At 41.9% G+C, this 274,122-nt stretch overlaps 3 protein-coding genes across 3 annotated transcripts; 1 reads left to right on the top strand and 2 right to left on the bottom strand.

The window, feature by feature from the left end:
- Positions 1 to 13,629: 13,629 nt before the first annotated feature.
- On the bottom strand, positions 13,630 to 75,943 carry LOC308306629 (uncharacterized protein). Its single transcript, XM_080751670.1, has 34 exons — positions 75,846 to 75,943; positions 69,418 to 69,584; positions 68,457 to 68,636; positions 65,106 to 65,180; positions 63,399 to 63,470; positions 62,650 to 62,727; positions 59,115 to 59,204; positions 55,420 to 55,518; positions 55,150 to 55,236; positions 52,632 to 52,691; positions 50,280 to 50,413; positions 50,044 to 50,098; positions 49,687 to 49,738; positions 48,726 to 48,859; positions 47,480 to 47,734; positions 46,101 to 46,163; positions 45,695 to 45,813; positions 44,977 to 45,047; positions 38,951 to 38,964; positions 38,725 to 38,901; positions 36,659 to 36,838; positions 33,928 to 34,002; positions 32,954 to 33,025; positions 32,686 to 32,766; positions 31,669 to 31,758; positions 27,052 to 27,156; positions 26,373 to 26,459; positions 25,225 to 25,284; positions 21,078 to 21,211; positions 20,211 to 20,265; positions 19,684 to 19,735; positions 19,362 to 19,495; positions 18,417 to 18,653; positions 13,630 to 16,406 (listed from the first exon to the last, which is right to left on the bottom strand). Exons 2-34 carry the CDS (start codon positions 69,580 to 69,582, stop codon positions 16,275 to 16,277), a joined length of 3,474 nt encoding a protein of 1,157 aa, XP_080607796.1. The 5' UTR covers positions 69,583 to 69,584; positions 75,846 to 75,943; the 3' UTR covers positions 13,630 to 16,274.
- Positions 75,944 to 77,629: 1,686 nt separating this feature from the next.
- rmdn1 (regulator of microtubule dynamics 1) lies at positions 77,630 to 90,560 on the top strand. The gene is made up of 10 exons (XM_080751481.1): positions 77,630 to 77,790; positions 79,548 to 79,659; positions 80,147 to 80,231; positions 82,260 to 82,419; positions 83,125 to 83,214; positions 84,580 to 84,635; positions 87,978 to 88,065; positions 88,682 to 88,712; positions 89,243 to 89,376; positions 90,123 to 90,560. Exons 1-10 carry the CDS (start codon positions 77,656 to 77,658, stop codon positions 90,162 to 90,164), a joined length of 933 nt encoding a protein of 310 aa, XP_080607607.1. The 5' UTR covers positions 77,630 to 77,655; the 3' UTR covers positions 90,165 to 90,560.
- Positions 90,561 to 95,356: 4,796 nt separating this feature from the next.
- wwp1 (WW domain containing E3 ubiquitin protein ligase 1) lies at positions 95,357 to 211,907 on the bottom strand. The gene is given in 27 exon segments (XM_080752146.1): positions 95,357 to 96,361; positions 98,832 to 98,904; positions 99,728 to 99,824; positions 103,085 to 103,189; positions 104,783 to 104,903; positions 105,323 to 105,463; positions 107,029 to 107,162; positions 109,084 to 109,243; positions 110,101 to 110,189; positions 112,310 to 112,381; positions 112,578 to 112,650; positions 113,205 to 113,333; positions 113,882 to 113,966; positions 115,630 to 115,684; positions 125,325 to 125,499; positions 136,579 to 136,657; positions 136,660 to 136,673; positions 140,117 to 140,573; positions 147,916 to 148,048; positions 148,051 to 148,108; positions 166,207 to 166,282; positions 172,078 to 172,233; positions 174,900 to 175,024; positions 182,442 to 182,580; positions 183,449 to 183,539; positions 184,586 to 184,642; positions 211,757 to 211,907. Coding segments are annotated over 25 exon segments (2,916 nt in total). The 5' UTR covers positions 183,519 to 183,539; positions 184,586 to 184,642; positions 211,757 to 211,907; the 3' UTR covers positions 95,357 to 96,261.
- Between the last annotated feature and the right edge of the window lie 62,215 nt (positions 211,908 to 274,122).

Below are 274,122 nucleotides of genomic sequence, written 5' to 3' on the forward strand. Positions count from 1 at the left end.
ACTTTACTGTACTCTACTGTACCTTACTGTACTGTACTGTACCTTACTGTACTATACTATGCTGTACTCTACTGTACCGTAATGTACCTTACTGTACTGTACTCTACTGTACCTTACTATACTGTACTTTACTGTACTCTACTGTACTTTACTGTACTCTACTGTACTTTACTGTACTCTACTGTACTGTACCTTACTGTACTTTACTGTACTCTACTGTACCTTACTGTACTGTACCTTACTGTACTTTACTTTACTGTACTCTACTGTACCTTACTGTACTGTACTGTACCTTACTGTACGATACTATACTGTACTCTACTGTACCGTACTGTACTGTACTCTACTGTACCTTACTATACTGTACTCTACTGTACTTTACTGTACTCTACTGTACTTTACTGTACTCTACTGTACCTTACTGTACTTTACTGTACTCTACTGTACCTTACTCTATTGTTTTGTACTTTACTGTACTCTACTATACCTTACTATACTGTACCTTTCTGTACCTTACTGTACTTTACTGTACTCTACTGAACCTTACTGTACTTTTACTGTACGCTACTGAACCTTACTGTACTGTACATATTCTATGTGTTCTAGAGGTGTATATTGAGTGCATATACTGTAGGTTAACAATCCCAGATCACATCTGTCCTCCACTATGTCTATAACCAAGGCGTTCTTCTATGTGGCCACTCCAGACTGAGGAGTGGAGCATGACTTTTATTGTGTTTGTGGATCTGATTTGAAAATGCATTGGTTGTGATATCTCCCTGACAACCAACAACAACCACTAATACGGCTGAGTGTCCCTGCGGGTTCTAGGATATATACTGTAAATCCCATTGCCCAGGATCCTAAAACCTTATTCTTTTTAACTAAAATTTCTAAAAACATGTCTCAAAGACAAATACAAGCAAACGTCTCCACAGTAACACAGTAACTGAAGCTGTCAAATGCTGTATTTAGTATATGTAACAAAAATGGAAAGTAGAGTAAAAGTACCTCAAAATTGTACTGTAGGTACAAGTACTTGTATATACTTGAGTAAATGTACTTGGTTACTTTGCAGCACCACAGAACAGCCAATGACAGACAGGCCTTTAATCACAGCTGTTTCAATCAGTAGAGTGGAGAGGGACATTTAGAGATATTTGTAGTTTTAACTCAGAATATATACATCACACAGCTTAGATATTTGGATCAAATCAGAGAGCAGACCTGTGTGAACGCAATGATATAAATAGCATATCTGAAGTGTGAATATTGCAGCCACAGCGCCTTAATATAAACATGGGTCCCTTTCCTCTGTCTCACTCTGTCCCCACTCACTAAACCCATTGGAAATGCATTGGGTGCTTAAAGTTAAACATTTTTATTTTTTTATAATTATTCTACAAAACATTTCAAAACAAGAAATACAAGCACACGTGTCCTCAGTAAGCTGAACACATAAAATTTTGAATGGTGTTGAAAGGTGTAAGCGTGTAGGAGATGAATCGCGCCAAAGTTTTGAGGAGATACTGACTGATAGATAAATAAACTAGAAATACTGTTCCTTCGAAACAGTGTGGGCTCGGTTCCAACCCAACAAATAGGATACTTTAAGGTACTGTAAGGTACAGTACCTTACAGTATTGTACTGTACCTTACTATACTGTACTGCACCTTACTGTACTGTACTGTACTGTACTGTACTGTAACTTACTGTACTTTACTGTACTCTACTGTACTGTACTTTACTGTATTCTACTGTAACTTACTGTACTTTACTGTACTCTACTGTACCTTACTGTACTGTACTCTACTGTACCTTACTGTACTGTACTGTACCTTACTGTACTATACTATACTGTACTCTACTGTACCGTACTGTACCTTACTGTACTGTACTCTACTGTACCTTACTATACTGTACTTTACTGTACTCTACTGTACTTTACTGTACTCCACTGTACCTTACTGTACTTTATTCTACTTTACTGTACTTTATTGTACTTTACTGTACTCTACTGTACCTTACTGTACTGTATTGTACTTTACTGTACCTTACTGTACTGTACTCTACTGTACCTTTCTGTACTGTACCTTTCTGTACCTTACTGTACTTTACTGTACTCTACTGAACCTTACTGTACTTTTACTGTACTCTACTGAACCTTACTGTACTGTACATATTATATGTGTTCTAGATCTACATTTTTGATTCTGTGTTTGGGAACCAGCAACTGTCAAATGGACTCCAACTGTAGTGGAGTATATTGAGTGCATATACTGTAGGCTAACAATCCCAGATCACATATGTCCTCCACTATGTCTATAACCAAGGCGTTCTTCTATGTGGCCACTCCAGACTGAGGAGTGGAGCATGGCTTTTATTGTGTTTGTGGATCTGACTTGGAAATGCATTGGTTTTGATATCTCCCTGACAACCAACAACAACCACTAATATGGCTGACTGTCCCTGCGGGCTCTAGGATATATGGCTATGGGATTTACATCCCATCGCCCGGACTTGATTCTTGATCACAGCTGTGTAATCAGTAGAGTGGAGAGGGACATTTATTTATAGTTTTAACTATAACTATAGTTTTATACATCACACAGCTTAGACATTTGGATCAAATCAGAGAGCAGACCTGTGTGAACGCAATGATATAGATAGCATATCTGAAGTGTGAACACTGCAGCCACAGCGCCTTAACATAAACATGGGTCTATTATCCTTCTCTCCACTCTGGGGACCCATTGGAAATGCATTGGGTGCTTAAAGTTAAACATTTTTATTTTTTTATATTTATACTACAAAACATTTCAAAACCAAAAATACAAGCACACTTGTCCTCAGTAAGCTGAACACATAAAAATTTGAATGGTGTTGAAAGGTGTAAGCGTTTAAGAGATGAAGCGCGCCAAAGTTTTGAGGAGATACACATATAGCTATAAATAAATAATGAAGATAACATACGTGTGCTCGCCTTCCAGGCGAGCCCACAATTAGGGATGCCCAGATCGGGATCGGGAGATCGGGATCGGGGGAGTTCGGGGCCGATTTCAAAAGATCGGAATCGGAAGAAAAAGATCGGGAAACACCTTGTCTTTATATATTTAAAAAATATATAAGCTGATGAGCTTTATTTTTTAATTTGTTTTGATACAATGCTGCACTGAGTGAAAAAAGAAGCTTGGATAGAATGGATACTGTTATTTAAATAAAAATAAAAAAACCTTAAGGGACAACATAAAAGCATTTTTCTTTTCTTTTTCCTTAATGCATTGCCGAAAGATCGGATCGGGAAGGAACGGGATCGAATCAGGAGCAACAATATTTGATCGGGATCGGTTCGGGAGCAAAAAAAAAATGTGATCGGGGCATCCCTACCCAGTAAACACTACCCGTCATTTAGCCCAATGGTTATGCTTAGCCCTCATTTGAACCGTCTATCGTCAGTCTGTCTATAGACCGATTGTAGCTGATTACATTTAATCCATTATTCCACACTTGTTGATTTAAAAAACAGCTTTAATATCCACACCTGGTTTTCAAATATTGGACTAAAGTAATTTTAAGAGCCAATTTCACTATATAGTCTAGTTGAGTTGTAGCCGTCATCTGAACGCTTCCATGTAACGATAGATCACCGGTTTAGGACAAACGTGTGTTAGACCATCTTTTTTTTAAATACATTTTTATCAAGTTGTTCATTATCAGATGCTAACAGTATCTCATCCCGGTTCTACCTTAATAGTTGTAGTTTAATTGCATCCACTGAGCATTGCGCATCTTTTAGGCGTCTAAAAGACGTGCTGGCAATACCTTTGAAAAATTCTAAAAGTGTAATAAATAATGGCATAATGCCGTGGTACTGCTCATGACAGCATACTAGCCTATTACTTCTCTGAGTTACATAATTAATTCTGACACCAACAGACAAACACACAAGACTGCAGCCACATCCCCACCCCCAGCATACGATAATGATTAAATAAAATCGTTTTATAGCTATCCATCAATATAAAGTTAGTTTGTGTTGTCAAACAAAATGCACCGATGTAAAACGAACAGCGGGAGGCGATCAACTACTAATAGCTGCTGGACACATGTAAATTACAACGTGTTGCCGTGGTCCAGCGGTAGCGCGCAGGTCTCATTGTCAGAAGGTCCAGAGTTCGAATCCCGTCGACTCCCTGTGTCAAATAATAACAGTGCAAGAATCCATTACAAATACGATCAGCTGCGGTGGTTCAGGTAGCATACGGCTCTCAGAACCAAGGAATAGTGATTTTAAAGCCTGCTGGCTGCCATCATTTTCACTACATTTTCACTACTTTCGGCGGCCGCTAGGGGCCGCTAAAGGCGTTTAAATGACGGTGATGTATAGCCGGTGAAAAAACTTTAAAATTTAAACTCGTCACAGACCGGATCTAGCTATACGTCCGGTTAGGGCGAAGACGTCATTTGAACGTGTTATAACCCCCAAATTGCTTAGTGGGTAATTTTGGTTCCATTTGTTCACTCCAGATTTACGCTGCCAGCCAAATCCAGCCTGAATCAGATCTGTGCCACATCAAGAGTGGAATCCGATTTGTTTAAAATAGTCTAAATGCAGACAGGTCAGATGGAATCAGATCAGAGGTGGTTTCAGATCTGAATAAGATCTGAGTTCTAAAGATGTGTCTCAGTCTGAACGCAGTAACCTGATCTAACGAGCCAAGTCAGTCTATCTATCTAGGTCGTCCTCAGACGAGCCGAGCCCTCCATCGTTGTTTCCAGTCATCTCGGTTCTCCATACATCTGTTCTCATGGGTCAGACAGGAAACATGGGACACACAGCTGGTGGAAATCAACACAGAGCAACTCAGGTGAGAACTTTGACATTTAGAACTTGTATTGAATTATAGAATTGTATTGAATTAGAACTAGGTTTCTGAGCTAGGTTTCTGTGGGGGGTTTCAGCTGAAACTCCTTTGTTTCACATCTGCCTCTGTGAGTGGCTGGCTCTTCTCACATCTTCCAACTAATTTGCATGTCAAACTGCATATAAGTGGGGCAGGTGAAAAGACAAGCTCACTCATGGGTCAGACAGGAAACATGGGACACACAGCTGGTGGAAATCAACACAGAGCAACTCAGGTGAGAACTTCGACACTTTAGAACTTGTATTGAATTAGAACCACTTGTATTGAATTAGAACCATTCAGTGAGTTAAAACATCAGCATGTGGACCATTCAGATCCGGCAATCTGAGCTATCAGTCAGGGCGGGTGGGGCTCTTAGCCATGGTAGGCAACCCACCTAGGAGAAGGTCACTCTGAGGTAAAAACCAGGACTGTGAGAATTTGCGACCCCACAGTCCTTAAACTAGCATTGAAAAGCCAACCAAGTCAGTCAAACTGTCCAAAACATCACTTGCAGCTTGACCTGAGCGCCACTGATGTCCGAGAATTGCATTTTGAGGGTGTAATGAAAATAAAACAATAGTTCAGCCTATAGTTTACTTTACACTACAGAAGAAATAGCGAGCAGCTTTCAGTGGACAGAGGGATACATTCAACGTCTCCTGGCACTTTGTGGGGGAGAAATGTACAGGAACAATTAAGGCAATATATGAAGACATATCTCACGGCATGAAGAACATGGGTTCACAAATATATGCAATGTCAGAGGACATTTAAAAAATGTAAAAACACAGAGAGAAAAGTCATGACGCCTACGTCGTTACCACGGTAACCAAAGCAGATATGTCGACGCAGGGCGGCTTTGAGTTGATGTTGTTAAAATCAGTCTGAACACACAGATCCAATCTGGTCACTTGCAAATGCTGTGCGAAGTTCTGTGAACAGTCAGGCCAAAAGATTGGATTTGAGAAATAAATCAGATTTAGGCTAGACTGCAGTCTAAATCCAGCCTCAGAGTTATATGGAGGGTCCACATGGCCTAATCATGCCTGACAAACTGGGGGTCCTTGAAAGAACCTCTGAGTTGAGGATGTTTTATATGACCTTATACTGTATCTGTAGTTGACCTCTGATCTTTGTGCTGGAACATAGTGTAGAAATAATACTGCGCGCGCGCACGCACGCACACACGCACACGCACGCACACGCACACGCACACGCACACACACACACACACACACACACACACACACACACATTTAGATCAGGGGTCCTTGAGGGGGTTCCAAGTGGTCCCCAGCTAAATTAGTGAACTTAGCGATTTTTTTTTACTTTTAACGTGGGCGCGTTTATGTCCATCGTATGATGGTGCACTGATCATGCACGATCCGCGTGCGCGCCGTTGTCCAGTTAATTCATCAGGCGCCCCAGCTGCCCATGGGGGTATGCAGTAGAGACCAGGCTACTGCATGTTTTTTGTGAGGGTATATCTACCCTAGGGGTCTGAGGCACAGCGCTTGTCACATTTCAAGACTGCAGAAAGGGGTTTTTAAAAAAAAGGATGACATTCTCAAGGTCGACAGAAGATAATATGACTCAAGTTTAGAGATGTTAGTCTTATACAGTAGCTCACACATCCTGATTGCACACTGTCTACTGTTATTTCAGCATGAGAAAAAGATAAGAGCACTTTATCGTCAATAACATTTTGAAAATGTATCTTTGGCACACAGGCAGTTAGTCAGTATACAACAAATGCATTAAAAACTATATAAAATGCATCCCATAACAGCAGTGATCAAGGGCTGTAGGGGTTGGAACTATTTAAACATTTTCTTGTCTTGTTGTAACCCCTCTTTTTTGCTAGAGGTAGCCTACTTTAAGCCTCCTGCCTGCTGGTATAACAGCTCGAAAACTTTGGTTAAGTACATGCACCTTTGCAAGAGGAAATGGAAACAGTAAGTGTTTTGATCCACAAAATGAGGTTACTACTGACGTTCAGGTCACACAGGTGTCTTAGGAGAAGATGGGGTTGGACAGTGTTAAAAGCAGAGGAGAAGTCCATAAAGAGTACACTGACATACTGTATGTTTTAGGCTTGTTTAGGTGGCTTTGTATTTTATCCAACAGAGTAAGAGTGGTATCCTCTACACCTCTAGGTCTATAAGCAAACTGCATGGGGTCCATGGACGTGAGAGTTCCTTACTCACTACACACTCCATGCATTTGCTTAATAGAGGAGTGAGGGCAATTGGTCTAAAATCATTTGGCAATTTGACCTGAGCAGTTTTGGGCACTGGGACAATAGTTGCCGTTTTCCAAGCCTGGGGGACAAAGCTGATATTGAGGAACATCTGAAATAGCTGTTTATCGAGATACTGTGTACCAATTTGCGTGATATGTGGACACAATCAGCCTCCTGGTGGTGCTATAACAGGCCCATCTGAATAATTCGGGATAAAGGTTCAAGGAGTATGTGTGTACAGTTTTGTTGACGGACACACGGACAGACAGGGTGCAAAACATAGTCGATCTACGCGTTTCAGCCTGGCGGAGACAATCTGTCTATTTTCACTATTTTAAAATGTTTATTTCAAAATAGTACGAAAAACCCAAAAAAGTTTAGGCATAAGGGGTAAGATAGGGCCAATAGACGTATGGGCCCTGCACAATTTACATTTTTAGTAGGGCATTATATTTATATTAGTTTTACTCGGTTCCACAGATAAACATTGTATATCCAATCTACAAGCTCACAACGCCTCGCAGCGTGAGGTGTTGTAGTTTCTCCTTCTTATATATTATTTGACAATGTGGCCAATGACCTGTTTTTATATTAGGCCTATAGTTTGTTTGACTTCAGAGAAATGAAAGTAAAGAAATTGAACTTCAGAGAAATGAAAGTGAAGAAATAGCAAGAAATAGAGTTATAAGAGATATATAAAGTACATTTCGTTGAAGTTGACTTTTTAACTGAAAAAAAGGGTATATCAATATTTTGGTTGATAAACTATCATTCTCCTCACCATGTGTGCTGCAGAGCTAGTGTGTCGATTCTTGCATAATGATAAGCAGGCAGACAGACTGTGATTGATTGATTGATTGATTGATTGATTGATTGATTAAATGTCGATTCTGTGCTCCACAACAAGCAGTGACCCTTTAAAAGTCTGTATCTAAATCAGCGTATCAAATGTGTCTCCAGAATGTGAACACTCCACAACAAGCAGTGACCCTTTAAAAGTCTGTATCTAAATCAACGTATCAAATGTGTCTCCAGAATGTGAACAAAGAACTGACACTTTATTCATGAGGACAGATTTACATATGTGAGGATCTGCACAGAAAAGGCAATACAGATAGATCCAAACACTGATCAGAAGAAGATTACATTATACCTGATACAACTGCTGCACATGCTTATTAACACACAGAGGAAAGATAACACAATGATGACAAACAATACAGAAATTTGACAGATGATTATTTTTCCTTTAGATACTCAAGGATAAATGAAACATCGTCTTCTCCAGATAGACAGATAGCTGAGACAGAACCAGACAACTTGTTTTGCATTTGTCTTTTGCAATCCTCTTGTGCAGGCCACAGAGCACAAGTTTGTATATAGTTGACAGTTATATTTATATCCCAAGGCCATACTACTATATGTTCCATCAAAGGATGATATATCATAAGCTTGGATGTAAAACAAATGTCCATAAACAAATCAAATGGGCAGACTATTTCAAAGATAGTAACAGTTTTCATTTTCATGAATGAAATCTGCAGGGGATTAACCCCTAAACCTAACCCTTAAACAGAATAGCTGGGAAGGAATTCATAAATATTGGCACCTGCATGGTGACTTGTTTTTTATAGTAATATTTTGGCACAATCTTAGTTATATTAATTATATGTATAGAGATGTATACAAAGTAATGAAAACAGTTCTTTATTACACATAACATATTTACAATATATGAATAAATCATCAAGGGAGGAGAAAAGAATGTTCAACAGTTGGTTGCCGTGTACGCATTCGAAAACAGCCGATCTACAAGTAGATCGGCTGTTTTCACTAGTTTAGTTAATTTTTTAAATGATAAATACAAAACGAAGTTTTGGACATGCAAGGTTTCCACCCGACAACGACGATATATAAGGCTTTTATAATTTTTTGCGGCTCCAGACAAATTTTTTTTTTTTTTTTTTGGTCCAATATGGCTCTTTTAACATTTTGGGTTGCTGACCCCTGGCTTAGTCTCTTCTAAGTAAACGGAGGTGTTAAAACCACAGCTTTTCTAAGTGATGCAAGCAGCTTCCAGAAACTAAGCCGACCACAATGTCATGGTACATGGGGAAACTTTGGTCCCATCGCTTAGCTCTTCTACGGAGGTGTTAAAACCACAGCGCACCACGCCTTTCACACATCCAAGGCGTGTCAACAAACTCAACATGTTTAGAGAACAAACTTTCTACCAGTAAATGCAAGGGTGTTGACCTTATTCTGGCATGTATTTAGAGACCTGAGTGAGAATTGTATGATTAAGGTGTTTAATTAATGTGAGAAAATTAATAATAATAATGTTAATGTTAATAATGTTGTTAATCATTAGAAAAGTTGAATTGGTTACATCATTTATTTTTTACTTTTCACTTATTTGTAAAGATTTCTTTATCGCATTGTCAAAAGGGTTTTGTCTTTCATGTCAATAACAGAGACCCAATAGTTCTACTGATAAGCCGAAGGAAGTGCCTAAACCAGTACTAAACCAGTTATACTCACACTCAGGCCTGCAGGCCACTTCCGGCCCATGGCACTTTTTTTTTTTCTTTATAATTTTTATCCCACAATTTTGTAACCTATTTTTTCACCCTAATTGCCTAGGTAAACCTGGGCTCTGCTCTCCCTCTGCCGCGCCTGGGGAGACAACCTCATGCTTCCTTCTATGCATGAGGAGTCCAAGTTGCTTCTTTTCACCTGACAGTGGAGATTTCCCTGGTTTGGACGTAGCGCGTGGAAGGAACACGTTATTCCAACCAGTTCCTTTCCCCTCCATCAGGCGCCCCGGCTGGCCAGGGGGAGGCATTATTGCCATGGCACAATTTTGACTGGCCCACCAATCAATCAATCGATCGAAAAGAAAAAAAGAAGAAGAAGAAGCGAAGTGAGCAGTGCTTTTTATGAGTTCATATCATCATGCAAATTCAATACCATTATGTTTAATTTGCCAGAAAACAGTGTCAGTTGTTACAGTAAGATCGACAATATAAGGCACCAATGAAAGACAGAAGTTATCAAGTATCATTAATGTTGTCATTTCATCAACTGGCCCCTTGCCATTTTGGTAATGTGGACCACTGGTTCAGCTATTTAAGTATCCCTGGCCTAAACTATGGCTGGGCAATATATCAATATTATATGGATATTGTGATATGTGATAATCAATTTTGGATATTGTATTATTATGATATGGCTTAAGTGTCGTCTTTTCCGCCAGTTGACCCTCTAGGCAACTGTAACATACTAGATGTGACGAGGGCCACTACACCATGTTATGAGTCAGAATCCACGATTGTATCACAATTGTTTTTTCATGTTCGTTTTTAGAATTTGTATTATTATGATTATTAATGTAAAAGAAGAAGGCTGCACACTCGTAGCCACAGTGCAGGATTTATTTATATAGAAACCAACGTTCAGACCTGGAAAGGTCTTCTTGACTTCAGGGAATAACAACAGCATAAAGAAAAAACACACCATATCCACCTGTCTCTGCGGGAATTTACTGTAGAATTATGTTTGGGAAGCATCTGGTAAGATTGTAGAGAACAGCTGAGAACAGCCGTCATACAAGCGCATGTCTCGTCGTGTCTCGTCGACTGTTGTGAGCTTATATGGTAGATCACACTTGGCTTGGCACACTCTGCTCGGCACACTCAGCTCGGCTATATATATATATATATATATATATATATATATATATATATATATATTAGGGTGCAACAATACTTGTACCGGTATTGAACCGTTCAATACGAGGGTGTACCGAACCGAATTACCCTGTACCGAACAATACAATACAACTCCACATCCACATTCCCCTGGAACCCCCTCAAGGACCCCTAGGGGTCTGCAGAGCCCACTTAGTTATAAACATATATTTATAAATCAAGGACATTTCTGTTCATTTTTTGTATCAAAAATTATCGAACCGTGACACCAAAATATTGAACCGAACTGTGAATTTTGTGAACCGTTGCACCCCTAATATTAGTGATGCCCGATCACGTGATCGGATCGGCCGCCGATATGGTCATTTTTTTAAGATCGGAGATCGGGAAAAAAATATAGATTTTTTTTTTTTTTTTTTTCAAAAAAATATTTTCTGGGAGTACTGAAAGTTACAGGTAAGGTGAATGCGATATGAAATGTAAGCTTACCATAATCACAGTAATCCTTAATCATTTTCAATCGAGAAATGAGACAGACACAGCCCTGCAGAGGGGAGGTGATTGTGTCAGACTCTGTGTCCAGCTGGCAGCTGATGCCAATAAGTAATAATTGGCCCCTTGTCAATGGATCAAAGGAAGGCAATTATGTCTCTCTGCAGTGTCAACTAGCTGCTACAGATGCATACTTTTCAAGCAGACTGGTTAATTGGTTCTTAACTTATTTTGTTTCAACTTTAAAACTGGCCAGTGTTTTACCAGTTTTTATATAGTTGGTTGATTATTTTTGATGCTGTAATGGTCTATTTTATTTAATTTTTTGAGGTATTAAACAGGTTTTAAAAGTCCTTAAATCGTGACTTCACTGCCAAATTTCAAAGGCCACACCAAAGGTCCGCTGCACAATGCTTGAGAAACACTGCACTAGTAGGCCTATATCACTATACACTACTCATAAGCTTTGTTTTTAATTTGTTGATTCAGTGCTGCACTAAGTGATAGAATGAATAGAATTTTTTTTCTTAATGCCTTGCCAAAAGATCGGATAGGGAAAGATCGGGATCGAATCGGAAGCAATGATATTTGATCGGTATCGGATCGGGAGCAAAAAAAACCTGATCGGGGCATCCCTAATTATAATATGATAAAACATACACAAATCACTTGTAGCCATATTTTATATCGTGACGTTTTGTACCTTTACTTTTGGTACTTTAAGTATATTTTAATTTGATGCCAATACTTTGGTACTTTTACTCAAGCCAATTTTGAATTATGGACTTTTACTTGTAATAGAGTATTTCTGTATCGAGTACTTTTTCCACCACTGATTTTCTTGAATGACAGTCATTAGCCTAGCTACAGCAAGTTGGTTGCCAGTGACAACCAGTCATGTAATCACAGCGTCCCTCTGGGCTATGGGACCTACTAGACTCCAACAGTAACACTGTGGGTGTGGTCTGTGAACCGCGAACCGTTGATAAGATAACTGTATAATTTATACTACTAACTACTACTAGTTACTACTACTACTACTACTTTACAAATAACGTTTAAATGACGCTCAAACTCACCAGTCGGAGAAGTCTTCGTTCAATTCAATCGTTACATAGGTATATAAATAAACGGACTAAGTAGCGGAGTTAGTTCAGAATCTTCCAGGCAGATGGTTTAGATGTGTGGGGCGGAGCTACTGACATGACTTGTGTGCGTTCGTTTATTATCACGGATCTCCCCGTTTCCCCTACACCTACCAACTACAGCACTACAGATAACCTGGGCTTTGCCCATACCAGTGGTTCACTGGTTCTTAAACTTTTTCATGTCAAGGACCCTCAAATTTACACTTGTCATGTCATCAACCCACTGACCCCCCCATGTGAAAAGATAGGCCAGGGAACCCTATAATATGAGAAGATTTTTTACAGCTCTATCAGTGATTTTCAAGTTGATTTCAACCATTTGATTTTCGGGACCCCCAGGTTGACATGTATTAGGCTACAGACCCCCCATGTACAGTAATGGCATTTCTATATCTGGGACCCCCTGGTGTAAACCCTAACCCCATATCCTTACACAGTAATAATATGCTTTATATACCTCAGCTTTCATTCTTTTTTTTTTTTTGTTATCAACTTTTTTATTTTATTCAAAGCATGAATGTTACATGATGTAGAAGATACACAAATGTATTATGAATACAATCACAAGATAAATGTACAAACACCATACAGCAACTCAAACAACAATGACAAGACAAGAAAAGAAGAAAAACAAACCCACCCACCCCCTTTCCCTGGACCAACATGGAATTTAAAATAGTACATGCCTGTGCCAGGCTGTTACCCCTATGTAGACTTCTTGGAACATATCCTCGAGCTTATCTGCAATGCCCGACCATATAATAATGTTGTCCTCATTTGCTCTGTGTAAACTTGCCATTGACTGCTCTAAATATACTATATCTAAAAAGGTTAGAGCCACACCACCTCAGCTTTCATTCTTAGTTATAGGCCTACTTGTATTCCGGTATTTGTATTATATTAAAAATCTGCCTACATATTCTTCTTGTATTTTGGTGTTCTGCAAACCTCAACCTACATATATTTATATTATGCTCATTGCTTTATACCTCAGCTTAAATTCTTATATTATACATTTACAGTATATGATACAACACTCACTGTAAATCTCTGCTTACATGTGATTCTTCTCCTCACATAAGAGAATAGTATGCAGCAGCAAGGAAGACACCTCTTTTCAAATCCAGGATGAGATAAACAAACAATTTTATTGATTAGATAGTGCAGTAGACTTTAGTTTGAAGGTTTTTTGTTCCTTTAATTAAAGAACAGGCAGAATGTACAGTGAATAGGAGGGGATCACAAAGAAGCAGCAACAATGATTAGCAAACAATAAGAGTTACTGTGAGAGATGGCATCATTTTTGCAAGAATACTGAATAAAATAAATACCCAAGATATTATATCCAGTTTATCTTCCCAAACTGGAAGGGTTAGACACTTAGTTACTGTGCATAAAATAAAGCAATTAACAATGTAGATGTAAATGGCACAGTGGTAATATTAGTACAAATAACAGCATCATTGCACAAAGATACTAAGGTGTTACACCATACGGTTAACAGTCATTTATTTGCAAAAAACTTTTCGCATAAAAAACTAATAATAATAATAATATTCTTTTGTCTCTGTTAAAAGGTTTTAGAACTAATATGTAGAGTCTGTCTAATTTGAAATTTCACAAGAGGATAAGCCCCGTGAGATGCCGCATCTCGCATTCGAGGGGGGGTCCTCATATTGTGTTTATGCCACAATATGGAAATATAAACGTAATCATTGCGTTTGAATTTACAAAAAGTAAAAAAAAGTATACTTCCACAAATGAAACCATACCTGTCGATACACTGAAACAACACAGTATTCAACAATGCTGTATAAACTACCATCATCACAAAGGGGTACCGTCCGCTATTTCTAAAGTTTAGAATCTCAAACAAATTGGCACCAGCTATCATTCAGATATGCCAGTAACACCCAGGATTAAATGTCACAAATAACCAAGTTAAGAGTAAGTTTGTTCAGCAGCCGAGGTACAAAATAGCATTCTTTATACTAACAAAAATGGCACCGTTGTGTGTAAAATAAATGTTTTTAAAAAGAAAGCGCATTAGTATATCAAAGTCCTGTTAATTGTAAACATTTTTAAGGCTAGTTAGTGTATTTGGTCCAGCCTTACTGGATCAACATGTGTGGTAATTACACATCATCTTCATGCTGTGAAATGGACAAAAACTAAACATTGCTGGCACTTAAGTCACATATATGAAAGTGGCTTTATATTATGATTCGTTATAACTATACTACCATGCTTAGCTGAGTTAAAGACAAAAAGTGAACTGAAATGTGATGTGAATTTTAAATGTAAAGGCTGATCCAGGAATGTTACCATCCTGACAGATTCTCTGTGACTTCTAGATATTATGAAAAACGAAAGATTGTCAGACCGAAGGAGAGCGAGACGGAAAACATGCTTTTTCTCTGAGGATGGAGGTCCTTTGTCTTTAGCCTGGCATCAGCCAGACTGATAACGTGGATTCACTCAAACATTCCTCCACAGTATCAGTCTGGACCAATCAGTGTATTTCACTGTTCAGTGGAAATGCCATCACTGATTGGCCCGGTCATTTTCAGATTTCTCATACTCTCTCCCTATGGGCTGAAGTCCAGACTGATACTGTGGAGGAACGTGTGAGTGAATCCAGGTCAGTCTGGCTGCCAGGCTACCTTTGTCTGGGGATGACATGCTTGGTTGCTGACGTGGAGTTGCTTGAAGCCAAGATGGGGCGCCTGAGCTAAAAGTACCAGGCAGACAGATGTGGATTTAAAAAACTGAACTGATTTGCAGACAGGATGAAAAGTGCAGTCCGTTGTCTGGGTATGCGATGCTTGGATGGATACGTGCAAAATGAAGAAGAAAGAATAATATACAAACAATGGAGACAATATGCTTTCAGAGCCCAAAACATATCCACGATATATATCCGGAAATTGATTTCCTGATTCCAAAAAATATATTTAGGAATCAGCCAATTCTTTTGTATATTTACAAAAATGCAGATTTGAAATATGCAGTGAAAGAGGAAGCCTCGTAAACCACCCCCCAAAATGCGATTGGTGGGGATTTACAAGGCTATGAGAGAGGAGATCCTGAGATACATGCATTAAAGTTTCACGGATACTGACATGGATATGTTTGACTAATGATGTGTGGGTCAACTTGTGACCCACAGAGGTCTCTTGGGTAAACCCAGAATTAGTCCACAATTTGGCCAGATTAGGATCAGACCTTTTCTCTCTGTGTTGAAATGTTGGGGTAGGTGAAATAGCTGGGTGAGCACCGGTCACCCATGTCGGCTGGGTAAATAGGCGGGCACCCTGTTGGGCCCACCCTGTTGGGCGGGTAACCCCGGTGACCCGCAAATCAGTCACTAGTGTTGAGTGTGGACTGGTGTTTGATGAAAGGTTAGGTTCCTTGGCTTCATTCAGGGACATAATAGGGTATATGCACATACGCCATTTTGTGCCACTTCCGGGTGTCTTTCGACTTCCTTCACAGGTGTTACTGATGACACTAATTAAGGCTCATGTTGGCTATGGAGTGTTTCCAATGAGCCAACATGCACAATGTCAACACCCTGACTCTGTTTGACCAGAATGGAACAGAGCCTTCATTAGTATCATCGGTAACACCTGTGAAGGAAGTCGAAAGACACCCGGAAGTAGAACAAAATGGCGTATGTGCATATACCCTATTCTTTGAAATTCCAGAAACGATGTGCTCCTTCATACTGGTACAGTGAATGAATGGACCTACAGTAGGTCGTTGGGAGTGTTTTCAGGACACCACAGGAGGGGCTGTTGCGAAGGGGCCGTCGCGCGGTGGCTTCAGATTCATGGTGTTGAAGAAACCCATTACCTGACCCGGAACCTCAGCCAAGACATTCTGAGCCAGCGCTTCTTGAGGAGCCTTTAGAGAAAGAGAGAGAGACAGAGATAGAGTATGTGTTTGAGTAAGGAGGAGGGTTGCATGTGGTAATATTTAACGTTTTTTCAGACACCGGTAGCTTGGGAAACTGTAAAACCACAGAAACAGGCCAACTGTTTCCTAGAAAGCAGAGAAAAGCAGCCATCTACAAGCAACACTTTAGTTAAGAGTTCTTTCCAAACATACAGTAGTAGGCTAAATAGATCACAGTGATCACACAAACTCCAAAACTGCGTATACTAATGAAAGTGCACATATAAAATGAGATACAGACAACATATAAATATACATTCATATAAATGAGTTAACAAGTGATTAAACATTGAAGAGGTGGTGCCATAGTTTTGTACCTTTTTCTGTTTTGTATGTGTCTATGGAGTTAACATTATTCTAATAGACCACCGGGTGGGCTTATAATGTGCAGATTTGTCTTCCCCGTGTATTTGTGTTTACTTCCTGAAAGCTGAAAGCCTCTGAGTCAAAAGGCCCAGTCGAAAAACACAGATTTAATTACATCATAAATGTATCCCCTCCCATTTTACCATTCACCCAACACTGTGGGTGTGGCTAACTTCAGCTGGTTCAACACCCACCATGACTATTAGGCATTCTTAATGAACTGGTGGGTGTGGCCACATAAAAAAACAAATTTTAACTCTTTCTGTATACTTTTTTGGAAAAAAAAGCTTCCTCCTAGTATAATCATAATACCTGATTATCATGTTTTAGCAGAGAAAAGAATCATGGCACTGCATCTTTAAACATTAAGAAGAAAACTAAGTGGCTGCTGCATTCTACCAATAATGTTCGTCCAAAAGGTTTGTTGATTATGACGTGCCCAGAATGTGGATGCTAGGGTTAATGGGGTTAAAGCCATGCAGCCTTGCACACAGGCAGAGCAGGGAGGGTCGGGCACTGTAAGCTGACTCATGGTGGGATAATCCTACTGTACATTTCTAAGATGGCCTGGAGTCGTTGGGGGGCTTCAGCTGAAATAAATTGAAGAAGGAAGCCACTTGGTCAGGCAGCTCTGCCAGTACGCTCTGGGCAAGAGCCGCAGTGCCTGCCTGCAATGAGATATACAGTAGATTAGAGCTTAAAGATTTAGCCCGAGCCCGACCTGACCAGCGACGGGTTCGGGCCGAGTTTTTCACGTATCTGTCGGGCTTTGGGTCGGGCTGGACCTTGAAGCTGTGCTCGTAACTTCTGTAATAACATGAAGCCTCTCACAAACTCTTGGTGAGGGTGCGGCCGTCCAGACAGTACGAGACAGATGCATTAACCCCCATCCACTCCCAAAAGGGGAAATAATAACACCAAAAACTAAATAATCAAATATCGGTATCAGTATCGGCTATCGGCTAAATCAATGGTCTTCAAAAGGGGGTCCGGGACCCCTAGGGGTCCTCATAGTTACTAAAGGGGGTCCTCCAAAAATCTTTGTGTGATAGAAAAATATTTATCCTTTTTTATATTAACCACTTGAATCCTAGTGTCCATATTCTGAGAACTTTAGACAAAAATAGCAGATATACAAGCTCACAACGCCTCACGCTGAGCTTGTAGATCGGCAATTTTCGGCAACGACGTTTGGTGTAGACTAAGTACAGAGTGAAATGTCAAGTTATGTATTGACGATTCAAGTGGTTAAATACGTATCCGAAAACACAAATTGACCTGAATCCAAAATACACTGATGATTGTGCTGTCAAACAATGAATGGAATCTATGAACAGGTTGTGGGGGTCCCTGCTACATCTCTCTCTCAACTAAGGGGTCCTTGGCCTGAATAGTTATTTTTAACATCGGTATCGGTATCGGCCAAGAATTTCCATATCATGCATCCCTATAAAATAGGCATCGAGGAGGGATACAAGGAAAGAGTTGCCAGTGAGGTTAGCCTTAGACACAAGTCACATCAAGAAGCCACAGCACTCGTGCAAGTACAGTATGTGTGAATAGAAGCCTGTGATGTCTACTGCTGTCGCTTACGTTCTGGAACTGTCTGAAGGGAACAAACTGGACGATGTCTCGCATGGCGGACTCTCCCGTCGCCGAGCGCAGGATACCGTCGTCGCCGTCCAAAAACTCCATGGCCTCAAAGTCGGCCCCGCCCACCCCGACGATGATGACGGACATGGGCAGGCGCGAGGCGTTGACGATGGCGCTGCGCGTTTGGTCCATGTCTGTGATCACTCCATCGGTTATGATGAGCAGGACAAAGTATTGCTGCAAACCCAGGAGAAGAGAAGAGTTAGGTGAACACATTATTATTTTATTTTTTATAAATCTAGAGTAGACAATTATCTGTACCCTTTTTGCCCCAATTTAGTCCTTTTATGCCAATTAATTCCTCTGTGTCACTGCTGTTGTAACAAACTTGCTCACTTGCCAGTGAGGACTGCTTGCCACTCTTCCCTACACCAGTTTGCGTAGATTCCATATAGGCCTAGTTTCATTGTTTTCAGATATTTAAACACTTGAACCGTCAATACTTGATAAACTTGACCTTTCACTCTGTACTTAGTCTGCTCTTTTCCCCCTCTACACCAAACCTTGCCGAAAATAGCCGATCTACAAGCTCACAACGCCTCGCAGCGCGAGGCGTTGTGAGCTTGTAGATCTGCTATTTTTGGTCAAAAGTTCGCAGAATATGGACACTAGGGTTCAAGTGGTTAATATAAAAAAGGAGAAAGAAGTTTCTATCACACAAAGATTTGGAGGACCCACTGTAGTAACTCTGAGGACCCGGCCCCCCTGTTGAAGACCCTTGATCTATCCATCTATCCGTCTATCCGTCAATCCATATCATATATCATCACACATTTGACATTCATTCACATTATATCCCAGTATGAACTCATACTGTAGTTATTGTTTAGATGTGTCAAATGAGTTAAGGCACAAACAGACAAAGGACTGTTTCCCTCTACTCACAGAGGCGGTCTCCTGCTGGATAGCCTGTCTGCCAAAGTGGGCCACGTGGTTGATAATTGGAGCAAAGTTTGTTGGACCGTACAGCTTGATCTGGGGCAGACATTGCTGGTAGGCAGCCACTACCCCTTCGATACCTAAAACACAACACAAAATACACCACATCTACCCATTTACCTAGGCTATGTATGATAGCTAAATGCTAAATGCCAAAATTGTAAATTGTATGACACTTCAAAAATAATGTATTATTACATTTGCACACACACATATGTAAACCAGAAAACCAGAATTAGTCTTGGCAGTTGGCTTTGACTTGGCCTACCTGCACAGAATGGATTTGACGGATTGAAGTTGACGGGGAACTCGTGAGAAACCTGTAAAGTCACAAATCAGCCTTAGGCATCAATAGAACAGACCAAAGCATTCTAAATGAACAGAGTCAGCAGTATTGTGGAAGAAAGCACAAATTAAAAGTTCAAAAAGTAAATTGTGAAATTGGAGTAAATAGCACATAAATATCTTAATCTTAAACATTATTTTTTATACTTTGGCTATTCAAAAATAACATGAAAAATTGTGCAAATCTTTAAATATATATTTTTTAAAAGTGAACATTTTTAACTCAAATCTTTGCTTCCCTGGAACAAAATATTTTGAGATGGGGGTCTGCGAGTCAAATACATATACTTCTATAGGACTTCCTGACATTAAAAAGTCTGAGCACCACAGAAAAAGAAACGTTTTTCATAAAACCATTAGGATTGAGAAGACATTTTTAGGTATTTTTCAGGTCTTAACAGTCTATGGGAAACTTGTGTTTTTTTGCACACAGATTTAGCATTTCAGTACCTGTCCTGTGGGAGGGACCTGGGCTCCAAAGCCGAAGACGGGAAACATCTTGTCGCTACAGAGGCAAGACAGAGCATGACGTTACAGCAGGTACAAGCCAACAACCTACTGCTTGTATATCTAAAATGAATCAGCTACTACAAAACCGATATCATGACAACATTCCGTTTTACCACAATGCTTTATCACTTGACAGGTGCATTTGATCACTGAGCTAATAAACTATGCTACGGTAGCTATTATACACTCTGTCTGCATCTGTTTGTTCACTGTGTGCCAAGCCAATATCATTCACACAATACACAATAGTCAAACTCTGTTCAATCCTGTATGGGGAAACAAACAGGAAACTGTGGTACAGTGAGTAAGATCAACGTTTCAAAAAGGAAGTAGCACAAAATATCTATAGATTTCAGTGGGTGGGGGCTAAATATGTCTTTTTAGACACAATAAGCTGGCAATTTCTTTGTTACTATTTACACCAGCCCCCATAAGTCACATCTGTCCATGAATGATTGCGGTGCATCTTGGGCTTGGGCTTATTGTGTCTAAAAATACATATTTAGCCAATTGTACGCATGCCCCCAACCTGGGGGCATGCATGCAAATCAAAATAGTTAAAATCACTAAAACGATAGAAAGAAAACATTTTAACACTCATCTTTTCTTTTCTCTAATGACTAACTAAAATATGAACTCTTGTTGTAAAAAAGAAAAACAAAGTTGTCCTTTAACGTGTGTTCTGGACATTATCATATGAAGCAGGGACATATAAGATATTGTATGTTGTTGCTTCGTCAGTTATAGTTTTGCTACCAGTGTGCACAACGCCAGCTGTATACTTCTTGGACCACACCGGTCAGTTACCTGTCATAGTCCTGGATGACGCTGCCCACGGCCCAGATAGCTGACAGGTACTCATTGTAGCCCTGAGGGTTGATGTAGTGGAGAGACCTGGGGGTTCTGGGGTCGCCGTTGGAGCCGGTGAAGTCTATGGCAATCTGCATGGTGAGGGGTTGATTTGAAATGGTTTAGAATGATATACTGTAAGTTTTAATTTTGAATAAATAACAGGTATGCCACTCTATGGGGTGATCACACCGAGACGTTGCAACAGGTGCTTAAACCCATTATGGACGGGAACACATTTTTGTGCTTTTACCCCTCAGGCCAGGAACATTTTTTGTTGCTTTTACCCCTCAGGCCGGGAACACATAGCAACCCTTTTTTCTGAACATTTTCTATGAAAGCCAAAGGTTTAAGCTATATAATAGTTTTGGAATGTTGTTTCTAACTGCTACAGAGGCTGAGTAATACGTTTTCCAGAAAAACAGGGTAATTTCCAAATCGGCCATAGGTTTTTAAGGCTTTTCTCAGGGCCTAAATGGGTTAAAAACGCCCTGGCAAAACAGCACATGTGACAATATATCAAAGTTGATATTAAGATCTTAATATCAAGTTTGATATATAATATCTATAAAAAAAAAATCTAATTATCAAACTTAAGCATTTTCCACTGTTCCTACCACACCAACATGCATCACAACAGGAAGCAGTGCTCTTCCGAGCACAGGTCTCCACCAGGCCAGGCGTCCTGGTGGTGCTACTGTATAATAGGCCAGTGTAAAAAGGGTGGCATATGTTCTTCACCTTAGACCTTTCATGGCAATCGGACGCTGCATGCATGATTTGAAGCATTGTGTTCCAAAAATGTGTTTTGCTAAAAGTCTACCTGCTGGTGGCGCTATAACAGGCCAATGTGAAAAGGGTAGCATTTGTTCCTTGACATAGTGGGAATATGTGTGGCAAATGTCACGGTAATTGCAAGCTGCGTTGATGATTTCAGGCATTTTGTTCAAAAACGGAGCAATCCTGCAAACTTTGGAAGCTAATATTAGCCAATCAGGATGGAATATGAAATATCAGATGGATCAGACTTGATCACATGACTATAGAGATACTGTGTACTGATTTGTGTTATTTTTGGGAACGTGTGTGTGCGCGCGATTTCATGATAATTGCACTTTGCGTTTGCATTTGAGGCATTTTGTTCAAAATGGCTCAATCCTACAAACTTTGGAAGCCAATCTTAGCCAATCAGAATGGAATATGCAAAATCGGACAGATCCGTGTCGATCACATGACTGTCGAGATACTGCCTACCGATTTGTAGGATTTTTGGACACAATCTGTAAGAGTAGTGTACAGAAATGTGTTTTGCAAACATCGGCCACTAGGTGGCGCTAGAACAGGCCCATTTGAAAAATGTAGGGCAGAGGTTCTGAATTGGCATCCAGGGAATGTGTGTGCTCACTCTGGCAGCGACCGGGCCAACGGCAACTGAGATTAGGTGGTCACAAACTGCGAGGATGCACGGACACACGCACGCACGGACGGACACACGGACGGACGAAGAGGAAAACATACTCTCCCCCATGCCTTCGGCTGGTGGAGACAACAATGGTTTTCTTGGTGTGATCGTCCCCAAGGAATCATGAGATTCAGAGCAGATGGAGCAGTATTCATGTGGGTGGGTAATAAGCCCCATTTCAAAAACAGCAGCTCCCAGCTGTGTCAGGAGTGTTAAACAGGGAGTTTCTGTATACAAGCACCAATTTAAAACTGCATTGTGCAATTATCTTTGACGGTCAACCGGCTTGAAAGTAATATACTGTATACTGTATGAAGGTTTCAATGAGACATAATATTAATGACAAACATGTTCAAGCAGCCATATTGTTTTGTTCACGTCCTTTCTAAAGCATGTAGCCAAAATAAAAGCCAGCCAACTCTAAGCTCCTCAGGGCTCCCATCCCACACTGCTCATGGATTCGCACACCCCGTCTCGCTTCTTTTTCACGGAAGCACAGAAACCATGTGCGTGTCCGAAAAATCAAAACATATTCTGTGTGTGCTAATGTAGCTTCAGGGTTAGTTCATGCAAGACCCAAGAGTCTTGCCGCGCCTAGCTGTAGTCAACTGTCAGTCTGCTCTTTTCCCATTCCATATTCTCATATCAGCTGATCCTTACGTCACATTGTCATACTCCAATCAAAGCTCGCATTCAGCAGGAAAGGCCCCTTTAATTACAGCTTGCTTTCTCTACCTATGCTTGGTTTCCGAAACTTCTGAACATTCGCTGCTAGCTGCCTCCTCCACCCCAGGCTCCACCTTGCACGATCAGTCTGGCTAAGCTCTTGTGATTGTCTGACTAAGTTACATGTCAATGTATTGCTAAGCTCAAATACCTGTGATTTTGACTGACTAAGTTACATAATGTACTGCTATTCTGCTATTGTATCCCTATGGGGCATCAGCGTTCCCTGATTTTGCTTAGCATGCTTAAAGGAGTAGTTCACCACTTTTCAACCTGTCTTCATATAATAGGTCCTCACTAATGTTCATGATAAAATATCAAAAAAAAAATTCTACTCAGTCCAAGTCTCCTAGGAGAGTGGTGGGAAGTTCAGAATCCATCGTCTTGTGACATCATCATTTTCCCAAAAAAAAAAATGTAATCAATATTTTTGAAAAAGATATTTCGATTTTTATTATCGCGAGAACAATGGCTTCCACTTTAAAATTGCAACTTTTCAGGAATAGAAAGCCTGCAGTTTCTATAAACTGGATTGGCAATCGATGATGTCACAAGACGATAGGTTTCTGACCTGCCCACAGCCCTCCTCTGAGAAAAAAAAAAGGAAAAAAAAAAAAAAGAAAAGCTATTTTTGAGTGAGGACCAATTATATGAACATAGGTTGAAAAGTGGTGGAGTGCCCCTTTAAGCATACACAAAATTCTCTATAATCAGTTGTAATCAGGACCATAGATTGGAGTCAGTAGGGACCTACTCCACCTACTCAATGGCTCCGCAGATAGTTATCCATTCATTCATTTGATCATGGCTAATCTCTCACAGTCTGCTGTCCATACTACCATTTTAAATCATTCAGTCAGCAGTTATGATCTCATTGATGTGTACACAGTCATCCTTTACATTTCCCCCATGAAGTACACACCAACCAGAAAACAGAAATAAAATACACATATCTCGCTAGAAATGTTATCATAACACATTGTAGTGATCAATATTGTACGGGCGACAGAATGATTTAAAACAGTAGTACTGCAGGTAGGGGCAGACGGTGGGAAAACAAGCCATGATCAAATGAATGATAACTACCAACTGTGCCATTGAATAGATAGAGTATGTCAATACTGACTTCAATCTATGGTCCTGATTACAGCTGATAATGGCAATTTAATGTGCTGATAACATTCAAAGTGGGTAGAGTATCCACATTTATCTTGCTTTGGCTGCAATAATAGTGTGTGAGTAGGAGGTGAATGGCTTGTTTGGACACACAATGCCATAATAGAGGCTGTATGCTAATGTGAATGTCTCCGGTTGACATCTCAGCCCGCCCAGTAAGACATGACAAAGTGTCCCTGAGCAGGACACTAATCCCTTACAGCTCTTCCCCAAGCACTCATCATCTCCATCTTCTGGGTGAAGCTGAAACTGAATTTCCCCTGTGGGATTAATAAAAAGTCTACTATCTCCTTCTTTATGGGTCAGTAGTGGCTATCTCACAATGGAGCATTAAAATCAAGGAAGAATAAAAGAAAGAATCAAATTAGCCTCAATAATCACATATTATTCAAAAATATCTGTTTTCAGATGCACACACAAATATTTCACCAAAAGAACATTGCATATTTACAAGCTCATGCTGTGAGCTTTACCAGTAGGACTCCCTAATCGGGAGATAAGCGACCGTCAGTTCACATGTATACACAAATAGGCCTGTAAGTGCCATTGGTTCCTGTTCCTGGGTGTAGGGGTTTGAAAAAAATCGGCCTGATGTTGGCGCTAAATGGGACAGATCCATGTTGATGACATGACTCTACTGACATACTGTGTACCGCTTTGCGTGATTTTAAGGCAAAATCTGTAGGAGCAGTGTCCAAAAATGTGTTTGAAACACCTGATGGTGTTGAACGCAGCACTCACTGTGAAGTTGATCTGACAGCCTCCCATGATGTAATCCAGAAAAGAATACTCCTTCACCACCTGAATTAAAGTAAAGGACACATAAGAAACAAGCTTACATTCAAACCATACTTCATAATGCAAGACTCAGTCTCATAGAACTACAGTAGATTCCATGGATCAACTGAACCATGGCATTTTATATCCAAACCAGTTGTCTTCCTTAACTCTTTTACCGCTTTGGACGTTCCCGTTCGCCCCATTTTTCACGGCGGCGCGATGCCAATAGTACGTTCTTTGGCTCGTTCTTTTGTACCTTGTTTTGATGTCTGTAAACTGGGGTCGCGCGGGTGTAACGTTAACACATCTCCCGTAAAAGTGCTCTCAAAAACCCACTGGACGTTAGCATCAATGGAGTAACAAAACACTTCCTTGTTATTTTCTCTGGGTCTATTGCTTTGTAGCGATTTAGTGGTCTTGACGGACGGCAGCCGGTCGCGGCCATTTCACATTAATTCTTGCATGAGGCTGCCCTCTACTGCTAGTATGACCAAAGTGCACTATGTAATGAGGAAAAAAAATAAAAAAAAAAACTCGCAAAGGTAAGCTGCTTTTGCTGGCACAAGACCCAATAAATAAATAATAACATCTGGCAGTAAAACTGTTAACTGGTACACTGGTAATAAAAGCTGCAATCCATAACTTTTGAATGTATAAAATGTTATTTTAAACCAATCTACAGTAGAAGATGTTAGTGGTCTCCCAACACTATAGACAAATGTAGATCCTGTGGTTGGATAGGACACCTACAATATAGTTTTGAACACATTTGATCATCCTCTGCAGTTTCAGTGGTAGTTATGTCACTATTATTAACAGAGATGAGGAGACGATTATGAATATGATGGCTTGTAGGGTATCTGGCATGATCTAAGGGAGCCTCCTTATAATTCATAATCAGAGTCAGTTTATCCTTAATAGCTTATTGCCTGTGTCTTTCAGCGCCACAGAGGATATCACTCTCTGTCTCTCTTACACAGCTGGACTGTTAGACAAACTTTGACAGACTGTTTGGTGCCACTGTTCACAGAACGTTATCGTTCATCAGCGTGGAAGTTATAGTGCTCGGTGCGAGCGGATCTTTCAAGGCGAGTGACACTGAAACTTACCTGACACCGTTTTATAATTATAACACCAGAGTTTTTATACGACTTCTTCTTCTGCTTCTTTTTACTGTTGACGCACTCAAACTCTGCCTGAAAGTTAAGAGAGGATTGTTATGATACAGGTGGCACAAGAATCGTTGATTGACATACAGTACCTTTACTAAGACAGGAACCCTTTTTGTCGTTCTTGTTGCCATGTACAGTATAGTATATCGCAACATTATGTTTTGTAATTTTTTAATAAATATTTAGTCGTCGGGTGGAAACCTTGTATGTCCAAAAAAAGAAAAGAAAAACAATTTAAAATAGTGAAAATAACCAATCTACAAGCACACAACGCCTCGCACCGCGAGGCGTTGTGTGCTTGTAGATCTGCTATTTTCACTGCTTTTGTGCGACACTTTTGTATGATGAAGTAGGAAGTAGAAGTTTAATTTACAAAAAAAAACAAAAAACATACAGATTTGAAACTTGGAGATATGAGTTTCCAAACACTTAAGGTAAGGATTTAGAAGGCGTTTTTAGAATTGGCCTTAGTCCGAAAAGTCATAAAAAATACATACAGTACACATTTACAGTATTACATGCACACACAACTCCCCACCCACTCCTTGGGGTGTTTTTTCGTCACTGTATATTTGCACAATGCACATAGTAGGTGAAATGTGTCCTCTGCATTTACCATTCCTCCAACAGCTTGTGTTGCCCCCTCTATTTCGGCAAACGTGGTATTAAAAGCTCCTATGTAGTCGTGAGACCCGCTGCTGTTGTAGTCGTAACACTCCACCTGAGTACAGAAAACAGAACATTTTCATCCTTTCAACCCATTTAGACCGGGTACACATTATTACGCATTATATTATGCTTTAGCTATTGAAAAATAGCAGATATACAAGCTCACAGCGAGCTTGTAGATCTGCTAATTTTGAAAAATCTTGAAAATCTGTGCAAGTCTTTGAATATTTTGACCTCTGTCTTCTAAATCCTACTAAGGTTTTTTGAAAAACCTATGTTTCTATGACAGTGGTTCACAAACCTTTTCATGTCAAGGACCCCCAAAATTACATGTATTTGGCCGCAGACCCCCATCACAAAATATTTAGTTCCAGGGACCCCCCCCAGAAGCAAAATTTGAGTTACAAACATTCACTCTAAAATATATATATATTCAAAGATTTGCACACAATTGTCACGACGTTTCAAAAATAGCAGGTCTTACAAGCTTGCAGCGGCCTAAATGGCTTGGATCTCCAAGAGGCTTGAAATATGAAATTCACTGCAGTCTCACTTTTAATTGAGTTACTATCAAAAAAAAGGAAAAGAAAAAGAAAAAAGAAACCATGCTAATAGGACAGCAGCTTAAAATCGAATGTAATCCTACTAAAATGCATTGCCGGTGGACTATGAGAGAGACAAAACCAAATCTAGATCTGGAAACACACACGCCAGCTAAACAGAAAATGGGCATAGGCAAGAGGAACCCATTATCTAGAATACACAGACCCCCATTCAGATTATGTGAAACAACCATTAGTTAGATTGAATTTGAACATTAATTTATCACTAGTCTGGTACAGAATCCGTGTGATGGAGTACACACACATGTGCTTATACAGCAACGTTGTACAGTGTATCCCAAAAGGAGGCTGGATTTCCAATTTGAATGGGTTTTGTGCGTATTGTACATTTTAGGACACTTTTTTCACTGCTTGGTACCGTCTCAACTCCACTCAACTCTACTGGTCATATTGGTTTTCCGTTGGGTAAAAGTACCTGACGCTTTTCTGGTATCACCTAGATACAGTACACTGATGTTTCAAGCGAGCTGAAGTGAAACCAAAGGTGACAGACATGTAAACACGGCAGACTACTGATTGGTCAGATAGAATCGCCACTAGCGTGATTGCGTCATGCTGGACTCAACTATATTGCATGGGAGCACACAAATGCATCTACAATGCGAGCCGTTTTAAATGTGACATGAATCCATATTCAGCAACTGACTGGGCTATGTATCGGCAGGTTAAAATGTTCTCAGAAAGAATACATATATATCATGGACTGTGCAGATGAAGACAGCATTAGCTTTCATTTTAATTTTAGCATTGTTTAGCACTCTCTTATGCGGGGGGTTGGTTGGACGACCAGCTACATTGAGGTACCGTATTTTTTCCAAATAGCAACCCAGGCATTTAATTAGCAAAATCAATTCGAACCCCCAGTGTTTAAAACTCACTGAATGCCATCCTTGATTAAAAATCTACAAAACTGGTGCCAGCCATTTTGTTTAATTTTGCCTTTTTATGGGGGCCAAAATCATATTTTGTACTTAAATTACATATATAAATCTATGCTTCTATCGAAAGCCACACTACCCCTCTTACAAAGGAAAACATGTATATTTATATATATATATCCTATCATTAGATTTGGGCTTCAATAGAACATGTGTAAGATGTCTTGATCATCATCATATGTGAATGCTGTCTCTGGGCCTGTGTGTAATCTGGAGTGCAATGGCCTGTGAAAACCACCAGGTGGTGGTCTTCTACTATCTGATCAACTAACAGAAGAAGGAAGAAGACGTCCATCTTTTTTTTGGTTTGGGCCTTGTTGTTTACATTTTGGCCAGGCCTTTTAGCTAGCATGCTACACACTTCAGAGCCCTGGCGATCGCGATCAAGGATAGCAATCGCCAAATGGATGGCACCGCTGGTTTCGTGTGATTTTTCTGAGTTTTTGGAGTACTTATAGTTCGTCAGGGAAGCACGGGAAGTGTATAAACGAACGTTTTAAGATAACATTTAAACGGCCGGAACCAATGTTCGGTTATACCGATTTCCCGTCGGACTGTGTTACACTGGTGCTACAGTCAAATCGGCCGTATCGCTCCGGTCACGGAGGCTCATGGCTAACTTCTAGAGCGATTTTTTTGAAATTACAATTATGAAAAAATGATAAAACTTTTGATTAATTAAAAAGACGTAAAAGACGTTTGTGGCACTAAGGATCAAAGACGTAATAGACGTTTATGGCGTTCAGTGAGTTAAAAGAACCGGGCGGCTATTATGTATTTGTGTCCATTTGAATGGCGGTTGATGTGCAAAACGGTGTCAGACCCCCGGCGGGTATTTGGCCATTTGCCCCTGGGCGATTATTTTTTAAATATACAGTACTATCTGCACAGTCTGCAGGGGAACATCAAGTAATGTGAGTAAAGTTGAGTTGAGCGGTTGCCATGCAGTGGAAAAGCAACATTACGAGTAATGTCTAACTAACTAGCCCAGCCTGGGACTGAGTTGTATTGGAGACCATATGGTGCCAACAACAAACAACAAGGATAAAAGACAAAAATAGGTCAGCAGCAGCACACATCTGGAGGCAAACTGCATTAGGAACAGAGAAGACTTAATTCTCTGGTGACAAAAGCAGTCATTTTGAGTGGAGTCGCTGCTGTCTGCAGACTCAAACAAAACACGCTCATGGGGGATGGCTGAGGCGGACACAGTGACCCATCTACAGTTAAACATGGGTGCGGTTGCTGGATACGAGGCTTATAAACTCAGTCGTTGATTCTATATCACAGACACAGCATCCTTCATGTGAACGACAGACACAGACCGAGGATGGGTTGACTCACTTGTGCGGTCGCTTGGGAAGCATCTCTTCCTCACAAGCATGCTTTAAGGAGGTGTTAAAAAGGGTGAAAACACATCAACTAATAATTACGCCTGCTTGGCTTAATTGTCCTAACAGAACACTTAATTCACAAAAGCCAATGCACCAGTGGCACTAGACACCTGCTGTATATAAGACTAGGCAAGAGATACAAAGGACCAACTTTATAGAATGTTACAAATCACACAAAAATAATAAACTTTATTTATAAAGCACTTTTCAAAACAACATTACAAAGTGCTTTACAGTGGCAAATAAACTACAGTGCATAGAAATAGACAACAATAAAATCATTACAGCAATGGATAAAAAAGAATAATATAAAAACAATAGACTAAATGATCTAACGGAAGGCCTTGGTGTAGAGGTAGGTTTTCAGAAGCGTTTTAAAAAAATCGAACCTCTGTTCGAAGTGGAGCTGTGTGTGTGTGTGTGTATTGCAGTTGATGCTCAGGGCAGGCTAGATCATGTGTACCGATTTTTGTGACATTTGAAGAAAATATGTAGGAAAAGGAGCAAAAAGTGTGTTTTGGAGAAAATTCAAGATGGCGGAAAATCTATCCTGGCGCAAATGGGCGTGGCCTATATGGGGAGATGCGTCTTGACCCAAGGAATCCAGGGAAAAAAGAATTTTAATTTTCCGATCTACGGTTCAAGAGTTACGGGGCAAAACGTAAAGTGGGCCGTTATAGCGCCACCATGAGGCCGAGTGATGTAATTATTTTTCGATTCATTCTTAAAATCATTATGAATCTCCTCTCCGAGGTTTGAAACTGTAGCTCCTATGGTTTACGAGAGAAAAATACTTGAAAGTGATTTCTTGCATTGTCCCATTATAAGTCAATGGGGACAATTAAGCGTTGTTTTTTGCCGATTACGTCGGCATGGTAAGGCGGATCGGAACGAAAGGTAATAGAACAACATTCCCGGCCGAGCCGCACATTTTGATGTATATATTGCGCGAGTGGCGTAAATGGTGCGGCACTAGTTACGCGCCGAAGTTTAGGCTACACGGACGGACGGACGGAGACAGACAGACAGACAGACCCACACACACGGCCACGTATAGGGAGCTTGTGTTCCACACAGCTCCAAAAATGCTACTGAGTGTGCGTCCCTCAGTTCCTGGGGTAGGGCGTTCCAGAGGCCCGATCACCCCTGGTGACGAGGTTGGCTGTAAATGGAGTCAGGAGACCCCTATTTACAGGCCTGAGAGGGTGCACAGGCTTGTATGGTTCCAGCGTGTCTAACATGTTAACTGGGGGCCAGACCTTGCAGGGCTTTAAAAGTTGTAAAGTAAAATCTTAAAATCAATTCTAAAACTCACTGGCAGCCAGCCAGCTGCTGAGCTTTGGACAAGTTGGAGGCGAGAGATAGCCTTTTTGCTGAGTCCAGACTAGAGTATAGTCCAGGGAGTTAAAGTAATCTAGTCGTGAAGTGATAAATGCATTGATTACTTTTTCGAGGGAATGAGGGAAGCTTTTTTAATTTTTATGAATATAACTCCCATTTCCGTTTGCAATAGATTACATTTAGATCCACTTAATAGTAAACCAAGTTTGTGAGTGTAAGTGTGTGTGTGTGTGTGTGTGTGTGTGTGTGTGTGTGTGTGTGTGTGTACCTTTATTGGACTCTCGGGGTCTCCTCCGCAGAGAGATTGCAGGCGGACAGTGAAGGGTCTCCACGTTGGATTCAAGTTGTACATCACCACCTATACAACACAGGACAGTGATTAATGCACACTACACCATGGTTAATGTAACGTTTCTTTATGAAGGACCCAAATGTCACTTCAATAGAAGCAAAGTGTCCATGTGGGATGTCTTTTAGGATAGAACGAATGCGAGCACCATTCATTCACAAGCAATCAACTATATGAGGCTAAGAGGAGTTGAATGTCAGCAAAAGAAGTGTCAGTCAGGCACTTTATATTAGATAAGGCATGGGCAAACCACATGCCTGTGTCTTATCAGCTATAGATTTAGTCTACTGTCTGCAGCAGCAACAGCAGTCAGTCAGTCAAGCCAGATTCATAATAGAACGCACGCACATTAAACAGTACTTTTGGCCCTAAATCCCCCTAAATTAGATTATTGTGATTAGTTTAGCTTGCAAGGTCCTATAAATTATATATCTTATAATATCTTAAATTTAGTTTTGTGCGACAGTCTTGGTATGATGAAGCAGGGCTTTACTTTACGAAAAAAATGTAGACAATTGAAACTTGGAGATACAAGGTTTCTGCCCGACAGTAGTCAAAAGACACTATTCCACAATCTCCGAATGCTATATAGAGTCTGGAACTACAGCTTCTGAACGGCGAGTAATGGAAGCTGGCATTTCCGTTCATGAAAATATATTATAAATTGTCATTTCTGCAAAGCAGCAAGCTAAATATGCTTAGATGATTTGTATTATATTAGAATAATTGAGCGCGATGTTAAAAACGAAATGGAAGTGGGGAGGAGACTTCACTTCCGCTTTAGCCGGATACTCATCCCCCGGTCACCCAGACTGTATGACGGCCACGGGAGCATTTTCAAATCACAGGAGTCAACAGTCTGGCCTCGCAAGAATAGCCCGACAGTGACGATAGGCTCTGTGACATAATATACTAGTCTATGATGCATTAGTCCACCTCTGTCCTGTGTGCCAGCTGCCATGTCGTTCCTGTCTGCCGGTAGATCTCCAGAAAAGGGTCAGACTTCCCAAAGAAATCCTACAAATGAGAACGATAAAAACAAGAAGTTGATATCATATATTTGATTATTCACTAAAGTGACTTTCAAGATCAGATACAAGTTCAATAGTTCCTTCATAAAAATAAAAATAAACAAGACACTGCAATAACAGAGAACTCCAACATAACACTTAAACAAAATCCTCAAAGGTACCAAAAAGTGTACCTTTTTATCCAGTTTCCTTGCTGCCATTTCAAAATGCACCACTCTGTTGTCTGTTCTCTCTTCAGCACTGATCTACAACACAAACAATTCCATTAGATATGTAATCAACATGCACAACACTACAGATGCAGCTAAGTTGCAAACTCAAATCGCTTTACAACGGTCCACTCATTCACGCATTGGGAGGTGAGGCGGCAAACAGTTGACGCCAGCGTCCTCACTTCCCACATTCACACACCAATGGTGGCAAGCTGACACCGACCGACCCATTGGAGGCAATGTGGGGTTCAGTGTCTTGCCCAAGGACACTTCCACATGTGGACAAGAAGAGCCGGGATTTGATCCGCCGACCCACAGATAAATGCCTTGGTACATGCAAATGATTTGACAGTGGATTGGATCACAACATATCACAGCATGCTGCTGTGCTTGACCGCTTGACACACATTCTAAAACGGCTAGTTCCATTCCTTGATTCTGATTGGCTGGTTTCCCTTTAATTGCTGTGGTATATGAGACTACAATCCACACCTTGAATCAGTTTATATCAAACCCAGGTATGTTATTTCTTTCCACAGTGCACCAATTATCTGCACCTGTGTTGTTGGCAAAAAATCTGGGAACTACTTTCTTGCAGACCTTGTAGTGAATTATTAGTGAAATAGAACAGTTTTAATTGGTACATGTCTATGATTTTTCATGTTGCCATATTGTAACCGTTTTAGAAAAGCAATAAGCCACGCGAGGCATGTGGTTACCTGTATTTTATAACGGCTGAGAGGGTTGGAGACACATGGCCTCGTCTCGTGTCACACCACGCCTCTCAGCCGTTATAAAATACCAGGTAACCACATGCCTCTTGTGGCTTATTGCTTTAATTTTACTTAGTTTGTAGCATCTGTAAGTATTATCAGATCCATTCATTCGACAAGCACCAACCTTGCACACAATGAATATGAACGAAAGCTACTTACAGTTATGGTGCCTTTGCCTGCAGGCGACTTGTTCTTCAGGAGCAGAGGCCTCGTCAGTTTACAACTGGACACAATCTGAACAAACACATGAATACACATAAACACCAGGAACTGCTATCAATGCTACTAATACTGGATCTGCCAGCTTTTGATTTGATGCTTTTCCCAATTTCCCTGATATCACTCATAGTTGAGTAAAAGCATGTTTCTGTATGCGATAGAGCAGAGGTTCTCAAAGATAGTAGGCAGCAGTACCCTCTTTTCATAATTGCTGAACCCAAGTACTCCCTTTAATCGACAACATCATTTTGATTAGAGAATACGGACATCAAAAGTCCTGTTTTTATGTCGGTATGTTGAAAATAAAAGTGAGTAGCTACTAGCTACAGCACTATTGTTTTCTATTCAGTAAGAGTTGTGTTAGTCAAAATTGTTACTTAATTTGGTTTAGGCTTTACAGAGCAGCACATTCATATGCAGGTCTCAATTTTCCATGTTCTCTTAAGTACCCCCTGTAGTACGTCTGCGTACCCCTAGGGGTACATGTACAGTACCCCCATTTGAGAAACACTGCGATAGAGCAACACATTTATAGGGAGCATTCATGCGTTGTCTTGACATGTTTTGCAGAATAACACGATTATAAGCTCTATTAGAAACCCCTAGATGCCAGGCTGCAGGTAGTAGTTTTTACAGACAGGTTTCATGGCAATCGGCCCATTACATTTTGAGATATTGTGACATTTGTGACCTGTGTGTGTCCCTAGAGCAGGGGTCTTCAATGTTTTCAGGCCAAGGACCCCTTAGCTGAGCGAGACATGAAGCAGGGACCCCCTCTACATATATTGTGTAAATGTGTGATACAGATTTTCATTGATTTCATAGATAGATTCATAAACTTGTTTGACAGAACTGTCAACAGTCTGTTTTTTTTCTTTTCAGACTTTTAACCACTTAATCATCGTTACTTACTAAACTTCGCCTTTCACTATGTACTTGGTCTGCTCTTTTTTTTTTACCACTACACCAAACCTATTTGCCAAAAATAGCCGATCTACAAGTGCTCAGTCTCAACGCCTTGCAATGCGAGGCGTTGTGAGCTTGTAACCGGTCCATTCTCAGAATTGGGATGCGCCGGTTCAAGTCGTTCATTTTAAAATAATGATCCTATCACTCAAAGATTTGCCGTCCCCCCTGTAGTAACTCTGAGGACCCCCTAGGGGTCCCGGACCCCCTGTTGAAGACCCCTGCCCTAGAGGAAAGGCCAGGGGTCATGGGGTCTCCTCCAGGGAGCATGAATCCTATGGCAAAGATATGTTTTTTTTTTAAAGATTTGTTTTTGGGCTTTTTATTTGATAGGACAGTTACTGACAGGAAATGGGGAGAGAGACGGGGAATGACATGCGGCAAAGGTCGTCCGGATTGGGAACCGAACCGGCGACGCCAGCAGGCATCATAGCCTAGTATGTGGTATGCGCTTTGACCACCAGGCCAACGGGCGCCCCATGGCAAAGATATGTTGTCGGGGACCAACATGATGGATAGTGATGAAGCGAAATTACATTATTATGTAGCAGCTATAGTGAATACTTTTGTTGCTAGATTGAGTTTGAAAGCTGAGAACAAGTCGTACCTGTAGATAAGGTTAGAATGTAGGGAGTCGCTACAGGTTGAAGGTCCCACCAGCAGAAGAGTGGGCCTTTGTTTTACGATTCACACACAGCTACGTAGAGGATATCAAATGTTTTATTGTTTTTCTTTAGCCAATTATAAGCTGACAGTCAGGGAGAGCTCTGTCTTTTGTGTGTGTCTTTGGTGTAGGATGTATGATTGGATGTACATGTGTGTGACTGTTACAGCGCTGTAAATACACGGTTTCTATTATCTTTTAACATCGTATCTGAGTCAAGGTTTGCTGTTCATTGAGTTTCACCCTAACCCTAACCCAGTGCCATTCTTAAGGCAACATGCAACTACTTGCAACAATTATATCCAATGGTAGTTGCAAGGAGTTCAAACTATTTTGTTGCTAGGAGTGTAGTAGAAATTTATATGACTGTCAATATGTGCTGTGTATTTCTCACGCTTCACTAATGTTTAAGTTAAAGTTACTTTCCCTACAAAAAGACTGACTCGACAGCAGTTGTCCATCCGGACAGCTGCCCCATGCTTACTCCTAGTCACCAGTCCATATATGGAAGACTTCTGTAAGAATAGACCTGTATCTATAGACACTGTCTAGTAGACACACCTTCAGCTATTCTTGTGACACTATAAGAAGGGACTGCCCTGACAGTACAGGAGGGACACTATGCATGCGTGTCGCTCGAGAACTCTCATTCTGTTGTTAAATAAATATATTGTATTCATATTCACTCTACCTTGTGGAAATTCTATTCTATACTATAGTGAGGTTTAAATTAATCTATTACAGGAGTTGTGAATAGTTGCATTGGTGCGGTCTGGACTTTAGATTTCTGCTACTAATGGAGCTAAAAATATCCAAGAACTGGTGAAGAACAAATGCAAACTGATGTTATGTATACCAGTGGTTCTCAAAGTGGATTCCAGGGACTCTGTGGGTTCCTTTATGAGGGTCTAAATTGACCCATACAAGTCTGTAACTCTGACTAACGGGTCTATTTGGTTCCATTTGTACACTGACAGAGTTAAGGGGAGACCTTGAAATGTGAAAGTTTGAGAAACACTGATGTATACAATAGATGCTCACCTGGCCCAAAGTACACTCCAGCTCCCCCAGGAAGTCATCATCACCGAGGTCGTAGGTGGCGTTGTCGATGTCATAGATGCAGAACTTCAGCTTCTGCACCATCTCAAAGTAGTAGTCGATGACAAACGTCTTTGTGAACTTTGGGTTGAGGCAGTTGTCGATCCTCTCTGTGCGGCCCAACTGATGCAAGCAGAAGTATCAGAGAGTCAGTGCTTTGTTTTTCTTTCAAACATCTTTTCTCACTTTGGATCCTTTTTGACTTCGTGGCGTTTATGATATGACACTTTAGATCACACATGGGCAACATACGGTCCGGGGGCCGGACCCGGCCCTTTGGCCATCTCAATTTGACCCCGCCAAGTCCTCAAAGAACAACAAAATAACCCCAAAATGGTTTTGAGAAGATTTTTATGATATCAACTCCAATTAATAGTACCATAATTATTTAACATTTGAGTACTATACCTGCATTTCTCCACCCGTACAGTATGTACTCAAAGTGTTATGTTTATATCATAATGAAAGTGAAACAGTCCATGTTTATAACATAATGCAATGTGTTTTATCAGGGACATATAGGGAGTGGTGCATATCAGATAAGATACAGTGTAAATGTATAGGCTCATTTAGTTGATACAGCATTGAAGTGGATGGTTTTATGCAAGCCATCCTTTTATTGTATAAGACCAGAGTACACCAGACCAGAGTGATACAGTAGTGCCTACAGTACAGCTGAAAACATTTCAGTTTCAATTTAAAGTTGTGAAAGCCTAACTTATTGTAAAGTACTCTGGCATGTCTACCAAATACATGCAGTTTTAACATAATTCAGGACTATGTGTTTCAAGTTTCAAATTCAATTGTACAATGAATGAATGAATTATTTTATTTGAGTGTCATGCCACCTCGTGGCCCATCCCTCATGGGATTATATGACACCTTTTCAAACAAGGTTACAATATTCTTAAGTACATTCCTTTTTTCTTTTTCTATACATCCGTTTCCAGTATAGGCTACAACATAGATACCAGCGGGGGGAAAAAATAAAATGAAAAATAAAGCAAATGTGTGGCCCTTCACTCACTCTATCGAAGTCAGCATGGCCCTCTGGAAATAAACGCTGGCCACCCCTGCTTTAGATACATGTTTAAGCCAGGCGAATCGTTACCATATTAAAGTTTAACCACTTTGAACCCGGCGTAGATTCTTCCAAAAATGTAAATTCAGTGACCCATTTGAACTGACCCATTTGAGTGGGGAAATATTGGCAGTGTGCTTGTGAAATATGACGCTCATTGGCCTTCCCTAGTAGTAGTATGCAAGACTAGGTGCAGACAGACGCACAGGGCCAAATGCATGAATCTCCTGGCGGAGATTTTATCATGTGATACCGCTGTTCAGTATCGTGATACTCTACAGCAGTAGACACAGTATAATTAGTCATGCAACAAAAACATAAACCAGGTTTAAGTGGTTGAAGCATTTGGCTTAAAAAGGGCTTTCCAATAAACACAGAATAATCAAATTGAGTAGCCTTCTCAAGCTAAGCAAGGCCACACCCTGGCCACAATATCCACTGTGGCCTGCATAACTGAAGTGGCGGAAGTGCTGCGGTTAAGGGAAGTTACGTCACGCAGTGCAGGTCAGTTTACATCCACCAGCGAAACAAACCTAAATAGATTGGAGCTCTTAACTCACTCTTAATAGGTGTAACTTTGTCAAAAATCCATGTTTTTGTTTGGATATTGTTTATTACGAGCGCAACCAAACGGTCGGGAGAAGTAGAACAGTTTTTTTTGGCCAGCGAGGTATACACCACACTGTGAAAAAAAAAAAAACAATAACATCCGGTGAAATTCTCACAACGGAAGTAGCACCGTTCTATGTCGTGTAAGCCTCGCGTCGTAAGCAGGCTTTTCTCTTTGCAGATGAGTAAGCCTGGCTACGCGAGGCTAGCAAGGCCAAAGGTTTTGTATTTGCTTGTGTTTGGTGCGTGTTGTCAGAACGGCGGAATGCGTTTTTTTGCAGGGCTATCTCTGCCAGCGTATATATTCTGACCTACTGACCTCATACCACTGGGACCCCGAGGTGTTCATCAGGAGGACGCACAGAGGGTCCGACTTGGAGAACACGTCCATGTCCAGGAGGTTCTCGCAGGACACCGTCAGCTCCACCTTGGTCATGCACTGTGCGGCGCTCTGTTGGCCCGCAAACTGAGGCCCCGCAGCTGCCATGGTGACCGCCTGTAGGTAGGACACACAGTCACAGAGACACTAACAGCCCACGACGTACACCAGCGGTTACACCTGCAACAAGGGCAGACAAAACACCCACGAGTCAGACAACAAGGTATGTACACTGAAACAGGTTTTTGGTTTGTTTTACAAGCAGAGATAAACACAGCTGCATCTTTTGGCCCTGGTTAAGGCCGGGGCGCCCGTCCGTAACTACGACTAGTATTATTCACCACTGCACTGCCGTCTTCATATATTTCAGGTGTGGATGCTGCTGTTCACATTTTAAAACTATAGATTTAGAGTAGAGCAGTGGTCTTCAACATTTTCAGGCCAGGGACCCCTTAGTTGAGAGAGAGATGAAGCAGGGACCCCCACAACTTTTTCATAGATTCCATAAAGGCCTAGTTTAGCACAATCATCAGTGTACTTTGGATTCATGTCAATTTGTGTTTTCAGATATTTAACCACTTGAACCGTCAATACTTAATAAACGTGATCTTTCAATCTGTACTTAGTCTGCTCTTTTTCCCCTCTACACCAAGCCTCTTTGCCGAAAATAGCCGATCTACAAGCTCACAAGAGCTTGTAGATCTGCTATTTTTGGCTACAGTTCTAAGAATATGGATAGGGTAGGGTTCAAGTTGTTAATATAAAAAGGATTGGAAGATTTGGAGGACCCCATGTTGAAGGCCCCTGATTTAGAGTTATAGATAGTAATAGTGTGTGTTGTGGATATCATTCTCTCTCTTTATTTATATAGAAACAGAAGGATATTTTGAGAACAATGGAAGGAAAAACATCGCTCACTTTATGCTAAAACACTTGCTGAATCCGGAAGGACAAGCACATCACAAAAAAAGTCACAGGTGAAGCTGAACTAATAAATACGTACATTGAGGAAGTAAGGAGAGTTCACACACTGTATATGAGCTCCCACGAATTTCTAACTAAGTTGGTACTACGTTTCGTCGTTTTCAACGGGTCTTCATCAGGTCAACCTGATGAAGACTGAAGACAGGGTTGTAATAAATTCCTGGTTGCTGATACTGTACAGTGTGCGAACTCTCCTTTCCTTCCTCAAAACACTTGTGCTGCCTGCTTGACAGAAAACAAAGGCCAGCGAAAAGATATTAAAGAAAAACAGTAGTGCAGTTGTCTTCAACGTTTTCAGGCCAAGGACCCCTTAGCTGAGAGAGAGCGATGAAGCAGGGACCCCCCCACCACTACATATTGTATAACATTGTGTTGTAGATTAGAAATGTTCATAGATTTCTTAGACAGCGCTGACTTGTTTGACAGCACTGTCATCGTGTTGGAGTAATGTGTATTTTCAGACATTTAACCACTTGAACCGTCAAACACTAGTCTGCTCTAGTTTCCCTCTACAAACCTCTTTGCCAAAAATAGCCAATCTACAAGCTTACAACGCTTGTAGTAAGCTTGTACTGTAGATCTGCTATTTTTGGCTACTGTTCCACTCGGAATAGGGATGCTAGGGTTCAAATGGTTAATGTAAAAAACATGGTTCTATCACACAAAGATTTGGTGGCCCCCCTGTAGTAACTCTGAGGACCCCCTAGGGGTCCCGGACCCCCTGCTGAAGACCCCTGGTCTAGTGCCTCTGATACACAAAATAATCTAGTTGGATTTAATTTTTGGTGAGTTACTAGTAAATGCGACATGGTGTATAATCTGCAGTGTAGCACTTTACAAGATGGCATTACACCATGCATGGAAACTATGACGCAAGTGTGGAAACTACAATGCAAACTATGATGCATGCTCTTCAGGAGCATGTAGGTTTAAGTCTCTTTCTTGCTCAAGGACACTTTGTTTAAAAAACCAGGAGGAGTCAGGGATCAAACCTAGAACCTTTCAATTGCAAGAGGGTCGATCTATCTACCTCCTTAACCTACCTGAGTGCCGCGCTGCGAGCTTGTAGATCTGCTATATATTTTTTTTAAATCGTGAAAATGTGTCTGTCTTTGAATATTTCAAATCCTTCTAAGGTTTTTTGAAAAACCTATGTTTCTATTTCAGTGGTGCTAAATGATATGTATTTGGCTAAGGACCCCCATCTCAAAATATTTAGTTCCAGGGACCCCCCAGAAGCAAAATTTGAGTTACAATTGTTTCGCTTAAAAATACATATATTCATTTGCACACATTTCCTTAGCCAGTGGTTATCATAACCACTAGGTGGTAACAGTATAGCTAACTTGAAGTGACATTGCACCACATTATTGTAATATCTCCTGGATCCCATTTAGACACACCACTCTTCATTCATCTAGGTTCAGGTGATGATCGCCCTTCTTTCAGTGTAAGCTGTGCATCATCATGTTGTTCTTGTTCATGGACTATAGCCTGCATTCAATACAGTGGTGTCATGATGTTGAGTCAACCACCAAATCCAAATCAACTGACAAAATACTTTTAAAACATTCAAGGATGTCCACAATTACAACACCAGAGGCAGCGCCACAGCTCATGTTCAACCCAGAGTCAAACAAAGGGTCAACTCGTTCTCCTGATATACCAGCAAAATGTGGAACGCGTTACAGAAGGCCTTAAAGGAGTGCCAATCCCAAACATCCATTAAAACCGCCCTGAAAAACCACTTACAGGCGGAAGCCGCTCAAAACTGGTAATAATAAACGTAACCTAACCTCACCCTCCCCTTTCTATTTGTAAATCCTTTTTTTGTTCTTTTGTTTACAAGTGTTTCTTTTTTGCTAAAGCTATCTACTGCATAGTACTGTGTTCTAACCATCTGTCATTGAAAGTTATATGAGTTAATGAGAAGGATCTCAACGGAAATAAGCTTTGCCTTACCTGAGTTTCCTTTAAGTTGACCTTGTATCAGTGAACTGTACTGTCATGAAACTGTAGCTATGCAAAACGTCTAATAACTAACCTCAATCAAACCAAGTAATGAATGAGTTGAGTTTTCCCTTCTATAGATGACCTAATCATTGATAAGCGTGATTGACCTTTTTTGTCATTTGGTAGCAGTGTTAACAGCAAAGTGTTTGACAGCAAATATGATTTAGTCTTAATATTCTTTTGAATAACAAACACATCATTTGCTTTTAGTCCTATTAAGTAAAAAATTAACACTGTTTGGTTGGCCTATCACAATCATACTGTATGCAAGCTGTGGCAGATAACATGTAAAAACACACACACACACACACACACACACTCTGAATTGAGTAAAAATGACCCCAATGTAATGTAAACAAACATAGTGCTTTCTTAGGTTTTACATCCTATTAGACCTTGTATCTGAACTGTACTGTCATGTGCTTTTCCTATGCGAACTGCTAACAAAGTAATGAATGAATCTCTCTCTCTCTCTCTCTCTCACACACACACACACACACACAAATGTAACGGCCTACTATTGGTTGGAATCACTTTTACTCTTCTTTTTCATCCAGAACAACATGCGAGTGTCACCACTTTCTGTTAAACTAGTAACAAAATACATACAAACCAGTAAGGCTTAGTGTACTGTATGTGGTCAATCAAGTGATTTCACAACGATGATGGAAAATATGTCGTCATTTAGAACAACGTTAACATCGTTAGGACTCAGATCTGCATGGCCTTGGCAATTAGACAAGTTAAACAAAAATAAAGAAACTACAATAATAACGTTAGGTCATCCAAAAACACTGTTTACGGTAACGTTACACAATGACACACAAAACACATATTATCTGAATGAGTCATAGGCTATTATTATTACAATATCAAAGATTTGTTTATATTTGGAGGTCTGCCCACAACACACACAAAAATGCATTCAGCCACTTTAGCGTTGCGTTAGTCTGGTTAGAAGAATAACGGCCACAAAAACAATATACATTCACAATGTATGTCACTCCAGACACAATAAAATAACCACATTAAACGTACACGTAGTGAAAAACGTGCTAAAATGTCACCAAAAAGTATACAAATAGTAAGAAAACCAAATCTCACCCTCTTCAGTTCAGTCCAACAGTGAGTTGTTAGCTACACCCATGACAGGAAGACTGCTGTGGTGGGCGGGGTCACAACTGCTCTGAGGGTGCGTTTGTTTGGCAGTTACAGGGGCACCCGAACAGCATAGCAGTGGGCATGGTTTACTGGTGCCAACAAAAAAAATCTCCCATTCATTTTCCCCATAGATTTTTACAAAAATGTTTAGCCTATAACCAAGCCATCAAGGATGTCAGTGAATCATGGCCATAAAAGCTTTGATCCCGTGAAGAAAAGAAAATAATATTCAATTATTTGATATACTACATGTAATAAGAAATACCCTTTGTTTAGCGATTTTCAAAATGTTCTTTTTACAGAATCAAAGGTGTTATGGTCATGATTCACTGACATCCTGGATGGCTTGGTTCTAGGCTTAAAATGATTGTTATAAATATTTTTGTAAGAGTCTATGGGGAAAATGAACGGGAGATTTTTGGTTGGCACCAGTAAACCATGCCCACTGCTATGCTCTTGGTTCTCAAAGTGGGGTCTGGGGACCCCCAGGGGTCCTTGAGGGAGTCCCAGGGGGTCCCCAGCTAAATGATAGTATAGGAACCGAATTTGTTTGTATGTTACAGAGGCACCCGAACCCAACCAATGGTGTACTGCAGGGGTTCTCAAACTTTTTTTAGGCCGTGACCCCCAAAATAAACATATTTGAGCTGCGGACCCCCACCCTGACAATTAAATAAGCACTTGGAATTGTAGGGATTACATTTAATGTGACTCGGTTCCACAATTAAATATTGTGAAAATAGCAGATCTACATGCTCACAACGCCCTTACTTCATATTTGAGTTTGGCCAGTTTGGTATTAAAACGGTTTTGAAAATCCTTAAATTGTCACTTTATAAATGTGCAGATACGCTGTATGTTTGCACTTATGTTGGTTTGTTTACCGTTGAGTGAGACATTTTTTTTTACATGACCCCAGGTTTGAGAACCACTGTCTTACAACATTGGTTCTGAAAGTGGGATCCGGGGATCCCCAGGCCAGGGGTCCTTAAGGGAGTTCCAGGGGGACCACAGCTAAATTATAAGTTAGGAACCAAATGGATCCTTATATGGGTATGTAACTAACTCGGAGGGTATAAATGGACCCTATCGGGTCCATTTGCTTCGATTTGTACACTCTCCGAGTTAATATTGATTTTACATTAACAATTGGGATCTCAGAGATATAAATACCATTAAATGGGGGTCCGTAGCCTAATGCATGTCAAACTGGGAATCACAATCATAATAAAATGGTTGGGAATCACTACTAGAGGGGGGGGGGGGGGGGTTTCCCTGGCAAATCTTTTCAAAGTCTCAATTTGGGGGTCGTTGACATGAAAAAGTTTGAGAACAACAGTCTTACACAATACAATACAGTCAGTCTACTGAATAATACAAATTACATGGCATATTTTTGTAATTACTAAAGCAATCCCATGCATTATATATTATATAAAATAATACTCTTGCATTCAAACATTGGAAATATTGCACCTTGCATGAGAAAAGAAATTGCCATATTTTAAAAACAATAAAAAAAAAATGAAATCAAGCTTCCTTGACAATATAAAATTAGTAATTGAACATTTGTCTGTATGAAATATGGCCTCGTTATAGTTACTCCCCCCTCCCCCTTTACATACAGTAGTTACAACCCAACCCTGAGAACATGCACAGTATAATTAAACAATTACAAAGCAACAAAGCAAGCAAAACAATCAAATCATTGTCTTGTCATAAAAGATTGTTTGTGTGTGTACATACTGTACACAAAAAGGATAATATTTTGCATTGCAAAAAAAGCTGACGTTTGTTTCAATCCAGTCTACCCCATGACTTGTCTGCATACATTTGTATACATGTAAATTCTTATTTTCCATCTTAAAGACATTCGGTGTGTACTGTACATAAAAGGCAATGCGATGATGTTTTGAGGTTAGAGTGGTCATGCAGCGACCCTAAAGGTAAAACTTCTGAAGACACAGTGAGATATCTGCCATGCTAAGTGAGGTCGACGCCTTGAAGATCCAGGTCCTGTCTTCATTTCCAGACTTCTCCCGTTGGAGTTCTTGTATATCAGAGACAACTTGTCGAACAGCTGAACAACGATGTTCACCGACACACTGTAGAAAGAGAAGAGAAATATTAAGAAAATGCCTGGTACACCATCACATCATGTCCTAGTTGTTATTTTTTTAATTAACAATTATCTGTACAAACTGTAGTTTCCACTGAATTGATTCATTCGTATTAGAAGGGCTGCCAGGTAGACTCTGTCTATCAGAGAAATATTATTCCTCCTTTTTTGTATTAGTGATTTCTTCCTCATCCGAGTTTAACCACTCGTGAAAACCGCACAAAGGATTTGCATATCAAATATAAGCCCTTGCCATTGAGAAGAAAACAAAAATACTTTGTCAGTTCAGTTATTTTAGTAAATGAAACTTACCTGTATATTCACCCAGCTGAAATAACTAGATTAATCAAATGCAAAAATAAACCACCAGCAGTTGATCGCGTTCAGGTTTTCAAACCAAAACAATAATTTCATTTCAACCCAAACGCAGCTCAATTCATAACAGTACCCTTTTGAAATTTGCAAAGGCAAGTAAACAATATTGCAGATTCTTTAATTCAGCACATAATGAGACTCAGTCGAATAAAAGAATGACTTGGCCATGGTCCCATTAGAAACTCTGCTAAACAGCACATACAAAACATAAATAAAAAATAAACCTGACATTTTGGGTTATGTATCGATCCTTACCCTTAGGAGGGAGTGGAGAAAACCGATTCATTGGGAGGTTTCAGTTTGTACAAGTTGAAAAAGGAGGAAACTTGGTCTGGCAACTCTGCAAGGACGCTCTGCGCAAGAGCCTGCCTGTTCGCCTGCAATGACAAGATAAGACATCGGAAAGATCAGATGGGCCCTCTGGGATGACGTGAAGTGTTTGGTGTGTCTTTAACCTTAGAGGTAAAATGTAACTTAACAATGTATACAGTCTCTAATCATAACAACACATTCATTTTAAAAGCTGTTGCAAAAGAACATCTACCCAAGTTTAAAAATGATTTTTTTATTCTATTGATTACTACTGGTAGAGACTTGAGTTCAATAATATTTCTTTTGTATTTGTCGCATTCCTAAGACAAAAATGTGATTATAGTACATTTACCCCCATTGATTCCGGATGGGGACCCAAATGCATGGCCCTGGATGGGGACCCGAATGCATGTCCCTGGATGTGGAAACCATCAGGGTACTTTGATTATAGGGTTAGTATAATCAAACAACAATTTAAACTGTGTATATATACTGTATATATATATTTAGCTGACCAGGGTCCCACAGGGTCTATACTAGGTCCTTTTCTCCTTCTACCAAATTCCAGTGGTGGAATTCCACCATGCTGGTTAAATTCAAACCAAAGCTTTGAACACTAATGTTAGGTATGTTTCAGAATGTTAATGTCACTGCTTTCATGATTGGAATTTGGAAATATTATTGCTTTTGAACTTGTTTAGATTAGAGCTTCATGCATGTCCATTTTGTAATAGATGTTTTACTAGGTAGATATTTGTATAGAAAGGCCTAACCAGGGACTGGGGTTGCAAATTAGCCTCGGCTATAAACCCCAAATACAATGCTTTAATGTTTTTATAACTTGATATATTGTTTTTTGTATTGTCCGTCAAATAAACATAAAAAAAAATAAAAAAATATCTTTATCAAAAATATTTTCGCCGAATGTTGGCCTCAAAATAGAGACGCTAGGGTAGGAGTAAAGTGTGATATTGCCAGTGAGCAGGCTTTACACCAAGAATGTACCCCAAGCTAGGAGACATTTTCATTGGTTACGTTTTGTTTTCAAAATGTTTTTACTTTAATTATTTACATATCGGTACTTAAAACAGTTTTTAAGAGCCATTAACTAATTCTTTATGACATACTCAACATCTTTTTTTTCTTTCATTGTGCCCATGCAGCATTTCTAGAGAAATTAGTAGACGTGTTTTTAAGTAAAAAACAAAACAAAACCAAAAAACACCCTGCCCTTGTCACTTAGATCAATTTCTTCTTTTAATGCTTTCAAGACTTCTATGGTGGTCCACCTTACATCTAATGTAGCTGGGCTAGAAGGGCTAGTGAAATTCCTCTAGGGCAGGGGGTGGGCAACTTTGATGATGGTGAGCGCCACTATATTTCCACCTTCACTCCAGAGGGCCACATTGCATATTGCTACGTCCTACTTTTGTCATAACTCATACAAAAGAAGCCTCTTTTGAATTGGAATCCTGAATTATGTTTTGTTCTTTTTTAAATTGGAATCCTGAAATGTAACATTTTGATTCAATTTCAAACGCATTTAGTTAGCCTATATACTCATGTTAACTTCATGAACCTAAATACAAATACATTGGACTTAAAATATCAGCATTCCGGTATTAACCTGAGGGCCGCATTAAGTGAAGGTCAGGGCCGTATGTGGCCCCCGGGCCGCCAGTTGTCCATGTATGCTCTAGTGAAATTTCAAAATAAAAATGTTCTACCAACCATCATGTCGCGCTTATTTACTTGGAACTGTCTGAAGGGCACGAACTGGACGATGTCCCGAAGGGCGGGGTGGCCCCTCGGCGAGTACAGGATTTTGTCGTCGCTGTCCAGGAACTCCATGGCCTCGAAGTCGGCGTCGCCCACCCCGATGATGATGATGGACATGGGCAGCCGCGAGGCCTCCACCACGGCAGTGCGCGTCTGATCCATGTCTGTGATCACGCCATCAGTGAGGATGAGCAGGACGTAGTATTGCTGCGGTGGAGAAGAATTAGAGTGGAAGCAGAAATAAGACAACTAAATACTGTGGAATAAACTCCCTGTCGCACTTAGAACGACAGACTCACTCCCTAGCTTCCACTGTGGCCTGAAGACTCACTCCACCTAAGCCCATAGCACTTGCCTACCCTCAATGACCATACATGAAAGCTAGATGGATAGCATTCTTAGGTTTTATATACAGTTTTCTACTGATTAGGTGCTTTGTCTACCTGCGTTATTTTCTCTAGATTGACATTTCTCTGCAATTGATGTATTGATGTTGATGTATTACCTTGCTTATTGTATTGATGTATTTATTACCCTGCTCATTGTAAGTCGCTCTGGATTAAGAGCTTCTGCTAAATGCCTAAACTGTAAACAGTAAATAAGCAATAGATTCAATACCTCACATAGTAATTTTGTATGCACCATACTATGGATATGCATTCATACCTGCGTATCATAATACTGCTGTGGATATACAGATTCATCTAAAGAATATATAATATTGTGTAGTAAAGTTTAATTTCTTCTGTAATATAATGAAACATTTGAAACTTTCATATATTGTAGATACATTGCGCATGCAGTGAAATATTCAAATCCTTTTTTGTTTACATTTTTATGGCATACAGCTCATGAATGTCAAAAGTCCATATGTTAAAACTCAAAATATTACACGAGACCGATCAAAACAAGGATTTATAATACAGAAATGTCAACCCTCTTAAGTCAAGTGTTTCTTGAAGTCCAGTGGGAAATTTCCACCGTGTGATGATTATGGGTGCTATATGTCTATATCTATCTCAATATATATATATATATTTTTTTATGAATCTCTAATCTATATACTGATGAGTTATGCATCTTTCAGCACCATACATTTTATACCATCACAAACGCTTTTATCCAAGCTGCAATCCCTAAATCCACTACATTTAAATTCATCCCACCTACTGTATCATGGAAAAGATGGGCTACTCACGGAGGCAGAGTTCTGCTGTAATGCCTGCCTGGCGAAGCAGGCGGCATGGTTGATGACCGGGGCAAAGTTGGTGGGACCAAAGAGCTTCACCTGGGGGAGACACTGCTGGTAGGCTGCCACCACTCCCTCTATACCTAAAAGAACACACACGTGTGAACTTCATGCCAAACAATATACACCAGGGGTCTTCAACGTTTTCAGGCCAAGGACCCCTTAGTTGAGAGAGAGATGAAGCAGGGACCTCCGCAACCTGTTCATAGATTCCATGTAGTTTAATTGTTTGACCGCACGATCATCAGTGTATTTTGGATTCATGTCAATTCGTGTTTTCAGATATTTAACCACTTGAACCGTCAATACTTAATAAACTTTCACTCTGTAGACTACTAATTGTGCTCTTTTTTCCACTACACCAAACCTCTTTGCCGAAAATAGCCCGATCTACAAGCTTGTAGATCTGCTATTAGATCTGGGCTAAAGTTCTCCGAATATGGACACTAGGGTTCAAGCAATCTGAGTTCCCAGAGGTTCTTTTTCTCGCCACTAGGGGGGCGAGAAGAACCTCTGGGCTAAAACTATGACATTCCTGGGCAGGAAGTTGTCCCAGGCTCAGAATCTGAGCTGGGTCAATACTGGAAGTAGAGCCCTGTGCAAACCTTCAAAACATCCAGAACAGAAACCAACCAAAAACACTACACAATATGCAGCCCATGTTTCAAGGTGAATCCTACCAGACTAGGGTTCAAGTGGTTAATATAAAAAAGGAGAAAAAAAGTTTCTATCACAGTAGAAGTAACTCTGAGACCGGACCCCCTGTTGAAGACCCTTGCTATACACCAACATGGGACAAGCGAAAATGGCCTATCTCCGAGCTATCTAGGAGCTCAGTATATTTTTGTTATTTTTGATCATTGTCAAAAACTAACATTTTACAGATGAAAGCAGTGTGGGTTAAACTTACCAGCACAAAATGGGTTGGAAGAGTCAAAATTTATAGGAAATTCATGGGACACCTGTAAACATAAAAAAAGAAAAAAGGAAAAGGATAAAAGAAAAAAGGATGGAATACCATCTGGTAGGTTCTGAGCTGAAATACATGTCTTAACTTCAATGGTTCAGGTATCAACTTTTTGATATGACATTCCTATGTCCTTGGATATTAGTGTAAAATCAGTCAAATATATAAAAAGTGAGAAAAAACATCCAGATTTTTCCCTCCACAAGTATATTAGTGTTCTACTTGAATAATAAGAATGAAACTATTCTATCATGGTTTTCATTCATTTAACAAATCATACAATTCTGTAACATCTCATACATGCCAGGTAGGTGGGATCTGGGCTCCGAAGCCAAAGACAGGAAACATCTTGTTACTGCACATTAGAAACAGTAAGAACAGTGAGTGGAAAAAATATATTCATGATAAACAACAACAGTTATTTATTTTCCACCTTTTGGCTACATGGTAGAATACATTTTTCGAGTGGCCATAAACAGAAAATAGTGACATTTCACATTTGTAATCGCATTAAAAAGTTAAAGATCTGGTGCCACCTGTCATAGTCCTGGATGACGCTGCCCACGGCCCAGATTGCCGTCAGGTACTCATTGTAGCCCTCTGGGTTGATGTAGTGGAGAGACTGAGGGGTCCTGGGATCCCCGTTGGAGCCGGTGAAGTCTATGGCAATCTGTCATAAGGACCAAATACAAGTAAAGCCCTTTGCACACAGGCGCGTTTAACCGCACGGATAAAACGGACAATATCATTTTTTGAAAAGAAAACAATGATTCTCTATGACCTCATGCACACCGGCTCCGAATTAGCCGTGCGACGAGTGGCTGCCGCCGTGCGTTTTTGTCTCGATCGAACTCAGTTCGATTCGTGCGTCTTGTCGCATGCGGTAAAAAACTCATCACTCCTTTTATGACTCCTTTTTGGATCCGCAGCGCCGATTCCGCACAGCCTTGCACACCAAATCCAATGCGTTTTATTCATGCCGCAAACGAAAAAAACGCAACTGTCCTGTGTGCAAAGGGCTTAACAGTCATGGATCTGGATTGTGATGGCAGTCTGACCACAAAGCTCCAACACATGCACCAAACTCCCTCGACCAGGGCTCTTCAACAGGGGGTTCGGGACCCCTAGGGGGTCCTCCAAATCTTTGTGTGATAGAAACCTTTCTTCAATTTTTTTATATTAACCACTTGAACCCTAGTGTCCATATTCTGAGAACTTAAGCCAAAAATAGCAGATCTACAAGCTCACAACGCCTCACGCTGCGAGGCGTTGTGAGCTTGTAGATCGTCTATTTTCGGGAAAGAGGTTTGGTTTAGAGGGGAAAAAGAGCAGACTAGTAGAGTGAAAAGTCAACTTTATTAAGTATTGACAGTTCAAGTGGTTAAATATCTGAAGACACAAATTGACATGAATCCAAAATACACTGATGATTGTGCTGTCAATCAATGAAACTGTATGGAATCTATTAACAGGTTGTGGGGGTCCTTGCTTCATCTCTCTCTCAACTAAGGGGTCCTTGGCCTGAAAACGTTGAAGACCCCTGCCCTAGACTATTTTACTACGTTAACAATTGTGCCGAAACTTGCTTTGTGTGAAAATTAATCAAGCAAATTACATTCAGTCGGCTAATGTAGGCTGACTATAGGCTGGTAGGGCATTGATCATATTGCCTGGTGGGATTTAGTATTTAAAGGAAGACCACCCATTTTCAATATTGAACTATGTCATTAATATACCTTAGAGGAGTTGTGTGGAAATAAAAAAAGGTTCCCCTTCTTCTGTGTTGCCTAGACTCCTCTAAGGTATATTAATGACATAGTTCAATATTGAAAATGGGTGGTCTTCCCCTTTAAAGACTGAAGTCATTGAGCATAACCGTGGGTTGTTGTGGATTGTTAGCATTGTGGAATGGATGAATTTGTGTTTTTAGTGAAGGAAGGCTTCCTTTGAGGAAACCATTCTGAACTTGTCAACAAGAGGAGAAAGAGACACTGCCTGATTCACACTGGTGAACACGTTTTGTAAAACAGCAATCTTTGAGCATCTCATTCCCATGCCATCAGACATGCTTTCTACCGTCACCTTTACACGACCCCAAGCACACCCACTGCTCTGGATATAAATACATTACCGTGTCAAAAATAATTAAATCAGTACACGTCTTTGGAAAATAAAGTTCAGTCAAACAAACGTTCAAACTCATACATAATGTAACATGTGCAAGTGTAGTTTTGTCCATCTGGATATACAGTATGAAGCAAACACACAATTAGTCAGAGGATATTAATACAATCTGGGAATACATTCCTAACCAAGAAATGTCTTCACCAATGTGTCTGTAAAAGGTGTCTAGTCTAACCATTCTCTCGAGACAGTCATGATAGCTTACGCTTCAAAGGAAGAGGGACAGACCGAGTGGGTATCCCCCTTTCTTTGACGATGGCTTGCCAGATTGAGTCTAACAAATACATCTAACAAAGTTTGAAATTCAAAATCCCTAGGTAGGAGAATCTTCGACAGCTGGGGTAACTTTGCGTCTCATTCACTTAATATAAAGGGGAAAAAAAGACTCCCAAAGATCTGCTTTAAGTAGGATGTGAGGGGTCTAACTAGGTGTTTTTAATTATTCTGAATCCATTGCAAGCATTTGTTTTGCCACGAAAAACATTCCTTGGGCGAAAAACGGCCCCACAAAACGATGGTTTAGTGATGATGAGTCATCACTTTTCAGTTTTGCGGGGGCCGTTTGTAGCCAAAGGAATGTTTTTCTTGGTAAGGAATTTATTCCCAGATTTGCCATTATTCTGATAATATTCCCTTCCTACATGGACACCAAGGTGTTGTTGCATGGCTACATAGGGGAGGTTTTGTGATATTTATAAACTCACAGTGAAGTTGAGCTGAGTGCCTCCCATGATGTAATCCAGGAAGGTGTACTCCTTCACCACCTGAAAGGTTAAATATCAGATTAATTCATCATGAAGTGATATACGCTGTAGGATTATAAACCCATCTCACCATTAACTCTTTCTCAGCCACGTGGAGCCACACTTAATATTAAAACCGGATTAAACCGTACTTCATCTGTACTCGAATTAGCCGACCGGAATTTTCCGTACTAGGTCATTAACTCACTTAGCGCCGAGCGAGCCAGATTTCAATATGAATCTGCGCTTATAACGCCAGGAAATAGCTATATTGAATCCCCAAAATCACATTACATAACCAGGTACACGTGCCTGCGAATGCCACAAGATGACCACTAGAGTGAGCCATAGCCCATAGACCTTCCATGGTCCCATGTTAAGTCAGAATAAAAAACGAGGTTCAGGACATAACAGGATGGTACAATGACATGCTCTCCATTGACATTCAATGGACAGGCCGCGGGCCGCCATTTGAGCTCAATACTGCTCAATTCGTGCTTGATCGTCTCAAACCACCATTGGTATGGGCATCGGAACGTATATAGATGCCACACAGAAAGTTTCCGAATCAAAATCCGACCTAGTGAAGCTACGTGAGGGTCGGATGGTTTGCATTGAGCCTAGCGGCTAACAGAGGCCTACGTAAACAGGAAGCTATGGCTTAAAGGTGACGTCATAATCGTATCCTTTTTTTTCACGGTTTTCATCTGTATGCTAGTCGAAGGTAAGCTAACCGTTCCGGTCTATCAACCCAAATTAAAAGCTTAAACAATGCTTTTATATAAAAGTCGCTCCGAGTCGCTCGGCACTAAACGCCATCATTAGTTAGTCGCCCCGAAAGTCGCTCGGCGCTAAGTGAGTTAACTCTTATACTGCTTTGGACGTTCCCGTTCGCCCCAATTCTCGAGGTCGCGCCGCGCCAATACGGCCGTTCGTTCGTTTACCTTGTTGATGTCCTTAAGCTGATGAGGGGTCGCGCCGCCGTGTACTGTAATCACATCGTCCGCAGTGATGGTCTTAAAAATCCATTATGCGTTAACATCAACGGAGACCAATTCTCTTCCGTGTTGATTTTCTCTGGCCCTGAGGCTCTGTGGCCAGTGAGTGCTCTCAATGTATGGCAAGCGAGACCGGACAAATTCACATTAATGGCATGACGCCGCCCTCTGCTGCCTGGTCTGCGAAAGTGCAGACCAGGCACTTAAAAAAAAAAAAAAAAGAATGTCTATCTATCTACTATAACGTCGCAAAGGTAAGCTGCTTTTTGATGGCACCAGACCCAATAAATAAATAAATAATCTGGCAGGGAAAAAGTTAAAACCGAAATAAATGATAATTATCAACAACAAAAAAACGATCGGCAGCTGTCCTCCGTCTCTTCTTCGGCTGGTCTAAAAGGATCATTCTCTCAACCCTTGCACCGGAAGAGCTTCTGGTCACTATCCCTTCTCTATACCCAATTTCCCGTTCACTTTCATTGTAGGAGAAGGCGTTAGCATAGCATCTCTCGGTTATGGTTTCGACCAGATAGAAGTTGAGATCGGGGCTTCATACGGACTGGATTACATTCGTTTATCTCGATTTGCACGGATCGTGCACGCGAAACGCATGGGGGGGGAAGACGACTCGGCCAAAATCCCCACTATATGCCAATGGAGATGAGACACTTCGTGGTGAGTTTTAACCGGGGGATTGACGGAAGAGAAAAAAAAAAAGAACGTTGCCATCCTAGAAGGCACGCGTTGATGTTGATGTTTATAATCATAATATTATGTCTCAGATCATAATACAATGATAGAAATGTCCGGCTAGTCCACAACAAGCCATTCTGGCCAGGCTGGGAAAGTGTTAAAGGACAACTCCGCCCCCCAAATAACATCTAGGCTAATTTTCGTACTTTTGATCCAAAAAACTGTCCATGGGGTGTATTAGGCAAAAATGGCCCTGTTGTCCAGTTTCCCCAGCAGAACCCACCCAGCTATGTGTTGCGGTCAAAAGTGTTTTTCTTTTTCATGAATGGGTTACTAGTTGTCATTACAAGCACTTCCATGCCTTGGTTATCCCACACAAGCCGCCACAGTCTCATAAATCATGTTTTGGGGTGAGCATTCTGTAAAACTGCCAATCAAAGTGACTGTACTGGCCAATCACAGCGTGTATTTTCCGGGACTTGGCAAAACACATAAAAGCCTAACATCTGTTTAGCAGTGTGTGGCAGCTTGTATGGGGACAACCAAGGCATGGATGTGTTTGTAATGACAACTAATAGTAAGAAAATCACTTTTGACCGCAACAAATGGTGTAAAAGCAATAGGCTTATGCCTAATAGACCCCATGGACAGTAGTTTTGGATCAATATAAGTACAATGAGCCTAGATGTTATTTAGGGAGGAGTTGTCCTTTAACTGAAGCAACTACAAGGGCTGACCACTCTCCTTTCAGAAGCAAAGCTGCATGGCAGATGGAATAACTGCATTACCTGACACTGCTTGATGCCTATGACCCCCGAGTTTGTATAGCCTCTCTTCTTGTGCAACTTCTTTCTGTTGATACATGGAAATTCAGCCTAGGGAAGAAAAAGAACAGACCCATGTTTGTGTCAATTAGTAGTTATTATTATGTATAAATAAAATATGAATAATATAGTAATACATAATCATTAATAAATGTAATTACAATTGAAATTATGTTGGAAGAGGACGAGGTTCATGAAACTGTACATGCTATCATACAGTACATACACACTCACCGGGGAGAGGTGAGTTCCCTGTTGCATTTGTGGGAGTGTAGCCTCAAACTCTCCAATCAGTGAATGGGAGCCATTCTCGTGATGGTCGTAACATAACACCTGGTGGCAAACAGAAAACCTTAGCAGATGACAAGATAAAAGATCCAGTAATGGATGGTTGACTTTTGCTATGATTTAACTCATGCAGACAGCACACTACTATTAATCTGATCATTTGGGGTACGAGGGGATGGCAACTGCCACCACCTAAGACAGGGGTCTTCAACGTTTTCAGGCCAGGAGCCCCCAATCTGATGGGGAGATGGAGCAGGGACCCCCTACCTTGTAGGGTGGGGGTGGGGCTACAACATATATTTTATATTCATGTATACAATTGTGTTTCATGTGTATAAACATAGCATGCTATTGTGCATTCAATGCTAAACTATTAAAATAATAGATTCATGCTTTTATTTTAAACATGCATGTACAAGCCGTACCACTGCCATTTATAAACATACCTTATTAACTGAGAACCAATGTCAATACAATCAATATATCACTAACAATCTGTCAATTAAACAAGACTTAAAAAAAAAAAAAAAAAATTAAAGCTACAATCTGTGGGGTTTTTTTTCAGTCGTCTCCCTCCCCCGACAAAGAGATGTAATTGCAATTTTCCGAACTACAATAAAAATAATATCATGTTTGTTGAGAACTGTAAGATCAAATCAAAACAATGTTGGCCAGTGAGTAGAGAGACCATAAAGGTGGGAGAGAGAGAGGTGATGACATGATGCAGAAAAGGGCCTGGGGTCGATTTGGAACCCCTGCCGGCTGCAGGAAGGACCAGGTTACCTACTGGAGTGGCCTTGCTCCAAATAACTTTGATGACACTGTCAACCAGTATGTGTCCTACCCAACACAGAGTCCACATTTCTCAAAAGAAGAGGAACACTCCAACCACTGAAGTTATATTAATTTATATTACAGGGTCACATGGGAAGCCACCTGGGAAACATACGGTACCCGGTGTCCCCAGTGTTGAATTATCTTTTCTGAGCAGGGGTCACGCCTCTCACGCAAACGGACATGCATTGATGCCAAAAATCCCCAAGTTCACACCTCGACAACGCTTTAGTGTCACAACAGGGTGTTTTAACAAAGAAACAAGCCTGTATGCATATCAATAGACCTGTATAGTAGGAGTTGAGCGATGTTCGTGTGACGTCATGAAGATTGCGTACCCCCAAACATTGAATCAGCAATGCAACACTGGGTGTCCCTGAGCAAAACCCCTAACTGCACACATAGCGCTCACTCCTCTCTATGTGTTAAATACAGAGGACAAATTCCATGCATTTGCAAACAGTGAAAATTATAATTATTGTTAAACAGTGTTTGTTCTGTAAAAGGTAGCTCTCCGCCGCACCGATGTTAAGTGTTAGAAAGCGTCTGATGCTGAAAATCTTGGGTTTGGGTACACTGTCACGTCGGGTTGCAAGTAGTAGGGAAGCATTGTTAGGCTTTAGACACTTCCCTACGACCGTAGACGCTCCCCTTTCGACCGTCAGAAAGCAGCGGGCTTGTTGTTGAAAAAGACATTAAGCCATAAATCATGTTTAGCACCATAGTAGCCTGTCTGTCGGTGTCGGCTCTCAGGTGCATTCAGCATTTCACACCTTCTAACCTGATATCTTAACTTATTTAATTCGACTGCCAGTCTGTAGCAATCTGTACTCTTGTAGCAGCGGAGAGCTATCTTAACAAGGGTCTTCCTGTCTCTCCAGCTCTTTAGAAGATCTAATTTCAGGGAAATGTGTTTACTTAAGAGCTGGAAAGATGGGAAGACGTCCCTGGTATTGAACAAACACTCTAGCAATCATTAATATTGATCACTTATTTAAACTAAAAAGTATCACCTACAGCAGATTTAACATTCTATCTCAGTTGTTCTCAACCTGTGGTACATGTACCAGTAAGACTCCCTAATCGGGAGATAAGCATCAGGTTGCATTATGCAAACTTTAGAAGGTAATCGTAGCCAATCAGGAGGGAATATGGGAAATATGGGACAGATCCATGACTTTAGAGATACTTTGTGTACCGCTTTGCGTGATTTTAGACCAAAATCTGTATGAGCAGTGTCCAAATATTTTGCAAAAATCTGCCTGATGGTGGCGCTATAAGAGGGGCATACGAGAAATGAGTGGTGGAGGCTGTGATTTGCCATCCAAGGAGTGTGTGTGCAAAGTTTGGCATTGATAGGGCCAACGGTGGCGGAGACATGAGTACTAGTAGGGCAAAAGTGTGACGTGACAGACTGACCGACTGCCGGTGGAGCTTTTCATAGTAACTGCGACCTAACCACTGGCAGGGGCGTCACACCAAATTCTGGGCCCTGGGTACAAGGATTCACTGCGGGCCACCATGAATGTTAACTATTGAAAAATAGCAGATATACAAGCTTGTAGATCTGCTATTTTTGAAAAATCTTGAAAATGTGTGCAAGAAACCTATGTCAAGGACCCCCAAGATGATATGTATTTGGCCACGGACCCCGATCTCAAAATATTTAGTTCCAGGGACCCCCAGAAGAAAAATTTGAGTTAGAAATGTTCGCTTAAAAAATACATAGGCTATATTCAAAGATTTTCACACATTTTCACAACTTTTCAAAAATAGCAGATCTACAAGCTCGCAGCGCGGCACTCGGTGCCGCGCTGTGAGCTTGTATATCTGCTATTTTTCAATAGCTAAAGTTACTAGGGCCCCTCCACCTTGGGCCCTGGTAACTCAGTCCCACTTTCCTACCCCTTGTGACGCCCCTGACCACTGGTGGTACTTGAGACGCCCTCTGGAGGTACACAGAGGGGGTCTCCCAAAAAAGAAGGAACAATATAAAAGTGGAGTGAAATATTTATATTGGTAGTTCTGACCAAGCTCTTCAGTTGAAAAAGGCTCTCAATGTCTGTCTCAGTGTCTGTGGTATTTTGGGTGACAACTGCAGGAGTTGAAGGAGTAGTTCACAACATTGGTTTAACGGCCCATGGAGCTTTGAAATCATGCTGAAGTTTTTGTTTTTGTGGCATTCCTAACTAAATCGGTCCTATTGACCCGATCGTCAAATTATTGGCTTGTGTATAGCGGAATAGGATGGGATAGGCCTACACACCTATATTTTAATGTATCAGTTATTATGGAGGTACTTGGAGAGACCGATAATTTCTGATGTAAAAAGGTTGAGAACCACTGTTCTAAATCATACAGATTGTTTAAAATAACACTTTATTCATTATAATAAGTTATAATGATAATAATCTTATTATAATAATAAGATTGTAGCTTTAAAGTTTACATAATTGGGGTGGAAATAAATAGGACAAAGAAAAATGCGCACCTTCTGGGAATAAGGCATACACACACACATCCAGCCTGGCAGGCAAATGGCCCTTCGTGAAAAGCTTGCTTCAAAAAGGTGGGAATAGTGTCAAAAAATTGAATGAAAATCACGTGAATTCAGTTCATTAGTATGTTAGAGTACAATGTTAACCTAAGCCATTACAAACTCTACTAAAAACACCAGAGGTAGTAGACATTGTGGTTGTAGGGAAATGCATTGTTATTATGTTAAGATGCATTTTACATGGTTTGTTATTTAAAATAAATATGTAAATCGTAATGACAGATTATTGCTAGACATGCGTGTGCTGTACCTTGATTGGCCTCTCCATGTCCCCATCGCAGAGAGAATGTAGGGGGATCTTGAAGGGTCTCCACATTGGGTTCAGGTTGTTTCTAACCACCTGCAGTAAGAAAGGAACAGTGAAGGTCTTTGCAAACAGAATGATGCATTTTTCTATTACGTTTTTTTTTAAATGGCCAATACATTTTTTATGCATCCAAAAAACGCAGGAATGGAACTGGGTTTAATTGAAAGAGATGACACATGAGACAGCTATTTTGGAGAAGGTTTGCAAGAGGCCATGTCCCAATGTCCCAATAAGTGATTTTTGAAATATGAAGCATGGCACACACCCAGTGGTGCTTTGGGATTTTTTTTCCCAGGCGGACGGTCATTTATTGACGTCACGTGCACGCGCGTGCACGCGCCACTAGAGGCTATTTAGATAGAAAGGATGTCAGCAGATCTAATGGTGGGAAAACAATAGTTTTCTAGTCTTAATTACATTTGCATTGTTACTTAAGATTTTATGTTCTACTTTCTTTTAATTCATTTAGAAAATACAGCGCTACAGTAGGATAGAGAAACAAAGTTTGCCTTGAACGAATCTCAAACACTAATTACCACAGTAATATGGAGCCATGTATGAGGACACACACACATCGACACATGCACATGCAGTCACAGCTGGAAACCTAGGTGTTAAAGTAGGCTATATATCCATATGAATAGAGGCTTGAGGACGCTCACACATTCACCACTAGAAACCTGTTATGCAAAGTAGTAGCCACTGATTAAAGTATTGCTTGTAGTTATCGCGGATTCGCGGGGTGGTCGCGGCTCTCGCGTTCGTGCACCGTTCGGTGCCGTCCGTGCGCGTGCATGTGGGGAAATATTTTCGGCCACACGGCGTCCGGTCGCGTCCGGCCCCCAAAGCGCTACTGCACACACCAATATTTGGGGTGTTTCCCTGAAGTTCCGAACTGCCTTCACTGAATGTGTGCGCCAATCCATGCATAAGTATCTTCTGAAGTTCTGTTGTAGTTTATGCTAGTCTGGCCAACTCAGATACTCAAATCTTGAAAAAAATGCTTTTTAGTTTGGAGATCACTGATCTAGCATTTTGACGACTGTCATTCACACTGCGGCCATCGCTACACCTCCCCCTTATTTAATGTATTTTTTGCGGATCTGCACTGATGTCAGAAATAACCCCTATGGAATCCTCAATACTGAAATCACTCCCCAGGACTAGGAACTTTAACTTTCTTTCTTCCACTTTTCTTTAAAGATGCAGTGCCATCATTCTTTTACCTACTAAAACATGATGATCAGGCATTATGATTATACTATGAGGAAGACATTTTCAAAAAAAGTGTAAAGAAAGTGTTAAAAATCTTTTTGTGTGTGGACCCACCAGTTCATTAAGTATGCCTGGTTGTCTGGTGGCTGGTGCCCAGCTGAGGTTAGCCACACCCACAATGTTGGGTGTATAGTAAAAGGGGAGGGGATGATTCTATGATGTCATTTAATCTGTGTTTTTCGACTGGGCCTTTTGAGGCCCAGGGCCCTATTAAGAAAACGGTAATCAAGGGCCGTGCTAAGGAGTTGCCGACTGCCGACGATCGCATTTGACGCATGAATAACGATCAGCAGCTGATTATGTGATTTGCGATGATCGTAATTGTGCGCTCACCACGTGAAAAAAAATTCATGGGCGTGCTTTCCTGAGGAAACCGATGGCATGACCGTGGTAGGTACATTCACCAATCAGAAGCTCGTCCGTCATTCCATTTAACTGGCATAAAACCAGAGGATGGGGGGGCTAATGCTTATTCACATATCACAGTGATATCATGCTTATAAATATCTCACACTCAATAAGGTCTGTTTTATTAGAACCAACATTGTTTGCATATAGAGAAAAAAAGGCGAGAGAGAGAGAGAGAGAGAGAGAGAGAGAGAGAGAGAGAGCGAGAGAGAGAAGGCTATATTAATATAATACTTTTTTTGTCACGTCCACACATCTATTTGTCTCTCTCATCTCATGCCAGCGTGTCAGTGTGACATAGGCTGGCCTTGTTGAGTGAACAATGGACGTATAGTGGCCTATTAATTAATAGGCTACGGAAAGGCACTGCGGCCTCCTGCCAAAAAAAAAAAAAAAAAAGAATCTGATGGAACCAGTACGCCTAATTAAACGAAATAAAACATATCCCACCTGATTTAGTTTGATATTGAGTACAGTAATAATAAATACATTTCATTTATTATTTAGAAATTTACATTTGTAAAATTTGACCAAAAATGACAGAGATGTAAAAGAATTGGACTATAGCCGTTTAATTCATTCATTCATTCATTCATTCATCAGCCTACAGCAAGGTGATGGCAGCCCCCGTATTATGCCCCCGGCTGCTGCATGTCCTCGCACTGTAGCACATATACTGTACATGTGTGTCCGAAAAAAAAACATATTTAGACCTAAAAGCTGTCAACATGCCATGTATAGCCTATAGTGCTTCGAGAGCTTTTTTTTTCTTCTTTGGCTAAATTGGCATGACGCATCGCGAACAGCGATCACGCATCTATATGAAGCAAAGCAAAACTGCAGATTGATTCCTCATAGATCGGGCAATTATGAAGCGATTTTAAAAATTGAAAGAGATCCATCCATGGTCCTGTGAATGTGCTTTCCATGCCGACACCAGCCATCTACAGTATTCATGCACAAATTACAGCAATCCGCTCTTGCCAACCTATAATAATTAAATAAAAGAAATCGCCGAAGTCCCATATTAGCGTGATATCTTTCATGGGGGAGCCATATGACTGGTACAGAAGAAGGAATGGATTTTTTGTTTTGTTTTAATCAGACCAGAATGAAGAAATGTGGCTGAATTATAGGGTAAATAGGCCTATATCTGCTGTTTCTTGTGAAGCAAGGCTGCCGCCCAGTCTCATGTGGGCATAAACATGTCATTTAGCGCATAAAAGGTGAAGAAAGCACGTCTAAGGATATGCGCTATTTGTTTCAGTTAGAGACCTTCATAATTGCACTGGCCGCACAACGCAGGTTGATTTACATAGGTTACCTCCCCATGCCTTAAATATGCGTGCGGTAATGTCAACTCCATAGACACATACAAAACAGAAAAAGTATAAAACTATGGCACCACCTCTTTAACTTTTTGTTATATTGTTTACATGTGTCCCTGTGATGAGCTCTCTTATTAGGCGTTCCACACACAGCTGCGTGAAACACCTTCTCCGTATCGTCTGAGAATGGCCACTGGGAGCGCCGTACTAATGCATTGTCAATGGAAGGTTGTTTGGTGTTTTGTCGTTGCCGTGTCTCTTGGCCAAAAGACATGCTGTGGTTGAGCTAGAGACACGGCAACGACAAAAAACCAAACAACCTTCCATTGACAATGCATTAGTACGGCGCCCCCAGTGGCCATTCTCAGACGATACGGAGAAGATGTTTCACGCAAATATGTGAGTCCAGCCTTAGAGTCCTTCAGACTTGGCCAGAGTGTGCATGTCTGTACTTATAGTTTGTTTACCTCTGTTCTGTAGGCCAGCTGCCATTTGTTTTCTGTCTTCTTGTAGATTTCCAGGAAAGGGTCTGACCACCACAAATACTGAAAAGATATGAGCTCAAGTTAATAATGACAGGAAGTTGTTGTGTAGAGATGGGACGTTCGTGAACGAATCGAGTCTTTTGAGCGGCTCTTTTAAATGAACGATGGGATCGGGTTTGCAGTATAGGGAGCTGTTCCTTTCTAAATGAACAGTTGTGGAAAAAGTAGAAACATTCTTTACTTGTGTAAAAGTATCAATACTGCAATGCAGAAATACTCTGCCACAAGTAGAAGTTTGGAATCAAAATGTACTTGAGTAAAAGTACAAAAGTATTGGTATCAAAATGCACTTAAAGTACCAATAGTATAAAGTACTCCTTATGCAAAATGTCCCATTTCACAAGACTTCCGAAGAATAAAATGTAGGAAAAAAAAGAAAACATTTGAAAATAGCAGATCTACAAGCTCACAATGTGTCGCAACGCATTGTGAGCTTGTAGATTGGCTATTTTCAAATGGCCAAAATGTATATATGGCCGAAATGTATGTAGGGTTGAAGTGATTTGTAATTATAATCAAAATCTACAAAGTGGCAAGTAACTAATATGAGTCTTTTGAACGGCTCTTTGAAAGGAACGGATCCCAGAGATCCGGCTCACTTCAAAGAACCATAAATCCCATCTTTATTGTCGTGAGCCTTAGCTGTCACTGTCACAAATAAACTTCAGTACCTTTTTGTCCAGTTTCCGGCCAAATACTTCAAAATTCGCCACTCTGTTGTCGGTGATCTCATCGGCACAGATCTATAAAAGAAAATATTCTTCATTTAAAATCAGTTATTTGAGAATGGCTTGGCTGCCTTTAAAACTAGTTAGCTAGTTTCCCCCATGCAAAATGGCTTTGACAACACGTCAGGTTGTGAGCTTGTAGATCAGCTATTATCGCTATTTGAAAAAGAATCACACACGTGTGAAGTGAGTAGGGATGGGACGATAAGCGATATTATCGTTTATCGTGTTAAAAAAACACTCACGATAATCGTATAGTGGAGATTTAATTTATCGTGATATCGTCCTCCGTCATGCACTGGGATCAATTCACCTTTTATTTGCCGAGCTGCATATACCTCTTAAACCCTCTATAATTGCTAAAAAGGTACTTATAATATACGTACTTGATACAGTCTTTTTTTCACTCTCTATCAAATGTCTTTGCCAAAAGGTAGCCGATCTACAAGCTCACTTGTAGATCGGCTACTTTTTGGCAAACGTTCTGCCCCAAGGATAATGGATTTTGATTATCGCGATAATATCGTAAATGGTGATTTTTTTTTGTCACAATAATCAGGATATGAAATGTTCATATCGTATCGTCCCATCCCAAGAAGTGAGCTGTGCTCATGGTATCAAATACTGATATGCTGTGAAGTCATGTCATGTCATGTGTAGTTATTACAGTATAACCCCATGGGAAAACCCTTGGTAAGCTTACGTCAAACTTACGTCATCCAATGGGAAAACCCTTAGGAAAAAAAACACATGTATGGGCATAACATACGTATTGGAGCGGTTAGCAACTCTCAAAAAAGTACTTTTCTTTAGGATTTGAAGAACAAGAGCTCACACCTACGTCGCACCGCCGATCCGACCAATATGTCTGAGTCATACTGTATAGTGTCAGAGTACCCACTGACACGCCGGACTGTGTCCCTTTTATGCCCCTGATGTCATTAGTATATGCACTTACACTGTATATTGGCATATCGGTTGGATTGGTGGATGGACCATAATCCATATCCTAGACCAGGGGTTTTCAAAGTGGGTGACGGGGCACCCTGGGGTACCGTGACAGTAGTCCAGGGGTGCCGTGAGATAATTTATTTGGACACTTCAAATAATATTTAGTATCATTTTAAACTTGAAGTACAAAGTTATTTTCTGTCAGTTCTAACCAAAATAGCTATGATCTCAACGTTTTCCTCGCAACATAATCACTAAAATATCGTCTCTGTTGGGCAGAAACCTCGTATCTCCAAGTTTCAAATGTGTACGTCTTTTGGTAAAGCAAAGCCCTGCTTCATCATACAAGACTGTCGCACAAAACTAGTGAAAACAGCCGATCTACAAGCACACAACGCCTCGCGATGCGAGGTGTTGCCGCGAGGCGTTGTGTGTGTGTGCTTGAGACAAAGAAGTTTGGGAACCCCTGTCCTAGACAACCAGATAGTGACATGCCTATATATGAGCGTATCAGGTTTGTTTATGGTTATGTCTGAGTCATAGTGACATGCCTATTATACTGTATGGGCACATTTGTTTATGATTAAGATTATAATATGTCCGCTGGCCAGCCTGAGACACAAAGTGAAATGATACATACAGTATATTATAATGATATAGTCATCAGAGTGAAGATGTACCAGAGAGGATTCTACTCACTGTGATGGTTCCACGACCCGCACGCCTGTTGTCCTTCAGCTGCAGTGGTCGAGTCAGCCTCTTACAGGACACAATCTGGGAACAAAAAGCAGATAGAAAAATCGCTGGAGTACCATCAAAGGAACAGCGACATACATAGGCTCACTTGAATCAACGCACCTATGCTAAAAGAGAAAACACCTCCGAAAAGATATACAACTAGGCCTATATTGTACTATCTTGTATTTCTTAAAGGACAACTTTGTTTTTTTACAACAAGGGTTCATATTAGATTGTAATTAGAGAAAATATGAGTGTTAAAATGTTTTAATTTACTGCTTCCTATTGTTTTAGCGATTTTAGTATTTTGATTTCAGTGGGTGGGGGGCTGGGGGCATGCATACAAGTGGCTAAATATGTATTTTTAGACACAATAAGGCGGCAATTTCTTTGTTACTATTTACACCAGCCCCCATAAGTCACATCTGCCCATGAAATATTGCAGTGCATCTTGGGAATCGGCTTATTGTGTCTAAAAATACATATTTAGCCACTTGCATGCAAATCTAAAATAAACCAAAGTTGTCCTTTAAATATAAGTAAGTCAGAGTGCTCTGTACCTGGACACAAAATAATGTACTTTCTGTTCTAAGAATCTAAGTGATTTGGGAATTTAGAAACATAAAATTAGTGCAGTAAAGAGGATAGTATACCCTGGGGGTGCAGCAGTTTATCAAACTAATCGGTTAGGTATTGGTTTATTTATTTATTTATTTTTTAATAGCGAAAATAGCAGATCCACAAACTCATAATATTAGTGGCATGTTGTGAGCTAGCTTGTAGATCAGATATTTGGGATTGTATTGTAGACCCGGACATTTTGAGTACCCTAAAGTTTTATGTTAGAAATGTTCAGTATGGGTCCCCAGCATATAAAAACCACCGGATGCTAACTTGTATATGTTGAGCAATTTTCATAATCAGCCACTAAAGTTGGTGTCCCATTAACTTTACATTACAGGAAAAATAAGCAAAAAATTAATCTGCTTTAAGTAGCATATGAGGGGTCTAACTAGGGGTATTTCATGATTCTGAATCCATTGCAAGCATCCGTTTTGCACGAAAATCATTCCTTGGCGAAAAATCGGCCTTGGTTTAGTGATGAAAAGTGCCGAATCATCACTTTTCACATGTTTCTGGGGTCCGTTTTAGCCCAAGGAATGTTTTTCATGCAAAACGGATGCTTGCAATGGATTCAGAATCATGAAATACCCCTAGTTAGACCCCTCATATGCTACTTAAAGCAGATTAATTTTTTGCTTATTTTTCCTGTAATGTAAAGTTAATGGGACACCAACTTTAGCGGCTGATTATGAAAATTGCTCAACATATACAAGTTAGCATCCGGTGGTTTTTACATGCTGGGGACCCATACTGAACATTTCTAACATAAAACTTTAGGGTACTCAAAATGTCTTGGTTCACATTCTGGCTACTAGACTATCTCAGGGGGTCCTCAGAGAAAGTCATATTTTTGAAAGGGTTGCACTGATTCTTATTTTTAATGAGCCGGTTTAGTACAGTATATAGTGCAGATTTTCATAATCTTAATTTAGGCTTCCTGTCATAATCCATGTTGTATGGTGAAGGCATTGGATGTATGGTTGAATGGGCTTTTGTAGAGGTGGAATGATGTCTGGGACAGCTAGACTAATTTATACTCTATAATTATCATGGTGTCAAAAAGATGTACAAGCCAACAATGTGCCACCATGTGTTCTGTATTTTTGGAGAAGCGACACCATCCTACTACAGCGTTTATACTAGGGGTGTTTCATTTTTTTATTTCGATATCTGATTTTCCAATATAGTCCAACTCTTAATTTCCGATTCCCATATCAACCGATACCGATATATTCACCAATCACCAGAAGTAAATTATATCATATACTGTATCTAATAAAATAAAATAGATAACATCAATATAATAACTAGTTCAGACCTCACAGATATGCAACAGACAGTAAAACAAACACGTTGATTATTCTGCTATAGATTTTTGTTTGGTAGCATGCATAAAAACCGATACAGATATTTTCTGAAATTAAAGATTTATGCTATTATCTGCCCATAATATTGGGAGGCCGATAATATCGGACATCCCTAGTTTATACCTGAAGAGTGTTTCCCAGGAGCATTATTATATAATATCAGTTCCACTGTCCATGAAAAGAACTGTCATTTGGACGAGCGTTCTCAAATATCATGAATTTATGTGATCAAATCCTGTTTTTAGAAGCATTGTCCCTTGTTAGATCCTATTGGCTGCACTGGTCTGAGTTACATAAGTTGGTAGGTCACCAATTTTGCTCTAACAAAGCCATTATGTTTTCAGGCTGCAGCCAACATTATGGAAATATTCACATAGAAAAATAGAGGCCAACCGGGTGCTTGCAGGAGATAAAAAAAATCTTAAAAGTGTGCAGTGATTCTAGAATCAACCGGAATATACACTTCCAAGCACTGAAGTAGAGGAGGTAAAGGTTAAAACAAAAACGTATTCTATAAAACAGCCAACATGTTTCGACCAGTCAGTTCTTGCCCCTGATGAAGACCTTAACCAGTCGAAACATGTTGGCTATTTTATAGAATAAACTTTGTTTTAACTTTACCTCCTGTCCTACACATTTTTGAGGGCTTCTTTTTTATTATGGAATTATTGTTGATCTGTTCCTTATTCAGCAGCCACAAGGGATGGAGGCTAAACTGGATAAAGAGGACTTGTATATAATGATAGTCTTGATAGTGATAGTCTTTAAATCACACTCCGAGACTGATTGGTTTGTCCCGACCCAAATGCGTCTCCTGTTCGATAAAACTAAATTAGCCCCCAAAAAGTTTTTCCTGTAAAAATTAACTAATGTTGGCATTCTAAGTGAACCGATGCTATTGCTCTGTATAAGCATCAACTAATTGCCTTAAATTAAATGTAAACGTTAACCACATAACCACTACGCCATGGGTTTGGACGGCATTGGCTCAAGGGTAGAGAAACCGTCATTAGAACACGGAGGATTCCCGAAGGGTTCCCAGTTTGAATCCGGGCTCCCCAGAGTTAGTGTTGAAGAGTCCTTGAGCAAGACTCTGAACCCCTAGTTGCTCCTGGTGAGCAGGTTGGTGCCTTGCATGGTTTCCTCCGCCATAGGTGTATGAATGTGTGTGTGAATGGGTGAATGTAATGCACAATTTATGTAAAGCGCCAAGCTTGGATAAAGGTGCTATACAAATGCACCATTTACCATTTTTGGACTATATCCCTTCACTCTCCTCTCTCTCTTCACTATTCTTATTTGTCAGGTCATTTCTTCTCACCTGGCCCAGCGTGCACTCCAGCTCCCCCAGGAAGTCGGCTTGTCCCAGGTCATGGCTGTCGTTGTCGATGTCGTAGAGGCAGAACTTCAGCTTCTGCACCATCTCAAAGTAGTAGTCCATGACAAACTTCTTAGAGAACTTTGGATTGAGACAATTCAGGACCATCTCTGTGCGACCAAACTGCCATGGAGAAAATAAAATAAATATATATTTCTTAAATGAAATGTTATTTAGAATTCAGAGCACACAATGGAAACATGATCATTGTACTGTTTACTGAAACCACATAAAAAAGGTAGATTTTTAACCCCTCTGGTCTGCTGCTGTAGTAGAAATTATGAACCCTACTTCAGTATAGCCTAGTAAACGACCAGTATAGAATTTCCGCAAAGGTAGAGTGAATATGAAACAATATATTTGATAACAACAAAAACGAGAGCTCTCTGAGACAACACACATGCGAGTGTTGCTCCTGACTGTCAGGCCAGCCCCTCTTTATACAACAGGAGACCACAAATAGCTGCATGTTGGTTCTTACAGAAGTCTTACATACGGTATATGGACTGGTGACATAGGAGTAAGCATTGGGCAGCTGTTGTCAAGTTAAGTCTTTTGTGGAAAGTAACTCAACTTTAGCATAGAAAGGATTGACAAATACACCTATAGCGGGCGGCATAGCTCAGGGGTAGAGAAACCGACATTAGAGCACCAAGGGTTCCCAGTTCGAATCCGGACTCCCCCTGAGTTAATGTCGAAGAGTCCTTGAGCAAGACTCTGAACCCCTAGTTGCTTCCGGTGAGCAGGTTGGTGCCTTGCATGGCTTCCTCTGCCATCAGTGTATGTGCGTGAATGGGTGAATGTAAAGCACAATAGGCGCTATATAAATGCACCATTTACCATTTTAACATTTAGCACATATACTGACAGTCGTATACATTTCTGCCACCACACTACTACCAACCTCATACCACTGGGACCCTGAGGTATTCATGTACAGAGCACACAGGGGGTCGGACTTGGAGAAGACGTCCATGTCCATAAGATGTTCACAGGAGATGGTCAGCTGCACCTTGGTCATACACTGGTTAGGCCCCAGGCCAGGCACTGGTCCTCCACCTGTAGCCATGGCTGTTGAACACAACAACACAGGTACCGTTATGGCTTCAAATCATCTTTTAATCATAGGGCTGTCACGATTCCGATTCGAATCGAACCAAAATTGATGTTCGATTCAGTGAATCGAAATCATGATTCACTTCTGTGCATGAAAATGTCAGTTGTTAGGGCATAAAACCCAAAGTTTATATTGTTTATGTTAAACCTTTTGTTATTTTCATTCCCATTTGTTATTCAAATAAAAGTGACTTATTGAGAAACAAGTGTTTTTTCTTTATAAATCAAGACAATAGCCTAAATGAATAGCCATATAGCCCTCAGTGCTGAAAAAAAGTAGGTTTAAATGGGAAGACCACCCATTTTCAATATTGAACTATGTCATTAATATAACTTAGAGGAGTTGTGTGGAAATAGAAAAAAAGGTTCCCCCCCTTCTGTGTTGCCTAGAACTGGAAGATTGATTTTGGGGTTTGTATTGTAAAGTACAACGGTGTGATGTCATCAAGTTGTACTTTACATTACAAACCCCAAAATCAATCCTTCAGTTCTAAGCAACACAGAAGGGGGGGAACTTTTTTTTAATTTCCACACAACTCCTCTAAGGTATACCCATTCAGGCCGGGAACACATTTTGCTGTTTGGGAGGGGCTTACAGTATGTACAGTATGTATCAACATATTTGTTTTGTAGGCTAATTTCTGATTTAGCCCTATTCTATAGGTTAGGCCTAAATGGGTTAATGACATAGTTCAATATTGAAAATGGGTGGTCTTCCCCTTTAAAGTATATCCTATATCGAAAATCTAATCGGATCGAATCGTGACCATAGAATCGAAAGTTGAATCGAATTGTGGATTAGGCATATCGTGACAGCCCTAGTTATTTATCTAAAAGCTCTCATCTATTAAGGGTTCATTCATTCAGTAAAATGTATTTAATTTTCATTTCAATTCATTCAGTCCAATTAATTAACCATAAGCAAGCGTGGGCTGGGAGAACGGCTTGTTCTGAGGTTTTATGCACACAAAGAGAAGAGTTTTTATTTTTTATCTTGTTTTACTGAGAATAAGGTTAGAAATAACTTTAGGATTACGCTTTCTGAGGTTAAGAAAGATTAGGAATAGAGTTAGGTTTTGGCACCGTTTTACTGATGTTAAGGTCAGGAATAAGGTTAGGCTTAACCATTTAGGCATAGTTTATATAAGAATATTAAGGATCTCAATGGAAAATAACAAATAAGCCAAATAAGACATTGTATCAGTGAACTGTACTGTCATGAAACTGTACCTTTTCCTATGCAAAACTTCTAATAAATACCTCAATCTATCAATCAAAAGGCATAAACCATGGCGAGCCCAGGCGAGTTTCTTTCCGGCAAGAATATATTAATTTGTACAGAACAAGCCACATTTCATTACCAGAAGAGTCCCGACTGATTTCCGAATGTGAGTGAGCTGCACCTCTCCATGCACCCAGAACCCTCACGCGCCTCTCCGGACACGACCGGCCTGTTTTGTTATGTTACCGCCTGCCTCGCTAATCCTAACCCAGTCATCACAGTCCAGACAGACAAAGAAGTCCTGGACGTGGGGCGCCCGCTGGCCTACTGGTCCAGGCGCATAACACTTAGGCATGGATGCCTAGCGACGTGACGTCGCCGGTTTCGATTCCCGATCCGGACAACCTTTGCCGCGTCTCACTCCCCATCTCTCCCCCCATTTTCCTGTCAGTCTACTGTCCTATCAATAAAGGCATAAAAGCCCAAAAACCTTTTAGTCTAGTAATTTTAGTCAAGAATTAGGCTAAACCTAGGACAAATTGCACTAGTAGCAAACTCAACTGATTTTGTATCCTCAATATGTCCTTAGTGAGAGAAAAAAAGTCCCAAGGAATCCCATCACGGGAAGGTTTTGAAAACGACCTACCTACCTTCACTTACTATACACTACACTATAGTGTGGGACAGAACTGAGCCAGACCTTTTTTTCCGGAACTGGGCCACTTCTGGGCCGAGCCTGGGTCAGAATGGTGCGTCCACAGCTGGCCCGGAGCCGGCCCATGAGTCGGCCAGCTCCGGCAAGCCATGATGGGGCCATCTCTGGGCCGTCATTCCTTGCGGTATGTGGGCCAACTGTAAGTGGTTTATGTGGGCCATAACTGGCCCAGACCCATTTTTCTATGTGGGTATAAAGGAAAGAATGACTCCCAAAAAATCTGCTTTAAGTGGGATGTGGGGGGTCAAACAAGGTTTTTTTTTTAATTATTCTGAATCCATTGCAAGCATTTGTTTTGCACGAAAAACATTCCTTGGGCAAGAAATGGCCCCTCAAAACGATGGTTTAGTGATGAGTCATCAATTTTCACAGTCTTTTGGGGTCCGTTTTTAGCCCAAGGAATGTATTTCATGCAAAACAAATGCTTGCAATGGATTCAGAATAATTAAAAACCCCTAGTTTGACCCCTCACATCCCACTTAAAGCAGATTTTTTGGGAGTCATTTTTTCCTTTATAGTGTAGTGTATAGTAAGTGAAGGTAGGTAGGTCGTTTTCAAAACTTTCCCGTGATGGGATTCCTTGGGACTTTTTTTCCCTCACTAAGGACATAATGAGGATACAGAATCAGTTGAGTTGGCTACTATTGCATAGGCATATGAGCTAAGAGATTAGTGCTAGATACTCGCTATGCATCCCATGTCTATACATCCCACTGTCTCTCGGGAAGAAGTGATGGAAAGTGTGCGAAGAGTGCAGGCGGCGCAAGGTGAAAGGCAATACGGGGAGGCCTGGAAGGTAATAAATGAGATGACAGGGCGGAAAAGGGCCAAGGAGGGCCAGGTGGAAGGACACAGCCCAGAGGAGAGGGTGGCAACATGGTTCGACCACTTCCAGAGGCTCCTGGGAACATCAGTGGAAGAGGGAGAGGAGGAAAATATACCGACAGTCCTCCAGGGCCTGAACATCGACGATGGACCCTTCACAACCAGCGAGCTCGCCAGGGCAAAATCCACCCTGAGAGAGGGAAAGAGTGCTGGGCCGGATGGCATACCCCCAGAGGTCTTGAAGAACTGCGACCTAGACAACCTCATCCTAGACTTTTGCAACAATGCTCTACAGCACAACAAGCAACCTGAAATATGGTCTCTGTCTAACATCATCCCGGTGCCTAAAGCTGGAGACCTCTCAAAGCCAGACAACTACAGAGGCATCAGCCTGACATGTATTACAGCTAAGGTCTTCAACCGAATGATACTGAACAGGATACGGCATGCCATCGACCCTCACCTGAGAGAAAACCAAAATGGTTTTCGAGAGGAGAGAACAACCGTAGCACAGATCCTGGCATTAAGGAGATTAATAGAGGAGGTGAAAAAGGACAACCTAGCAGCTGTACTGTGCTTCATTGACTTCAAAAAGGCTTTTGATTCTATCCACAGAAGCAAGATGGTGAAGATCCTTGAGGCCTACAATGTCCCTCCCAACATTCTCCGGGCTATCGAGACCATGTACGCAAAAACAAGGGCCAAAGTGGTGACCCCAGATGGCAGCAGTGAGGTGTTTGACATCCGAGCGGGTGTAATGCAAGGAGACACCCTAGCCCCCTACCTCTTCATCATAGTTCTAGATTATGCGCTCAGGAAAGCCATAGGGGGACGAGAACAAGAGCTTGGCTTCACGCTAACACCAAGGAGGTCAAGGCGGCATCCCGCAGTAGTTCTGACAGACCTGGACTATGCGGACGACATCAGCCTGCTCTCCGACAGCATGGAACAAGCACAAGAACTCCTGAACAGGGTGGAGATAGAGTGTGCCAAAGTTGGTCTCAGGCTAAATGCTAAGAAAACTGAGGTTATCACCTATAACCTACCTGATCACTCACCTCTGACAACAACAGAAGGAGCTGTGTTGAAGGAAGTCAAGGACTTCAAGTACCTGGGCGCATGGGTCGACTCAACTGAGAAAGACCTTAAAGTAAGGAAGGCACTCGCTTGGAGGGCCCTGAACGGCATGAACAGTGTATGGAACTCTAACCTCCCCCGCCAAATCAAACTTAGCTTCTTCTTTGCAACGGTGGAGTCTGTTCTCCTCTATGGCAGTGAATGCTGGACCCTGAAGCCAACCCTGCAGAAGTCTCTAGACGGGTGCTACACTAGAATGTTGCGTGCAGTACTCAACATCAACAGGAGTGCACATGTTACAAACAGGAGCCTGTATGAGGGAATACCAAAGGTAAGCGAGAAAATTGCCACCAGAAGAATGAGACTAGCAGGACACTGCCAAAGACACCAGGAGCTTCCAGCCAGCAAATTGGTACTGTGGGAGCCAACACATGGGCACCGGTCGCGAGGACGTCCCACAAAAACATACGTGGACGTACTCAAGGAAGACGTAGGGACACAGAACACCAATGAGCTGGCCAGATGTATGGAGAACCGAGATGACTGGAAACAACGATGGAGGGCTCGTCTGAGGACGACCTAGATAGATAGATAGATAGTCTCTCAACCAATGGTCCACGGACTAGTAGTGGTCCGTGGCACATTTCCTAATAAAGATTACTCAATCAGGTACAGTGTACCAGATTAATCTCTTGAATCTCTTGAAGAGGGGAGAGTGTACCAGGTACACTTCCCTCTTCAAGAGATTCTAACTTCCTTTTCTGTTCCTTTTTCTTGAACTCCCAATAACTGTCTGACCACATTGACGGTTGACACGTCATCATAAGTCACAAGGTCATTAACGGACTGTTCCGTGGAATACAAATACTGTACAACTCTTAACTTTCCTTCATTACTAAATGCATGGTCAGGGTCCACAAACATGCAACACCTTCACGGACCACCTGTTAAAAAACCCCGAAGTAAAGCACCCGTGGGTTCATCAAAGGCGCTATATAAATTCAAGCTATTATTATTATTCCTTGCACAAGCAGAGCGCGCAAGTACTGTAATCGGCTGGGTATACTATGTATGTAGGTGACTGGGTTTTTTGAAGACCATATATCAACATCCCATCGTGCATTGCGCAGAATGTGCAGGCAGCTTCCGGCGCCGCAGCCAGAGTGATCTATAAGCTCACAACGGTTGCATCTGCGACGTGAGCTTGTATGTCTGCTGTTAACCGGAAGTGTCCCGCAAATAATGCTACAGTAAATTCTAGCGGAAAAAGGTGGATAGCCCTGAAACAGCTGGGTTTATGTATGCAGGTGACACCTACAGCCAAGGAGGGACCAGCATTCCTGGTGATGATGTCAGCAGAGTTTGGTACGTATATAAGAGCGCTCTTGGTAATGTCTTCATTAACGGGCAAATACATTAGGGACATGAGGCCAGCATGCATCGCACACCTCGTGGCGCGCTCTGCTTGCGTACAAGTAGGCCATGTGTGGCCTGCTTGAGTATGCGGCGCAAGTTGGCACCACGACTGAGTGCAGTTCTAGTTATTATTAATAATATAGCACCAAAAGAGGTTCCCCTGTGATTAGTCTGATTATGAGCCAAATAACCCCTTTCAGTGTTATTTAGCACCATTTCTGTTTATTGCGTTATGTTATAAATATAAGATGTTAGGTATCTATGTTGTTCTCTTGTCAGTCTATTTAGTTGTAACTCATACTTTGTAAATTGCTTGGAAGTGCCTAGATTGTAACAAATTACACTGAACCTGAATGACTGAACAGACCCACACTAGTGTGTTGTCTACTCTGCAGGTTAGCAAAACAAGGCAGGACAGAAACAGGCAGATACGGTTCAAACTGTATACTGTAATAAAGAGACAATTATATACACAAACACATTATATAATCTGTACTGCTATATGATTACACAGCTTATTGAGTTTAAGAAATAACAATAGTGATTAAGTATAGTTAAAATATTATGGATGCGAGTCAAACTTCATGCATATTACAGCAACAGGTTCTGTATCACAGAGAAAACAGAAAATACCTTCATTGTGCAATGTAAAACACAAATAAACCACACACACACACACACACACACACACACACACACACACACACACACACACAGTACATGTCCTTGACAAACACAAAAACACAAAAACAAGTTGAATGCAGTTAACAAACAACATTAGCTTGTAAACTAAGGTTGACAGCAACGTTATAGCTGATTGTGTAGGAAGGAATTAGCAAAGCAGTACAACAAGTACACAGCCCATGCAGTGAGCCCACCAGAGCCCACCCAGACAAAACTGACAAGACAACAAATTAAGTTTATACCAACTATATTGCATTCATTAGAGTAGAATTCTTACCCGAAGGTGCTTCCTTTAGGCTTGAAAATGTAGTAGTTTAGGCTACTAGTGTAGTGTTGTGGTGTTGTAGCGTATGGGACTCCCCAAGGCAAGCAATCCTAGCAATGTGATGCCAGATAACAGCTGTGTGTGTGATATAGTGGTTATGGGTGGGGACTCCCGCTTTTGCAGGTGTTTCGCTCAGGTGGGCGTGGTTATATCAATGCCTAAACACTAGTACCAGGCAAGGACCCTCCCTAAACTCAGTAAAACTCTGCCTAAACATAACCTTCCTTAACCCTAACCTCACAAACATTATAACAAACCCTGACAGAAAGTATGCCTATTGTAACCTCAAAACCACGCCCACCTGAGCGAAACACCTGGGAAAGAGGGAGTCCCGGGGCCGTGAGGAGTGTGACGTGACTTACCGCAACCCTTGAGTGGGCGTAGCACTCAACCCTCTGAACGTTATGATGACTAATAGTCACGCGTACAATTAATATGATGAGCAATAGCTATGGTATCTTCTTGTTGCAGTATTGCAGTGGTCATGTAAACTGTTGGTATATTACAATAACTGCAACAAAGGGAAATGTTATAAAATGTTATCGTGGCTCTGGACCTGGACAGGGACGCTGTCTCTGGACCAGGACAACCTGGTGTTTGCCAACGGGTCTGAGAGGCCCTAAAGCTAGATGCAGATTTGCAACAAAAAAAAAAAAATGGTCAGTGGTTCCCAAACGTTGTCATTTCAAGGACACCCCCAAAATGATATTTGGCCGCGGACCCCCATCTAAAACTATTTTGTTCCAGCCAGGGACCCCCAGAAGCAAAGATTTGAGCTTTAAAATGTTCTCTCTAAATTTGGGTCTTGGAATATCTATTCTGCATCTAGCTTAGGGCTTCAGCTTCAGACCCGTTGGCAAACACCAGAGGTCGGTCGGAACCACATGATGGCTCGTGCTTTGTTTCCCATCGACGGAGTATTTTGGGGAAGCAGTCAGATCCGGGGTGCATTCAAGACAAAACAACGATAAGTAACATCGTCAATTTGCTCTTGATCGTTAGTATTATAATACTATCAATTATTATCTGTCACAAGCAGACGACGAACCGGCGCGGTGACAGATACAATCAATGTATTTAACTGTACGACCTCGTCTATTATCGCTATATTGTCTAGCCCTGAATACATGACGGCCATATACATGACCGTCATGTTTCCACCTCAACCTGGCTTCTCGTGAGGTAGACAAAGAGCAACGGTTTGAGCTACAAACGTCAGATTTCAAAAATAAAGTGCTTAACCAAGTCCCATTTAGGTCAGAAATGATGCCGTTCAACCAGAATTACATGCTGCTCCCGGATTGTTTAGTAAAAAATAAATGTTTATCCTGGTTTCCCCCTCTAGTGGAGAGTCGCGTCATCTCACTTTAGTGAACGGAGATGACGCGACTCTCCACTAGAGGGCTCTGGGAAAAACAGGAAATACAATGGAAAGCAGAAATCTGTCGGATAAACATGCTTTTTATTAAACAATCCGAGAGCGGCATGTAGTTCTGATTGAACGGCATAATTTCTGACCGAAATGAGACTTGGTTAAGCACTTTATTTTTGAAATCTGACGTTTGTAGCTCAAACTGTTGCTCTTTGTCTACCTCACGAGAAGCCAGGTTGAGTTGGAAACATGACGGTCATGAATATGGCCGTCATATATTCAGAGCTAAGTTTATTTGTGCTCTTGAACGCCTCACGAACACTGTTCATAATATAGTCTACCTGTCTAGCTCACTGTATAGTTAGTTAGTATTGTTTACAGCATGACAGGATGGCTGCTGCAGTCCTCTGTAGAAGTGCTACTGCTTGCAGGACTTTGGTCAGCAAGACAAACTGGCTCAGATGGAACAACACCAACCAGCTGCATCACTGGAGGGCTTTGAAGAAGATCACAGCTACTCTTATTGTGAGTGTAAATATGATGGAAAAACTATAATTATTTTCCTATTACACCTACCTTCTGTCACGATGGTTTCATTATTTCCTATCTTCCTTCATAGCCTTAATTGGCTGACTGCACAGAGGTAGTCTAATATTAGCTGCTTGGGGAGGCGTTTGGAAATATAATTGCATTTGCTCTCATGATGCTGAGCAGTTGTTGCTTAGTGATCTACATCTACCGATACATGTAGGTAAAAGGGCAGCGGGGTATTATTACAGCCATGGGGTCGGGGAGTTCTGCTCTGTAGCAATTAGCTTAAGAAAGATGCTTTAAGGTAGTCTTGCAAACCTTTTGTGCAATTTTGTGACAGATTGTTTTTAAAGGCCTTTTTTTAAATAGAATATGATATGATGAATGCAATGTTAATTTGATGTGTGCAGTCTGTTTGATATAATATGGCATCATCTTTGACTGTCTTTGTGATTATTGCTAAATTGGTCTGGAACTGTCCCATATTATGGAGTATAACAATAAAATAACAGTAGTCAATGACACAATCAAATTCCGAAGTCCTAAACCATGGGCTCTGATAAAAAGAACTGGCCCAGTGCCATGATCCACAGTTACCTATGGGCTTCTCTAGGACAAGCCCATAGGTAACTGTGGATCAAACAGCACTGTGTGTGTGTGTGTGTGTGTGTGTGTGTGTGTGTGTGTGTGTGTGTGTGTGTGTGTGAACCACCCATTGTCAACATTGAACTATGTATATTAATATACCTTTGAGTTGTAGGTATATAATGGCATAGTTAAATGTTGACAATGGGTGCAGTGGTTCTCCTCTTTAATATAGCATAACAATCTGTTTATCACTTTAAACCTAATATACATTGGCTATTTGAAATTTAAATAGCCGATCAACAAGTTCTCAACGCAGCACGACGTGACACGGTCAGAGCTTGTAGATCTGCATTTTTTAAAAACATTTTTAGAATATTTAAAGGAATAGTTCACCCCCAAAATGTTTTTTTTCCCTATTGATTACTCACGCCATGGAGACTTGAGTTCAATAATATTCTTTGGTTTTTGTCGCATTCCTAATACAAATCATTTATTACAGTAAACTTAACCCTGATGGTTTCCCCATCCAGTGCCATGCATTTGGGTCCCCAGCCGGAATCAATGGGGTACATTTACTATAATCACATTTTTGTCTTGGGAATGCGACAAATACAAAAAAAATATATATATTTGTCTCTATGGCATGAGTAATCAATAGAAAAAAAAATGTCATTTTGGGGGTGAACTACTCCTTTAAATTTTAAAACACAAATTAACAACACAAATCTCTTACTGAGGTCCCTGGCACAAACTATTTTGGTCTCCTGTAGGTAACTCTGGTGCCTTGATCCAAAGTTACCCATGTTCTTGTCATAGTCTGGCTTGTGGCCACAGGGTCAAAAGAGGACAATGACATCCAAGCTCTGGTCTAAGTCAGGTCTGACATCATTCCCCACAGCAGAGTATGTGTGTTTATGTGATCATGCAAAAGAGAAGTAACGCACATCCTCCGTTCTTCGGTGCCGAGCTATAAACTGACAGTGCAGTAATACTAGAAACAAAAAGGTAGCCCGCACTCACTTTAAAGTAGCTCCAAGCTTTTTAATGACAAACAGCAATGATATTGCTGTTTGTCATTAAAAAGCTTGGAGCTACTTTAAAGTGAGTGCGGGCTACCTTTATGTGATTTATGACCATCTCTCTGTACACTCACCTCCACACAGGGAGGGAGAGCTGCATTCCTACTGAGCCTACCTACGCTCTCCTACCTGGGGGTCGAGGCTTACCAGAGGCTGCATCACGTTGGTACATCTGTGGTACTGGCATTAGAAAGAGGTAGGATTGATATGTCTATTAGGGCTGTAACGACATGACATTTTACATAACGATTAATTGTCGCTCAAATAATTGCGATTAACGATTTAATTGTGTTTTTTTTTGTCATTGACAATTACATTTCTGTTTGGCTTCTAGTCTTTGAAGTTGCGGATATGACCTAAATATACAAAGAAATTGACAACTTTATATTTAAAAAAGAACATTGATTGTGGAAATAGCCATGCGACGCGTTGTGAGCTTGTAGATCTGCTATTTCCGCAATTTCATTTTTATTTTTTTTTGCAAATATATGAACATTTTTCAACATGAAAACGATTGTGACAAAATAATTACGATTAAGTCAAATAATTGCGATTAGACGATTATGTAATAATTGTGACAGGCCTAATGCCTATTGTTGTCTGTAGTGAGATATCATGCAGCAGATTTTTGCCCTTTAAAAATGTGCTACCTAAGCTTGGTATTGTATTTTGCATGTGAGCAGAGGAGGTCTTGGAGCAGGCGGACTATCTGTACAGCTGCGCAGAGACGGAGAAACTCTATCAGCTTCTGGTACAGTACAAAGACAGGTAGGAGTATCACCTTTTTCACACTACGATTAAGACTCCCTAATCGGGAGATGAGCGACCGTCATGTCCCATACACAAACTTTAGAAGGCAATGGTAGCCAATCAGGAGGGAATATGGGAAATGGGACAGATCCATGTTGATGACATGACTTTAGAGATACTGTGTACCACTTTGCGTGATTTTAGGGCAAAATCTGTAGGAGCAGTGTCCAAAAATGTATTTTGCAAGATGGGTGGAGGTTGTGGTTTGGCAGCCAAGGAGTGTGTGTGCAAAGTTTGGCATGGATAGGGGCAACGGTGGCGGAGATATGAGTAGGGCAAAAGTGTGACGTGACGTGTGACGGACAGACTGACTGACAGCCGGTGGAGGTTTTGATAGTAACTGTGACCTGGCGGTCGCAATTACCACACAGTTTCTCCCATATTTAAGCTAGGTTCCCCATGCCTTATATTATAATTTCTTCTGTAAAGGACCACCAGCCTTTTTGTCTTTCGTCACTCTTACTTTTATTTCATTGATTGCTCAAAATCATGTTATGATGTATATATTTCCACATTATTGCTTTTGACATTTGCCTATTCATGATTGATATTGATGTCTGGTCCCTCTCAAAACACGTATTAAACACCTCAAAATACTACAAAATGTTGTACTTCATGAAATGCTATTCGGTGTTCTTACTTGGATTTCGTAATGTAAGTCCATTGTGCCATACTAGGTTAAACACCCCAGTCCTGTGCATGCATGTACCTTGTACATGCATAGGGGACTTATTTATGGACGATGGTATTTGCACTGAACTTTTGAATGCGCATTCGTCTTTGTAATTTGCAATCGGGAGATAAGCGACCGTCAGGTCGCAGCGTGATTTTAGGCCAAAATGTGTAGGAGCAGTGTTCAAAAATGTGTTTGAAAAAATCGGCCTGATGGTGGCGCTATATGGGACAGATCCATGTTGATGAGATGAGTGTAGACATACTGTGTAGCGATTTGCGTGATTTTAGGGCAAAATCTGTAGGAGCAGTGTCCAAAAATGTGTTTTAAAAAAATCGGCCTGAAGGTGGCGCTAAATGGGACAGATCCATGTTGATGACATGAGTGTAGACATACTGTGTACCGATTTGTGTGATTTTAGGTAAAAAATTGGAGGAGCAGTGTCCAAAAATGCGTTTTGCAAGAATCGGCCTCATGGTGGCGCTAGAAGAGGGCCATGTGAGAATTGATGGGTGGAGGTTGTGGTTTGGCAGGCAAGGAGTGTGTGTGCAAAATTTGGCATGGACCGGGGCAACGATTGCAGAGATATGAGCAGGGCAAAAGTGTGACGTGTGACAGACTGACTGGCTGACTGACAGACGGACAACTGGTCGAGGTTTTGATAGTAACTGCGACCTGATGGTCACAAATAATAACGTCCATTTAGTTGGTGACCTGCTGACAGTCTGATCTCATCTGACTCATCTGTCGTTTCATAGTCATTTTGATCTTTTTCTCTTGCCATCTCAGAATTATACATGCATAAGTAATAATCCCAAAGCATGATAGGATGTTAATTGTATCATTGCAGTATATCTGTATTAGATTCTAGAAGCATCTGCATTTTGTTGTTTCTTCGCTAATGTAATCAGGTTTTTCCTTTAATTTCTCATCTGTCTGTATATAGTATACCAGGCCAAGTCAGTCACACAAAGGCTCATAATAATCCACTCCAGTAAGCCGTTTTGATGAGTAGGTCTATTGTACTGGACAAATTCCTTCCTTCATAGCTCAGTGTTCTCTCACACTCACTCACTCACACACACACACACACACACACACACACACACACACACACACACACACACACACACACACACACACACACACACACACACACACACAATTTCTGTCTGATTACATCACAGTTAGTTTGGGATATTACATTATCAGAAAAATGAAGCTGCCATTGAAAACCATGCAGCCTAGGTCTATAGTTTAGACCACATACATCCTGTACTATACCTACACTTACTTATGCTGTGTGTGTCCAGCGAAAATGCAGAGTTCCTGTGGCGTTTGGCGCGGGCATCCCGTGACCTGTCCCAAACGACCAACGTGGCCGCTGACCAGAAGAAGAAGCTGACGTACGAGGCCTTGGAATATGTGAAGAAGGCCCTGGAAAAGGACGAAGCCTGCTTCGCAGCACACAAAGTAGGACTGGTCCCATCCCTTTACCAACGTGCCATCATTTCTGTTAATAGTAAATGACAAAAGAAAGCATTTGCCTTGCCATTATACTTCACTAGGTTCCCTCTAAGGCTGGGCAATATATCTGAAATCTATCTTCATCGAGGTATCAACATGCGAGGTATACATACATACCGACGATGTGTGTGTCAAATGAATTAACAGACACACTATGCATGCACGTAGCACATGCAAAAAAGCAGTCCATCTGTAACCAGGTGTGGTTATTTCAATAAAACCATTGTTGGAAAATTGAAATAAGGCATTTAATGTCTTTATTCTATGTGTACTGTGCAATGTGCATGCATGGATATGCTTTCATTATCTGGGTTAGGCAGGCAGTGGACCTAAAGCAGAAAAACATGAAAAACTATACCGGTATAAAGCAATTGTTTTTAATAATATCGAGAGTGATATCGATATTTAGCTACTCAACGTTATCGAATATCGTTTTCCTAATATCGCCCAGCCTTTGTTCCCTCCTTTTCCCCCTCTACAACCAGTCTTTTCACTGAAGAATATGATCTGATCTACTCCCTTGCGTTGCAAGCTTATAGATCAGCTATTTTTGCAGAATGTTCGGCCACAGAATAGGCACGTCCATGTGGTTTTGTAATACTTATGGTAACCCTTCAGAACCACTCTGTTTCTCCTCCTATGCTCCTACAGTGGTACGCCATATGTCTCAGTGATGTTGGCGAATACGAGGGCGTGAAGGTGAAAATAGGAAACTCTTACATCATCAGGGATCATTTGGAGGTAAATCCTGTGTTTTTCTTTGTTTATACCACAGTTACAACAGAGAGAAGGACGCACTACTCATAGCCACGATGCAAACTATTCTCTATTGAAACCAACGTTTCGACAGTATCGTCTTCTTCAGGGTTTTCCTCTCTCTGTTGTAACGGTTATATCTGCCGTGGTCAGCCCCTCCTTAAAGAACAACTTCGTTTTTGGAGCTGTGTGCAGCTCCCTATACGTGGCTGTGTGGGTCTGTGTGTCTGTCTGTGTGTCTGTGTGTCTGTGTGTATGTAGCCTGACTTCGGCGCGTAACTAGTGCCGCACCATTTACGCCACTCGCGCAATATATACATCAAAATGTGCGGCTCGGCCGGGAATGGTGTTCTATTACCTTTCGTTCCGATCCGCCTTACCATGCCGACGTAATCGGCAAAAAACGACGCTTAATTGTCCCCATTGACTTATAATGGGACAATGCAAGAAATCACTTTCAAGTATTTTTCTCTCGTAAACCATAGGAGCTACAGTTTCAAACCTCGGAGAGGAGATTCATAATGATTTTAAGAATGAATCGAAAAATAATTACATCACTCGGCCTCATGGTGGCGCTATAACTTTACGTTTTGCCCCGTAACTCTTGAACCGTAGATCGGAAAATTAAAATTAAAAAGACGCATCTCCCCATATAGGCCACGCCCATTTGCGCCAGGATAGATTTTCCGCCATCTTGAATTTTCTCCAAAACACACTTTTTGCTCCTTTTCCCACATATTTTCTTCAAATGTCACAAAAATCGGTACACATGATCTACACACACACACACACACACACACACACACACACACACACACACACACACACACACACACACACAGCTCCACTTCACACGGGTGTGATTTTTACAATAAGGGATCATATTTTAGATTGCAATTAGAGAAATCTCTAAAGAAAGAAATGCCTATCGTTTTAGCGATTTTAACGATTTTGATTTCAGTGGTTGGGGCATGCATGCAAGTGGCTAAATATGTATTTTTAGCCCCAAAAGCCGGCGATTTCTGTACTACTATTTACAGTAGCCCCCATAAGTCACATCTGCCCATGAAGGATTGTGGTGCATCTTGGGAATGGGCTTATTGTGTCTAAAAAGACATATTTAGCAACATGTACGCATGCCCCCAAACACTAAAATCAAACTTTCTGAAATCGCTTAAACGATAGAAAGCAGTACATTAAAATATGAACCTTTGTTGTAAAAAAAAAAAACAAAGTTGTCCTTTAACACTGGTTCTGTGCTCCTCCTGTGTTTGGTTCATATATCACAGAAACAAAGTAGCACATTCAGCAGAAATATGACTCAAACAACGAACTAACATTTTCCCACAGAGAGCCGTAGAGCTGAACCCCAAAGATGCTACCTCAATCCACATCTTGGGTCACTGGTGAGTCTTATTGTTTACTTTAACCCCAAATCACACCAAATGCTGTGCCCCGTTGAGCACCGACGAGCCCTTCTGCTGGCTGAAGCGAGCAGACTTCTCTCTACCTTTGACACGAGGGCTTTACGTTATGAGTGTGGTTGGGCAAGCTGATATGCTAATATTTACAGGCAAAATGTATCCAGCACATTAGTGCAAACATGTCATTATGAAAAACAGGAATAAGAGCCTGAAAGCCCTGCAAGCTACTCCCAACCTGTGTTTTCATCAGCATCTTTTATTTAACCAGGTAAAGGTCTTGTAGAAATCTCCTGTCCTTGCATGAAAATTGATATAATAAACAATTCAAACTGACAATTGGCCGCGTTTCCCAAAGCGATTTTGAGTGCTCGTAAGCTCAGGCATGGTCGTAGAGACCAAAAGCGTTTCAAGAACCTCTTCGCAGCCTGCGCAGGCACCTGTCAATCAAGAGCAACGAGGGCTTTCAGGAAACCGGTCGAGAGTGTACAATGGAACCAAATGGCTGTGATGACGGTTGAATGCAGACCTTATACGAATGGCCATCGTAAGGAGGATTTTAGAAGAAAACACCTTTCCCGCAAGTTTCCCACGGGTGCTGCGGACGTGTCTTACGATGTTTTTTTTAAGGTGATACACCAAACATTTAAAAAGTATTTATGTCATATTGTTTATGTCCTAAAAACGTTTTTCAAAAGGTTTGAGGCTAAATTACCACTCCTGAATAGAGCCTAAGCTCATTTTTGAATGGCTCTCAAAGCATTTTCAGCTGCAGTACCACCTTTGGCCTGAACTGCGCCACCCCCCCCCCCCCCCCCCCCCCCCCCTCTTTTCTTCAAAAAAAAAGTTTTGAGAACCCGTGGGATGCTTTTAACCTCCGCCTTCCCAAAACCAGAGAAAGACACAATGGTCAGAAATGGGACTTTGTGAGGATAGAAGGTGCTAGTGGGACCCCAAAAAAAGGTTTTAAAATAGGAAAAGTGAAATTTCATGGTGTATCACCTTTAAGGGTGCGCCTGGGGCGCCCGTAAGCACCCTTCATAGAAAACTGAGCACTATATAACTAAGTATAACTATGAAAGTATATTTAAAAGCAGACTGGTTCTCCAGCGCTGAGTCTGAAATCAGGCTAGGAAGATGAGGGTCCATTGGTTCATATAACTAATTGTAGCCCTAAAATTATTACAGCCAAGACGGGCGGAGAACAGCCTTAGTAGTGGGAGAAATATGTAACAAAAATAGGCTAATGTGTTCACTTCCGGCAGAAAGCGTGAAAATTTGCACCTAGGGGTATTTTTGTGCGCCGAATTCAAAAATTGACGGTCCCAAGCACTTTTCCCATGGGATCTGGTGGCTCTAATTCACTTACCATACTAGAGAAAAAAGACCCCCGCAAATAATTTCTTTAAATAGCATGTGAGGGGTCTATCTAGGGGGTTTTCATGATTCTGAATCCATTGCAAGCATTTGTTTTGCACGAAAAACATTCCTTGGGCTAAAAATGGACCCTACACAACTGTGAAAAGTGATGACTCATCACTAAACCATAGTTTTGTGGGGTCCATTTCTTGCCCAAGGAATGTTTTTGTGCAAAACGAATGCTTGGAATGGATTCAGAATCATGAAAACCCCCTAGATAGACCCCTCACATGCTACTTAAAGAAGATTTTTGGGGGGTCTTTTTTTCCTAACCCTAACCCTATGGTAAGTGAATTAGAGAAAAGTGAATTTGAGAAAAGTGCTTGGGACCGTCAATTTTTGAATTCAGCGCACAAAAATACCCCTAGGTGCAGATTTTCACGCTTTCTGCCGGAAGTGAACACCTTTTTCACATATTTCTCCCACTATAGTAGCTGAACACAGCAGGCTTAATAGCATGACGGGTAGTGAGTTGGACTAAGCACTGAGAGCCTCGGGTTCGACTCCCGCTTCAGCAGATCGAACGATACGGAGAGTCCCCGAGTATCAATTTGAGAACCAATACTCTAGTAGGCCTAGCCTATAAAATAAAATAAAATAAATAAATATTTAAGACAGGCAGTTAAGTCAATTTGTGCAGTCAGTTATAGGCCTACCAACAGGCAACAGCGCTTTGCAGCTTTGCATGTAGTTTCAAATTAAAACAAGAAGGGGTTTGTACAGTCAGTTAAGCTGCTACCAACAGCGCTAAAAGTGTGTTAATTTTCAGCGTTGTATGTTTTATTGATGGGCCGAGTACAATCACACAAACCAACAGCTGAAATTCATTTGGGAGCGCAGCTGCTGACGTCCTATCAATCGAAGCCCAGAGCCATTCAAGGAGAGTTTCAGGGAGAGTTGCATCATATCCGTTCACATGGGGCCAGAGTTTGCAGAACTCTCTAATACAAGGCTCTGGCCAGCCCAAGGGCATGCGTAGGCTGTTTTGAGAGGGGCGCTTACAAGCGCGTTTGAGAAACGCCATAATCGTAAGGACCGCAGCCGTACGAAGGGCCTCGTACGACCTGCGCTTTGGGAAACGCGGACAATATCTACTGTCACACTTTAACAGAGCAATACAATATCATGAAAAATTGCAATACAATGTCAATAACAAAAACAAACCGTTGAACTTGTTCAACAGGTTTAAACAGTTTCAGTTAATTAAACAAAAAACTGATGCCGCAAGGCTATGCCGTTGATGTAAATAATAAAATAATAAAGCAGAAGCTACAAAGTATGAGAGTCTGTCGACTCTCGCTCCTTTACTCCAGTGGTTCTCAACCTGTGGGTCGGGACCCCCAGGGGTGTCCCCATATTATTTGGGGGGGTCCCCAGATTATTAACCTAATGTGCAACATTGTTTTCCTCTCAACAGTAAACAAACCAACATAAGGTTTAAGTGTATAGAGGGAATCTGCACATTTCTAAAGTGACAATTTAAGGACATTAAATGACATTAAACATTGGCCAAATTGTCAAGAGGCAGAAATTGTGAAAATAGCCGATCTACATGCTCACAACGCCTCGCAACGCAAGGCATTGTGAGCATGTAGATCGGCTATTTTCACAATATAACTGTTATACAAAATGTAATGCCTCAACTCTTAGTGCTCGTCGGGGTAGGGGTCCCAGTTAAAAAATATATATTTTGGGGGTTGCGGCCTGGGGGTTGCGGCCTGAAAAGGTTGAGAACCACTGCTCTACTCTGAGGAGCATGAAGGCAGTTGCACACAGCAAATTCCACGGTAATCAAGATGGTTTTTGAGATGTATTATTTGGCCAAAGTGGTGGACATTACCATCTGACCTGCTGATATATTCTGGGCTATTAAAATCAATCTTATAATATCCATCTACTCTTTCCTAGGTGCTTTGCTTTTGCAGAGTTGCCGTGGTACCAGCGCAAGGTGGCAGCGGTCATCTTCGCATCACCTCCCACAGCCACGTATGAGGAGGTAGTGTTGATTTAGTTTTAGTCATAGTCTTTTGAATAAAATGTCATTTAGTTTTGCATTATTTTAGTCATTTGAAATGTTTTAGTCTGGTTTTTAGTCGACTAAATATACGATGTTGTCGACTAAAATGTATGTTGGCGGTGCCTTGATGAGGTCTTAATGCATGATTTTACACTTGGATTCATGCTGAAAATAGCCGATCTACAAGCTCACAACGCGTTGCAGCACAACGTCTTGTGAGCTTGTAGATCTGCTATTTTCAGAGCACAACCAAACATAAAATGACTTGTCTTTTAGTTCTACTAGATCCCTTCTCCACTAGTCCCTCCCTAACATTTTAGTCTGTATTTGTTGACAAAATTGTCAATATATTTAGTCTTAGTCATCATAGCATCGTTTTTATTTAGTTTTCGTCAGTGAAAAAAGGTAGCCGACGAACATTTCTCGTCATAGTTTTAGTCGCCAAAATCAACACTGGCACTGTGTGGCTCAAAGGAGCTCAGTAAAGCAGCCTCAAAGTTAAACCATCATGATGTTTATCATCACTTACTATTCACTCAACTGGTTTACAACCACAGAATCAACCACTAATCTTATTCTTTCTGCTTTTCCTCAGGCTTTGGCCTTCTTCCTGAAAGCTGAAGAAGGTAACACATTACAGGCTTGTTGTGAACACTTTACACAATGAACACTTTACAAAATGAGCATTTACTGCTTTACTGCATGGGTCTTCAACGTTTTCAGGCCATGGAACCCTTAGTTGAGAGAGAGATGAAGCAGGGACCCCCTCAACCTAGATTCCATATAGTTTCATTGTTTGACAGCACAATTGTTTCAGATATTTAACCACTTAACTTGACTTTCACTCTGTACTTAGTCTGCCCTTTATGCCCTCTACACCAAAGCTCTGCCAAAAATAGCCGTTCGGCGTCGAGCTTGTAGATCGGCAATTTTGGGCTAAAGTTCTCTTAATATGTACGCTAGGGTTCAAGTGGTTATTATAAAAAAGGAGGGAAAAAAAGTCTCTATCACTCAGATTTGAAGGAGTATTTGTAGTAACTCTGAGGACCCCCTAGGGGTCCTGGACCCCCTGTTGAAGACCCATGCTTCACTGCAACATAAATCATTTCATTGTGTAAGTGTCACAGGTTTGTCTTTATTTTTGTTGCTTTCCCAGTTGACCCCAACTTCTACAGTAAGAACCTACTGATGCTGGGGAAGACTTACATGGGCTTGAATGACAAGGAGAGTGCCTTACTGTGGCTGACCAAGGCAACAAAGTACCCTCAGCACACACAGGAAGACAAAGAGGTAAGAAGCAAAAATAGAGGATCTATAAGCTCGCAAGCCCATGGCTTTATAATCCAATCTTACAATAAAAAGAAAAATCGAACCTCGGTTCGAAGTGAAGCGGTGAATTCTTATTCTATGTGTTCTAGAGCTATGAAATCTGTGTTCTAGATCTATACATTCTATCTTCTAGATCTTTACTTTCTATGTGCTTTAGTTCTATATTTTCATGAATTCTGAATGAATGAATGATTTTGTCTGGAGGGCCAAATTGTCATGTGAAGCTTGACCAATCCTCAATTCTGCATGCACGGGACAGACATGGGACAGACAAAGCCACACCTTGGAAGCGGCTTTCACCGCTTCAAAAACAAGAACTGATTGGTATACAAAATATCAACCATGACTGTGGTAACAGTCTAGAAACACGGAGCCCAGCACTGTTGGAAGCAAATCGCCCAGAGCAGGAGGATGCGTCTACCTTTTATTATGTCTATGGCTATCGCTGTTTGAAGGCGAAGATCTGGTTGTGTATGCGTACTGTATGAACTAATTATCACAAAGGTCACACACATTTTGCAGAAAAGGCCTTTTCTTTTTGCCGGCTAAACAAATAGTGAAACGTCCCACATCTGAAGGGCACACCCTTTTTTGTTGTTGTTGCAAGTAAGTGTTTTTCTCTTTCTTGTGGAGTGTTTGCTGGACTGTTTCCACAGTCAAAAATGTCATTCTAACCCTCGATCCACTTGATTCTTGTTCCTCTCCAGGTCCACAAAGAAGCCGTTGATCTTCTGAAGAAGCTGGGATGAGAAGACAACCACAATGACTTGTTGAGATTCCTGCAGTACTGCAATGAACTTTTCCTAATGAAATCTATTGAATTATTGTAGTAGCCCGTCTCTGGCCTTAAAAAAGCAATAACCCAGATAACATCCTCTAATACTTCTTACCCAAGCATATGTGGGCACACACACAGTGGACACTCCTCTCTGTGAGAGATGATATAGCTTGCTAACTATACCTAATATATACTAGTATTGAAACATAATTCAACCGTCCAAATGATATATTCATGAGGTATGGTACTGGTAGGGTGAAAAGACATTAAGACAATATTAAAGTATTAACATCAGAGACTAAAACATGAATAAATGCGGACTTCTCTCCCTTCAGTTCCAACTTTATTAAAATCATCTTCCTTGCTACACGTTTTACTGAAACTCTTGGCTCGGTAGCGCTGTCACCTCGACAGCTAGAAGGTCCTGGGTTCGATTCATGCTGGGGACGCTGTGGGCGTGTTCTCTCCTCCGCGTCATCAGTGCCCATATCCTCGGTGGGGTTGGTGAAAGGGCCTTTCTGTGTGGAGTTTGCATGTTCTCCCCATATCTCCTAGGGTAGATACCCTCACAAAAAACATGCAGTAATCCTGGTCTCTATACTGCCTCTGACTGGCCAGCCGGGGAGCCTGATGGAAGGGAAAGGAACTGGTTGGAATAACGTGTTCCTTCCACATGCTACATCCAACTGGGGAAGCTCCCCCTGTCGGGTGAAAAAAATCAGTTAGGACTCCTCATGCATAGAAGGAAGCATGAGGTCAGTCCGTTGCTCTCCCGAGGTTGGCAGAGGGAGTGTAGCGCCCAGGATTACATTAGACCAGGGGTCTTCCAACAGGGGGTCCGGGACCCCTAGGGGGTCCTCCAAATCTTTGTGTGATAGGAACATTTTTTTCTCCTTTTTTGTATGCATGCACTTGAACCCTATAATGTCCATATCCTGAGAACTGTAGCCAAAAATAGCAGATCTACAAGCTAGATCAGCTATTTTTGGCAAAGAGGTTTGGGGTAGAGGGGAAAAAGAGCAGAATAGGTACAGAGTAAAAGGTCAAAATTATTAAGTAATGACGGCTCAAGTGGTTAAATATCTGAAAACACAAATTGACATGAATCCAAAATACACCGATGATTGTGCTGTCAAACAATGACACTATATGGAATCTATTAACAGGTTGTGGGGGTCCCTGCTTCATCTCTCTTTCAACTAAGGGGTCCTTGGCCTGAAAACGTTGAATACCCCTGCATTAGACAATTGGCACTGGGTTGAAAAATGGGTTACAGAATCGTGGGATAAAAAAATAAAAAAAAACAATTCACTGAACGTAGTCTGGCCTGGGTTTATTTAATTATCTGTTTTGTTGTCTCATAAATCCATCTGTCTCTTCATTAAAACAGATCGGAGGAGATTAAAAATGACTCTTATCTCTATACAGTCTCCAGGAACGGGGCATTCTGTACAGTTACAGTGTGTATCTACACGCGATATGTTACAGTTCAGACCAGTTCCAGATTGCCTAAACCGCAGCCATCAAAATCTCTTCATCACAGTATAATCACAGATTGATAGATCATATAGGGGAACATTTTGTTTGTGGCATGTACCTATTCAGCTACTGTTAAATCTACTGTTGCAGCCGGCAGCGCTGAAGGCAACCTGGAACGTGGCCTCTCATTCATTTTATAAGAACAAAGGCATCACAGATTTCCAACAATGGAACAGTGTCTGTGTATTTAATTAGAATAGGTATTTAATTTCTTATACAATGAGTATGCATATACACAGAGTTCTTTGATTATGGATTTCTTTTGTTCAAAACGTTTTGCACTTTTCTCTAGAGGCGGCTCTGTTGGCCTTTCATACAAGAGTACATTTTATTTTCTTGTCCCATATTACATGTCAACGGGGACACATGAATTGATGTTATATACACAATGAATGGGCATCTCGACAAGTCTTCCTCTCGTTTTTTCAACACATCCAAAATACATCCAAACAACCACAGAGTTTTGGGGTATCCAACAGTTACGCAAGGAAAGAACGCTCTGCTATAGCCCCTCTCCACACACACACCGTGGGGGTGTGTGCAGTTGTTGATTGAAATACAAAAAAAAGTGAAGATCTGGAAAAAGAAACTGCAAATAACCAGGATGCATAAAAATAAATAAAACAACGGGACAATCTATTCTAAAGCAAAAGCATTGCATTTTCAAGGTTGGCATGTTTCTACCCTGGCAGCAAGAAAAGGCCTCACGCTGCCCAGAGGAGGCAATGTTTCCATTTGGCCTGTGGACACTACATTGTCCATCACAGGAGATTTGTATTCGTAAGATACTTTTTATGCATAACAGCTGCTACTCAGGTCTGACTTATACACACACAATTTTATGAAACTAAAGCCCGAGTTATATTTAGTTGCACAGGTTGCATCGCACACTGAAAATGGATTTACCGCGTGCGACACAGCCCGGCACAACCAAGTACAAATCGGGCATAATAAGGCTTACGTGCTTCTCAAACGAGACAATGAGAAAGTGACATGATTGAACATAGACTTAATAAATTAAATAGGCAGATTATCATTTTATTTTAGCGCATTAGCCTGGTTAATAAACCAGACTTCACAACACCACCCCCTGGCGGTAGGAATTAGTATGAGCAACGCCAGGCTACAATGCCATGATTTTAGAAGGCATGTTCCAGTTCAGCCATAATGCAGTCACACGGATCACGAGCCTAGCCAATTCAAGGTTTTTGGGGTTCAAATGTCTATTTACAACAGCACTATGTTCGTGCTTGACGTGCATTCATGTTAATCAATATCAGAAACGGTTTGCTTTAATTAGTGCCTTAAATTCTCCCTTGCAGCTATTGGGGGTAAAAAAAACGTTCAGACAGGATTTTTGATTCAAACTCGCCCACACAAACTCCCAGACCTCCTAAAAAACAGTTGTGACCCCCCCAGATAATCATGTTTGAACTGGGGACCCCTCTCACCCTGACGAGCACTAAGAGTTGAGGCATTACATTTTGTATAACACGGTTCTATTGTAAAAATAGCAGATCTACATGCTCGCAACGCGAGGCGTTGTGAGCATGTAGATCTGCTATTTTCACAATTTCTGCATCTAATATTTGACAATTTGGCTAATGTTTAATTTGTCATTTTAAATGTATTAAAAATTCCCTATATTGTCACTTTAGAAACATGCATAAAGCCACTACACTTAAATTGTGTTGGTTTGTTTACTGTTGAGAGAGAAAACAATGTTGCATATTAAGTTAATCATCTGGGGACCCCCCAAAATAATTTGTGGACCCCCAGGTTGAGAACCACTTCTTTAAGGAGTAGTTCACCCGATTTATTTTCTATTAATTACACACCCCATGAAGCCTTGTATTTAGGGAGATTTCTTTGTTTTTGTCGCATTCAAGAGTTTAATTATACTGAGAGTTTGGGTTCCAAGTGCTAGGAAATACTGCACCTTAGGAAAATGATGACAGTGGTGTATTTTGAGGAGGCTAACCATGGATTCATCACTTGCTACACAAGGGTCACACTTTGTCTTCAGGTTGATCTAAGCACATTGTTAAGATGTCTCAAGTTACCCACAGTGAAATGGGGGTTTATTTACTCCTACTGTGCATTAAAGAGCCTATTTAGGCAGCTTTCCTTCGTGTTTTTAAAGCTGCATTGTGCTGTATGCTGCCCCCTATCAATCAAGAAAGAGAGTTACAAGAACAAGCTGCTGCGTTCAGCGTCTCTCCAACCTAAACTAAGCCTCAGTTTATAAATGCTGTATTTTGTGTTTGGGTGGGACAGTTTTTCCAGGCCTTTCACAATGTAGCTTTAAATGACAAATACAATACAGAATGAAAGATATTGAACTTTGTCTCTCATTGCTAAAATGGTTTATTATATTTATAGTCCATCTATACAATTGGCATTCGTCATGTGCCACAGAGGTCTGAATGCATTGAAATCAGCTATAGCGTTGGAATGAAATCCAATATCCTCTGACCTCCACGGCACAGAATTGAACACCACTGGTGCAAATAATTACGCAACTTTTGCTTCCGGGTCTTTGTCCTCAGTTGTCAGAGGGAACTTTCCCTGTCCAATACAATGTACAGTAAGCAAGTTTTCTTTCCTATAGGAGGTAAAAGGGATAACCTCGCCCCAAACTCATTTGATTGGTCACAGTTAAGACCCGCCCGCGGAAGCTTGTGATTGGCTGAACCGGAGGTAGGGAGCGCTCCGCTGTGTTCACTTGGACTGCGCGGAGGTGCCGAAAGTCGGGTGGACGAAGATTTACTATTCTGTCCCCCTGGTTTACAACTTTCCAACGGCGCCGAGTCGGCTCATGCGACCTTCGCAGCGCTCGATACGGCGACTTGCTCGCTCCGCGGTGTCTCACGTGGATCAAGGTCGCGTGAGACGGCACGCCTCCGTCATCTCCACCGAAAAACAAGCGCTCGGGGCATGGTTATTCCTTTTTCCTCCCAGGGAAAGAAAACTTGCGTATAGTAATCATGGAACCTAAGATGTATGGAAGAGAGAGTTTGACTAGAGGTAACAGCATATTGTATGTATGCCATTGAATCAGGCTTATTTTGTTTTAAATAACTTTAAAAGCTCACAAAAGGCGACTAATACAAAATGAATACATGCCACAGATTTATTATACAGGTACCATGGCGTGTGTTTAGAGACAAATGCCTCGTTTTGAGTTTTTGTGACGTGGCTGGCTGCAATATAGAGGGGCTGGAACGTGCCCACAGTCTCACAGATAACCGTTTCACGGAGGAGATGGAGAGCAGAGTGGAGTCTGTACCATGCAGTGAAAAAGGGCCAACATACACCAACCACTGCACCCCAAAACAACGTAGCATCCTAACGGTGCAAATGACGACGAATTAATGTCCACTTGATTGTTGTCCAAAAATCGACAGACTGATGAGGAGGCGCCTTTCTTTACTAAATGTGAAGGCCAGTGTCCATTTCGTCCACAATAGCTCTTTAGGTGAGGCGAGGGTTTGTCCATCGTGTCTTTGGATAAACACTGGGGTCACACACACACACACACACACACACACACACACACACACACACACACACACACACACACACACACACACACACACACACACACACACACACACACACACACACACACACACACACACACACACACACACACACACACACACACACACACACACACACACACACACACACACACACGGCCCCTTTTCCACTTCTCATCTTTGTGCAGAGGTTAAAGAAGATGGAGAAGAAGGCAGGCTGGTCAAATACTGGGCTTTTTTGTTGATGTTGATAATAAATGATGACAAATGTTACAATACTGACAGAGGGATAGCAGTCTCCAAACTGTGCATTGTGTGTGTGTGTGTGTGTGTGTGTGTGTGTGTGTGTGTGTGTGTTTGGTTGGTGGGGTGGGGGGGGGGTGAGGGTATTCTCTTCTCCAGAGGCAGCCATGCACAAAGCGCGCAGCAACAGACGCAAAAACAACAGCTACGGGTCCAACAAGAAAAGAAAAAGCATAAGAAATAAATGATGAGAAAAAAACAACTTAAAATCAAGAGGGGGAAAAAAGAATAGTCAGGCACCGGACCCTGATACTACAATCACCCTTTAAAAGCTCTATAGAACTAGAGCCATAGAAGAGGTCATCACTCGGACTTATCAAATTGTCAGTGTCCTTTTAAAAGCCCAGCCGGGGACAGAGAGAGGGGGCGGGGGCAATCAGCATCATCCGTGATTCACCTTCGCTTTTTCTTTTTTGAGTAAAAGCTTGAAATGTTTGCATATTTTACGATGGGGGTTCAAAAATAAAATGTTTAAGCACTGTCGGTAGAAAGGAGGGGGGGCCGGGGATACTGCAAAAATGACACTAAGAATTAAGATTTGGTTTAAAATGACAAAATAGCTTATGTAAATTGGTAGTTTATCTGTGCAAATTATTATATTTTTCTTCTTTTTTTTGTGTACTTGGCTGGATTAACAGCAGTAGGTGGAGAGACGGAGGACTCCGTCCTCTCTCTGTCTCCGCTCTACTCTTGGCCAAATCCTTCCGTTTCGTCGATGGCGAATAACAGTTTCTCTTTCAGCTGGTCGAAGCTTTTGTAAGGGGGCAAGTCCAGCCGGTTGAAGCTGTAACAAGCAGAGAGAAGTAGCAGGTTAGCAAGAAAAAAATGTACTTTAAAGTTTATCATTACAGGAATTACCTAGAACAGGGGGTCCTCAGAGTTACTATAGGGGGTCCTCCAAATCATAGAAACTTTTTTCTCCTTTTTTATATTAACCACTTGAACCCTAGTGTCCTTATTCAGGGAACCTGAGCCAAAAATAGCAGATGCGCTGCGAGGCGTTGTGAGCTTGTAGATCTACAATACATAGTGAAAGATACACTTTATTAAGTATTGACAGTTCAAGTGGTTAAATATCTGAAAACACAAATTGAAATGAATCCAAAATATACTGATGCTGTGAAACAATGAAACTATAATGGAATCTATGAACAGGTTGTGGGGGTCCCTGCTTCATCTCTCTCTCAACTAAGGGGTCCTTGGCCTGAAAACGTTTAAGACCCCTGACCTAGAACAACTATAGCTAGCCAGTAAGAAACAATGAAAAGCAATTTGTAAAGACTAATGTGCCTTCCACACCCAGCACTATAACTATACAAATATATCATTTAAAATATTGTTCCAACTCAAGTGGATGGCACAGTCTAAACCCCAACCTAAAGACATTAGTAGTTTAGATGCTCAAATAAATATTGTTACAGTACTTGGTGTGAAAGTCCCTTCAAACACAAGACAAGATGGTCTAATAGTAACTTCTTAAGTTGATGTTGCTAATGTTTTTCTGATGGCATGTTATTGACGATGTCTTGCCCAAGTATGGAGATATGGATCTAAGATAATGAATTCACAAAATGTGAAACATATTAACACATATGGTGCCAACCCCAAGTTTCCCGAGTTTGTATTGGTACTAGTGCTGTGCCAACCCCGAGTTTCCCGAGTTTGGGCCGTTTTTTTTTTTTTTTTCAATTTTCTTTTTTTCAAATTTTTTTTTTGGACCTCCACAAATGTATTAGGCATGATCGCGATCGCGAAATTGCATGTTTAACCCCCATACCAACCCATTCTTTCAAACATGGCAGCCATGTTTGTTTACATCTGAAGAAAACATAATGGCTGATAAATCATGAATGCCTGAACGGATTTCCAAGCGGATTTTTTTGTTTGAAAGCTGTGAACAGCATCTACACACGTGGTGCATCATCTAGGCATGGGCGTGCACTTTTTACACACTTGCACAATTACATGGAAGTCTATGGTAACCATGGCAACGCGAGACATTGAAGAGAAAAAATCATTGCAACATAAGTGTTAAAAAGATTTCATTGGCCTATTGGCCCAAGACACACGTACCAGACATTCTACTCAGGTTTACTTTAATGTTGATTTGGTTAGTAATGAAATTGGTACACATGACTTTTCTTTCAAAGCTCCCTCAGATTGGAATAATTTACCGGTTAATATTAGAGCTATTTCAACATTCCCACTTTTTAAACTTGCACTGTCTTCTTACTTGGAAGTTGTATGTTCCTGTTATCGGTAAACCTGCCATCATACATTCCATGACTCCATACTATATTACTTATTTTTTTCTACATTTGCATATGTTTTGAACATAGTCTAACATTTTTCTCAATGTGTGATATGATATATTATAGGATTTAATGCTGTGATGTTTGTCAAGGTTCATAATGTTATTGTATGTGTGTTGTTTTTGTCCTGTCCATGTATTTTGTCTTGTCTACTCTGTATACATGTAACAGTTGTAACATGTATTTGTGTTGGGGACCCCCTCTAAAATGAGATGGCACATCTCAATGGGTTTATGCTAATAAAGAAACTTGAATCATCAAGACATCTGGCACTGATCAGTCCAATGGTTTGCGAGATCAGCCATGGACACACAGACACACATAGACTAGACCAGGGGTGCCGCGACGGCAGTCCAGGGGTGCCGCGAGATCATTTGATAATATTTGGAATTTATTTGGACACTTGAAAAAATATTTAGTATCATTTTAAACTTGACGTACAAAGTTATTTTCAGACAGTTCTAACCAAAATGGCTATTATCTCAAAGTTTTCCTCGCAACGTAATCACTAAAATATCATCACTGTCGGGCAGAAACCTTGTATCTCCTCATGTCTTTTGTCCTGCTTCATCATACAAGACCGTCGCACAAAACTAGTGAAAACAGCCGATCTACAAGCACACAACGCCTCGCGATGCGAGGCGTTGTGTGCTTGTAGATCTGCTGTTTTCACTAGTTTAGTACATTTTATAGATGATAAATACAAAACGAACAGTTTTGGACATACAAGGTTTCCACCTGACAACGACGATATGCTATAAATATAAGGTGCTGGAAGTGAAAATTATAATGTAGGGGTGCCTCGGATTAAAACAAATATTTATGGGGTGCCCTGAGACAATAAAGTTCGGGAACCCCTGGACTAGAGTGCTTGGCCCCTAGGAGCCAAGCATGTGAACATCTCTAAGCTGGGTGTGATGATGACAACAGCAGTCCACTCACCATGTGTGGCTTCTAGGAAGCCAGGTGTCCTTGCCCACCTTCTCAATGCAGAACTTCTGTGGCCCGTTACTCCCTGATATCCAAAAAACAGGACAAAATGTTAAAAGATTGTAAAATTGTAGCCTTCTATACTGGACCTGTCCAAAAATGAGAATCCCTTTGGGTATCCTTATAACATATTGTCAAATTGCTTGGGATAAAAAGCCCTAAATGCACTTCATTATGTCCAAGAGAAGTGATTTTATAACTTTTTACACACCAAAGGGCAAACAAAGAGTTAAATGAACTCTGAAACTTTCAAGTTTTAACAGCTGCTAGTGTGCATATAAGGGTGCAGAATGTACATTGCTGGGCACAACATAATTGTTAATCTAGAATAGATCTTTATTGTCATTGTCACAAGTACAACAAAATTAAAAGTGCCAAACAATCAGTCCATCACAAAAGAAATCACTCAAATATAGCTAAAAACAATACAACAAAACACACACGGAACCATACTTCCCGTCATTGCATAACCCCTATTGCACTTAGCATGCACAGCATAGACAAACATGTAAATAATTGCAGCCGTTATTGCACAAACTCATAATTCACTTAACCCAAACAGCACAGCATCATTAAACATGTATGCAGAAGCTGATCATCGTTTCTTGGCAGCATTCAGTGTAACTACCGCTGCGGGATAGAAGCTGTTACTGAACCTGCTTGTTCCTGACTTCATCGATCTGTACCTTCTGCCTGATGATGATCTGTGTCCTGAAACAATCTACCATTGTTTGTGTTCAATAACTTCTTGTTAAGTCTGCCTGATGATGATCTGTGTCCTGAAACAATCTACCATTGTTTGTATTCAATAACTTCTTGTTAAATGTGTGTGAGGTTGCGCTACTCACCCATGAGCTCAGCGAAGCCCCCTAGTGGCAGCCTGCAGGTCCCTGTGACGAACTGCATGAGCCGCAACCGAACCTCGTTGTCCACGTCCTTCACCAGCTGCACAGGGAGACGGAGACCACACACACACACACACACACACACACACACACACACACACACACACACACACACACACACAATTAAATTAAATTCAAAGGGCTTTATTGGCATGAGAAAACATAAGTTTGCATTGTCAAAGCAGAAATGTACACAATATAATATAATACAATCAAAATAAAATATGTACAATTGAAAGGGGTGGAACAGTTTTCATGTATCAAGATTACTCGATGCAGACAGTGCAGGGATGTATACAGTAGTCTTTAAAGTGCAGGTGCCATGATTTCTTCCCCCTCTAAAACATGATTATCTACTATTATGATTATACTAGGAGGAAGATTTTTTCCAAAAAAGTGTACAGAAAGAGTTAAAATGATGTTTTTATGTGGCCACACCCACCAGTTCATTGGTATGCGTGGTTGTCATGGTGTGTGGTGACCCAGCTGAAGTTAGCCACACCCACGTATGTTGGGTGAATGGTAATTAGGGGAGGGGCCGGCACGTTTGACCCCACAAGGTGGCAGCCTACAGCTAAAACCCAAATAGAAAGGCAATACATACTTGATCATAACAACCACACCAGGGGGTCTAATGAAGTACTGTCAACCTCCTAGACACATGAAAACCAGAAAAAGTACAAAACTATGGCACCGCCTCTTTAAGGTGGTTGTGTTCCATTTGATATCCTTCCCCTATCACAGCAGCTCACAAATCTTGCTGCTGTGTTTGCACATTGTTGTACTTCACCCAGAAGATATGGGATTTTTTTAATTTTTTTTTAATCAAACTCTCCTTGGGTGGTTATGATCTGTGGGAAGTACTGTATGTGTCTCTGACACAGGCGCCGAGTTTTGTCCAGCAAACGAGGGCTGGACCTATATCGAGTGCGCCCCCTTCCCGTCGCAAAAAAAGGCCTTTTTTTCCCCTCCACTGGATCTCTACTTGCCAGGTGAAGACAAAAGAAATATACATTTTGCATACCTATGGGAGCACTCCCCCCAATGGGCCCACGGGAGCGCGCCCCACCAATGAGCGGACTGGCTCAACTGGTTGTGGCCAGCCAATGCTGAACTACTGTATGATAATGTACATTTTGACTCTGCAGCCACTGGGGGCTGGGAATTACGGCCAGGTGTTTGTGCGTCCCCGCACCTGTGCTGACGCCGCCTATGGTCTCTGATGTCCTGGTACAGTGGGCAGGCAGTTAGGAAGTGTAGTTCAGTTTCCACTTCATGTTGTGCACAGTAGGTGCAAAGTCACACACACATTATGTTCTTTAGCACCATAATTAGGATAAAAGTAATCCTTCATCAACTGTCAATGGGGAGGCCCCAGCGAAATGATTCATCATTTGAAACCAAATGGACCCTAAAAAGGTCTATACAGGGTTCCCACACATTTTTACCAATTAATTTACAAAACTTTTACAAAACTTTTCCAGAATATTTAACCCAATTTCCAGGACTATACTAGTAAGACACCTGAGGGTAGAATGCGACCTCAGGGTGACATGCCGCGCCAATTCTTGACTATCTGGCCAACCACAGCGTTTCTCTGACGATTCTAGTTGTTATCATTCTGGGGGGAGTTTGTTCATGTTTTTGTGAGGGTATCAACCCTAGGAGACACGGGGAGAACATGCAAACTCCACACAGAAAGGCCCTATCGCCAACCCCACCTAGGGTGTGAGCGATAGGGCCTAAACATGGAGATGTGGAGAACACTATATATGAAGATAGTCCAGTCCATCATGTCATATGGGACTACCGTCATAGACAGTAGCCATTGTTAGGCCGGAGTCAATGGCTGTCTGTCTGACTGTCTGTACAGGAAGTGATGTCACATGACATACTTTTTATGCCCATATATGAGTCATTCTGTACCACATCTCCATGTTTAGGCCAAACAGGTTTGCTCCATTTCTCCATGTATAGGTCCAAATGACCTCGCCCTAAAGGGCGAGGTCGCGCCAATTCTTGACCATCTGGCCAACCACAGCGTTTCTCTGACGATTCTAGTTGTTGTCATTCTGGGGGGAGTTTGTTCATGTTTTTGTGAGGGTATCAACCCTAGGAGACACGGGGAGAACATGCAAACTCCACACAGAAAGGCCCTATCGCTCACACCCTAGGTTGGGTTGGCGATAGGGCCTTTCTGTGTGGAGTTTGACTAAACATGGAGATGTGGTACAGAAGGACTCATATATGGGCATAAAAAGTATGTCATGTGACATCACTTCCTGTACAGACAGTCAGACAGACAGCCATTGACTCCGACCTAACAATAGCTACTGTCTATGACGGTAGTTCCATATGACATATTGGACTAGACTATCTCCATATATAGTGTTATCCACACCTCCATGTTAGGACTCATATATGGGCATAAAAAGTATGTCATGTGACATCACTTCCTGTACAGACAGTCAGCCATTGACTCCGGATTAACAATGGCTACTGTCTATGACGGTAGTCCCATATGACATATTGGACTAGACTATCTCCATATATAGTGTTATCCACATCTCCATGTTTAGACAGCCAATGACTCCGGCCTAACAATGGCTACTTTCTATGACGGTAGTCCCATATGACATGATGGACTGGACTATCTCCATATATAGTGTTATCCACATTTCGTGTAGCCGCCCTGTACAGGAAGTGATGTCACAACTCGCTGACATCACACTGACATCACAGAGGATACGGACGGTCACGAGGATACGGAAGGAAGGAAGGACATTCAAGTGACACGGTTCTTCAGAGTATATGCGACCTTCGGTCGCAATAACAATAATTCAGCTCAATAACAGGTTGCTTACTCCTATGCACAATGCCCAAAGACAGGTAGTGTATGCCAGTGGTTCTCCTTTTCAGGCCGTGACCGCCGAAATAATCATGTTTTAACTGGGGACCCGGCACCCTGACGAGCACTAAGAGTTGAGGAAATTTGTATAACACGGTTCTATTGTGAAAATAGCAGATTGTGAGCATGTAGATTGGCTATTTTCACAATGTCTGCCTCTAATATTTGACAATTGGGCCCATGTTTAATTTGTCATTTCAGAGGTATTAACAAAATCAATAACCAAAGACAATGCATAGCTATTTTTTCCAGGACCTTCCAGGACCCTTGATAAATTCCAAAACTTTTCCAGTACTGGAAAAATATTTTTCTAATGTCAAAATATTTCCAGGAATTTCATGACCGTGGGAACCCTGTCTATAATGTGTGTGTGTGTGTGGTCAGTAGTATACCTGCCAAAACCAGACGATCTGTTTGCTGTTCCTGGTGTAGTGACGGTAAACCGTGTTTCTCTGCCAGTCCTGCAGGTCCACCTCCTGCATGCCACACAGCATCACCTGGACCACACACACACGCGCACACACACACACACACACACACACACACACACGTCACTGGAATGTCATAAAACCAAACAAGATAGGGCTGCAAGTAGGGATGGGACGATATGAAAATGTAATATCTACAAGCTCACAACGTGTCGCTTCGCGTCACAAAAATAAAATAAAAATCACGATTAAAAAAAAAATATATATATATATATATAGCAGATCTACAGGCACTCGGTGCAGCGCTGTGAGCTTGTATATATGCTATTTTTCAATAGTTAAAGCATTAAATAATTCTAGGCCTAAATGGGTTAATGGCTGAGACTGGTGGAGAACTTGCTGCTTGTATTGAAAAAAATCACACCAGTGTGAACTGAGCGGTGGTCGTGGAGGCTGCGCAACAGCACTACAGTGTGCGTGTGTGTGTGTGTGCGCGCGCGCGTGCGTGTGTGCGTATTGCAGTTGATGGACAGGCTAGACTCAACAGCACCCTCTCTGGTCACTCAGTGGTACTCAGCCTACATATACCTCAGGCTACAGACCGCGAGAAGCGACCACGTATTTCCCGGTGAACCTGTGCGCGCAAAGGTGGGGGCGTGGGAGTGTGGGGACCAAGGAGGGCACGCCTCTTCCGGTTGCGCTTCTGGTCCCCCCCTGCTGCTAAATAATGCTGCTAATTGTCCCTTTATATGACTTTATATTCCAAAAAAGCTCATTGAATTGAATTGTTATTGTCATCCACTTTGCTACAAATACAAAACCAGCACAATGACTCTGCGTTTCTAATTAAATGTCAACACTTTGCTTGTAAGGTTATATTTCTCCCAAGGTTGATTTTTGATTGAAATATATATTAGAAGTATTCCATAGGAAAAGGTACAGTTTGTACACATTAGGAAGCATATTTGGAAAAGTAAATTATATCATGTATTTTAGGAATAGCTTGTGTGTCCATTTTGCAAAAATCCCTAGATGATGAACTCGCCCCTCGGCCCCTGAGATAAAATGATGAGACCGAGAGGCACTCTTACACAAATCGTGTAGCAAGATCGCGGTTCCACTAGGTTTACTAGTAGGCTGTGTAGGCCTAATTAAGCCTTTTCAGAAGTTAATTGAATTTTTTCCATTTAACCATTTCCTTTATCCTCATTTTGCTGACTGTCTCCTCAACTGTTTTTGCCAGGTTTTAAGGTCTTATTTTAGTTGTTTCTCATTAGCGCGCTTCCATTGCTAGAGGTCCGTTCTCTTCCTACAAAACAGCCCATCTGCGGATTGACTTCTGTGTGCAGCCTGCGCTCGCATGATGTGAGTGGGGCTATCCGTCCCGGATGTGATGTAGGGAGCTCGCGACCATTCTTGCCCATCGGCCCCCACCGTTGCGCACAGGTTCACCGGGAAATACGCGGTCGCCTACAGACCCACATACATACATACATACACGGATACACTGGCTACAGACCCACATACACACACGGCCATGCTATGGAGCGGTCTACCACCGCTCAAAAACATAAAACAGTTGGAATCACTTCTGTTTGGCATTCATTTACAAAGATTGTCTCATCAAAGTAGTGATTATAACAGTGTGTTGGTCTCTCTCACCTCCAGCTCCTTCTCATCAAAGTACTGCAGCCACTGCAGAGGAACCACCTCGTTGAAGCCATCCAGGAAGGCCTTGGTCTGACCCTCCACCCCACGGGAGAACCTCCACTCTGCCATCAGACTGCACACACACACACACACACACACACACACACACACACACACACACACACACACACACACACACACACACACACACACACACACACACACACACACACACACACACACACACACACACACACACACACACACACACACACACACACACACACGTGTTGCCATTGTGATGACATAGCAGATCACTGCAGGTTGCAACCAAAGTTGACGCCCCCCAGTCACTACGTCAGACCCAGGCTAGGCTTGTGACGCATAAAACACTTTTTTGGTATTTTATGAAAATGTCGCTACACTAAAAACTCAATTTTTGCTACAATCAATAAAACGATAACAAAGCCCATCCTTACCAAATACCATTATTTTTTCAGTGTGTTCTTATATTTTTTCTTCTTTTTCTGCAAGTCTGGTTGTCGTACATACCCGATGTACTCCTCTTTATTCTCCTCTGTGACCAGAACGTCAGCGCCATCAGGCTTCAGGTCATGAGACGAGAGCTTCCCCAGGATCTCCATGTCCACAGAGAAGTACATCTCTAGACCACACTCCTCAATGTTGTTGTCCCTGTAGGACATACAGTAGGAGATCATAATTATAGATCAGTGGTTTTCAAACTTTTTTGTCTCAGGGCACCCCATACATATTTTTTTAATCCGAGGCACCCCTACATTATAATTTTCACTCCCAGTACCTTATATTTATAGCATATCATCGTTGTCGGGTGGAAACCTTGTATGTCCAAAACCGTTCGTTTTGTATTTATCATCTATAAAATGTACTAAACGAGTGAAAACAGTCGATCTACAAGCACACAACGCCTCGCATCGTGAGCTTGTTGTGTGCTTGTAGATCGGCTGTTTTCACTAGTTTTGTGCGACAGTCTTGTATTTACTTTACCAAAAGACGTACCAAAAGACGTACACATTTGAAACTTGGAAATACGAGGTTTCTGCCCGACAGTGACGATATTTTAGTGATTATGTTGCGAGGAAAACGTTGAGATAATAGCCATTTTGGTTCAAACTGACTGAAAATAACTTTGTACTTCAAGTTTAAAATGATACTAAATATTTTTTCAAGTGTCCAAATAAATTACAAATATTATCAAATTATCTCGTGGCACCCCTGGACTGCCGTCACGGCACCCCAGGGTGCCCCGTCACCTACTTTGAAAACCCCTGCTCTACAACACTGCCACCCAGGTGTGGAATTCCTTGACTACTTCCCTTAAAACATGTAGCTCGCTGGCCTCCTTCAAAACTGCCCTGAAAACTCACCTTTCAGGAGGCCAGAGAAGAAGGTAGTTATCACTTCTCCTTTAGAGAGGCGAGAAGTGAGCACCCCCCCTCTTACCTTAGCCCCACCCCCTTGTTTCCCCTACCCTGTGTTTTTATAACAGATGATTTGTGAATGTTTGTTTTTTTGCTATTTGTTACGTCCATAAATTTAATAGAAAAGGAGCCGTAAGGCAAAGCTCTCTGTCTTCGAAATGAGTTTTCTCAGAAGGGTGGCTGGTATCTCCCTTAGAGATAGGGTGGGAAGTTCAATCACCCGACAGAGACTTGGACTAGAACCGCTGCTCCTTCACTTGGAAAGGAGTCAGCTTAGGTGGTTCGGGCATCTAGTACGGATGCCCCCCAAGCGCCTTCCTAGGAAGGTCCTCGATGCACGTCCCACTGGGAGGAGACCCCGTGGCAGACCAAAGACCAGATGGAAGGATTATATCTCCAAACTGGCCTGGGAACACCTCGGTATACTCCCTGAGGGAGTGGAGGAAGTTGCTCAGGATAAGGAAATCTGGAAGTCTCAGTTGGAACTGTTACCCCCGCAACCCGATTCCGGATAAGCGGTTGAAGATGGATGGATGGATGGAAGGACATCCGACGTAAACAAGGCCGTAAAAGGACTTATTTGGGATGTTCCTTTTAGGCAGGGTGTTTAACTGTACTTGTACTGTACTACAGTTTTGTAAAATATTCAATACAAAAAAGAAAATATATATATATCAATCAATCAAGGTGCTCACGACGGGCAAGTTAAAATCTCTACACACAACACATGTATTGATAGCGCAAACAGCCGAGCTAACAATACTTAGCCGTGTCGCTAGCAGTCAGCAGTCTCCATACCTGATCCAGATGAGCGAGTTGTAGAACTCTGGGTCGATGGACTCCAGGTCTTTGAGGATTAGCTTCTTGTTGAGCATTCGTTTGTAGAAAGGCAGCGAAAAGCCTGTGTCGATGAACTTGCCGTGGAACAGCGCCTGCACGCAGAGGAGAGAGCGAAAGAGAAAGAGACAGCAACTAATGTTAGTCTGAGAGTGCGCATTTGACCCAGATTTGACCACAGGCAATCAACAGCACAATGAAAGGCAGCTGTTACAAGCCTTCTCTGTGTTGTGCACATGTGTCAACTGTTTTATCTGTAACCTAGATGTCAAATAACCTGTTCTCAACCTGTGAGAACTTCTCACCTTTTTTGTGATGTCCATGTTGACTTTTACACTAGCAGCAGTATTACTCACTGTGTGTTACTTTAGTTTGGAGGGTGTGTTAGTTTATATTTGGAAATGTGTTTTTGTGATGAAGTGCAGCTGGGATCTCAATGCATTATATTAGCCTATTCATTATTGTTCATTGCTGCTGCCGCCCGCACCCGTTTTTAACCCTAAAAAAATCCTAATTATTTACAGTAAAAAAAGAAAGAAAGAAAATAAATTTTGCAGTGCCCACCCAGAACTTGCTTCTCTGTTCTGTTCTCGCCACTGGTTAGGAATAACTACGTTTAGGTTTTAGGCATAATTTTATTGTGGTAAATGTCATGTTGTAGGGGAGGGTCAATCTTTTTTATTTTAATGCTTGGGGAGTGTCACTGATTTTTCCCCCAATTGAGAGGGAGGGTCATGGCATTTTATAAAAGGTCTTACACATTTTCTCCAGTAACACCCCTCAATAAAAAACGACCCCTCCCAAAGCAACAAGGTGTGGTAGACATCGGGACTGAACACACTTTAGTACTGTTATTGTTTAGCATGTGTGTGTCTGTAAGTCTGTCTTTTTCTACCTCTGATAATTCAATGTATTTATTACAGTGTAATTGATTCTATAATAATTTACTGTACCATATTACATTCAAGTGAACATTTGTGCAAGTCTTTGAATATTTCTGACCCGATTCTAAAAATGTCTTCTAAATCCTTCTTTTAAATCAGTGGTTCTCAAACTTTTTCATGTCAAGGAACCCCAAAATAACATGTATTTGGCCGCGGACCCCCATCTCAAAATGTTGTTCCAGGGACCCCCCAGAAGCAAATATTTGATTTACAAATGTTCGCTTTTAACTCATACAGTGCCGCCGGCCACAAGGGTCGCTAGAGTGCCAGAAATTTCTCCATAGACCTTCGCTCTAGCTTCCGTCGACACTGTCCCAAGTGCCTTGGGATTTCACTCCAGCCAATGCTATGGGTGACGATAGGAGGAAGCTAGCTGACACGTAGCCAAAATGCTAACCCATTTAGAAGCCCGATCTAAAGCTATTTCAGTCGCAAAAAACTTTTTCTTTGGGTCTGGGAACACAATCCGGAGAAAATCCTGTCTAAAGATGTGATTTATCATTGGAGTGGGCGGCGCGATGCGGCCGTTAGCGCGACTACGGCCCGTGGATGGCCGAGTCTAAGTCCCGGCCATGGATGGAAATTTAGACCGGGGTTTCGTTGAGGCCTCCGATTAAATAATTCATTTTATTAAATATCCCGAACTAGTTCGGGATAGGCACCCTGGCATACGTCGCGCCGCCGACAGTATATATTGAGGTTTTTTTGGGGGGCTCTAAACTTTATTTTAAACCATTTTCAATGGAATAAATCGTCGGACCATCTAGCGTCTCTCGTTGGCTAGCGCTGGACGAGCAAGGACCACCCATGTTGCTCCAAGCAGCTCGGGGTAAGTAAAATAGCAAATAAAATATTGGATTGGATTGAAATAAAGCCGAACTTGTTCGGGATAGGCACCGTAAGAGTTAGAAAGATATATTCAAAGACTTACAAAAAAAAAAAAAAAAAAAAAAATAGCAGATCTAAAAGCTCACAGCACGGGCCTAAATGGGTTAAGTGTGTGTGTGTGTGTGTGTGTGTGTGTGTGTGTGTGTGTGTGTGTGTGTGTGTGCGTATGTGTGTATGCACTCGCCATGGCGATGAAGCGTCCTATGAAGCAGAAGTAGGAGAGGTGGTCAGGGTTGATGGTGGAGGCGGGGTTGATCTGCAGACAGTAGTTGCTCTTGCCAGCGTACTCAAACAGACAGTACATGGGGTTCAACACCTCATGAGACAGCAGGAAGAACCACTCCCTAGAGAGAGAGAGGGAGACGGAGAAGTAGAGAGAGGGGTGTGTGGAGGAATTCAGATCAATCAATCAATAATCAATGAGAAAATTAGGAGACAAGACAATGTACCGTAAACCGATTTAGTGCCGCCGACATGAAAGGGTTAATTGTCCAGGGTGCCGTTCGCTTTCTCCGTCCGCGGCCAGTCTCTTATTTTGAAGGCCGGAAGTAGATTGCGCTCACAATTCCTACTTGACAATGTTTGAGATTCACCCGGAAGTAGTTCTGGTCCGAAACGTAAACAGTGATAGAAGATGGATGCCTTTATGCTTGTGCTATTTTAGTGAGAATCCAATGCCATCCTTGGCATCAAGTGTTTTTTGGAGAAAATGGACTGTAAAGATGAGATGGGATCACTATTGTGTGCCAGCCAGGGTTTTTCAACGGACGGTAGGTAGCCAGCCCAGTTTTACTGTATATACAGTATATTTCGCGAGTCATCCCGCGATCGGCACTGTAAATACTTTTAATATTTCGCGAGTCATCGCGGGATCGGCACTATAGTGGTGGTGGTTATGATTTATGTAACATGATATCATGTTTAACACTCTGGTCAGTGGCGAAGTAGTTCTGCCAAGAAGAATGGTCAGACACTGTAGTTATACTTGGCTTCAGTAGCATCATAAAGAACTGGATATTAATATAATCAATTGAGCACATAATCTACTCTAATAACGTCACACATAATCAATCATGATAATATAATATCTTCTACAGCAGAGGGGAAAGGGAAACAGTGTGAGAGAAAAAGATGGAAAGGGATTAATTGGTACATTTAGTTTCTTTCTGTGTGTGTGTGTGTGTGTGAGAGTCTTTATTACCTGGCTAGTCCACCATAGTCGAGTCCTTCTTCCCCTCTGAAGATGACGTAGAGCCTCCTCCTCAAGTCGTAAGGCTTCAGGGCCATAATCTGAACACACACACACACACACACACACACACACACACACACACACACACACACACACACACACACACACACACACACACACACACACACACACACACACACACACACACACACACACACACACACACACACACACACACACACACACACACTTAACTCATAGACTGCTCTATCCAGAGTTTCCCCGAGTTATTCCCGTTGCGAGTTTCTCGAGTTGGGGCCGAAAACTTTTATTGTTTTACTTCCTACTATCTACTAGGCATGAACACGATTGCGAAAATGCACGTTTGACCCCCAGACCAACCACATCTTTCAAACATGGCAGCCATGTTTGTTTACATATGAAGAAAACATGATGGCTATCTCATGAATGCCTTAATAATAACGGATTTCCAAGCGAATGTCTTTGTTTGAAAGCTGAACGGCACGCACACATGGTGGTGCATGTCCGTGCATGAACCGTTTTAAATGCAGCAAATGAGTTAATGATGACCTTGCTGTTCTTACAGTATGTGTTCAAGTCTGGTTGATACAAACGCTTGTGCTACCAAACCACTTCTGCAAGTTGCTCCTCAAACTGCTCCATATCCAGTCTTTGTTCTGCCAACTCGTCGTTACAGTGACATTAATCCTTTCTCTGCACAACCAACTTAACTTTTATTCAGTGCATAAGGAAGCAGATTTGTTGCCATTCACAGAGATTTCAAAAGGTGTGCGTTGTCAGAATGACTCTGCAATCCTCCCCACCCTCTGTGGGAGTATTATGTTCCAGCCTTTATTCTTTATTTATTTTATTTGCTTAAAGCAAGTGATTTCTACCCAGTGGTGTGTTCTAGACTATTTTTGAGGGCATACTATAATCTATGATCCGCGATGATGATATTATGATAAAATATATACAGTAAATATGTCAAGAAATATATATTATAATATATATCATATTCCAGATGTTATCTGGGTACATGTCACATAAGGGAAAGAAGAGGAACGCTTGTTTGTATGCTCGAGAAACTCAGGATAAAAACAGGATATATATATCCTGTTTTTCATAACATGTACCGGTACTCCGTCACTGATATATTGTATGGGAGTTTTGAGTATTATGAAAAATGTGAAAGTCTTTTTTCTGTCCAGGTATTTTAACCTTGAGGGGTGGATAAGGATTTATGTATCCAGTCCCTGTGATTGGAGTAGGGTGGTTTGAACACCTCCCTACTCCCAGGTGTCATGCTTTACCATCAATCAATGGTTTTGTATAAAAGGGGTTCTGTCACTATAACTTTTGCCTGATGAAGACTTATTTGTCGAAACGTTGCAGTTGCCTAAAATAAAAAGTGAGTTTCTGGAGCATACTAACAGTGTGCGGGCGTTCTTCTTCTTTTCATTATCTGATACCTTGATGTCCAGCACCTGGCCTGAATATAGGCTTGAGATGTGCACACAATCTTTTCTATATACATTAGGGCACTCACCAAATATTAGAATATTCGAATATCAAAGTCACTATTCGACGTTGTTCACCGAAGTCGAATATTCGCTTATTTTATTTTATTGTTTTCTCTTTAAAAAATGTATAGTTTATAAAGCTTGGCTAGATAGGAAGTAGTAGTAGTAGTAGTAGTTTATTTATTTTGGTCATTGAAATAAAGTAATACAATGCATTTATCTTTTCTTTCATTGAAAAGAAAATAAATAATAGTAGACAGACCAAAAAGGTGTAGGGCTGAAGCCTGAGCTTATGCCTACCCTTTAAACATTCAAGTAACTTCATTCTAGAAATTAAGTCATAAGAATGAGTTGTCAATGCCCCTGGTGGATGAATGTGTTAATGCTCTATACCAGGGGTTCTCAGGTATTACATTTAATGTGACTCGGTTCCGCAGATAAATATTGTGAAAATAGCCGATCTACATGCTCACAACGCCTCGCGTTGCGAGGCGTTGTGAGCATGTAGATCTGCCTCTTGCTTACTTAATATTTGACAGTTTGGCCAGTCCTGTCGAATATTCGACTATTCGAATACTTTGAGGTCGAATAATTCGAATACTAAAAATCACTATTTGTGAATGCCCTAATATACATCTCACATAAGAACATGTAAATAATGAACCCTCTCTCACCTGCTGGAAGGAGTCTTCAAACAGTGTTTGCCTGGAGACGTTGATCTTCACATGGCTGGGGAGAGCGTTGGACTGCAAGGACAGAAAGACAAAGAGCACGTGTCAGACGAGACATCAAACATCAGCAGCTTGTAAACCTCCGTGAGACAAGAGGTGGTTTTGCCAAAGATGTCGAGAGCAGAACGTTCACACTGAGAGCAAAGTGGAGAAACAGAGAGAAGTGGAGAGAGACATTGGGGAGAAAAGGGAGATAAAGAAAGACACTTACCTGGCACAAGTATCTGAAATGGGCCAGCTTCCATCTGAAGCTGCGTTCGTAAGCAATCTGAGGCCCCTTGGTGCTGGAGGAGCGGAAGGAGTCAAAAGGGTTAGACAACAAGCTACTCTAAAATGGCTGATTGGCTTCCCCCATCATCAATCAATCATATTTTATTTATTTAACCAGTAAGACTCCCTAATCAGGAGATAAGCCACCGTCAGGTCGCATACACAAACTTTAGAAAGCAATGGTAACCAATCAGGAGGGAATATGGGAAATGGGACAGATCCATGTTGGCACTTGCACCGCCACCACCTGAGCGGCGGGAGAGTGTTTGTTTTCTGCTGGTGTTTCAGTCCGAGTGTATCAAAGGGTGCGTTCGGAAATGCGGTGTGTGCTCAGTATAGTGAGTGCCTAAACCTAACCCTAATCCTAACCTCAGTAAAACTATGCCTAAACCCAATCCTAACACTAACCTCAGTAAAACTATGCCTAAAACTAACCCTAACCAGAACCGGTGCGCATTTCCGAAACCATGAAGAAATATATAAATAATTTGACTATGATATGAATGCCCTACAGTTTAGTGGTTTGGAGGAGGAACATGGGTCATACAGTTTAGTGGTTTGTTCTTACACAGAGGATTTTCCTGTGCGCGGGTCACTGAAGGTGGTGGTCCGCGTGTTGTGATCCACGAAGTAGCGGACCCCTTCCCTCGTGTAGCGAATCTCCCAGCCCTCCGGAAGAGGGTCCTCGTTCTGTAGCCTGTTCAAACACACACACACACACACACACACACACACACACACACGCGCGCACACACGCACACACGCACACACACACACACGCACACACACACACACACACACACAGTACGCTATTTCAGAAGTTTTCAACAGATTTTGACCCAGGGACCACCATCTTGACTCAAAATATTATTCACATGCAAACAAAAAGGAAGAATAGCAAATATAAGTAAAATAAATAAATAAATCTGAATGCAAGGCCAGGGACCACCTGCAATACCACCTGTTGAAAACAAATGCACTATTTAAAGGAGTAGTTCACCCCCAAAAATGCTTTTTTTCTATTGATTACTCATGCCATGGAGACTTGAGTTCAATAATATTGTTTTTGTTTTTTTTGCATTCCTAAGACGAAAATTTGATTACAATAAATGTACCCCTTTTTATTTTTATTTTAATTTTGGGGGTGAACTACTCTTTTAATATATAAACTAGTCAGTGGCTAAATGTACACTGACGGAGGGACCAGAGCTTCTAGTTCTAGTGCTGCAGTACAGCCTTGCTCACCCTTGCGTACGAGGGTCTTCCCACTGGGTGGTCTTAGTGTTGTGGTTGACAAAGTACACTCTGTCATTGGAGTCCACACGCCTCTCTGCTTGGAGACACACATGTGCACGCACACACACACACAAACAGAACACACACAGAAAGAGATATTAGCACCGTAAAACGTAAGCCCCATTATTTTGTCATAAAATGTATAGCAAAAATACTGTAGCTACCTGAAGGCTATAGGCCCTTTCCCACTGGGCACGATAACGATAAAGATACAAAATATTGTTTTCAATGAAGTGGATGGAAGCGTCCACTTGGGCATTAACACAACGGAAGCCAAGGTTTCCAACATTTCTAGCTGTTGCTGGTGCCGCCGTTCACTTACGCTTTATTTTGAAGAGCCTCGGAAGCTTCGTGCGTGTGCATGTGAGTGTCCGCTGACGATAGAGGAAGATAATCCATTTGTTTACAAACGCTCGCGAAACTAAAATCCAAACCGGGGCCGACCATCGCGGTAAATTGTCGCCGTGAAAACAATCAGATCTCTGCTTCCCGCACCTTATTCAGAGATAAAGCATATCCCAGCTGAGGTCTGGCAAATTATGCCTCCCTAGTACTTGACCTACTTTTAACTCTTTTGTATTTGTATTTTGTTGTTTTTTAAAGTTTATCCTAATAAAGTTGTTGTTTCTTTCTGTTATAAAGCGCTTTGGGTATTTAGAAAAGCGCTATATAAATTCAAGCTATTATTATTATTATTATTATTAAAGCCCTTTTTATGTTTCAGCATAGAATGGAAGTGTATGCAGCCTAGTCGCTCCATTTTGTTTCTGTGCGAGCCACGTTATGACGTATGGACCAGGGTCTTTCACAGGGAACACAACATGCGCGCAGCTGCACGCTGCACAGTTAACCCCTTGTCTCGTTTCTCAACGAGACAACTTAGTTTTGGCACAGCGACCTCCAGTGGCCTTATCTCGTTACTGAACGAGTTTGGCTCCATGGGTTTTAACGACTTGTGATTTTTGCAAGTCGACTCAGTAAAAAGTTGAGTTGACGTCGACTTTATCGCTTGATGACGTCATCACATCACACACGACCCTCCAATTAATTTGGGTTTTGGGGGGTCCCCAGATGATTAACTTAATGTCTCACTCAACTGTAAACAAACCAACATAAAGTATAGAGGGTATCTTCACATTTCTAAAGTGCCAATTTAATTTAATTTAATGCCTCTAAAATGACAAATTAAACACTGTCCAAATTGTCAAATATATAGAGGCAGAAATTGTGAGAATAGCCAATCTACATGCTCACAACGCCTCTCAACACGAGGCGTTGTGAGCATGTAGATCTGCTATTTTCACAATAGAATGTTTTTTTTTTTTTTTACTTCGACTTTCTCTGGTGGGAGTCGACTTGTGTGTCAACTGAATCGACTTGTCGACTTTTTCACTAATGCCCTAGCGTCCACACCACAACGATAAAGCCGTCATAATTGATGTGAACGCCGACATATCGTTATCGTTATCTTTATCGCATCCGGTGGGAAAGAAGCATTATAGATGTGCCATTTTACATATTTTGGGACAAACTTTGATATGACGACATGGACAAAATAGGGACGCCAGGAACAGTGGTTAACAAACGTGTGAACATCTAGCAGGCAGAGTAAATCCTATTGAGATTCTCTGTCACATTGATTGATCTCTAATGTGTCACAACCACAGAAGAAGAGGAAGTTAAGGAGCTGAACTCACCCCAGCCAGGAGGCAGCGGGCCCAGAGGGTCGTTCTTAGCAGACATCATGGAAGCCTGGATATAAAGCAATCCATCCATTAACTCATTGAATGCCATTTCAAGATGGCCCCCAAGTACCAGACTGCCACTATCCTAGATTTCTAGTGCACGGATCAATTTTTAGTGCACGGATCGTGCACGCCCATGCACCATATATGCATCATATGTGTAGTACTTTTTAACAGCTTTCAAACAAAAAAATCCGCTTGGAAATCCGTTCAGGCCTTCATGAGTTACAAGCCTTCAAAGTCAGACAAAACAAACACTGCCACCTTCCTAAATTTCGAGTGCACGGATCAATCTTTTGTGCACGGATCGTGCACGCCCATGCACCATATATGCATTATATGTGTAGTACTTTTTAAAAGCTTTCAAACAAAAAAATACGCTTGGAAATCCGTTCAGGCCTTCATGAGTTACAAGCCTTCAAAGTCAGACAAAACAGCCATTTTTGACATTTTGAAAGATGTGTTTGCTATGGGGCTAAACATGCAATTTCACAATTGTGATCATGCCTAATACATTTGAGGCATTTTTTTTTATAAAAAAAAATTTTGAATTTTGAATTTTTTTTTTTTTTTTTTTCTTTTTTTCAAAATGGCTTCCAACTCGGGAAACTCGGGCTGTGGCAGCCTGGGAGTACTGCAATAACTCGTGAAACTCGTGCCTTGGCAGTCAATGAGTTAAGACCCACCAGGAAACACACACCAATCAGGTTAGAAATAAACAATTTATTTTTAATTGAAAAGTGCGCTCCTCTGAGTGCTATTTCACGGAATTCACGGCGACAGGTCCAACGGTGCAGGAGAAAAATAGGAGCAAAGCAATATCTACATCATCAGACCTGCTTGCTGTGACTGAATTATATTTGAAGACAATTTTAAGAGCTGTTGACCCTTGTTGAACATGACAACAGGGCCTCATCGGAGCTGAAATGACCTCTCTGTGTGCACATTATGTGACGTGAAGGGCAATGAAGGCTGCCTGCAGCTGCAGTCCGGTGGGGAAAGAAACCGGGTGCTCCAATGACACAGAAGGGTTCACATTGGGTAAAATGGTCAGAGAGTGGCTCTGCTTTGGAAAGAAATGTAGAGCAGATCACTGTGGGAGATGATTGCCAACCTACGGTACATAGTGACTATAAAGTGTCTTTGGAAATCTGACAATTTACCTCAGCTTGCTGATAGTCTGGGAGTGTACTAAAGGAAATGTTGCATTTTATAGAAAAAAATTACTGTTGTTGCTGACTCAGCCTCTGGCTAGGGTGGCTCAAGGTAGGGTAGTCGTCACCACAGGTGTTTGTAAGAACACGCAGAGAAAGTCTTTGGCCTTTAGACAGTTTTATTGAAGATTAGGGTGGGGGTAGACATGTGGTCTAAAAGGGAACAAGCACAAAATAGCAAATAACATGAGTGCTTGATACACAAAATCCACAATCAAATTAAAGAGCAACATACAGAAATACCTTTAACTAATTTTACTATGTAGGCTGCTGGCAAAATATTGTGTAAAACATGCGTATTGTGTAAAACATGCATGAGTGAGACAGCAAGACTCAGACTCTATTTTACAGCCGCTCCTACTTTCGCTATGTGAAAGTACATCTTGTAGAGGCTATGGACATTTGGTAGGGGGTGCGGAGTCATGGTCGCTCTCAGGGATCGCTGGGAGCTTGATCAGGCGGGCCACTGCTTGGTGGTAGACTTTGTCTTGGATGTCTGCTGAACGAATGTGACCATCGATGCTGATGTGGACGTCTTTCACCTTGCCTACTGGCCAGCGAACTCTGGGAAGTTGATGGTCGATGATCATGACCACGGTCATGATCACTTCTGGCTAGGCTGAAGAGTGGGGAGGTACCTCTTTATGAACTGGCTCCAAAACTGGTCCGCCAGTACTTGGCTATGTCGCCATCTTCTTCGGCTCAGGATTTCTGACTCAGGATAGACCACCTGAGGTAATGATGAGTCAGGCCGCCCCATCAGAAGGTAGTTGTGGGCCATCTTGGGCACCTTAGGTTTTGCTCTCCAGTTCTGGCACTCTGGGCACAGCCGCTGGTGTTTACGTACTGCTTCCCGGCCCCTCAGGATCCAGAAGCGTCGTCGGATCTCAGCAAAGACCCTCTTTGGGCCGGGGTGACACAGCTTGACATCATACTGCTTTACTAGAAGTGGTGTAACTGGATGCTTAGAGTCCAGGACTATAGGGTGCTGTACTTCATTGCTGAGGCCTTCCGCTCGACGAGGTCGACCCCCAACATGGATGAGTCCTGTGCTGGGGTCATACTCTGGAGACAGCATAATTAGGCGACTGCTTGGGGAAATGGACTTGCCTGCCTTGAGGGCCTGGTACTCCTCCTCAAAAATGTCCATCTGTGCTTGTTGCAGTATGTTGGTTTCTGCTTTCTGGTAGTCCAAGGCAGTGAGATTGGATGTTTGGACGGCCGCCTTGTCTCCAGATCTGCAGGTGGCTTCCACCAAGGACTCAAAGGTTGAGTGCTGAGTGACGTCGACCATGAGGGGAACTGTTTTAGTCAGTCCACAGTGTTTCTGTGATAGGCGACACAGGCCATGCTTCTGGGCCTGAGTATAGGGACTGTGGGCCCTGACCCCATCTGTTAGGATGGGATAACTCTGCGAGGCTCTTGCCACGTGTCACATCATCGGCAGGATTGTTGGCAGTATCTATGTACCTCCAGGTTTGGCCATCTGTGAGTTCCTGGATCTCCACTACTTGTGTCCCCTTTCCCAGTCAGCGCTCTGTGCTCCGAAGACAGGCCATCACTGCCTCTTTGGGGGCCTGTAACTTTGGCATTTCCTTAACTAGTTCAGTGCCAAACGACTTTCAGATCAACTATCTCACTATGGACTTCCCTGCCAAACGACTTAAATCGACTTTTACTTTTTTTTTTTTTTTTTGGACCCCATTAAATCTAGTAAACATGATTTCAATCGCGATTTTGTATGTTCCACCCCACATACAACCCCATCTTTCATAGAGGGCAGCCATCTTTGCTTACATAACATGTAAAACATAATGGCTATTTTCTCAAGAATGCCAGAACGGATTTCCAATCTGATTTTTTTGTTTGAAAGCTGTGAACAGCCTGCACAAACATGGTGCATGATCTGTGCATGGGCGTGCCGTGCATGATCTGTGCACTATAAATTACATGGAAGTCTATGGAGATTTATGGCAATATGAGCCAAAAAGCCCATATTTAATTGGCAGGGAGCGAGTTAATGCGCAGGAGCGGTGTGGCATATCTCAGAGTTTCCTCAACATCCACACTTATAGTTTTCTCCTCCAACATGTCGGCTGCCTCGTGATCTTGTCGTGAGGTGAGCGAAGGACTGCAGGGTTTTGAGCGTTTGACTGAGAGCAAGGTAGCTCAGCCATGACTGGCGAGGAGGGGTTCTCCGTTGGTCTCTCAGTAGCTCTGAAATGGAACGCCTTTTGGTGTACGTCGGGGCTCGGCTGTATCCCCACTGATTTCAGGGAAGGGGCCCGAGGTGATGAGTGTCGGGAGGACGCTCTGGAGGAGGCCATGGAGGCCGGGGCTGAGGACCTTAACAGGACTTGCTCGAGAAGCTCTGTCTGGCGTCTTGCTGTCTCACTCTGAAGTCTAGCCGTCTCAACTATTTGCAGCATGAGGCTACTGGGTGGACTTGACTGATCTTGATAGTGTGTCGTTGATGCATGGCTGCTTGATGGACTTACTACACGCCTGGGTGAAGGTCGAGCTGATCTGGTTCCGTAATCGACGACAAAGTCTTTGAAATGGGCAGGCATTTGGGTTGCTCTGCGACTGGGGGTCCTTGGGGGATGGGTGGTTGGGTGTGCTGAACCGGTAGGACTGTTCTCTGTATTTTCCATGGCAACGACTCTATTCCGGCACTCGAAGGACCATTTGTTGCTGACTCAGCCTCTGGCTAGGGTGGCTCAAAGTAGGGTAGTCGTCACCACAGGTGCTTGTAAGAACACACAGAGAAAGTCTTTGGCCTTTAGCCAGTTTTATTGAAGATTAGGGTGCACGTGGGGGTAGACATGTGGTCTAAAAGAGAACAAGCACAAAATAGCATATAACATGAATGCTTGATACGCTAGTAAGACACCTCAGGGTGACTTGTGACCTCAGGGTGACGCGCCGATTCTTGGCCATCTGGCCAAGCACAGCGTTTCTCTGACGATTCTAGTTGTTGTCATTCTGGGGGGAGTTTGTTCATGTTTTTGTGAGGGTATCAACCCTAGGAGATACGGGGAGAACATGCAAACTCCACACAGAAAGGCCCTATCGCCAACCCCACCTAGGGTGTGGGCGCTGATGATGCGGAGGGAGGAACACGCCGCCCATATATGTCCTTAATATTGATAACATAATATTCTTAATAATTTCCTTAATATTGACAATATAGGAATCTCCATATATGGGCATAAAACGTACGTAAGAAAATGAGAATGTTAGGGTACCCCCTCATGCCCATATATGTAGATCCACAGGCATCAAATCAAGGCCCTAACTCACCAAGCTACGAGATTTCTCTTATGTTATGTCAAAACATGCCCATATATGGACATTACCAAATATGGGCATTCCCATATATGTCCTTAATATTGAAAACATAATATCCTTAACTAGAAGAAGTGCTCTTCCGAGCACAGGTCTCCACCAGCCACGCGTCCTGGTATAATAGGCCAATGTAAAAAGGGTGTTCTTCACCAATCTTAGGCCTTTCATGGCGCCACCACAAGGCTGATTTGAACATTTTGTAGTGTTATTTCTTCCTTGGCCTTTTGCGAATGTGCGTGCAGAATTTCATTACAATTGCACGCAGTGTTTGATTTGAGGCATTTTGTTTTTAACGGATCAATCCTGCAAAGTTTGGAGGCCAATCTTAGCCAATCAGGATGGAATATTTAATACAGGACAGATCCGTCTTGATCATATGACTGTAGAGATACTGTGTACTGATTTGTGTTCATTTTGAGTAAAATCTGAAGGAGTAATATCCGAAAATGTGTCTTACATAAGTCGGCCTCCAGGTGGCGCTATAAAAGGCTGATGTGAAAAATGCAAGGAAAGGGTTTTTCCTTTGCCTATAGGGAGTGCGCTTACAAAGTTTGAAACTGATCGGTGGAGTTATAGGTAAAACCACAAATTGCCACCATTAGGCTGATTTCAAAATTTTGAAGTGGCATTTCTTCCTCATCCTAGTGGGAACGTGTGTGCACGATTTCATGTTAATTGCACTCTGCGTTCGTGATTTGAGGCATTTTGTCCAAAACGGACCAATCTTACAAACTTTGAAAGCCAATCTCAGCCAATCAGGATGGAATATGGACAATCAGAGATATCCATGTCGATCACATGACTGTAGAGATACTGTCTACCGATTTGCGTGATTTTTGGACAAAATCTGTAGGAGTACTGGCCAAAAGGTAGTTTTGCACAAATTGGCCTCATGGTGGCGCTAGAACAGGGCCATTTGAAAAATGTGGGGCAGAGGTTCTGAATTGGCATCCAGGGAGTGTGTGTGCTCATTTTGGCAGCGTCCGGGCCAACGGCGCCGGAGATTAGCTGGTAACAAACTCGGAGGACGGACGGACTTACGCACGGACGGAAGCACGCACGGACAGGGGTGAAAACATACTCTCCCCCTGCCTCCGGCTGGTGGAGACAATAATGTCCTTAATATTGACAATCTCCATATATGGGCATAAAACGTATTTTAATTAGTAATGCCAAGCAGGGCCTTGGTGAGTTAGGGCCTTGGTTTTAAGCCTGTGGATCTCCATATATGGGCCATATGGTACCCTAACATCCTAATTTTCTACCTGGGATTTATGACATCAGAAATCTCCATGTATGGACATAAAAGGTTTTTTCTTTTTCTGGGAATGACCATATATTCCCAGAAAAAAGGAATTGGACTTTTATACCCCGAGAAATCTCGTAGCTTGTCTGTCTGACTGTCAGTACAGGAAGTGATGTCATGTGACATCCTTGTTATGCCCATACATGAGTCATTCTGTACCACATCACCGTGACTCACTGACATCACACTGACATCACTTCCTGTACAGCCGGACAGACAGACAGACAGACAGACAGTCAGACAGACAGACAAGCGACAAGGTTTTTCAGGGTGTAATTGCATTTATTATAATTGCAAACAAAATCCACAATCAAATTAAAGAGCAACATACATAAATACCTTTAACTCATTTTACTATGTAGGCTGCTGGCAAAATATTGTGTAAAACATGCTCCACGCATTATTTCTGAGAATAGGGGCTGTCATATGGTGGAGCACAATGTAAACTAATAAGAACTCACACTGCTGAATTGTACAACATGTGGATAACATCAAAGAACATTCCAGAAATCAATAGGTTGCAAATCTCTTCTTGTATTACTGTTCTGCTGCCCTTGACGATCCTCACCGCCATTAAAACCGGTTACTACACGACGCCATTGACAGCGCTCACCGTCAATCTTACTGTATTTACAGTAAATGTATTAATACTTACAGTATGTAGCTCCGGTCGCGGCCGCATCGGTAATGTCCGCGATTTGTTTAAAACGCACGTTGTGCGTGCACGCGAAGTGAAGCTCCTCCATGTTAAGTCAATGGAGAGGCCCATAAAGAGACTTCATTTACTCCAAATAAGACTTTATATCCCATAGCACAGCTCCAAACAACAACAACAAGACAAGCCTTGCGGCCGCCATGACACACTGTCACATGACACATGTCATGTGACTAGATGACGTAATCGTTGATGTCATTCAGCAGTCCGTGTGTGTACACACATTCCAGGCATGCCTTACACAATAACAGCGTGTGCTAATGGGCGGATCTGCGTGGCGTCAACGAAAAGTTAACCCTTCATACCCTGCAGCACTAATTGTGTTAATAGCTAAGGCATATAAAGTACATCACTGTAGCTTATACATTCTCAACTGAACAACATAGAATGCACTTACTTTTAGTTCAGTAACGCACACAAGTACCCCACTGAGATAGAAAGTGGAACAAACTAAATAATCAAGAACAAAGGGGAGTTTTTCTATCAAAAGGACAGGATGTCTGTATTTACTGGGTGAGGAACGTTTTACCAGTCTCTTCCTGTTTCCTGTGAATTTGCGGGATCTCGCGGTAACATCTCGCGAGATCGCGGCATCTCGCGGGATCTTGGTGAAGGTTCATAGACTAATTTTACAACTGTAGCGTACTGTAGCTACTCGGCCTGTCCAGACTTTATGTGGCATTTGCTAGCTAAGCTCAGTGACAACATTTGGGAATGCGAGAGAAGTGCAAAATAATTGCTTTTCTTGTATTTGCCCATTTGAAATCCCTCTGGTTTCACTGAAACAAAAATATATACTATATTTTTGGTAAGTATGTAGTTTTCTCGCGGTGACCACAAAGTGCCTACAATCTCCATTAACAAACACACACACACACACACACACACACACACACACACACACACACACACACACACACACACACACACACACACACACACACACACACACACACACACACACACACACACACACACACACACACAGGAAAGGTAGAGGGTTCATGATGTTATGATGGGGTTATTTCTTTTCGTCTTGGCCGACCTGCTGCCACAGCCAACAAAAGGTCCAAACCACATAACAGCAGTGTCCCTGGTAGGTTTGATTCCTTGATACTTTTTGTACTCTTTATCTTTTTTGGTCAAATTTGATGGGCGTAAACTTTTTTATGCATACATATTGTTTGCTTTTTGACTAGCTACTGAACAGCCTCACCCTGAAATGGATATTTTATCCCTTATTTTGTAAACAGGCTCTTTTAGACAGGGCAAACAGTATAACGACCTGATTACCGGGTGTGCCAAACTTTTCTCAGTTGATTCTTATGTATTTTTTTTTAATTATGCACAATACAACAATATACTTTGCAGAAATGGATTCTACGTCAAAAAATACATAAGAATCAACTGAGAAAAGTTTGGTAAACCCTTTTATACATTTTTTATAGGGTTTTTCCTTTTCTTTCTGCCCATGTGTCAAATTACTTGACACATGAGTTGAAATGACAGGACAAACCTAACACGTCCAGTGCCGATCCCGAACAAGTTCGGCTTTTTTTTCGGCAAGAGACAATCTTTTTTTTGCTATTTTACTTACCCTGAGCTGCTTGTAAAGACGTTGGTGGTCCTGGCTCGTCCTACGCTTTCCAAGGAGCCGGTCTATGTGCTCCAACGATTTATTCCATTGAAAATGGCCAGATGCCAAGTTTACAGCCCCCCAATTTTTACTGAATCTATGCTGTCGGCGGCGCGACGTTTCACGGGGTGCCGATCCCAAACTAGTTCGGCTTTTTATATAAAATGAAATAAATAATCGGAGGCCTCACCGAAGCCTGGGGCTAAATTTTCATCCAGGCCGCTGGCCGCGATCTGTTTACATCGGCCCGCGAGAGCGTCGCGCCGCCGAATCCAATGCATTATCACATCTTTGAAGCTCATTTTCTCTGAACTGTGTTCTTATGGAAGCGGACAAGGTTTATTTACGGCTAAATAGACGAAAATCGGGCTTCTAACATGAGTGATAGTCTATGGCTAACTTGTAGCTCTTTTCATCCGGGTCTTTTTCATGACACGCACGAACGTGAACACGCGGGTAACTGCTACGTGGGTCCCCGTATGTTACAGCGGTGGTCTATGGGAGTGACTCTGGCACTTTGGCGCCCTCAAGTGGCCTTGGCACGCATCGTGTTAAAAATCCATTTCTGCAATATACATTTTTGTATTGTGCGTAATTAATTAGTTAATTAGCATATTTGACACATGGGCGGAAATAACAGAAAAACCCTATAATAATTTGATAAAAGGGTGTACCAACATTTTCTCAGTTAATCCTTATGTATTTTTTCCTGTAGAATCCATTTCCGCTATGTACATTTTTGTATTGTGCATATTTAATGCAATAATTTGCATATTTGACACATGGGCATTAATAATTGTATAATAATTATGCGTATGGATAATTTGGCAGTATACATACAAAATTATGTCTTTAGGCCACAAAATATTTACATTTGATCAAAATGGGTGGAGTCGGGGGTGAAGCGAAGGCCGCTTCACTTGGATTTTTCACTTAGAAATACAACAATGTGCGAACACAGCAGCAAGATTTGTGAACTGTTGCGAAAAAAGAAGGTTAGAGAATGGAATACAACCACCCTAAGGACTACAAACCACTGAGGGGCATCTAGACCTACTGCACATACAGTATAAGATCTGCTACCTTTAAACACGTTTTAAATTTGAAGCCTTTTTTTATTTTCCTTCATTTGTATGCCATTGAAATTGTATCGAGAAAAAAAATAAATGCTGATATTTAGTTTATTAGTGTGTTAGTTTACACAATGCTGTACCCCCTCCAACTGTATATATGTTCCCCATTTTCAACAGTTTTTTTTATTGTTTTGAAACTTGCTTTGGCAATGTAAACATATGTTTTCTCATGCCAATAAAGCTCCTTTGAATTGAATTGAATTGAATGTAATCGTGCCGCTCGAAATATCCAGGTTTGAACGCAGTGTAAGGGGTGAAGACGAGAGGGGGTGGGAGCAGCTCTTTCCCCACTTACAGAGTAGAGGCATCTCTGGTTGAACTGGTGCATGGCCCCCTGCAGCTGACTCCGCTGGCTCTGCCACGCCTCGAAGTTGCGGACCGACTCCATGGTGGGCCTCTGCCACGTGGTGGTCCGCGTGTTGTGGTCCACGTAGTAGATCCTGCCCCGGTCGTCCACACGCCGCTCCCATCTGGACACAGCAGAGAGAGAGAGAGAGAGAGAGAGAGAGACGGAAAGGAATGACAAAGAGAGAGCGCATCATCAGTAGGGGTAACGATACATTTTAACAACGATACGATACGCATCACGATACATTGTTGACGATACGATACATGGACAACATTGGTTTATTCATGGCAATGCGATTCGATTCAATGATTAAAAATTGATATAGTAACTATTTAGCAAATAAATTAAATCTGTGTGAAACGTGTCAATAGTGCAGGTTTTAAGGAAAATAATCTATTATTATGGATATAAATAAGTAAACACTGATTCTCTAGCAAATACATGGACATTATATTTCATCACATATGGACAAACCCACACCTTGAAGTGAACACAGAGATTACACACATGTATCGATAGACCAAGAGTAGCTATATGGAATGGAAAAGTAATTAGACCCCTCTTTCATTTTCCTTCTTAAAATAGCTAAATACAAGCCACAAATACTTAGTTTCCATACAATCGATTATTTGCACTGCAAACGATTAAATACCGAATATCTGCATTGTAAAACGATACCAATACGATACAAAGCCAAACGGTACGATATTTTGCTTTTGCATTGCATTGCTTTTGCATTGGCTACAGTGTTTACACAACACTGTAGCCAATGAACTGCCGCTATATGGTTCGGTCGGTCGTGTCAGCTGTGCTGCTTTTGGTCAAACCACAACCTCAACCCATCAATTCTCACATGGCCCTCTTCTAGCGCCAACATGAGGCCGATTCTTGCAAAACACATTTTGGCTCGTACAGATTTTGCCCTAAAATCACGCAAATAGGGACACAGTATCTCTACACTCATGTCATCACCATGGATCTGTCCCATATAGCGCCACCATCAGGCCGAAACATTTTTGGACACTGCTCCGACAGATTTTGCCCTAAAATGACGCAAATGGGTACACAGTATGTCTACACTCATGTCATCACCATGGACCTGTCCCATATAGCGCCACCATCAGGACGATTTTTTCAAACACATTTTTGGACACTGCTCCTACAGATTTCTCCCTAAAATCATGCAAATCTGTAGGTACACTTTGGCCCTCATTTATCAACGTGGTGCAGATAAAAATGTGGGTGTACACCGAAATTTAGGCAAGTCTCGACATTTATCATTTCAACGTGACTTTGACGTTGGCGTAGGGTAGGATCAAAACTCACGTCAGGTTCTGAGGTGGTGTAGGATTCATCTTACACCACTTTGTTCCATTGTAGACATGCGGAGCAGCATTGTCTAACTATCTGACTCATGTATCCACTCCAAAATGTATATTTAAAACACTAATAAATAATCCCTGTGAAAATATAACATAGGCTACACACGCAGATTTTATTTCCAAGTTACAATGACAAGCAATTAAAATCTAGCGATATGGAAGCAATCTAACACAAGTGCTTTAACAGTCATTCAGATAAAATTGCCGATCTGGCTCAGAGGTCTGGTCAGGATACGACCGCTTATGCGAGACTCGAGCATTTTGATCGAGGGGTCGGAAGCGGAGCGACGCGGCGCTGCTTCTTTTCGTGGACCGTGAGTTATCCAACAATTATACAAGTGTGTCCTATATGGAGTTATGTATTTACACATGGGAAGCCAAGGTTTCTAACATGTCTAGCTGTTGCTGCTGCCGGCGTTCACTTACGCTTTAATTTTGAAGAGCCTCGGAAGCTTCGTGCGTGTGCACGTGAGTGTCCACTGACGATTGAGGAGGATAATCCATTTGTTTACAAACGCTCGCGAAACTAAAATCCAAACCGGGGCCGACCATCGCGGTAAAGTGTTGCCGTGAAAACAGGCAACACATCGCATGCACGGCAGCCCGTGGTTTATGGGGTTTCTTTTTTTTACCACTCAAACGCGCACTGCGCCGTCACCGATATTGGGTTAAATTAATATATTCCATTCGTGACAATGACTGGTGTGGTGTCACTCATGTAGGCTGCAAGCTTACTATACAAAATAAATGGTAATAATGGTTCCACAGTGAACCAAAATGCTGCTGGGCTTGGTGGTGTATGCGTGCGTGCGTGCATGTGTGCAGACTGGACATGGGAGTGAACTTGAAGCGTGTGGAGTAAACCCTCTTCTATTGGCTTTCCTTTCGTTGTTAGGTCCAGGGTTCCCACACATTTTTACCAATGAATTTCCAAAACTTTTCCAAAACTCTTCCAGAATATTTAATCCAATTTCCAGGACTGTATAATAGGCTGTATTGCATGGCTGGTATCGTTCGGTTTCGTTCCCGCCCCATGGGCACTACATACATTTTGCTTCATTAGAAAGATCTATTGATAGTAAGTAAGAAACAAAAAGTTCTCCACGTGTCACTTGCACAATCTTTGTCACCAGCCAGAAATGTATTTAATGGGAATAACAAAAAACGAAAATCTTGTGCTTCTGTTTTTGCTTGTAAAATTTGATATATTGATTTTGGCAACACAAAATATTTCTCAAATGTCATAAATACATCTACCTAACATCTGAAACAAGTATTGGTGCCTTAGTACGGGGCGGCATAGCTCAGGGGTAGAGAAACTGGTATTAGAGCACGAAGGGTATAAATCCCGAAGGGTTCCCAGTTCGAATCCGGGCTCCCCCTGAGTTAATGTCGAAGGGTCCTTGGGCAAGACTCTGAACCCCTAATTGCCTCCGGTGAGTAGGTTGGTGCCTTGCATGGCTTCCTCCGCCACCGGTGTATGAATGTGTGTGTGAATGGGTGAATGTAATGCACAATCTATGTAAAGCGCTTTGGATTAAAAGCGCTATATGCACCATTTACCATTTAGTATACTCATATGCAAATTTAGATCATGTAATGTAGCAAATTTGTTGAAGGAAACGCTTCAATGTAAGTGATTGTAAGTGACTGTAATTTTGTTATAATGACAAGTAAACTTGGTGTCTATTTGGATTTCACAGCAAGAGAAACTCAATGGAATACTTATCTTCATGATTGGGTGTGTCTGGATCTTAATTTACATATTTCCAAGATGGACTCCACCCGCCACCCGAGAGCTTTACTATGACTTTTACAGTGACAGCTGGCTGTTACAGTATGACAAAAACAATATGAACACATTTGGTCAGTTTTACCTCTATCAAGAGTTGTGGGGATGATTGCAGAGAAAAATCTGAGAACACGTACATACAGCTAAATGTATCTTAAAGATGACATTTTTTATTCATCACATTGCTGTTTCTTGTCAGCAAGCAAAGACAGACAGAAGTCCAGGTCTCCTGAGCACTGGGAAGTTGGAGATTCTAGAGACTTCATCAGATGGCCTGGCTGAAGACCTTTTACTTGTGTGGCACCTACTGTAGGTAGAATAGCTTCCAACATCACAGTTGCTGAATGCTCCTCCAGATGCAGAAGCTGGTTTACCTGGCTTTTCAGCATTCTGTGTAAACTTTCACCCACAGGCTAGCATTATTGGCTACCTTCCACTCATTCCAGCATCGCCAACTGATCCTTCTGTCCTCAGAAAAGAGATGAAACGACTCTTCACTACATAAATACACCATTATCACTGGAGATCAGACAGCCCCAAGATGAGTTTGGCAATGTAGTCCTGTTGCTGGGAGGCTTCCACCAAGCTCACAACTACTGAACATGAAGGCTATTTGCAAGATTATCAGGGATGCATGGGCAGATTATCTGCTTGTTGCAGCAAGTCTTTGTCGAGAAGGAACTGTCAAGAAGATGTTTGTTGAAAAGACATAATACTACCAAACTTTACATGCCTTCAAAGTCCTGTTTGAAAAAGAGATAACTGGCAGAAGTTAGAAATGACGAGGCATCCAGAGATGGCAGTCCTAGGAGATCAGCTGCTGCTTTTCAGGAATCATTCAATGGGCAACCAACTGCAGTCCTCTGGGCAAACTTCCTGGATATGTCAGATATTCTCCAAAGGTTTATCTACTACGAGCGGGAAGGTGAATGGACAGGACATCTCTGTGAATCAGCAAGAATGCTACCCTACCTCACTTAAGTAGGCCACTACAAGTACGGGCAGCAATCTTTACCTTTGTATTTGCCTTAGATGAAGAAATTACCGGAAACAGCTTCAGATGCTACTGGAAAATACATATGTGTCCGAACACAGCTGAGGGCTAGTCATTGAAATTGTTTTCATTTTTTCATTTCATTTGAAAGCTGGGAATGGGTTGTGAAGATTGACCCAACAGTTTTGTAGATATGGCTTATAGAGTTATGCCATGCAGAAATACTAGATCTGAGAAATTCAGCCTTTTAGATGAAATGTAACCTGCAAAATGTGAGGTTTCTCTTCACATTAATTTAAAAAGGTCTTATTTACATGCAGAGTTAAGCTCTGGCGTTTAAGCGAAATGTAGCCTGATATTTATGAAATGCTTGTGTGGCTTTATCACATTTTAGGAAAAAAAAAAAAAAAAAAAGTAATTTCAGGGCTGGTCTAAAGCTGTGCTTTCCAAAATGACTGCCCCTCTATGCTGATGCCAAGTAAGCAAGCAGTCTGGATGGCATTACACTCAGCCCTGTCTCTGCAGAGCTCAAGTCTATGCTCCACCTCCACCCCTCCAACCCACACCATGTCAGCAGTGGACACTAACCCATCTACAGTGACCACATCATCCTTGCTCAACGTATCTACAGGACAGTGTGCTGATTCCACAGTCAAGTGTTTTGCATGTTGTTCACTATAGTTGAAGACAAGCAAACCTGTACAGTATGTCTGCAAGACTGTCTTGTACTAGTACTGGTTGGACTCCTACTATGCCAAAATGTCACAATGTCATAGATATTCTGAAGCAAACCTGTCGACTTTGAATTCAGTAATTGGATCTAATGATCAAAAACAAGAACATTATAAGATATAAAATCAACCACTGACACATTTTGTCCGTAGTACAGACATATTGATGACCCCTGGATGAACGTGATAGGGATGAGTAATATACGCACCATGTCAGCATGTAAAATTAGCTAAATACTTGTTTTATTTCAAGATTTGCTTATGCAATACATACATGTGGGAGGAAAAAGCTAACATTTGCTGTATTTTGTCACAGCACAGCCTTACGTTTACTTATGCTGCCAACATTTGTATGCGTTTTTGTTTTGGTTGGGGTGTAGACTCGCGTAGCCAGACAACTATTCCACAATCTCCGAATGCTATATGGAGTCGGGAACGGCAGCTCCCGAATGGCGAGTATCGGAAGTAGCCAGTGCTGCACTGAACTGTAGTCCCATTGGAAACAAAACAGAAACACAATCAGACAAAGTCATTCGAGCGGCCTATTCTTGTTATGGGTGTATAGTTTAAGAAAACGTTTGAAAACATCATGGAGGTAACACCAACAACACCAGAGAAAGACAAAATAACGCCCCCAGAAATATTGAAAGGAGACATAACGCTTCCAGTAGGACATGTTATTGCTGCTGCACCAAGGGAGCGGTTGTGTCACATCCGCTTTATCTCGCACTCATCGTTTCTATTTTGTGTGCCAGACTGTATGCCGGGAGCATTTGTCCAAATCGCAGAGGCAACAGTCTGGCCTCGCGAGACTAGTTGGGGGGTGTCTTGATATAGCCTAGAAATGACAGATGTTGGGACACTCTGTGGTACTTAAATACATATTTTATACCTGACATGACCTTTTGTGCATTTATTATAGTCTTGTCCATTTTGGGATATTTTCCAATTTAGGGGGGTGTGATAGCAGTTTGATTGATTTTCATCCTTTTCTGGCCAAGGTACCTTTCATTACACAGTTGGCTGTGAGATGTGTTATGTATGAGCCAAGCTTTTAGCTAAATTTACTATGTGTATGTTTCATTTTGCTGGGTGCCAATCACATAGAGGCGTTTTCTTCAACAAATTTGCTATTTCACGATCTAAATTCACTTATGAGAATACAAAGGCACCAATACTTGTTTCAGATGTTAAGTAGATGTATTTATGACATTTGAGAAAGATTTTGTGTTGCCAAAATCAATATAGTACATTTTACAAGCAAAAACAGCAGCACAAGATTTTCGTTTTTTTGTTATTCACTTTTATATACAATTCTGGCTGGTGACAAAAGTCGTGCAGGTTTCGTGCGGAGAACTTTTAACCCAAAGTCCACAGGGGTATTGTCTATGCAAAAAATGCATTGAATGAGTAGTGCCCAGACGTGGGAACGAAATTCATTTTCTAAGCACTTTTCCTTATAACGCAATACCGCCTATAACAATAATTCAGTGCATTAACGAGTCGCTTAAATGACCAAAGACCGGCAGTGTAGGAAAAATAAACTGTGCACGCTGCGAACGGACCGTGGAGCGCATGCGGATCGTGCATGATGGACACGCATTATACCCTTAAAAACCTCATCGCTTGTCTGACTGTCCGTACGTCCGTACAGGAAGTGATGTCAGTGTGTCACAGTGATGTGGTACAGAATGACTCATATATGGGCATAAAAAGGATGTCACGTGACATCACTTCCTGTACTGACAGTCAGACAAGCTACGAGCTTTCTCAGGGTATAAAAGTCCATATACTGTATGGTCATTCCCAGAAAAAGTAAAAAAAACTTTTATGTCCTTACATGGAGATTTCTGATGTCATAAATTCCAGGTCGAAAATGAGAACGTTAGGGTACCATATAATGGCCTAGGCCTGTGCAAAAGAATCGATTCACTATATTATCGCGATGTTAAGGCCGGCGATTCAATTAATCGATTTTCCCGATTTTATTAAAAAAAAAAAAAAAAAAAAAAAAAAAAAAACTTTTTTTTTAGGCGAAAGACAGAGATCTCTCTCTCTCTCTCTCTCTCTCTCTCTCTCTCTCTCTCTCTCCTCTCTTCTCTCTCTCTCTCTCTCTCTCTCTCTCTCTCTCTCTCTCTCTCTCTCTCTCTCTCTCTCTCTCTCTCTCTCTCTCTCTCTCTCTCTCTCTCTCTCTCTTCTCTCTCCTCTCTCTCTCTCTCTCTCTCTCTCTCTCCTCTCTCTCTCTCAGCCAGCTGTGTTGTTAGGTTAACTAACGAGGCTCATTGAGAATGACCCTCATTTGACATAGATGCGTGTGTGTGCGTGTGTGTGCGTGTGCGTGTGTGCATGTGTGTGTGTGTGTGTGTGTGTGTGGGTGTGTGGCTCCAGTTAACGTCTCTCTCCTTCCCTCTCTGTGTGCGACATGAGAGATAACTACTCAGTCACGTTGCTGTAAAACTTCCCCAAAAAAAAAAGAAAAACATAATTCCAAAGCCATTGGAGTAGATATGGACAACAGTTGTTGTTGATTGAAGGATAAAGTTTGTAATTCCCTTATAGAGTTTAAAACAGTCATTTCCATAGGAGCTAACGTTTAGCAGCTAATTGTAAAGGAGGATGAAGCGTTGCCATTCAGTTTCTGACACAGAAACAAGCAAACAGGTCTATAAAAAGGTGTTGCCAGATCCTGTTTTTGCGAGCAAACAGGTCTATAAAAATAAAAAAATTGGGAATGTCAGTCAAACAGAAATGTTGCTGTCTGATATTGTTTAAGAACAGTGGTTCTCAACATTTTCATGCCAAGAGCAAGGATCCCAAATGTGTAATATAGTGTACAGAAAAACAATCTTAAGGGCTTTGGCCTATTATTGATTCTGCTTTTAAAGGAATATTATACCAAGTAATCTTGAACATAATGAAGGGCAGACAATATTGCCACTGTGTTTTATAGGAAAACATTTTTCTTTTTTCTTTTGGAGGAATTTTCCTAGGACTAGGACTAGAATCGAAAGTTGAATTGAATTAATATATACAATGTCAATGTTGAGTAAGAGGAATCATTAAATATATAAATGCTGCTACAGTGACAAATTAGAAGAATTATGGATTTCATGCTGTGATCGATCGGTGCCTGCAGCACAGCGATTTTTCTTTTATCTTTTATTTATGACTGTTGTGTTCTGTGTTTTCTGGCATCTTGACCAGGAACATGTTGTAATGTTGTACCACTGGCAATTTGGCTGAAATAAATGTCAGAAAGATTGACTGACTTTATTTGGCTGCATTGATTTTGAAGTATATGATTCAACTTTTAATGTTTTATATTGTTTAGAATTGTTTTAAAATGTTTCAATATAAAAAAGCTGTAATTTTTGGGGAAAAAATCGCAATAATCGTGATTCGAATCGCAAATCGCAGGAAAGCGCAATTAATTGTGATATAATCGAATCGTCACCCAATGAATCGAATCGAATCGAATCGGGAAAAAGTGAATCGTCACAGGCCTATGGCCCATATATGGAGATCCACAAGAACCTAACTCACCAAGGCCCTGCTTGGCATTACTTACGTACGTTTTATGCCCATATATGGATAAACTGTGCACGCTGCGAACGGACCGTGAAGCGCATGCGGATCGTGCATGATGGACACGCATGTTCCCACGTCAAGTATTAAATGTAGGCCTACTAGTCCAGTAGACATGATGAGAGAGAGCATGCTGTGTTTTAAAGAGGGAGAGTGGTTAGTCCTCATCCCTTAGATTTATTTTTAAATAGTATGTAAGAAAGCTAAGAGGGAAGGCGTAGATGAGCAATTTAGAACCCATTTAAAAAATTGCTTTCCATGGCCATCTCTGAACCTTTGTCTACTTTCTCACCTTCTTCACTTTCTACTTTTTCCTAAGTGATGGCTTTGAACTTTTCAAAGCACTAAAGACAATTAGAGAAGAATTGTCAAATTGACGTCATCCACATTATTCATTTGCTTAAAAAACCTGGGCTCTTTATTAGAGTGTTAATGTCAGTGGTTCTCAAAGTCAAGGGGTCCTTGAGCGGGTATTAACTCATTGATTGCCCTTTTCAAGATGGCCGCCAAGTACCAGGGATGCCACGTTCCTAAATTTCTAGTGCACAGATACATTTTAGTGCACGGATCGTGCACAGCCCCATGCCTAGATGCCATGCACCATATGTGTAGTACGTTTTAACAGCTTTCAAACAAAAAAATCCGCTTGGAAATCCGTTCAGGCATTCATGAGATAAAAGCCTTCAAAGTCAGGCAAAACAAACACTGCCACCTTCCTAAATTTCTAGTGCACGGATCAATGTTTAGTGCACGGATCGTGCACGCCCATGCCTAGATCATGCACCATTAAAAAAAGCCTTCAAAGTCAGACAAAACAAACATTTTGCCATTTGAAAGATGTGTTTGTTATGGGGCTAAACATGCAATTTCGCGATTGCAATCATGCCTAACACATTTTAGGCATTTTTGATTTTTTTTTATATAAAAAAAATGTTTTTTTCAAAATTTTCAAAAAAACCTTTTATGTCCTTACATGGAGATTTCCAGGTCGAAAATGAGAATGTTAGGGTACCATATATGGCCCGTATATGGAGATCCACAGGCATCAAACCAAGAACCTAACTAAGGCCCTGCTTGGCATTACTTACGTACGTTTTATGCCCATATATGGAGATTCCTATATTGTCAATATTAAGGACATTATTAACTCATTGAATGCCCTTTCAAGATGGCCGCCAAGTACCAGGATGCCACGTTCCTAAATTTCTAGTGCACGGATACATTTTTAGTGCACGGATCGTGCACAGCCCATGCACCATATATGCACCATATGTGTAGTACTTTTTAACAGCTTTCAAACAAAAAAAATCCGCTTGGAAATCCGTTCAGGCATTCATGAGATAGAAGCCTTCAAAGTCAGACAAAACAAACACTGCCACCTTCCTAAATTTCTAGTGCACGGATCAATTTTTAGTGCACGGATCGTGCACGCCCATGCCTAGATCATGCACCATATGTGTAGTACTTTTTACAGCTTTCAAACAAAAAAATCCGCTTGGAATCCGTTCAGGCATTCATGAGATACAAGCCTTCAAAGTCAGACAAAACAGCCATTTTTGACATTTTGAAAGATGTGTTTGTTATGGGGCTAAACATGCAATTTCGCAATTGCGATCATGCCTAATACATTATACATTTGAGGCATTTTTAGAATTTTTTTTATAATTCTTTTTTTGAAAAAATGTTTTTTTTTTTTTCAAAATGGCTTCCAACTCGGGAAACTCGGGCTGTGGCAGCCTGGGACTACTGTAATAACTCGGGAAACTCGGGCCTTGGCAGTCAATGAGTTAAGGATATTATGATATCAATATTAAGGACATTATGGCAGCGTGTTCCTCCCTCCGCATCATCAGCGCCCACACCCTAGGTGGGGTTGGCGATAGGGCCTTTCTGTGTGGAGTTTGCATGTTCTCCCCGTGTCTCCTAGGGTTGATACCCTCACAAAAACATGAACAAACTCCCCCCAGAATGACAACAACTAGAATCGTCAGAGAAATGCTGTGGTTGGCCAGATGGCGGGCGAGGTCGCATGTCACCCTGAGGTCGCAAGTCACCCTGAGGTGTCTTACTAGTATCATAAAAACCTGTTTAACAACGTTAAACCTATTTTATACATCAGCATACAACAATAGACAGCAGGTATTTAGATGAGAGTGACTATTGTGAATATGAACAGTGTGGAATCTGTGGATAATAATAAGAAAAGAAAATTGTGTCTGGGAACCCTCAAAGTCGATTTATGGAGTCAAAAACAATGCATGCTGTAGCAGTTTTTTCCAGGACCTTCCAGGACCCTTGATCAATTCCAAAACTTTTCCAGTACTGGAAAAATATTTTCTAATTTCAAAATGTATCAACGCTGGGATCAAATGTACGCCAGGTGTGTCTGTTTAAGACGTGTTCGTAAATGCCACGTGAACGTTGCCCTACACACATTTTGGGGAAAAAAAATACAGTTTTTTACACTCCATTAATAAATGAGGGCCAATATGTCTACACTCATGTCATCAACATGGATCTCTCCAATATAGCGCCACCATCAGGCAGATTTTTTTTTGAACACGTTTTTGGACACTGCTCCTACACATTTTGCTCTAAAATCACGCTGTGACCTGACGGTCGCTATCTCCCGATTAGGGAGTCTTACTGGTAATGATGGAGATTGTGTTTTGGTGGGCTGTGGACACCCTGACTTTAGTTTGCGTGTGAGACTGACCCTGGAGGCAGTGGCTGTGGTCTCTCCCACGTCGTCGTCCTGGTGTTGTGGTCTACGTAGTACGTTCTCCCATGGGGTCTTTCCTCTGTTCCCACCTGAAAAGACACATCGGAGGTCAGTCAAAGTCCCACGCGCTAAACACACACCGGTTGTTTTGGCATTGGAAATGACGAACAAATGCTGGTATACGACTGTGGCTGATTAAGTTTGTGTTTGTAATCAGGAAACTAGTAAGGCAGACAACTCAAAGCTCAGTTCATAAAACACTAACAATTAACTGCTGACAACGTGCATGGGCATAGGACTCTGATTTAGAGCGAAGGCATACTTTTAAGACTTAAGGTTTAAACATTTGTTTTTTGGGGGGCTTTTATGCCTTTATTGATAGGACAGTAGACAGACAGGAAATGGGGGGAGAGATGGGACTGGTGAGTGACACGCGCAAAGGTCGCCGGGTCGGGAATCGAACCGGCGACGTCGCCAAGCAATGCCTAAGTGGTATGTGATTGGACCAGTAGGCCAGTGGCGCCCCTAAGATAAGGTTTAAGTAGTGACATATTGGCAATGGGTTTCAGTACCCGACTCTAAAGTCAATAGTTTCAAGTTTATTTCGCCATTTGCATTAAAATTTACATTAAAATGCATTGGAATTTCTTGTTCACAAGCCACACACAAAAAATAGAACAAACACATGCATGCCAGTACAGGGTAAGACAAGGGTACAATCAGCATATCAGCTCGCTCAGTGCATCATTTGTAAAAAGGAATGAAAAGTATTCAACACCTTACAACAAATAAGATAAAGTGCATTGGTGCTACTTTGCTACCGGAAAGAAGCTGTTTACCAGCCTACTAGTACCAACCTCGTGTTTCGATTTCCTGTCAGGACAGCGCTCCCAACGGTAGCGTCTGCCTGAAGGTAACAACTTAAAGTTATACCATGTAACTTTTTTTATAAAACAAATCTTAAAATTGTCCTAACTGTTAAATCGCTAAAGTTTTAGAAACCCCACTCCGTTAATTTCAGCTTCTAAAGCCTTCTCTTTATATGTTTTCTATGAGCCGTGAGGGGGGGAGAATTGCAAAATGACGTCATCTGCATCATGTGTATACGTTGGCCAATCATATCGCCGATCATAAACACATGGTACACTACCGGCCAATCACAGGCGCATCTTGCTGACTTCTCAGGAAGTAGCTTGCCTCAACATAACAACAACATACTCGGGTGAAGGAGTCAGTTTCTCCGGAATGCCTGAACGCACAGGAACCAGGGACCCCTCTAAAGATAGATCTCGACGAGCTGCAGGCGGACGCGGTGGTGAGAGGCCCGGTCCGCGGCGAAAAACGGCCGAAAGACGCGGACGCGACCGCGGTTTGCTATACAGCTCTGACCACTAGTTGAGCAACTTACACAGTATAGCTTTAAGGTAACAAGACCGTTCCCAGGATGGTTGGGGTCCCTGATTATTTTCAGGGCCCTGTGTCACGACACCAGTAGGGACATCAATAGTCTGACCCGGAGTCTAATAACCTTGCCTAGGCAGTGATGCTGCTAGGTTTTCAATGTAATGGGCCCCGGGACCTAGGTGGTCATTCAAATGGTTACCAGAATTATTTTATGGGTCCCACGACGACACACACATGTATCAACGGTGAAAACATCAAAAAGGACTTTAATTTAAACGAATAGTGGCAAATAGCTACTTGTATGTAGTTAATAAAGGACAGAAGCATGGATTTACAAGACAAACTCAATCATCTCATCAATAATGCCAGAATGCACAGCTGTGGAGACTCCACCACATGCAGATCAGCTGGTGCAGTGAAATGACAGATAGCAAGAAGAATAGAGTTGTATGCATCCTGGGGATGCAGTGATGCTTAGTTTAATGCGTCCATTATTTAAAAGTATGCATCAGGGACTTAGGATGCAGAGCTAGTAGTATCACTGCCTAGGGTGAGGGTCGATGCATCGGTGCAGAGGCAGCATATATTCTATAGATTCTTCTTGTATTGTGCCTTGCTTTTTTTGACTGTACACTAGAGCATAGCACGGGTCTTCCAGGACCCGATAACCCGAGACCTGAACCGTTTCGGGTCTAAAATATTCACTTGTCCCTCGGGTTAGGGTAGGGTAGGGTCTAATTGCCTCGGGTCCGTTCGGGGCTGTCCAAAATGCATTTACCCACAAGGATCCGAGAGGACCCGAGATTTAAACATGTATATCCTTCAACTTTAAAATATATATTGTTTTTAATGAGACATGCATTGTAATTACGCTCCCTAATCCATATTATCGTCTGTTCTGGCTTATTGAGTGAGTCCCGTTCAGCGCATCCAATCTCAAGCGTTGCGCTGCTGCTGAAGTGAAAATCATGGAGGGCTTTTTTTTGCGAGGTGAAACACAAACAAAGGCCACCTGGCTGGAAGATGCAGGTTGGAACGTCATTTAGCCTATATGGAACATGTTTCTGGACATCATCTGTGGGGACGGGCGACATAAAGTCGGCGAAAATCTGTCTATCTGCAACACAAACGCATCGACTCGCAAGCCAGCTGAGTCTCTGTGATCAGCCACGTGCACACATAGACATCAAAGGGGGCTTGAGCCCCTGCCCTTTTATCCGTCTGTAAAAAGTGCCCTCTTCAGACCATGAATGCATTTTTTTTACATTGGTAAAATAAATTCAAATGTCCCCGGGCCCTTTCCATATCATAATTGAAGGCTGCATGCTCTTGAATGCAGCCTTCAGTTACATTTCTAAAAGGCCCCTTTAGAAATGTCTGCCCCTGCCTCTCTAACATTCTCTGCACGTCCCTGTCTGTGATTATTCTGACGGGCAGCCGAGAGTGCAGGAGGAGGAAAGTTTTGTGATGCGAGCTGTGGTGTCGTGGACACTAACTGGACAGTAACATACTCACTGGACAGGTTGGTGTTTGTTGTGGATATCACTGTGATTGTCATTGTTCAGCTTGGGACCGAGCTGAAAATCTAACTGTTCTGCATGACGCACGGCGCATGCAACCCTCCGCAATCGCTCTCACCTGCTCTCACCGAGGCTACAGTGCGCTGCTGCTGCGCTGCGCTCTATAGTGTCTAGGCTATTAGTCTCAAAAGAAAAATAAGCATTATATAGCATCGGACACAGTTCGGGCCAAAGACCTGGCCAGATCGGGTCCGGTCACCCCGGTTCCATTTTAGGGTCGGATCCAATCACTCTCGGATCCATTTCGGGCCGGGGCTAGAAAATCAGTATTTTTCTCTGGGCCATTCGGCTCGGTCCAAATTTCCTCGGCTCCATTTCTTGGACCCGTGCTACCCTCTACTGTACACAACAGTACTTTTCTCTTTTTCTTACTTCTTTGTAACTTGCAACTATAAAACTGCTGTGCTGCCTCTGGGCAACTGATTCTCCCCCTTGGGATAATAAAGGTATCAATCTATCTATCGAACCACTGCATTAGTGTGCATGTACAGCACATGCGCTCACTAACTGTCAGCCGCCACCCATCCCCAGTGGTGTGTTTTTTTTACCCTGGCGGCAGGGCGTCTGGGGCTCCAGCGTTGGGATTCTCTTGCCTGGGCTTTGCCCCGTCCGCAGCCGCTGCTCCATCCGCGGCGCCTCCGTCAACAACGTCACCTCCTCCTCCTCCTGAGGCCGCCGGCACCGTCTCACCGCCGGAGGCTACGGCGGGAGAGGAGGCCGAGGCCGTGGCCGAAGCCTGTGCTGTGGAGTTGGAAGAGGAGTCGCTAGCAGCGGGTGGGGCAGCAGCACCATCAGCACCATCGTTAGCAGCAGCGGAGGACGAAGTGGCAGGAGCTGGTGTGGAGGTGGTGCTGGTGGTGGTGGTGGAGGCTGTGGGGGCGGGGGTCGTTGTGCTTTCTGGGTCCGACAGGGTGGTGTCGTGGCTGCAGTCCCTCTGGAGGTCTGCAGGGGGCAGCGCCTTGTGTGCTGTTGTGACGGAGGAGGCATCCGGAGCATCTCCGTTGACTGCAGAGAGAGAGAGAGATAGAGAGAGAGAGACAGAGAGAGAGAGAGAGAGAGAGAGAGAGAAAGGGCACGAGAGGGTCAACTGCATGTTCAATATTACTGACATTATTTTAATGGTACTTAACATTTTGCTTTTAATGTTCTCCTCATATAATAGGGTCAATTGCAGTATTGAAATGTTTTGTCTATCTGAACATTTTTGTCATTATTTGTTGCGACCGTCAGGTCGCAGTTACTACCAAAACCTCCACCGGCTGTCTGTCAGTCTGTCCGTCACGTCACACTTTTCCCCAACTCATATCTCCGCCACCGTTGCCCCAATCCATGCCAAACTTAGCACACACACTCCTTGCCTGCCAATCCACAACCTCCACCACACCAGGGACCCCCGGAGCTCTAGGGACCCCCAGGGACCCCCTTCCGCCGCCGCCAAAAAGTGCAAAAATGACCAAATGACCACCCAAACGGGGCTGTTCACGGGGAATTCCCGGGGACCACCTACTCCTGGTGCTCCAGCATGGATGCCCCTAGTGGAGGACCCCCGCCACTGCAGCGCACATAAAATGCCGTAACTCGGGCTAGGAGCGACCGGGAGAGCCGGGGCCGGTACCCACGCGTCTTCCTCGGCGGCGCCAAGAGAGCCGTCAACATGAATCTGTCCCATATAGCGCCACCATCAGGCCCATTTTTTCAAACACATTTTTGGACACTGCTCATACAGATTTTGCCCTAAAATCACGCAAATCGGTACACAGTATGTCTACACTCATGTCATCAACATGGATCTGTCCCATATAGCGCCACCATCAGGCCGATTTTTTCAAAAACATTTTTGGACACTGCTCCGACAGATTTTGCCCTAAAATCATGCAAATCGGTACACAGTATGTCTACACTCATGTCATCAACATGGATCTGTCCCATATAGCGCCACCATCTGGCCGATTTTTTCAAACACATTTTTGGACACTGCTCCTACACATTTTGCGCTAAAATCACGCTGCGACCTGACGGTCGCTTATCTCCCGATTAGGGAGTCTTACTGGTATTTATCTGTTTGCTTATATGTTAAATGCGACCAGCAAACTTTGCACACTCACTCCTTGGCTGGCAAATCACAACCTCTGCCCCTGATTTCTCACACGGTCCTTTTCTAGCAACCCCATCAGGCAGATTTTTGCAAAACACATTTTTGAACACTGCTCTTACAGATTTTGGCCTAAAATTACACAAAGCGGTACACAGTATCTCTAAAGTCATGTCATCAACATGGATCTGTTCCATTTCCCATATTCCCTCCTGATTGGCTACCATTGCCTTCTAAAGTTTGTGTATGTGACGTGACGGTTGCTTATCTCCCAATTAGGGACTGGTTAAATATTCTTGTGTTAATAAACTGTCCCCAAGAATCATTCTGCCATCGGTCGGGCTGCAGCTACAACAACGCAGACCAACGGAGGACTAGCGTTCCAAAGAGTGCACACAGCTTACTGCCGCAGTACAACGTTTCCCCTGAGATAGTGCTTTGGGAAGAGAATATTCATTCTTCTGTAGTCAGCCCTGACTTGGCTATGTGCTACTGTATACGAGTGCCCTGCTTCTCTTCCCCCCCCCACCACCCCCCACCCCCTCAACTCCATCTCCCAGGGTTTTCTTTTTTTTTTTGTGCTGACAGCAGCACGAAATTACAGTGTTCTTTTAATGAAAACGAATGTAATGTTCCTGAAGCAAGTCAGCCGTGACTGGCCCTGATGATAATGGCAGCAGTGCAGTGCAGTACAGTGGCAGGCCACTCCACAGAGTGACTTCCCATTTGGAGGACGTAAGTTCTTCTACCTCAGCACTCTGCGGCTAACGGCCACATTATCACAGCCTGTAAAGTCAAAGACATACTGTACATCCTGTAGATCAGTGGTTCTCAACCTTTTCAGGCCGCGACACCCAAAATAATCATATTTTAACTGATGAGCACTAAGAGTTGATGCATTACATTTTGTATACTTGGTTCTATTGTGAAAATAGCCGATCTACATGCTCACAATGCCTCGCGTTGCGACTAGGGATGTTAATCGACGCATTATTTGCGAATCGACGCGCCGAGGCCGAAAATCGACAAGTCGATCGACTTTTTTTCCGCTAAGCAGCAGCTGAGAGTAGAGCACAACGGCGCATTACTTTAAGCAACACAACTTATGCAGCTGCACCCATCAGAACTTGCATCAAAGCCCTAATAATAATTATAATAAATAATTGCTCTTCCTTGCGTTAGCATGGAGTCTGTTCTCTAGAGACTAGCAGCGGAGTGACAAAGTCCATGGAACGTAGTGGGAGCGCTCTGGCTGGCACCCCAGGAGCTTCTCAAATGTGGAGCTTTGGTCTGCCTCGCTCTCCCTCCCCGACCGCGTCCACGGGTGTGTCGCATTAACACATGGGAAGCCAAGGTTTCTATCATTTCTAGCTGTTGCTGCTGCCGCCGTTCACTCACGCTTTATTTTGAAGAGCCTCGGAAGCTTCGTGCGTGTGCACGTGAGTGTCCACTGACGATTGAGGAAGATAATCCATTTGTTTACAAACGCTCGCGAAACTAAAATCCAAACCGGGGCCGACCATTGTGGTAAAGTGTCGCCGTGAAAACAATCAGATCTCTGCTTCCCTGGCGTTCTTTGCACCTCATTCATAGATAAAGTTTCAGCCTAGAATGGAAATCAATGCAGCCTAGTCGCGCCATTTTCTCTCTCTGCGAGCCACAGTGTGACGTATGGACTAGGGTCATTCACAGTAGTCTAGTAAATCTAGGGAAAAAATACACTCAGGTTGGACAAAATTGTATTATTTAGTTTTTCAACTGATTCTGTTAGAAAATTAGGTCTACTAGCCAGGATAAAAAAATCTACCCTGATCTGCTTACTGCAAATACCCACAGTGGCCAAATCAAGTTGGGCTCCCATCGACTTTCTATACAGGAGGAAAATACCCAGAAAAAAAATCTGCTTTAAGTAGCATTTGTTTTGCACAAAAAACATTCCTTGGGCTAAAAATGTCCCCAGAAAATGATGGTTTAGTGATGAAAAGTGATGAGTAATCAAAAAAAAATCATCTTTTTTTGGCGTTTTCTGGGGCCAATAAATGTTTTTTGTGCAAAACAAATGCTTGCAATGGATTCAGCATCATGACAAACCCCTAGTTAGACCCCTCACATCCTACTTAAAGCAGATTTTTTTTCTGGGTATTTTCCTCCTGTATAGAAAGTCGATGGGAGCCCAACTTGATTTGGCCACTGTGGGTATTTGCAGTGAGCAGATCAGGGTAGATTTTTTATCCTGGCTAGTAGGGCTGTCCCCGACTAAGGATTTGTATAGTCGACTATGATTTTAGTCATTGTGTTGATAGTCGAATATTAGTCGACTATGGCCCGTTTTTTTAAATTATTATTATTTATTTATTTTTTCGTTTTTTTTTTTTTTTTTTTCCGTTTTTTTTTTTCCCTACCCCTTTCTTTTACAATAGCGTATAAACAACAGAGGTGAAACACTCATTTAAATAACATGTCTTCTTGACTTTTTTTTAATAGATAACTCATTCATTATTTAAGCCAAGGTTTATTATCATGGCCTTTAAGAATAGTAATAAATACAGCAATAACAACAACGAAATAATATCTCTAAAATAAATAAAGTAACTAAATAATATAAGGTGAATTAAATAACAACATACTAAAATAAGTAGGCCTATAGCAGGTGTAAAGTTTATTCACTTAGAAGCTAAAGCCCCAGACTCCGATGTCTGTGTGTAACAGCCATGCAACTAGTACTGTAGTATAGGCGATGCGGTCGCCGGTCACACATTTCTATAGGACACCAATATCTGTGTAACATCCATACATGCATCTCTCCACGCGACGCTGCACAGCCTGCGCTGAGCCTGACAGAGAGACAGCGATTGGATTTTACAAAACAGACCCCGTAACTCGTCGGGGAGAAAGAGAAAAGGAGAGCTTAAAACTCAACTCTATTGCTATTGTGTTGATGGCATAGGTTTATTGCCGATCTGCAAGCTCAAAACGTGATCGCTTTTGGGAGTAGGGGAGAGCGGGGTAAACTGAGACACTTTTTACATTTTCTCCCCTAGAGGCGAACTAAAAGATATATCAGTAAAAATATACACATTTCCCAGTAATTTGGGATGTTTCCTAACAATGGAAGTTATCAGAACATATTCAAGACAAAAGGCAGAGAAAATATGATTGTTTTAAAAAAAGTGGTCTTGTGTCTCCGTTTACCCCAGGACCGGGGTAAACTGAGACAGACCAGAGAAATCAACGGGGTAAAGTGATCCACTCACTTTTTTCACTTTAAAACTACCATAAAAACACAAAAACCCGGTTAACCGGGTTAAATATGCGCAATACAAAAATGTACATAGCAGACATTCTTTTAATAGGCTTTGTCCTGTCATTTCCACCCATGTGTCAAATAATGTGACACATGGGCAGAAGGAAAAAACTAAAAACCCTATAAAAAATGTATAGAAGGGTTTACCAAACTTTCCTCAGTTGATCCTTATGTAATTCTTCCTGTAGAATCTATTTCTGCAAAGTATATTGTTGTATTGTGCATAACTAATTAAATAATTCGCATATTTAGTCAAATATGCTAATTATCTAATTAATTATGCACAATACAAAGAAATATATATCAAAAATGGATTCTACAGGGGAAAATACATAAGAATCAATTGAGACTAGTTTGGTACACCCTTTAATTAGGTTTTTACAGCTTTCTCCCTGTCTTTCATGTTAAGGATAGTCTCACTTTACCCCGAAGCAATTGTCTCACTTTACCCCACAGCCACATTTTGGGAAAAGGGATATTTTTATCAATTCAGGGTAATCTTCAGCTAGCATCTATCACATGGATTTATAAGTTGGTAGTTCATCAACATGTATGATATAAAATGTTCTCCCTGCATCAATTTGCTTTGACACAACAGCTGATTATGTTGACAGCAAGAAAATTTACTTTTACATGCAAAAAACACATTTTTGTGAAAAAAGCATGTTTTCTACAGCACTATCAGGTCTCTCTTTTCATGACAAGTGGGAAATTCAAGGGGCTTGAAAATATAATGGTCACATGGCCACAAATGTGTTCCATTGCCAAGATAAATGGAGCGTCTCAGTTTACCCGGTGTCTCAGTTTACCCCGCTCTCCCAGACATTACATAAGGGACTTGAGCCAACTTACTTTTATCAAGTGATGATGTTGCTCGGTGTGGAGTGGTAGGTCATAGCCAGATCATGCATCTTTCTTTAGTTTTGTCCTCTACTTGTTCAAAGTGACGGAGCCTGATTGAGTGTTAACTCTTTGAGTGCCAGCGCCCTCTAGGGGCCAAAGAATGCCAGCGCATCTCTCATAGGCGAGCGCTTTAGCTTCCAGGACTTCACCTTCCAGGACCTGACGTGCTCACGTTGATGCACGGCATGGAAATGTCCCGGATGAAGATGCTAACAGAATGGCTATTCCCATTTTGTCATCTAAAAGATCATTTTTGGGCGATTTCGCCGTAAATAAACCTCGCGCCGCTTCCCTAAAACACAAAAAAGAGATATAAGCCTTTAAAGATGTGGTCTTTCATTGGATTAGGCGGAGATTGGCGATTGCGTTCGCAAATTACGGCCGGCCGGGAGGTTGCTAGCTTTCGGCTAGTAGCTAGAAAAATCAGGCCAGGCTTCAGAAGGCCTCTTATCATTTTATTCATTTAATTAAATAAAGCCGAACTACTTCGGGATCGGCACACTCGTGTACTCATCGGAAGCGGCGCCGAACATCGGGTGAACATTGGGGAGCTCAAAAATGTATTTTAAACCATTTTTAATGGAATATATCGTCGGACAGAGTAGAACGGCTAGCTGGCTAGCGGCTAGCGAGCCAGGACCACCCACGACTCTACAAGCAGCTCGGGGTAAGTGAATTAATAAAAAAAAGATTGTATTGGATTGAAATAAAGCCGAACTAGTTCGGGATCGGCACCAGATGAGTTAACACAGCACAGCTGGCAGGTTCTGTGGCTTCTACACAATGCACACACACAGACAGTACGGCTGTGCCTCATTGATTGATTGAAAGCAGCCAGTAGGCTATGTGTTTTATTGCGAGAAACCAAAGTATATGTATGTTAAATCATCGGACATTAAGCACCCCAACAGCCCCCCCCCCCCCCCCCCCCCCCCAAAAAAAATAAATAAAAATAAATAAAAAATAAAACATATATATATATATATATTTTTTTTTTTCATTCGACTAAGATATTGCCATTCGACTAGGTGCCGTTTCGATCGATTAGTCGACTATTCGACTATTCGGGGTCACCCCTACTGACTAGCGCTGCATACATGCGAATCTGCGATGCATGCATGCACAACACAGACATTCACTCGTCCCCGACACAGACACACACACACCGGTCATCTCACATTTGGAAAACATTAACGCTTATAACGTTTTTGACTCATACGATTTTTCTTCACATCCCTAGTTGCGACTGGCGTTGTGAGCATGTAAATCGGCTATTTCCACAATTTTTGACTCTAATATTTGACAATTTGGACAATGTTTAATTGGTCATTTTAGAAGTATTAAAAAGTCCTTAAATTGTCACTTTAGAAATGTGCAGATACCCTCTATAAACTTTGTTTGTTTACTGTTGAGGGAGAAAACAATGTTGCACATTAAGTTAATCATCTGGGGGACCCCCCAAAAACATTTGGGGACCCCCCCGACCCACAGGTTGAGAACCACTGCTGTAGATGTATGCTGTGTTGGTTTCTCCAGTCTCTCCTCCCTCCCTAGAGGTGTTGCACCGCCACTTATAGTGGGTTATGTATCAATAAATACAGAAGTGTGTGTGTGTGTGTGTGTGTGTGTGTGTGTGTGTGTGTGTGTGTGTGTGTGTGTGTGTGTGTGTGTGTGTTGACATTTAGCAATTCAGACCCAAAACTTGGGTCTGAATATATTGTCGTTGCCCGTAGGGATCCATTGGGTTTCATTTTACACTCATGAGTTTCCATTTGGTTACCAAATCTCCGTTATTTTGCTGGGACCGACCTGGAAACCCCTCAAGGACCACTGGTGGTCCCTGGACCATCGATAGAAAAAAAAAAAAAAGTTTTGAAGGTAAGACATTTTTTGAAATTTAGGCATTATTATTTTATATTATTACAAAACATCGGTTAAACATCGGCAATCGGTGGTCTAGCACTCACCATCGGCAAACATCGCATCGGTCAAAAAATATGGCATCGGTCGGGCTCTATTACATACTGTAAGATAAGATTCAGTCCTACCAGTCGTGGCACTGTCCAGGGATGGTTGGGCTGGGTGTGTAGTTGGGCGCGGCGTCTCCGTTGACGACGTGGCCGGGGGGCGGGGGCCAGGGGCGGGGCTAGAGGAGACCGAAGGCGCCTGGCTGTCCACGCCTGGTTGGAGGGCGAACAGGAGGCGGACGGCGGGCCGTGATCACCCGTACCGTTAACTGTGCTGCAGGGAGGACACACACACACACGTTTGTATTAACACTTATGCTGCCTCTTACTTTGAAGGGATGAATTTCCCTTGCTGCCCGGCGCCGCTTCCCTCCATAGGCCGTCACTCTTATTTTGAAAGGCCGGGCGGGATTCTTTTTTTTTTTTTTTTTTCATTTTACTTTCTTCAACGTTTACCCCATCTAGTCACGTGACAGTGTGTTGACATGAAAGTGTCATGGCAACCACCACAAGATTGCAGATTTAGCTCGAAACACGCCAGCCTTGGGATCAAAATGTATTTTTTCGAGTAAATGAAGTCTCTTTATGGGAAGATCAATGGATTTCTATGGAGGAGCTTCACTTCGCGTGCACGCCCAACGTGCATTGTAAAACAAATCGCGGACATTACCGATGCAGAATGGACAGCCGAGACGTACAGAGCTGCCCCGTCAACGGCGTCATGGATATTAACCCTTTCATTGACGAGCTGACATGTCAACGGCAGCATAAGTATTAATATACTTGTGAGGACGAACATTTTAGGACAGTAAAATTATGAATGCAATTTTCCTCAATTTCTTTTGAGCGCTGCTCCTCGAACAGGATCTATAGTTCCAACATCAGGCTTTCTTCCAAAACCAATGGGAAAAAACGTCAAAGAAATGTCCAGTCAATAAGTAAGCTTACGCATAGCCTACATCTGGCCTAGATATGGCCTACATCCTGGCACAAACGGCTCAAAGTTTATGCCCAGGGTCCCATTGGCCAAGCTTCCTAGGACACGCTGTGATTGGCCAGCGGGACACAAATTAACTCATAAATAGCACCGCTCACATCACACTAGGTGTGATTTTGTATCCTAACGCTGACAATAGGCGATCTACAAGCTCACAATGCACGTTCTGAGTTTGTAGACCATGCAGAACTTTAAGCCCTCAAATTGAACTGGAAATGCCTCATCTTAAATCTTTTCTAATCATAAAACAACTTTCTCTTGTTGTTTTAGCAGAAGGTTCGCTGCTTCTCTAACAACAAGCCGTGGATGACAAAAGAAATCATTCACCTCCTTAAGAGAAAAAGGGATCTGTTCCATGCAGGTGACTCGGAGGGCGTGAGGGTGGTGGTGGAGGAGCTTAAAACAGTCAAGGCTCAGGCAAAAGGGAGCTACAAAGCTAAGCTGGAGAACTCACTGAGGGAGAACAATACGAGACAAGTGTGGGGTGGTTTTAGGAAGATCACGGGGTACGGCTCTGCCAACTCTACTGTGTCAGGCACGGAGGAGCTGGCAAACGAGATGAACCGTTTTTTCAATCGGTTTGACGGTGCTCCTGTTAATGTTCAACAAGCAGCGGCTGGGTCAAACGGTGTCCTCGGTTGCCGCCCTCTTTCTTCCCCTGCACCATCTCCCCCTCCCACCCTGTTTCTCACCACCGAGCAAGTGAGGCGCCAACTCGGAAAAGTCAACACCAGGAAAGCAGCGGGACCTGATAACATCAACTCTAAGGTGCTTAAGGCTTGCGCGGAGCAGCTTGCTGTCCCCCTCACGCATCTCTTCAACCTCTCCCTGAGGACGGGGAAGATACCACAGCTGTGGAAGTCCTCCTGCATTGTCCCAGTGCTTAAGAAGACCCGTCCCTCGGTCCTCAATGATTACAGACCAGTCGCCCTGACATCACAGGTCATGAAGGTCTTTGAACGGCTGGTTCTGAACCTACTGAGACCGGCGGTCAGTGATCACCTGGACCCCCTTCAGTTTGCCTACCAGGCTGATATTGGGGTTGATGACGCCATCACCTACATGCTCCATACGTCTCTCACCCATCTGGAAGATCTGGGCAGCACAGTCAGAATTATGTTTTTTGACTTCTCCAGTGCTTTCAACACTATCCAACCGTCTCTGCTTGCGGAGAAGCTTACGCTGATGGGGGTGGACAAGGGCTTTGTGGCATGGATCACAGACTACCTTTCAGAAAGACCACAGTCTGTGAGACTGCAGGGCTGTCGGTCCGATGTGCTGGTGAGCAACACGGGGGCCCCTCAAGGAACTGTGCTCTCACCCTTCCTGTTCACTCTCTATACATCGGACTTCCGCTTCAACTCCAAGACCTGTCATCTGCAGAAGTTCTCAGATGATACCGTAGTGATCAGCAAGATCTCGGGTGACAAACACGGCTGAGCACGATGGTGTGGTTAGGGACTTTGTGCAGTGGAGCGAGGACAACCATCTCAAGCTCAACGCAAGCAAGACTAAGGAGATGGTGGTGGACTTCCGCACCTCCAAGAGAGTCCCCCCGGTGCCAAGCACCATTAACGGTGAGGTGGTTGAGCTCGTGGATAACTACAAATTCCTCGGAGTACACCTGAATAGTTCACTGGACTGGTCGGACAACGCGCAGGCGATTCACAGCAAGGGGAAAAGCAGGCTGTTCCTCCTGAGAAGACTGAGATCGTTTGGGGTGTGCAATATGGCAAGTGTCCTCTTTTTTGGCATAACATGCTGGGGTGGCAACAACAGAGCAGGTGACACGTTTAACCTAAACAGACTGGTGAAGAAAGCTGGCTCTGTCGTTGGGTCCTCTCTGCAGGGGGTGGAGGAAGTAACCAGGGTGCGCACTGGGAAGAAGCTAGATTCCATCTTGGAGAAACTCCTCCCACCCCCTCCATCTAGAGATCACCAGTTACTGGAGTAAGAGAGGAAACGACCGCTTTACCTACCCAGTACGGAGATGTGAGAGATTAGGAAAATCTTTTGTACCGGCTGCCCTTAAGCTGTACAACGAGACACATAACGGACGCTTGAAAAGGTCTCCCATCCTAACTTAGACTTCGGAACCATTGCTGTATTGACTCTAAGGAACAATTGCTGTATTGACTTTGAACTCTAAGGACCTTCCAGGAAGAGTGCTCAGGTGCGCCTTGCGGTGACACGCTTCCTAGTTTCTTCGTTTTTTCGCACTGATTTTTGACACTGCACTATTAGGTTGTAGTGTTGGTAGTTTCTGAGTATTTTTGCTTTGTTTAACAATGACAGTGAGATACTTGTTTGCACTAACTAGCATTGACTGCTATGATCTCTTTTGCAAGACACTTTATGTATATATACTTATATATTATTCGCCCCCCTCTATTGATGCACCTTCTCCTTATTGGTACTGTACTGCTCTTGTCTTTGTTTTGTTTTTTTCCCCCTCTTATCTATCTTTCTTACGTCTCTGTAACTTTGTAAATAACTGTATACTGCTGTGCTACTACTGGACAACTAAATTTCCCCCTAGGATAATAAAGGTATCTATCTATCTATCTATCTCTTGTGAGGCTGGTTTCTCAAAATGTCCTAAGTCTCACTTTCACCCATACGCCGGACCTACAAGTTGTGCCCGACGATGGTTAGCTGGTTAGCCCCGGCACCATAGCCTTGCCTATCATATGTAAGAAGGGAATATTGTCAGAAATACTGTCATATCCTGGAATAAATTCCTTACCAAAAATTGTCTTCACCAATGTGTTTGTAAAGGTGTCTAGTAACACATCCACACACATGAAATTCAGTTTCCCTAGGAGAATCAGTTACAGCTGATGGAAGTTGGCAGTCCCATTAAAATTAACTATAACAGGATAACACACACACCAAATAAACTATGCTTTAAGTAGCATTGTGAGGGGTCAAACTAGGGTTTTTAATGATTCTGAAGCCATTGCAAGCATTTGTTTTGCACAGGAAAACATTCCTTGGGGTCAAGGCGTCTCCCACAAAAACTTTGAAAAGTGATGACTAATCACTAAACAATAATTGTATGGGGGCTGTTTCTACCCCAAGGAATGTTTTTTGTGCAAAACAAATGCTTGCAATTCAGATCCCCCCCCTAGTTTGACCCCTCACATGCTACTTAAAGCATATTTATTTTGGTGTGTTTTATCTTGTATAGTTAATTTAATGGGACTCCATTTTTCATCAGCTGTAACGGATTCTCCTAGGGAAACTGAATTTCAGTCTTTGTGGGATGTGTTACTAGACACTTTTACAAACACATTGGTGAAGATATTTTTTGGTAAGGAATTTATTTCAGGAATTTTTACAGTATTCTCTCTTAAACTCATACAGTGCCTATCCCGAACTAGTTCGGGATAATTTTGGGCCGTATTAAACGTCCTGAGTGCCTATCCCGAACTAGTTTGGGATATCAATTTTTCTTTTTTTTTTTTTTTTGTAAAAAAAAAAAGATTTTTTTTTTTTTGTGAAGTTACTTTTTTTTGAACCCCACTACTATATCTGTTTCACACGGCCCGCTGAGAGCGTCGCGCCGCCGATATTTACCATCCACTCCAATGCAATCAGGATCTTTAGAGCTCATTTTCTCTGTTCCAAGCATATCCATGAGGTTGTGCAAGGTTTAATCATGGCTAAATCGCCGAAAATAGGTCTTCTAAAATGCTTGGTAGCCAATAGCTAACTTCAAGCTAACTTCATCCTGTTCCTGTAAATGAACAGAGGAAAGTGTTCTGGTGCATCATGGCTGCGCAGGGGCTTGTGCATGTAACAGTGTATCTTTATGATGAATTATTTGGCCACTTGGGCGCCCTCTAGTGGTGAAAGCTGGCACTGATAGGGTTAATGGCCTGGAGGTACAATAATATACTTAGTTTGGTGACGTTAACACGATTTGAAAAAGTATTCATTAAGTGAGGTCCTTGTCTGCTGTCAGTGTGCTCAATAAATATGACACTGATAAGTATATTAGATCAGTTGCAAGACAGATGCAAGCTGCAGACACTCACACACTCTCTCACACACACACACACACACACACACACACACACACACACACACACACACACACCACACACACACACACACACACACACACACACACACACACACACACACACACACACACACACACACACACACACACACACACACACAGCACACACCCAAAATATATTGTGATTGTATACCACCCAACATGTTGGAACGCCCTTCCGCAAGCCTTAAGAGTGCAAATCCCTAGCCTCCTTCAAAATTGGTATGAAAAGTCAACTTCAGGCGGCTGCTACTCGAGACTAGTAAATAGACTAAGCCCCCAATGTTTTTTCTCCCATTTTTCTGCTTTTGTAATTGATGTTATCCTTTGTAAAGTACTATGTTCTATCCGTCTGTCTTCCATGTTATATGAGATACATAAAGTGGTTCCTGTGTAAATAGGCCATAAAGCTTACTAGGATCTCCTATTAGTTGACCTTGTAACAGTGATGTAAAACCAAAAACAAAGAAGACTGCTTCAGAGTCTAGACACATTCTGCAGTCTAATGCCACCCACGCAACGTGTGAATGGCCAGGCACTTTCTATTGCAGAAATGCAAACGTAGCTTGTGTCATAAACCTTGTGTGACAGCTGGGGTAATAGAGAGAGGGAGGGAGAAAGTGCAAACAAGACCACCCTGCCCCCCACCACACACCCACTTACCCCAACGCCAAACCCCCTAAACCCTCCCCCTCCCCTCCCCTGAGAGGCCCTTCCAGACCGTGTCTCCTCCATTACAAAGAGAGCCAATGACAAATTAGCTTCTGAGGGCTCGGCTAAAAGGGCCCGCTGTCATGTCTAATGCTGTGACACTGCGTCTGACAGGTTGGAGGCTGGGGCTGTCTGTCTGCTCGCCACAGACGGGCGATAAGAGTGCTAGAAACGCAGATGGACCAACGCGGAGACAGAGGATGTTTGTTGGCCTAGTAATCACATATCTGCATAGAGTGGAACACGACTCCATAATTACAACCGTTTTACAGCCGGATGTCCAAACAAACAAACACAAACAGATTTCACAACATGTTCATTGTAGCAACACTCGGGTTACCTACAGCAAGGGTCTTCAACATTTTCAGGCCAAGGACCCCTTAGTTGAGAGAGAGAGAGAGATGAAGCAGGGACCCCCACAACCTGTTAGATTCCATAGTTTCATCGTTTGACGGCACTAATCATCAGTGTATTTTGGATTCATGTCAATTTGTGTTTTCAGATATTTAACCACTTGAACGTCAAACCTTAATAAACTTGAACTTTCACTCTGTACAAACCTTAATAAACTTGAACTTTCACTCTGTACTTGGTCTGATCTTTTTCCCTCTCTCCACCAAACCTCTTTGCCAAAAATAGCAGATCTACAAGCTCACAATGCCTCACACTGCGAGGCATTGTGAGCTTGTAGAGACGCTATTTTTGGCTAAAGTTCACAGAATATGGACACCAGGGTTCAAGTGGTTAATACAAAAAAGGAGAAAAAAAACGTTTCAATCACTGAAAGATTTGGAGGACCTCCTGTAGTAACTGAGTACCCCCTAGGGGTCCCGGACCCCTTGTTGAAGACCCCTGACCTACAGTATAATGTCAAATCCAGCAGGAACCTGCGCAGCGCCGTGTCACGTCGCTTCCCGTTTTATTACCTAGCAAACCTCTAAACCTCTTCCTGTTTACGCGTACAGACCGCCAGCTGCTTTGCAGGAGTGCAGTAGCGGCACCCAATTCCAAGAAGTCGAGCAGAATATGTGCAACTTATTTGCCACCGTATGTGTGCGTGTACACAGCCTGTTGCATGACAAGATAAAAGTCATTGCGTTGTGGTGCTAAGACTGTCACGTTGTTGGACAGGGAATGTGCTGTGTGTGTGTGTGTGTGTGTGTGTGTGTGTTCAACATTGAAATTGACTATTAAAGGAGTAGTTCACCCCCAAAATGAAAATGTTTCTATTGATTAGTCATGCCATGGAGACTTGAGTTCAATAATATTTCTTTTTTGTATTTGTCGCATTCCTAAGACAAAAAATGGATTATAGGGTTAGGGTTAGGGGTTAGGGTTCTCACCCAAATGCATTTGGTTCCCCATCCAGGGCCTTGTATTTGGGTCCCCATCCAGGCCCACGCATTTGTGTCCCAAATCAGAATCAATGGAGGTAAATTTACTATAAATCACATTTTTGTAGCAAATGTTTTAATGCGACAAATACAAAAAATATATTATTGAACTCAAGTCTCCATGGCGTGAGTAATCAATAGAAAACAAAATCATTTTGGGGGTGAACTACTCCTTTTAAAGTGTGTCTCTGTACGTTTCTGTGCATGCATGCGTTTGCAGTTTGAGGGTAGAATGGCTTGGCATGATGACGTCAAGGGCCCCACTGAAGGAGATCCATTGTTTCCTAGCCAGCAGTGTTCAGTCACTGCTACTGTCCACAGGGTTCCCACACATCTTTACCAATTAATTTCCAAAACTTTTCCAGAATATTTAACCCGATTTCCAGGACTATATAACAATAATTCAGCTCAATAACGAGTCGCTTACTCCTATGTGGAGTGACCCACGAAATAATCATATTTGAACTGGGGACCCGGGCACCCTGACGAGCACTAAGAGTAGAGGAATTTTGTATAACACGGTTTTATTGTGAGAAAATAGCCTACATGCTCACAACGGCGTTGTAAGCATGTAGATCTGCTATTTTCACAATTTCTGCCTCTAATATTTGACAATTTGGCCAATGTTTAATTTGTCATTTCAGAGGTATTAACAAAATCAATAACCAAAGACAATGCATAGCTATTTTTCCAGGACCTTCCAGGACCCTTGATCAATTCCAAAACTTTTCCAGTACTGGAAAAATATTTTTCTAATTTCAAAATATTTCCAGGAATTTCATGACCGTGGGAACCCTGTGTCCAGGCACAACCCAAGGCCACTGCTGCTTAGCCTGACACTCAGCCTGAATTAACATTTCGTTTCATTATTCAGTCTGAACTCGGTTCCGCCTACGGCGTTTGCAGGGATGGGCGTTGCCAAAAAGAGGCAGTCTTCAGCGATTGGTTCACCGACCAACACATGACATAGTGTTGTTATGTGTGACTGGCTAGTGGCTAGCCTGTTTGCTAGTGCTACTTGCTAACCAAAGAAACAGTCAGAATAGGAGCACTACGAACTAGTAATCAAACACAACATAACATGCCTGCTACTGGTGTTTCATAGCGAGATCGATACGATCGCATTTTACCACAATTTACCGCATTTTATCGCGACGCGATGCGCGGTACGGTACGGCGGCGGCGCTGGTGTACTTGGAAACACACATGAGTTCTGGGAAACCCCCACCCACGCTGATCACAAGACGCTGATTCATGGCGCTGATTCGCCGATCGGATTTTCAACCGAGGCAGGCCCTCCTCAATGAGAGCGATGCTAGACCTGAATCGCCAAACAAAAAAATTAAAGGGGTGTGGCTAGCGATTCAGGGTCTGGAACTAGGCTAACTGCTGCTAGCTCCAGGGACAAAACAACACTGCCATGATGTGACTCAAGTCTCCACTGAGCATTGGCTTCCCCTAAAAGTCGCCAATGGCGAGTGGCGACCGTCAGGTCAGAGATTCTAAATAGCACAAACTTTGTCGTCGTGCCAACGACCATGGCGTTTTTGAGGCGATGCACATCGGTAACGTGATCCGCCTCCCGCTAGCACAGCGGTAAAGGTCTCAGTCCAATCAGAGCCCCATGCATGGAGCCGAAGGTAACTGATAAACAGCCACAGAAGCGGTAGGCGGGCGCGTAGCGCACGCACACGCACACACACACGCACACACACACACACACACACACACACACACACACACACACACACACACAACTGGCTCCACAGGGAAGGCCGTGGGGACGGAGGGAGGGAGGGAGGACGGACGAAGAGTGACGGAGAGAATCACGGAGGAGGGGAAACACTCAGAGATGAAGTAATGTAGAAATAAAGAGAAGGCGTCGTTGGAGAGAGGAGGAGGCACGAGAGAGAAGAGCAGGAACTGTAGGATGCATATAGCCTAGTTCCAGACCCTGAATCGCTAGTCACACCCCTTTAAAAAAGAATGTTGGTCTAGCATCGCTCTCAATGAAGAGGCCTTCCTCGTTCGAAAATCCGTACGGCAATTCAGCGTTGTGAATCAGCGTCTTGTGATCAGCGTGGGTGGGGCTTTCCCAGAACTCATGTGCGTTTCCAAGTAAACAAGCACCGCCGCCGTACCGTACCGCACATCGCGTCGCGGTAAAATGCGGTAAATTGCGGAGGACCCCCCTAGGGGCTACGTCATGTGTTGGTCAGAGAGACGGTGAACCAATCGCTGAAGACTGCCTCTTTTTTGGCAACGCCCATCCCTGCAATCGCCCTCGGTGGGAGAGACCTCAGACTGAATAATGGAGTGAAACGAAATGTCAATTCAGGCTGAGTGTCAGGCTAGGACGCATAGAAAGAATACAAGAAAGAGAGAGAGAGAGAGTGATGAGAAATTCAGCTTGTGGAAGAGTGGAAGGCAAAGTGAACAATGGTGCAGAGAGAGAGGAGTAAAACTACACACGGACCAAAGCCACAAGACTGCAATAATGAGCTGGTTGGGAAAAAAAACACCAGAGCATAACAGTGAGATAAGGCAATGACTGTGTGTGTGTGTGTGTGTGTGTGTGTGTGTGTGTGTGTGTGTGTGTGTGTGTGGGAGAGAGAGAGGCTGTGATATGAGAAGGGCATGAAACAAAAGTCTAAGGTTGCCCTTGTGTGTCGTTTTGCAGTCCTCCTAAAAGGCAGCAGCGAGCAACTGCAATGCAGATGGCAGTGAGTCACTACTACCCCTCTTAAACGCCCCCCCCCCCCCCCCCCCCCAAACACGCACACACCCCCCTCTCCCAACCCCCTCCCGTCTGGTTGTGATCTACAGATGGGCAAACTCTCCACGATTTCCCTGACAAAAAGACATGTTGGCCCCGTAGAAGGGGGAACCTTTCACACAATGTGACAGATCATAATAAGGGTTGGCACCAGTGCGGCGACCACGGGCATTGAAAATAGGGATGTCAAAAATGGACCTTTATCAAAATCGATTATTCTATAGCAATAATCGAATATTATTCGAAAATCGATAATTAATTATTATTATTTTTTTTTATATAAAAAAAAAAAAAAAAAAAACATTTTTTTTTCTTCTGTTTTTCTTTTTTTTTTACTGGATTTCAATGCACATTTACATATGTACAACATGGCTCTTCAGGTAATTGGTAGCCTAACTACTACTCTTCATCTTTCTTTTTAGTGTGCCAGTGTACTGTTCACCTAATCTCTCAAGAACAGATTCTGTGATGCTTTACAATACAGAGGACGCTGTTTCCCTTTTCTTTGATGATGGCCACCAAGTACCAAACAATCAAGCCTGAATCAATCACACCTGTGTCTGAGACAGGGGGGGAGGGGAGTGTGTAGCAGGCAGCTGCCACTCTGCTGTCCTCCTTCACTCTGTCTACACAGTTTACAGTTGGTGCTGGTGTGAATAATAAATCAATGGCCATTTACTATTATCATTAATACTATTGTTAGCCTATATTCTATATTTTGGTTGAAACTAACTAACTAAGCCAAAAAATAGTATTAAAAAAAATATATATATATATATATTAATATTTTTTCGATTTTCGATTATGAAATATTAAAATTGAATATTGATTAATCGAACGAATATTCGAAAATCGATTATTCGGTGACATCCCTAATTGAAAACGGAGCAGACAGCTGAGGGAAAGAGGGATAGAGAAAGAGAGACACAGAGTGGGGGGATCAGATTAAAAGATTGACAGTGGACAGAGATGAGAAAGACAGTAAACGTAGATCGAAAACAAAGGCTGTGATGCATACATGGGCAGCTGGCGGCCCGGGGGCCACATGCGGCCCCACCTTCACTTAATGCGGCCCGCTGGTTAATATTGTAATACTGATATATTATTGATTTCAGCTGTTACAATTCCAACCATGAAACATATCACTCACTTTAATCACTGTATTAGTAGCTTAATCACTTAGCAAAAGTATTTCCTATGTCCATTGTATTTGAATTTAAGTTCATAAAGTTAGCATAAGAACAGTCATATAAATGTATTTGAAATTAAATAAAAGTGTAACTTTTCAGGAATCCAATTAAAATAGCTAAAAATTATTCCGGATTGCAATTCAAAAATAGCAAAAATAGCAGATCTACAAGCTCAAAACGCGTCGCAGTTTTGAGCTTGTAGATCTGCTATTTTTGCTATTTTTGACTGTGTATGCATTGTGGCCCTCTGGAGTGAATGTGGAAATATAGTGGCCCTCTCCATCATCAAAGTTGCCCACCCCTGCTGTAATGTAAAGCAGGGTTCTTCAACGTTTTCAGGCCAAGGACCACTTGAGATATGAAGAGAGATGAAGCAGGGACCCCCTACATATTGTATAGATGCGTTATGCACATTTTCATCGACTTGTTTGACAGCACTGTCATCAGTCTATTTTATTACTTTAGCCACTTCAAACGTCAATACGTACTAGTAAACTTCACCTTTCACTATGTACTTGGTCTGCTCTATTTGACCTCTACACCAAACCTCTTTGCTGAAAATAGACGATCTACAAGCTTGTAGATCTGCTGTTTTTGGCTAAAGTTCTCCTCAGAATAGGGATGCGAGGGTTCAAAGCTTTTAATTGAAAATAATTATCCTATCACACAAGGATTTGGTGGCCCCCCTGTAGTAACTCGGAGGACCCCCTAGGGGTCCCGGACGCCCTGTTAACTCATTCATAGCCAAGCCCGAGTTTCCCGTGTTATTTCAGTACCCCCAGACTGCCATGGCCTGAGTTTCCCGAGTTTTCCCGTAAAAAAAAAAGAACATTTTCAAAAAGAAAAAATCAAAAATGCCTAAAATGTATTAGGCATGATCGCAATCGCGAAATTGCATGTTTAGCCCCAAAACAAACATCTTTCAAAATGGCAGCCATGTTTGTTTACATTTGAAGACTTTGAAGGCTTCTATCTCATGAATGCCTGAACGGATTTCCAAGCGGATTTTTTTGTTTGAAAGCTGTGAAAAAGCACTACACATATGGTGCTCTAGGCATGGGCGTGCACGTTCTGTGCACTAAAAATGTATCCGTGCACTAGAAATTTAGGAACGTGGCAGTGAGGAACTTGGGGGCCATTTTGAAAAGGCAATGAATGAGTTAAAGACCCCTGATGTAAAGGGTGAGAAAATGCTGTAAACCAAGAAAGAAAGAAAGAAAGAGAGGGAGAGAGAGAGGAACGAGTCAAGGTAAAAACAAAGACAGAGAGCCAGATGAGAAACATAAGAGAACAGAGATGTAAAAGGATGTGGACACTCAGGCAGCGATTGATGGACAAGGTTAAGAAAACACTGTAAACTGACAATGAGAGCTAGATGGGGGCAATACAGAGAAGAAGATCTCAACAGACAAATATAGTTTGGGGCAGGATCAGAGCATTCGAGCGGAGTGGAGCGCGAGCGGTGCGGGGAGCGGAGCGAGCCGTTTTTTAGTTGAGCGTGAGCGAGCGACTTTTATAATGGGTCTGAGCGCCGACCCTCCTCCGCTCCGAGCCGATCCTGTTGGGGCCGCGCGCCGCATGTTTCCAACAAAACAGTGGCGAGTGGAAAGCTCTCCAAGTCTCCATCAAAGCCGAGGCTCACGTTAGCGCAGCCATTTGTGTTAGGAACACACTGGCAAAGGAGAAAGTGTTTCGGACATGGTAGCAAACTACTTTTTTTACTCTGATTGACGGCCCTGAGCGGAGCGTGGAGCGAGCGCGGAGCGAGAGATGCGAAAATCAAGTTGAGCGACGGTGCGGCGGGGAGCGGAGCGGCCCGGTGGCCGACCAGAGCGACGAGCGAGTGGGACAAGAGCCCTCTGGAGCGCGGAGCGGCTTTTGTCATCGCTCCACTCCGCTCGTGTGCTCTGGGCAGGATACAGGATGCTGCAAGGACACCAATGTCTCTCTCTCTCTCTGTGTGTGTGTGTGTGTGTGTGTGTGTGTGTGTGTGTGTGTGTGTGTGTGTGTGTGTGTGTGTGTGTGTGTGTGTGTGTGTGCATACAGATGTGCCACTTGAGAACTTCACATGGCATGCCATCGACAAGACAGTGGATTGTCAGTAAATTGTTAGAACATTGACAGTGAGAAAGGAGGGCATTTTCCAAGGTGTTGTTATTGCGACCGTAAGGTCGCAGTTTAGTATCAAAACCTCCACCGGCCGTCCGTCCCTGAGTCACACGTCACACGTCACACCTTTGCCCTGCTCATATCTCCGCATCAGTATGACATCACACTGCTGACATCAGTACCAGTAAGACTCCCTAATCGGGAGATAAGCGACTGTTGGTCGCTTATCTCCACAAATAGGCCAAAAGTCCAGGGCATCATCTGGGATACAATCCCTTTTATGCCCATATATGGAGATCCCTAACATAATCCATTTCATGCCCATATATGGAGATCCCTAACAGAATCCCTTTTATGCCCATATATGGAGATCCCTAACAGCATCCCTTTTATGCCCATATATGGAGATCACTAACAGCTAACAGAATCCCTTTTATGCCCATATATGGAGATCCCTAACAGAATCCCTTTTATGCCCATATATGGAGATCCCTAACAGAATCCCTTTTATGCCCATATATGGAGATCCCTAACAGAATCCCTTTTATGCCCAGTTGGTTGCTAGGGTAAAAAAACATGGTTGCTATGGTAAACAGTTGGTTGCTAGGGTAAACAGTTGGTTGCTAGGGTAAAACCATGGTTGCTAAGGTGGTTGCTAACGTACACTAACAGACCAGCAACAACAGACTGTTGCCACAGCAACGTACACAAAGGTTTGTGTACACATGTGGTGTGATGTCATACTGAAGATATATGACATCACACCGTACACAAACAAAGGTGTGACGTGTGACGTGTGACGGACGGACGGACGGACGGACGGACGGCCGGTGGAGGTTTTCATAGTAAACTGCTCCCTGACGGTCGCAATGACATCACACCGTACACAAATGACCCCTATATAAGACCGGCATTGTCTGTCGTACATTTCGGTAAATTCCAGTGGGGATGCCATTGAAAAGTTAATCTAGTTGTACAAAGTAATCAAAGAATGGGTTGACTGGTAGGCTGGTTGACTGCTTTATCTGTGGAGAGTGTATGTCACTGAGAGTCCTTTTATAGCGATTGAAATCATGATGAGGTCACGATGAGTCATCTATGCCCAAATATAGATTTCTAGGTCAGATGGCCCATGGAGTTTGTGATGTCAAACCTAGCAACCCAATATAAACAAACCTGATGTCAGACCTGAAGTATCCTTTTATACCCATATATGGAGATACAGAGATCTCCATATATGGGCATATTAGAAAGCCCATATATGGGCATATACGGATGACATCAGGGATATCCATATATGGGCATAAAAGGGACAAGGGCTTACAGTTAAGAGATCTCCATCTATGGGCATAAAGGGATAAGGACTGTTACAGTAGATATAGAGATGTCCATATATGGGCATACATGAACAAGGACTGACAAACACTGAGATCTCCATATAACCTATGGGAATATAAGGGACGAGGACAATGCGTAGCATTGTGAGCTTGTAGATCTATTTTCTAAATATTGTTGTACATTAAAAACTTGAAATGGGTCGTTCTGCATAGTACTTGGGATTTGTTGATGTAAATGTTCACATAGTGTAATAATTGGTAAAACAAACTTTTGGCCTATTTGTGGAGATAAGCGACCAACGGTCGCTTATCTCCCGATTAGGGAGTCTTACTGGTGTAAATGCTATGTAAGAAAATAAGAGTCCGCACACCAATTTTATGGAAATTTAATATAAAATTGGTGTGTGGACTCTTATTTTCTTACATGTATACTGTTCATCAGTCACCCAGCCTATATGGCTTTAGATGTGCGTGCCTTTTTGGCAGTTTTTCAGCCTTTTTGTTAACATTAAGTAAATGCTATTCAGATTCTTTTTTTCCAATGAAAAGAAGTGTTGAAAAGTTACACTTGTTTTCAGTAACAAAAGAGAAGAATTAGCAAGGCTTAACAGTGAAAAGAACTTTGGAAAACAAGTATTTCCTGAAATGAATGCAGGAAAAGTATAGATAGATAGATAGATACCTTTATTATCCCACGGGGGAAATTCAGTTGCCCAGGGGCAGCACAGCAGTTAAGGTTACAAGTTACAGAGATGTAAGAAAAAGAAAAAGAGTACTGTAGTATACAGTTCAAAGAGCAAGCACAAAAAAAGATAAATAAAACATAAAGTGTCGAAAGCTATTGCAAAAAAAAGAAGAATATATACATAAAGTGACCACGAAACATTCAACGCTCATAAGTGACAAGTCACACACACACAAAAGCTATACTCAAGCATAACTTAACAACAGTGCCAAACAAAAGAGTGCACATTCACTGCTAGTCAATGCAGTCATGCAACACAAGTATCACACCGTCATATCAACACCGCAATAATACACAGTACAACCAACACAACCCAATAGTGCAGGGCCAGAAAAAAGTGACCAAATGGCACATCTGTATACCCATGCATGCTGAGGGAGTAGAGAGAGCACTTCCAGTCAGTCACCCACCCTCCTTCAACCTAACTCGGCGGGATCGATTCAAGTTTGTGATCGTATCTCGGCAAACGCTCCCATTAGCGAGGGCTTCTTCCGTCAATCGCTCAGCCCGCTAAAGGGCACCATGAAAAAAAAGACATGACAGGCTATGAGACCCTTTCAGGCATAAAGGTTGATTGATTGGTTTCCAATAACTTTCTATTTGCTCCCAAAGACTCTTGTAAGTGTTGACATTAATGAAGACCGGTGATGAAGCTGCTGGTCTGGTGACCACATGCCAAATGTGTTTGTGCAAAAATAGGTCTCCCTGTTTGTTGTTGAAACGTCTGTTTGTTGTGAAAATGGTTATGAATCAAGTTAAGGTTGAAGACCCCTGGTTTAGTTTAGTTAGGCCTGAAGGGAGGCCACCCGCAACACAATGCAGGTAATGAAGATTTATCTCGTCTAGACTAAATGTATATGTAACCGAATTCATAGAAATATATACTTTTATATATAGATCAAAAGGAATAGTAAAATTGCTACAGATATACATTACATAAATAACAAATTGTATAAACTAGTAAGATGCCTCTGGGCGACAATCTGGCCAGTGATGTATATCGGACCAGTTACCCATATATGGAGACCCCTGGTACCCATATATGGAGATCCATGTATTTTATATGGAGATATGCTGTGAGAGCCCAAACATGCTTACTCAGTTATTTGTTATGTGAAAGTCCTATAATGTCTATGACATCTGACATCATACCCTTTTATGCCCATACATGGGCCACACAGATATGGGCTGTCTTGGCCACCTGTCTTGGCCATATATGGATTCTGTTAGTTTCGTATGTGGCCGATGTGGCCTCCAAGTCCTGTTAGATATGGGCTTAACACATATGGTGCCAACCCCGAGTTTCCCGAGTTTGTATTGGTACCACCGCTGTGCCAACCCCGAGTTTCCCGAGTTTGGGCCGTTTTTGAAAAAAAAAAAAAATTTTTTTTTTTTTCAAAAACATGTTTTGGACCTCCAGAAATGTGTTAGGGATGATCGCGATCGCGAAATTGCATGTTTAACCCCCATACCAACCCATTCTTTCAAACATGGCAGCCATGTTTGTTTACATCTGAAGAAAACATAATGGCTGATAAATCATGAATGTCTGAACGGATTTCCAAGCAGATTTTTTTGTTTGAAAGCTGTGAACAGTGGGCACACACGTGGTGCATCATCTAGGCATGGGCGTGCACGATCAGTGCACTATAAATTACATGGAAGTCTATGGAGACCATGGCATCGCGGGACATTGAAGAGAAAAAATCATGGCACCAAAAAAGTTAATATTGATGACATCAGGGAACTCCATACATGGGCATAAAAGGGATTCTGCTAGTGTGACATCACAGTGAAGCCAGAACGTGATGTCAGAGCAGCAAACCCATTCTGTTAGAGTGGTTCCCCTGACATCACAGTGACGTCAAAGCATGATGTCACAGCAACAAACCCATACAACCAGTGTCGGCAGCGGTTAGCACCGCTCCAGAAAAATAAAAAAAATAAACAGGTCATAGGAAGTCAAAGGCACTGCCCCTTCGAAAGGATTGCTAATAATATCAAATCATGTCAAAAATGTCACCTTGTTCCATTTTAAGTACGTTCTTCCAGCCAGGGAATAATCCTGGTTGGTCAATTTCAATCTGGCATCCCTATTTTGCAAAATATTGGCTACTGTTGAAATGTGTGGAATAGTAGCCTGGCAAGCCAGCCTCATACTGTGCATTCACTCACTCGTTCCTTTCCACAATATGAGTCTGGACTTTGGCCTATAGGCAGCTTGAAAAGTGGGCGGGAGTACTTGCCTTGACAGGCAGACTCCTCTAACCAACCAAAACATTTGACGACTTGTCTTATTGTTTCAGCGTTAACTGTTTGTTACACTTGTTCCATCGAGGGCAGCCATTGTTGTTTTGAAAATGCAACAGCATGTATTCTACGTCATCATCTACAGTACAGATGGACCAATCAGGGGAAGCTTTTCACTTGTTGTGCGGACAGCAGTTGAAACGCAGTCACTGATTGGCCCCGATCTATAGGCCGAAGTCCAGACCTGATATAATGAGTGAGCACAGTCAGGGGCGTCACACCAAATTCTGGGCCCTGGGTACAAGGATTCACTGCAGGCCCCCCATGAATGTTAACTATTGAAAAATAGCAGATATACAAGCTCACAGCGCTGTGAGCTTGTAGATCTACTATTTTTGAAAAAATCGTGAAAATGTGTGCAAGAAACCTATGTCAAGGACCCCCAAGATGATATGTATTTGGCCACGGACCCCGATCTCAAAATATTTAGTTCCAGGGACCCCCAGAAGCAACATTTGAGTCAGAAATGTTCGCTTAAAAAATACATATATTAAAAGACTTTCACACATTTTCACAAGTTTTCAAAAATAGCAGATCTACAAGCTCACAGCGCGGCACTCGGTGCCGCGCTGTGAGCTTGTATATCTGCTATTTTTCAATAGATAAAGTTACTAGGGCCCCTCCACCTTGGGCCCCAGTAACTCAGTCCCACTTTCCTACCCCTTGTGACGCCCCTGAGCACAGTATCAGGGCTGGCTTGCCAGGCTAGTGGAAGAGGGCTTGAGTGGTTGACTCACCTGTTGGCAGCCCTTGAGGAAGAGGAGGACGAGCCTTCTCCATCTTCATGCATGGCGTCGCCATTTTGCTGCACCTCTGTGGAGGAGAAGGAAGGGAGAGAGAGTGTTTTTTGCAGGTCTTTCAGTCCGAGTGTATCAAAAAACTAGACCAGGTCAACCTGGTTGTGCCAGACCCCCTGTCTGTCATCATCATTTATGACATCATGCCTTTTGTAGGCATGTCATCATCATGTCATCATCATATATACCCTTTATATAGAAAACCCGGACAGACCGACATTTGCTTATGTAGGCCTACCCATTTCATGGGTCTGGCAATCAAACCTCGGTTTCGAAGTGAAGCGGTGAATTTTTATTCTATGTGTTCTAGATCTATACATTCTGTGATCTATACTTTCTGTGTGCTTTAGTTCTAGTTCTGAATGAATGAATGTCTGGAGAGCCAAATTGTCATGTGAAGCTTGGCCAATCCTCAATTCTTCATTCTGGACATGCACGGGACATGTACGGGACAGACAAAACTAACCAATCACAGCGCAGAGATGCACGGGACAGGTACGGGACAGACAAAGCCACACCTTGGAAGCGGCTTTCACTGCTTCAAAAAGCAACTGAGTTAAGGCAGCGGAAGCTTGTGATTGGCTGCACAGAGGTCGGGGGGACGGAGATACACCTAAACCTAACCTTAACCTCAGTAAAACTAACGCTGGTGAATGCTAACCTGGTGATTTGCTAACCTGCCGACGCTGGTGAATGCTAACCTGGTGAATGTTAAACTGGTAGGACAAACGGTGCTTAACCCAGTTGCCTTTTTGATAACACTCGGACTGAAAGACCTGAAAAAAAAACACACTTCTGTGGAGGAAAAGAGTGCCAGCCAGACAGACGGATATAACAGGTATTGCACTACTGGACATGGATGGTGACTGTTCTGCCCAACGGGCACCGGTCTGGGTTCTCCAACATTTTACTTCTGAGACTCCTACATTTAATCCCTCATCGCACACCCCTTGGCACAGGACTGGTACACATAAAGTGACTGAGGTCACAGACAGAACAACGGCCCATACAAGGAGATATGCACGTGTTGTTGCGTTTGCACCGCTCACTTCGCACCGGTATATGTGTCAAGTACAGCAGTGGTTCTCAACCTGAGGGGTTGGGACCCCCAGGGGGTTCCCAAATTATTTTGGGGGGTCCCCAGATGATTAACTTAATGTGCTTGACTGACTCATTGTTTTCTCACTCAACAGCAAATAAACCAACATAAAGTATAGAGGGCATCTGCACATTTCTAATGTGACAATTTAAGGACTTTTTAATATCTCTGTAAAATGACAAATTAAACATTGGCCAAATTTTCAAATATTAGATACATAAATTGTGAAAATAGCCGATTTACGTGCAATATAGCAATACGTTACGTCGTTACGCATCACTATACATGGTTGATGATACGATATTGGTTCATTCATGGCCATAAGATACGATTCGATTCAATGATTTAAAATTGATAAAGTAACTATTTAGTAAAGACATTAAATCTGTCTGAAACATAGTCTGTCAATGTCTGTCAATAGTGTAGGTGTTTTAATGGAAAAATCTATTATATAGATATAAAAAGTAAACACTGTGATTCTCTAGCAAATACATTATATTTCAACAAATATGGACAAATCCACCGTGACATGAACACAGAGATTACACACATTTATCTATAGACCAGGAGTAGCCATATGGAATGTAAACGTAATTCAGTCATTTGCAAATCCCGCCCCATTCTGCCCTGTTACTGTGGTGGTACATTTGACCCTGGGCAGATTGTTTTTATAGTGGCAGTGAATGGGGGGGAGAGGGTATTTTCATTGCCTCATTATTGCAATTTAAAGTACCAGTACAGTAGTTACATTGCAAAACAGGGGGTTTCCCCGAAAATATATGTTTTAATTTGTTTAATCCCAGTGGGACAGAATCACCATTGCAGATTATTTTATAGTGGAAGTGGATGGTATGTTTTTTTCATAGCCTCATTACAGCTATATAAAGTACCAAAAAAAACACATCTACGTGATATTAATAAAAAGGGAAGAAAAAGGTACAGTAATTACATAGCAAAACAGTAGTTTCCCCCCGAAAATATATGTTTTAATTAGTTTAATCCTCTGGATCAGAGAGAGAATAGAAATAGAAAGAGAAAGCGCAGTGCATCTTGGGTAGGAAGATGACAGCCAGATTATAGTTCTCCTCACATAATAGGCTGGCTTTTCGTAATTCTGCCCATTTAAAATATATGTACCCAATCGTAACTCTTAGTTACATTGATAAGGTCCATGTGAAATAGTTTGTTGAAGCTTATTCATGATGAGCGAGATCGCTATCACCTCCCGCGGCCGTACTGCGCGAACGCCGTGCTCCGCAGAGCGGACCGTTGTTGAAAGCCTGAAGCAACATTCTCCACTGCACAAACTCCACCCCCGATAGCAAAAAGTGAATGGTTTTTTCTGGTTGGCCAGTCAGGGAGTCTCAGGGACCAATCAGAAGGCTGACAAACGGTGAATTAGACCCCTCTTTTTCATGTTCCTTCTTAAAATTGTTAAATACAAGGCACAAATACTTAGTTTCCATACTATTCGATTATTTGCAAAACGATTCGATACCGATTATCTGCACTGTAAAACGATAATGATACGATACAAAGCCAAACGGTACGATATTTTGCTTTTGCATAACGATATAGTAGATCAGGGGCGGGCAACTTTGATGATGGCGAGGGCCACTATATTTCCACCTTCACTCCAGAGGGCCACATTGCATATTACTACGTCCTACTTTGTCATTCTAGTATTTCATACAAAAGAAGCCAAAATAGCAGATCCACAAGCTCATTTTGAGCTTGTAGATCGGCTATTTTTCCTTCTTTTGAATTGGAATCCTGCATAATTTTTTGTTATTTCTTAATTGGAATCCTGAAATGTAACATTTTGATTTAATTTCAAACGCATGTAGTTATATACTCATGTTAACTTTATGAACCTAAATTCAAATACATTGGACATATATAAAAATACATTTTAATACTACTATACCAGTCATTAAGCTACTAATATACACTGACGGAATTAAAGTAGGTCATTTTTGGAATTGTAACAGCTGTAATCAATAATATATCAGTATTCCGGTATTAACCTGCAGGCCGCATGAACTGAAGGTGGGGGCCACATGTGGCCCCCGGGCTGCCAGTTGCCCATGTATGCAGTAGATCATTGCAAATTAAAATCAATTTTTCGATCGTTACACCCCTATAGTCGGGGATATCTTAAAAAGTCCTGGAATAAATTCCATACCAAAACATTTCTTCACCAATGTGTTTGTAAAGGTGTCTAGTAACACATCTCACAAAGACTGAAATTCAGTTTCCCTAGGAGAATCCGTTACAGCTGATTAAAGTTGGTGTCTCATTAAATTAACTATACATGATAAAACACACCAAAATAAATATGCTTTAAGTAGCATGTGAGGGGTCAAACTAGGGTTTTTTCATGATTCTGAATCCATTGCAAGCATTTGTTTTGCACGAAAAACATTCCTTGGGCTAAAAACGCCCCCAGAAAAATATGGTTTAGTGATGAGTCATCACTTTTCAAAGTTTTGGGGGAGCCACCTTTACCCCAAGGAATGTTTTTTGTACAAAACAAATGGTTGCAATGGATTCAGAATCATGAAAAACCTCTAGTTTGTCCCCTCACATGCTACTTAAAGCATATTTATTTTGGTGTGTTTTATCCTGTATAGTTAAAGCTATACTGTGTAAGTTGCTCAAGGTCAGTTGCTCAGGTCAGTAGCTCTATAGCAGACCGCGGTCGCGTCCGCGTCTCTCGGCCGTTTTTCGCCGCGGACCGGGCCTCACACCCCCGCGTCTGCCTCCACCTCGCCCAAGTATAGAGACACACGGGCGCCTACAAATATGGCCGCCCTATTGTGATAGCGACCCCACTTCAAGATGCGCTGTGATTGGCCGGCAGTGTATAACCCTCGCTGTGATTGGCCGGTAGTGTATGATGACGTAATTTTTCCGCGAAAACCGGGCCCCGGTCAGGATCATAGAAAACATATAAAGAGAAGGCTTTAGAAGCTGAAAATAACGGAGTGGGCGTTCTAAAACTTTAGCGATTTAACAGTTAGGACAATTTTAAGATTTGTTTTATAAAAAAAGTTACATTAACTCATTCCCTGCCAGGCCCGATAGTCCCGAGATTATTCCAATGTCTTTCCCCGCCAGGCCCGATAGTCCCGAGAATTTAAAAAAAAAAAAAAAAAAAAAAAAAAAAAAATCAAATTTTTTTTTTTTTTTTTTAAATTGTGACCCCAAAAAATGGAGTAGGCATGATAGCAATCGCGAAATTTCATGTTTAACCCCCATAGCAACCCCATCTTTCAAGCATGGCAGCCATTTTGGCAGCCATCTTTGTTAAACATAGTGGCTGTTATCTCAGGAATGCCTGAACGGATTTCCATTCGGATTTTTTTGTTTGAAAGCTGTGAGCAAGGTGGACACACGTGGTGCATTATCTAGGCATGGGTGTGCATGATCCGTGCACACCCAATTACATGGAAGTCTATGGAGACGAATGGCAGGTGGGAGTACGGAGGTATGTTAAAATGGCGGTCAATGTGTTAAGTAACACTTAATTTAAAGTGATCCCTGACTAATACGACAAATATGCCTTAATACATTATAATTGTCCTCTATAACTACAATGTAAAATTAAAAACACCTCAATTATTTTATTTCTTCTAGAAATAGCTAATCTTTCACTCAATAGGGGAAATGCCCGTCGCAAGTTGATGATGTCATAAATGTCAAGTGTGATCTATCCCTATGGAATTGATGGCATGCATGTGAAAATAAAAACAAACTTAATACTTCCTATGGTTAATATGAGCATCAAATCAATATTTCAAATGTGTTTGTGTTTTGTTTTTTTGCACATGCATGCCATAAAAATTACACATGACATTTATGACATCATCAACTTGCGACAGGCATTTCCCCTACTGAGTGAAAGATTAGCTATTTCTAGAAGAAATAAAATATTTAAGGTGTTTTTAATTTTACATTGTAGTTATAGAGGACAATTATAATGTATTAACTCATTCAGAGCCCCAGACATTAACGGATTATAATGTCCAAAGTGCCTCCTTCAGGTCCCATTCACTTGCGTTGTCTTATTTTGAAGGCCAGAAGTCCACCACGCAATCACTTCCGGTCTGACGTCATCGGATCGTGCGCCGGAACCGATCGTTCTCCACGTGGAGTTGTGTAATGGCCGACCGGAGCTTTTATCATTGTGTAACATAAGCGAGCATCTGCCTCCATCCTAGCTTCTAAAGTGTAGTTTTGAGATAATGGACATTAAAGATGAGATCCCCCGTCCACCTCAATGTTATGGATGGGACTATATGATGATGCAAAATCAGCGACGGATTTCGTCTCCGGACCCGTGGCCATTCTTCTCGGTAATGTACTCGCCGTTACAGTAATATATTACTTTTCCCGAGATATCCCGTGAATGGCACTACAGATACTCGAGTACTTTTCGCGAGATATCCCGTGAATGGCACTAGATGAGTTAAGACATATCTGTTGTATTAGTCAGGGATCACTTTAATGGGACCCCAACTTTCAGCAGCTGTCACGGATTCTCCTAGGGAAACTGAATTTCAGTCTTTGTGAGATGTGTTACTAGACACCTTTACAAACACATTGGTGAAGGATTTTTTTTGGTAAGGAATTTATTCCAGGATATTACACTATTTCTGAAGATATCCCCCGTATGTGTTTGTATGACCATGTCAGTGTGTGGAGCTCACTGGTGCTGGCACTGCCGGTGTTGCCGTTGGTGAGCGTTGCCAGGGGCTCCTGCTCGGCGGCCGTCAGTCCATCCAGGAAGACGGTCAGCTCGCCCGTCGCCACGGCGGAACCTTTCTGCTCCACGCTCAGCTTCAACACCTCCTTCACATTCTCCACTGCCAAGACATGGGACACAATGCAATTCAATGGAGCTTTATTGGCATGAGAAGACATACGTTTACATTGCCAAAGCAAGTGTCAAAAATAAAATAAAAAACGTTGAAAAGGTGTAACGTATATACAGTTGGAGGGGTACAGCATTATGCAAACAGAGCTACGTATGTCACATTGTGTCATTTAACTCATTTTATATACTGTATATACGGTAGGGCATTCACCAAATATTCGAATATCAAAGTCACTATTCGACGTTGTTCACCGAAGTCGAATATTCACTTATTTTTTTTTTATTGTTTTCTCTTTAAAAAATATATACTTTATAAAGCTTGGCTAGATAGGAAGTCATAAGAATGTGTTGTCAATGCCCCTGGTGGATGAATTTGTTAATGCTCTATACCAGGGGTTCTCAAACCTTTTTAGGCCGTGACCCCCAAATAAACATATTTGAACTGGGGACCCCCACCCTGACAAGCACTTGGAATTGTAGGTATCTTACTATTTACATTTAATGTGACTCGCTTCTGCAGATAAATATTGTGAAAATAGGAGATCTACATTGAGCATGTAGATCGGCTATTTTCACAATGTTTGCCTCTTGATTACTTAATATTTGACACTTTGGCCAGTCCTGTTGAATATTCTACTATTCGAATACTTTGAGGTCGAATAATTCGAATACTAAAAATCACTATTCGTGAATGCCCTTATATACGGGATATAACGCTTTTGGAACAAATAGCAGCATTGTTTTTCCTCCATACAATTTAGTAGCGACTTGGACTCCTCATGTATAAAAGGAAGCATGAGGTCAGTCCGTTGTCTCTCCCCAGGTTGGTAGACGGAGTGTAGCGCCCAGTATTACATTAGATAATTGACACCGGGTGAAAATGGGTTACAAAAATCGAGGGATAAAAATTATAAAAAGAAAACTAACTGTTAACACAATAACTGCTGCTTACTATGAAGGGTTAACTTTTCTTTGACGCCACGCAGATCCTCCCATTGGCACACGCTGTTATTGTGAAAGGCCTGGCTGGAATGTGTGTACACAGTACACACACGGAATGGTGAATGACATCAACGATTACGTCATCTAGTCACATGACATGTGTCATGTGACAGTGTGTCATGGCGGCCGCCAGCCGAGCCTTGTTAGTGCTGTTTAGGGATGTGCTTTGGGATTAAAAGTCTTTTTTGGAGTAAATGAAGTCTCTTTATGGGCCTCTCCATTGACTTAACATGGAGGAGCTTCACTTCACGTGCACGCCCAACGTGCATTTTAAACAAATCGCGGACATTACCGATGCGGCCGCGACCGGAGCTACATACTGTAAGTATTAATACATTTACTGTAAATACAGTAAGATTGACGGTGAGCGCTGTCAATGGCGTCATGTAGTCACCGATTTGAATGACAGTGAGGACTTTCAAGGGCAGCAGAACAGTTAAAGGAGTAGGAGTAGATTTCTATTTTATTTTTTTGCCCCATTGCTAAGACAATAATTTGATTACAATAAGTTTACCCCCATTGATTCCAGATGGGGACCCAAATCCCTAACTAACAAGAAATCTTATGAATGAAAATGTCGCCGACCAATCATCAAGGACGACGATACACGAAAGAAGAAGAATCCAAATGCATTCGGGTCCCCAGACGGAATCAATGGGGGTAAATTTACTATTTATCACAATTTTGTGTTAGGAATGCGACAAATACAAAAACATATTATTGAACTCAAGTCTCTGTGGCTTGAGTATTCAATAGAAAAAAAGGCATTTTGGGGGTTTAACTAACCGCACGCCCTCTACTCACATTCACTAATACCAATGTACACGTAAACACAGACGCATATCTATTTACATACAGACACACACACACACACACCTATTTACATACAGACACACACACACACCTATTTATATACAGACACGCACATCCTGGCAAAAAGCCTGACACATTACAACCAGATATGATGCGTGTAGAGGTCATAACTATGATAGATGTAAGAGAGAAGGGGAAAGGGAGAGGGCTGCGTGTGTGTGTGTGTGTGTGTGTGTGTGTGTGTGTGTGTGTGTCTGTGTGTGTGTGTGCATGCGCAGGGCTGTCACGATTGACATTTTTCGTGACGATTAATTGTCACTCAAATAATTGCGATTAACGATTTAATTGTGTTTTTGTCGTTGACAATTACATTTCTGTTTGGCTCGTAGGCTTTGAAGTTGCACATGGCAGATATGACACATAACCTAAATATACAAAGAAACACATTTGACAACTTTATACTCATAAAAGAACATTCATAGTGGAAATGGCCGATCTACAAGCTCACAACACGTTGTGAGCTTGTAGATTTTTTTAAATGTTTGAAAATATATGAAAATCTTTCAACATGGAGACGATTATGACAAAATAATTGTGATTATGTCAAATAATTGCGATTAGACGATGATGTAATAATTGTGACAGGCCTGTGTGTTTGTGTGTGTGTGTGTGTGTGTGTGTGTGTGTGTGAGTGTGTGCGTGTGTGTACGTGTGACTGTGTGTGACTGTGTGTGCGCGCGCGTGTGCTGTGTGTGTGTGTGACTGTGTGACTGTGCATGTGTGAGTGTGACTGTGTGTGTGTGCGCGTGTGACTGTGTGTGTGTGTGTGTATATTCGTACATTTTCTGTCGTGCTGCTCTAAGGCTTGCAGGAGGTCCAGAGAGGCTTTGCCAAGCAGAGCGTCTGCCTTTAAGGTGTGATGGCTCCATACCTTGAAGTCCACCTGTGTGTGTGGCGTTACATTCCTGGAAATAAACACAACATACAGGATATAAAGGTCAGGGAGAAGACACAACGTAAATGAACATACTGTATATAAATAACCATAATCAAATAATATAATCAATATTCCCAACAAATACCAACATCACAAGCACACACACTCTTAGCAGTCCAGTTTATTGTACTCATGATACATGAGGTGGCCGTGCGTTTTCATTTATCTTTGTAATTTTCTTTTTTATAATTATTTTATTGTATTAACTCAGTCGGTGCCATATTTAAAGTGGGATGACCTCTTATATTGCCGGTTCGCCAACAAAGGGTTAAAAAAATAGTGTGCACGCTGGTGCACACATTCGTGCACAGATCATGCACTATGCATGTGCATGCTTTTCACAGCTTTCAAACAAAAAAATCCGCTTGGAAATCCGTTCAGGCATTCAGGAGAAAGGAGCCCTTATGTTTTCTTCAAATGTAAACAAACATGGCTGCCATGTTTGAAAGATGGGGTTGGTATGGGGGTTAAACATGCAATTTCGCGATCGCGATCATGCCTAGTACACTGTTGGAGGTCCAAAAAAAAATTTTTCAAAACATTTTTTTTCAATTTTTTTTTTTTTTTTTTTTTATTATTTTTAAAAAAAAGACGTTCAGAAGACGTCTGGCAGGGAGGTCCATAGTGAAAAAGACGTTTTAAAGACGTTTTTATCATAGAAACATATTTTTTGGCAGGGTATGAGTTAAGTTATTTTCATTTTCCTAAATAATTTCAAAAAATAGATTAAACTAGAAGCAGTGCTCTTCCGAGCACAGGTCTCCACCAGGTCAGGTATTAATTATTGTGGCCTCCTGGTGGCGCTACATGTGAAAAGGGTGCCATGTCTTCGGTGACGATCACATGACTGTTGAGATACTGCCAATTTCATTACAATTGCACGCTGTGTTCATGATTTGAGACATTTTGTTCGAAACGGATCAATCCTGCAAAGTTTGGAGGCCAATCTTAGCCAATCAAGATGGAATATTTAATATGGGACAGATCCGATTTGAGGCATTTTGTTCTAAACGGATCAATCCTGCAAAGTTTGGAGGCCAATCTTAGCCAATCAGGATGGAATATTTAATATCGGACAGATCCGTCTTGATCATATGACTGTAGAGATACTGTGTACTGATTTTTGTTAATTTTGGGTAAATTCTGAAGGATTCAAAAATGTGTCTTACATAAGTCGGCCTCCTGGTGGCGCTATAAAAGGCTGATGTGAAAAATGCAAGCAAAGGGTTTTTCCTTGGCCTCTAGGGAGTGTGCTTACAAAGTTTGAAACTGATTGGTGAAGTTATAGGTAAAACCACAAATCGGCCTGTTTTAGCGCCACCATGAGGCTGATTTCAAAAATTTGAAGTGGCATTTCTTCCTCGGCTTAGTGGGAACGTGTGTGCACGATTTCATGATAATTGGACTCTGCGTTTGTGATTTGAGGCATTTTGTTCAAAACGGCCCAATCCTACAAACTTTGGAAGCCAATATTAGCCAATCAGGATGGAATATGGAAAATCAGACAGATCCATGTCGATGACATGACTATAGAGATACTGTCTACTGATATGTGAATTTTGGACAAAATCTCTAAGAGTAGTGTACAGAAATGTTTTTCATGGTGGTGCTAGAACAGGCCCATTTGAAAAATGTGGGGCAGAGGTTCTGAATTGGCATCCAGGGAGTTCATTTTGGCAGTGACCAGGCCAACGGCGCCGGAGATTAGGTGGTAACAAACTGCGAGGACGCACACACGAACCGACGCACAGACGCACGGAGGGGAAAACATACTCTCCCCCATGCCTTTGGCTGGTGGAGACAAAAAGTAATTAATAAAAAACACGTATCTGGAGGGAAGCATGAGTCCCCAGAAAAAAGAACAGGTGTTTTAGTTGAATCTATCATGGTTAAAATGGAGTTTAAAGTTACAATGGCTTTGTATAGGAAGGGGGCGTGTCTGATAAAATCAATAACAAATATCTAAATACTGAATCAAGCAACTTGAAAGCTCTTCTGGGTGTTCCCAAAAGCCTGAGTAGATGATGAAATGACTGAAAGTTTTTTTGAAAGTGAAATATCCCTTTAATGGGTTAATGTGAAACAAAGCACGGGCACTCATCGATCTCACTTGACGTTCTCCTTTCCCTTCCTGTCCAGTGCAGTGAGAAAGGGTCAGTCCTTACACCCTGCAGGGAGGTTTTCATGGGAAAGAAACCGCAGAGGAAGCACTTCTTGGCACCGGGAACAAAAAATGTTAGTGTTTGGAATGCTCAGGAGGATTAAAACAGCTACCTATCCATTACAGTGGCTTTAATGAAAAAATTTCTCCTTTCTCCTCTACTCGACTCTGTGCCCTTTACCTTATCTCTCTTAGAGCTGGTCTAATCCAAGGAGCTCCCAAACCTTTCAGGCTGCGACTCACCTAAAAGAATCATATTTGAATTGGGACCCCTCACCCTGAAAAGCACATGGAATTGTAGGAGTTGAGGCATTACATTTAGTTTGACTCGGTTCCACAGTCTGATAAATATTGTGAAGATAGCCGAACAACTGTAGTTCGGCTATTTTCACAATGGTTTGTATAATGTTGAGTGAGAAAACAATGTTGCTCAAAGGACAACTTTGTTTTTTTACAACAAGGGTTCAAATTTTAGATTGTAATTAGAGAAAAGAAAAGATGAGTGTTAAATGTTTTCATTTACAACTTTCTATTGTTTTAGTGATTTTAGTATTTTGATTTCAGTGGGTGAGGGCATGCGTACAAGTGGCTAAATATGTCTTTTTAGACACAATAAGCCGGCAATTTCTTTGTTACTATTTACACCAGCCCCCATAAGTCACATCTGCCCATGAAAGATTGCGGTGCATCTTGGGAATGGGCTTATTGTGGCTAAAAATATGCAAATAAAAATCAACTAGAAGTAGTGCTCTTCCGAGCACAGGTCTCCACCAGGCCACGCGTCCTGGTGGTGCTATAATAGGCAAATGTAAAAAGGGTGGCATGTGTTCTTCACCAATCTTAGACCTTTCATGGCGCCACCATGAGGCTGATTTGAACATTTTGTAGTGTAATTTCTTCCTTGGTCTTTTGCGAATGTGCGTGCACAATTTCATTACAATTGCATGCTGTGTTCATGATCTGAGGCATTTTCGAAACGGATCAATCCTGCAAAGTTTGGAGGCCAATCTTAGCCAATCAGGATGGAATATTTAATATGGGACAGATCCGTCTTGATCATATGACTGTAGAGATACTGTGTACTGTGTACTGTGTTAATTTTGGGTAAAATCTGAAAGAGTAATATCCAAAAATGTGTCTTACATAAGTCGGCCTCCTGGTGGCGCTATAAAAGACTGATGTAAAAAATGCAAGGAAAGGGTTTTTCCTTGGCCTCTAGGGAGTGCGCTTACAAAGTTTGAAACCGATCGGTGGAGTTATAGCTAAAACCACAAATCGGCCTGTTATAGCGCCACCATGAGGCTGATTTCAAAATTTTGAAGTGGCATTTCTTCCTCGGCCTAGTGGGGACGTGTGTGCGCGATTTCATGTTAATTGCACTCTGCGTTTGAGATTTGAGGCATTTTGTCCAAAACGGACCAATCCTACAAACTTTGAAAGCCAATCTCAGCCAATCAGGATGGAATATGGACAATCAGACTCCATGTCGATCACATGATTGTAGAGATACTGTCTACCGATTTGTTTAATTTTTGGACAAAATCTGTAGGAATACTGGCCAAAAGGTAATTTTGCACAAATTGGCCTCCTGGTGGCGCTAGAACAGGCCCATGTGAAAAGTGTGGGGCAGAGGTTCTGAATTGGCATCCAGAAGTGCGTTTACAAAGTTTAAAACTGATCGGTGGACTTAAAGGTAAAACCACAAATCGGCCTGTTATAGCGCCACCATGAGGCTGATTTAAAAAATTTGAAGTGGCATTTCTTCCTCGGCCTAGTGGGAACATGTGTGCGCGATTTCGTGATAATTGCACTCTGTGTTTGTGATTTGAGGCATTTTGTTAAAAACGGCCCAATCCTACAAACTTTGGAAGCCAATCTTAACCAATCAGGATGGAATATGGAAAATCGGACAGATCCGTGTCTTTCACATGACTGTCGAAAACATACTCGAAAACACGAAAACATACTCTCCCCCAAGCCTTCGGCTGGTTGGGGGAGACAATAAAATCACCAAAAAGATAGAAAGAAGTAAATGAAAACATCAACATCTCAACAACTCATCTTTTCTTTTCTCTAATGACGATCTAAAATATGAACTCTTATTGTAAGTTGTCTTTTAAGCTAACATAATTTAGGGACCCCCCTGGGGTTCACGCCCAACGTTTGGGAACCATTGGTATAATCTGTTATTTATAATACAGTGGGTTACCCAACTTTCAAAACAAAAAACATTAAAGAAAATTAGACGATCTACAGGCTCACAAAGCGTTACGATGTGACTTTTATAATGTAATACTTTTTGCCTACTAAAGAGATAGAGATGTCCATTGGGAACGCATGCACCACTGACACCAAGGACAGATACCATTTGCGTCATTTATAGAGATAATGACATGGCCATAACAGGGATGCCAGGGTTAAAATGGTTAATATACCAAACCTGGGTGGGGAGGGGAATGTTGAGAGACTGCCATAGTACTGGAAGTGTGTACTTTGGCAACAATACAATCTATTCTCTCTGTATTAATTTGCTTCCTCATCAGAGAACAAATTCAGTTCCTCGGGCTACAATACCTACCTACAATCTCGCAAAAACAAATAAATATAATAGAAATAGATTGCATACAGAAACATTTGGTTGTATTAACTACTTAAACCATCTATACGGGTGGCTGTGGCTCAGGAGGTAAAGCAGGTTGTCCAATGATCCATGGGTCGGCGATTTGAGCACTTGGAAAAGCGCTAAAAAAAATGCAATTCATTATTATTATTATACTTTGTGGTCTGGGGTCCCCCAGGGGTCCATCCATGTCCCACTCCTTTTTCACCCACTGGGCTTGTGGATCGGATATTTTCAAAGAATGTTTGCCTTTTACAAAAAAATAAATTGTGTCCATATTGGGTAATGATGTTTCATTATAATGGGATATAACTACAAAATGGTAAAATACTAAGGGCTGGTAGAACTGTTGAAATGTTTTCTTTTTTTCCCCCTTCTTTTCAATGTTCAGTAGTAATATGCTAAGTCACTCCTTTAAATAGTCTCTGGTGGGCAGCATCATGATTGGCTAATGGTTATAAGAAAAGACCAAACATTATCCAAGAAAAACGATCTGCAAATTGTGAGAGCAGACGTTCTCTTCTTATAAAAGAGACTTAGAAGAAACAGAAGAACTTACAGCACATACTGTAGGGCCATACAGTATGTGATGCGAGTAAGCAAGAAGGAAAGAAAAGAGAGATTCATGGTTATTTCAACAGAGTAGAGGATCGCCCCATCTGTATTCCTCATGTTCCCTAGATATCATGGGGATTCATTCAGGCTAGTCTCCCTGATTCCTGGAACACACACGGACAGGGCTGTATGAGTGTATAAATGGTAAATGGTAAATAGTGCATTTATATAGCGCTTTTATCCAAAGCGCTTTACAGAGATTGTGCATTACATTCACCCATTCACGCACACATTCATACACCGGTGGCGGAGGAAACCATGCAAGGCACCAACCACAGCTCACCGGGAGCAATGTGGGGTTCAGAGTCTTACCCAAGGACCCTTCGACATTAACTCAGGGGGAGCCCGGATTCGAACTGGAAACCCTTCGGGAACCCTTCGTGCTCTAATAACGGTTTCTCTACCCCTGAGCTATGCCGCCCCTATATATGCCTTATAGAACAAATACATGTAGCAATTTCATGTGCCACAGATGCATGAGGGAGAGAGAGGCGGCGGAATAAGAGCAGTGGTTCTCAGTTCTCAACCTTTTCAGGCCGTGACCCCCAAAATAATCATATTTGAACTGCCCCCCCCCCCCCCACCTACACAAGCTATTGGAATGTACTGTAGGAGTTGAGGCATTACATTTAGCTTGACTCTGTTCCACAGATAAAAGAAATAGACGATACAAAAGGCAGACAACGCCTCTTTGCGAGGTGTTGTAGATCGTCTTATATTATTTGACAATTTGTTCAATGTTTGACCAGTTTTTATAGTATAGTTTGTTGATTACTTTTGATGCAGTAATGGTTATTTATTTTAAAAGTCATTAAATTGTCACTTCATGGCCATCTGGGGACCCCCCCCCCCCCCCCCCCCCCCGACCCACAGGTTGAGAACCATTGGTATAGACAGGTAAAAGCCAGAGAAACTGCGTTGTTTACCAAAAATAACAATATGACACATTAGCTTGAAAATCTGCCCTTTCTGACAGGCTTAAGACGATCAAAATTTGAGTGAGTCTCTCGTCCCACTTGGGGTCGGAGGAGCTATGTGATTTTATTAATAATAGTAATATTAATATTTGCTGCTTACAGAGTGAGTCTCTCGTCCCACTTGGGGTTGGAGGAGCTGTGTGATTTTATTAATAATAGTAATACCGTATTAATATTTGCTGCTTACAGAGTGAGTCTCTCGTCCCACTTGGGGTTGGAGGAGCTATGTGATTTTATTAATAATAGTAATATTAATATTTGCTGCTTACAGAGTGAGTCTCTCGTCCCACTTGGGGTTGGAGGAGCTATGTGATTTTATTAATAATAGTAATATTAATATTTGCTGCTTACAGAGTGAGTCTCTCGTCCCACTTGGGGTTGGAGGAGCTGTGTGATTTTATTAATAATAGTAATATTAATATTTGCTGCTTACAGAGTGAGTCTCTCGTCCCACTTGGGGTTGGAGGAGCTGTGGGATTTTATTAATAATAGTAATATTAATATTTGCTGCTTACAGAGTGAGTCTCTCGTCCCACTTGGGGTTGGAGGAGCTGTGTGATTTTATTAATAATAGTAATATTAATATTTGCTGCTTACAGAGTGAGTCTCTCGTCCCACTTGGGGTTGGAGGAGCTGTGTGATTTTATTAATAATAGTAATACCGTATTAATATTTGCTGCTTACAGAGTGAGTCTCTCGTCCCACTTGGGGTTGGAGGAGCTATGTGATTTTATTAATAATAGTAATATTAATATTTGCTGCTTACAGAGTGAGTCTCTCGTCCCACTTGGGGTTGGAGGAGCTGTGTGATTTTATTAATAATAGTAATATTAATATTTGCTGCTTACAGAGTGAGTCTCTCGTCCCACTTGGGGTTGGAGGAGCTGTGTGATTTTATTAATAATAGTAATATTAATATTTGCTGCTTACAGAGTGAGTCTCTCGTCCCACTTGGGGTTGGAGGAGCTGTGGGATTTTATTAATAATAGTAATATTAATATTTGCTGCTTACAGAGTGAGTCTCTCGTCCCACTTGGGGTTGGAGGAGCTGTGGGATTTTGCCGTGCGACACGATTCCCCCTCGGCGGTCACCTCCACGTAGATGGCCGTTCCAAAAAGGCTCTTCTTCCTCTTGAGTTTGGCACAGGAAACTGGACACAGCGGGACGAGGGGAAGGAATGATAAATCGGGCCAAACAGCAATGACATTCACAAATATTGTCGTTTCATTTACATCACCGCCTGGTCATCTGTCTGCCAGTGACACTTTCGGGTCCTTGAAAATTAAAAAGGTTGAGAATCAGCGCAGTCATGTAGCTCAGTGGTTCTCAACCTTTTCAGACTGCGACCCCCAAAATAATAACATTTGAACTGGGGACCCCCCACCCTAATGAGCACTAATAGTTGTAAGACTTTGAGGCATTACATTTAGTTTAACAAGGCTCTATTGTGAAAATAGCAGATCTACATTGCGAGGCGTTGTGAGCATGTATATCGTCTATTTTCACAATTTCTGCACATTATTGCCAATGTAGATGTTTTTTCTTATTTTAGAGGTATTAAATTAATAGGGACTTAAAAGTCCTTAGATTGTCACTTAAGAAATGTTTAGATACCATCTATACCAGGGGTTCTCAAACATTTTGATCTCACGACCCCATATTATTAGCGAGCTTTTTTGGCGAACCCATATTGGTCGCTTTAATTGGTCGCTTTAATTCTATGGTTGGTGGCGACAACCGCACTTATTTTTATGGTTTTTTTTTTGGGTTGCCAATGCGCGACCCCACCATCACCTGCCCGAAACACCACGTTGGTTCAGGACCCATAGTTTGAGAACATAGTTTGTATGTTGGTTTGTTTACTGTTGAGTGAGAAAACAATGTTTCACATTAAGCTAATCATCTGATCTATTCTGGGGACCCCCCAAAATAATGTGGGGACCCCCCCCCAGGGGGTGCCGAGTCCGACACACTGATGTAGCTGATGAGGTAGTTGATCAGTGAATGTTTGAACTCACCAACGGCATGGAGCTGTTTAGTTCCTCCATGGTTACTGCTAGACTCAGTTCTAGACGAGGCCGTGGCCATGTCATACACCACAGTGGAAGCCTAGACGCATGCACGCACACACACACACACACACACACACACACACACACACCCCCACACACACCCACACACAATACAAAAGCAATATAAACACACAACGGTCAATGTAGGGCAGTATATTAAACCCATTTAGGCCTAGAATTATTAAATGCTTTAACTATTGAAAAATAGCAGATATACAAGCTCACAGCGTGGCATCGAGTGCCACGCTGCAAGCTTGTAGATCTGCTATTTTTTTTTTTTAAAGATTTTTTTGTTTTTGTTTTTTGCAAGTCTTTGAATATATCTTTTTAAAAGCGAACATTTGTAACTCAAATATTTGCTTCTGGGTGGACCCTGGAACAACATATCTTGAGATGGGGGTCCACGGCCAAATACATGTAATTTTGGGGTTCCTTGACATGAAGAAGTGTGAAAACCACTGATTTAGAAGACATTCATAGAATCGGGTCAGAATTATTCAAAGACCTGCACAAATGTTCAGGTTTTTTTTACAGCATAAAATAATGGTTAAAGTGGTTCAAATCTTAACTCATCCAGTGCCCAGAATCACCACATGAGGGCGCCCAATGGCCAGAGAATCCACCATAGACATACTCTGTATATGCACAAGCCGTGCAGCCATGACGCGCCTGAACACTTTCCATTGTGTCATGAACAGGAACAGGATGAAGTTAGCTTGAAGTTAGCTATTGGCTACCAAGCATTTTAGAAGCCCTATTTTCGGCGATTTAGCCGTGATTAAACCTTGCGCACCTCATGGATATGCATGGAACAGAGAAAATGAGCTCTAAAGATCATCGATTGCATTGGAGTGGACGGCAAATATCGGCGGCACGACGCTCTCGTGGGCCGATGTAAACAGACCGCGGCCGGGGGTCGGCTCAAAAATTTAGCCCGGTGCTTCGGTAAGGTCTCTGGATGTTTTTTTTATATAAAAAGCCGGACTAGTTTGGGATCGGCACCCCGAAAGATAAAAAGCCCGAAATAAAGCCGAACTAGTTCGGGATCGGCACAAAAAGAGTTTTTAAGAAAGACATACTCACGATTGGTGTGTGTTGCTAGGCCCACCCAGTCAGCCTACTCCGTGTCCCATGGTTCCCCTGTGAGAGGAAACAGGAAGGTGTCACAGGGCATGCTTTGGTTCAGCTTGTAAGCACTAGAATGGTTCATGGACTGGATTGAATTCTTCTGATCTTAAAAAAGGGCTGTACATTTGAAATCCGGGTATGAATTGAATTGTAAAACGAATTCTACAGCAGGGGTTCTCAAAACTTGTTTTAGGCCGTGACCCGCAAAATAAACATATATGAACTGGGGACCCCCACCCTGACAAGCACTTGGAATTGTAGGCATTACATTTAATGTGACTCGGTTCAACAAATAACAGGGTTGTGAGCGGTTGCGAGGTGTTGTTAGCATGTGGATCTGCTATTTTCACAATGTTTGCCTCTTGCTATATTTGACAGTTTGGCCAGTTTGGTATTAAAACGGTCTTGACAATCCTTAACTCTTTGAGTGCCACCCCGTTCACCACTAGAGGGCGCCCAGTGGCCATAGAAAATCCCATAGAGATATGCTGGTATATGCAGAAGCCCTGCAGCCATGACTTGCCTGAACACTTTCCTTTGTGCATGTACAGGAAGAGGATGAAGTTAGCTTGAAGTTAGCTATTGGTTACCAAGCATTTTAGAAGCCTTATTTTCGTCAACTTAGCCATGATTAAACCTTGCACACCTCATGCATGGGAAAAAAACAGAGAAGAATGAGCTCTAAAAAATCCAATGCAATCCTGGATTGCATTGAAGTGGATTTGTGCAGTTTGTTCACAGCTTTCAAACAAAAAAATCCGATTGGAAATCCGTTCAGGCATTCTTGAGATAAACGCCATTATGTTTTACATGTTATGTAAACAAACATGGCTGCCCTGTATGTTAGATGGGGTTGTATGGGGGTGGAACATGCAAAATCGCAATTGAAATCATGTTCACTAGATTTGATGGGGTCCAAAAAATTAAAAAAAAAAAAAAGAAATTTCAAAGTTTTTTTTTTTTTTTTTTTATATCCCGAACATGTTCGGGATAGGCACTCTGGTATGCGATAATATATCCCGAACATATTCGGGATAGGCACTCAATGAGTTAAATGGCCACTTTATAAATGTGCAGATACCCTGTATACCAGGGGTATTCAACTAGATTAGGCAGTGGGCCACCATTGTAAAATCAATTGAAGTCGGGGGCCACAAGACTGTGACAACTGAACAGAAAGGAAAATGTCCATGGTTAACCGTCTCACCGCTTGTTGTTCGCTATATTTCCGATACGACACAACAATGGACATGTTGTATGTCCATTAGGCAGAGATGGGCACAAAATACAAGAAAGTACTTAAAAAAAATTCTTAATACTTGGTCAGAACTTTGTCTAATACTGACCAGGATACTGTCACCAAGATACTATCCTGGTAACAGTATCCGGGTAAGTATTTCACATAGTATTTCTAATTTGTATTTCAAATCCTTTTTTTGGATTTTGTGCCCATCTCTGCATATTAGGCTATGGTAACTTTATTAGGCCCTTCTTCATACTGCATTCATGCATTTTGATGTTTTCTGTACCAGTCCTTTATATAGCACAGGCTTAGATTTTGATATTAACAAAAGAGGAAGTAGATACAGTATTTCAGTGTGATCTACATGGGTCATTGGCATGGAAGTGTCTTTGCGGCAAGAGTATTTGAGGCAGGCTGGCAAGGTGAAGTGTTTACACCGACTGATAGGAGCACAAGATGTGCTTGAAGTTAATGATGATGGAGAATATGGAAGATGGATACAATCCAGGTGAATTATTTATTTGGGCACATCCACGCAAGACCCAGAAATGGACACAACAATGGACACGTATGTCCATTAGGCTATGGTAACTTATTAGGCCCTGCGTCATACTGCATTCATTTTGATGTTTTCTGTGCCAGTCCTTAATAGAGCACAGGCTCATCATTTTGATGATGATGGAGAATATGGACACAATCCAGGTGAATTATTTATTTGGGGTAAAAGAACAACATCCATTTTTGCCATTTTTCAGCTGGCATAAAACTTCTTGGGCCTTGAACAATAGTGTGTTTCTGTTGCCTATTAGCAACCACATTATTACTTGTGTCAGCAGAGCGCGCAAGTACTGCGTTCGGCTGCTTATGTATGTCGGTGTCTGCCCGTGTTTAAGCCCGTAGCCCAATCAGGGACTAGCATTTCTGGCAACGTCATCATTAACAGCCAATGAGGGACCAGTATTCCTGGTGATGCCAGTGGTGAGTGGTGATGCCAGTGCTAGCGCACAAGTAGGCCATACTTGGCCTGCTTGTGCACAAGGCGCCAAGTTGGCACCTCGACAGAGTGCATTTCTAGTTATTACCGTGACACCAAAGTCACTGGCAGTCCCTGGCAGTACTGCTGCCAGGGATTCTCTTCAGCAGTTAGATACAGAAGCAAGCAGAGTAAACAGATCATGGAAGGCTGTATACAAATTCCAGGCAAAATACCCATTCATTCATTGACAGACCTTCTGCTTCAGACACCAAAACACCCACTGTTTTCTGATGCTGTACAGAGGCAATCTGGCTAGCCATTGTCATTGATGAGTTTCCATTAGTACAGAGGTTCCAATTAGTGTCAACCTTTGTATAGGACTTTACGCACACGCACACACACACACACACACACACACACACACACACACACACACACACACACACACACACACACACACACACACACACACACACACACACACACACACACACACACACACACACACGTTTGAGCAGGCTGTGTTTCTGTTTAAGCATCTTAGATGGAACGGTTCGTCTTAGATGGAACGGTTAGAACCTAATTAAGAAGATAAAGGTCATAATATAAGCGTTCAGTGGGCGGACATGACTGTGTTGGAGAGAGAGAGAGAGAGAGAGACAGAGAGCTACCATAGAGTGAGATACCAGGGGTGTTTGTTTACATGTCATCTAATGACCATCTTACCCCGGTTGAGGCGTTTCTGTTTATTGATATCATGGTTGTGCAACTCCACATAAGTAAACTAAAGACTTCTGATGTCTAAATACACACACACACACACACACACACACACACACACACACACACACACACACACACACACACACACACACACACACACACACACACACACACACACACACACACACACACACACACACTTCTACAGGCATCAAACAGGTCGTTGATGCTTTCATTGATAAGAGAGATCACTTACGAACTCTTGACACTTTTATGGCCCAATCAATTACCTCATTTCACAACCCTTTTGAAGTTCAAAGGGAACAATTAAGAGCTCTGGCCAGCTCCTGAAAAAAACGAGATCGGTGAACAAATGCTATTGGCCGCTGAGATTCAGCAGCTCGTATCCCCGCCCTTCTGGGTCATAGAACGTCTGCGCTCGGCCAGCCTGCTCTCTACCAAGTTCAATTCGTTAAATTCATAGTCATGATACATGCTGGTTTGGTTTGTCTAGTTAACAAAAGTATATTCCTATTCTCATAGTAGCTAGAGATAATAAAATCAACTGGACTACTCAAGTAAAAAAAAAAGTTAAAAAGAAAAACTTTCACTTTGCGATTAGCATACGGGGGAGGGGGCTGGGACACTGGGACAGGGTCCAGTGTTTGTCTCCCACCACTCTCCAAGGCCCTGACTAATGACAAATGAAAAGGAATATTAGCCAGGCAACAGACTAGTTGCTAATCCATCCCCCCCCCACACAAGCACTGACGCAGTTATGGGTCGAGCGGCACCCAGGGGTCAATAGGTCAGGTCTGGTTACTGATACACTATACCGTCTAGACCAGTGGTCCTCAACCTTTTCAGGCCATGACCCCCAAAATAATCATATTTTAACTGGGGACCCCCCACCCGGCACAAGCACTTGGAATTGTAGGAGTTGGCATTACATTTGGTTTGACCCGATCTATTCCATTGTGAAAATAGCCGGTCTACATGCTCATTGCGAGGCGTTGTGAACATGTAGATCGGCTTTTTTCACAATTTCAGCCTCTAATATTCGACAATTTGACCAATGTTTGACCAGAGGTACTAAAAAGGTCTTTAAAATCCTTAAATTGTCACTTTAAATATGTGCAGATACCCTCTATACACTTTAACTTTATTTTGGTTTGTTTACTGTTGAGTGAGAAAACAATGTTAACATTTAGCTTAACATCTGGGGACCCCCCAAAATAATTTGGGGACCCCTCTGGGGGTCCCGACCCACAGGTCGAGAACCACTGGTCTAGACCAGGGTTCCCCAATAGGCGGCCAGCGAGCCATTTGCGGCCCACGTTTTTTTTTTCTTTTTCAAAAAAATATATTTGGGGGACCAGTGAAAGTTACAAGTAAGGTGAGTGTGCTATAGCACGTAAGCTTACCATAATCACAGTAATCCTTAATAAATTTCAATCATATTCAAGGGCTTTTGGAGAGAAATGAGACGGACACAGAGCACTGCAGAGGAAGGTGTGCGTGTGTGTGTGTGTGTCTCTGTGTCCAGCTGATGCCAGTATGTAGTTGACAGCCCCTAGTTAATGGATCAGGAAGGCAATCAACTAGCTGTTATACAGATCATAGAGTATATATATAATAGAGAGCAGACCAGCCCCGCCCCCAGCTATCATTTCAATGCAAGTGCTCAGTGGCGTTTTGAAGCATGCGGAAGTAGCTAATCCAGGTGCATTCTGGGGGAAATTGGCCACTACCTAGTGGCCAAAATGTTTGACGTCGAGATTGACGTCACGAACGACGTCGACGTCCATTGAACCCTATTGTAGACCCCAGCGGTGCGCTCTTATGCTTGTGCGTGTATGTTTCACCCCGCCTGAAATTCCAGCTTTGGCCAGTAGGGCGGCCGCTTCAATGTTTACAAGCCGTTCTGGGGGCTTGATACAGATGCATACTTTTCAAGCAGACTGGTTAATTGGTTCTTAAATTATTGTGTTTCAACTTTAAGGAGTGCATTTGTCATAGTAATTGTAATAATGGTGGTATAAGAGCAGCAACAACCCTTGAATTTGAACTAGTTCATGTAGAAAGTGAACTTTCCCAAAACTGGTTAGGACTGTCACAAATATTACATAATCACCTAATCGCAATTATTTGAGACAGTGATGCTACTAGCCCTGCATCCTATATGGTTCCCTGAACCATATTTTTTATAAAGGACTCATTAAACTAAGCATCCCTGCATTAGGATGCATACAACACTATCCTTCCTGCTATCAGTCATTTCACTGCAGCAGCTAAGCTGCATGTGGTGGAGTTTCCACAGCTGTGCATTCTGGCATTATTGATGAGATGATTGAGATTGTCTTGTAAATCCATGCTTCTGTCCTTTATTAACTACATACAAGTAGCTATTTGCCACTATTTGTTTAAATTAAAGTCCTTTTTGATGTTTTCACCGTTGATACGTAAAGCGTGTGTCATTGCGGGACCCATAAAATAGTTCACCGTTTGTCAGCCTTCTGATTGGTCCCTGAGACTCCCTGACTGGCCAACCAGAAAAAAACATCACTTTTCGCTACCGGGGGTGGAGTTATGCAGTGGGAGAATGACACTTCAGTCTTCACCGCGGTGCCGTGATGCGGAGCACGGCCAGCGCGCAGTACTGCACGGCGCTGCACGGTCATTATAATGAACTAGCCCTTACCCGTTCAAAGATATGAGCTCCGAAATGATGTGCAGTGTGTGGGTTATGGGATCATGTGCACTGTGCACACAGTATATGAGGGATGGAAAGTAACTTTAACTGGTGCTTGCATGATAATATGTAGGAGCATCAATGTAAGAAATACCCGTTTCGTTTAATGGCTACAGAGATACTGTGTCCCCCCCCCCCCCCAGCCCACCCACCTGCACACACACCTGCCTGCCTGCACACACACAAACACACACACACACACACACACACACACACACACACACACACACACACACACACACACACACACACACACACACACACACACACACACACACACAGAGCTGGTTAAACATGTTGCCTCAAGCTAGATGCAGAATAGATATGCCTCATGCTAGATGCAGAATAGATAGTAGATACACCATAAAAATGCTAATATACAGCATACGATTTGTGAAAGTGACAAACGGGCTTCACAGTTATGTCAGGTGTGTTCATATGCTAATGGTGATGCGATTTCAGATCAATTGCTCCAGCCACTGAGGAGAAACGCTGTTTCAGACAGACAGACAGACAGACACTCAGACATTCGCAAAATTATATGTTTGATAAGCTTCAACAGACTGGTTCACATGAACCATTCACATGAACCAGTCTGATGTAACTAAGAGATTCGATTGGGTAATATATTTTAAATGGGCAGAATTACAATTAAACATTACAATGTTATGTTGACAGCCAGCCTATAATTCCACAACTTCCTACCCAAGACGCACTGCGCTTTCTCTCATCTCTCTATCCTCTGCCTGTTTCAGAGGATTAAAGGTATATTCAGTGATTGTATTTCATTCAAATAAAAATATAATTGGTACATTTTCCATTCATTCTCCTCACTAGAATGTGTGCTGACCATATAAGGACTTCCACCATGGCCCATGTTACGAGCATAGCTAGATTCGGTTTTCAGAGGTGGCCAGCCAGTCCTCGACCAATCAGGGTAGAGTATGGCCGTAGGTATGTTATGATGTTTAGTTATGATATTCAAAATAAAAGTTTTGAGAACCACAGTCGCTCTGAATTAAGAACGTCTGCTTAATGCCTAGATTGTAAACTACTGAACTCATAAAATGCCACAGTCTGGTAGTATCATATCCTGAAGCTGGAGACGTAGGCCTACCGATATTCAGTGATTGGGTCTAATGATCAAAACGAGAACATTATAATGGTGTAAAAAAATCTATAAAAAACTAAACATTTCCACGCTGTAAGGCCAGTAAGGGAAAAGATGACCCCGGCCACTTTCATAACCACTGAATACACCTTTAAACTAATTAAAACATGTATTTTCTGGGAAAAAACACTGTTTTGCAATGTAACTACTGTACTTTTTTCTTTCCTTTTTATTAACTTTTTCTCTGCCATTTTAAACATAGCTGTAGTAAGCAGCTGCCAAATTGTCCTTACCTTTTAGCGTGGGCACGCGCACGCATCGTGCACAATCTGTGCGCGACTCATCTAGTAGACGTGTAGACTCGGTGACAAGCTTTCGAATACAAAAAACCCCATTGAAAAAGACATATCCGTTGCCACGCTGTATCTCTGCTTATCAGCCAGTGTTTACATGAAAAAGCATTGAAAAAAGCCAACTGTGCGCTATGGTAACACGTGGACACGTTCGCGCACAAAACGCACGATATGTGCGGGGATCATAATCCAGGCGTGTAGAGACTGGATCAAAGTTTCCAAACGCAAAAATCCGATTGAAAAACGAGCGTTCCGTCGCCGAGTAGCTTTCTTTTCTGTTACACTGTAAACCAATGGAGGCGGGACTATGGCCCAGGCTCAGACTGGATACGGAAAGCTGGATCCGGTCCAGACCGGAAATGACCGGATACAGTTAGGGGGGCGGGCCTAAAGAGCCAGAATCAGCGAAAATCTGCGCTAATACTTTTAATCCTTTCATAATGATTAAAGCTAATTAAACTTTACGGGCTCTACGGGCATGGCAGCGCGGTACAGCGGGAAATCTACGGTCTCTACGGGGATCGCGAGGTATGAGTTAATAGCACGTAGATGTGTTTCTTTTGGTACTTTTAACAGCAATAGTGAGGCTATGAAAAATATTTTTTCCCCATTCATTTCCAATATAAAAACAATCTGCCCTGGTTTTTCTGTCCCACTGGGATTAAACTAATTAAAACATGTATTTTCGGGGGAAAACCCCTGTTTTGCAATGTAACTCTTGTACTTTTGTGTTCCCTTTTATTAAAGGTGATACACCATGAAATTTCACTTTTCCTATTTTAAAACCTTTTTTTGGGGTCCCACTAGCACCTTCTATCCTCACAAAGTCCCATTTCTGACCGTTGTGTCTTTCTCTGGTTTTGAGAAGGCGAAGGTTAAAAGTATCCCACGGGTTCTCAAAACAGGCTATCCAGATTTGCTGCCGATTGTGACGTCATCTGCCGATTGTGACGTCATCATCAAAAAAAATGTTTTTTTCAAAAAAAAACTTTTTGAAAAGATTTGGGGGGGGGGGGGGGGGGTGGCGCAGTTCAGGCCAAAGGTGGTACTGCAGCTGAAATGCTCTGAGAGCCATTCAAAAATGAGAGAGGCTCTATTCAGGAGTGGTAATTTAGCCTCAAACCTTTTGAAAAACGTTTTGGGACATAAACAATATGACATAAATACTTTTTAAATGCATGGTGTATCACATTTAATATCACGTAGATGTTTTTCTTTTGGTACTTTAAATAGCAATAATGAGGCTATGAGGCCACTTCCATTATAAAAACAATCTGCCCTGGCTGTTTCGTCCCACCTAGTAACAAGAGCAAAATGGGGCGGGATTTGACAAAGAGTGAATTGTGGGACCCATTTGAATGGCCACCTGTGGGTCCGGGACCCATTACATTGAAAATCTAGCAACATCACTGTGAGATAATCATAATTATAATTTTTTTTCTTTAGAAGGGTTTCTTAAATCACTGTTTATATTATGCTGTAAGCTGTGACAATCCTTCAATAAAAAATATTTTAATCGCAATTATTTAAACGACAATTAATCCTCAAGCTGAATTTCATGATCGTGAACAGGCCAACATGCAGTAAGGCAATAATCATTGTGTACGCGCAGAACTGCTGCAGACAGCAATTTCCTTTTGTGAAAAAAAACATGTGTGGTTTTACACAAAGCACCTGGAGGTTTTATATTAAAAACACCACACTCAATGTGGCGGAAGAACAAAAGCTGTGCTAATGTACAGCTGTTGCCTGAACAAAAATCAATGTTTAAAATGATTTGCGTCTGAATAAAACGCTATTCTACAGCAGCTTCAATCAATGAACAGTACATTAATACACCGTCTGCATGTTTATACATAAACAGTCCTTGCCTTGCCCGTTTGAACATAATGGTATAATGGTATGTGTTCCGAATTATGTGCAGAGTTTGGGTTGTGTGGTGTGCACTAGAGTTGGGTATGAACATTTCATGTCACGATAATTGTGACCAAATATATTTATGATATCGCGATAATCAAAATATCTCCAACATCCAATACAACATTTTCTCAGTGAAACAAGCATTGCATTTATATGTTATATCAGCTCAGAAATGCCACATCGGGGGGGGGGCGCCAGCTGGCCTAGCGGTCCAGGCGCATACCAGCTGTCGTGGGTCCGAATCCCGTTCCCGACGACCTTTGCTGCGTGTCACTCCCCATCTCTCTCCCTATTATCCAGGGAACCTGTACATGCCCGACGGGCAAGTGCCCCTGAGACCTTAGTGTCAACCCCTGCCTCAACCACTGAGCATCAGTGGGAGGGATTACCACACATCTGGCCAAGAAGAAGCTGGTTTATGACTACTAGTCCTTCGAACATATGTGCTCCGAATTATGTGCAGTTTGGGTTGTGTATGGGGTGAGAGCAGTATGAGGGAATGTAGGAGTCTCAGAAGTAATGTTGGAGAACCCAGACGTATCAGTTATGTCTAGGGCTGTCACAATTATTACATAATCGTCTAATCGCAATTGTTTTACATAATTGCGATTATTTTTCATTATCGTTTCCATGTTGAAAAATGTTCATATTTTTTTTAAGTCAATACTAGTGGAAATAGCAGATCTACAAGCTCACAACGTGTCGCATTCCAATATCAATGTTCTTTTTTAAGTATAAAGTTGTCAAATATGTCAGTAATTTCTTTGTATATTTAGGTTGTGTCATATCTACCATGTGCAACCTAAAAGCCTATAAGCCAAACAGAAATGTAATTGTCAATGACCAAAACACAATTAAATCGTTAATCGAGTGCCAATTAATCGTCATATAAAAAGTCATAATCGTGACAGTGAATCGCCCTAGTGATGTCGGTCATCTCCAAATTTGGGCACTGTTTCAGCATGCGGCTGTTACTATGGCAGGGACACATGCGCAGTACAGGCGGCAGGTATCAGTGATGTCAGTTATCTCCAAATTTGGGCACCGTTTAGTATCAATGTCGTCGTTGATTAGTAGGATGACAAATTGACCTTTGTGATCTCTCTTTCTTTGAATATTAGATAGATACCTTTTATTATCCCAAGGGGGAAAATCAGTAATATATAGTATTATGAAACCAAGAGGGATGGTGGTAGGCTGAAAATCACCATCACGAAGAGAAACAAGACTGAGATGCCACCATCTGCATCCATCTTCACCAGAGGGTAGCCAGTAGTCACCGGAAAGAAACTCACCAAGATTTTTATTCTTGTATTTGTTTTACTTGTATTTGTTTCGCCACCAGCACCCGGGCCTCCTCAGTCTGTGCCACCAGCACCTGAACCTACCCAGCCGGCGCCACTACCAGAGCCCGTCCTCCAGGCACTGCCACCAGAGCCCCCCCTCCAGCCAGCGCCACCACCAGAGTCTCCCCACCCGTCGCCACCAGCACTAGAGCCCCCCCTCCAACTGGCGCCTGCACTGTACAACCAGTACTCTAAACCACCCCCGTTGCCGCAGCGCGTCCAAGCACACCCAGCACCAGCCCCATCTCTGACGCAAGCACAGGCACACCCGGAACTGCCCCTGCCGGAGTTGTGTTCCCCAGTTTCCCTCCAGGCTCCCCATAGACACGGGTTCCCTTACTGGCCCTACCCCGCCCGTTCGCCCTCCAGACCCCCTCCCCAAGAGTTCGAGGCCACCCGAGTGGCTCCACTGGTCAGTCCGACCACCAGACTCGTCCCACCCTTCCGCCATCCCTTCATGGAGCGGCTGAGGACGAACATTGCCAGGTAATAGCCAGTCCCGAAATTGATAGAGACAATGGATTTTGTTTATTCATCAAATCATTATTTGATTGGGGCGGCTGTACAAAATCCCCACACACTCTGGCCAGGAGTGGGTGGGGTTAGACTATGTTCCTCTGATTACTGCAATCAGTTGTGGGTGTAGTCCTGTAATTGGCCAAAGTAGAACACCTGTGGGGAGCCTATATAGTGTGTGCCAGCGGCTACGTCATTGTAGTCCTTAGCGGCCATTTCTTGGGTCAAAACACAGGTGTTTCAATTGTTTGATTGCATAGAACTAATGCTATAGTCTAATCAGAACACCTGTGTAAGGCTGTGTTTACCCAAAAAATGGCCGCTCTTAGAACTACATTTGGCACACCCTATCCACAAGTTTCCGCGGGAGTTTACTGGAGACTATCGGGACCAAACTTCCGGGTTTAACAGCAGACATACAAGCTCACGTCGCGTCGCAGATGCAACCCGTTGTGAGCTTGTAAATCGGCGACGGAAGCTCGGTGCAGACGTCTGCGCAATGCACTATGGGGCGTTGGAAACTCGTGGATAGGCTCAGGTGGCACTGCACACCAAACATTTGGTCTGAACACAGAACTCCATGTCTGCCCCCCCCTGATGCGTTAATGTTTAAACCATCATCATCATCACCACCATCATTGCCATCATGTCATGTTCCCCCATAAAGTACATGGAGTCAATAAAACCCATTTTACCACCACTACCAGTCTGGTCCTGATGCTTTAATCGGCATCCTGGTGTAGGAGTTTAGAGTATAGATATGAACCATCCAGTCAACACATTTTACATGTACCTTTTCCTATCTAAAACTTCTAATAAATACATCAATCAATCAATCAATCAATCAATCAAAAGGCATAAATCATCAGCCCAGGCGAGTTTCTTTCCAGCAACTCTTCTGGTATTCCTCCAGAGGACCCCAGCTTGCACCCAGTGCACACTGACAATACCATTCCAGTCCAAACAGTAGTGAATGCCCTGCAAACTACTCCAAGTCGCAGCCCAATACTCATAAATCATGATGATCATCCTGGGAGCTGACAATGGAAAAATGGTGTGTGGTTTGTGTGTGTGTGTGTGTGTGTGTGCGTGCGTGCGTGCGTGCGTGCATGCACGCGTGTGTGTCCAACAAATCTCACATATACGCTATAACTATAAACTATTACAGTGGTTAGAGGTGGTGTTCCTACTCTTCCATTGAGAAATGTATGTAGACCCTGGTGTTGGGTTGGAATGGGTGACAAGCAGCCCTGCCTGAAGCTCAATGGGGGATTCCCTTTTGACTCAGCTGTAAATGTTGTTTTATCACCTCTCTTCCTTCGAGAGAGGTAACACTCTGATACTCATTGTCTCCACCAGCCGAAGGCAGGGGGAGAGTATGTTTTCGCCCCTGTTGTCTCCACCAGCCGAAGGCAGGGGGAGAGTATGTTTTCGCCCCTGTCCGTCCGTCCTCCAAGTTTGTTAACAGCTAATCTCCAGCGCCGCTGGCCCGGTCGCTGCCAAAATGAGCACACACACTCCCTGGATGCCAATTCAGAACCTCTGCCCCACATTTTTCAAATGGCCCTGTTCTAGCGCCACCATGAGGCCGATGTTTGCAAAACACATTTCTGTACACTACTCCTACAGATTTTGTCCAAAAATCACGCAAATCGGTAGACAGTATCTCTAGTCATGTGATCGAAACGGATCTGTCTGATTGTCCATATTCCATCCTGATTGGCCGATATTGCCTTTCAAAGTTTGTAATATTGGTCCATTTTGGACAAAATGCCTCAAATCACAAACGCAGAGTGCAATTATCCCGAAATCGCGCACACACGTTCCCACTAGGCCGAGGAAGAAATGCCAATTCAAATTTCTGAAATCAGCCTCATGGTGGCGTTATAACAGGCCGATTTGTGGTTTTACCTATAACTCCACCGATCAGTTTAAACTTTGTAAGCGCACTCCCTGGTAGGGATGTCACCGAATAATCGATTTTCGAATATTCGTTCGATTAATCAATATTCGATTTTAATATTTCATAATCGAAAATCGGAAAAATATTAATATATTTTTTTTAATACTATTTTTTGGCTTAGTTAGTTAGTTTCAACCAATATATAGAATATAGGCTAACAATAGTATTAATGATAATAGTAAATGGCCATTGATTTATTATTCACACCAGCACCAACTGTAAACTGTGTAGACAGAGTGAAGGAGCACAGCAGAGTGGCAGCTGCCTGCTACACACTCCCCTCCCCCCCTGTCTCAGACACAGGTGTGATTGATTCAGGCTTGATTGTTTGGTACTTGGTGGCCATCATCAAAGAAAAGGGAAAACAGCGTCCTCTGTATTGTAAAGCATCACAGAATCTGTTCTTGAGAGATTAGGTGAACAGTACACTGGCACACTAAAAAGAAAGATGAAGAGTAGTAGTTAGGCTACCAATTACCTGAAGAGCCATGTTGTACATATGTAAATGTGCATTGAAATCCAGTTAAAAAAAAGAAAAACTGAAGAAAAAAAAATGATTTTTTTTTTTAATAAAAAAATAATAATAATAATTAATTATCGATTTTCGAATAATATTCGATTATTGCTATAGAATAATCGATTTTGATAAAGGTCCATTTTTGACATCCCTACTCCCTGGATGCCAATTCAGAACCTCTGCCCCACATTTTTCACATGGGCCTGTTCTAGCGCCACCAGGAGGCCAATTTGTGCAAAACTACCTTTTGGCCAGTACTCCTACAGATTTTGTCCAAAAATCACGCAAATCGGTAGACGGTAGACATTGTCCATATTCCATCCTGATTGGCTGAGATTAGCTTTCAAAGTTTGTAAGATTGGTCCGTTTTGGACAAAATGCCTCAAATCACAAACGCAGAGTGTAATTAACATGAAATCGCGCACACACGTTCCCACTAGGATGAGGTAGAAATGCCACTTCAAATTTTTGATTTCAGCCTCATGGTGGCGCTATAACAGGCCAATTCGTGGTTTTACCTATAACTCCACCAATCAGTTTCAAACTTTGTATGCTCACTTCCTATAGGCCAAGGAAAAAACCTTTCCTTGCATTTTCAGCCTTTTATAGCGCCACCAGGAGACCGACTTATGTAAGACACATTTTTGGATATTACTCCTTCAGATTTCACCCAAAATGAACACACATCAATACACAGTATCTCTACAGTCATATGATCAAGACGGATTTGTCCTGTATTAAATATTCCATTCTGATTGGCTAAGATGAGCCTCCAAACTTTGCAGGATTGATCCGTTTCAAACAAAATGCCTCAAATCAAACACAGCGTGCAATTTTAATGAAATTGTGCAAGCACATTCGCAAAAGGCCAAGGAAGAAATTACACTACAAAATGTTCTAATCAGCCTCATGGTGGCGCCATGAAAGGCCTAAGATTGGTGAAGAACACATGCCACCCTTTTTACATTGGCCTATTATAGCACCAACAGGACGCGTGGCTGGTGGAGACCTGTGCTCGGAAGAGCACTTCTTCTAGTTTCAAATGTGTTGCAGGCTTGCAAGTAGACGTGACTGAACGCAGCAAGTCACTGAAAAAGTCGAATTATTAAATTAGAAGATCGGTAGAAAATGTGTTAATACTTGCATGACTGACCGACTAGTCTACCACTGACCCACTATGATTCTGAGAACTGTGATTCTGAGGGGGGGAAAAAAAGCTTTCAATGTTTTGACAAGGATTTTCACACATTCTCAGCTCAAAATACGTATTTGGATACTTTATGCTAAGATACTTTAGCCAACAAACTCATAATGGTGCATGGCACACCAAAATAAAGACATGGTATGGCATATATAACACTGTTGGATTGTACTGTATCTGTATATAATGCCTAGAGAAAATACAATGATATAAATCAAGTCTAAAAATCTAGTTTTGGTCCAAAATAGTAATGTTTAGGTCCAGAAATATGTTTATACCACAAAACGAGTTTCCCCGTGTTATTCCCCATGGTCCAGGCCGTTTTATTAATTCCGATGGTGCGCATCTGCTGTAAAAGAATCGCATCTCCATTCACTGCCATGTTACATTTTGAGATGGATAACGATTCCCCCCGTGAAGTGCCACGGTCCCGTTATCAAGATCACAGACGTGTTAACTGATTACCATGACTTCCCAGCGCCCATTGAATTGTATTCATCCTGGCTGCAGAAACATGGATATATCTCCACTTCTTTTCCCATATCGTGCGTTTGGTCAAAACGTCCTGTTTTCTATGGACCATAGCTTACACACTCAGTGTAAGACGGTTGTATTTTAATCTTCACAAAGACAAAATGTGACCGAATGATGCATGAACTACTCAACAGCCAGTCACTGGCAAAACATTAAGCAGTTGTACAGTAAAACATCTACGTCTAAAAACAGCTTGCTTGTCCAGGACAGACAGTCTAGGTCAGCGACCGGGGAGAAGCCCTTGTGTGAGTCATCATAACACTATCACCTGAAATTCTACAGCAACTGTCCAAGGCTTCATCTATTCACTAGCTCTGGCCTTTATTGTAATGGTGATGCAATGCAAGTGAATAATTTAGGAAATTTGTTTTCAGTAGGTGCAAGGTCAATTCTGAATGATATAACGGATAGAATTAGTGAGTTTTTAAGAGTCTGCCATGCCTAGTAAGAAGAGAATACTGTCCTGGAATAAATTCCTTACCAAAATATTTCTTCACCAATGTGTTTGTAAAGGTGTCTAGTAACACATCCCACAAAGACTGAAATTCAGTTTCCCTAGGAGAATCCGTTACAGCTGCTGAAAGTTGGAGTCCCATTAAATTAACTATACAGGATAAAACACACCAAATTAAATATGCTTTAAGTAGCATGTGAGGGGTCAAACTAGGGGGTTTTAATTATTCTGAATCCATTGCAAGCATTTGTTTTGCACACAAAACATTCCTTGGGGTAGAAACAGCCCCCATACAATTATTGTTTAGTGATGAGTCATCACTTTTCAAAGTTTTGTGGGAGCCGCCTTGACCCCAAGGAATGTTTTCCGTGCAAAACAAATGCTTGCAATGGATTCAGAATCATTAAAAACCCCTAGTTTGACCCCTCACATGCTACTTAAAGCATATTTATTTTGGTGTGTTTTATCCTGTATAGTTAATTTAATGGGACTCCAACTTCCATCAGCTGTAACTGATTCTCCTAGGGAAACTGAATTTCAGTCTTTGTGGGATGTGTTACTAGACACCTTTACAAACACATTGGTGAAGACATTTTTTTGGTAAGGAATTTATTCCAGGATATGACACTATTTCTAACAATATTCCCTTCTTACAGGGTGAACGCTGTCCAGATATCCAGGTTTTGCCGGGATTGTACCGATTTCAAGCTTCGACAAATACCTCTAACACTATATGTCCCAGTTTTTAACATTCACTAAAAAAAATTACTTTTTTTGCCAGAATTAAAATAATAGTTGTTTTCAGTGGTTGCATAGATGTTCATCGTGTTTTTTTTTTTGTTTTGTTTTTCATGTAAACATGCTTTGCTCACCTAACCAATAGGAACAAATTCACTGAATTCAACGCTGAGGCTGATAGGTAGAGTCTAATTATCGTTATAATAATGTCCTGCCAATCAAAATATGTCTGAGTTTTTTATTATGCCTTGTCATTAAAATTAGAAGATAAAAACATGCCACTTCATTTCAAAAAGGTTGCCGACCCCTGTACTAGATAGTCAGTGTGCCATGTCAAAATACATTTTAATAACACACCATCACAAATTTGGACTATTTTGATTGGCAGGACATTGTTATAAAAAACATTAGACTCAGAGAAATAATCCACCCATCTCTCTGCCTCCCTCCCCAGTCAAAGTTCAGAGTTTTAATGAATGTAGAATTATGTGCAGGATGTAATTTGCTCTAGATGAGGTGACTTCTCTCTCTCTCACACTTCTGTCAGTGTGCCAGTGATCACCCTCCCCTGAGCTAATGTTGGCACCCAATTAACGATTTAGGCATTTAGCAGACGCCTTTAATCCAAAGCGACTTACATTAAGCAGGTCAGTATAATAAGCAAGATAACATGTCAGTACATCAACAACAATATAACAAAATGCATAGGAATATCAATCTAGAAAAAACAATAACATAGGTAGACCACGCACCGAATCAGTCAAAAAAAACTTTTCTAAAACCTAAAAATGCTATCTATCTATGTATGGTCATCGAGGGAAGGGGAGTGTTAGCAGTAATATGGGTTTAGGTGGAGTCTAGTCTCGCGTAGCCAGACAACTATTCCACAATCTCCGAATGCTATATAGAGTCTGTCTGGAACTACACCTCCTGAACGGCGAGTAATGGAAGCTGGCATTTCCGTTCATGAAAATATATTTTAAAATGTCATTTCTGCTAAGCAGAGCTAAATATGCTTAGATGATTTGTATTTATATTAGGATAAATGTGCACGATGTTAACAACGAAACAGAAGTGGGGAGGAGGCTTCACTTCCACTTTAACCGGCTACTCATCATTCTTCTTACGTTACCCCAGACTGTATGACGGGAGCATTTGCAAATCGCAGAGTCAACAGTCTGGCCACGTGAGACTAGGTGGAGTCTGAAGGGGTGAGTCGTCAGTCCACGGTGGAAGCAAGGGAGTGAGTCTGTAGTTCTAAGGGCGGCTTGCACCAACACGGTTTAAGCCTTAAACTGGTTTAAATCAAGGTTTATCTTTTAATCAGCTTGCACGAAACCTTCAATCTAGTTTTCATTAATCAGGTTTAGTTTTAAACCATCCTTTTAATCTTGGTTTGATTTTTCACTGTAAACCTGGATTACTGTTAATCCTGTTGCACCACTACTTTAAACTTTGATTTAAACATCAGTAAGGGATTAATTTTAAACCTGCTGTAGAGGTGGTTTAAATGCAAACATGCCATTGACATAGCAAGTAAGCTGCAGACAGCGTTTCACAGCTGAAAACAAACATCTCATCACATCCGTGTAGTACTGTACATCGGCTATTTTAAATTAGCGAACATTTAAATATTTACAGGGACATACAGACATTTGTCATGGAAGCTTGTGGACTTCCCAAGCAACATGGAGACGTTTTAATTTTCGAAATCGCTTCATAATTGACTCAAATGTGAATGTGATCAAAACTGTGGTCTTTTCTTGCTTCTAGCCGCGCATCGCCGCGCCGCACCGCACTGTAGCGTCCGAGCGTCACCGTCGTATGACGGGGAGCGGTATATTTTTGTTTTGTTTTGTTTTGGCTGCAGGCGCTCTTCTTAACATAGGCCTGCCCACATTCTCCTAGAAGTGAATAAAAGAGTAACGCTAATGATATTAGGCTCAAGAGAATAGCATATTCCAGTTTGCTTATATCGAAATCCAAGATGGAGGACATTTAATCCATGAATTAATCACAGTTTATGGTTTTAATCACAGGTTAAGGGTTTAATCACAGATTTGTTAAGCAATGCTTAAATTTAAGTGGTGCAACGCACCTCGATTTAAAATAAAACCTAGATCAACAAACCCTTGATTAACCCTAAACTAAGATTTATTTAATCCCTCTTGGTGCAAGCCGCCCTAAGTGCGACAGGGAGGTCACCCGTGCCTAAGGTTGCATACCCCTGGTTTAGGCTATTTGATTTGTCTCAAAACTCCACAGCGAGTGGAGGGAAAGGGAAAAAAAGTGTTGTTATTATCGTTGCATTCAAGTACAAAAATAAACCATAGAAACCCGGATAAAAAAACAGGACAAAACCGGATAAAATAAAGTGTGCATGAGGAGCCCAGCCCGCCACAGTTACAACTCCATCCTAGGGCAAACACTGAAGTCTAACACGCACTGTGAGTTATTGACATACACAACACAGCATGTTTGAGTCAGAATCACTTGACCTTCCATTATTACGTTTGATCACTGTAGTAGTACTGAATAATATCCTTTGATATGCAGGGGGTGCCCTAGAGGGGGAAAAAGCATTGATTGCCTCAGCCATGTGATGATCATTATCACAAACACCCGCGTGAAATAAACACTGTCATTAGGACAATAGCTACACACTTGGGTAACAAAAGCAGGTGTACAAGAGTAATTGAACCATGACGGTTCTGGGAATGACATTATTAGGTTTTAACCTTGCATGGAATATTTTCAGCTTTTAGTTTTATTAATTCCTTGTCATGAAAGAAATGCCTGTATAAAATAAGAATGTTGTGAAACGCTGGGTGCCTGGGTCGATATAATTGTCCGGATGCGATAGTCAGACAACAAAATAACAAGGGAGAAAGCCAGCAGTGTGTTCTGCGGGGGTGGGTTTGCTTACAAGACAGATACAGCTCTGCTACACAATGCAGGTCTCCACATTATAAATGGCAGGCTGGCCTGCACAGTGCACACACCATTATCTTTTTTTCCTTACATTTTTATCCCATGATTTTGTAACCCATGGGTCTTCAACTTTTTATCACTTGAACCCTAGCTAGCGTCCATATTCTGAGAACTTTAGCCGAGGCGTTGTGAGCTTGTAGATCGGCTATTTTTGGCAAAGAGCTTTGGTGCAGAGGGGAAAAGAGCAGACTAAGTACAGAGTGAAAGGTCAAGTGTATTGACAGTTCAAGTGGTTAAATATCTGAAAACACACATTAACAATTAACATGAATCCAAAATACAATTACACTGATGATCGTGCTGTCAAACGATGAAACTATATGGGATCTATGAAAAGGTTGTGGGGGTCCCTGTTTCATCTCTCTCTCAACTAAGGGGTCCCTGGCCTGAAAACGTTGAAGACCCATGTTGTAACGACCCATTCGCTCAGGGAGCAGTTAAGGGTCAAGTGTCTTGCTCACTCTGACACTTCAACACATTGCTGGGGGCTGGAATAACCAACCTGGGATCTTGGGTCTTCCCAGGTGGGCTCTACAACCATTCAGCTATGGCCGCTATGGCCATATCAACATACTACTAGGACCACAGCTGAAAATGTACTGGCTAGGTAGCACAAAAGCTGCCACAAAATCATGTTAACCCTAAGTTTTAAAATAAACAAGAACAAAATATATATCTGAAAATGTATGCTGTACCTGTAAAGAAAGAGACAAACTAGAAAAAACTTTAGGTAGTGTAACACCAATTTTCTTCGTAGCATTATTTTCTTAGTAGCATTGGTGAGTGTCTTACTATGGGAAGCTGGGAATGCCTCCGTGAGTGACCCACAAGTTCACAACAGGACAGTGGCAAACATTTCCAGAAAGACAGATCACTGACTGTTTAACTTTATTTTACCGTGGTTCACCTTGTGGGCTCTAACCATACAGAGACGGTTGGCTTGTCCACTTCAAGTAGGCTACTGTACTGATTTACTGTCTGTTCAGCTGCACTATAATACAACTCAATTTATATTCAGAGAGGCAGCAGTAAAAAACTGTAATAACAGGAGATCAATCAACCAGGGCAATAAATAAGATAAGCGATTACCGTCTTCCCATTTACCACCGGTACTGCGGTAATTACCGCACCCCTGTATCTATCTAACATATAATTTTCGGAATGTCTGTCTGTCTGAGTGTCTGTCTGTCTGTCTGAAACCGCGTTTCTCATCAGTGGCTGGAGCAATTGATCTGAAATCGCATCACCATAAGCATATGAACACACCTGACATAACTGTGAAGCCCGTTTGTCACTTTCGCAAATCGTATGCTGTATATCACACACAAACCCACACACACACACACACACACACACACACACACGGGGGGAGTGTGTGTGTGTGTGTGTGTGTGTGTGTGTGTGCAGGCAGGCGGGCGGGTGTGTGTGCAGGCGGGTGGGCGGGCGGGCTGGGGGGGGGGGGGAGGGGGGGGGAACAGTATCTCTGTAGCCATTAAAGGAAACGGGTTTCTTACATTGATGCTCCTACATCATGCAAGCACCAGTTAAAGTTACTTTCCATCCCTCATATACTGTGTGCACAGTGCACATCCCATAACCCACACACTGCACATCATTTTGGAGCTCATATCTTTGAACGGGTAAGGGCTAGTTAATTAAAGTTCGGCGATAAGCCAAAATATTGCAATCATCTTCCCAAAAGTCGCCTCTCCACAGCCTGACTGCCCGAGTTATACTTCTCCGTACAGCACAGCGGGTCTGGCTTTGAAAGGAGCAGATCTACAAGCTCACAACACATCGCATCCGCGACGCGTTCTGAGCTTTTTAGATCTGTGCACTGTCGGGTTACCATAGTAACGTAGGCTAGCTACTTGGGCTTTTCAGACACAAACAGCTGTGTGTGAACAAACCAGAAGAGGACGGGTAGTCAGATCATGTACAGTGATTCTGTAAACTCACGTCACGTCTCAACTCTCAAATCGCAGTGATTGAGTGCTGCTATATACAGGTTTTAGTTACAAGACTTGACAGAAAAGGTTATAAAATCGCCGACGCGCCGCCGGACGGGGCACAACGCGGTGGAAAAAGTAAAATAGTTTCATTTTCGGTTTTAGTCCACGCGGCCCGCGCTCCGCCAGTAATCCGTATGAATAAAAAAGAAACTGCTACAACACAAGGTATGTATTAACATCCTTGTGTCGTGTGGATCACAGAAAGTTTACGCTGCTCTGTACTCCTCTACGAGGCTGCTGCCTGCCCAGGCTTTGCAGGTCTGTGTCTCCGTCACTCTCCGAGTGACGTATGTGGCTTCCAAACCTGTGGTACACGGCCCAGAGCAGAGCGGCATGGAGCGCATGCGGTCCTCGCTTCTCCCCCGTTTTAAAACTCGCTTGTTTTCCAATAAAAAATAGACTTTTTTTTTGTCTTTTTTTACCGCGGTAAGCACACTGACACCGCGGTAGACCTCGGTATACCGCGGTACGTCGGTTACCGTCCCCAACCCTATATCTGATCTGAATGATTACAAACTTTGTCAAACAATCGGTTCAGGAAAACAAAATAAAATACATCACCCATTGTTATCTGATCTCATTCTTCAATGTGCACGTTGTATAACTATTGAGGCTTCACCTCAAGCACAGACCGGACTGTATGGTTGCCTGTCATCGCCAGACTTAAGTTGTCAACAAGCAAACAACATAAAGTCTCACAAACAATGACAGCTGCATTTATAGTGTTTTAATGTGAGGAGAGATTTGTTTATAAATGTGATCGTGTGAATTGGATATTGTTTTTAAACGAGGGAGGGAAAACTCCTATTATAAACTATTATAAACTGCTATTTTTTGGCAAAGAGATTTGGTATAGTGAAAAAAAGACAAGTACATTATTTCCAGGTTCGTTTTACCACTTATATAGGATTTAAATGGTACTGGATATGCAGCTCGGCAAATAAACGGTGTATTGATCCCATTGCATGACGGAGGATAAAATGAAATCTCCACGATATGGATTATCGTGAGTGTTTTTGTCACGATAAATGATAATAGCGATTATCGTCCCATCCCTAGTGAGCGCCACTCAATTCACACAGGGTGTGGTTTTTATTGATTATTGTAGGAATTCTACACTCAATTGTGAATATACAGTAGAATGAGTAGATGCAGGCTTCCAGAATACATATGGAGGATTACAACTTTTTCTCATGAATTGCTAATGCATCAGGACGGTTCATTTTCTTCATATTTACGAGGGTCAATCTTGACTGTCTGTTATTTGCTGAATCAAAAGAAATGTTCCCTCAGGTTAATGGTGAAATCTTGAAAGTAGCAAATTCACAGACCGACACAGAGATCTCTATATGGACATTAGAATAAACACACAGACACAGACTCTGACAGATACAGAGATTTATGGACAACCGCTGATCCAACCCAATTCCCACTCAGCACAAAACAAGTTTGAAGTTGAACGCTCAGACATTTACGGATATATCAACCTCTGCAATATGAGTTTCAAATTCAAACATGGCAGAGTCAGTGAGTGTGTGCTTGCACGTCCACTCCTTTGCCAGGGACGGTTGTTGACAGACCTAAGCATTTGGGTTCATACAGTGAGCTTAAAGCTCTCTTATTTCACCCACATGACAATTTATACACGCACACACGTGCGCACACACACAAACACACACGCTCTGCACAGTGTGAGAGCTGTGCTCACCACAAACATCAGGGGAGACCATGATGTCAGTGGGGTGTTCCCTTACATGAAAAGGGCTAAAGTCTCTTCCCCCTTTCCTCTCTCGGCCCACACCCCATACAGCAACAACAACAAAAAAAAGCTAAGTCATAACCTCAGCCACTATCAGATTCAGAAAACAACTCATATGAGGCTAAGTGTGCCATCCTTGCAGCCCTGCAGCTCTGTTGTTTGAGTGAATATGGGTTGTGTCTAAGAATTTTAAAGGTCTCTCTGCTTAAAGGGGAAGACCACCCATTTTCAAGGCAACACAGAAGGGGGGGAACTTTTGTTCTATTTCCACAAAACTCCTCTAAGGTATATTAAAAACCCATTCTGTGCCCCAGAAATTAACGGATTAAAATGGGCAGAGTGCCTCTCGCTGGCTCCATTAACGGCCTGTCTCTTATTTTGAAGGCCAGAAGTCCATAGCGTTAACACTTCCGGTCTGACGTCATCGCGTCATGACGTCATGACGCTCGTCGTCCACGTGGTGTTGTGTAATGGCGGAACGGAGCTTTTCAACATGTGTTTTATTAGCGAGCATCTATTGCCATCCTCCCATTTGAAAGCGTTGTTTGGAGATAATGGACATTAAAGATGAGATTCCCCGTCTGCCTCAATGTTATGGGATTACTATTTTGTGCTCGTGGATCCGTGATGATGAGAAATCAGCGACGGAGATCGGCTCGGGACCTTCCGCCATTGTACCCGGTAGGATAACCGCCGCTACAGTAATATATTACTTTTCGCGAGTATACTCGGGATCGGCACTCTGGGTACTCAAGTATTTTTCACGAGTATTCTCGGGAATGGCACTAAATCGGTTAATGACACAGTTCAATGTTGAAAATGGGTGGTCTTCCCCTTTAACCTTTATCCCATCAGAGGTGCGGATCAATCTGTCTAGACGCCGCGCTCAGGCTGCACTGCAGTTGCTTATGCAGCCATCCATCCCAAAAGTTATCCCAACGGTGGTTGAATTTAGCCTCAGTAATGAGAATTTGCCTCTGCACTCCTTGGATAATTAATGCTAACCCAACTTACAACAACCTTACAACAACCTTACAACAACAACAACACACAGTGGCCTTCACGATACCATGTTTCTAGCTTGGCACACGCCACCAGCTTCACACAGTGGGGGGTGGTCTACAGCTTTTCCAACAGCTGTTTCCTTGCTTTGCAAAAGGTCAGAGAGAGAGAGAGAGAGAGAGAGAGAGTGCGTGCATCTGCCCAGTGTGCACGGGCCCTTAAGAGAGTCTGTGAGAGTGAGAGAGGTGTGACAGAAAGACAGAAAATAAGTATTATTTCAGGTCCAGCCATCATAAGTTGATGCTCAAGTGACAGCTTCCACAGTGTGACACAAACACATACACCTTTGCAAGCCAGAGTTGACCTGGCTTTGTAGGGCAGAGTAAGTAATATGTTTTGGTTAAAACAAAATATATTTTTTAAAAGATTTGTTAAAAGATAGTAATTATTGCTATAGAGCAGGGGAACGTTTTCAGGCCAAGGACCCCTTAGTCGAGAGAGATGAAGCAGGGACCCCACAACCTTTTCATAGATTCTATATAGTTTCAACGTTTGACAGCACAATCATCAGTGTATTTTAGATTCATGTCAATTTGGGTTTTCAGATATTTAACCACTTGAGCCATCATTACCTAATAAACTTGACCTTTTACTCTGTACTTAGTCTGCTCTGTTCCCCCTCTACACCAAACCTCTTTGCCGAAAGTAGCCGATCTACAAGATCACAACGCCTCACAGCGCGAGGCGGTGTGAGCTTGTAGATCTGCTATGTTTGGCTAAAGTTCTCAGAATATGGACACTAGGGTTCAAGTTGTTAATATAAAAAGGATTGGATTTGGAGGACCCCCCTGTAGTAACTCTGAGGACCCCCTGTTGAAGACCCCTGGGTTATACCAAATCAGAATGAACCATAAATCATGTCTAGTAACACATTCATTTTCTGTTTTTCTCCTCTGTTCTTCCTACTACTCAGCAGCACAATTTCTCTTTCTGTCCTGTTTATTGTTTATGTATGTGATTTTGCTAATATGCAACTAGCTAGGCAGCAAGAAATAACAGCGTGCCTCACGTCAGGCCTATGTTTATCCACATTGACTCAGCTAGAAACCTTACAAACAAATCACAACTCTGTGGGAAATACAGGCACTGCCAGCCAGCCAGACAGGCACATGAGCAGAGTACTCTGCTTTCATTCTTATCGTGCAGGGTTCATCTATATGTCCGTACACATACAAATGTGTCCATGGCAAAGACTTGCTGTTTCTGGTAATAATATTGTACACTCATAAGACTCATTTTCTATGTCTGTGGCAAAGGTTTACTTTCGACAAAAATGTCCACCACAAGCCGGACGACCCCTGTTATCATGTAATAGCAACAACAGCGCAACAAGAACAAAGTCATTTGTTAAATATATAAGGCACAGGTCAGTGTGGCAATCGAGTTTGATTACCAAACTGTCGAGAGCTTAGCCCTTCGGATAAGAACAGCTTGTTAATATTCCACAAAAAATTCCAACAACTGACTTGATTTGACAACACTTACTAAATGCAATGGGCTTAACTTGCCAGAGATACATCATCCAATACACTATGCATAATGTACAATGTTACAAGTTACACATTTAGTTTTGACCTGCACCAAAGCAGTGGAGGAAAGATTTCAGCAATCACAGCTAGTTAATGAGCTCATAAAGTACAAGTTGCAGATAGTCAGGTAACTCAGGTTGGTATCAATCATGCCAACGTTACCTAACTAGCAACGAACTAGGTTAATGTTACAGAAAAATAGGTGACCTCCAATACAACTGTGAGTTCAGACGGTTCAGACTGAGATCTGACCTGATTATGGTGGTAATTGTGTTAGATTCATGCTGAGAAGTACTATTATTTCATGCTAAAAGTCAATAACATACAACGTCCCACAAGTTCCATTTAAAATCCCCAACCAGATCTTTTCACAGCTAACTTTTGAGAGACAGTAATCGACAGGCCACCGATTTCGGTGTAACGGTCCTCTACCTGAGAGTAGCTTATTAGCAACCTTTAGCCAACCAGGCTGCCAAAAAGAATAGAAACAACTCGTTCACCTTAAGTTAAAATAACCGTTGTGTGCACCCGTGTCAAGTTAACGAGTTACAATATTAATTTCAAGTGATGTGAATACATAAATAAAGCTAACACCACCAGTTCACACCTCGTCTGTAGTAAAAAATAAAGAATACACTTGAGCTATTCACCAAAACAAAGACTGTTCTATGATGTTGAAAGCCTACTTTCCTTAGTGGCAACACTTTGAGCCCCCCGCCTTACGTCTAAAATACACTTTTTGTATAAAATAAAAATATTTCACCGGAGGTTTTAGCTACTCCACAGCGCCCTCTACAGATCTTGTCAATAGAAATGTCAATAGACCAGATTTCGCCTTCCGGTGAAATATCTTATTTTCTGGCCAAAAAGTGTATTTTAGACGTGAGGTGGGGGGCTCAGAGTGTTGCCACTAAGGAAAGTAGGCTTTCACCTCCCTAAAGCCGTCTTTGTTTTGGTGAGTAGCGAAACGTATTGGTTATTTTCTACTACAGACGAGAGGGTGCGCAGCCTTTCCTACGGCGCAAGAGCTCACCGGTTAAGCGAGAACTCCTTCTAACGTTATGGACCAGAGCTAAGTTACATCCAACTAGCTAGTTAGCACAGCTTTGGCTTCAGAGTGCGACCCTTTCGACAAAAAGTCGCTCGACAATGAAACTGACGCATTATCCCGTGGAAAAAGTGTCGCCGCGAGTCGCGTCGACACTGTTCACAGATGAAAATGCATAATTGTATCATTATCTTTGAATAATTCGTAAGACGCAGTGGTTTCCCTGTTAGCCTGTCCAGTCCGCCATCACACACACAGAGCTATCCTGAACCTACTTCCAACGGTTAACATTAGGCTAATAAATATGTATTGTCAAAGACAGATAAAAAAAAACCATACATGGTGAGGGAACTAAAGCTAGAAAAACACGTTTTTTACCGTCCACTCCTTTTTTTGTCGGCTTCCAGTGTGTCTATCTTCTTGTGAAAGCTGCCATATAAAATGCCCCAGACAGACAGACAGACAGACAGACAGACAGACAGTCGTGTTGTTTCTTTCAGGCCGGTTGTTTTGCCATCATCATTCTCCAGCAGCCCTTGGAACGTACGTACAGACAGACAGACAGACAGACAGACAGACTCACACAACTAGGAGGACATCGTTTCCCAAACAGTGGATTGCGACCCATTTGTGGGTCGCAGACAGATTTTTTTTTATGGGTCGCTTTGTTTTTTTGTTTCCTACATTTTGTTTGTTTATTATTATTATTATTCGAAAAATATTTTCAAAAAGCATTATTATTGTTATTTTGTTTTTATTATTTCTTTATTTTTATATATATATATATATATATATATATATATATATATATATATATATATATATATATATATATATAGCCTATATATTTCCAGTAATGTCATAAAGAAACTAAAGAAAAATATAAGAAATTCCCCAAATTAGAACACAAAAGAAGTTTGTGTTCCGGGAAAACGTCTCATTTCATATATTTAGGAACCACTGGGCTGACACACACGCGCCAAGGTTTCGTCTGTGATGTCACTACCGTTATGCGGAAATGCAACAGACTTTCTCGCAATGTAACCCTAACCCTTTATTTATTAGACTATGAATTCCCCAATGAATAAAACGTTATTTCAACCGATCTGTAATACGAGTGTGTTATTATTACAATATTGTAACGACCCAAATTAACACATGATACACATCTCCACTTCAGTCGTAAGTAGGCCTACTCCTATGACATTTAGAACCTGGTGTTGTGTTGTCGGATAGGACGGACACCTACTGGTTGACAAGCGGTACTGCCTGAGGCTCATGTGCAAGTGCCACAGAACAGTAGCCCTCAACCGACGGAACCGTTTATTCTTTTGATTTTTGTAATAGGCCTACATAATGTATAGATAAATACCGCAATAATTTGGACTCTTTTGATTGATTGATTGATTGATTGATTGATTGATTGATTGATTGATTGATTGATTGATTGAATGAATACTTAGCAGTTCGCATAGGAAAAGCACAAGACGGCACACAGTTCAGATACAAGGTCTACTAATAGGATTTAAACCCAAGAAAGCACTAGCCCATCTATGGCTTGTTTTACATTGGCATATAGGCTTTGTCTTTTGGGATTTACACTCCAATAAGGAGATGGGGCATTCCACATTTGTGTGGCATAGCAGGAGAACAAATGTAACCCTTTGTTTGAGCCAAATCTGGGTTGAATAGTGGAGCTGCCTCTGGTGTTGTGATTGTGGACTCTTTGACTTCCTTGAGACAGAGTTACGCAATAAATGACAAGTATAATTTACAACCTCTTGTTTGAGTGGCTAAAGGGGTTTGTATTTCTTTGGTAATGCAATATTTTCTTTTCTGGACCATAAAAGGATGTCTTTTGGTGAGGTCCTCGTCCTCGACATGCCCTTGTAACTGTGAATCTTTTCCCTCTATCATTCTCTCCTCCCCCTAGTCTGCTCTGCTTATTTTGACAGGCTTGGAATGGCCAGCAGCTTGCTGCCTTTTGTTGGAACACCTCAGCAGGCGTTGTTAAACCAACAGTCAAAGGTCAAACAGATTCTATGGACACTGTCTGGCTTCATTCTGTCCCCAAAATTCTAATCCTCTAAATGAAAAGGGTGTCAAGTACAGTAGCTATAAATATATATCATGATTAGGCCTACTGTATACTGTTTACTTTTTGTTATGTACCGTCTGAGTATAAGTGCCGTAGATGCATGCATTGCAAGTAGACCACTGGGACTTATTTTGGGGGGTCCCCAGATGATTAACTTAATGTGCAACATTGTTTTCTCACTCAAACAAAACAGCATACCGTTTAAGTGTATACTATAGAGGGTTTATGCACATTTCTAAAATGACAATTTAGGGACTTTTTAATACCTCTAAAATGACAAATTAAACATTGGCCAAATTGTCAAATATTAGAGGCAGACATTGTGAAAATAGCAGATCTACATGCTCACAACGCCTCGCAATATAACTGTGTTATACAAAGTGCTCATCAGGGTGGGGGGTCCACAGTTAAAATGTGATTATTTGGGGGATCACGGCCTGAAAAGGCTGAGAACCACTGCTCTAGACTACAGTGATTCTCAAACAAATTTTCTTTTTTAATTTCAAGGATGCCCAGTTTGAGAGAGATGTGTCCAGGCCACCAGAGGACGCCATGGTCTCAATTTTACTTTATCCTAACACATATTTAGACAACCACCTTCCATGCATTTGAATTAGGTGCCATGCACACCATGATCAAAATAATCATTTTCAACTTGGCATCTGTTTTGGGCAAGTAATTATAGGCAAATATTTCAAACGTTTCCCCAAATGTCATAGTCCTTTGGTTTTTGGCGCTTTATTTCTAATCCTGTAGTATTATATTAGTACTCGTTTAGTCCCTCTTATTATTTATTATTTTGTTGTTCTTGATGCTTATCTTTTTACCCCTGTTGTATCTGTTGAAAAATATCTATTTTTGTTGTACAACAAACTACTTAAAGGGCCAGTTCACCCCTGGACAACCAGATCTTGTTTTATTGTTGTTTGGGACACGATCAACACAATCCTGAGTTATTTTTTGTGTTCAATCTGTGTTTTGAGATATTTTAGTATTTCAGAATGAATGATGATGCATTTTGCATCATATGATGCAGCATGATGAGTCATATGATGCCAAATGCATCATCATTCATTCTGAAATACTAAAATATCTCAAAACATAGATTGAACACAAAAAATAACTCGGGATTGTGTTGATCGTGTCCCAAACAACAATAAAATAAGATCTGGTTGCCCCAGAGGTGAACTGACCCTTTAAAGGGGAAGACCACCCATTTTCAATATTGAACTATGTCATTAATATACCTTAGAGGAGTTGTGTGGAAATAGAAAAAAAGTTCCCCCCCTTCTGTGTTGCCTAGAACTGGAGGATTGATTTGGGGGTTTGTATTGTAAAGTACAACTTGATGACATCACACATTGTACTTTTTTTTTCTATTTCCACACAACTCCTCTAAGGTATATTAATGACATATTTCAATATTGAAAATGGGTGGTCTTCCCCTTTAAGGCTTAAGTGGTTAAGACGATACTTAATCATTCATTGGTCAGGCCTGCATGAGCAGGGCCTCTTAAGAGTCCACTTTCTCTGCCAAATATCAAACATATAATTTTCCGAATGTCTGTCTGTCTGAGTGAGTGTCTGTCTGTCTGTCTGTCTGTCTGTCTGTCTGTCTGTCTGTCTGTCTGTCTGTCTGTCTGTCTGTCTGTCTGTCTGTCTGTCTGTCTGAGTGAGTGTCTGTCACAGCGTTTCTCCTCAGTGGCTGGAGCAATTGATCTGAAATCGCATCACCATTAGCATATGAACATACCTGACATAACCGTGAAGCCTGTTTGTCACTTTCACAAATCATATGCTGTATATTAGCATTTTTATGGTGTATCTACTATCTATTCTGCATCTAGCATGAGGCATATCTATTCTGCATCTAACATGAGGCAACATGTTTAACCAGCTCTGTGTGTGTGTGTGTGTGTGTGTGTGTGTGTGTGTGTGTGTGTGTGTGTGTGTGTGTGTGTGTGTGTGTGTGTGTGTGTGTGTGTGTGTGTGCGTGTGTGTGTGTGCAGGCAGGCATGCAGGCAGGCAGGCGGGTGGGCGGGCGGGGGGGGGGGGGGGGGGTGTCATCTCTGTAGCCATTAAACGAAACGGGTATTTCTTACATTGATGCTCCTACATATTATCATGCAAGCACCAGTTAAAGTTACTTTCCATCCCTCATATACTGTGCACAGTGCACATCCCATAACCCACACACTGCACATCATTTCGGAGCTCATATCTTTGAACGGGTAAGGGCTAGTTATAAATAAAGAAAACCGTCTGTCCAGTGTGAACATGCGTAATGTGTAAAGTCTTTGACACGTCTGTACATTACAGTATGCTTGCATGAAGGAATTCAACCTCATCCCTTTTGTGATTTCCCCATGGTTTCCAAATAATATACTTCAGTGTTACATTGCAGACATTTTGGCCAAAGTTTCTGAACATCTCTTACAGCGGATGCCCCTGGGGGTTCTTCCATTACATAATCTGGTGTGAATTACGTAGGTGTGTCCGTATGATGAAATGCCAGTGGTTCACATCATAGTAAACCAGTCAACACTTGTATTCATCTCCAGGGTACTGGGGATCTAAGCAAGATTCCAGCTTTGATCTTAATGCAAGCCTTTTCAACAAATCATCTAAAGTCTAAACTGGAAAAGGGGGATGGGGGGGGGGGGGGGGTGGTACTTGAAATGATAGCCTGTATAAAGACACAGATTTATTAGGATAACGATTCAGTGTCGTATCGTTTTGTTGTTTTAATGCCCTTCCCACAAGGTTGCACTGGCCAAAACAGGGTTCACTTCTTAAGGGGGACATGTCTCCATTCAGACATGTCTCCATTCCGACAGTGACTTCTTATTGTCGCATTTGTCGGAATGGCAACACTTCCATAGAGGTTAAGGTTAGGGTTAGGGTAAGAGATAGGGTTAGTGTCTGAATGGATATGTCTGAATGGAGACATGTAACCCTTGTTAAGGCAAGAGGAACTCAGTATCTGTTACCACTCAACACCTTTTTTGTAAGCCGACTGAATGGTTCCAAAATGTTGCCAAATCTAAAGTTCATGAAATATCCACATCCTTGGAAGTATTCATTGTTTCATACATTTTACTCCTCGACACTTCTTTTCATGGGAAAACAGAATCTGAATAGCATTTTACAGTACATAACATGCACCTTGGCAAATGTCCTCCTTTCTCACTGACAATGTATGTGTTTTTCTGTTATATTATATGTGGTTTAAACTCACGTGCTTTTAATCCAAAACAAAAAATTGCTCTGTGTATCATGCATGTCTTTTTTTTATCTTCTGTTCTTTGTGTACACAATCTGTTATCTTAATCACTTTGGCCAAATTGTTTTTTAAAGGTGCTTTATGTAAATAAAATGTACTTGACTTTAATTGAATTGACTTGTAGAACACTTTCCATCCCTATGGATGGCTAGCCTGGACTTGGCTTCCTCTGTTAGTCCTTGAATACAATACGTCACTACAGAATGTCCTCCTTTTTTCATAAGCAAACCCTTCATACTGCCCATACACGCATGCATATGCATACAGTATGCACAGATACACATTTGTAATGTAAAGTGAATACAGTATGCACAGATACACATTTGTAATGTAATGTGAATACAGTATGCACAGTTACACATTTGTAATGTAACATGAGGTGTAAATGTAATAAACAATGTGTGTGTGTGTGTGTGTGTGTGTGTGTGTGTGTGTGTGTGTGTGTGTGTGTGTGTGTGTGTGTGTGTGTGTGTGTGTGTGTGTGTGTGTGTGTGTGTGTGTGTGTGTGACATAACCACTATGTAACCCCCTCTTCATGGTTCTGAAAAGAAAACAGTTAATTTACACTAATTCATTTCACATACTGACCTTCAGAAGGCATCATAATCCTTGAGCCACAGACAAGTAGTCTACTGACTGACAGAGCAATGAGGAATGTTGGGTCAGCTACAGTACACACATCCAAGTACGGAACACCATTATGGATTATGGAACATTATTTTTGTACAGAATACCATACAGAATGTCTCCCTAAAGGAGACCAATATGTCAGTGACTAGCCACTGCCTTATTATGGATTCCATGTGAGAATAGGGCCTAACGTTACCTAACCATTAGCGACAGATTTGTAGGCTACGTTTGCTGTCTTGAGAGCATTGTATTCTCTGGGCTGAGTAGGTTTAGGTTGCCAGAAATACTTGGTGCCAATTTGACCGGGACATAGGTTCTTCCTTCATAAATGGACTAATTTGAGGAACTGACCTTATTCTTCAGATGTGACTACTCTGTGACCTAAGTAAGACCTAAACATTTACACCAAAGATGCTCTTGTTTCCGTTTACTTATATTTCTCTGTCTTGAAATATATATCTTTTTAAACTTAATTTTTATTTTGTCACATCATGCATAAATAAATATAAAATATTCACAGGGTCAACATTTACATAATTTTCATTGTCATATAAGTCCTTTTTAATCCTCTGTGGTGTCATTCTTCCGGGTCGTGTATTAGTCTTGAAATATTTCAAAGAGCGATCACTAAAGGCAAACCTCACAATGGAATAAGAACGGTCGACCCCAGTCAAATCCAACACCATTATGGATTATGGAACATTATTTTTGTACGGAATACCATACAGAATGCCTCCCTAAAAAAGACCAATATGTCAGTGACTAGCCACTGCCTTATAATGTTAAAAAAAATGTATATGTTCACATCACAAGACTCATCGATAACAATCTTCCATTCAACTGAATACTAGCCTAGGACAAGCTGAAATCATGTGGCTGTGACCAACCCCTAGAGAATTGTGGATTGTGTACATAACTACAGTACTATATATATATATATATATATATATATATATATATATATATATATATATATATATATATATATATATATATAATTAATTCATCTCTTGCCGGAGCTGTCAAGATTTCAGTTTACTATCATTATACTACACAAACAGTAATAGCCCTAAAAAAATTGGGTATATGTCTGACTCTGACCCTTTATTTTACTATACTTTACAACAGTGTTTCTCAAACTTCTTAGCTTGAGGCCCAGAGAGAAATTAGACATTTTCCCGGGACCCAAACTAGTGAAAATAGCAGCTACAAGCTACATTATAAGCTTGCAGATCGGCTATTTTCACTACTTCTTAAACATTTGTTTTCTAATTCATGGAATTTCTTAGATTCATGAAAACCTTAGCTTTTGGGGGGATGTTTTCTTTTTTTTGTGTGTGTTTTTGACAAAATGTAGGAAACAAAAAATTAAGGCCCCACAAATGGGTCCCGACCATATAGGGTCCCGACCCACCCACCAGGAAACAGTGATGTACCGTGTAGACTAGAGCATACACGGGCAACTGGCCCATAGTCTGATACAGATACATCAGGAAAATCTAATCCAAATGCTTTTCATTAATCAATTCTTCTTTGTTTTTTGTTTTCCTATTATTTTCCCCATGAACAACGATCTGTCTCTATCTGGGGAGGGTGTCTGTACATCTCCTATTCTTTTCACCTCACAGTGAGTGGTTTTGCTATAGGAGGAACACTAAGGGAACAGGGAGTGTCAGGGAGTGGAACTATAGGACAAGAACTCAGAGAACTCCTTCTAATGCCAACAGCAAGAGCATAGTCATTTTGGAAGCAGTGATATAACCTGATCTAACCTCCAAATAACATACTGTACTGCAACTCATGTCAGTGCTTCACTCTATTACAGTGGTTGAACAGCACCAGGGGTATTTAAGCACAGTAGGTGGGTGGCCTAGGGCGCCACCTGTAGGGCAACATCACCTGGAAGAATATAAATAATACATATTCTTCCAGGTGACCCCATTACATAGGCTATGCAATGTGTATCAAATCCACGTTCAATAATAAAACATGAATCAACTTTTGTGTTGGCCTATGAAGGTCAAACTACTAAGACAAACAGCCAGGTTGCATCTTACTACCAGCAACACAATCTGGCTAGCCATCGTCAAAGAAAAGGGAAAAAACAGCGCCCTCTCTGCACTACATCTCTGTTCTTGAGAGATTACGAGCAACGTAACATGGATTCCTAAATTCATAACATTTTCAGTCACCGTTTTCTGGTGAATGGGAGAGGAAATGAAGAAAACAGCTCACTTGCGTGCATAAAACATCATCTGATTTCAGTGTTTATATAGCCTATTGGTAATGTGTCAGGTCAGTGTAATATATATATAATCCACTTGATTTGTGTTTACAGTTTACAGTTTAGGCATTTAGCAGACGCTTTTAATCCAAAGTGCCTATAAGTAGGTAATACATCAATATAATAAGCAAGATAATACCTGTATGTCAGTTAGTCGTCAGTACATCAACAACAAATACAAAAAATGCATAGGAATATCAATCTAGAAAAAATAATAACATAGGTAGATCATGCAATCAGTAAAAAAAAGAAAAACGTCAAAAACCTAAAAATGCTATCTAGCTTCATGTGTGGTCATCGAGGGAAGGGGAGTGTTACAGTAGTGCTACTCCCCTTCACTCGATAACCATTATATCCATTATTATCTAAAAAAAAAAAACTAAAAAAAAAACAACACATGTTAAAATCAGGTGCAAAAACAGCCAATGTGGACACGCATCTACTGGATATATGTATTTTCTGAGTGCATGTGCATCTTTGCAACTAGTCTTTGTGTGCTTGCGTTCCTTTATATTTTCTTCATGCATTGCAAGTTATCCTTCCGGCAGAAACAAACAGCGTTGAAGAAGCGACAGTGGCAGCTGACACATGGGTCACAGCAATGGGTGTGGGGCACACAGCTCTCCCCAAGCATGGAGCATCTCGGGCTGATGGGGTTTGGCATCACCTTGGGAGGGGGAAACTTTGGGGGTTCAGGGGCCGCTTTGGAAATCTGTAGTGAAAAGAAAAGAGACAAGAGGCCAACATGAGAAAATCAGTGGTGCTTTGGTGTTTTCTTTTCAGGGGGGACGGTCATTTATTGCCTTTAGATGTGTGCGTGTGCCTACATGTGCGCATGGAGCAAATAGAAAATACTGCGCTGCAGTTGAGAAACTAAAAGTTTGCTTTGAACGACTGACTCAAACAGTACCTACCACAGTAATGGAGCCATGTAGCCTATGAGGACGCACGCACAACGCACATACCGGTACAGTCACCGCTGGAAACCTACATAGGTGTTAACTATCCATATGAATAGGGTAGCCTACTTGGGCTTGTGAATCTATGGGGGAAGCGCAAGCCCACCACTCACTGGTAAACCTGGTGAACTTGTTATGCAAATAGCCATTTCATTAGATAGGCTATGGCGCGCCGTCACTTGTATAGCATATAACTAGGCCTATATGGTTCAAGCATGCACTGTTCCGTGCCGTTCCTGCACGTGCATTTGGGAAATATATTGGCCTGACGGCGTCCGGTCACGTTCGGCCCTGAAAGCACGGCTGGACAAAATTTGCTGGGTTTATGTTGAGCTGCAGAACCGGCAGCACCTGCAGATAAGATTTCTTACATACTTCAAGATTATCTTGGGAGTACATAGGGATTTGGATACTTTCCAAAGGTCAAATGTAAACGAAAACAGCCACATTCCAGATGCACATGCACCTGCCCAATGAGGTCGTGGTTTGTCATTATGAAAATAAGTCCATTTGACACCATTACAGAATTTCCCAGGCCATCACCATTTTCTGGAGGATGTACTGTACATTGTACATTGTACATGTAATTGGAATTGAAGAGAACAGCATGCTTGTTGAATGTGTAAAACAGACCTGACTTCAGTGTTTATGCTGGGAAACATGTTTTACCGTAACGCCAAGAGTAAATATAACTAGAAAGATGCAAATTGGACGCGAGTCACACTTGCAAATTTCGTCTTACCATTTAAATTTTCCCCATTGAAGTCTAGGGGGAACATTAATTCACTAATAAATTAATGGCCATATATAGAGATCTCTGTGTCATCAATATTAGGCGTTGTGAGCTTGTAGATCGGCTATTTTCGGCAAGAGCCCAATTGACCTCATTGGGCAGGTGCATGTGTATCTGGAATGTGGCTGTTTTCTGCATGTTAACATTTGACCTTTGGAAAGTATCAAAATCCCTATACATACTGTACTCCCAAGATAATCTTGAAGAATGTAAGAAACCTTATATGCCAGGTTCTGCAGCTCACCATAAACCCAGCAAAAAAATAAAATAAAAAATGTCATTTGTCAGAGGGGAAATTGACATGAATCCAAAATACACTGATGATTGTGCTGTCAAACAATGAAACTATATGGAATCTATAAACAGATTGTGGGGGTCCCTGCTTCATCTCTTTCTCAACTAAGGGGTCCTTGGCCTGAAAACGTTGAAGACCCATGCTCTACTGGATGCATTTTCCGAGTGCATGTTTCTGCATTGCAAATTTGTCTTCCAGCAGTAACAAATAGCACTGAAGAAGCGACAGTGGCAGCTAACACAAGAGTCAAAGCAAAGGGAGCGCGAGCTGTCCCCAAACATGGAGCAACTCAGGCTGATGGGGTTTGACATCACCTTAGGAGGGGCCAACTGTGGAGATTCAGGGACCGCTTTGAGCTTCTGTGGTGAAGAGAAAAGAGACAAGGAGCCAACATGAGACAAAACAAAACAGAAGTCAATATCTGTCCCTCGTCTTTCTGACATCTGAGAGCCTTTTTTGCTGGGTTTACGGTGAGCTACAGCAGTGGTTCTCAACCTTTTCAGGCCGCGACCCCCGAAATAATCATAATTATTGGAACTGGGGACCCCCCACCCCACACCCTGACAAGCATTAAGAGTTGAGGCATTACATTTTGTATAACATGTTTCTATTGTGAAAATAGCAGTTCTACATGCTCACAACGCCTTGTGTTGCGAGGTGTTGTGGGCATGTAGATCAGCTATTTTCACAATTTCTGCCTCTAATATTTGACATTTTGGCCAATGTTTAATTTGTCATTTTAGAATTTAGAGGTATTAAAAAGTCCTTAAATTGTCACTTTAGAAATGTGCATATACCCTCTATACACTTTATTTTAGTGTGTTTACTGTTGAGTAGCCCCCCTGGGGGTCCTGAGTCTGACCCACAGGTTGAGATTTGAGAACCACTGAGCTACAGAACCAGGCATGTACAAATTAACGCTTTAGATACTTTCCAGGAGTCAAATGTTAACCTGCCGCAATGAATCATAAACACATGGCTTATTTCCAAATGTGGCGGGGCTACTGGTATGTGGCACATCTTATTCCTCTCCAAATGAGTTTGCGCAACATTTGACAGATTGCAGCAAAGCAGATTACGTATACACAATATCCAAGCAAGCGCATTTTGTGTTATCCTTTTTAGCATAATGTTTGACTTTACTACTTGTACTGTTAAAATGTGTTAATAAAGTATTCAAACAATCAATCAGTAAATCAATCAACCAATTATTCAACCGAGACAGGAAATCGAACAGTATATTTTGCGATAATGTGGTCAACACACCAACCAAGTAGAGATGCACGTAATTGCATCGATACTTAATACTGTAACTAATTTCCTTTTGAAAATCGATCCCCATATTAAAATATCAATGCCAAAGGTTGACTTGATAAATCCCAACTTACCGTTGCATGTAGCCTCTGACTAGCATACACTCTTCTAGCAAACAGCGTTTGTTGTCTCGCTTTCATCATAGGCGCTGTGGGAAACAATATTGAGTCTGTAAAAGTGCGGAATGTGGTGAGATTCGTAGGTTTAAGTGTAAGTGAGATCAGATGTTAAAGTAAGTGTTAAATAGCTCTATACTCTGATAGCAAACATATCTAGTGTTTGTTCAGTAACAAGGATTTCCTCATCTCTCTAACTCTTTCAGAAAATACATTTTCAGGCAGGGATACCAATTGTTGCGACTGACAGGTCACAGTTACTATCAAAACCTCCACCGGCTGTCAGTCAGTCAGTCCGTCAGTCAGTCTGTCACTTTTCTCCTACTCATATCTCCGCCACCATTGCCCCGATCCATGCCAAGCTTTGCACCCCCTCATTTCTCACATGGCCCTCTTCTAGCGCCACCATGAGGCCAATTCTTGCAAGACACATTTTTAGACACTACTCCTACAGATTTTGCCCTAAAATCACACAAACCGGTACACAGTATCTATTCTCTACAGTCATGTCATCAAAATGCATCTGTTCCATCTAGCGCCACCATCTGGCAGATTTTTGAAAAACACATTTTTGGACACTGCTCCTACAGATTTTGCCCTAAAATCACACAAAGCGGTACACAGTATCTCTACAGTCATGTCATCAACATGGATCTCTCCCATTTCCCATATTCCCTCCTGATTGGCTACCATTGCCTTCTAAAGTTTGTGTATGTGACCTGACGGTCGCTTATCTCCTGATTTAGGGAGTCTTACTGGTATCCAATCAGGAGAGATACAGGATACAGGATAAACAAGTGATAATAGTAATAATAATAATAATTAAAGCTGCAAGCAGCGATGACCGGGCCATCGCAGCTCTACCCACGTCAAAAGGGCAGCAGCCAATCAGAAGAGGGGCGGGGCTAACTTAAACCAATTAAGGTGAAGGACTCTTAATCAAGTCATATGACACCAGCCACAACTCTCTTCGACAAACGGTTGATGAGTAATAGCCAAAAAAAGGAACAATCAAGTTTCGGCCAATCAGAAGAGGGGGCGGGGCTAAGTTAAACCAATTAAGGTGAAGGACTCTTAGTCAAGTCATATGATACCAGCCACAACTCTGTACGACAAACGGTTGATGAGTAACAGCCAAAAAAAGGAACAATAAAGTTTCGGCCAATCAGAAGAGGGGGCACTTCCTGTTTGGCAAAGGAAGTTTGACGCTTCGCCACGGTCACGCCGTTTTCCAAAAACTCACGATTCGCACAATTCAACTTTTCATCGGTAAGGTGTCTTGAGTATGCCGAGCGAAGTTGAAGTTAATCCGATTAACCCCCTAGGAGGAGTTCGTTAAAGTGCGACACGTGAAAACGGCCAAAAATGCGCCAAAACGCCACTAATTAATCAAAATGGCTGACCTCCTGTTTGGTTTCGGACATGGCGCCAAGAGACTTTTTTGTGAGTCCGGACATGATACAGGTGTGTACCGATTTTCGTACTTGTGGGTGAAACCGTATAGTGGGGCTGATGCGTTGAAATTTTGTAGGGGGCGCTGTTGCGCCATTAGGACACGCCCCCTTTTATTTATTTTTTATTACGTAATTTTTCGCCACTTGTGATGTGATTGCAAAGTTGCGCAACTTTTGGAGTACGTTTGGCGTCTCAAAAACACGATTCATTCGGCGGAAGAAGAAAAATAATAATCTTTGCAAATACAATAGGGTCCTCACACACTGTGTGTGCTCGGGCCCTAATAATAATTAAAAGGATTAGCAGATGGAAATGGAACACTATAAAATAAAAGTTGGTGATCTTTTGGGGATTCTGCCTCGTTTTTATCCTGAACTGAAAATATATTTTCTGTTCACTAAAGAGCTGGACAGACGGGGAGACAAACAGAACAAACACTCTACTACCGGAATATAGAGCTTTATCCTTTTAACAAAAAGGTTTCTCAAGCTCTGCCAATCATATGCTGAGTTGGAGTTACCTCGGATCGCACCCAGAACCTTGTGATTCAAAGGTGTGTGCTCTACTGACTGAGCTATCTGGACATCCAAATACTGTATTTATTTTGTATTTCTATTTATTTAGTTTCAATTTCTTTTTTAAACAAAAACACCTACATTACACCCCCTTTAATATAAAGCATCATGTGTATAGTGACAGTGAGGTGCTATCCAATAATTGAGAAACAAGAGCTAAGGAGATGCTTAGAACAGGGGTCTTCAATGTTTTCAGGCCAAGGACCCCTTAGTTAAGAAAGAGATGAAGCAGGGCCTCTTCATGGATTACATATAGTTTATTCGTTTGACAGCACAATCATCATTGTATTTTGGATTCATGTCAATTTGTGTTTTCAAATACGTATTTAACCACATTTACTTAACTTGACATTTCACTCTGTACTTAGTCTGCTCTTTTTCTCGTCTTTGCCAAAAATAGCAGATCTACAAGCTCACAACGCTTCGCAGCGCGAGGCATTGTGAGCTTGTAGATCTTGTAGATCTTGTAGATCTGCTAGATCTGCTATTTTTGGCTAAAGTTCTCCGAATATGGACGCTAATAATAGGGTTCAAGTGGTTCATATAAAAAAGCTTAAAAAAGTTTCTATCACACAAAGATTTTACCCCCTGTAGTAACTCTGAGGACCCCCTAGGGCTCCCGGACCCCCTGTTGAAGACACTTGGCTTAGAATACTTCCAGCCTGTTGGAAATATAATGAAAGATATACTGTATATTGGATAATGCTGTCAAATAAGCTAATTTAGGTCAAATAGAATAGTTTTTGGACAGCACAGTATCGTAGTGATGTGATGCCGGTCTGGTGTGTACTGCACCCCAACACACCTTCTTCTCCCCAGTATCATTGCTGGTGTTCATTTTTGGATTAATAAATCATTGAAATGTTTCTTACTTACTGAGACATGCTAGATTTTGCACGAGGTGCAAACATGCCTGGCAGTAAAACATAATTGTGATTCTGGAGGTCGTCTCTCCATGGAACGGCAGTGTAATTGATTAAAACGGGGCGTCTCGCTATGATCTCATATGTGATGTGATGTGTAGTAAAACCCTGCAGGAGGTGGAGGATGGTATAGGGTGTCTTAACGCATTAAAAACCGGGAAAGCAACTGTGCAAGGTTAGACTTGAACCAACTTTAACCATTATTTTATACGTTGGCTATTCAAAAATATGTGAGCCTGTACATCCGCTATTTATTGAAAAATCATGAAAATGTGTGCAAATCTTTGAATACCGTATTTTAAGGCGCACCGGACTATAAGGCGCACTGTCAATGAATGGTCTATTTTGACAGTGCTGTTTTCATATATAAGGCGCACCGGACTATAAGGCGCACATAATAGACGCTACCGTTGCGTTATGCATCCAACAGATGGAGCTGTGCTAAAGGGAATGTCAATGTCAATGAATGATCCATATATAAGGCGCACTAAATTAAAGGCTTTTAAGTGCGCCTTATAGTCCGGAAAATACGGTATACAGTATGTTTCTTTCTTGTTTTTTTTTCTTCCTTTTGCTAGTTGTTTTTATCACTCTGACCTTTGGACACTGCACTATTAGGTTGTGTTAGTAGTTTTTTTTTGTATTTCTGCTTGTGTTTGACATGATGTTGAGATACTTGTTGCACTAACTAGCATTGACTGTTATGGTAACTTTGATTTGGGCACTGTATTACATTGATAGTTGTGCTTTAGGACACTTTATGTATATATATTTATATATCAGTAAGACTCCCTAATCGGGAGATAAGCGACCATCAGGTCACAGTATACACAAAGAGGCCTGTAAGTGGCATTGGTTCCACCCACAAGTTTTTAAGACAAACGGTTGATGAGTAAAGACAAATAAAGTTTCGGCCAATCAGAGGAGGGGGTGGGGCAAAGTGAAACCAATTAAGGTGAAGGACTCTTAATTCACCGGGTGCCCACTCGTCAAACTCTTTGATGTCGCTGGAGGCCCACAACGTTTTGACGTGTTTACTGTATTTACAGTATTAACTTTAAATCTCACCGTTAGGTCGGGGCTACGCCTGGATGGTCGCTTCGAGTCGACGCTGAGAGCATCGCGCGGCCGTTTTTCTCCATATACCCCAATGCATTTCCCCATCTTTAACGCCCTTTATCTCTGATGTTTGTTTTATGGCTAAAACTGTGGCGGGGTGCGGCAAAATGTCCAAATTTTGATCGGCAATGAACAGTTATGATCAACACTGGTCCATACCAAGCCCCCAGAACCCTGGGGGCGCCCTGAAATCAAATGGACATGGTGGCCGTTTTGAGGTACTGCAGTTGGGTCTACTCACATGAACCCGCGTCTAGGCTTCTTTGTATTGACGCGCGTTCATACCGGAAGTGCTCGTTCATGAAGCTTGTCCATGAACACAAATTATGACGCAAAATGCGTCACAGTAGACCCACTACGTCACGGTTTTACTAGCCGGAAGGAGGGGTGAAAACGCCTCATGCGCTGGGTGAGCAACTCAATGCAAGTGGACGGGCGGGGATATCTGGTGTCCTCTCTATTCTTATTATAACTCTATGGTCCATACAGAAAGTTACACAACAACATCCTGTCTGCGGTCATGTGACCAAGTGACGTCATGACGCATGCATTGACGCAGCAGGGCCGGATTCAATACAATGGTGGTGGGCCAGGGCAGCGAGAGGGGATAAATGGGGCTCAATCCAGGGGCACCCGATGTGTTAAGCAAGTTAATTGACACCACCCACAAGTCTGTACGACAAACAGTTAAAGGTATATTCAGTGATTGTATTTCATTCAAATAAAAATATAATTGGTACATTTTCCATTCATTCTCCTCACTAGAATGTGTGCTGACCTTATAAGGACTTCCACCATGGCCCGTGTTACGAGCATTGCTAGATTCAGTTTTCAGAGGTGGCCAGCCAGTCCTCGACCAATCAGGGTAGAGTATGGCCGTAGTTATGTTATGATGTTTAGTTATGACGGCCAAAATAAAAGTTTTGAGAACCACTGTCACTCTGAATTAAGAACACATCTGCTAAATGCCTAGATTGTAAACTACTGAACTCATAATGCCACAGTCTCGTAGTAATTCAGTATCATACATATCCTGAAGCTGGAGACGTAGGCCTACCGATATAAAGTGATTGGGTCTAATGATCAAAACGAGAACATTATAATGGTGTAAAAAATCTATAAAAAACGTAACATTTCCAAACTGTAAGGCCAGTAAGGGACAAGATGGCCCCCGGCCACTTTCATTATCACTGAATACACCTTTAATGAGTAACGCCAAATAAAGTTTGGGCCAACCAGAGGAGGGGGTGGGGCTAAGTTAAACCAATTAAGGTGAAGGACTCTTAATGAAGTGAATTGACAGCAGCCACAAGTTTGTAGGACAAACGGTTGATGAGTAAAGCCAAATAAAGTTTCGGCCAATCAGAGGAGGGGGCGGGGCAAAGTTAAACCAATTAAGGTTAAGGACTCTTAATCAAGTCAATTGACACCACCCACAGGTTTGTACGACAAGCGGTTGATGAGTAAAGCCAAATAAAGTTTTGGCCAATGAGGGGAGGGATGCTGGTCAAAGTTAAACCAATGAAGGTGAAGGACTGTTGGAGCAGCAGGAGTCGGAGGTCCCCGGGAATTCCCCGTGAGCAGCCCAGTTGTGGTGTTGATTTGGTCATTTGTGCACTATTTGGCGGCGGTGGCAGGGGGTCCCTGGGGGTCCGTGGAGGTGGGGGGTTCCTGAAGGTTGTGGTTTGGCAGGCAAGGAGTGTGTGTAGAAAATTTCACATGGATAGGGGCAACGATGGCGGAGATATGAGTAGGGCAAAAGTGTGACGTGACAGACAGACTGATGGACGGACGGACTGACAGACAGCCGGTGGAGGTTTTGATAGTAAATGCGACCTGACGGTCGCAATTATTTGTTCCCTTTCTTGATGTACCTTGCTCTTACTGTACTTACTGTACTCTATTCTCGTTTTTTCTTTTTATCTTTTTCATACTTCTCTGTAACTTTGTAAATAACCTTATACTGCTGTGCTGCCTCTGGGCAACTGATTTTCCCCCTTGGGATAATAAAGGTATCTATCTATCTATCTATCTATCTATCTATCTATCTATCTATGTTCTTTTACTAAAATCTTTGCTTTTTTTGAGATGGGGGTCCGTGACCAAATATATATATATCTTTTTTGGGGTCCTTGACATGAAAAAGGTTTGAACTCCACTGATATACGTTTCTCAGAAAACTGTTCTGAAGACATTTTGTGGAATCGGGTCCCCATGTCTAAATGGGTTAAGGGTAGAGGTCAAGGCATCTAAAGTTCTCCTCGGGTTGTGTATGAAAGGCAGTGGAGGAAAAAGTACTCAAATGTTTTACTTATGTAAATCAATACTGTCAATATACTCTGTTATGCATAAGTAAAGGTCCGGTATTCAAAATGTACTTGAGTAAAAGTACAAAAGTATTGGCATCAAAATGTACTTAAAGTACCGAAGTACTAATTATGCAGAATGTCGGCCTTAAAGGAGTAGTTCACCCCCAAAATGACTTTTTTTCTATTGATTACTCATGCCATGGAGACTAGAGTTCAATAATATTTTTAGTTTTTTGTTGCATTCCTAAGACAAAAATGTGATAACTATAATTTTACCCCCATTCGTTCCGGATGGGCATCCGGAATCAATGGGGGGAAATTTACTCGAATCAAATTTTTGTCTTAGGAATGTGACAAAAAAACGAAAAATATTATTTAACTCTACTCTCCATGGCATGAGTAATCAATAGAAAAAAAGTCATTTTGGGGGTGAACTACTCCTTTAAGTAAATTTACTTAGTTACTTTCCAACACTGCATGCTTCCTAGATAATTGCACCCAGAACAGCTTGATACACTGTCAGGTTCAAAGTAAATTCTTCACTTCACTTCAGTTATAGTGAAGAACTCACAACCATGTTTTATGAAGCGAGTGAGGATTTCCATTTCATTGGGCAGCCTATTTATATGGACCTATGAACTCATTTCATAGTAAATGTCTAGTAGAGGTACTGAATCAGTGGAACAGGGTGATATATAGGCCTATATATACAGATACAGTTTATAACCACGGTGGCTATAAATTAGTGAGAGCATTATATTGTCTGGACATGCTAGTTGCGACCGTCAGGTCCTAGTTACTATCAAAACCTCGACCAGCTGTCCGTCAGTCTGTCTGTCACGGGTCACACGTCACACTTGCCCTGCTCATATCTCCGCAACCGTTGCCAAATTTTGCACACACACTCCTTGCCTGCCAAACCACAACCTCCAGAGTTTCAAGAGACCGTCACCTAAAATGGGAGTCACATGGCATCACATTGGAGAGTTTGCCTATAAAGAACTATGCTACCTAATATTAGAGGGCAATACATTTATTGTATATCCACCAGTAAGACTCCCTAATCGGGAGATAAGCGACCGTTATCTCCACAAGTAGGGCAAAAATTTGTTTTTCCAAAATCTTCCTGATCCATGTTGATGACATGAGTGTAGACATGCTGTGTAGTGATTTTCGTGATTTTAGGGCAAAATCTGTAGGAGCAGTGTCCAAAAATGTGTTTTTAAAAATCGGCCTGAAGGTGGCGCTATATGGGACAGATTCATGGTGATGGGATGAGAGTAGACATACTGTGTAGCGATTTGCGTGATTTTAGGGCAAAAACTGTAGGAGCAGTGTCCAAAAATGTGTTTTAAAAATCGGCCTCATGGTGGTGCTAGAAGAGGGCCATGTGAGAAATGAGGGGTGGGGTGTCCGCGTTGCCTTGGCGGAGGAATAGGTACCGGCCCCGGCTCTCCCGGACCCTCCTAGCCCGAGTTACGGCATTTTATGTGAGCTGCAGTGGAGGGGGTCCTCCACTGGGGGCGCCACCACTTTTGCATCCGTTCTGGAGCACCAGGAGTCGGTGGTCCCCGGGAATTCCCCGTGAGCAGCCCCGTTGGGGTGGTCATTTGGTCATTTTTGCACATTTGGTCATTTTTTACATCTGGGGGTCCCCCAGGGACCTGGGGGTCCCTGGAGCTCCGGGGGTCCTTGGAGGTTGTAGTTTGGCAGCCAAGGAGCGTGTGTGCAAAATTTGGCATGGATCGGGGCAACGGTTGCGGAGATATGAGCAGGGCAATAGTGTGACGTGTGAGGTGTGACAGACGGACAGACTGACTGACTGACTGAATCACAGTTTGTGGAGGTTTTGATAGTAAGTGCGACCTACGGTCGCAATAAAAGGGTTAGGGTCCAAGGAAAGGAAAAAGTATCAATACTGCAATGAAATAGCCTACACTGTTACAAGTAAAAGTCCAGAATAAAACATTTACTTGAGTAAAAGTACAAAATCATTGGTGTCAAAATGTCATTAAAGTAGCCTACCAAAAGTAAAAGTAGGCCTACTCATTATGCAGAATGTCCCATTTCACATGTTTTCAAATGTAAAAAAATAAATAAATAAATATATATATATATATGTATATTGAAAATAGCAGATCTACAACTTCACAATGCCTCTGATGCATTGTGAGCTTGTAGATCGCCTATTTTCAAATGGCCCGAAATGTATAGGGCTAATATGTGGTTAATGCAAAACTTGCAATACAATAACAATCAAAATGCTTAGGCCTAACTGGTAAAGTACATAAAAAAAAAAAAATTACTGTAGTAAAAGTATAATTGCTTCTGAGATGTGGAATAGAAGAAGTAAAAGTTGGAAATAGCCTAGGCTACTCCAGTAAAGTAAAGATAGACTCAAAATGTTAGTCTTCTACAAGCACCCACTTGAGTAGGCTAAATGTACTTAGTTACTTTACAAACAGAACAACTGTTGTGTCCTTTTTCCTTATCACACCAAATAGTATATTATGTCATCCATCAATGCACTCTCAAAAAAGACAACAAAAATAAAAGAAAGAAAAGTGCATATTGTTTATCCTAATAGGCTATTTTTAAGCGTAGTTGTTTGTTATGTAATTCCTATACACTGTGGTCTAAGAGAAAGTATTTCTATTGGCTATTGACAATCACACAATTCACCAGATGTTCTTGTACGTAATTGGTTTGCTTCACTTTTAGAATAGCCTAGATGTTGGCCTAGACTATACTAATTAAGATTAATATTTTGGCACAGATCTCAACTAAAAACAAAAAAACAAAACAAAAACAACAACAACAACAACAACAACAACAAACAAACAAGCAATAAACTGATAATTACATTACAACATTAAAGCTTTAATTAAATGCAGCAGCGCTCACCTGCGTTTTTACTCTGGGAGGCTTCTGTGATGCTTCTGTTGTTGTTTTTATGTTCTCTCCGCGAAAAAAGGCTAGAACTGACAAGAGCCACGTGGAGAATGAAAACAAGCACAACTGTGATCCTCATGTTGATTCCCTGATAAATGTGTACTGTAGACTGCCTATAGTGTTATATAAGGATCTTGTATTTCTTCCCCCCAGTTCCAAACACTTCTCACTTGTTCCTGTGGGCTTCTTTCTCTCACTCATCCACTCATATAATCGTAAAGGGAGAAGGTATCCTCCCCTTCTTTACATCATCGGTTCTCAAACTGGGGTCCGGGGACCCCCAGGGGTCCTTGAGCTATAGGCAGGGGTCTTCAACGTTTTCAGTCCAAGGACCCCTTAGTTGAGAGACAGATGAAACAAGGACCCCCACAACCTGTTAATAGATTCCATATAGTTTCATCTTTTGACAGCACAATGACAGCACATACTGTAGACATCAGTCTATTTTATTTTGGATTCTTGAACCGTCAATACTTCACCTTTCACTCTGTACTTAGTCTGCTCTTTTTCCCCTCTACACCAAATGGCCGATCTACAAGCTCACAACACCTTGCAACGCGAGGCATTTGTGAGCTTGTAGATCTGCTATTTTTGTCTAAGGTTCTCAGAATATGGACACCAGTGGTTAATATAAAAAAGGAGAAAAAAAGTTTCTATCACACAAAGATTCGGAGGACCCCCTGTAGTAACTCTGAGGACCCCCTAGGGGTCCCGGACCCCCTGTTGAAGACCTCTGAGCTATAGGGAGTTCAAGCGAGTGCCAAAAGTCTTATAGTAGCTTTGGATAACCACAAAGAAAAACAAAACAACGACTGTGGTTTAATAGCGTGCTTATCTTGTCTCACATTCCCCCAGGCTTCTCCTCTATCCTGAATATACCCTGCTTCTCTCATGGGTTGGGTTGCAGCCTACAAACTAATCAGACAGACAGACAGACAGACAGACAGACAGACAGACAGACAGACAGACAGACAGACAGACAGACAGATAGATACTACAAGTAAGACACCTAAGGGCGAACAGCGACCTTGCCCTAAAGGCAAGGATTCTGTTGTCTGACATCATACAGACAATGATTACAATCCCTTTTATGCCCATATATGGAGATCCCTGCTCTGAGTATTTGACATCACTGTGATGTGTCAGGGGAACCACAGTGTCAGGCATTACAGACAGACAGACAGAGATACAGGCAAGCTATGACGGTTCACATACTAAACTGCGACCTACGGTCGCAATCATACATTAAGCCTATATGACAGTGACACCTTCATGTATTTCCGGTTCAAATCTGCTGCCGAACCAATCAAACGAAGCTATAGGAAAGTGAATGATGAGTACTGTATGACCTTTTCCTGGAAACAGGACTACAGTTATTTATGTGCTAAGCCTGACGCTGTTTGCAGACAGACAGACAGACAGACAGACAGACAGACAGGCAAGGCAAGCACACAAGCTTATACATTTCATACATTTGAAAACTCGTGAAATGGGACATTCTGCATAATGTGTGCTTTCTACTTTAGGTACTTTTAAGCACATTTTGATAGACCGATACTTTTGTGTTTTTAATCAAGTACATCTTTAATTCCTGACTTTTACTTGTAATAGAGTATTGATACTTTTATTTAAGTAAAACATGTGAGTAATTTTTCCACCACTGGTAGCTAATCATTCCATCTTTCTTTCAGTTTTCAAACCATAAAGCATGTGAACCTCAGTCACATGGACGTGCAGAGAATGTTAGAGAGGCAGGGGCTGAAATTTCTAAAAGGGCCTTTTGGTGTAAATATCGAAAACAGCAGACCTCCAAGCTCACAACGCGTCACGCTGCAACACGTTGTGAGCTTGGAGGTCAGCTATTTTCGGTGCTTGATACCACACTGAACTAAGTATAATTACGCCAATACTGGAGATGTGGCATACGGCATGGACTTCTACACAGAGAGGGCAATTCTTTCAACATAAGATGCTGCATTCAAGTTCAGGAGAGTTTTAGGTCTGAGCTATGCCAAACAGGGCCAAACACTTCATAATGACTGATCACTCACTGACTTTTCATTTAGACTACCAGGATATAGTTGTAATTCATGATAATAGATTCTATTGTGTTATAACCACTATTATAATCTATTGTAGTGTATTATAATTATCATAGTAAAACATTAATACTTTATATTGTATTATAATCACAGTTAAAATGGTCAATTTGTTTCTTACCGATAGGGGTACTTTTGTGTAATGGAAAATGTAGATATTGTTATGTGGTGCGGTGTGGTGTGGTGTGGTGCTAAAGCTGCAGTCGAAAAGGGGCTTGTGTGTACTTATGTAATACTTGCTTATGTGTGCAAGTGCCTGGCCGCACACACTTGTGATATACAGTAGTCCGCAGACTCAGATAAATATATATGACCCACAGCATCACCAACCACCAGTCCTTTAAAAAAACAAAAGGTCATCTAAAGGAGTATGCTTTACGAAGATGTGACTTATAATGATGCACCCTGACTGTGAATCTCAGCCCTAGAAGAATAATGTACATAATATATAAAAGTGGATTCCAGAAGAAACGTGGCAATATATATTTTTTCCATGTATGGGGAGGTTTATTGTTGCAGCTTGTAATCCGTTAGGAAGAAGTCACAATTGGTCAATTCACAGCAATTTCATTATGGGAAACATGTAGCCAATCTTTTCGTGCTATAATGATGTAAAAGATGGTTCTCTATCGTATCGAGATCATCTCTCCACTTACATATTTAATATGTATTAATATGTATGGGGATTTTATGTATGGGGAATGACCCCGCCTCACATGTGACGTGGATATTCTTTTAAGACACACCAGTGTCACCTGACACTGGCACGCACGGGTATATAAGGCCCAGGTGTGCGTGATCACACTGATTTTATGATCTCCACCGAGCAGTCCAAGACGTGGACTTCTTAGCAGAAGTGTAGAGAATTTTGTATATAGAAAGTTTTGGAGGAAACTACTTACGAGTTGGCAGCCAAGTCAAGAATCCACTGCTAATGCAGATTAGGGAGCTGGTGCTGAGGTGCTCCTCCCTGGGTTTCTGTCACGTCGTTTGTAGGTAAATCCAGAACAAACATTCTTCCTTTCTTCCTTGTAATACAGTTTGCGCACTATACAGACGTATGGCCGATTGTGTCGGTTGACGCGTCCGTGGTGTAGCCTGCTGCAGAGCCCGGTGGGCGATCACAGCAGTGCGTGCTTAATACTGTAAACACAAACTAACATACAGTTTGCGCACTATACGGACGTATTGCCGAGTTTCGGTTGACGCGTCCGTGGTGTAGCCTGCTGCAGAGCCCGGTGGGCGATCACAGCAGTGCGTGCTTAATACTGTAAACACAAACTAACATACAGTTTGCGCACTATAGGCCTACGGACGTATTGCCGAGTTTCGGTTGACGCGTCCGTGGTGTAGCCTGCTGCAGAGCCCGGTGGGCGATCACAGCAGTGCGTGCTTAATACTGTAGAACAGAGCGCACTATACGTTGTATGGCAGCAATGCTGTTGATGCATTCGTGGTGTGTCTGCGTGGTGGAGGCCGGTATGGTTTTCGGCCACGCAGAGCTCTCTTCCCATCACGGAATAATCGCAAAACAAGGAATGAAAGTTTGGTTTGGCAGTTTTCATTGCAATGTACAGGTTGTATTGTCAGCAGGGCTGATTTACGCGACTTTGTGTTGTTCTGAGGCTGTTAGAAATTAAGAGCAGACGCTTCTTAATCATGTCATCTGCACACCATCGTGGCCACGCGCCGCGGGGGGTCCCGCTGTGTAGCCGTGTGAAGTGGTAGCAGAGGCATCAGCTGTCTGTGGGAAGTACTCCGGTGTGCTTATGTTGAGTGTTGGTGTCGGATCGCCTCAGCAGAATATGTGCGACCTCTTCCAGATCGGGAAGATGAAAACGCGAGAAAGTTTGCTGGACACAAAACAGACAGCCGCGGGGCATTGTTTACGACGATCCATCCTAAACAGAGACAGCACAAACACACTGGAAGTCCGTGTGAAGGTCTTAGGGTACCGGCTGTTGCCTTGATTCATAAAGGCAGGCAGAAATTGTTGCGACTTCTGTCACAAGCACAATTCCTATAATGTCCTAAGCACCTCCCAACAGTGGAAACACTGTATGTGTATACAGATATATGTATATATACTGTAGGCCTATATGCATAAACCTGGGGTCATCGCCATGCTATGGCTTGACATAATTGTCTGAGTAAATGTTGCATGGCAAAAATATTACCAGAACACACAACAAGCCAGACCCGAATCATAACGGGTCTGTTCTAAATCCATTTGTACACTCTCAGAGTCAGAGTTACTGTGGTCCTCCTCGCAAATAAAAACATGTGAGATCCACTTGTACAAGTGGACTCCTAATGTTAGTGTCGTAGTAAATCAGTATCATAAAGTATACTGAAAATTACGACCAAAACTAGAAACACTGTTCCTACGAAACAGTGTGGGCTCGCTTGTGAGCCCACACTCATAAATAATGAGGATAACATAGTGTTCTCGCCTTTCAGGCGAGCCCACAATAAGAACATTATAGTGGTTTGCGAACACATTGTCATGTGTATGTGCATACTGATGACCCTAGTATGAACATTAAAATGGGTGCATTCCATTGAGCTTAATGTCAGAGTGTGTGTATTAGCGCCTCCGGGTGGCAGCAGAGCTCATGCGCAATCTCTTCCAGAGGGAGAGAGAGACACTGAGAACTCTGCTAGAAACACAAAGTAAACTACTGGACGTTGAGTTTCATATGAACATCCATTCTAAACATCTAAAGGATGTATATGTGAATAAATGGAAGCTGGAGACAGAAACAGCGGGAGGTTTCTATGGTGCTGCAAATGGGGGCTTGCTCCCCAGAGGTGGCTGTGACCAGTGTGTGTCCTGCCTGGGCCAGGTCACGCCATAGCAGCTTGTGAGGATCCCGCCTCCTGTATGAATGACCTTGTCTTGCAGCTAGGTCTATAGGAGGCTAAGTGCCTGCTGTTTAAAGGCAAAGCAGCCGTGTCCACTCCAGCCCAACAGACTAACGTCTCAGGGTGGCGGTGCTAGGTGAGCCAAGCTCAGGCTATGGCTCCACCCTGTTATTCACCCTGCCTGATGTAGACGGGTCTGCATATATTCACACTCCCGCATCATTACAGGGGAGGAGCCAAGCTTAGGCTATGGCTCCCTCTTGATCAGCCCTGCCTGGTGCAAGAAGGGTTTCTGCGGGAAACCACTACAAGCTTGGACAGCCTTCGTAATCCACTGCTTTGTGCAGCTCGGAGAGCTAGCGCCGAGTCGCTCCTCTCGTGACCGTCGTATCGCCGATGGTGTCGGTTCACGCGGCTGCGGAGTAGTTCTGTCTGCCGGCAGACAAAACACACTTATATGGATTCGCTGTCGTATGCACACTCTGCGATCACATTGTTAGCAGTTATGCTAGCCTATGCAACAGAGTTGTTGTTCTATCTGTACACACACAGAACGCGCAGGCGACTTTCCTTCAGAAGAGAAGGGAAAGAGAGGCTCCAACTTGGGCAGTTGTTTCGCACTATATGGTGTATAGCTGACTGTGTCAGCTCGCACATCCTTGGTGTAGTTTCGCTGTGGAGCCGTATTCGGCAAAAACACAGCAGAACATAGCTGAGCCGGGCGGAGCAGAGCGTGGCCTGCATGCTCCGTCGGCAGATTGCTGTCCCATCACTATGACTATGACACGTACTCATAGACATTAGTATGGCTCCTGCTTCAGCTACACCCAAATATGCATAGTGCCATGCAGACCATGGCAGCATGACACCAGGACCCAAACAAATCATTTGTGGTTACCACTGTGAGTGGGTCGGATGTCCCTATGTGCATATAGGGACATCCAGTGGTCCAGAACTATCGATCCAACCAATATGCCCATATATGGGCATCAGGGATCTCCGTGTGTCTGGAAGGGTGAGCACAATCTCAGGTTCATCTTAGACGACAGAACCTTTGAGTTCCAGGCCCCCTCGTTCACCGATCTCTGCCCCCCACTAGTTGCGGGGTGCACAGGATGAACAATGGGTGACAGGTCGGGCCGTTTGCTCAGAGAAGCAGTGCCACGGCAATGTGGCCAGGCTCCGGCAGCACTTTGGGCACCTAGACCGATGCCTCGGCAAGAGCAGCTCTCACAGTCCACAGGGTTCCTCGGCAAGTATCGAGGCCGAAGCAGGGACTCTGTCCCTTGCTCCAGTGGGACGGGCTATCCTCAGGGCTCGCTCCTCCCAACTCTGTGGAGAGACCTGGAGTTTGTGCCTCCGCCCTTTGGGGCTTGTGTCAGCCCGGAGCACATGGTGCCCCCGGCTTTCCTGAACATGCGGCCAGTGCATTCCTTGTTGGTCACAGTCATGCACCATATGGGCGTGTTGCTGGCGGTGTCAGCTTACACGTTCGGTTGTATAGTTATGTCTGTTCGGTGACACAACAGAGCATGCTAATGCAAGAATGCTCCATACAGGTTCCCACGCTGAGGGTGATCCTGCATGGTAGAAGCCGGCATGAGGTATGAGGCCGCAGAGTGAGCTCCCTCCTCGTCCCGAGTTGGTCGCGTCGCTACGTCGGCTGTCGGGGACGTATTCTTGCTCTAACGGGGTCAGCTAAAAGAATGTCTCCCTATGGGCATGAGGGACGCAGATGCTTCCTACATGGCAATGTTTGGGTGGTGCTGGTGCCAATCCCTGCATTCCAGCCTATGGCTTGATCAGAGTACGAGCCAGTCTGTCTATTTAGCTGCAACCTTCCCACCCTCCAGTAGGGTGTTGAAGCAGGGTTGCAGTCACTATTGGGCCCTGCCGGGCCTCAAAGGTAAGTATAGACCTAACTGCCTTGGGCGGATGGTCTCCAAGACTGGGCTCTCTCATTGGGTTGTGAAACAATCCCAGCGGGCATACTGTATAGGCAGGCAGGAAGGCCAGCCCCAACAGGAACGTGTGCACATCCCACATGGCACACAGCCTCATGGGAGCAAAGGTTACAACGTAACCGAACGATCTACAGGCTCATTACACATCACACAGTGTCGTGCTGTGAGCTGGATCAACAAGTTCTCTTGTAATACAGTTTGCACACTATACAGACGTATTGGCGTGAATACGGCTGACGCGTACTGTGGTGTAGCTTCGCTGTGGAGCCTGATGGGCGATCACAGCGGAGCGTGCTTAATACTGTAAACAGCGCACTATACGGTGGGTTGCAGCAGTGCTGTCTACGCATCCGTGGTGTTTCTGCATGGTGGAAACCAGTGATGGTGTTAAGCCACGCAGTGAAGCGCTCTTCCCATCACGGGATGATCGCGCTCTGCCGTGCTGTCGGTCCTCATGGAGATGACGCGGCAGGCACGGATACAAGTGAGTTGGGTTGACAGTACAGTTCACTGATACAAGGTCAACAAAAAGGGATAAGACCACAATAAAGCTGTTGGCTTGTTTGCATTGGGGTCCCTTTGAACTCGATTCATACAAAACCTCAAGTAAGGTGTATGGCAGTAGCTCTTGAGACTACTCTGTGTCACTCACAAGTTTACAGTGCTTGGTTACGCACAGTACACGGTCACTGTAAATGGTCGGTGTAGCACCATGACCCTTTACAATCATCCTAAGATGATTATGGTCTACCAACCAGTCCGACGTGGTTGCAGAGTTGCTAAGCAGTGATTCTATTTAAGCAATTTAAATTGAATCTCCACCTGACTATGACATATTGTAACAGCAGAACAACATGTGTCTCTGTTGAGTACAGCAAGAAGAGAGAGCTGGGGAGTTGCAAGCCCTGTCAGTCCATGAAGAGCTTGGCAGGTCCTGGCCACATGATGGGGGAGTAATGTTACACCCCAACCCGGCCTTTCTCCCCATGGTTCTCTCAGAGACACGGCTCACTCAGGTGATTGAGCTCTGTCCTCTCTTTGACATGCAGACAGGCAGAGTGGAGACACAGTCGGTCCACACTCTGTCCTGTTAAGAGCATTGGTCGTTCATCAGGGCCACAGGTGCCCACAGTGAAACGAAAACAGCTCGTCGGGGGCTCAAGCTGAGTGCTTGGGTAGACCGTGGTCAAAGGCTAGACTGTCCCACTGAAGTGGTTCAGCAGGCATACGAGCAGGTGGGAGTGCGAGTACACTCCACTCCACCCGTGGATCGGTGGCCTCCAGGGCGCTGTGGAATGGTGCATCTCTGTCCGGGATCTGCACGGCAGCGACATGGTCAACACGGTTGACATTCACCCGGCTTCACCGTCTGAACGAGGCTGCATCCACCCTCCGGGGGGTTGGTCTTGTATGCTACTCAGCGGTAGGTGTCACTGTCACCTTCACCAGTCAAGTCAGACCTGCGTCTAGCAGGCCAGCTCAAGCGGCCCTTACTCCTGTATCAGTGGCCTTAGCATCTGACGGGGCAAGGCTCTGGGTGGCGTCTTACGCCGGGCATTTAGCGGTGGTTGGCGTCTGTAAATACCTTAAATTGCACATGAATGTGAATATATTCTAGATTCGGTATGTGCTGGGTCGGAGCCCACTGGTGTTGGCTTTGGGGTTCTGGGACTGCTTCGCTTCTTCACGAGGTGTCTTACAGAGTTTCCCCATACATATTAATACATATTAAATATGTAAGTGGAGAGATGATCTCGATACGATAGAGAACGTGAGGTTACGTTGTAACCTATGTTCTCTGAGTGAAGAGATCATCTCTCCACTCGAGGTCGCTCAGAAGCGACGATGTCGATCAAGGTAAACCAGTGTGATCACGCACACCTGGGCCTTATATACCCGTGCGTGCCAGTGTCAGGTGACACTGGTGTGTCTTAAAAGAATATCCACGTCACATGTGAGGCGGGGTCATTCCCCATACATAAAATCCCCATACATATTAATACATATTAAATATGTAAGTGGAGAGATGATCTCTTCACTCAGAGAACATAGGTTACAACGTAACCTCACGTTCCCACTTGTTGGCTCCAACCACTGCCTATACAAGGACAATTTCCCAAAGTAAAAATAGACTCAAAACTGAACAATATGTACTACTGTATGCAACCAAGTGTGCAAGTAAAATGCATGCAGAACCAACAATCTTAAAGCCTATATAGTTAGTATTTCATATTATGTCACTCGTAGGTGGATTTCGGAACTGTCCACAGACCACAGCCCTCCTCTGAGACACAAACCAAGTAGACAAATTAAATGTTCAAAGGTTTAATTGTGTGCTTGCTGCAGCAGCAGCAGCAGCGAGCACACATTTTCACTATTTATAGTATTCTCCTTAAACCTTTATCTACTGCTACATACTTAGAAACACCATTCATGTTCAGCTTACTGTGGTAGATATTTTGAAATGTTTTGTAGTTTTTTAGATATTTAACTTTTAAAACGTAATTGATAAAACCTTCGACCCTTTCCTATTCACTTTCACACGGAAACTTGATTCACAGTTAAAAAATTCCACATTACTGTGGACATGCACAGTTGAGATTATTTTGCCGTTTTCTAAATATTTAACTTTAAGCAACTTTACTCAAACTGCACTTTGCCTTGGGCTGTATAGTTCATACAATTTTCTTAATGATTGATTTGAACTGGAGTAGCCTAACCTTGTTCCTAGCCTTTTCTCATCTTACGAGGAGAAACACCTGGTAAGGAACTATAGCTGAAAATGAAATTAGTTTCACAGTCTAATGTTGCCGGTTATGGTTTACCTGTCAAAATGGCTGCTGTGAAAATATCATGGGTCCATTCAAATATTATTTTTGTTTTGTTGTGTTGCTCATACATACATGTACCGTTGATAAGCACATTGGCCTCTGCTGTTCATAATGGTAGTCATATTGTTACAGACAAGCTATCCTATTGCATGTACTGTATGTCTATTGAGGCAGGAGGTCTGTACAATTGAAATTAGAAAAGTGCGCTCCTTGGGGCGCAGATCCCTGCTTGGCTGGGTTGCGAAACCTGTTATGGCGGAACCATGAGGCCAATTTGAAACATTTGAGGTGATAGATCTTCCTTGGCCAACTGCGAGTGTCAGATTTTGATTTGATTTTTATTTGGATCTCTTTTAGCCATCGGCTACTCTTCCAAGAGTCCAGCAAACACAAGAATACATTACATTACAGCATTCATAGTACATTTATAATACAAATGAGTTTCATCATAAGAATCAATACAGTTCCACTCACTCTTTCAAACCCACACACACACACACACACACACACACTACTGCACCCCTAGGATGCCCATAGTGGACTCTGCATGGCAGGGGCGTCCTCCTCCCTGAGCCATGCCTAGACCTGGCCGCATACCAAAACCAATTTATTCGAAAAACAGTAAAAACATAATAATAATAGTAAATAAAAACACTAGATTGATCATCAATAAAAAAGTCATCATAGTTATCGCACCTGGTTCCATAATTTAACTGCCCTAAAAATAAAAGATCTACTTCCCATAACAGTTTTTATTTGTGGTAAAACATAATGATTTTTTTGTCTTGATCTTGTGTTGACCTGATGTACATCACAAACTAGTGACAGTCTGTTCTTTATGCTAACCGGTTTGTTAGACAAATGAATTTTGGAGATCAGTGCAAGAGACTGCTTTCTAACACATTCCAGTACTGTGGGCCATCCCATTTTGCTATGCAGTTCAGTTGTACCTATTTCATATCCACATTTTAAAATCATTCTGGCTGCCTTGTTTAGAGCAATCTGTAGTCTCTTCAGGTCCCTTTGAGCTGCATTGCCCCAGACTGCACAGCAGTAGTTTATATGACTATAGATTAGACTATGTGATATGACCTTCAAGGTGTCATTAGATAAAAACCCTGCGATTCGCCCAACCATTCCTGACATTTTCAACAGTTTTTTGGAGAGATCGGTGGTATGAGCTGACCATGAAAGATTGTTCTGTATTTTAATACCCAATAACCTGACCTCTGAAACCTCACCAATTTGAACTCCACCATAAGATAGGCTCCATGGCCCCAACTGCTTTCTTTTCCTATTTGTACATATGACCATGTTCTTAGTTTTATTGGTGTTCAATACCAGTTTATTGTTCTCAATCCACTCGATGACGCGTTTGAAATCGTTAGCTAAATATTCATGTAACTGAGTTTGTGACTGCGCTACTGCAGTGATGGTCGTATCATCAGCGAACATATGTGCATTTGAGTCAATTAATACTAGTGGAAGATCGTTTGTGTATAATATATACAACAAAGGACCAAGACAACTCCCTTGCGGGATCCCACAGGTCGTAAAACGGGGGGATGAAAATGATCCATTAACATAGACAGACTGTTTTCTGCCATACAGATAGGATTTTATCCAATTTATAGAATTTTGACAGAAGCCATAATGATTTAATTTATTAACTAAAATTGTGTGATCAATCAAATCGAATGCCGCTGTAAAGTCGAGAAGTAGAATGGATGCAAGTTTACCTTGGTCCAGGGCATTCAGCCAGGCATCGGTCATGTCGATCAAAGCAGTTTCTGTGGAATGATTTTTACGGTACGCATGTTGGGTTTGGGTTAACAGATTATTTGTTTCCATATAGTTCCATATGTGATCGCTAACCACTTTCTCCAGGATCTTACTTAAGGACGAAAGTAGGCTTATTGGACGACTATTTGGGGCAGTGAAGGCTGATTTAGTATCTTTAGGAATTGGGCAAATCTTAGCATGTTTCCATACTGTCGGAAACTTGCCTTGTTGCAGTGAGAGATCAAATAGATACTTCACTGGTCTAGCTATATATTGGGCAGCATATTTAATCAATTTATTATCTATAAAGTCGTACCCTGGAGATTTATTTTCGGGAAGTGACAACAGAATTTTGGTGATTTCATCTAAAGATATGTTTGGTAAAATAAAACTACAATTTTTCCCGCTCATAATCTGCCCATCTATATTCCCCACCAATAATTCATTTGAGGCATTAACATGCATGTTGGACCTGAGATTATTTACCTTGAGTTCGTAATGGTCAGCGAAGTGGTTGGCGATATCAATAGGTTTTGTCTTAATTACTCCATCAACTTCCACACTGACAGGATTAGTATTATTTGATCTGCCCAGCAAACCATTTACTGTGTTCCATATCTGTTTTGAATTGTTTTTGCATCCCTCAAAAACTGTTTTATAGTATAAGGATTTTTTCTGACGATTCAATTTAACAACAAAGTTCCTGCATTTCCTATAGAGCATAGTATCAGACAGCAAACTCGACCTGGATGCCATAGCTTTTGCCTCATCCCTCTGAGACATAGCATCTCTTAGCTGTTGGTCAATCCAGGGAGATGGTTTAACTTTGATTGTGCTTTTCCTTAAGGGGGCATGGAGGTCAACAACCTCAGTTAACAACTTAGTATAGCAGTCCACAGCATCATCTAAATCATCTTCGAGATACACAAGGTGCCATGGAACAGCACCTAGATCTCTTCTATAGTCCTCCAGTTTAAAATGTTTGAAACTACGTCTTATAGTCACTCTAGGTGGTCTTTTTGGAACCTTAGTATTTTTTGTGATGCTCACAATGTTATGATCTGTCCAGGATATAGGAGGTTATATAGGAGTGGTCAGGGACATACTGAGCCCCTGATTCAGCCCAGGAAAAAGAGTTGGAGAGGCCCTCATTGCGCGCTATAGAGAGAGATCTCTCTCTAAAGCACTGCTGCTACTCAAATATTTGCCATTTCAGATCATGTCGGTCATGACCCGGTCGGTGATTTAGGGTTAGGGTTAGGGTTAGGGTTTGGGTTAGGGTTAGGGTTAGGGTTAGGGTTAGCAGCACGGTCGGTGGATAAGCGACCCTGTCGGTAGATTTAGCGACCCAGTCGGTAGATTTAGCGACCCAGTCGGTAGATTTATCGACCAGTCGGTAGATTTAGCGACCCAGTCGGTAGATTTAGCGACCCAGTCGGTAGATTTAGCGACCCAGTCGGTAAATTAAGCGACCCAGTCGGTAGATTTAGCTACCCAGTCGGTAGATTTAGCGACCCAGTCGGTAGATTTAGCGACCCAGTCGGTAGATTTAGCGACCCAGTCTGTAAATTTAGCGACCCAGTCGGTAGATTTAGCAACCCAGTCGGTATATTTAGCGACCCAGTCGGTAGATTTAGCGACCCAGTCGGTGAAAACTACCGACCAGGTTGCAACCCAGTTGTAGGTCGCTAAATGATCTCGCCCTCTCTCAAGCCAGTGGGCCAATTAGATGAGTTATATTTCGTCGTTGTCGGGTGGAAACCTTGTATGTCCAAAACCGTTTGTTTTGTATTTATCATTTAAAATTGATTTAAACTAGTGAAAACAGCCGATCTACAAGCACACAGGCGCTGTGTGCTTGTAGATCTGCTGTTTTCACTACTTTTGTGCGACGGCCTTGTATGATGAAGCAGGGCTTTGCTTTGTGAAAAGATTTACAAGTTTGAAACTTGCAGAAACCTCGAGGTTTCTGCCCGACAGTGACGATTTACTTTGTTGGCCGCCCAGCCTCCAAAATGGAACGAAGGCCTACATTTTATTTTTATTTTTTTCCTAATGGCCGGCCTGGACCGGCCGGGAATGAACCAGCCGTTTGGGAGTTGTCCCGCTTTTCCCAATGGCCAGCACGTCCCTGGCGAGTGTGCATGCAAAGATTGTTTGGGGCAGCTAGGTTCTTCTATGGCTGACTGGGAATGTGTGAACAAAGTTTCACGCTGATGGTCCAGGAGTGACGGAGATGATCTTTTTACAGACGGATGGACGGACAGACTCACCGGACGAATGCGTATTACCTCACCTTTGCCTGTAGTTATGATACAGTACTTCTTTAAATTACAAATGTCAAATGTAGATAGTAACAGAAACAAGTTCTAGTTTCAGGTACTTGACTCAGGTTTATTGCAGTGTTATGGCAAGTTGGAGTGGAGATACGGCCAATACAACGTCTTGTGTTATGTTGATCCCATTATGAAGTCAGTGTTCTGATTACTTGCCTTAGGAGAGAGTTGTTCATGTTTGCTCAGTTATTGTTTTAGTCTGGACCACAAGAATCCAATGAATTGCAAATCTATGCAAATCTAAGGAATTCCTCCCTTTAAGAGCCTTAAATAAATCCTGTTTTTGTTGTTGTTTGCCACATGAACGCTAAGCGTCCCTTTTATGTGGCGAACATGCTGTGAAAAGTGGTGATCTACAAGCTCCCAAGGCGTTGCAACGCAACATGTTGTTAGGTTGTAGAGGCATGGGATTGGTTCAAATACCAGACAGTGACAGAACTTCTAATGGAGATAATCCTGAGGATAAAAATCCTGAGGCGCTGCGTCACTGCCTGGTAATTGATCCAATCCCTTTGCCAATCTATTAGAACGTCTTGATGTCTTGAGGATGCGGGCCCATTGCGGGGCTCTAACCTCGCCTACCAGGCTTTCTGGGGGAAAGCCTGGTGTTTGTTCGCAACAGGCCGTTTGGTTTCCGCCCGACGCGGAAACCACTAGAAGAAGCGGCGTCGCTTTGATTTGGTTTCCTCCGTTTGTTTCCCCAATCCCTATTAAAATGCTCGAGTAGCCTAGTATAGTCTTGCCAGTCGCTACGAGTTGGACTAAAAGATGCATAGGCCTATACCAAACACATTTTTCAAAAGCAAAACTACTCCGCATCAAGGAGTTTATTAAGTAGGCCCTAAAAGTATGTCCTTTGGTGCAGGGGAATATTTTGGGTTAAAACAGAATCCGGTTTGATAGTTCCGGCCAAAGTGTAGTCCGTCTAGGACTACAACATGACGTAAAGTGGTTTCCGCTCCCGACCGGATCAAACTCCGCAACGTGAAGTGATCCCAGACTAGCGGGGCTCAATATGCAGACCAGACGTTTTTCCACAGCCATCTGAGTTAGTGCAGGCGTTGTTGAGCCTTTGGTGTGTGTGGCCTAAGGGAGGATTTCTGCAATGTGTGTGCAAAGGGAATTGAAGACACTGACTCTCTCACTCTCATCTGCAACGCGTCGATGTAGACAAGGCGAGCCTTGCAGTCAACAATCAGCTTCTTGCTGTTCTTGATGTCAGGTTCAAGGTTCTGAAACCGTTGTGTCAGTGATCTGACCTCGTCCCCTGTAGGCCGTCTTGCAGTCAGGCGTTGCTTATCAGGCCCGTAACCGCTGTGCACAGGGGCGTCACAAGGGGGGGGGGGAGTGGGACTGAGTTACCAGGGCCCAAGGTGGAGTGGCCTTAATTATTTTATACTTTAACTATTGAAAAATAGCAGGTATACAAGCTCACAGCGCGGCACCGAGTGCCACACTGCGAGTTTGTAGATCTGCTATTTTTTAAAGTCGTGAAAATGCATGCATATCTTTGAATATATGTATTTTTTAAGCGAACATTTGTAACTCAAATATTGATTCTGGGGGATCTGGGGGGGATCAGTCCCTGGTACTACATATTTTGAGATGGGGGTCCGTGGCCAAATACATATCATTTTGGGTGTCCTTGACATGAAAAAGTTTGAGCATCACTGACATAGAAACGTAGGTTTTTCAAAAAAAACGTTGAAATATTCAAAGACTTTTCACGATTTTTCAAAAATAACAGATCTACAAGCTTGCAGTGCGGCACTCGGTGCCGCAGCCAGGAATATTTTCTCAAGTTTGAGCAGGCTGACTTACACATTGCTTATCAAAGAGGAATGTAAACACTTAATGGAAAGGTGAAGACAGGAGGAGAATTTCACTGTGATTACTACCCATATGGGTCCCCTTTTATGTGATTATTGCTTATATGTACTCATGTAGCTACTACTGTATTTAAATAAGGGGTCTTCAATGTTTTCAGGCCAAGGACCCCTTAGTTGAGAGAGAGATGAAGCAGGGACACTCAGGTCCCTCACAACCTGTTCATAGATTCCATATAGTTTCATTGTTTGACAGCACAATCATCAGTGTATATTGGATTCATGTCCATTTGTGGTTTCAGATATACCACTTGAACCGTTGATTCTTAATAAACTTGACCTTTCACTCTGTCTGACCTTTCACTCTAGCCAAAAAAATAATAGCCGATCTACAAGCTCACAACACCTCGCGCTCTGCGAGGCGTTGTGAGCTTGTAGATCTGCTATTTTTGGCTAAAGTTCGTAGAATATGGATACTAGGGTTCAAGTGGTTCATAAAGTTTCTATCAAACAAAGATTTGGGATCCCTGTAGTAACTCCGAGGACCCCCTAGGGGTCCCGGACCCCCTGTTGAAGACCCTTGATTTAAATGAACATGATCCTTTAATAAGTGTCTGTTGAACTGGGTGGTCAAAGTTCAAAGGTTGTTTGGGGACATTCTGAATCCTAGACAGTCTCTCTTCCCATTCAGCTACTGTATGGCCAGTAGAGGATGACACGGGAGTGGATTTTCACTCCTGTCCCGTCCCACTCCCGCAGAAAAAATCCTGTCCCATCCCAATCCTGGGCCAGAGTAAAAAAATAAATCCTGTCCTGTCCCACTCTTGTAGAATTTCTCCTGGTCCCATCCCGCTCCTGGTCAAAATCACTCCCGTTCACATCCCGCTCCCGAAAAAAAATAAAAAAATAAAATCGCGCAGATGTTTTTCTATTTTGATCCATATTATATTTGATATCATGTTTATTATTATATAATGTATAATTTTATAATGTTCGCAGTTCAAAGACCACTTTCCTGTGCAATTTATTTCTGCGATTTGATGAACTGGTCTGGTATGATTCCTGCTCCTGCCCACTCCTGTTGATTTTCATTCCTGTCCTGTCCCGATCCTGGCATTAATACAAATTTGACTCCTGTTCTGCGGGAATCCCACGGGACCCACGGGAATTCCTGTCAAATGTCATCCTCTAATGGCCACCCAGTGAACACCAGGGGTCTCTGCAATCATGCAGTAAGCCTAAGGGGATATCTTAAAAAGTCCTGGAATAAATTCCTTACCAAAAACGTTCTTCTCCAATGTGTTTGTAAAGGTCACCTCCAGTAACACAACTCACAAAGACTGAAATTCAGTTTGCCGAGGAGAATCGTTGACAGCTGCTGAAAATTGGTGTCCCATTAAATTAACTATACAGGATAAAACACACCAAAATAAATATGCTTTAAGTAGCATGTGAGGGGTCAAACAAGGGGTTTTTCATGATTCTGAATCCATTGCAAGCATTTGTTTTGCACAAAAACATTCCTTGGCCTCCCACAAAACTGTGAAAAGTGACGACTCGTCACTAAACCATAGTTTTGTTTGCCCGTTTTTTGGTCAAGGAATGTTTTTTCGTACAAAACAAATGCTTGCAATGGATTCAGAATCAGGAAAAACCCCTAGTTTGAAACCTACAGAAACGGAGAAATGTTCAGATGTTTTTTCCTCCCAATTACCGCCACAGTAGCCGCAAATTGCAACACTAGATTTGTTTTAATCGGATGAATCTAGGGTTGCAATACCTCCCATAGGGATACAATGCATCAAAACGTTTTTTTTTCTTTTTTTTGCTCTGATTGTATAAACAACGTCAAACTCACCAATAGTGCGGCTCTATTGAAAGCTCGCATTATCCTCTTTGTATCTGCAAAGTGTTTGTTTCATAAAAACCCAGCGTAGACATGTTATGAGTTATATCTGTCAATAAATCCGAGCAGACATGTTTATTTGAACTTCGGAAGCGTCTCGTCTTCTATAACGCCATGTCCCGCTGCCCAGCTGGTACACAGGACCGTTAAGTGACTTCCCACGAGCGCTTCCAAACTCCAGCACTTAGAAAAAATAATCACCTGAACTGAATTTCTTGATAGAAAGTAGCACAGATAGCAAAAAAAATACGTTTTGATGCACTGGCTGCCTATGGGAGGTATTGCAACCCTAGATTCATCCTATTAAAAAAAATCTAGTGTTGCAATTTGCAGCTACATTTCCCTCAGCTGCTAATGGTATGTTTCAAGGCAGGGAACGTGCAGAGATGTTGGAGAATTTGTATTTTGTATTTATTTGTTTATTTAGACGGGACAATGCATATTAATGAACACTACATGAATGCAATGTAAATACACCGGAATTAGCAAGAATGCTAAATTTCATCCGTAGTCCCCACATGAAGACAAAAACAAAACAAACAAAAACAACAAAAAAACAACAGACATAAGGAAAACCAAAACAGGTTGACGAACAAAAACACAGGAGGGGAAGAAAGAAAAGGCATAATGTGGAGGGGGGGGGGGGGGGGGGGGGTTGCGTGGGGGGGGGGGGGGGGGGGGTTGAAAGGCGGGTGTATGGTTGTGTGTGTGCATGCGTGTACGTCTGGGAGTCATGTTTGTGTTAGCGTGAGTCTGTGTAGAGGCTTCCAGATAGCAGCCTAGGTCAGAATGTCTTTTCCGCTGGTGTCAGTGCGATAATTGTCTCTCCGCGATGTTTGGGCTATGAGACATCCTTGGCTGGAACAGTCCAGAAGACACAACAACAGGTGTTTGAGGGTGGGAGGGTGGGAAGCGCATGAGGGGGTGTGGGGGGGATAGGCTTTCTTCACAGTGTCAATGGGAACCTTGCGGGAATGGGGGGGGGGGGGGGTCCAATCCGTTGAATTCAGCTTGTTTTAGAGCGAGTGAAAGGGGCAATGCTCGTGACCAATCAGCAGAAAACCTGTTATCATCGTTCCGAAAAGATACGTTCCGAAAAGATACTTGACTCCCCCGAGCCAGTTTTCTTGATGAGAAGTAATCAAAAGCAGGAGCCAGGTAACCATATCCATTGTTAGTAGTTTGGTAATTCCGAAGACAGTGTAGAGAAAAACTCTCCTTAAAGCAGCGGGAAGACACACGAGGGAGGGAGAGGGATAGAGAGAGATAGAGAGAGCGACCGCCTTCGTTGAGAGCTAGAAGAAGAAGCAGGGGCTGACATTTCTAAAAAGGCCTTTTGGTGAACATATCGAAAATAGCAGACCTCCAAGCTCACAACGCGTCGTACTGCAATGCGTTGTTATTCAATACTCATGGCCGTTAACATGTCAGGTTACCTCTATGTTAGGGTGACCATATATTCAGCGGCCCCCTGAAACCGGGACCTTTAAAGCAATGCGCACGTTCGCCATGCACACGCAAATGTATATGTTACAGTTAGTTTGGGTAACTCAGTTAGATTGGGGTAAGAGCGCTCGTTTTGTAGTTCACCACGCACCCCTACCACCACCTGGATCAATTCACTTTGATAGTGAAGTGTATTCGAAATGCTCCCTAATTAGACTGAATTCTGAAAAGGTCCAGGAAGGATTTGAGAGGAATAAATGAGTTGCAGAGTTGTTCCATGTGTTGAGTTTATTGGCAAAGTACAAGTTGGCTTCCATGAGGCAATGCATTCTGCAGGAGCAAAGAGCTCCCAGCCTTTCGTCAGTCCTTTCAGCTTGTGGCTGGCATTCTCTCTCTCCGACATATATTTTAGTTACATTTTATAGCATTTTACAAGCCTTGGGGGAAAAACAGAGGAGGGGTTTAAAACCCCTGTCATAGGTCCTCAGGTGCAGACAGTTGTCTCCAATCTAATAAAAGAATGGGCTGTGGATGTCCTGTGGTTTTCGCAGCCTGTGGGCTCTAAAGAAAATAGGCATGTCTTAAAACCTGTTCCCAACCTTAGACCACTATTTTAACTAAGCAAATGTAATCTCTTAATGTAATGTCTACTTTAATATTCAATGTGTTATTAACCCTTAAACCATAAACTATAAAAACATGTGTTTGCATCTTACCGTTTAAAAGAGAGTAAACCTTGAATTAGTACTGTGCTAAGAAATGCAAATATCAAGAGGACAAGATCACCATATGGTCTCTTGAATGCCACAGAATCATCACAGATATCACATATAAGATATGATTAACTCAACCTGCCACAACTGTGGGTTTAACTCCACATTTCACCAACATATTGATTATTTAGCTAGTATAATATTACACAATATAGTCCAATGTATTAGAATGTCTTCATAGAAGGATAGGACAAGCTACTCCAGTATCTGGCCTATACTCCTGTTCGCAATTTTCGTGTGAGGGGAGTTTCTCACCTGAACTGAGTCAGTGGGTCCCTAGACATGAAAAATCACAGAGGTGCTTGTCCGCCATAGCGCCACGAATGGCGCAATGGCCAAATCAAATATGGCCACCATCGGCTATAATGAAAATCCAACTTTTATGTATATGCACAAGCAATACCTCCATTCTGACTAATTTGGGTGCGGGGAAATCATTTCTGATATTGTTTTGACCATTTTGAGTGATTTGGACCTTGAAAGGTCATGGTCAAGGTCATTTTGTAATTCCGAAAGACCAAGGCCACAACTTGGCCATTGTTAGGAGTAAAAACAGGTGCTGTAGGTCTAAATCAACTAATTCTGACATGTAAAATTCATTTCATAGGGTGGCACGGTGGTGCAGTGGTTAGCGCTTTGCCTCACAGCTAGAAGGTCCTTCCACGCGCTACGTCCATCCTGGGGAAAATCCCCCCTGTCAGGTGAAAAGAAACAACTTGGACTACTCATGTATTGAAGGAAGCATGAGGTCAGTCCGTTGTCTCCCCAGGCGCGGCAGAGGGAGAGCAGAGCCCAGGATTACATAGTCAATTGGCACCTTTCAGAGATTCCATATAGCGTTGTGAGCTTGTAGATCGGCTATTTTCGGCAAAGAGGTTTGGTGTTGAGGGGAAAAAGAGCAGACTAAGTACATGGTGAAAGGTCAAGTTCATTAAGTATTGACGGTTCAAGTGGTTAAATATCTGAAAACACCAATTGACATGAATCCAAAATACACTGATGATTGTGCTGTCAAACGATGGAATCTATGAAAGGGTTATGGGGGTCCCTGCTTCATCTCTCTCTCAACTAAGGGGTGGCCATTGATTTATTAGTGAATGAATTTGACTTGAATAGGAAAAATTCAAAGACGGAATTAATTTACAAGTGTGATTAGCGTCACGGCAACCACACTTGCAATTTCCCAGAATTGCTTTTTTCCAGTTCTTTCTTGCTTTCTTTTATTTTGATGATCAAAGTACTTTGTTCTGATTCTTAATTGTCTTGTTTGTTTAGTTAAATAACAAAGATATCATAGGAACAAGCCAGCATATAAGCTTAATAAGGTTGACTAAATCTAAGCTGAGTCCTAATTAAAGCACAGTAACACTTAAGAGAAGATGTTTGACCTACGTTGCTTTCCATGTTGTCCCCAGGTGTGGACAGCTCTGCGTTTCCTAGCGGGCGAGTGGCTCTGGGTGGACGGGGAACCACTGCAGTACCAGAACCTGCCTCTCTGTCCAGCCTGGGGGAGGCGCTGTGGAACCCTACCCAAAGACCACGCCACCCAGTGGGAGACCAGGGACTGCATGGAGAAAAGGAACTTCCTCTGCATCAAATCCCCAGCAAAGACAGACGGCTAGTAGTCAGTAATGTGTGGTCATTTATATAAAGAATACTACTATACTTTAGGTTGGTTATTTCATCACATGTGTTATGTCTGTTAGAGAGTCATATACTGTATACTGTTTACTTGACCACGCATGCTAATAATGACATTAAGATTTATTTTACGTTTGATCCAAGTGTTCTAGATACTTTCTATCTCATTGTTTTCTTTTCTTTTCATCAGTTGTTTGTAGACTAGATTTCTTACCGTTTACTCTGACCTTGCACTTTGTAATTCACTGTGGATACGAGGGTCTGCTACTGCAGTACATGCCTAAATTGTTTAAATTGCACATTGAATAAGACCGTTATAATGTTTTATCCTTTTTCTTAATGCCCTACGAAACAAAAATCCAACCTACGGTCCATGCAACCTAGCTCTGGTGTCAATTTAAAACTGCCAATGACAGACAAATGTTCTAATTCTCTAGTACAGGGGTGGGCAACTTTAATGAAGGAGAGGGCCACTATATTTCCACACTCACTCCAGAGGGCCACAATGCATATTGCTATGTGTACTTTTTCTACTACTATATGTCATAAAAAATAAGCAAAAATAGGCGATCTACAAGCTCAAAACGTGTCGCAGCGCGGCGCGTTTTGAGCTTGTAGATCGGCTATTTTTGCTTATTTTGAATTGGAATCATTTTTGGTTATTTTTTCATTGGAATCCTGAAATGTAACATTTTGATTTAATGTCAAATGCTTTTAGTTATACTCACGTCAACTTTATGAACTTAAATACAAATGCCTTGGACATAAAAAAAAAATACATTTTAATACTTCTATACCAGGCTACTAATATAGACGGAAGTAATTAAAGTGGGTCATGTTTGCACATTTGGAATTATAACAGCTGAAATCAATAATATATCAGTATTCCGATATTAACCAGCGGGCCACATTAAGTGAAGGTGGGAGCCGCATGTGGCCCCCGGGCCGCCAGTTGCCCATGTATGCTCTAGTACTACAAGACCGCTCGCCCCAAAGCACGATTTCCCCGGGGCGACCACGCCGGCCACAGAACGGTCACCACCAGGGTGTACACATCTGTACACCCTCGTGACAGATGGCTCATCTGAAAGGCAGTGGTTCCCAAACTTTTTAGCTCAAGACCCAAAAGAAACATTTATGTCTCCCCGGGACCTAAACTAGTGAAAATAGCTATTTTCACACTTCTTAAACGTTTGTTTTCTAATTAGTGGAATTTCTCAGAATTTCTCAAATGCATTGTTTGTTTTTAATTCATGGAGATTTATTTTTTTCTTGAAAAATAATTAAAATGAAATGTAGGAAAATGTACTTGCTGCCCCAAAATACTTGGGAACCACCAGTGCTATAACGAACCAGTGCTATAACGGAAACATCTAACTCAGAATAACACCGTTCAGTTTGGCTGTAGCATATCTGAGAATGCTCCTGAGCGTTTGCTGATGGATCTGGGCAAACGACTTTTATATCTGAGAAAGACTGATATAAGAAAAACTGATATTATGACCAATGACATCACCACTGGCAGCACCAGGAAAACTGGTCACTCATTGCCTGTTAATGATGACGTTGCCAGAGATGCTGGGCTGACACTGACATACATACATACATACATACGTACATACGTACATACGTACATACATACATATGTACATACATTCCTATCTTGTAGAAAGAGAATCTGTTTTTGCCACTTGTATCATGATGCAGCATTGTGATGCCACCCTGTGGACAAATGTGAGAAGAGACCCACACACTACCACTACTATGGGGCCTTTTCCACCGGCAAAGAACCGGTTCTGGTTCTTTCTCCCGCCTATGGGATGAACCAGAGGTGTGCTTTTCCACCGAGAACCGGAGTTGGTTCCGAACCGTAAAAGTTGGTTCCGAACGGGAACCACAAAATCCTTGGTTCCTCTGGTTCAATCTGGTGGAAACGCCTGCTGGTTCGCTAGAACTAACCAAGGTTCCAAGAAAGTTGAACCGGCACTGGTTCTGGAACCGGTGGAAAAGGCCCCTATGATAGGCCCAAATGTCATGGTGGGAGATGTGGGACCCAATGCAGAACAGACAGGCAGAATATTAGCCAATTGCTTGTTAACTATTGCAGCTTGATTTGTTTTTGTTTGTTGATGTAATGATTTTATTGTTGTTTATCTTTCCATGTTTTTAAGCTGAATTGCTTCAGCGTAACATTAAAACAAATAATTAAGTTGACTCCTTCTTGGTGTAGGCTACTGTATTTTGCCACTGTAAAGCTGGTAACCATGTTTCGAAAAGCGCTTTACAAATAAATGCCACACCATCTCAAACCTAAACTGAAGGGTTCCGTCATTATGTTTTGGGTGGAGTTTCTCCAGGATTCTCACTTTTTGATTCTACCGTCATGTGAACATCAGATGGACTCCCATTTGAAAGGATTTCCTTATAGGGGCCTATACAGTATACAGTGTAGACTTAACAGGTAATTCTTCTGCCTTTTTTATAGGTTTAGTATGGACAGGAAACAGAGAGAGAGATGGGGAGAGACTAGCCTCGTAAACCAGCCTCCTCTGGAAAGCTATAGCCAACATTCATAAATCAAATGAGTATGCCATTTCAGGAGGAGGCGTTGTGAGCTTGTAGATCGGCTATTTTTGTCAAAGAGGTTTGCTGTAGAGGGGAAAAAGAGCAGAAGTATTGACGGTTCAAGTGATTAAATATCTGAAAACACAAATTGACATGAATCCAAAATACACTGATGATTGTGCTGTCAAACAATGAAACTATATGAAAAGGTTTTGGGGTTCCCTGCTTCATCTCTCTCTCAACTAAGGGGTCCTTGGCTTGAAAACGTTGAAGAGCCCTGCTCTACTTCTCACTACTTTCAGAATAATGTAACGCATAGTTCTAACATCACTGCTAATAATAAGTGACTATAATGCAGTGGTTCTCAATCCTTTTTGGCTGCAGTACCCCCTTAAACTGATTTCCAAAGCCCCCTTCCCATGACTACAGCAAAATTGACATCAAAACATCAGACATCAGTTCTAAAGGCCAATACGTTCAAAATAAAACAACATAATGGCAAATAAACATTGCTTTCTATGCAAAAACAGTCAAGTAGGCCTAATTGATGTAATTTGGTTTAGAACAGATGAGCAGGTTCACATAACTCTGTCAATGTTTTATCATTAACCATAACAGTACAATACATTCCCATTTTCTAGTTTTTCCTCACGTACCCCCATTTGACAAACACTGCTATAATGGACACAAGTCCATTATGGTCAAGTCAGAAAAGATAATTGGTCAGCAACCAGCAATCTGGTGTTCTCAAATTGCACTGCTGTGAAAGCTGGTTTATATTCATAGCACATGATCAGAAATGTACTATGCTGAAAGAGACAGCGGGAATTCTGTAACTCACTAAAAAGGCAAAAAGACTATAGTCTCCGGCTCCGCACTACATGGGGGACCGGGCCTTCTGCTCAGCTGTAGGCCAGTCAATCTAAGCTAAAATGAAATTGCAATAGTAATCATTCAGGTTTTTTTTATGATCATTAGGGTCATCCAAAACACATGTTAAAAATTGTCCAACATATTCTTAGTGGATCAAGGTAAATTCAGGTGGTTCAAGTTTGGTCCCTTTCCCTTCACTTACTATACAGGAAAAAAGACCCCCCCCAAAAAATCTTCTTTAAGTAGCATGTGAGGGGTCTAACTAGGGGGTTGACTTACTTAATATTGCTTACTTAATATTTGACAGTTTGGTATAAAAACGGTCTTGAAAGTCCTTAAATTGTCACTTTATAAATGTGCAGATACCCTGTATACCGTTGAGTGAGAAAAAATAATTACCGTACATTAAGCTAATCATCTGGGGACCCCACAGTTTGAGAACCACTGATCTAAATCTACAAACTTGTAAAGTTTTCAAATATTCTTTGTTTCTGAGATGTAGTCGAGTATAAAGCATTGAGAAAATAAGTAAAGGTACCTCCACATTGTACCTAAGTACAGTAGTTGAGTAAATGGGTCAGTGACGTGACGCCCCAAAAAATGTGTTTTTAAAAAAACTTTAAATTGCAGGCATAAAAGTTATTTACTTTTGTTCTACTCACTCTCAACCTTATGGAAATACATTTTGTTTTTAGATATTTTATTGGAATCAGACTTTATTCAGCAGTTTGTTGTACTTGTGCCTAAAATCGTCATATGGTGTGACATGAAAATAATTGTTCATAAAATGAAAATGGAGTACATCTTTCTTAAGTTACTCACTTTATCAAAGTCCTTTATCATAACTAACCAGTGATCCACTATAGTTTTTTGAAAATTAATTATATCTGTATATTTTTTTCATAATCGACACTCTGTGTGAGGCCCATGTTCATGATCTTACAACATATTTTAAATGTATTCTGTCAAAACTTTCTCTAAAATTACACAAATATTTGTGACTCTTCCTGATAATATTCTCTATGTAATCCATAAACATTTTTTTGGTTTAATCATTAATAAAGGTATGATTTCTCACTATTTGGAATGTCACACCAAATGATTTAGTGTCACACCGTATGATCATATCTTCATGTGTCAAAGCAAACTGTGTTTTAACCTACCTATTAGTGAGTACTGAACTTTACTGATTGATTAAACAATTACCCAGGATAACATGGCCTTAATATTTCTGAACAGGATATTATTGTAGGGCTTTAACATGGGATAAGAAAGAATTGTAGTAGTAGATGGATGATGAGGATCTGCACAGGAATGCTACGCACACCTAAGTCTTCTGCCGGCCCACGGCAGAAGGATCCTAAAGGGACAATAAGGCGCATAGCCACACTTGGAGCCAAGGCATTGAAGGCAACATTTTATTAACACCAATTAGTGGAAACAGAACTCAGCATTCAGGTAAATTGCTTTTTTCCGAAGTCTCCTGAACTTGAACACAGCATTTTTTTGTGTTGAACAAATGTAATTAGGAATCATGACATTACACCACATCTCCACTAGCTAAAGAGTGCTGGGTTGCGCAACTCCGAAAATAGCTGATCTACAAGCTCTCGCAGCACAACGTGTTGAGAGCTTGTAGATCAGCTATTTTCGCTAGTTTTGTCTCGGGTCCTACCTTAACACTGTCCACTGTCCAGTCCAGTGAGTGAAAGTACAAAAGTATTAGATCAGATTAGATTATACATTTAGACTGTATTGTACATCAGCCAGTCGTATTTGGTGAGGGTAGCAAACCGGCTGCCTTGTTGCGGTTCTGCTATGCCACAGACAACCTCCTGCTCTTCGTAGAAAATGCAGTCTCGCCCCTTTGGCTCCTCTCTCCTTGCTGGGTCATTGTTTAGTTTCTCCCTGTACTTTCTCGTTCTCTCAGCACTTGTCATTTTCCAGCTGACAAAAGAAAATGGAATGTATAGTTTAAGACAAAGAGAAAATATTGTTTAGATTGAAACAATATGTTAAGGTTTCTGTGAAGGGGTTTCTGCTCTGTCTGATGAATTTGAAGTATCACTGAATGAAGCTAAATTACATTTTATGTAAAAATGTTTAAAACAAATGTTTAAATGTACAAAAGAAACATGGAACTTTGTTATTTGTTGTTATATCTGTAGTTAAATACAGTATAAATCATATGGTGTGACAGTCAAGTCATATGGTGTGACAAGCAGACATGTCACACCATATGATTAAGTGTCACACCATATTACTGTTTTCTCCATTTAGGTTTACCTTGAGGCTACTATGTACACATTAGCATGCTAACAGCATGCTAGCTATAACAAAGCAGCCTAGATCTACATGGAAATATGACCAAAACTTCAAATAACTTAAGCTTTTTTTAAAGAAAAGGTGTCACACCAAAAGACATCCAGAATGGTGAGTTTGTCAACGTTTCAACAAGATGGCATTTCATGAAAATGTTAAAATCATAACTCACCTCAGACACCTGTCTTGCAGTTGTGCTGGGAGTGCTGAATAGCCTTACAGAAGAAGGACCTCTCTAGCCAATAGGTGTCCAAATAATTGCCTGTTTATTTTTTCCAAACTAGTGTCACACCAAATGATTTTGGGTTGGGGGACAAAATGTTTTTGATCAGAAATGACTGAAAACATTATGCTTTGACTTTGAAAAGATATAGGCTCAAAATAGACATTTATTTTAGCCTAAATTCATTTTCAAATGATTTTTAGCAATTCTTTTTCTTAGTTTTATTCAAGTTCCCACTTTGAGAAACAAGGTCAGGACAGTCACACCATATGAGTTTTGCCATGTTTGGTTGAAGATTCTGAAGAAATGAGGAATGAAATGTTTTAATCTTGAGTAAGTTCACATAAAGCTTAAGGTCCTGCACAATATTCAGAAGGTTTTTGACAAATATATTTTTTATTTATACATGTTTGACACCGAGGACAGCAAAAACGTTACGTCACGTCACCCACCCAAATGCAAGTAGTTAAATGACAAATATGAAGTATGATCAAATAAATACAAGTATCTCTTCTTTGATAAAATGTTATGTTCCTTACATATTTGTCTTATAGAAGGTATGCGCGTGACATCACTGTTGCTGGAAATCATGTGGGAACGCCTACTGAGTGGCAAAAAACACATTTCTGCCATTGACAGCCCATACATCCAAACAGTCCTATCTGATTGTATTAAACAAAGTTAAACTCACCAACATTGCTGCTACTGAAAGCTTAATTATCCTCTTTCTCTCTGCAACGTTTTTGTGTCATAAAAATCCACCATAGGCATGTTATGAGCTATGTTCTGTCAAGACATTCTGTGCAGGGTATTATTTTTGTCAGAGTTTGGAAGCGTTCATTTTCAACAACACAACATCCTGCTGCCTCCTACATTTAGTGCATTATGTGCAATTTAGAAACAGGTATGCAGGGCCTTTGAGTGATTTGAAACTAGCACTTCCAATTCCAAACTCCAAATGTTTTGCCACTCTAGATTAGGGGGGCGGGTCCCAGTGGACGTGCATACACTCTATTTAATGGGTCATTTCACAACAGTCAAAATGGTTAGCTGTGCAGCATCAGATTGCAAGTCAAGGAGGACATGGGCCTGGGACACAAGAAATGTTTTACATTTCCCACAGACCCTGTGGGGAGCAAGCACTGGACAAAGGCCATTAAATGAGCTGGGTCAGATCGGTTCACACTTTGGAAACCCACAAAAAGGGGCCTTTTCCACTGGCAAAGAACCGGTTCCAGAACCAGTGCCAGTTCAACTTTCTTGGAACCTTGGTTCGTTCTGCGAACCAGCTTGCGTTTCCACCAGATTGAACCATGATTGAACCAGAGGAACCAAGGATTTTGTGGTTCCCGTTTCGGAACCAACTTTTACGGTTCAGAACCAACTCCGGTTCTTGGTGGAAAAGCTCACCTCTGGTTCATCCCATAGGCGGGAGAAAGAACCGGAACCGGTGCCTTGCCCGTGGAAAAGGCCCCTTTGTGGGCAAGGCTCTGTGAGGTAGGACACTCTACACACTCTAGAGATGGATTTCCCCATGCCATCCTACCGGACACTCAGCAGGCGCCTGGACTCCCTGGAGGCCATCAAATTCCAGCCAGGAATACAGCACAAGATACTGGAGTTGATGGTGCTGAAACTGCAGCAACTTCCTCCCAGTGCTTGCCTTTTCTGTCTTGAGGTTGTATTTTGTTTCTGTGTTTGTGTTGCTAGAGTCGATTACCTGATTAACATCTGACTGGCTACTACAACTGACTGGGTGGCTAGCAACGAATACTGTACAAATTATTCTCCTCAAAACTGACAGAGTACAAAGGCAGGGCGCAATGAGGGAGCAGCGTTCTTGGTCAGTTTGTTCTCCCAAATCTTTATATAGTAAGATTATTCTGAGGAGCAGCCAAAGGGAAGATCTTTGTGCCCATACATGGTGTTCCATGCGAGCCCGCACTGTTTCGTAGGAACAGTATTTCTAGTTTATAGATAGACTAGAGGTTTGCGCCACTTCGCCCGTTTCATAGTATGTGAAACCTGACCAATCATGGAAATTGGCCCACTTATAGTCCAAGCTTATACAGTATGTACATTGTACATGTGCAGATCTATTTTTAGTATCCCATTATTAGTATAAACCTACTGACTGTCTTTGCTCTTGTTTTGCTCTCTTCGCCTTTCTTATTACCTACGCTGCTACATTTTATGAAGGAAGCCGAATGAGATTTACGGTGCGTTCGGAAATGTGCTCCGGGTGTGTGCTCAGTGTAGTGAGTCCAGTGGGCGGTACGTTGTAGAGTGCATTCAGTGTGGCTTATTTATGAACGACCAGTTCAGGGGCAGCTGTGCACTTTTTCAGACTGAACCCTGAAGGTAAACTTTCTGAAAAGCAGCAGTTGCTGCTAACGTAACGTTGCTATTGAAAGGTACTTTAATTCATAACATTGGCCTACCTGCTATGTGTTTACACGATGATGCTTGTGTAACAATAAACCCCAAAAGGACCTATCGATACACTATGGGTGCGTTCGGAAACCCGCACCGGGTGTGTGCTCAGTGTAGTGAGTGCAGTGGGCGTGACGTTGGAGAGTGCGTTCAGTGTGGCTTATTTACGAACGACCAGTTTTAAGAGGCAGCTGTGCGCTTTTTCACTCTGAACTCTGAAGGTAAACTTTCTGAAAAGCAGCAGTTGCTAAGTATGCTAACGTAACGTTGATATTGAAAGGAGATGTAATTCATAGCATTGGCATACCTGCTGTTAGTTTACACGTTAATGCGTGTGAAACTATCAAGCCCAAACGACCAATTAAGCTGCAAATGCTGCATTTTGCGGTAATTTCCTCCATTGTTCACAGCTGAGAAGCGTTTGAAACATGGCCATGAAAACCAACCAATCAAAACACTGCACTGCCGCACCACACCGTCAAACCCCATGTTCCGAGTAGGGTCGTTCAGTGCGTGCACTCAACACACTGGTGCGCCGCACACTGGATTTCCGAACGACAACGCACCAAGTGCACCGAATAAACGAACGACAACATGGCACACCAGTGCGTTGAGTGCGCATTTCCGAACGCACCCATTGTTTGTGGAAAAATAATTATATATTATGAAATATAAATTCCTCAGGCAAGTGCAAGGCCAGCAGAGAAGGCCTGCACTCTTCACATTCACATACCTGTCATAAATGTGGTGTGATTGCCACTGCCAGTGGTTGTTTTAATCTTCCAATGTCACTAGATGGTATAGTATTGTCACACTAATGGGATAAGCTGACAATTTCTTTGTAGATATAGTGGCAAAGGTACTGTACATGTTCACTGGTTTCAGTGGTTTGAGCACATTTTCAAATAAGATGGGTTAAGTGTTTCAATGGGTTATTATGTAAAAATGTTGAGGCTGAACCCATCTTATTTGAAAATGTGCTCAAACAGAAGAGTCGCCGGAAAACACACTCGCCTGGGCTGATGGTTTATGCGTTTTGATTGATTGATTGAGGTATACAGTATATTAAAAGTTTTGGATAGGAAAAAGGTATAGTTTCATGACTACGTATAATTTGTGAGTAGCTATGTAACCAGGGATACGGCTCCTCTATTTTCTTCCATCCAGTTAAGTGCACAGCCTTCAGGAACATGGCACATTATTAAAAGCAAAAGAACAGAAAGTACCTCTATTATGAGCCGAATCTGGATTCCATTGTACTTCAGCTTTCTGTAAAAGCAGGAACCCATATGAAACTCTTATGGCCCTTCAGGGCTGTCGCACCAAATTCTGGGCCCTGGGTACAAGGATTCACTGCATGCGGGCCCCCCATGAATGTTCTTCATATAGGGGGAGGGAGTTTAGCCCATTTAGACTGGGAACGCATTACTTTGCGCTTTAACTATTGAAAAATTGCAGATATACAAGCTCACAGGGAGCTTGTAGATCTGATATTTTTGAAAAATCATGAAAATGTGTGCAAGTCTTTGAATATTTCAAATCCTTCTAAGGTTTCTTGAAAAACCTATGTTTCTATGTCAGTGGTGCTCAAACGTTTTGATGTTAAGGACCCCCAAAATTATATGTATTGGGCCACGGACCCTCATCTCAAAATATTTAGTTCCAGGGACCCTTCAATAGCTAAAGTATAAAATAATTAAGGCCCCTCCACCTTAAGCCCTAGTAACTCAGTCCCACTTTCCCCCTCCTTGTGACTCAGTTACTGTAAGTAACTGAGATGGAGGTGGAAAATAACTGGGCTCCCATATTAGTGCAGTGTAATGATGTGCACTGCAGTGTAAGGCTGTGCACTTACCGTATCCCTGGTTTTAGTCTAGTCTAGTCTTAGTCGACTAAATATCAAAATGTTTTAGTCTTTTGGGATTAGTCTTAGTCTGTTAGTCATCGTTTTTTAGGCTAAATATAACCACATAACTCATTGTCTTATATATAATATAGTAACTGTAACAATCACATCTGACAGTGTCTGCTACTCTCTGTGCTAAACCAACAAGATTTGAAAAGAACAGATGTGCCATTCTCAAATATGTATTTGGCTTTAATTCCATTGCACAGTTGCATACTAATGTTACTTTTTACAGCCATTAATCTTAGATTTAGATTTAGTCTTAGGGTCGATTCACACCGTTATAAGGAGCCTAACTAATTTCGGTTCGGCAGTGTCCAGACCCAAATATGGGTTTCCCCTCCCGGTTCGGGGGGGGGGGGGCGTCAACCGACTTTAGTCGGCTCCACGGTGCTGCCAAAATGTTGTGACCTCTCGACTTAATTTCGGTACTTAGCGGTGTCTTCTCATTCATTCAGCCCGGCTTCAAGTGCATATTCTCGGCTAGCTCCTTTCGGAACCCCTCACTACACTGCTACGCAGCTCCGAGATGGGAGCTGCGTAGCAGTGTAGTGAGGGGTTCCGAAAGGAGCTAATTCTCGGCTGTGAATCCAAGGAAACAGTGGTCGTTTGGGAGGGAGACACGCCGACTTCCAAATGATTGTGGACGCCGTGTATTGAGTTCATAGCGAATACACACACACACACACACACACACACACACACACACACACACACACACACACACACACACACACACACACACACACACACACACACACACAGCTTTGGTGCATGTCTCGCTACTCGCCGACCGTTTTAAAGAGAAAATAAAAGCATAGACACAACTTTGCTAATGTTCCGTGTTGATAGGTTTTCCACAAGTTGTGACTGCGTGATGATATGCATGCAGCAAGTGAGGCGGCCGCGGCACGTCTATAATGTGAGCTTGTAGATTAAATGTTTTCGACAGAGCGGAACGTTTGTGAGAGTGAGTGAGAGAGAGAGAAGAGACCTATGGTATGGAAGAGACCCGTGTCCCCGTCACTGGCGCTGCTGCTTGCTGGAGCTGCCTGCTACTCAATGGACTTCCAGTCATTCAGCTTGCAGCGTGAGGGTCAGTCAGATATGTATCCGCCCTGCAACGCTCATGTATCGGCCACAAACGTCGTCATGCCATGGACCTCCAATATTTACAAGCGACTAAGGCACTAGCCGTTAAGAAAGCATGGATGAACTCCCCCTGAACCTAAATAATTTCGGGTCGGGGAGCCCTCCTGAACCGAAATTAGTTAGGTTCCTTATTAGACTGTGAATCGACCCTTAGTCTTAGTCATTTGAATAACTCATATAATAGTCTTAGTCTTCTGAAATTGTTTTAGTCTAGTCGAGTCTTATCGACAAAATATCAAAATCTTGAAGTCTTTTAGTCCTTTAGTCTTAGTCTTAAGCCTCATTCACATACAGAAAAGCCAAGCTAATGGTTTGCTTGGTAATTCAATGTATTCTCTATGCAAACCAGCTTTTAAAATTTCCAAGCTGGAAAAAAAGCTTGGAAAATTTTAAAACTGGTTTGCATAGAGAATACATTGAATTACCAAGCAAACCATTAGCTTGGCTTCTCTCAGTGTGAATGCAGCATTAGTCAAGAAAAATTAACACTGATATAAACACATGTTTAAACTATTCACATTTAAACATCCAATAACCACACATTACAAAAGTAGGTTCCAGTCCTTTATCCAAAGCACACATCATGTCATTTTTGGCAGTGCTACTTTTGCCTATGTTTTGGCAAACATTCCTCCCGCCCAGAATAGGGACGCTTGGGTTCGAAACAAGAATCAGAGCACAATGTGCATGCTTCAAACACAAGAAAACATGGTACATCAGAAACAAACATGGCGTACTAGAGCTGATTTTGTTTCAGAAGATATTTAGACTTCCAACGTCATTGATGCCAGCTATGAAGGACAGACTTATTAATATCCCTATAGGAGATAATGATGTGATGAATACTCTGCAAACCCTTCCCAGAACTCTGTCTGAGGCTGGGATAATTACCGTTGATGTTATGTTGAAGCGCATGAAGAAATTAAAGAACTTTGTTCAACACACAACTATAGACCCTCAACAACTGTTCCAAGCAATGCAATTATTGAAAGACTTCGGACATCCTGGCTATCAATTCTACACAAATCCCTTAACCTTCCAACACAGGTGTGAACGAGAAGATCCAACTGGTTCACATCTGCTCTATGTAAATGAAGATGCAATTATTGATAAAATAACCGATGCTGATATTGAGAACATTATTGATGATGCTATTGAAGTACAAAATGAAGAAGGAAAGGAAGAAGTAGATTACAGGGAGAATGATTCAATCAGAAAGTTCCAAATAGATTATGACAAATCAGTCTGTGCAACAGCAAAACTCCCAGAAGCTTTTTATGATGAAAATAAGCAGACAAAATCTCATGTCATTACTTTTGCACCTGGTCGAAGGAAAAGCCCCAGAAAATATTCTTCACAGTAAAGATTGGGATTCCATGGCTTTTCCTATGAAACATCCTGATGGAAAATTCAATTTACACTATCCAAGACAAGTCAACCTCACTGATCAGTACTACTTCATTCAAAGACTAAGAAATATGGATTCAAGATTCAGAGATGATGCTAGCTATCTTTTTGCAGCAGTCTCCTACATTGAAAAGAAACAGCTTCAAAAGAATATAAATATTTCCTTCATGAGAGGCAAAAGTCCACTTCAATACTTGTAACTACATACAACCTTGAGAATGCTTTCTCTGTGTTTGACAGTACCTCCAACACTCCTACATACCACAAAAAAGGAAAATATGATATGATGGCTAGATTAGACAACCTTGGTCCATTCCAGTTATTCTTTACTCTCAGCTGTGCAGACATGCGATGGGAAGAAAATATCACTGCTATCTTGAGAGAAAGGGGCTTGAAGATTGAATATGTGTTACAAAACATGACCAAAGATAATGATGGAGAAGGAATAAAGGAACAAGAAATAACAATGGTCCATTTCAATAACGGTCAGTTGTCTCTTCCTTTAGATGTCTATCTGAAAACAAAATGTCTGTCACCTCATGTCCATATATGGTAATTTCAGTCCAGAATGAACAGGTTTTATCCGTCCCGTACGTCCAGAATATGTGTGTAGTGTCCGTCCCGGTCCGATGATTGGATACTTTGAGGATTGGTCAAGCTTCACATGACAATTCGGCCCTCCAGATAAAAACATTCATTCATTCATTCATTCATTCAGAATATAAAGAATGTATAGATCACAGAGTTCATAACTCTAGAACACATAGAATAAAAGTTCACCGCTTCACTTCGAACCGAGGTTTGATTTTTTTTATCTGTATATCGTGTTGCAGACACCTTGTATCTTCATCTTTCTTCTTTATATGTGTTATATTTTATCTCCATTATTAATGTCCCTACGCAAAAAAATAGCAAGAAATGTCTGGAGCTGCTTACCCCTTATTCCTAAACTTCTTGCCTGCTATTTTGAAAAACATTTCAAATTAAAGCTGCAAGCAAGCAGTATTTTTTTTTAATAAACTCAATATGGTAGAGGGCTATGCGAAACAGATAAGACACGAAACTCACAACCATTGGCCAAAGTGTTGTAGCAATCAATTGAAAACTTTGAACAGGTATAGCTCATCAGTCATGAACCATTTAACCTAAAGCCATGAAACTTCAATACACGTCTCCTCATGAGGAACATGACTTTGTCCATTTTAGCATTGGATATTCAAAAATAGCAGCTACACGCTAAATCTCTCTCTCTCTCTCTCTCTCTCTCTCTCTTAACGGGTTAATAGAAGAGGAGAGAAGTGATTCGCTGCTGGTGCACATGCATGTAGAAGGAAGGAACGAGAGGACCTTTACATGATACATTCTACATGTGATGAGAATGTGATGCTGTGACAACATGCCTCTCAACCGCTCCGCACACGTCCAGGACTCTCACGACCCTGACTCTGCTGCTCAGCATCACAACACAACTGTCTCTGTCTACGCGTCCAAACTCGCACCAGGTGCTGATATATGCGTAGGACTGGCTATCCTTATGGTTGGTGAGTTATAAAACTGTCTGTCTTTGTTTGTGAATAGCAATAATGTGCTTTAGAATTAGTAATGAACAGTGGCGGCTCCAGGGGGGGGGGGCTAGAGGGGGCTTTAGCCCCCCCTGATGAAGGCTTAGCACCCCCTAAGCCCCCCCACCCCACAAACCCAATACTGATGACAAATATTTAAGGAATAAATAAATAAAATGTAAATGAATATGTGAACTACAATTGACTGACTTCTATGTAAACCATACTATAAAATCATACTTTTTATGCTGGAAAACATCTTCAGCCTCACAAAACCCCTATTCGATCAACTACAGTCCTTAGATTTGGAGCTGGAAACTTCCAATGATCTGATCTGTTCAGTTATCAATAACTTAAGCGAGAGAATCTCGTTTGCCATATTAGTACTATTCATTATTGTTTGTTGCCAAAATGAATTAGCCCCCGCTCTAAAAAAGCCAGCTACCCCATAGCCACCCCAGTCACAATTCTCTGGAGCCGCAGCTGGTAATGAATAGCCTAGGTCCTAGGACATAGCTAAGCCAGCGCCGTCTTATACGTCACACATTGATTGATTGATTGATTTATTGATTGATTGATTGATTGATTGATTGGATGGATACTTGCACAGGACAGTAAAGTTCAGATACAAGGTCTAGAGGCTACAAATAGGATTTTAAACCCAAGAAAGCATAATGGCTTGTTTAGCCTACATTGGGGTCCTCTAGAGCCTATCCACTATCACTTTTTGGTTTGGAAAGATAGGCTATATTTAATTTGTTTGCTGTCTTGTGTTTTGGCTACAGTTTTCTCGATATTGACACTATTAGGCCTGAAGAAAAGGTTATAAGAGTTTCACCTGTTTTCTGAATAGCCTATGTGCAAAGCTGTCTTTATTGTCCTGTCCTGTTCAACTGTTAGCCTGTGTCATGACCAAAATAATTAAGAAACTAAACTAAAAACTAAGCTAAAACCTATTAGGCTCCTCCGTGTGTGGTGGGTGCGTGCATGTTTCTGTGTAGACTAGAGTCTACGGTCAAACATTGTATGCCTACTAATGATGATGACTGATGAGCTTCTAAGCAAGAATGGATTGAAAGCTGGAATGTCATGTTGTTTCATGTGAAGCGTGTACTTATGCTGTGGTTAAAAGCCACTAGATGGCAGAAGGGTACTTAAAATGTTTGCCAAAAGAAACTGGGTCTTCAAGGTTTATCAGGCAGGCAACCCCCTTAGAGAGAGATGAAGCAGGGACCCCCCACTAAAGTGTATATTGTGCTGCAGAGTAAACTTTTACATAGATTGATTTGTTAGACAGCACTAGTTGGCCTGCCTATCATGGGTGCATGTTGGACTCATGTTAATATGTATTTTCAGACATTAAGTAAAGGGGAAGACCACCCATTTTCAATATTTAACTATGTCATTAATATACCTTAGAGGAGTTGGATGGAAATAAAAAAGAAGTTCCCCCTCTTCTGTGTTGAACTATTTTTTTTATTTCCACACAACTCCTCTAAGGTATATTAACTGTTACTGCCAGATGTTGTTATTTATTTATTGGGTTTTGTGCCAGCAAAAGCACCTTACCTTTGCGATGTTATAGACAAAGATGTATTCATTTTTTTTTAAATTATTATTATTTTCTTTTCTCCTTAAATAGGTGTACTTTGGCTATACTAGCAGTAGAGGGCAGCCTCATGCAAGAATTAATGTGAAATGGGCCGCTTCAGCTTCCATACATTCAGGGTGCAGAGTCGCATCAGAGCAATAGAACGACAGCTAGCAGCCAAGAAGTGAATTTGGACATTATTGATGTTTACGTGAGGTGGAGATTTCAAAGCAGGATTACAGGAGATGCTTAAACTGTACACACCCGCGCGACCCCTCATCAGTTTACAGACATCAAAACAAGGTACAAAAGAACGAGCCAAAGAACGTACTATTGGCAACGCGCCGCCGGGAAAAATGGGGCGAACAGGAACGTCCAAAGCGGTAAAAGAGTTAATGACATAGTTCAATATTGAAAATGGGTGGTCTATTTGGAGGTATTTGTACTTTACTTGAGTATTTCTGATTTCCAATACTTTTACTTCTATTCCACTACATCTCGGATCCAAATATTCCACTACATTTATTTGAAAACTTTAGTTACTAGTTACTTTGCAGATATAAATTATAATATTATAAAACATACATTAACCACTTAAGTCCTGCGCCGCGACGCGTTGTGAGCTTGTAGATCTTCTATTTTCAAACATTTTGTACTTTTACTTTTGGACCAATACTTTTGTACTTTTATTTGTACTTTTATTTTGTACATTTTGTATTCCAGACTTTTACTTAACTGAGTATTTCTACAATGCAGTATTGATACTTTACTTAAGTATAAAATGTGAGTATTTTTCCACCACTGACAATGACTATGGCATTATTTATATTGGCATACGTTTTTGTTATAAAATGAGTTTGATACATGCTTACCTTGAACATTATCTGACAGAAAGTTGAGCTCTTTGCAACAAACACTTTCCTTCTCTGTTGGCATTGAATCACAATTGGTGCAATTTAAAGACACCATCTATTGTGCTAGCCTCCTCACTACTGCAAACTGAAACGGTTGAACTGACATGCTAAGCTATTAGTTGGAGAGTGCAGAAACAAATCGCATCTCTTTAGCAAACAGGTTGCAGAGAACAGGTTGCAGTCTGCAGATTACCCAGCAGTGCATTGCGTTGTATTTGTAAACAAATGATTGCCTATACTTCTGTGAATGAATGAATGGTGAAAAGGGCGACAGTGACGCCGCTGGTCAAATAAAGGTACTGTTAAAATGGCGGTGTAAACACATTTTAAATGTTTAATTAAACACTTTACAGACACGGCAAAAATCGTACTTGATATGAACAGAACAGAAAAGCATCACACTACTTCATACACTTAATCTGAGCATCAGGACAATGTTTTAAATATTGTAAAGAGAACGTTGTTTTGACATTCCATATTAACTCTATGGGCCTGACCACCTAAAAAGCATCTATGACGTCATCACTGCTTGCGACGGACTGCAATGGCTCGCCCATGGGTTGAAAATATATACTTCTTTTCTCAAAGGAAGACATTTTAAGTGTTCTAAATGGTATATTTTGGTTAAAGAGGGTTATTATTAGGGATGTTTTTTTTTTTTTATTCGTTTTGAAAATACAATTCGATTATTCTATTAAATATATTTTTAATTATTGAGATATTAACTTTATTAAACATTTAAACTCTGCGCCCATATTACTGTCTTGTCTTAATAAAATGTTACTTTTTAACAAGCAAATTAAGCAATCCCTTGGTTGATTTGCGGAGCATGACTGTCTGTGTCAGTCTGACTGACTGTTGCGCGCTGCAGTGGTCGCGCTGACATGCAGTGAGTGTGCGTGGCAGCCACACACCAGGCAGGCTGTCCGCTGCGCAAGTAAATTAATGGCAATTAAGCGACGTGTATCTTAAACATACTGGATGTGAATCACTAGCCTGCACGCTGCATCTGTGATCCGGTCCATGAATTAATCCATATTTTGAGGTGAGAACAAGCCAAGGAGAATGCTTAATCATACATTGGCTGAGTATTGCTCAGTTACTATAGCGACTCCAGTCAGACAGACATCAGCTGTTGTAGCGACCCAGCTGAGACTGATGCGCTAATTATTACTGACCCAGATTCACGCAATGACGTAATTGATAAATTTGAGCAAGATTTCAATATTATATAACATTTTAAAAGGCTTTTATATACTCTTGATACTTTTTTCAAACGAGGTTTGCCCTAATAGATGTGCTCAGTTTTGGCTATTTTCTGTGTGAAATTACAAATAAAAAAAAATAACAATTAATTTTTGACTAGTCGAGTATTCGTTTACAAAATTGTTGTGTACACGTCAGTGAAATTAGTCGCTAGGAACATCCCTAGTTATTATAACATATTAAGGCCTACATGGCTTACTAGTCAGGGATCCTTTTAAGTACTGTACTTAAGTACAATTTTGAGGTATTTGTACTTTACCTGAGTATTTCCAGTGATTATTTTACTTTACTCCACTACATCTCGGATCATATTATTGTACTATTACTCCACTACAATTATTTGAAAACTTTAGTTAATAGTTACTTTGCAGATATAAATGATTATATTATAAAATATACATTAATCCACTTTAGAATGTATACCTAGTCTATTTGAAAATAGCCGATCCCCAAGCTCACAGAGATTGTAGATCTGCTATTTTCAAACATGTTATACTTTTACTTTTGGTACTTAAAGTACATTTTCATTTCAACACTTTCATACTTTTACTCAAGTATATTTTGAATTCCGGACTGGCGGTTTCATGCCAGTAGAGGATTTCAACAAAAAACGCTAAATTCTCATTGAAATGCATTGGCGGAATACGGATTCCACTCTCATAGGTAGGCTATTTTGTAAAGGTATAAGCAATATTGCTATAGGCCTACAGCAGTATTGATACTTTTACTTGAGTAAAACATGTGAGTACTTTTCCCACCACTGACTAAAAGGATTAACACCACAAGAAAGCTTGTTGGCTTGTTTCAATCGGGGTCCTTTTGAATGCCCTCTTAAGTTTCCTCTTCTCTCCAGTGCATGCCTCAACCTGTTGACTTGTACCAGCTCTGCCGGATGGAAACCTACTTTTCAGGATTCAAATTTCAGTCCTGGGGGGAAAAAAATGAAAATATGTCGCTTTGTGTAATGTTTTAAGCTTATAGATCTGCTATTGTGCTCCTATTGTACTGCTTTTGTGTGACGACACTATGCAACATCTCCATGAATCCAAGAAGGCTTCATGGGTTGTGTAATTCAGTGGATCTCAACCTGTGGGTCGGGACCGCCAGAGGGGTCCCCAAATTATTTTGGGGACCAACCAAAATAAAGTTTAAGTGTATAGAGAGTATCTGCACATTTCTAAAGTGACAATTTAAGATTGTTTTAATACCTCTAAAATGACAAATTAAACGTTGGCCAAATTGTCAAATATTAGGCAGAAATTGTGAAAATAGCCGATCTACATTCTCACAACGGGTGTCGCTCTCCATTCCAACATGTCGCCACTCCGAAATTGACTTCTTATTGTCGGAGTGGCGACACTCCCATAGAGGTCAAGTTTAGGGTTAGGGTTAGAGATAGGGTTAGTGTCGGAATGGAGACATGTCGGAAAGGAGACATGTCGGAGTGGCGGGGTGTAATCGCTCACAGCGAGGCGTTGTGAGCATGTAGATCTGCTATTTTCACAATAGAACCGTGTTATACAAAATGTAATGACTCAACTCCAAGTGCTCGTCAGGGTGGGGGGGTCCCCAGTTAAAATATGATTATTTTGGGGGTCGCAGCCTGAAAAGGTTGAGAACCACTGGTGTAATTGATAGAAGTGTGAATTAGGCTACTCCATTAAGTAAAGCCTACAAGTTCTTCCTCCACTTTCTTGCATCATCAAGGAAATGATAGCCGCATCAACCTGTGTCGTGACAAGGAGGAAGAGCTCAGATAAACATTCCACACGTGCAACACCTGTAGCACAGCTCCTCCCCTTTGGTAAGCTAATCTTCATCTATTTTTAGCACATTAACTTTGTCGCTATTTTTAGCCAAGGTCAGAGTACGTATAGGGCCAAACACCTGGGCTTGGGGAAACACCCGGGAAAGTGGTAAACATGCAGGAAACTCAATGATGTTGGATACCTTTGT

Source organism: Nannobrachium achirus, assembly GCF_963921795.1.
Source record: "Nannobrachium achirus genome assembly, chromosome: 21".
Taxonomy (NCBI): domain Eukaryota; kingdom Metazoa; phylum Chordata; class Actinopteri; order Myctophiformes; family Myctophidae; genus Nannobrachium; species Nannobrachium achirus.

Coding starts and splice junctions, on each gene's coding strand:
- rmdn1 (XM_080751481.1), top strand. CDS start 77,656: ATGGCTGCTGCAGTCCTCTGTAGAAGTGCTACTGCTTGCAGGACTTTG. Junction 77,791..79,547: donor AGATCACAGCTACTCTTATT/GTGAGTGTAAAT, acceptor ACCTCCACACAG/GGAGGGAGAGCTGCATTCCT. Junction 82,420..83,124: donor CCTGCTTCGCAGCACACAAA/GTAGGACTGGTC, acceptor ATGCTCCTACAG/TGGTACGCCATATGTCTCAG.
- LOC308306629 (XM_080751670.1), bottom strand. CDS start 69,582: ATGGCTACAGGTGGAGGACCAGTGCCTGGCCTGGGGCCTAACCAGTGT. Junction 46,164..47,479: donor TAAATAAGCGCGACATGATG/GTTGGTAGAACA, acceptor TTCCACATCCAG/GGACATGCATTCGGGTCCCC. Junction 45,048..45,694: donor GTTTTCTCCACTCCCTCCTA/AGGGTAAGGATC, acceptor CTCTTTCTACAG/TGTGTCGGTGAACATCGTTG.